This window comes from Phyllobates terribilis, unplaced genomic scaffold (assembly GCF_046119375.1).
Source record: "Phyllobates terribilis strain yellow unplaced genomic scaffold, ASM4611937v1 Scaffold_7__3_contigs__length_470593459, whole genome shotgun sequence".
In the NCBI taxonomy this organism is placed as follows: Eukaryota; Metazoa; Chordata; class Amphibia; order Anura; family Dendrobatidae; genus Phyllobates; species Phyllobates terribilis.
In genome coordinates this window covers 395,749,257-396,019,390 of record NW_027362767.1, presented here as the reverse complement: position 1 = coordinate 396,019,390, position 270,134 = coordinate 395,749,257, and the positions used below count along the sequence as shown (strand labels likewise).

The following is a 270,134-nucleotide window of genomic DNA, read 5'->3' as shown; positions in this document are numbered from 1 at the left end:
GGCCTCAGGGCAGTGTAGATAAATGGAGGTGCACTGGGCCTTGTAGTGCAAGGAGGGAAATGGCACCGGCGAAAGAAAGGGACGGAGGCAGTACCGTGCAGTCATCCAAGATTTACTCACAGTTCTTAGACAGTCCACAGGTGCACTGTACTGGTGCAAGCCTCCCACGTCGCACTGCGTTCACCGGGCAGGGGTTCAGTCCTTCCTCAGGCAGCTCGGGTGTACCTGGCAGAACCCCACTTTCTTATATACCTCTCTAGACCGACTTCACGCTGGGTCTTACTCCCTCCTGCCCTGCGCTTCCCACTGTGAATCCTGTTCAGGTGCTGCGAGGTCCCCCCTGTCCATTGGAGTTGCACAGACCTGCTTGACCTAACTTGGATTGAAGTGAGGGTTTTGCTTCTGGCTATAGAAGTCAGAAGCCTCTGTTTTTTTCAGCCGAGGCTTGAAGCTGCACGACTGGGCCAGGGGCCGGTCCCCTTCTTGCGGCCTAGATCCTCATGACACTTGGCAGGTTAGGGGTGTACGGGTGCCGCCTGCACTCGCCCTACCCCCTAGGATCCCTTTTACAGAATGGAGCTTACTCCCTGCTCCCCTCCTGGGCCTCAGTCCTGGGCCCTTGTAGTGGAGCAGAGCTCCTACAGAGACTCTGCTCACAGACTGTTCCTGTGAACCACAATACTCAACTCCTCCCTGTTAAGATGTCTACCTTTTATATATCTACTGTATGAGTGCTCCTATAAACTACTTCCTCCACCCACACCCACTACTGGTTCCCCCTGCCTTTGGGTTCCCCCCACTCCAGCCAGGGTCAGGGCTCAGCAGCTGGGCTCTGCATGTCGCCCCTCCAGCCGGCCTGGAGCAGTGTAGTGTTGGATGCAGGTGTTTTGGGGTTCCATGCAGCACTCCCATCTTACCTGAGAGAAGGGAGACTCCACAACTCTGGGTGAGGTGCAGTGCCTCTGTGGCGAACCGAACCCTCAGTGGCGCCACATTCCCCCCCGGTAAAACACAGCACGTCCGCGGGCTGGAACAAAGTAAAAACAGGATTATTTGACATGCAAAATTTTTGAATGCATTCGTATATAAGACAATAAAAACATTCTTCCCTTTATGGGAGGCGCATCACTTTTAAATGTTACATTATGAAATATGATAAGAGCACGTATTCCTATAAAAAACTTTTCATATAAAACATTTTCAAGAGAGCTCCTGCACCAGGGTGCAACAGCAGCATGAGGGACCCGTCCGCAAACCCTCAACGTAGGCCCTGGGCGTGGCTGCAGGGCATAGAGGATCCAAACACTGGACCTCATCTTCCGCCACGCCAAACAGGTTTTTGTTCTGAGGTAATGATTGTACTTATAAAACCAATAGGGTGCACTTTAAGAAGTGCTGAACTATTTATAATGGAAAGTTTGTAGGGAGATCACTGTCCTCGTCCATAATGTCTTTTTACCCTGACGGTTACTTAGATAAACAATAGTGTTGAGCGAACATGCTCGACACTGCTCGGTACTTGCCTGAGCATCACGCTACTCGGGATGTTCGGAGAGCACCGAGCATTTCCGGGTTACTCGGGCAGGAGCTCGGGTCTCCGCCCTGCATGTTTGGCGCTTTTACAGAGCCAATGAACATGCAGGGATTGCCAGCCAGTCACTGTAATGCCGCAGCCATGTTGGTTGAGGTCATTACATTGATGGCTGGCCGCACAGCGTCACCTCGAGTATTTAAAACTGGGCGCCGCCATCTTGGACACAGACGGCTGGGATCAGACAGTGTAGGGACAGCGCTGCTGATTTAGGGAGAGATATGACTCGCCCCCTGGGCCGTGGGGCACTCGGAACCGTGCTTCAGTGTGATGATGGGGGTAGTAGTGGCAACCCGATCCCGTGGCTCAGGGTGGTCAGACCAAGTGCTGTGGCAATCTATTTGTTGGGTTTTGAATGTCCGACTATGCCACCCGCGGATTGCAGTCAGGCATGACCGCCGCTGCAAGGCAGACCGCTGAGGCTGATGTTGGTATGCAGCACAGGGATAGGATAACTACCCATGGGAAGAGTGTAGCCTCAGGGCAGTGTAATAGGATGCTGGGGGTGATGGTGCAGACGCAACAGAAATCACACAGAGTCCAATAATGCAGTCCAGGGTCTTTTACTGCAGATGTTATCACTGACCCACCAGGAGTACAGGGTAGGAATGGACCTGGGTGTCTGAGGGCATTCGGGCGAGCCCCACTGGTCAGGGTGAGTGGGTAAGCCTATCGTTCTCTCTCTGCCCTTGCTGACTATCCCCCTTTTCGTGGTATGATAGCCCACGTCCCTGAGCTGGCCGTGTACTACGCCTGTATGGCTTGCGACTTGGGCCTTAGGCACCTGTTGCTTCTCCGTGCTGTACTGGTCCCTCTGTGTGGCAGAGCCTCCAGGCTTCTCAGGCCAAGGGACCTGAAATCCCTTGCGGGTTGGTTATCTGCTGCCGGGCTTGCAACCCTGACAGCCTCGGACCCCAGTGTCCGGTTGTGTAATTCTCTCTCAGCCTGGACCGGCTCTCATCGCCTCTGTCATTGGCTTGCTGTTCCTCCTCTGCCTCCTGGACTCCTCAGCTGCTGCTGACCTGTACCTCTTCTCTGGGAACCCTTCTGGATGCTTCAGAAGTGGGTCCTGGTCTCTCTAATAGAGATGAGCGGTGTTCGACTAGAACTGTTCGCCAATCTCAAATTCGAGCTGTTTTGGGCGGTGTTCGAGTTGTTCGACGAACCCGAACGATTTGCAAAAAATTCGGCTGTTCGAGGTTATGTTCGATAACTGTTCGTGCACCAAAAGCGTGTCCTGCATGTCTGGCGCTATTTAGAGCACCAATCATGCAGGGATTGTCTGCCACTCACTGTAATGCCACAGCCATGGTGGTTGTGGCATTACAGTGATTGCCCAAATCGATGGGAACAGTGCCAACAGTGAAACATGAAAAGCCGGCAATTCAGCAGCGGCATACACCTGTACCCGACAATTTAGAACCGAAAGAATAGAGCTTCACACATAGATTAGATAGATATAAACATGTCAGCCACATATATACGAAGTACAGTGAAAGTGCTGCTTACTGTACTTGTCATTTAGCGTAAAGGATTTATCAAAAAAAATAATAGTGTTTTCATGCACCGTCTCTTTAAAAAAGCCGGCAGGCAATTCAGCAGCGGTACCCGACAATTTAGAATAGAAAGAATAGAGAATCACACATAGATTAGATAGATAGAAACATGTCAGTCACATATATATGAAGTACAGTGACAGTGCTGCTTACTGTACTTGTCATTTAGCGTAAAGGATTTATCAAAAAAAATAATAGTGTTCTCATGCACCGTCTCTTTAAAAAAGCCGGCCGGCAATTCAGCAGCGGTACCCGACAATTTATAACAGACAGAATAGAGCTTCACACATAGATTAGATAGATAGAAACATGTCAGTCACATATATATGAAGTACAGTGATAGTGTTGGTTACTGTACTTGTCATTTAGTATTAAAATAAAGGATTTATTATTAAAAAAATTGGCGTGGGGTTCCCCTTAATTTTAGGCTCTAGCGGAGGTTAAGCAGACGGCTGGGGCAGATGTTTGAAGCCTGGGAAGGGGGTAATACCCACGGAGCTTCCCAGGCTACTAATATCAGCCCCCAGCTGAATACATAGCCTTTACTAGCTATTAAAATGGGGGACCCCCCAAAAAAAATGACGTGGGGTCCCCCCTAATTAAATAGCTAGCAAAGGCTAGGCAGACAGCTGGGGGCTGATATTAATAGCCCAGGAAGGGAGCCATGAATATTGGCCCCCTCCCAGGCTAGAAACACCAGCCGTCAGCCGCCCCAGAAATGGCACATTCATAGGATGCGCCAATTCTGGCACTTAGCCTCGCTCTTCCACGCTGCCCTGGTGAGGTGGCAGGGGGTAATAGGGTTGGGGTTGATGTCAGCTTATAATGCCAGCTGACATCAAGCCCAGGTTAGTAATGGAGAGGCGTCTATAAGACACCCCCATTACTAACCCCATAGTCAAAGTTAAAAAAAACACAAACACCCAGAATAAAGTCCTTTAATTGAAATAAAGACACAATCCTTTATTGTTCTAAATTAAACCATACTTACCATCACGCCCATTCCAGCTGAAGCCAACGATCTCCTGCAATAAAAGAAAAATAATAAAGCAACCTCATCCTTACCTTTCCATGGTTCCCACGACAGCTTCAGCTCTGCTACATCGAGATGACAGGCTGGACCGCAGCAGAACGCTGCCATCCAGCCTCTCATCCCGCAGACACTGAGAAGCGCAGGCTTGCTTGCGCTGCTCAGCGTCTCTCTGTGACGACATCCAGATGAGCCGAGTTCATGTCCAATGAACTCGGCTCACCTCATGCACGTCACTGACAGCGTGGTAAAATTCTCACGCTGAAGCGGTGAGTGCAGGAGAATTCTCCCACGCTGTCAGTGACGTGCATAAGGTGAGCTCATGTCCAATGAACTCAGCTCACCTCCTGCACGTCACTGACAGCGTGGGAGAATTCTCCTGCACTCAGCGCTTCAGCGTGAGAATTCTCCCACGCTGAAGCGCTGAGTGCAGGAGAATTTTCCCACGCTGTCAGTGACGTGCATAAGGTGAGCTCATGTCCAATGAACTCAGCTCACCTCCTGCACGTCACTGACAGCGTGGGAGAATTCTCCTGCACTCAGCGCTTCAGTGTGAGAATTCTCCCACGCTGAAGCGCTGAGTGCAGGAGAATTTTCCCACGCTGTCAGTGACGTGCATGAGGTGAGCCGAGTTCATTGGACAATAACTCGGCTCATCTGGATGCCCTCACAGAGAGACACTGTGGAGCGCAAGCAAGCCTGCGCTTCTCAGTGTCTGCGGGATGACAGGCTGGATGGCAGCGTTCTGCTGCGGTCCAGCCTGTCATCTCGATGTAGCAGAGCTGAAGCTGTCATGGGAACCATGGAAAGGTAAGGATGATGTTGCTTTATTATTTTTCTTTTATTTCAGGAGATCGTTGGCTTCAGCTGGAATGGGCGTGATGGTAAGTATGGTTTAATTTAGAACAATAAAGAATTGTGTGTTTATTTCAATTAAAGGACTTTTTTCAGGGTGTTGTGTTTTTTTTAAATACTTTACTAGAAATTCATGGTGGTCATGTCTAATATTGGCGTGACCCCATGAATTTCGGGCTTAGGGCCAGCTGATAATGCCAAGCTGGCCCTAACCCCTTTATTACCCAGTGAGCCACCGCATCAGGGCCCTGGATGAGTTGGGTACAGCGCCAGAAGATGGCGCTTCTATGAACGCGCCATTTTCCGGGGTGGCTGCGGACTGCAATTTGCAGCGGGGGTGGCCCAGAAAGCTTGGGCCTCCCTGCGCTGCGGATTCCAGCCCCCAGCTGCCTAGTTGTACCTGGCTGGACACAAAAACAGGGCGAAGCCCCACGTCAATTTTCTTTAAATTATTTCATGAAATAATTAAGAAAAAAAGGGCTTCCCTATATTGTTGTGTCCGGCCAGGTACAAATAGGCAGCTGGTGGTTGGGGGCAGCCCGTTCCTGCCTGCTGTACCTGGCTGGACACAAATATAGTGCGAAGCCCCACGTCAATTTTTTTTAAATTATTTCATGAATTTCCTGAAATAATTTAAAAAAATTGAAGTGGGGCTTCGCACTTTATTAGTGTCCAGCCAGGTACAGCAGGCAGGAACGGGCTGCCCCCATCCACCAGCTGCCTATTTGTACCTGGCCGGACACAACAATATAGGGAAGCCCTTTTTTTCTTAATTATTTCATGAATTTCATGAAATAATTAAAAAAAATTGAAGTGGGGCTTCGCACTATATTTGTGTCCAGCCAGGTACAGCAGGCAGGAACGGGCTGCCCCCAACCACCAGCTGCCTATTTCTACCTGGCCGGACACAACAATATAGGGAAGGCCTTTTTTTCTTAATTATTTCATGAATTTCATGAAATAATTAAAAAAAAAGTACGTGGGACTTCGCCCTATTTTTGTGTCCAGCCAGGTACAACTAGGCAGCTGGGGGCTGGAATCTGCAGCGCAGGGAGGCCCAAGCTTTCTGGGCCCCCCCCCGCTACAAATTGCAGTCCGCAGCCACCCCGGAAAATGGCGCGCTCATAGAAGCGCCATCTTCTGGCGCTGTACCCAACTCATCCAGGGCCCTGGTCCGGTGGCTCACTGGGTAATAAAGGGGTTAGGGCCAGCTTGGTATTATCAGCTGGCCCCAAGCCCAAAATTCATGGGGTCACGCCAGTATTAGACATGACCGCCATGAATTTCTAGTAAAGTATTTAAAAAAAACACAACACCCAGAATAAAGTCCTTTAATTGAAATAAAGACACAATTCTTTATTGTTCTAAATTAAACCATACTTACCATCACACCCATTCCAGCTGAAGCCAACGATCTCCTGCAATAAAAGAAAAATAATAAACCAACCTCATCCTTACCTTTCCATGGTTCCCACGACAGCTTCAGCTCTGCTACATCGAGATGACTGGCTGGACCGCAGCAGAACGCTGCCATCCAGCCTGTCATCCCGCAGACACTGAGAAGCGCAGGCATGCTTGCGCTCCTCACTGTCTCGCTGTGACGGCATCCAGATGAGCCGAGGTCATGTCCAATGAACTCAGCTCACCTCATGCACGTCACTGACAGCGTGGGAGAATTCTCCTGCACTCACCGCTTCAGCGTGAGAATTTTCCCACGCTGTCAGTGACGTGCATGAGGTAAGTCGAGTTCATTGGACATGAACTCGGCTCATCTGGATGTCGTCACAGAGAGACGCTGAGCAGCGCAAGCAAGCCTGCGCTTCTCAGTGTCTGCGGGATGAGAGGCTGGATGGCAGCGTTCTGCTGCGGTCCAGCCTGTCATCTCGATGTAGCAGAGCTGAAGCTGTCGTGGGAACCATGGAAAGGTAAGGATGAGGTTGCTTTATTATTTTTCTTTTATTGCAGGAGATCGTTGGCTTCAGCTGGAATGGGCGTGATGGTAAGTATGGTTTAATTTAGAACAATAAAGGATTGTGTCTTTATTTCAATTAAAGGACTTTATTCTGGGTGTTTGTGTTTTTTTTAACTTTGACTATGGGGTTAGTAATGGGGGTGTCTTATAGACGCCTATCCATTACTAACCTGGGCTTGATGTCAGCTGGCATTATAAGCTGACATCAACCCCAACCCTATTACCCCCTGCCACCGCACCAGGGCAGCGTGGAAGAGCGAGGCTAAGTGCCAGAATTGGCGCATCCTATGAATGCGCCATTTCTGGGGCGGCTGACGGCTGGTGTTTCTAGCCTGGGAGGGGGCCAATATTCATGGTTCCCTTCCTGGGCTATTAATATCAGCCCCCAGCTGTCTGCCTAGCCTTTGCTAGCTATTAAATTAGGGGGGACCCCACGTCATTTTTTTTGGGGGGTCCCCCATTTTAATAGCTAGTAAAGGCTATGTATTCAGCTGAGGGCTGATATTAGTAGCCTGGGAAGCTCCGTGGGTATTACCCCCTTCCCAGGCTTCAAACATCTGCCCCAGCCGTCTGCTTAACCTCCGCTAGAGCCTAAAATTAAGGGGAACCCCACGCCAATTTTTTTAATAATAAATCCTTTATTTTAATACTAAATGACAAGTACAGTAACCAACACTATCACTGTACTTCATATATATGTGACTGACATGTTTCTATCTATCTAATCTATGTGTGAAGCTCTATTCTGTCTGTTATAAATTGTCGGGTACCGCTGCTGAATTGCCGGCCGGCTTTTTTAAAGAGACAGTGCATGAAAACACTATTATTTTTTTAAATAAATCCTTTACACTAAATGACAAGTACAGTAAGCAACACTATCACTGTACTTATTATATATGTGACTGACATGTTTCTATCTATCTAATCTATGTGTGAAGCTCTATTCTTTCTGTTCTAAATTGTCGGGTACAGATGCTGAATTGCCGGCCGGCTTTTTTAAAGAGACGGTGCATGAAAACACTAATATTTTTTTTAATAAATCCTTTACACTAAATGACAAGTGCAGTAACCAACACTGTCACTGTGCTTCTTATATGTGTGACTGACATGTTTCTATCTATCTAATCTATGTGTGATGCTCTATTCCTTCTTGTCTAAATTGTCGGGTACCGGTGTATGCCGCTGCTGAATTTGCCGGCCGGCTTTTTTAAAGAGAGTGTCTTCTGAGCAGTTTGTCAGCTTTTGGACACCTTTGCAGGTGTTTTCTATGTGTTTCTATGTGTTTTTGTTTGCCTGCCATTGGTTTTAACGGTGTTCGACGGTGTTCTAAGGTGTTCGACGAACAGTTCGACGAACAGTTCCTCGAACATCCCGGTGTTCGACGAACCGAACCGAACCCGAACACTACGGGGGTGGCTCAACACTACTCTCTAACCCTGCCCTCAGTTCCAGATTTTATAGGGTCAGCCTGCTCCACCTACTGGTCTGGTACAGGAGGTGCTGCATGCTAATGGTCCCTGACCAGGGAACCTCCTTCCTGCTCTCAGACACAGCCTTTAATGTTTGTGGCATCCAGACCTGGGGTGACACATTCCCCCCTTGTGAAGTCATAATTGGATAGCCGGGCCATCCACCGCTGTTCTAGGGCACCTAATCTTGCATTGTCCAGGCGTGTCAACGGGTTGTTGTCTGTGTACACCATGAACTTTGCGAAGGCCAGATAATGCTTAAACCGTTCTGTGACGGCCCACACCACTGCCAAGAATTCTAGCTTGAAGGAGCTGTAATTCTCCGGGTTTCTTTCAGTGGGCCTCAGCTTCCGGCTGGTGTACCCTATCACCCTTTCTCTGCCCTGTTGGTTCTGTGACAGTACGGCTCCCAGCCCCACATTGCTGGCGTCTGTGTAGAGGATAAAAGGCTGGCCATAATCAGGGTAGGCCAGGATCTCATCCCCCGTGAGGGCCATCTTCAACTGGCGGAAGGACTCCTCTTCCGGCTTATCCCACTTGAAGGGTGGCTTTTGGCTTCTGGTCTTGGATTGTCCTATCAGGAGGTCCTGCATCGGAGCTGCCATCTTAGTGAACCCGGGGATGAACCGTCGGTAGTAGCCTACCAACCCGAGGAATTGCCTCACTTCTTTGATGTTAGAGGGGCTTAGCCAGATCTTAATTACTGTAACCTTGTTGGGGTCGGGTGCTACTACCTCTGCACTCACCACGTGTCCTAGGTACTGGACCTTCGATTTCAACAGGTGACACTTTGAGGGTTTCACCATCAGGCCATAGGCTGCCAGGGCTTAAAACACCTCGGCCAGGTGCTCTAGATGGTGCTCGTAAGTCTTCGAATAGACAATCACATCGTCCAGGTAAAGTAGGACCATCTCGAAGTTTCGGTGCCCTAGACAGCATTCCATCAGCCTTTGGAAGGTCCCTGGTGCGTTGCAGAGCCCGAATGGCATACAGTTGAATTTGCTCAATCCCATCGGGGTGGTGAAGGCTGTCTTCTCCTTGTCAGCCTCTGCCACAGGAACCTGCCAGTACCCACTAGTAAGATCCAAAGAAGAGAAGAAGTTAGCTGATTTTAGTGCGGCTAAAGACTCCTCTATCCTAGGTAACGGGTACACGTCTTTATGGGTGATACGATTGACCTTTCTATAGTCCACGCACATTCTCATGGTACCATCATTATTTTTTACCAAAACTAAGGGAGCTGCCCAGGGGCTACAGCTATCTCTAATGACCCCAGCTTCTTGCATTTCTCTCAGCATGCCCTTTGCATTCTGATAATGTGCATGAGGTACAGGTCTGTGTCTCTCTTTTATTGGTGGGTGGCTCCCCGTGGGAATGTGGTGTTCTACTCCCTTTACTCGGCCGAAGTCTAGCGGGTGCTTACTAAAAATTCTCTCGTACTCCTGAACCACCCGGTAGACTCCTTGTTTTTGGTGCAGGTGAGTGGAGTCAGCACCCACATGGAGTTTCTGGCACAAGTCCTCCTTCTGTTTCTGGGAGCCATTTCCCTCCAACGGGGGAGATAGAGTCAAGGGTTCCACGACCCTGATAGCATTGTGTTCGACGGCAAACAATTTGGTTAGTGTAGCGTACCGGGGCAAGTGTACTTCCCTTTCCCCGATGTTTAAGATGCGGACGGGCACCCTCCCATGGTGGACATCAACCACCCCCCGAGCTGTCAAAATGGTGGGCCTGCTGTCTGAGTACACGGGTTCTACCATGGCTTGGTAGTCTCTCCGTCTCAACCTGATTGCAGTCCGACACCAGATCATCATTTCACTTTTGGGAGGCATGGCAATGGGGAACGGGTCACTCACCACCAGACAGTTCTACCTGTTGCCGTCTCATCAGGGCTCTTATCTCTTTCTGGAGGACCTTCTGTTGGCTGGAGCTCGCATTCATCGCCACCTGCTGCAAAATCACAATTACTTCTGAAAGACAGTTTTCAATCACATTATTACCCAAGGTTATTCTAGGGTGACTTTCACGACGGTCAATATCCACAATGATCACTCCCTGTGCCAGCATTTCAACCTTACCAATCTTGATGGTCATCTCTCTGAACTCCACCTGCGGCACGGGTTGGCCATTGCTGGTGATGATGCTTAAGTCATCGTCTGGATAACGGGTTATATCCGCGTCACTCCAATACTGCTTGAAAAGTACGTAGGGGATGGTAGTCACTTGAGACCCGGTGTCCAGCAGTGCACTCATGCGGATACCGTCCAGCACTACGGGTAAGACCGGGCGTCCCCCCATGTATTTATTGTGCCAATTAGACGGGCCTGGTGATCTTATGCCTGGAGGTTGGCCCTCTGCCCCAGGTCAGACCCATTTAAAGTACAGTACCTTGCTATGTGTCCTGGCTGACTGCAACGGCGGCAAATCGGCTGTCCATTCTCAGTGTAACGGTCGGCAGGCCTCCCTCTGAACAACGGGATCCTCCTCTGTCGATGCCATGGGACATCCTCCGGACTGGAAGCCAGCTTGATTGGTCTTGACGGTTCCACCTGCAATGACTGTACGGTCCTGGTCAATGCAGCCACACTTTATGTTAGCTCTTGGAACTGATGGTGCAGGTTTGCAAGCTGGGATGGATTTAGGGCCTGTGCATCAGCCCCCACAAGGTCTCTGGGGTAGGGCACTGCCCCCTGGTGGTAAGTGATGGCAGGGTGCCGGAAAGCTACAGCACCACTTGGTGCGGGTTCTCCGAGCACCCGGATGGCCCTATACTTGAACTACACAAAAGTCAAATCGGGGTTCTGTAGGGCCATGAGGCGCAGCTGGGTTCTGTGGGCGCTGGACAGCAGACCTTCTATGAACTGGTCAGTCAACAGCTTATCGGTGTCATGCACACTGCCAGGATCAGCTTGCTCGATTGCTCCCAGAGCTTCTTGCAGGTTCAAGGCATAGTCTCTGATACTATCTTGGGCTCGCTGCTTACAGCCATAGAACCTAATTTTGATTTCTGCTGAGGTACGGGTAACAAAGGTACTCCGCAGCTGGGTCAGAATGTCCTTTACAGTCCTTTTCTCCTCATCTGACAATGATTTCACTTCCCGCTGGGCTGCACAGGTCAGCTGCCCTGTCAGAATGCTCACTTTCTGTTCTTCTGTCAAGGGATAAATTTTAAATAAACTGTGCAGTCTTTCCTTAAAGTCAGTTAATGTATGGGATTCCCCTGAGTATTGGGGCAGCCAGGCTGCTCCGGGGATGTAGGGCATGGAGAACGGCATCACCGCTGCTGCAGCCATGCTGGTGGTAGAAGGTCCCTCCGTGTCCGTCATCTTCCTCCCCCCTAGTTAACCATGGCCTACCTTCCGTTGGTCCTCTTCCGTAGGCCGCGGCTCCGCTGGTGCTGCTCCGGACGAGGACCTTGCGTCGCGTCCTGGTGACCTTGCGCAGCATCGGTGTGTAGGGCGGGGCTTCAGGTCTCACGCTGTTTGGACGTCCATGCAACTCTTCTTCCCGCGCGGTGTCCCGAAGATGGCGTCCGATGGCAGGAAAATGACTGAAGATGGCGGGAAATGGCTCCGAATGGCGGGAAACTTCCTTTTGAGGTACGTGTACAGTCTTTTTCATGCGCGCAATACCAGTTTGTGGCGGGTTGGTCACAATCCTGCCGACTAAGCCAAAGTTGACTCGCCCCCTGGGCCGTGGGGCACCCGGAACCGGGCTTCAGTGTGATGATGGGGGTAGTAGTGGCAACCCGATCCCGTGGCTCAGGGTGGTCAGACCAAGTGTTGTGGCAATCTATTTGTAGGGTTTTGAATGTCCGACTACGCCACCCGTGGATTGAGATCAGGGATGACCGCCGCTGCAAGGCAGACCACTGAGGCTGATGTTGGCATGCAGCACAGGGATAGGATAACTCCCCACGGAAAGAGTGTAGCCTCAGGGCAGTGTAATAGGATGCTGGGGGTGATGGTGCAGACGCAATAGAAATCACCCAGAGTCCAATAATGCAGTCCAGGGTCTTTTACTGCAGATCATATCACTGACCCACCAGGAGTACAGGGTAGGAATGGACCTGGGTGTCTGAGGGCATACGGGCGAGCCCCACTGGTCAGGGTGAGTGGGTAGGCCTACCGTTCTCTCTCTGCCCTTGCTGACTATTCCCCTTTTTGTGGTATGATAGCCCACGTCCCTGAGCTGGCCATGTACTACGCCTGTATGGCTTGCGACTCGGGCCTTAGGTACCTGTTGCTTCTCCGTGCTGTACCGGTCCCTCTGTATGGCGGAGACTCTAGGCTTCTCAGTCCAAGGGACCTGAAATCCCTCGCGGGTTGGTTATCTGCTGCCGGGCTTGCAACCCTGACAGCCTTGGACCCCAGTGTCCGGTTGTGTAATTCTCTCTCAGCCAGGACCAGCTCTTGTCGCCTCTGTCCCTGGCTTGCTGTTCCTCCTCTGCCTCCTGGACTCCTCAGTTGCTGCTGACCTGTCCCTCTTCTCTGGGAACCCTCCTGGATGCTTTAGAACTGCGTCCTGGTCTCTCTAACCCTGCCCTCAGTTCCAGCTTTTATAGGGGCAGCCTGCTCCCCCTACTGGCCTGGTACAGGAGGTGCTGCATGCTAATGGTCCCTGACCAGGGAACCTCCCTCCTGCTCTCAGACACAGCCTTTAATGTTTGTGGCATCCAGACCTGGGGTGACACAGATATATACTGCGAAATAGTTAGTGTAGGGTTTATAAAGGCTGCCAGATCAAACAAACAGTCCTTCTCAGGACTAATTTCCATCCCAGATATCAGGCAGGCAGGCAGGCTGTATAGGAGACACAGTGGTTATACCAGCAAATGCTGCATTACAGTCCTGTGTGCTCCTGTTGCTGAAATTGCTGGACCTAGCTCCAGGCCTCGGGGGCCAAGAAAAGTCCTTTTTTTTCATCTAAATTCTCTTTTTATTTCCTCCTTCACACTGTACAAATACCCATCTTATTAACCTTTTGGTGTCTGTCGCCCGCCCCCCCCCCCCAAAAAAAGTGTGTCTCTAATTTTTCAGACACAAATATATCTGTTGAAAATAGTCGGGTATAGGCTAGAGAAACAGAAGTGTGGTTTTACAGTTCCACAGTTCAAACCTCTGTATTATCCACTTTTGGGCCATTTGTAACTAAAAAAAAACAGTTTGATTGTGTCGCTCACTGTTCAGCCGCAAATATATATATTTAAAAAAGTCTGGTATACACCAGTAAATTATAACTGTGGTTTTGCTGTTCAACGGTAAAAATTCGCTATTATCCTGCTTTTGGCATTTTTTGCCATAAAAAAAAACTAATAGTGTCTCCCTGATTTCTCAGACACAAATATACTGTATATGTTGAAAATAGTCTGGTGTAGGCCAGAGAGACAGAAGTGTGGTTTTGCAGTTCCACGGTTCAAACCTCTGTATTATCCACTTTTGGGCCATTTGTGTCTAAAAAAAAACAGTTTGAGTGTGTCGCTCACTGTTCAGCCGCAAATATATATATTTAAAAAGTATGGTATACACCAGTAAATTATAACTGTGGTTTTGCTGTTCCACGGTAAAAAATCTCTATTATCCTGCTTTTGGCATTTTTTGATGTAAAAAAAAACTAGTAGTGTCTCCCTGATTTTTCAGACACTAATATATCTGTTGAAAAGAGTCTGGTGTAGGCCCGAGAAATAGAAGTGTGGTTTAGGAGTTCCATGGGTAAAATCTCTGTATTATCCTGCTTTTGCCATTTTTTGCCCTAAAGAAAACCAGTAGTAGTGTCTCCTGATTGTTCAGACACAAATATATCTGTTGAAAATAGTCTGGTGTAGGCCCGAGAAATAGAAGTGTAGTTTCGCAGTTCCATGGGTCAAATCTCTGTATTATCCACTTTTTGGCCATTTTTACCTAAAAAAAAACAGTTTGAGTGTGTCGCTCACTTTTCAGCCGCAAATATATATATTTAAAATTTTCTGGTATACCCCAGTAAACAATAACTGTGGTTTTGCCATTCCACGGTAAAAAATCTCTATTATTTAGCTTTTGGTAATTTTTCCGTAAAGAAAAACAGAAATAGTTTCTCCCTGATTGTTCAGATTGTTTAAAATTGTTGGGTGTAGGCCAGAGAAATAGAACTGTGGTTTTCCTCTTCCACTGTTCTAATCTACTTTTTATTACCCTTTTTCCATTGATAGTGTGAGTGTAAGCTATTTTACTTCCTTTACGATGGGCAAGGCGCATGGCAAGGGACTGGACGTTCTGGTGATGGTGTGTGCAGAGGACGGGGCCGTGGCCAAGGTGAAAATGTGCCACAACCAACAGCCACATCTTCTTGCTCCCACTTCTTGACCGAATTACTAGGGAAGCACAGAACAACACCAGTATTGCGAATTGATCAGTGTGAACAGGTTATTAATTGGATAGCAGATAATACTTCCAGTTACCTGGGCACCGCCACCTCCGGTCTGTCTTCCACACGGTCAAATCTTAGTAGCCATGAGTCTCGACTGCATATTACTCCTCATCCTGATGCTCCTTCCTCCCACCATGCCGAGTGCCGTCAGACAGCAACTGATCCCACACTTGGACACTCTGAAGAGCTGTTCACTGGTCCATTTCCAGATTTGTGCCCCTCTCCTGCTCCACTTGAAGTGGTGGAAGAGGATATCCCATGTAGCGATGCCCAAATATTTGAACAGCCACGGCCACAGGAAGTCGACGCTGGCAATTTGTCACAAGAGGTGGACGATGACGAGACAGAATTGCCAGGAAGTGAGGAGGAGGATCGTGGTGCGCAAGTGGAAGAGGAGGAGGTGGTGGATGATCTAGTAACTGACCCAAAGTGGTAGGAGGACATGCAGGTCGAGGCCAGCAGCACACAGGGTGAGGGAGGCAGAGTACCCCAACAGGAAGGAAGAAGCAGTGTGGTGGCTGCACACAGAAGGCAGGCAACAGTTTCCCGTAACACCAGTACGAGGGACATTGCCAGTAAAACCTGTAGGTCTTCCATAGTCTGGAATTTTTTTTTAAGACTCTACTGATAACCCCAATAAGGCCATTTGTACCACCTGCCATGCCAGCATCAGCAGGGGTGAAAAAACTACCAGCCTGACCACCACCAGCATGATCAGGCAGATGGCAGCAAAGCACGAAACTTTGTGGGGTGAACCCCATGGTCCACGACCAGTGTCAGCGGGTGTCACCACTGGTTCTTCCACTGTTGTGCGTGAAATAGAACCCCCTGTTGTGCATGCAAGGCAATCCTCTGTCCATACTGCATGCAAAGATGCCCCCTCCTCTCAGCCTTCACTTGTTATGGCAGTTTCTCAAGAAACAGCATCAACGTCCACATCCACGTCCCACCGCAATTGTCCATATCCCAGACCTTTGCACGAAAGTTGAAATTCGCAGCTAACACCCCACAGGCCACAGTCCTAAATTTGCACATTTCACGACTGCTTGCATTGGAAATGCTGCCTTTTAGACTGGTGGAGACGGAATCCTTCCGCAACTTTATGGTGGTGGCCGTCCCTCGGTACTCGGTCCCCAGCCAACACTATTTTGCCCGATGTGCCATCACCGCACTACAAAAGCACTTGTCCCAAAACATCTGCAGTGCCCTCAACAACGCAGTTACTGGGAGAGTCCACCTGACAACGGACACGTGGACAAGTGCTTGTGGCCAGTGACGGTACATCTCCCTGACGGCACACTGGGTAGGCATAGTGGAAGCCGGGACCCAGTCGGACCTTGGGATGGAACACATCCTCCCCACACTGAGGATTGCGGGCCCTATGTCAGTCAGAGTTGCCCCCACAGTGTACAGCTCCTGCGCATCATCCTCCTTCTCCTCCACATGTTCAGCCTCCATCTCAGATATCACCACATCAGTTACAAGCTGGAAGCACTGCAGTACTGCCTCCGCCAAGCGTCCACAGGCTGTGCTGAAACTCCTAAGCTTAGGTGAGAAACCTCACACAGCTTGTGAGTTGTGGACAGCTGTGAAAGAGCAGTCAGATCTATGTCTGACACCGCTGAACCTACATCCAGGCATGGTCGTGTGTGACAATGGCCGTAACCTGGTGGCGGCTCTGAGGCGAGGCGAGATCACACACGTACCATGCCTGGCTCATGTGCTTAACCTCGTGGTTCAGCGGTTTCTTAAATCGTACCCCGAGTTGCCATATCTGCTCGTCAAAATACAACGCCTGTCAGCTCATTTTCACAAGTCGACTACAGCTTCCGCCGACCTTGCTGTGTTGCAGCAGCGTTTGCAGATTCCGTCTCACTGACTGGTGTGTGATGTCCCCACACATTGGAACTCTACCCTCCACATGTTGCAAAGGATTTGTGAGCAGAAGAGAGCAGTTGTGGAGTACCAGCTGCAACAAGGCCGTCGATATTCAGGTCAGACTCCACTAATAAGACCTCAGGAGTGGACCTGGATGTCTGACATATGTACCATCTTGACAAACTTTGATGAGTCCACCAAGATGGTGAGTGGAGATGCATTCCACTTGTCTGTCTTTTGCAACACTCTCTGCAGAGGAGGCATTGCAGAGTATGATGAGATGGAACAAGAAGCCATAGCAGTCGATTATACACAGCCCAGGCTCATCTCATCCCAACGTGCATTGGGGGACAATGAGGGAGAGGAGGAGGAGGAGGAGGAGGAGGAAGAACAGGAGCGCGTATCATGCACTGTAGACGGTAGTACCTGTACAACTGTCATACTGTCGGTTCAGCGTGGGTGGCCTGAAGACGGGAGAGGAGGAGGAGGAGGAAGAGGAGAGCATGGTCAGTCGTCATCTTGCCCATTACCAGTCTGGCACGCATGGCTGACTTTATGTTACGCTGCCTTAACCGTGACCCTCACATTGTCAAAATGTTGGGTGACAGTCATTACTGGTTGGTGACACTTTTAGACCCCCGCTACAAGGAGAACTTTCACTCTCTTATTCCTGAGGTGGAGAGGTCTACAAAAATGGGGCAGTACCAGAAGGCCCTTGCTGCAGAACTGTTAAAAAAATTCCCATCTGAACACGTTTGCGGCAGAAGTCACAGTTCGTTGCCCAACCAATACGTACATGCTAGAGAGACGCAACTCCAATACAGCAGAGGCAGGGGAACACTGTCAACGTTCTGGGACAGTTTTCTCAGACCCTCCCTTCGGACAGACCCTGAGGCACGGGGTACTCTCACAAGGAGTGGAAAGTTTCAAAAGAAGGTGAGGGAGTACCTTGCCGACCGTACCAGCGTCCTCCGTGATTCCTCTGTGCCTTTTGGTTATTGGGTATCCAAGCTGGACACTTGGAATGAACTCGCTCTGTATGCCTTGGAGGTCCTGGCCTGCCCTGCCGCTAGCGTGTTATTGGAGCGTGTTTTTTGTACCGCTGGGGAATTATAACTGATAAGCGCACTCGCCTGTCAACTGACAATGCTGACAAGCTGACCCTTATCAAAATGAACAAGGGCTGGATTGGGCCAACCTTCTCATCACCACCAAATAACAGCAGAGTAACATAAAGTCAAATCCACTGTGTTATTTCGGGAGGTGTTTTCACATGCACCGCTTCACACCCACACATGGGTATACGCTTCCTCATTTCGTCTGTTTTATGTTATTCTCCTTATCCTCAGCCTCTAAAACCACTATACCACCAGGGTGACTGTGGTCCGTGTTGACATTATTGAAAGTTTCTCCGTCCTTATTTTTGTCAGCTTTTGCTTGGAAGGCATAAGCAAAGACTGTGGGAGACCCACTCCCCAATAATGGGAATAATATTTTTAAGATGCTGTACTGTATGGCTCTTGTAAGGGGCATTAAAACCATCTTGTTAAGCTACTGGGCCTCCACGTCTCTTCCGAGGGGCATTAAAACTGTCTGGTTAAGCTACTGGTACCTCCACGTCTCTTCCATGGGGCATTAAAACCGTCTTGTTAAGCTACTGCGACCTCCACCACTTTTCCAAGGGGCATTAAAACCGTCTTGTTAAGCTACTGAGACCTCCACCAATTTTCCGAGGGGCATTAAAACTGTCTTGTTAAGGTACTGGGTCTTACACGACTCTTCCGAGGGGCATTAAAACCGTCTTGTTAAGCTACTATGACCTCCACCACTTTTCCAAGGGGCATTAAAACCGTCTTGTTAAGCTACTGGTACCTCCACATCTCTTCCAAGGGGCATTAAAACCATCTTTTTAAGCTTCTGTGACCTCCACCACCTTTCCAAGGGGCATTAAAACCATCTTGTTAAGCTACTGGGATCTCCACGTCCCTTCCACGGTGCATTAAAACCATTTTGTTAATCTGCTATTACCTCCACTACTTTTCCAAGGGGCATTAAAACCGTCTTGTTAAGCTACTGGGACCACCACATCTCTGCCCAGGGGCATTAAAAGCATCTTGTTAAACCACTCTGAACTCCACAGCTCTTCCAAGGGGCATTAAAACCATCTTGTTAAGCTACTAGGGCCTCCACATCTCTTCCAAGGGGCATTAAAATCGTCTTCTTAAACCACTTTGAACTCCACAGCTCTTCCAAGGGGCATTGAATTGTTATTTTTAATTAACTCTAACCTCACGACTATTCGAACGGGCATTGCACTTCCTCCTAATTTTTGGCAGCTTTTGCTTGGAAGGCATAAGCAAAGACTATGGTAGACCCACTCCCCAATAATGGGAATAATGTTTTTAAGATGCTGTACTGTATGGCTCTTGTAAGGGGCATTAAAACCGTCTTGTTAAGCTACTGTGACCTCCACGTCTTTTTCGAGGGGCATTAAAACCGTCTTGTTAAGCTACTGGGACCTCCACGTCTCTTTCGAGGGGCATAAAAATCGTCTTATTAAGCTACTGGGACCTCCACGACTCTTCAGAGGGGAATTCAAACGGTCTTGTTAGCTACTGTGACCTACACATATCTTCCAAGGGGCAATCAAACTGTCTTGTTAAGCTACTGCGACCTCCACCACTTTTCCTAGGGGCATTAAAACCATCTTGTTAAGCTACTGCGACCTCCACATCTCTTCCAAGGGGCATTCAAACCGTCTTGTTAAGCTCTTGTGACCTACACCACTTTTTCAAGGGGCATTAAAACTGTCTTGTTAAGCTACTGTGACCGCCACCACTTTTCCGAGGGGCATTAAAACCGTCTTGTGAAGCTACTGTGACCTCCACCACTTTTCCAGGGGGCATTAAAACCGTCTTGTTAAGCTACTGGGACCTCCACTTCTCTTCCGAGGGGCATTAAAACCGTCTTGTTAATTTACTGCAATCTCCACCACTTTTCCGAGGGGAATTAAAACCATCTTGTTAAGATAATGGGACCTCCACGTCTATTCTGAGGGGCATTAAAACCATCTTCTTAAGCTAGTGTGACCTCCATGTCTCTTCAAAGGGGCATTAAAAGTGTCTTCTTAAGCCACTCTGAACTCCACAGCTCTTCCAAGGAGCAATGAAATGTTTTTAATTAACTCTAACCTCCATGACTCTTCGAACGGGTATGGCATTTCCTCCTAATTTTTGGCAGCTTTTGCTTGGAAGACATAAGCAAAGACTATGGTAGAACCATTCCCCAATAATGGGAATAATGTTTGTAATATGGTGTACTGCATGGCTCTTGTAAGGGGCATTGCAAGTTCCTCCGTCCTAATTTTTGTCAGCTTTTGCTTGGAAGGCATAAGCAAAGACTATGGGAGACCCACTCCCCAATAATGGGAATAATGTTTGTAATATGCTGTACTACATGGCTCTTGTAAGGGACATTGCAAGTTCCTCCATCCTAATTTTTGGCAGCTTTTGCTTGGAAGGCATAAGCAAAGACTATGGGAGACCCACTCCACAATAATGGGAATAATGTTTGTAAGATGCTATACTGCATGGCTCTTGCAAGGGGCATTAAAACCATCTTGTTAAGCTACTGGGACCTCCACCACTTTTCCGAGGGGCATTAAAACCGTCTTGTTAAGCTATTGTGACCTCCACCACTTTTCCAAGGGGCATTAAAACTGTCTTGTTAAGCTACTGTGACCTCCACTTCTCTTCCGAGGGGCATTAAAACCGTCTTGTTAAGTTACTGCGATCTCTACCACTTTTCCGAGGGGCTTTAAAACCATCTTGTTAAGCTACTGGGACCTCCATGTCTATTCTGAGGGGCATTAAAACCATTTTGTTAAGCTACTGTGACCTCCACGTCTCTTTCGAGGGGCATTAAAACTGTCTTGTTAAGCTACTGGGACCTGCTCGTCTCTTCCGAGGGGCATTCAGACCGTCTTTTTAAGCTACTGCGACCTCCACCACTTTTCCGAGGGGCATTAAAACCATCTTGTTAAGCTACTGCGACCTCCACCACTTTTCCGATGGGCATTAAAACCGTCTTGTTAAGCTACTGCGACCTCCACGTCTCTTCCGAGGGGCATTAAAACTGTCTTGTTAAGCTACTGCGACCTCCACCAATTTTCCGAGGGGCATTAAAACCGTCTTGTTAAGCTACTGTGAGCTCCATGTCTCTTCAAAGGGACATTAAAAGCGTCTTCTTAAACCACTCTGAACTCCACAGCTCTTCCAAGGGGCATTGAAATGTTGTTTTTAATTACCTCTAACCTCCACAACTCTTCCAACTGGCATTGCACTTCCTCCTAATTTTAGTCAGCTTTTACTTTTCAATGCAAAGGCGAAAACTAAGGGAGACCCACTCCCCAATATTGGGTTGAAGGTTTTTAGTACGCTGTAATCCACGTATGTTTGAAGGGGCATTGCAGTTCCTCATAATTTTTGGAATGTCTTCCATTCACTGCTTAGGCCAACAATGTACAGGAGACCCAGTTGCTATAAATGGAAAAAACGGTTTAGTTAAGGCCCTCTGACCTACATGTCATTTCCAAGGGGCATTGGAGTGCCTCGAAATTTTTGGTAGGCATTGCACTCACTGTAGGCCCTATAACTGTGTAGCTGAACCTCTCCTTTTGTTACAGACACATATCCTTCAAGACATATGTGGTTGAGTTGCCTGATATTGATGTGAATGGTCAGTGTTCCTCCTGCTCTTTCTCCTTTGCCAACACCTCATCCATCATTTATCACCTGAAGCTTTGTTTTAACAGTAGTCATAGAACTGGGATAGTAGTAGGAAAACATCCAGCAATCCTCTGGAAAAGGCTGACCATCTCAGGTCTAGCCGCTACTACATACATGCGCTTGCATTCCAAGAAAACAAAGCAGATGCTAACTTCTATCATCATCATCATGCTCCTCACCTTGGCACTCTCAACTCCCCTGATGGAGAAGCCAGGGCCAACCGGAGGAGCCTGGTTCTCTGGTGGGCTCGTCCAGTGCTGCCCTAAAGCAGGCCAGGCTAAGAAAAGTGTGTGGGGGGAAGTGGTCAGGAGAAATAGGGGCGGCTGGGGACCGTTTATGGACACCAGGCTGCCCCCAGGCTGCTGGGGACCGTGTGTGGACACCCGGCCGCGGGGCGGCTGGGGACCGAGTATGGACACCCGGCCGCCGGGTGGCTGGGGACCGAGTATGGATACCAGGCTGCCAATGCAGCCATGACGTGGTGGCAAGATTCCGCCTCCACATGCCTAAAAGGCCCAATTTCAAGTGCAAGCAAGCAGTATGGTATTGCAGCCTGGGGGAGGGTGGGTGGCAGGCTGCATACTTACACCTGCATTGCAACGAATGGGAGTGGTACAATTTAACACTGCCCTGGGACAAGGACTTGAACGGGAATAGTTGCAAGTCTGCAATGACAGGTGTAGGGTGGGAGGCATCTACACATGTACCATGAACAGGGGTTTGGCATGCACACACTACAGTGGAATAGGCTGTCCTTCCCAATGCACTGGGGAGGGCACAGGTAATGTTTTGGTATGCGCGCTTAATCTTATGTATATGGCACACTAGTACAAATAGGGGCAGCTGGGTACTGAGTATGGATACCTTGCTGCCGAAGCAGCCATGAGTTAGTGGCCAGATTCCACCTCCACATGCCTAAAAGGCCCAATTTCAAGTGCAAGCTAGCAGTATGGTATTGCAGCCTGGGGGTGGGTGGGTGGCAGGCTGCACACTTACGATTGCATTCCAAGTAAACATAGCAATTGCTAACTTCTATCATCATCATCATCCTCCTCACCTTGGCACTCTTAACTCCCCTGATGGAGAATCCAGGGCCACCGGAGGAGTCTGGTTCTCTGGTGGGCTCGTCCAATGCTGCCCTAATGCAGGCCGGGATAAGAAAAGTGTGTGGGGGGAAGTTGACAGGAGAAATAGGGGTGGCTGGGGACTGTTTATGGACAACCGGCTGCCCCCAGGTGGCTGGGGACCGTGTGTGGACACCCAGCCGTGGGGTGGCTGGGGACCGAGTATGGACACCCAGCCGCCCCCTGGTGGCTGGGGACCGACCGTGGACACCCGGCCGCCGGGCAGCTGGGGACTGAGTATGGATAGCAGGCCGCCTACGCAGCCATGACGTGGTGGCCAGATTCCGCCTCCACATGCCTAAAAGGCCCAATTTCAAGTGCAAGCTAGCAGTATGGTATTGCAGCCTGAGGGTGGGTGGGTGGCAGGCTGCACACTTACGATTGCATTCCAAGTAAACATAGCAATTGCTAACTTCTATCATCATCATCATGCTCCTCACCTTGGCACTCTCAACTCCCCTGATGGTGAATCCAGGGCCACCGGAGGAGTCTGGTTCTCTGGTGGGCTCGTCCAATGTTGCCCTAAAGCAGGCCGGGCTAAAAAAGTGTGTGGGGGAAGTTGACAGGAGAAATAGGGGTGGCTGGGAACTGTTTATGGACACCTTGCTGCCCCCAGGCAGCTGTGGACCATGTATGAACACCCGACCGCGGGGCGGCTGGGGACCGAGTATGTACACCCGGCCGCTGGGCGGATGTGGACTGAGTATGGATACCAGGCCACCAACGCAGCCATGACGTGGTGGCCAGATTGCGCCTCCACATGCCCAAAAGGCCCAATTTCAAGTGCAAGCTAGCAGTATGGTATTGCAGCCTGGGGGTGGGTGGGTGGCAGGCTGCACGCTTACTCTTGCATTCCAAGAAAACAAAGCAGATGCTAACTTATATCATCAGCATGATGCTCCTCACCTTGGCACTCTCAACTTCCCTGATGGAGAAGCCAGGGCCCACCGGAGGAGTCTGGTTCTCTGGTGGGCTCGTCCAATGCTGCCCTGAAGCTGGCCAGGCTAAGAAATGTGTGTGGGAAGGTGACAGGAGAAATAGGGGTGGCTGGGGACAGTTTATGGACACGCGGCCACCCCCTGGTGGCTGGGGACTATATGTGGACACCCGGCAGCGGGGCGGCTGGGGACAGAGTATGGACACCCGGCCACCCCCTGGTGGCTGGGGACCGAGCGTGGACACCCGGCCGCCAGGCAGCTGGGAACTGAGAATCGATACCTCGCTGCCAAAGCAGTCATGAGGTAGTGGCCAGCTTCGGCCCCCTCCAAACAAAAAGGCCCCATTTCAAGTGCAAGCTAGCAGTATAGTATTGCAGCCAGAGGGTAGGTGGGGGGGTGGTTGGCTGCATTTTTGCATTTGAATTGCAAGGAATGGGGGAGGTACAATTGAACACTGCCCTGGGACAACGTCTTGCATGGGGATAGTTGCAAGTCTGCATCTTCTGATGCGGCAAGGATGTCAACTGATGGGCACACTTTTAGGCAGTGACCTGTGTGTCAGAAATGCTTCCAGGGGTTTTCCCCATGCTGTTTCCATGTCTTTTCAGCACTGTATGCATGTGTCACACAGCACATGACCAGATAAGGTTGTAAAATGTTAAAATGACATTTCCCAGTGAATGCATTTGTCATGATTGAAAGCAATACAAAAGTGCAAAAACGCATAAAACATGCTACTTGTGAACATAGCCCAAGGTGTTGAGGAGTATTTTTTGGGGGGGTTATTTATTTTACCTTATACACAAGTCTTTACCCTGGAAAGGAACTTCCTTAACATATTTCACAGGAAAGCAGTTTCAGTTTCGCTTTTGAACATTTTATTGTGAGCCCTTAAAAGTGGCTTAATACCTTTGACCACGCTGTTGGCAGTAGTGACCTGGGGGTCAGAAATGCTTTCTGGGGCGATCCCCATGCTGTCCCCATGTCATTTGAGCACTGTAACTATCGTTTTGGGCACTTGTTAGGCTTTTAAAAGACTGCCGGGAGTGCCGCCGCAAAAATGCTCGGGTCTCCCATAGACTAACATTGGGCTCGTTGGTCGCGTCGAGCACCCGAGTATCACGGCAAGCCCGGCCCGAGCTTCGAGCACCCGAGAATTTTAGTGCTCGCTCAACTCTAATAAACACAAAATGCAAAGAAAACATTTTCAACACTGCAACTAGTCCCAATACTGCTCCTAGTACTGGGGACCTTGCCTGGGGTACTCCTTATTTTTCCCTGACCCAGCCATGTCACAAGGGACTTCCTGAAGCGGTGCATCCTTGTTGACATGGTACACAAGCAGGGCATACCAGCCACGCTCATCATGGTTCCGGTCGGGATGGCCTTCCTCCAGCTCAGGCTCCACATCCCGCAGGTAGACAAAGATGTCCCTGTTGAATTCGGGACTGTGGATAAAGCCCCACCCAGCTTTTAAATTGACTTTCATGATGAGGCCCTCCTCACGGGGGCTGGGGTGGGCTGTCTCTGCCTGGCGTACTTGCACCTTGGCGGCCTTGTCACGGGCCTCCAGGTGTTCACTGCACACTTCCCGCATGCGTCGCTCCCTCTCCAATTGCCAGAGCTCCCACCTGCAGAACTCCTTCCTCTGCACGGTGGCGGATTCGGTTTTGTAGGAGAGCCCCACCAGGCGCTGGTATTGGGAGTGTCGCAGAGTGCATCTTCTTACAGTCACCGCTGTACTTACGAGAGCTTCAATCAGCAAGATATCTTGAGTAAACAGTATTTACTTCATACTGGATAAACATGAGATACAATTCAGTGTCACACAGTCCGTGTGCTGCTGACATAAGACATAGAAGAAAAAAACACAGGAAGTTAAACAACCAACAATTGAGAGCTTCCCTCCCCACATTACAGCAAGCATATAACTTTACACACTATCGCCATCTGCTGTCTGTTTAGAATAAAGTCCTCCTTTCACTTATAATAAGTCGTAAGCTGTTGCATATGCCAACACCCTTAATCAACAGTAAAGACTTATTCAATCAAACCCAACTTTTTTATTAGTCTCTGGTGTTTATCAGCATTCAATGCCTTCGTGAAGATGTCTGCTGTCATTTCTTCAGTAGGACAATACTCTAACTTCAAAACTCCTTGTTCCTGATGATCTCTCAAAAAATGATGTTTCACATCAATATGCTTGGTTCTTGGATTGACTCTTTCCATTTGAGCAAGAACAAGACATCCTTGATTGTCCTCTTTCAGTTTTGTTGGTTCCAACTGTGGTTGTCCTAATTCTGTCAACAATTGTCTTAACCACAGTACTTCTTGACTCGCATATGCTGCGGCAACATATTCTGCTTCTGTTGAAGACAGTGTCACAATTGACTGTTTCTTACTTGTCCAATTTATTGGTCCACGTGAGAGAAAAAAAATATGTCCACTGGTAAATCTTCTGTCAGTTGGATCCCCAGCCCAATCTGCATCAACATATCCTGTTAAAATGCAATTATCTTTTGTGAGTAATTTCAGCTTAACATTACTAGTTCCTTTCAAATAACACATTACTCTCTTCACGGCATTTCAATCAGCTTTATTTGGTTTTGATACCTTTCTACTCTGGATTCCTACTGCTGCTGCGATGTCTGGTCTTGTAACGGTTGCTAGATACAGTAGTTTTCCTATTGCTGTTCTGTATTCTGCATTATTTGGTAGAATATTTTTTTCACTCTTCATCTCTTTGAGATAATTAGTTTCCATTGGAGACTTTACTGTTTTTGCATCCTTCAATCCAAATTTTTCTGTTATGTCTTGAATAATGTGATTTTGATTCAGTAAGAATCTTCTGTCTTCTTCTCTTTCTACCTGTATTCCTTGGTACTGTTTCACATTTCCCAAGTCTTATGATTTCGAAATGTTGCTTCAGGATTTTTAGAATGTTTTCTTTATTCCTTTCTTGTTTAAAGCAAATCAAAATGTCGTCTACATATATGAGTACATAAATCCATCTATTAATCAGCCTTTTTGTGTACAAGCATTGATCAGCTTTGCTTCTTTGAAATTTTTCATTTGTAAGTACTTCCGTGATTTTGTCATTCCACACTTTAGCTGCTTGCGTTAAACCATTTATGCTTTTCTGTAGTTTGCAAACTTTGCTTGGATTTCTTTCATCTTTGAATCCTGGAGGTTGTTCCATGTAAATGTATCTCCATTCAAAAAAGCTGTCTTTACATCCAGATGTCTCAGTTCCATCTGTTTCATTGCTGCAACTGTAAGCAAAGTTCTTATTGTAGTGTGTTTGACAACTGGAGAAAATGTCTCATCATAGTCTTCTCCATATTTTTGAGAATACCCTTTAGCTACGAGTCTTGCTTTGTATCTTTCAGCTGTGCCATCTGTTTGGTATTTTACTTTAAAAATCCATTTACATCCTATGGCTTTTCTTCCTTCTGGAAAATCTGTTAGTGTCCATGTATTTTAATCATGCATTGATTTAATTTCTGTTTCTGTTGCTTCTATCCATTTATTAGCTTCTTCTTCAGGAAGTTTAGATATGTCTTCCCAAGAGGTAGGCTCATAGATGTTTCTTATGCTTGTCTTGTATGAGAGATGTTTTGGTGGTTATCCTTTGTTCTCTCACATTGAGCTTCTGGGTTCTGTGTCTGTTTGTAGTTGTGATTCTTCACTTTCAGTATTTTGTTCTTCATTGATTTCTACTTCTTTCTCATCAGATATTTCTTCAGTTATGTCACTATTGTTTTTCTCATTTTTTGTTTCAACTGAAATCATAATGTCTTCATTTAAATCTTCAATGAATGTCACACTGTTACTCACCGTAACTCTGTCTTGTTTGGGATCTAGGATTCTATATCTTTGCAATTTTCACTATATCCAAGGAATATTCCTTCCATGGATCTGTTTTGAAGTTTGGAACGTTTTTCTGTTGGAATGAATATAAAAACTTTACATCAAAAAACTTGTAAATAATTGACACTTGGTTTCATACCTTGCCACAGTTCATATGGAGTTTTCGTCAGTTTTCTGGAAAAAAGTCGGTTCTGTAGATATGTAGCTGTCATTGCTGCCTCACCACAATATTTCTCTGGTAGTTCGGAAACCGTCAGCATACATCTTATCATTTCTGTTAGAGTTCTGTTTTTCCTTTCTGCTACTCCATTTTGTTCAGGTGTGTATGGAACAGTTTTCTGGTGTTCTATTCCATTTTGTCTTAAGTATTCTTCTATTCTGTGACCTGTAAATTCAAATCCATTATCACTTCTGATGACAATTGGCTTCCTTTGAAATTTGTTACTTGATCTTGTTACATAGTCTACAAGTTTATCCAAAACTTCACTTTTGTTCTTAATTAAGTATGTGACTGTGTATCTTGAGTAGTCATCTATAAAAGTCAACATATATCTATTGCCTCCTGATGTAGTCACTTTCATGGGTTCACATACATCAGTATGCACCAAATCAAGTGGTCTTTCTCTTTTCATCTCACTTTCTTTTGGAATAGATATCCTTGTGGCTTTGGATTTTATACAACATTCACATCTTATGGTAATTGAGCAATCTGATATCTTTAAATCTTTTCTCTGTAGTTCCCTTATATTGTCCGGGTGTCTATGTCCTAGACGTCTGTGCCACATGTGAATAAGTTTTTGTGATCATGTGTACATACCTTCATCTGTTCCTTTGGTGTGTCAAAATGATATAATTGTTCATCTGCTTTGACTTTGGTTATCACCTTGTTTCCTGCAATAATTGCACACTCATTGTCTTTGAATTTTACTGGAAGTCCTTTTGCTGTTAAACGTTTCAGGGATAATAATCTGCCTTCCAATTTTGGACCATACAACACATCCTGTACAAGTATCATTGAATCTTGTCCGAACTTGTTTGAACAATTTAGCATACCTTGTCCGATACCTTCTGCGGTTATTTTTCTTCCATCTGCAAGATAAATGGCTTCTTTCTTATCTAAATCAAGATCATTAAAGAAATTCTTGTCACTTGTCATATGACTCGTTGCTCCTGAATCAATAAACCAATCAAGTGATGATTTCTTGTCTGTTACTTTAAATGTGCCATTCCAATTATTCTCACATGAATCGGAAATTGTGTTTTTTACTTTCTGTGTATGCTTTTTATGTTGTAATTTTTGCTGTTCTGCTTTCCATATGGTACAGTCTTTCTTTAAATTACCTTTTTACTTACATCTGAAGCATTCTCTTGTCTATTATAGGGTTTTTTAAATTCTGTAGCTTTAAGAGCATTTTCACTGTCCTTTTCAGTAGAAGAATCATTTCTTTGTTCTTTTCTTCTCTGATATTCATCTATTAGTCTTGCTTTCACAAACTCTAATGTAATGTCAGTTTCTGGTCTCGTCTCAAGGGCATTTATCAAGGCTGTATACGAATCAGGTAAACTGCACAATAATATAGCTGCTACATGACTTTCTTTAATGTCTTCACCAATAGATCTTAGCTGTGATATCACTTCCATCATTGAGAATATGTGCTTCTGCATGAAGTCATTTGCACTCAATCTCATACTGTAAAGATTTCTTAATAAAAATAACTTGTGATTCAAGCTAGGTCTTTCATACAGTTTTCTTAAATCTTCCCACATTCCTTTAGCTGTTTCTTCATTTCTTATATATATTAATTGAGCATCATCCACTAATAAGCTAATGGTGGTACTCGCTTGTCTATTATTCTTATCCCATGTCTGATTATCTTGATCTGGTCATTCTGTAACAATTACTTCCCATAAATCATCCTTAGATAACAACATCTCTTCTTTGAATTTTCATAACTGATCATTTTCACTATTCAGTTTAGCTACTGTGAATTTCAGTTCTGTGTTACTCATCATCTTTATATAGTCTTACTTGTTTATAGAATTGTACTGAAGATATTCTCCTGGTTTTTTTCTTGATAGTTCCTGTATGTCCTGCCTGTGTTGAATTCTCTGTAATTATATCCAGCTCCTGGGATCAAGAATTCCTTTGTCACTTTGTATCTGGATTATTTCCTTCTGTTTACAGAGCTTATCTGTGTGCTCCGCTATCTGGGGTTATAAACCAGGATCCTCTTGTAGTGCAGGCCTGTAGGGTCTGGGCTTTAGTGTCTGGGTTCCAGCCTGGGCCCATAACCTGTTGCAGAGTGCATCTTCTTACAGTCACCGCTGTACTTACGAGAGCTTCAATCAGCAAGATATCTTGAGTAAACAGTATTTACTTCATATAGGATAAACATGAGATACAATTCAGTGTCACACAGTCCGTGTGCTGCTGACATAACACATAGAAGAAAAAAACACAGGAAGTTAAACAACCAACAATTGAGAGCTTCCCTCCCCACATTACAGCAAGCATATAACTTTACACACTATCGCCATCTGCTGTCTGTTTAGAATAAAGTCCTCATTTCACTTATAATAAGTCTGTTGCATATGAAACAGGGAGGAGTGGGCACGGCTGCTGGTCCTCAAAGCGGTCGGAAGAATCAAAAACCAGGGTGCTCTAGAGCCACTCTAGTTCCGGAGGCGGAGGTGGCGGGAGGGCTCCCAGTAATAGGCCCGCGGCATCAGCACCTGGGATCAGAGGTTCTGGGAGGCCACTGTGTAGGTGATCCTCCGGTGCAGCGCCCGGGGGTGGAAGTTCCGGGCTGTACAGCTGTTCCGGCAGGGGCTGGGGAAGGAGTCCCAGGAGCAGGTCGGCGCTGGCAGCACCCGGGACAGAGGATTCTCTCCTACCTGCTCCTGTACTCCACATGGCCTCCTGGTTAGAGATGAGCGTTGTTCTACTCGAACTGTTCGCCAATCTCAAATTCGAGCTGTTTTGGGCGGTGTTCGAGCCGTTCGGCGAACACGAACAATTTGAGAAAAATTCGGCTGTTCGAGGTTATGTTCGATAACTGTTCGTGCACCAAAATCATAACTGGATTTTTTCTCAGTAATGATGAAAATTAATGTTAATACGCAGTTTGAGTGTACAGCGGGGTGGGGGGAGGGGCAGGGGATGGATCTCTGCAGGAACAATGAAGATCTCCATTTTTTTTTTCTCTTTCCCGCATTTACAGTGGGGAGGTGCAATCTGTCAGCCTATCAGCAGCGCACACACGGAGCGAAGTGCTTTTTTTCACACAAGCAAGGGCATGTGTCATTGGCAGTGTATGTCACATGTCCTTGCCCTATAAGACCAAGCCATTTTCCCCGTCGCCACAATTTTCTCACTGCTGCAGCTGCGTGTTAGACGGCACCGCTGTTGCTGTGTGCGCTATACCTTGTTAATTTCAAGCCAATTTTCGCACAAATCTACAGATAGCTTGGGAGTAGGGAATATTTGTGATTGCAGTCCTTTTAAGGACTAGGTTACAGCATTTCCTATGACTTTTATCAGGCAGGTCTGTGCTCTTAAATAGATAGGTTGTGGGAGTAAAGACTAAATGTAATTGGAGTCCTTTTCAGGACTAGGTTACATCAGTTCCTATCAGTTTTTGCCAGGCAGGTCTGTGCCAGTGCTGTGCACGTGTTTTTCACAGCATTTGGCTGAATCTAGCAAAGCTAATCCTTTTTGGCCTATTGCAGAGTGTGTTAGTCAGTGGAGTAGCCTATCTGTGTTGCAAGATATACCACCTGTGTATAGAATACCAATTTTTTTACTGCACCTAGTGAAGTAAAATCTTTTGGGCATAGCATCATTCTATTAGTCCATCTATACTGACCTCCATCAGGTTGCAAATTGAATATAATTTTTTTCTGCATCTAGCTCTGAAAAAATATTGGGCTTCTAGCTGTGTGTGGGACTTGTTGTATTAGTCCATCTATACTAACCTCCATCAGGTTGCAAACTGAATATATTTTTTTCTGCATCTACCTCTGAAAAAATATTGGGCTTCTAGCTGTGTGTGGGATTTGTTCTATTAATCCATCTATACAGACCTCCATCAGGTTGCAAACTTAATATATTTTTTTCTGCATCTACCTCTGAAAAAATATTGGGCTTCTAGCTGTGTGTGGGACTTGTTGTATTAGTCCATCTACACTGACCTCCATCAGGTTGCAAACTGAATATATTTTTTTCTGCATCTACCTCTGAAAAAATATTGGGCTTCTAGCTGTGTGTGGGACTTGTTCTATTAATCCATCTATACAGACCTCCATCAGGTTGCAAACTGAATATATTTTTTTCTGCATCTACCTCTGAAAAAATATGTGGCCTTCTAGCAGTGTGTGGGACTTTCTCTATTAGTCCATCTATACTGACCTCCATCAGGTTGCAAACTGAATATAATTTTTTTCTGCATCTAGCTCTGAAAAAATATTTGGCCTTCTAGCAGTGTGTGGGACTTTCTCTATTAGTCCATCTATACTGACCTCCATCAGTTTGCAAATTAAAAATAATTTTTATCTGCATCTACAGTACCTCTGAAAAAATATTTGGGCTTCTAGCTGTGTGTGGGACTTGTTCTATTAGTCCATCTATACTGACCTCCATCAGGTTGCAAATTGAATATAATTTTTATCTGCATCTAGCTCTGAAAAAATATTTGGCCTTCTAGCAGTGTGTGGGACTTTCTCTATTAGTCCATCTATACTGACCTCCATCAGGTTGCAAATTGAATATAATTTTTATCTGCATATAGCTCTGAAAAAATATTTGGCCTTCTAGCAGTGTATGGGACTTTCTCTATTAGTCCATCTATACTGACCTCCATCAGGTTGCAAATTAAAAATAATTTTTATCTGCATCTAGCTCTGAAAAAATATTTGGCCTTCTAGCAGTGTGTGGGACTTTCTCTATTAGTCCATCTATACTGACCTCCATCAGGTTGCAAATTAAAAATAATTTTTAACTGCATCTACCTCTGAAAAAATATTTGGGCTTCTAGCTGTGTGTGGGACTTGTTCTATTAATCCATCTATACAGACCTACATCAGGTTGCAAACTGAATATATTTTTTTCTGCATCTACCTCTGAAAAAATATTGGGCTTCTAGCTGTGTGTGGGACTTGTTGTATTAGTCCATCTATACTGACCTCCATCAGGTTGCAAATTAAAAATAATTTTTATCTGCATCTACAGTACCTCTGAAAAAATATTTGGGCTTCTAGCTGTGTGTGGGACTTGTTCTATTAGTCCATCTATACTGACCTCCATCAGGTTGCAAATTGAATATAATTTTTATCTGCATCTAGCTCTGAAAAAATATTTGGCCTTCTAGCAGTGTGTGGGACTTTCTCTATTAGTCCATCTATACTGACCTCCATCAGGTTGCAAATTAAAAATAATTTTTATCTGCATCTAGCTCTGAAAAAATATTTGGCCTTCTAGCAGTGTGTGGGACTTTCTCTATTAGTCCATAAATACTGACCTCCATCAGGTTGCAAATTAAAAATAATTTTTATCTGCATCTAGCTCTGAAAAAATATTTGGCCTTCTAGCAATGTGTGGGACTTTCTCTATTAGTCCATCTATACTGACCTCCATCAGGTTGCAAATTAAAAATAATTTTTATCTGCATCTACCTCTGAAAAAATATTTGGGCTTCTAGCTGTGTGTGGGACTTGTTCTATTAATCCATCTATACAGACCTCCATCAGGTTGCAAACTTAATATATATTTTTCTGCATCTACCTCTGAAAAAATATTGGGCTTCTAGCTGTGTGTGGGACTTGTTCTATTAATCCATCTATACAGACCTCCATCAGGTTGCAAACTTAATATATTTTTTTCTGCATCTACCTCTGAAAAAATATTGGGCTTCTAGCTGTGTGTGGGACTTGTTGTATTAGTCCATCTATACTGACCTCCATCAGGTTGCAAACTGAATATATCTTTTTCTGCATCTACCTCTGAAAAAATATTGGGCTTCTAGCTGTGTGTGGGACTTGTTCTATTAATCCATCTATACAGACCTCCATCAGGTTGCAAACTGAATATATTTTTTTCTGCATCTACCTCTGAAAAAATATGTGGCCTTCTAGCAGTGTGTGGGACTTTCTCTATTAGTCCATCTATACTGACCTCCATCAGGTTGCAAACTGAATATAATTTTTTTCTGCATCTAGCTCTGAAAAAATATTTGGCCTTCTAGCAGTGTGTGGGACTTTCTCTATTAGTCCATCTATACTGACCTCCATCAGGTTGCAAATTAAAAATAATTTTTATCTGCATCTACAGTACCTATGAAAAAATATTTGGGCTTCTAGCTGTGTGTGGGACTTGTTCTATTAGTCCATCTATACTGACCTCCATCAGGTTGCAAATTGAATATAATTTTTATCTGCATCTAGCTCTGAAAAAATATTTGGCCTTCTAGCAGTGTGTGGGACTTTCTCTATTAGTCCATCTATACTGACCTCCATCAGGTTGCAAATTGAATATAATTTTTATCTGCATCTAGCTCTGAAAAAATATTTGGCCTTCTAGCAGTGTGTGGGACTTTCTCTATTAGTCCATCTATACTGACCTCCATCAGGTTGCAAATTAAAAATAATTTTTATCTGCATCTAGCTCTGAAAAAATATTTGGCCTTCTAGCAGTGTGTGGGACTTTCTCTATTAGTCCATCTATACTGACCTCCATCAGGTTGCAAATTAAAAATAATTTTTATCTGCATCTACCTCTGAAAAAATATTTGGGCTTCTAGCTGTGTGTGGGACTTGTTCTATTAATCCATCTATACAGACCTCCATCAGGTTGCAAACTGAATATATTTTTTTCTGCATCTACCTCTGAAAAAATATTGGGCTTCTAGCTGTGTGTGGGACTTGTTCTATTAATCCATCTAGACAGACCTCCATCAGGTTGCAAACTGAATATAATTTTTTTCTGCATCTAGCTCTGAAAAAATATTTGGCCTTCTAGCAGTGTGTGGGACTTGTTCTATTAGTCCACCTATACTGACCTCCATCAGGTTGCAAATTGAATATAATTTTTTTCTGCATCTAACCCAGCCAATAGTTTTGGCCTAATACCACAGTTTGGCCACTCAGCTCTGCTCGGTTCCCATCCATTGTTTTTTTGTGTAAGCAACTCCAGAGTTGTGAATTAGTTAACCACCAAAATGAGTGGAAAAAGGCCTGCTGCTGGTGGAAAGGGGAATAGGCGTGTTGGGAAGGGGAAAAAAGGTTGTGTCCGTGGGGTAGGTGTTAAAGCAACAGTAACATCTGCAGAAGAAAGACCATCTTCCAGCCAAACTAAAATGTCTACTTCTTTTAGCGGACAATGTGATAAGTTCCCTTTCTTACGGCCACGCCAATCGCTACAAATTCCAGATGAGGCACAAAAACAGCAGGTGCTTCAACGGATATCAAGTGCTCCTTTAAGTGGGCTCTCCTCCACATCAACTTCAACATCACAAATACTCCAGTCCTCAAAGGTGTCACCCCAATCGCACTTGCTTCCTCACAGCTCCCAAATCTCCAGCTGCCCGTCTGAGTATGAGGTAGAACAGATTGTTGAGTCTGCAGAGCTGTTTACTCATACTATAGCCTGGGAATCAGAGGTCGACTCCAGCGCTTCTGTGAATCCAGACGAGGAAATGATCTGCACTGATGCCCAGAATCTTTAAGAGTCGGATCCAGGACCAGACGCAGAAGGTTCTGACCATAATGTAGACCCTCATTCCCAAACTGTAACTCCTGTTGGTGGAGACAATGAGGAAGACGATGATAAGACTCAAATACCTGATTGGAGCGACAACTTTAGTTTTTTGTCAGGGCAGGAACAGGTTGGCTCTGAGGACGACGGGTGTGATAACGCACAGGGTGATGATGATGAGGTTGGAGATCCCACTTACTGTCAACCCACAGTCAGCCAAGAGATGAGGTCAGCAGAGGAGGTGGAGGAAGATGCTAGTGACGACGAGGTCAGGTTGCGCATTCCTGGACAGAGACGTAGTACTGGAAGCACGTCAACAACTGCATCCTCAAACACAACTCTGCCTCTCACCACAAGTCGTGGTGGCTCTTCAGGTCGCATGGGTGCTAAGCCTTGCATAGCCTGGGCATTTTTTCAGATCGATAAAGATGACCCAACTTGTGTTATCTGTAACATTTGTCAGCAAAAGCTAAGTAGAGGCCAAAAAATACATAGTTTGAGTACTTCATGCATGAACCGGCACATGGACATGAAGTATAAGTTGCAGTGGGAAGCTCAGTGTGCTACAATGCGGCCTAGATGGCCGGGCCAACCACCGTCTCCCATATCTTGTGCATCCGCGGCCTCTTCATCCTCTGTGACTGGGGGGACAGCAGTCACACCTGTTTTGGGGCGCAGACCTGCCACCTCTTTACCCGCAACAGCCAGCGTGATTGGCAGGTCATCATTTTCTTTGGAGGTGGTTACACCAGCTGGTGTTGAGCGCTGTCCGACATCGATAGCACCACCTTTGGATCAAGGCAACCTAACATGTCCGCCTGCATCTTCCTCACAGACCGGCAGTTTGCCGGGGACATTCTTATCAACCCCGTCTAAGCACAATAGCCAGCCCTCGGTCCCTCAGATGTGGACAAGTAAAAGACCATTTCCTCCTAGCCATGAGAAAGCTAAGAGGTTGAATTTCACCATCTGCAAGCTCTTGGCTACAGAAATGCTGCCTTTCCGAATGGTGGACACAGAGGATTTTCGAGACCTTATGTCCGTCGCAGTGCCCCAGTACCAGATGCCCAGTCGGCACTACTTCTCAAAGAAAGGTGTGCCTGCGCTCCACCAGCATGTCGCACACAACATCACCGCTTCTTTGAGAAACTCTGTGTGTGACAGGGTGCATTTCACCACAGACACTTGGACGAGTAGGCATGGACGTGAGCGTTACATGTCGCTGACTGGGCACTGGGTAACTATGGTGACAGCAGGACAAGGGGCTGCTGTCCAAGTCTTGCCGTCCCCACGAGTTGTGCGTCAATCCTCTTTATGTCAAAGTTCCTCCACTGCTTCTGCCTCCTCAACCTCCTCTCGGTCTTCCACCTGCACCCAAAGCCTGTCTGGTCATGCCACAAGCTTTCTAACTGCGCAGAAGGGATCCTGCACACCTCCTTACTATGCTGGCAGTAGGGCTCAACGTCATCAGGCGGTGTTTACATTGAATTGTCTGGGAAATGTGAGTCACACAGCTGAGGAGTTGTGGTCAGCTCTGGAGAACCAATTTCATGAATGGTTGTCTCCACTGGACCTGAAACCAGGGAAGGCCGTGTGAGACAATGCTGCAAACCTGGGTGCGGCCCTTCGCCGGGGCAATGTCATACACGTGCCTTGTATGGCTCACGTGTTGAACTTGGTTGTCCAGCAATTTTTAGCCCACTATCCCAGACTAGATGGCCTTCTGCAGAGGGCACGGTCGCTGTGTGCTCACTTCCGCCGTTCGCATCCCGCAGCTCAGCGACTTACATCTCTACAGAAGTCGCTGGGCCTGCCACTTCACCGGCTAAAATGCGATGTGCCTACCTGGTGGAATTCAACTCTGCACATGTTGCAGCGACTGTGGCAGCACCGACAAGCCCTGGTGCAATACGTTCTGACGTATAGCCTGGGCCAACGAGATCCAGAGGTGGGGCAAATCACGCTGGAGGAGTGGTCTCAGATCAGGGACCTATGCACCCTTCTGCACAGTTTTGAAATGGCGACGAAGATGTTTAGTGCTGACGATGCCATTATCAGCATGACTATTCAAGTGATTTACATGCTGGAGCACATGTTAAACAGAATTCGGAGTCAGGTGGTGGCACAAGAGGAGGTGGAGGAAGTAGAGGAGGAGGAGTTGTATGCGGAAGGGCTAACATCTGCAAGGTCCAGACGGTCGGCAGCACCAAGGCGGCAGGCATGTGAGGGTGGGGGAGATGGTTTTACCAGGGCGCATGGTAGCAGCCAAACTAGTGAGGAAGGTGCAGGAGCCCAGGAAGAAGTGGAGGACAAACTGATGGAAGACTCATCAGATGAGGGAGACCTTGATGACATTTCTGTTGTGCGAGGTTGGGGGGAGAGGACAGAGGAAGGAAGCATGATTGTTACCTCGCCACCAACACAACAGGGACTTGGTGCTCCTGGATGCGCAACACACATGAGTGCCTTCTTGCTGCACGACCTGCAACATGACCCTCGAATTGTGAGAATTAGAAATAATCCTGACTACTGGGTTGCCACACTGTTAGATCCCCGGTACAAAAGTAAATTTGCAGAAATTATTCCTGCCATAGAAAGGGATGCACGCATGCAGGAGTATCAGCAGAGACTGTTGCAGAATCTTACATGTGCTTTTCCACAAAATACCAGTGGTGCACGTAGTGAATCTCACAGTTCCAACTTGCCAACCGTGGGACCGTCAAGTGTTCAGCACTCAAACCGAGAGTAAAAGCTTGATGATTGGTTAAAATCACCTCACCAACCGTTTTAAGCTTTCAAATTTCTAATCATGTTTATCTGTATCTTGGCTGGAAAATAATTTGGGCTTTGTAGCAGTGTGCAGCACTGATTCTATTAGGCCATCTATAATAAGCTCCACCAGATTTAAAATTAATAATAATTTTTAGCTGCATCTAGCCCGGAAAATAATTTTGGGGCTCCGAGATGCGCAAGACACATAAGTGCCTTCTTGCTGCACTACCTGCAACATGACCCTTATATTGTCAGAATTCAAAGTAATCATGACTACTGGGTTGCCACACTCTTAGATCCCCCAAACTTTTCGATCAACCTTTTCATTTTAATAAAGACCAAAAAAATGGTCATTTTTGAAATTATAAGCATTAGTAGGTTATTAGAAACTGAAATCAAACAGTTTTCAACTCAAAACTTTATTCTAGGTGATGTTACATTTTCACATAGGACCCCTTGTTCGAAAGGAGCTTCTGAACTCTCTCGTCCATTGAATTTGTCAGGTTTTGGATGGTTTCTGCTTCAATTGTTTTGCATGAGGACAGAATACCCTCCCAGAGCTGTTGCTTAGATGTGAACTGCCTCCCGCCATCATAGACACTACTTTTAATGATGCTCCAAAGGTTCTGAATGGGGTAGAGGTCAGGGAAGCATGGGGGTCACACCATAAGTTTGTACCCTTTTATGCCCATATCAGCCAGAGATGCAGATGTTTTATGTGCAGCATGAGATGGTGCATTATCATGCAAAAAAATGATCTTGCTGTGAAATACACGGTTCTTCTTCTTGAACCATGGCAGGAAGTGCTGTTTGAGAAAATCCACATACATTATGGAGTACATCTTTAGCGCCTTCAGGGATCCTAAAGGGGCCGACAATCTCTCTCCCCATGATTCCAGCCCAAAACATTACTCCACCTCCTCCTTGTTGGCGCTGTAGCCGTGTTTGCGTGGGGTGTCCATCAACCAGCCATCCTCCACTCCATCCATCTGGACCATCGAGCGCTGCACGGCACTCATCCGTGAACAAAACAGTTTTGAAATCAGTCTTCATGTAATGTTTGGCCCACTGGAGCCGTTTCTGCTTGTGTGAAGTGGATAGAGGAGGTCGACAGGATGGCGTATGCACAGCTGCAAACCTCTGAAGGACCCTGCATCTTGTTGTTCGGGGGACGTTGGAGGCACCAGCAGCTTCAAAAACTTGTCTGCTGCTATGACAAGGCTTTTTTGCCGCTGCTCTTTCAACCTGACGTAATTGCCTGTAGGAAAGAGTCCTCAATTTTCCCTTATCAGCACGCACACGTGTGTACTGTGAATCAGCTACATACTTCTTGATTGCCAAGACACTTCATCCTGATCATCGCACAATGTTGATTGTAGTCATGCCTTGACCTAAACACTCCACAATTTGTTGCTTCTCAGCAGCCGACACATCCTTTTTCTTTCCCATTTTGGCAGAAAATGTAGGCTGCTTAATAATGTGAGACAGCCTTCTTAAGTAGTCTTGCCTTTCATTGGACACACCTGCCAAACTAATTAGCACAGGTGTCTGCAATTGCTTACAGTGATATAAAGAGCCCTGACACACATCACCATCAATGAGTTTAACTGACAAACAAACAAATTCTTCCCTTATCACTCCTAAACACTTTTTGCATAATAATTTGGAACACAGTGTACATGTGCTTTTCCACAAAAAAACAGTGGTTCACGTAGTGAATCTTACAGTTCTAACTTGCCAACCGTGGTCTGTATGGAGTTGTTCAATAAAGGGCCCAAAATTAAGATAACATAGATGGGAGAGGTCTCAGGAATTCCTATTCATAAAGTATTTGATACCCTGTGAGGGCCAGGCAAAGGGAAAGTTGGACTGGATGGAATCCTATATGGATTTGGGGAGGGAGACATCGAGGGCCTCAGACTTCGCTGCATTGATTTTAAAATTTGACCATGTAACAAAGTGATCTATTTCAGCCATAACAGCATGGATGTATATATGTGATTGAGTGATATATACTAGGACATCATCAGCAAATAGAGAGCACTTGTACTCGGTGCCTCCCACCTCAATCCACCTAATATTGGGGTTATGGCGAATTGATGAGAGCAGGTGCTCCATCACTAGGATGTATAAGAGAGGGGACAGAGGACATCCCTGCCTTGTCCCATTGGTGATTGTGAAAGGTGATGAAAATGTTCTGACGCGCCCCCTGGGCCTTGGGACACCCGGAGCCGGACCCTTTTTGGTGGATGCTGGTGGTTGTAGTCTCCGTGGCGGCGACCCGGTTCCGTGGCTCAGGGCGGTCAAACCAGTGGCGGAACTATTTATGTAGTTTTGATGTTTAAATGTCCGACTACGCCACCCGTGGATTGCGGTCAGAGTGAACCGCCGCTCCAGGGCAGACCGCTGAGGCTGGTGTTGTGGGTGCAGCAGAGCGTAGCATAACTCCCCACGGGAGGAGTATAGCCTCAGGGCAGTGTATGCGGAGGATGGGGGTGATGGTGCAGGGCAGCAGCAGTAACGACACGGAGTCAGTGATGCAGTCCAGGGCCTTTACTCACAGTTCTTATTATCCACACCACGTCTGCAGGTAACGGCTGCCCACGTCGTACTGTGCTCACCAGGTGAGGGGCTCAGATTACTCCCAGATAACTTTGGAGCGCTTCACAGGACCCCCTTTGTGTGTCCTTTGTCTGGCCTTTCTTACCAACCCTTCTGTCCGGCTGCCTCGGGCCTCCTCTTGGTAAACTTGGCGCCAGTTTCCCTGACCCTATGTGGTGCCTTCCTAGTGGGTGTAGCGAGGGGCTGCGCCACATAAAATGTCACAGCCTCCTGTTTCTAGCTGAGGGTCGTTTCCTGCCTCCACTAGTTTCGGGGACCGGTCTCCCCCTTTGGCCTGACCCCTCCACGCAGGTGGATTCGGGCGTGCGGTGGCGACTCGCCCGTCCGCACCCCTGGGATCCCTTCGTTCCTCGTTCCTGGAGCCTTCTCCGCTCCTCTTCCTTCCTTCTCCCTCTTCCAGGCCTGGGCCTCTGTTACTAGGCCCGCCTCCGGAGCAGAGCTCATGCAGAGCCCCTGCTCCCTGCCACTTCTGCTCAGACTTCTCTGCACTGAGCTAAGATGGTGCCCACCTTTTATACTCCCTTCTCAATGCACCCAGGAACTGCTTCCTCCCTGCTCCTGCACTACAGGGTTCCCCTTCCTCAGTGTTCCCCCCCCCCCACTCCAGCCAGGGACAGGGACTGTCGTGCCCATCTCAGGGGCATATTGGTCACCCTGCCCCACGGCAATGTGGTGTAATGCATGCAGGTGTCGGGTCCTGATCCACACTCCATCCTTACCTGAGAGTGAGATATCACACCTCTGGGTGAGGTGCAATACCTCTGTAGCAACCGAGCCCTCAGGGTGCTACAGTTCCATTTATCTTCAGCCTAGGTGACGTATTGCGATACAGGGCCATGATTTTGGCTATAAAAGGGTCCCCTAGACCCCTACCCCAAGCTTTTTAAGAGAATCATATATGGCGTGCCAGGAGACTCTATGGAATGCTTTCTCAGCATCCAACGAGAGTATCTAATTACAAATTTTTAACTGCATCTAGCCCAGGAAATACTTTGTGCCTAGTAGCAGTGTCTGCTAGTCAGCGGATTATCCCGGCTGTTAAGCAAGCTACACCACCTGTAGTTTAGACACTTAATTTTTTCAAAGGAAATGATTCGGGACCATGGGATACTTAGTGAAGAGCATCAGGAGGCACCCCAAGGCATAGGGGCTGGGACTGGCAGTAGGATGCCTTGCGGTGGACAGCCGAGCTCGATCCTTATAAAAGCTTTTTAACTGCAGCAGCTTTAGTGGACGCTACTGGAGCTGGAATTACGCGGCTGCTGGCATGAGACTTGCCCTCCAATAGATCCTTGTAAATGGATTTAAAGTGTATTCATTCAAATTAGAGAGACAATTTAAATTAAAAAGCTTAGAGCTGCCTCCACCACAGGGGGGCTCGCTCGACCCACCAGCGGACAGGCACCAGTATTGGGAGAGGGGGGCTGGCCATCAGGGTTCACCGCGGCTCTGGCACAAACCCGGCGACGCGGAGGTGGCACGGGCAGGAGCGGACTGAACGTGTCGGCTTCTCACTTTTTGGATTTTAGAAGGGCATGACATGCCTATATCTGTGTCTCCCCCTCCTTTTACTCCTCCACTTCTTTTCTTTTCGCATGACTATATGTACTTGTCACTTTTCCATGTGTTAGTTGTGTCTTCTGAGCAGTTTGACAGCTTTTGGACACCTTTGAAGGTGTTTTCTATGTGTTTCTATGTGTTTTTGTTTGCCTGCCATTGGTTTTAACGGTGTTCGAAGGTGTTCGACGAACAGTTCGACGAACAGTTCGGCGAACACACGGGTGTTCGACGAACCGAACCGAACTCGAACACTACGGGGGTGGCTCAGCACTACTCCTGGTCTTCTGCGAGCTCCGCCAGGGCTGGTTTGCGGCTGCTGGCATCACTTTCCGGCGTGCTGACAATTTTTCCAGCAGCTCACTTTTCCATCGGGCGACTGCTAGCTGCTGGGCTCGCTCGAGGACCTCGCTCTTGAGGAACTCCACGTCCTCCGGGGACAACTTTTCCATATCTCCCTCCATAGTGAGGGGAGTGACTTGGTGTTTTGGCAGGCCAGAGGTGGAGGCTTGGCTCTTGCTTCCTTCCATCTTGACTGCCAGGTGCAATCTGGAAAGATGGGTCGAGACCACACCCTGTCTCCATTCCTTTTCTCCTCCTCCTCTCCTCTTTTGGGAGTGGTCCCATGATGATTTGCTGTCGGTCACTCCCTGTGATGGCCTTCCTGTCTTGACGGACACATTAATGTGGATAGTCACTGTTGCAAGGGGCAGGGTATGCTTTTGGTGCCATTCTGGGACCCGGCCCAGGATGGGTGGTTTCATGTTGTTGTCTTTGATAACGCACATAATGGCGCCTGTTCTTCTGGGGCGGGCGCCACATTCAATGTAGTAAAACAGTCTTTAATCACACAATACCCGCTAATAACGGGCTGGTCACGCTTCCTGTTCGTGACGCCAAGATCTGACTCACCCCCAGGGCCGTGGGGTACTCGGCAGCCGGGCCTTATGGATGCTTTTGGGGAATATCACGGTGGCTGGCCCGATCCGTGACCCAGGGCGGTCAGTGCAAAAAGCGGATATTTATAGGAGATTTGTCGTGACGCTACCTGTGGTGTCTGGTGAGGATCACCAGCGCTGCAACAGTCCTCTGAGGCAGATGATAGGGCAGCTTGAGATGGAACGGCTCCCCACAGGTGGAGCAGGCCTCAGGGCAGTGTAGATAAATGGAGGTGCGCTGAGCCTTGTAGCGCAGGGAGGGAAATGGACCGGCGAAAGAAAGGGACGGAGGCAGTATCGTGCAGTCATCCAAGATTTACTCACAGTTCTTAGACAGTCCACAGGTGCACTGTACTGGTGCAAGCCTCCCGCGTCGCACTGCGTTCATCGGGCAGGGGTTCAGTCCTTCCTCAGGCAGCTCGGGTGTACCTGGCAGAACCCCACTTTCTTATGTACCTCTCTAGACCGACTTCATGCTTCGCCCTACTCCCTCCTACCCTGCGCTTCCCACTGTGAATTCTGTTCCTGTGCTGCGACGTCCCCCCTGTCCGTCGGAGTTGCACAGACCTGCTTGACCTTACTTGGATTGAAGTGAGGGTTTGGCTTCTGGCTATAGAAGTCAGAAGATTCCAGTTTTTCCAGCCGAGGCTTGAAGCTGCACGACTGGGCCAGGGGACGGTCCACTTCTTGCGGCCTAGATCCTCCTGACACTTGGCAGGTTTGGGGTGTACGGGTGCCGCCTGCACTCGCCGTACCACCTAGAATCCCTTTAACAGAACGTAGCTTACTCCCTGCTCCCCTCCTGAGCCTCAGTCCTGGGCCCTTGTAGTGGAGCAGAGCTCCTACCGAGACTCTGCTCCCAGACTGTTCCTCTGAACCACGCTACTCAACTCCTTCATGTTAAAATGTCTACCTTTTATGTATGTACTGTATGAGTGCTCCCATAAACTACTTCCTCCACCCACACCAACTACTGGTTCCACCTGCCTTTGGGTTCCCCCCACTCCAGCCAGGGTCAGGGCTCAGCAGCTGCGCTCTGCATGTGTGTCCTCCAGCTGGCCTGGAGCAGTGTAGTGTTGGATGCAGGTGTTTTGGGGTTCCGTGCAGCACTCCCATCTTACCTGAGAGAAGGGAGACACCACACCTCTGGGTGAGGTGCAGTACCTCTGTGGCGACCGAACCCTCAGGGGCGCCACAGAAGCCTTATTTTGCTTGTTGCATGTGCATTATTTTAGTTAAAGTTCCTTCTTTATATATCTAAAATTTCCCATACAAATGGCTGATGATTGGAAAGTTCATATGGGCAGCAACTCAATTGTTGTATCAACCAGTCACATATTATCCAGTCTTAAAGTGGATGGGATAAAGAAAGATCTGGCAGATGTCCTTTTCCATCTCAATTTCCTTTCCTTCTGCACTGAGTTGAACTATTAACCAGTTGATATATCCATTATAGTCAACCAATAAACATGACTGTTATAGCCAATGATCAACTTGTCTATTACAGTTAATTAATGAACATGCTCATGATAATCAACTAGTTCCCATGATAGTCAAGTCACAAACATGCCTCTGACAGTAAAATGATCAATCTCTCCCTGATAGTCAAGGAAGATTGGCTAAACATTCTGTACGCATGTTCATCCAATATGCACTATCATAATCTACCAAAAACACATATATAGTTTGAGTTTTTGGAAAATGAAAGAACGTAGACAAATTTAAAGATCCACTGAGTACTTTTCATTCTCAGATCGGTAGTTAGCAAAAAAAAATGTATGATTCTGTCAAGCAAAAGGCAAATGTTTACTATGGGAAGTAGGATGGTGGTATAATCCAATGGCTTCCTCTCTGTCATGTTCTTTTCTGGCTTTCATGTAGACATTCAAGTAGCCTTCTTTGGCTATTTCAGCTTTTCTTTACCTCATTCAAAGAATGTCCTTGTTTACCAATATGCTGTCAAATGCCATAAACTAGTGGATAAAATAGCACACCCTTCTGTATAGGCTAGAGTTATTTACATGTCTCAATCTGGCCCTATCTAGTTCCTAAAGAGTAACACATCAATTGGCAAGAGCTACTCACCCCTACTTGCTAGCTTTCTATAACCCATATGTTTTATGCTGGGCTTCTCCTTCTAGTATACATGTGTCTCCTCTGTGCAAGAAAGAACACAGGAGCTGGGTGACCAAAACAGTTTCAGAGCTCTTACATTTCCCCCTCTTTTATCAATGCAAGGGCATTCCCTTTTTTCCTTATATGTGCTGACAACACCTTTAGGGTTTTTTGCTGATCATGGTTATGTCCAGCATGAGTAGTTTCTTCATTATAGCAGTCCTTGTGGCTCATGAGACATTATCATGGATGTAGCACCTTTCTATATCTGGGAATCTCACATACTTTCTTTTTTTTTATTGTGTCTTGTGCATTTGATACATTTTTAAATTTGCTGTCACCCTAGTGTCACATACCCTCAAGTTGTTCAGAACATATAGACCTATCAATTTGGACGCCTTCTCTTTCTCACAATGTGGCACAATCATAACCCTTTGGTACAGCAAAGCTTCACTGTCGAACTCCTGGTCCCACACCACAGGCAAACATCTAATCTTCTTGTCAAAACTGATGGAATTTGCAAAATAATTTCCAAAATGAACCTCCATTGCTAAAGAGAGCATAGTCCAAGAGATACATAGTAATAATGGACCTTACAAGAAAACTTCACTAATGTAAGAGACAGTGCAAAACATACAGTCAGTGAAGATCATGTTTCATAATTGTAATGTGGAAATATATAAATCTATTTTTCAAATTGTAGACTGTTCATGATACAGAATTTGACATTTTCTAAGCTTTTTCACTGTGGGAGGTACTTAGATCTCACATGACTGTTTAAACCACCAATTGAATTGGGTTGAGCTGCAGTACCAATATCCCATGGTGAAGATGGGCACGGTGTCTAAAAAAATAAAATATGTGCAGTTTCCAGAAGCAGCAATTCAGAATTTGATACTAAACATAGCATCCAGCTGAATATGACATACAATCTCTTGAAAAAGTATTCATACCCCTTAAACTTTTCCATATTTTTTCATGTTACACGCACAAATACAAATGTATTTTATTGAGATTTTATGCGATATACCAACACAAAGTAGCAAGTATTTGTGAACTGTAAATAAAATAATACAGTTGTTTCAAAACATTTTAACAATTTAAATTTGAAAATTGTGATGTGCATTTGTATTCAGTCCATGAGTCAATACTTTATAGGACCTCTTTTCTCTATAATTACTGCTGAAAGTCTTTTGGAGTCTGTTTCTACCAGATTTGCACATCTAGAGGCTGAATTTTTTGCCTATTCTTCTTTGTAAACTATTTCTAGCTCAGTAAGATTGGATGCAGAGCGTTTGTGAACAACAATTTTCAAGTCTTGCCACAGATTCTCAATGGGATTTAGGTCTGGACTGTATGACTGGGCCATTCACACACATGAATATGCTTTGATTTAAACCATTCCATTGTTGCTGTGGCAATATGTTGAAAGTCATTGTCCTCCTGGAAGATGAACCAACACCTAAGTCTCAAGTCTTTTGTATCCTCTGACAGGTTTTCCTCCAGGATTGCCCTGTATTTAGCTCCATCCATCTTCCCATCAATTCTGACCAGCTTCCCTGCCACTGCTAAAGAAAAGCATCCCCACAGCATGATGGTGCTGTCACCATGTTTGAAGATGGGAATGGTGTTTTCAGGGTGATGTGCAGTGTTAGTTTTCCACCACACATAGCATTTTGCATCTAACCCAAAAAGTGCTACTTTGGTCTCATCTGACCAGAGTCCTTTCTTCCACATGCTAGCTGTGTCCCCTACATGGCATTTTGCAAACTGAAAATGGGACTTCTTATGGTTTGCTTTCAAAAATGGCTTACTTCTTGCTACTCTTAAATAAAGGCCAGATTTGTAGAGTATACAACTAATAGCTGTCCTGTGGATAGATTCTCTCATCTGAGCTGTGGATTTCTGAAGCTCCTTCAGAGAGACGCTGGGCATCTTGTCTGCTTCTCTAATTGGTGATTTCCTTTCTTGGGATATCAGTTTGGGTGGATAGCCATGTCTTGGTAAGTTTGCAGTTGGCCATACTGGTTCCATTTATGGATGATGGATGAACAATGCTCTGAGAGATGTTCAGAGCTTGTGCTATTGTTTTCTCAATAACCTAACCCTGCTTTACTCTCCTCTACAAGTTTATCCCTGACTAGTGATGAGCAAGCACTAAAATGCTCGGGTGCTCAAAGCTCAGGTCGAGCACATTGGAATACTCGGGTGCTCAACCCGAGCAACAAGCCCAATGTAAGTCTATGGGAAACTCGAGCATTTTTCTGGTGGTCCCCATCGGCGGTCTGCAGAAGGTCAAAAATTGCCCAAATCGATGGGAACAGTGCTTAATTAAACGTCAGGCCGGCAGAATATATAGGCAGACAGGCAGGCAGGGTATATAGGAAGGTGCATGAAAAACATAGCAGGGCAGTTGGAACACACAAGTGCCCACCGATTTTCATGCACCCGTCTCTTTAAAAAAGCCGGCTGGCAATTAATCAGCGGCATACACCGGTACCCGACAATTTAGAACATAAAGAATAGAGCATCACGCAAAGATTTGATAGATAGAAACATGTCAGTCACATATATCATAAGTACAGTGACTGTGTTGGTTACTAAACTTGTTATTTAGTGTTAAAATAAAGGATTTATTTTAAAAAAAATAATAGTGTTTTTGTCTCTTTAAAAAAGCCAGCCGGCAATTCATCATCGGCATACACAGGTACCGACAATTTAGAACAGAAAGTATAGAGCATCACACATAGATTAGATAGATAGAAACATGTCAGTCACATATATAAGAAGCACAGTGATAGTGTTTGTTACTGTACTTGTCATTTATTGTTAAAATAAAGGATGTATTTAAAAAAAACTTGGCGTGGGGTTCCCCGTAATTTTAGTCTCTAGCGTAGGTTAAGCCGATGGCTGGGGCAGATGTTTGAAGCCTGTGAAGTGGGTAATACCCACGGAGCTTCCCAGGCTACTAATATCAGCCCCCAGCTGAATACCTAGCCTTTACTAGCTAGTAAAATGGGGGACCGAAAAAAAATGACGTTGGGTCCCTCCTATTTTAATAGCTAGCAAAGGCTAGGCAGACAGCTGGGGGCTGATATTAATAGCCCAGGAAGGGTGCCACGAATATTGGCCCCCTCCCAGGCTAGAAACACCAGCCGTCAGCCACCCCAGAAATGGCGCATCCATAGGATGCGCCAATTCTGGCACTTAGCCTCGCTCTTCCCACTGCCCTGTAGTGGTGGCAGTGGGGTAATAGGGCTGAGGTTGATGTCAGCTTATAATGCCAGCTTACATCAAGCCCAGGTTAGTAATGGAGAAGCGTCTATAAGATGCCCCCATTACTATCCCCATAGTGAAAGTTAAAAAAAAAACAAAAAAAGTGCGAAGCGGACACGGCCAGTCCGTTCCTGCCTGTGCAACCTCCGTGTCGCCGGGTTTGTGCCAGAGCCGCAGTGGACCCTGACGGCCAGCCCCCCTCTCCCAAAACTGGTGCCTGTCCGCTGGTGGGTCGAGCGAGCCCCCCTGTGGTGGAGGCAGCTCTAAGCTTTTTAATTTAAATTGTCTCTCTAATTTGAATGAATACACTTTAAATCCATTTACAAGGATCTATTGGAGGGCAAGTCTCATGCCAGCAGCCGCGTAATTCCAGCTCCAGTAGCGTCCACTAAAGCTGCTGCAGTTAAAAAGCTTTTATAAGGATCGAGCTCGGCTGTCCACCGCAAGGCATCCTACTGCCAGTCCCAGCCCTTATGCCTTGGGGTGCCTCCTGATGCTCTTCACTGAGTATTCCGTGGTCCCGAAGCATTTCCTTTGAAAAAATTAAGTGTCCAAACTACAGGTGGTGTAGCTTACTTAACAGCCGGGATAATCCGCTGACTAGCAGACACTGCTACTAGGCACAAAGTATTTCCTGGGCTAGATGCAGTTAAAAATTTGTAATTAGATACTCTCGTTGGATGCTGAGAAAGCATTCCATAGAGTCTCCTGGCACGCCATATCTGATTCTCTTAAAAAGCTTGGGGTAGGGGTCTAGGGGACCCTTTTATAGCCAATATCACGGCCCTGTATCGCAATACGTCACCTAGGCTGAAGATAAATGGAACTGTAGCATCCTGAGGGCTCGGTTGCTACAGAGGTATTGCACCTCACCCAGAGGTGTGATATCTCACTCTCAGGTAAGGATGGAGTGTGGATCAGGACCCGACACATGCATGCATTACACCACATTGCCGTGGGGCAGTGCGACCAATATGCCCCTGAGATGGGCACGACAGTCCCTGTCCCTGGCTGGAGTGGGGGGAGGGAACACTGAGGAAGGGGAACCCTGTAGTGCGGGAGCAGGGAGGAAGCAGTTCCTGGGTGCATTGAGAAGGCAGTATAAAAGGTGGGCACCATCTTAGTTCAGTGCAGAGAAGTCTGAGCAGAAGTGGCAGGGAGCAGGGGCTCTGCATGAGCTCTGCTCCGGAGGCGGGCCTAGTAACAGAGGCCCAAGCCTGGAAGAGGGAGAAGGAAGGAAGAGGAGTGGAGAAGGCTCCAGGAACGAGGAACAAAGGGATCCCAGGGGTGCGGACGGGCGAGTCACCACCGCACGCCCGAATCCACCTGCGTGGAGGGGTCAGGCCAAAGGGAGAGACCGTTCCCCGAAACTAGTGGAGGCAGGAAACGACCCTCAGCTAGAAACCGGAGGCTGTGACATTTTATGTGGCGCAGCCCCTCGCTACACCCACTAGGAAGGCACCACATAGGGTCAGGGAAACTGGCGCCAAGTTTACCAAGAGGAGGCCCGAGGCAGCCGGACAGAAGGGTTGGTAAGAAAGGCCAGACAAAGGACACACAAAGGGGGTCCTGTGAAGCGCTCCAAAGCTATCTGGGAGTTGTCTGAGCCCCACACCTGGTGAGCACAGTACGACGTGGGCAGCCGTTAGCTGCAGACGTGGTCTGGATAATAAGAACTGTGAGTAAAGGCCCTGGACTGCATCACTGACTCCGTGTCGTTACTGCTGCTGCCCTGCACCATCACCCCCATCCTCCGCATACACTGCCCTGAGGCTATACTCCTGGGGAGTTATGCTACGCTCTGCTGCACCCACAACACCAGCCTCAGCGGTCTGCCCTGCAGCGGCGGTTCACTCTGACCGCAATCCACGGGTGGCGTAGTCGGACATTTAAACATCAAAACCACATAAATAGTTCCGCCACTGGTTTGACCGCCCTGAGCCACGGAACCGGGTCGCCGCCATGGAGACTACAACCACCAGCATCCACCAAAAAGGGTCCGGCTCCGGGTGTCCCAAGTCCCAAGGGGTGCATCAGAACATTTTCATCACCTTTCACAATCACCAATGGGACAAGGCAGGGATGTCCTCTGTCCCCTCTCTTATACATCCTAGTGACGGAGCACCTGCTCTCATCAATTCGCCATAACCCCAATATTAGGTGGATTGAGGTGGGAGGCACCGAGAACAAGTGCTCTCTATTTGCTGATGATGTCCTAGTATATATCACTCAATCACATATATCCATCCATGCTGTTATGGCTGAAATAAATCACTTTGTTACGTGGTCAAATTTTAAAATCAATGCAGTCTGAGGCCCTCGATGTCTCCCTCCCCAAATCCATACAGGATTCCATCCAGTCCAACTTTCCCTTTGCCTGGCCCTCACAGGGTATCAAATACTTAGGAATTCCTATTCATAGAGACCTCTCCCATCTATGTTATCTTAATTTTGGGCCCTTTATTGAACAACTCCATACAGACCACGGTTGGCAAGTTAGAACTGTAAGATTCACTACGTGAACCACTGGTGTTTTGTGGAAAAGCACATGTACACTGTGTTCCAAATTATTATGCAAAAAGTGTTTAGGAGTGATAAGGGAAGAATTTGTTTGTTTGTCAGTTAAACTCATTGATGGTGATGTGTGTCAGGGCTCTTTATATCACTGTAAGCAATTGCAGACACCTGTGCTAATTAGTTTGGCAGGTGTGTCCAATGAAAGGCAAGACTACTTAAGAAGGCTGTCTCACATTATTAAGCAGCCTACATTTTCTGCCAAAATGGGAAAGAAAAAGGATGTGTCGGCTGCTGAGAAGCAACAAATTGTGGAGTGTTTAGGTCAAGGCATGACTACAATCAACATTGTGCGATGATCAGGATGAAGTGTCTTGGCAATCAAGAAGTATGTAGCTGATTCACAGTACACACGTGTGCGTGCTGATAAGGGCAAATTGAGGACTCTTTCCTACAGGCAATTACATCAGGTTAAAAGAGCAGCGGCAAAAAAGCCTTGTCATAGCAGCAGACAAGTTTTTGAAGCTGCTGGTGCCTCCAACTTCCCCCGAACAACAAGATGCAGGGGCCTTCAGAGGTTTGCAGTTGTGCATACGCCATCCTGTCGACCTCCTCTATCCACTTCACACAAGCAGAAACGGCTCCAGTGGGCCAAACATTACATGAAGACTGATTTAAAAATGGTTTTGTTCATGGATGAGTGCCGTGCAGCGCTCGATGGTCCAGATGGATGGAGTGGAGGATGGCTGGTTGATGGACACCCCTCGCAAACACGGCTACAGCGCCAACAAGGAGGAAGTGGAGTAATGTTTTGGGCTGGAATCATGGGGAGAGAGATTGTCGGCCCCTTTAGGATCCCTGAAGGGGTAAAGATGAACTCCATAATGTATGTGGATTTTCTCAAACAGCACTTCCTGCCATGGTTCAAGAAGAAGAACCGTGTATTCCACAGCAAGATCATTTTTATGCATGATAATGCACCATCTCATGCTGCACATGAAACATCTGCATCTCTGGCTGATATGGGCATAAAAGGGGACAAACTTATGGTGTGACCCCCATGCTCCCCTGACCTTTACCCCATTCAGAACCTCTGGAGCATCATCAAAAGGAGTGTCTATGATGGCGGGAGGCAGTTCACATCTAAGCAACAGCTCTGGGAGAGTATTCTGTCCTCATGCAAAACAATTGAAGCAGAAGCCATCCAAAACCTGACAAATTCAATGGACGAGAGAGTTCAGAACCCCCTTTCGAACAAGGGGTCCTATGTGAAAATGTAACATCACCTAGAATAAAGTTTTGAGTTGAAAACTGTTTGATTTCAGTTTCTAATAACCTGCTAATGCTTATAATTTCAAAAATGACCATTTTTTTGGTCTTTATTAAAATGAAAAGGTTGATAGAAAAGATTGGGTGATCTAAGAGTGTGGCAACCCAGTAGTCATGATTACTTCGAATTCTGACAATATGAGGGTCATGTTGCAGGTAGTGCAGCAAGAAGGCACTTATGTGTCTTGCGCATCTCGGAGCCCCAAAATTATTTTCCGGGCTAGATGCAGCTAAAAATTATTATTAATTTTAAATCTGGTGTAGCTTATTATAGATGGCCTAATAGAATCAGTGCTGCACACTGCTACAAAGCCCAAATTATTTTCCAGCCAAGATACAGATAAACATGATTAGAAATTTGAAAGCTTAAAACGGTTGGTGAGGTGATTTTAACCAATCATCAAACTTTTACTCTCCCCAGGATGACACAGGGATAGAAAAGTCGTTTCGGATCCATAATTTGTTCATCTTTATGAACATGAGTCTGTCTACATTATCAGTGGAGAGCCGCGTGCGTTTATCTGTCAGCACACCACCAGCAGCGCTGAACACACGTTCAGACAGAACGCTGGCTGCGGGACATGAGAAGATCTCCAAGGCGTAAGTGGCTAGCTCCGGCCATTTATCCAGATTGGAAGCCCAAAAAGAGCAAGGGTCCAGTGACACAGTCATGGCTTCAATGTTTACTTTGAGATACTCCTGTACTATCGTCTCTAGGCGTTGACTATGTGTCAGACTTCTTGTCTCCTGTGGCCTTGCAAAGGATGGGCTAAAAAAGTGGTGAAATGATTCCGCAAAATTGATGTTACCAGCAGATACTGTGGTTCTGTTACGGTTTGAGTGCTGAACATTCGACGGTCCCACGGTTGGCAAGTTGGAACTGTGAGATTCACTATGTGCACCAATGGTGTTTTGTGGAAAAGCACATGTAAGATTCTGCAACAGTCTCTGCTGATACTCCTGCATGCGTGCATCCCTTTCTATGGCAGGAATAATTTCTGCAAATTTACTTTTGTACCGGTGATCTAACAGTGTGGCAACCCAGTAGTCAGGATTATTTCTAATTCTCACAATTCGAGGGTCATATTGCAGGTAGTGCATCAAGAAGGCACTCATGTGTCTTGCGCATCCAGGAGCACCAAGTCCCTGTTGTGTTGGTGGCGAAGAAACAATCATGTTTCCTTCCTCTGCCCTCTCCCTCCAACCTCGCACAACAGAAATGTGATCAAGGTCTCCCTCATCTGATGAGTCTTCCATCAGTTCGTCCGCCACTTCTTCCTGGGCTCCTGCACCTTCCTCACTAGTTTGGCTGCTACCATGCGCCCTGGTAAAACCATCTCCCCCACCCTCACATGCCTGCCGCCTTGGTGCTGCTGACCGTCTGGACCTTGCAGATGTTAGCCCTTTTGCATACAACTCCTCCTCCTCTACTTCCTCCACCTCCTCTTGTGCCACCACCTGACTCCGAATTCTGTTTAACATGTGCTCCAGCATGTAAATCACCGGAATAGTCATGCTGATAATGGCATCGTCAGCACTAAACATCTTCGTCGCCATTTCAAAACTGTGCAGAAAGGTGCATAGGTCCCTGATCTGAGACCACTCCTCCAGCGTGATTTGCCCCACCTCTGGATCTCGTTGGCCCAGGCTATACGTCAGAACGTATTGCACCAGGGCTTGTCGGTGCTGCCACAGTCGCTGCAACATGTGCAGAGTTGAATTCCACCGGGTAGGCACATCGCATTTTAGCCGGTGAAGTGGCAGGCCCAACGACTTCTGTAGAGATGTAAGTCGCTGAGCTGTGGGATGCGAACGGCGGAAGTGAGCACACAGTGACCGTGCCCTCTGCAGAAAGCCATCTAGTCAGGGATGGTGGGCTAAAAATTGCTGGACAACCAGGTTCAACATGTGAGCCATACAAGGCACGTGTGTGACACTGCCCCGGCGAAGGGCCGCACCCAGGTTTGCAGCATTGTCGCACACGGCCTTCCCTGGTTTCAGGTCCAGTGGAGACAACCATTCATGAAATTGGTTCTCCAAAGCTGACCACAACTCCTCAGCTGTGTGACTCACATTTCCCAGACATTTCAAAGTAAAAACCGCCTGATGACATTGAGCTCTACTGCCAGCATAGTAAGGAGGTGTGCAGGATCCCTTCTGCACAGTTAGAAAGATTGTGGCATGACCAGTCAGGCTTTGGGTGCAGGTGGAGGACCGAGAGGAGGTTGAGGAGGCAGATGCAGTGGAGGAACTTTGAGATAAAGAGGATTGACGCAAAACTCGCGGGGACAGCAAGACTTGGACAGCAGCCCCTTGTCCTGCTGTCACCATAGTTACCCAGTGCCCAGTCAGCGACATGTAACGCCCCTGTCCATGCCTACTCGTCCATGTGTCTGTGGTGAAATGCACCCTGTCACACACAGAGTTTCTCAAAGAAGCGGTGATGTTGTGTGCGACATGCTGGTGGAGCGCAGGCACACCTTTCTTTGAGAAGTAGTGCCGACTGGGCATCTGGTACTGGGGCACTGCGACGGACATAAGGTCTCGAAAATCCTCTGTGTCCACCAGGCGGAAAGGCAGCATTTCTGTAGCCAAGAGCTTGCAGATGGTGAAATTCAACCTCTTAGCTTTCTCATGGCTAGGAGGAAATGGTCTTTTACTTGTCCACATCTGAGGGACCGAGGGCTGGCTATTGTGCTTAGACGGGATTGATAAGGGTGTCCCCGGCAAACTGCCGGTCTGTGAGGAAGATGCAGGCGGACATGTTAGGTTGCCTTGATCCAAAGGTGGTGCTATCGATGTCGGACAGCGCTCATCACCAGCTGGTGTTACCACCTCCAAAGAAAATGATGACCTGCCAATCACGCTGGCTGTTGCGGGTAAAGAGGTGGCAGGTCTGCGCCCCAAAACAGGTGTGACTGCTGTCCCCCCAGTCACAGAGGATGAAGAGGCCGCGGATGCACAAGATATGGCAGACGGTGGTTGGCCCGGCCGGCTAGGCTGCATTGTAGCACAGTGAGCTTCCCACTGCAACTTATGCTTCATGTCCATGTGCCGGTTCATGCATGAAGTACTCAAACTTTGTATTTTTTGGCCTCTACTTAGCTTTTGCTGACAAATGTTACAGATAACACGAGTTGGGTCATCTTTATAGATCTGAAAAAATGCCCAGGCTATGCAAGGATTAGCACCCATGCGACCTGAAGAGCCACCACGACTTGTGGTGAGAGGCAGAGTTGTGTTTGAGGATGCAGTTGTTGACGTGCTTCCAGTACTACGTCTCTATCCAGGAAGGCGCAACCTGACCTCGTCGTCACTAGCATCTTCCTCCACCTCCTCTGCTGACCTTATCTCTTGGCTGACTGTGGGTTGACAGTAAGTGGGATCTCCAACCTCATCAACATTACCCTGTGCGTTATCACACCCGTCGTCCTCAGAGCCAACCTGTTCCTGCCCTGACAAAAAACTAAAGTTGTTGCTCCAATCAGGTATTTGAGTCTCATCATCGTCTTCATCATTGTCTCCACCAACAGGAGTTACAGTTTGGGAATGAGGGTCTACATTATGGTCAGAACCTTCTGCGTCTGGTCCTGGATCCGACTCATAATGATTCTGCGCATCAGTGCAGATCATTTCCTTGTCTGGATTCACAGAAGCGCTGGAGTCGACCTCTGATTCCCAGGCTATAGTATGAGTAAACAGCTCTGCAGACTCAACCATCTGTTCTACCTCATACTCAGACGGGCAGCTGGAGATTTGGGAGCTGTGAGGAAGCAAGTGCGATTGGGGTGACACCTTTGAGTACTGGAGTATTTGTGATGTTGAAGTTGATGTGGAGGAGAGCCCACTTAAAGGAGCACTTGATATCCGTTGAAGCACCTGCTGTTTTTGTGCCTCATCTGGAATTTGTAGCGATTGACGTGGCCGTAAGAAAGGGATCTTATCACATTGTCCGCTAAAAGAAGTAGACATTTTAGTTTGGCTGGAAGATGGTCTTTCTTCTGCAGATGTTACTGTTGCTTTAACACCTACCCCACGGACACAACCTTTTTTCCCTTTCCCAACATGCCTATTCCCCTTTCCACCAGCAGCAGGCCTTTTTCCACTCATTTTGGTGGTTAAGAAAGAGTTTCCAGTTTGTCAGGGAGCGCTTCCAGGTGATTCATTACTTACTCCAAATCTTTCAGGAATAATCCAGTTTATTTTTATACAAACAACGCGTTTCGGCTATACATAACATTAGCCTTCATCAGGTAAAATCATAATTGTCTTTAAAGGATACATTTATATAGAATAAAAAGAGGAGGAGGAACTAATCCAACCGCTCAATCAATTCCTGAAAGATTTGGAGTAAGTAATGAATAACCTGGAAGCGCTTCCTGACAAACTGGAAACTCTTTCTTGCACTTTCTGACGAGTCTCCTGCAAGGGAGCTCGTTTTACCTGTTTTTGAGCTGCAGGCCAGCAGATCCAGACGACTAATCCACTCCCTAAAGACAGGGTTACATGCTGGATAACAAGACACCACAAAGGTGAGAGCAATTTTTAATTCTAATTCGATATTATTAAAATACTACACTTAGATCTGCGCCCCCCATTTCTTTTCTCCTTTTCCTTTTTTATTCATCCATTTTGGTGGTTAACTAATTCACAACTCTGGAGTTGTTTGCACAAAAAAACAATGGATGGGAACCGAGCAGAGCTGAGCGGCCAAACTGTGGAATTAGGCCAAAACTATTGGCTGGGTTAGATACAGAAAAAAATTATATTCAATTTGCAACCTGATGGAGGTCAGTATAGATGGATTAATAGAACAAGTCCCACACACAGCTAGAAGCCCAATATTTTTTCTGAGGTAGATGCAGAAAAAAAATATATTCAGTTTGCAACCTGATGGAGGTCAGTATAGATGGACTAATAGAGAAAGTCCCACACACTGCTAGAAGGCCAAATATTTTTTCAGAGCTAGATGCAGATAAAAACTATTTTTAATTTTCAATCTGATGGAGGTCAGTATAGATGGACTAATAGAGAAAGTCCCACACACTGCTAGAAGGCCAAATATTTTTTCAGAGCTAGATGCAGTCAAAAAATTATTTTTAATTTGCAACCTGATGGAGGTCAGTATAGATGGACTAATAGAGAATGTCCCACACACTGCTAGAAGGCCAAATATTTTTTCACAGCTAGATGCAGATAAAAATTATTTTTAATTTGCAACCTGATGGAGGTCAGTATAGATGGACTAATAGAGAAAGTCCTACACACTGCTAGAAGGCTAAACATTTTTTCAGAGCTAGATGCAGATAAAAATTATTTTTAATTTGCAACCTGATGGAGGTCAGTATAGATGGAGTAATAGAGAAAGTCCCACACACTGCTAGAAGGCCAAATATTTTTTCAGAGCTAGATGCAGACAAAAAATTATTTTTAATTTGCAACCTGATGGAGGTCAGTATAGATGGACTAATAGAGAAAGTCCCACACACTGCTAGAAGGCCAAATATTTTTTCAGAGCTAGATGCAGAAAAAAATTATATTCAGTTTGCAATCTGATGGAGGTCAGTATAGATGGACTAATAGAACAAGTCCCACACACAGCTAGAAGCCCAAATATTTTTTCAGAGGTAGATGCAGATAAAAATTATTTTTAATTTGCAACCTGATGGAGGTTAGTATAGACGGACTAATAGAGAAAGTCCCACACACTGCTAGAAGGCCAAATATTTTTTCAGAGCTAGATGCAGACAAAAAATTATTTTTAATTTGCAACCTGATGGAGGTCAGTATAGATGGACTAATAGAGAAAGTCCCACACACTGCTAGAAGGCCAAATATTTTTTCAGAGCTAGATGCAGATAAAAATTATTTTTAATTTGCAACCAGATTGAGGTCAGTATAGATGGACTAATAGAGAAAGTCCCACACACTGCTAGAAGGCCAAATATATTTTCAGAGCTAGATGCAGATAAAAATTATTTTTAATTTGCAACCTGATGGAGGTCAGTATAGATGGACTAATAGAGAAAATCCCACACACTGCTAGAAGGCCAAATATTTTTTCAGAGCTAGATGCAGAGAAAATTATATTGAATTTGCAACCTGATGGAGGTCAGTATAGATGGACTAATAGAGAAAGTCCCACACACTGCTAGAAGGCCAAATATTTTTTCAGAGCTAGATGCAGAAAAAAATTATATTCAGTTTGCAATCTGATGGAGGTCAGTATAGATGGACTAATAGAGCAAGTCCCACACACAGTTAGAAGCCCAAATATTTTTTCAGAGGAAGATGCAGATAAAAATTATTTTTAATTTGCAACCTGATGGAGGTCAGTATAGAAGGACTAATAGAGAAAGTCCCACACACTGCTAGAAGGCCAAATATTTTTTCCGAGCTAGATGCAGAAAAAAATTATATTGAATTTGCAACCTGATGGAGGTCAGTATAGATGTACTAATAGAATAAGTCCCACACACTGCTAGAAGCCTAAATATATTTTCAGAGCTAGATGCAGAAAAAAATTATATTGAATTTGCAACCTGATGGAGGTCAGTATAGATGGACTAATATAACAAGTCCCACACACTGCTAGAAGCCTAAATATTTTTTCAGAGCTAGATGCAGAAAAAAATGATATTGAATTTGCAACCTGATGGAGGTTAGTATAGATGGACTAATAGAATAAGTCCCACACACTGCTAGAAGCCAAAATATTTTTTCCGAGCTAGATGCAGAAAAAAATTATATTGAATTTGCAACCTGGTGGAGGTTAGTGTAGATGGACTAATAGAACAAGTCCCACACACTGCTACAAGCCGAAATATTTTTTCAGAGCTAGATGCAGATAAAAATTATATTGAATTTGCAACCTGGTGGAGGTTAGTATAAATGGACTAATAGAATGATGCTATGCCCAAAAGGTTTTACTTCACTAGGTGCAATAAAAAAATTGTATTCTATACAGAGGTGGTGTAGCTTGCAACACAGATAGGCTACTCCACTGACTAACACACACTGCAAGAGGCCAAAAAGGATTTGCTTTGCAAGATTTAGCCAAATGCTGTGAAAAAAACTTGCACAGCACTGGCACAGACCTGCCTGGCAAAAAGTGATAGGAACTGGTATAACCTAGCCCTGAAAAGGACTGCAATTACAATTAGTTTTACTCCCCACCTATCTATTTAAGAGCACAGACCTGCCTGATAAAAGTCGCAGGAAATGATGAAACCTAGTCCTCAAAAGGACTGCAATCACAACTATTCCCTACTTCCAAGCTATATGTAGATTTGTGCGAAAATTGGCTTGAAATTAACAAAGTATAGCGCACACAGCAACAGCGGTGCCGTCTAACACGCAGCGGCAGCAGTAAGAAAATGGTGGCAATGGGGAAAATGGCTGTGTCTTATAGGGCAAGGACATGTGACATACAGTGCCAAAGACACATGCCCTTGCTTGTGTGAAAAAAAGCAGTTCGCTCCGTGTGTGAGCTGCTGATGGAGATCTTCATTATTTCTGCAAAGATCCATCCCCTGCCCCTCCCCCCGCCCCGCTGTACACTCAAACTGCGTATTAACATTCATTTTCAGCATTACTGAGAAAAAATCCAGTTATGATTTTGGTGCACGAACAGTTATCGAACATAAACTCGAACAGCCGAATTTTTTTCAAATTGTTCCTGTTCGCCGAACGGCTCGAACACTGCCCAAAACAACTCGAATTTGAGATTGGTGAACAGTTCGAGTCGGACACCGCTCATCTCTACTTAATACCTCTGACCACGTTGTTGACAACAGTGACCTGGGGGTCAGAAATGCTTCCAGGGGCGATCCCCATGCAAATAATTTTGGGCTTAGTAGCAGTGTGTGTTACTCATTGTATTAGGCCATCTATACTAAGCTCCACCAGCTTTGAAATTAATAATACTTTTTACATGCATCTTGCCTGGAAAATAATTTTGGGCATAGTAGCAGTGTGTGGTACTCATTGTATTAGGCCATCTATACCAAGCTCCACCAGCTTTGAAATTAATAATAATTTATAGCTGCATCTAGCCCGGAAAAATTTTTTCTTCCCAATAGTGGTAGAAATAGAAATATGGGGCGCGCTCCTGGGTAACAAAAATATACGCTTCATAACAAAAAACACCAGCCTAGCGCACTGCATTAATAAGACGGCATCATCGTCTCTCCCGTCTATGCTGGCTAGCTTTCCTGTGCCTAAAACACAATGCATGGGTCCGCGCTCGCCACGATGCTGAGGGGTCTAAAGCTGCTGCTAACGCTTTATCACAATTCAATTGGCAGATTTTAACAGAGCTCCTCCCCATGCCAACCCATCAGTCAACAGTTGCCCAGAGGTACGGAAGGAGTATGGCTCGGGACCCTAGCACCTGCATCCAACACATAACCGCAATGGGGGTAGGGCGAGATTGCTCCTAAGGGAGAGCACAGTCCCAGGTCCCTAGCTGGTGGGAGGGTCCTATGTAGTGGGTGTGGGTGGAGAAAGCAGCTTAGGGGAGCACATGACAGGGAGAGTATAAATAGGAAGCCATCTTAGAAAGAGCAAGCCAGTCAGAGGAGGAGAAGTGACAGGAGCAGATGTTCAGCATGAGCTCTGTTCCGGAGGCGGGCCTAGCCTGGGAGGTCCAGGACTGAAGGAGAGAAGAGAGGAGTGGGAGCAGGAAGGCTCCAGGAACTGAAGGGACCCTAGGGGTACGGGCCGTGCAGAAGGCCACCAGTACACCCGCTACTACCAGGAGGTAGAGGGGTCAGGCCAGATAAGGGGAACTGGTCCCTCAACTAGAGGAGAAACAGCAAGGCTCAACTAGAAACCGGAGGATGCAGCATTTCATGTACTGCAGGCCAAAGTCCACACCAGTCTCACTAAGAAGTAAGCCACATAGGACCCAGGGGACTGAACACATGTCGCCCGCCAAGGCCCGAGGATACCAGATAGAAGTGTCACTAGATGACTACAACCCCCAGCGTCTACCGGCCCGGCTCCGGGTACCCCACGGCCCAGGGGGCGCATCAACTTCATAGGTCCCTGATCTCAGACCACTCCTGCAGCGTGATTTCCCCCACCTCTGGATCTCGTTGGCCCAGGCTATACGTCAGAATGTATTACACCAGGGCTTGTCGGTGCTGCCACAGTCGCTGCAACATGTGTAGAGTTGAATTCCACCGTGTCGGCACATCGCATTTCAGCCGGTGAACTGGCAGGCCCAACGAATACTGGAGTGATGTAAGTCATTGAGCTGCGGGATGCGAACGGCGGAAGTGAGCACACAGTGACCATGCCCTCTGCAGAAGGCTATCTAGTCTGGGATAGTGGACTAAAAATTGCTGGACAACCAGGTTCAACACGTGAGCCATACAAGGCACATGTGTGACATTGCCCCGGCTAAGGGCCGCACCCAGTTTTGCAGCATTGTCGCACACGGCCTTCCCTGGTTGCAGGTCCAGTGGAGACAACCATTCATGAAACTGGGTCTCCAGAGCTGACCACAACTTCTCAGCTGTGTGACTCACATTTCCCAGACATTTCAAAGTAAACACCGCCTGATGCCGTTGAGCCCTGCTGCCAGTATAATAAGGAGGTGTGCAGGATTCCTTTTGCGCAGTAAGAAAGCATGTGGCATTACCAGACAGGCTTTGGGTGCAGGTGGAGGACAGAGAGGAGGTTGAGGAGGCAGAAGCAGTGGAGGAACTTCTAGATAAAAAGGATTGACGTGCAACTCGTGGGGACGGCAAGACTTGGACAGCAGCCCCTTGTCCTGCTGTCACCATAGTTACCCAGTGCCCAGTCAGAGACATGTAACGCCCCAGTCCATGACTACTCGCCCAAGTCTCTGTGGTAAAATGCACCCTGTCACACACAGAGTCTCTCAAAGAAGCGGTGATGTTGTGTGCGACATGCTGGTGTAGCGCAGGCACACCTTTCTTTGAGAAGTAGTGCCAACTGGGCATCTGGTACTGGGGCACTGCGACGGACATATGGTCTCAAAAATCCTCTGTGTACACCAGGCGGAAAGGCAGCATTTCTGTAGCCAAGAGCTTGCAGATGTGGAAATTCTACCTTTTAGCTTTCTCATGGCTAGGAGGAAATGGTCTTTTACTTGTCCACATCTGAGGGACCGAGGGCTGGCTGTTGTGCTTAGACGGGGTTGAGTAGTGTGTACCCGGCAAACTTGCCGGTCTGTGAGGAAGATGCAGGGGGAAAAGTTAGGTTGCCTTGATCCAAAGGTGGTGCTCTCAATATCGGAGAGCGCTCAACACCAGCTGGGGTTTCCACTTCCAAATGAAATGATGACCTGCCAATCACCCTGGCTGTTGCGGGTAAGAGGTGGCAGGTCTGCGTCCAAAAACATGTGTGACTGCTGTCCCTCCAGTCACAGAGGATGAAGAGGCCGCAGATGCACAAGATGGGGCAGACAGTGGTTAGCCCGGCCCGCTAAGCCTCATTGTAGCACAGTGAGCTTCCAACTGCAACTTATGCTTCATATCCATGTGACGGTTCATGCATGAAGTACTCAAACTATGGATTTTTTCGCCTCTACTAAGCTTTTGGTGACAAATATTACTGATAAGACGAGTAGGGTCATCCTTATCGATCTGAAAAAATGCCCAGGCTATGCAAGGCTTAGAGCCCATGCGACTTGAAGAGCCACTACGACTTGTGGTCAGAGGCAGAGTTGTGGTTGAGGATGCAGTTGTTGACGTGCTTCCAGTACTCCGTCTCTGTCCAGGAAGGCGCAACCTAACCTCGTCGTCAATAGCTTCTGTGACACCCAGCTGCACTTGGTATCACAGATCCTAGAAGAGTGCATTGATGGAATCCTCCACAAGAGGCCCCCATAAACATTCACACATCTCCACCTTCCACCTCAGACCAGCAGAGGGAGCCCATTAGGGATTTAAATAGGGAAGTTGGAGCTAGGCAGTTCAGTTCCTCTGAAGAGTTCATGCAGTAAAGAAGCCTAAGAGAGGTCAGTCTGCAGTGGAGCTCAGTCTAGTCTAGAGAACTCAGTTAATAGTTCAGCAGTGGAGCACGAGGCTTCTGTTAGCTAGATTCAGGGAACCCAGTTAGAGCTTAAGGTGTGCCGGCGTCATAAGATCGATGAAGCTCGGCAAGTTGCCGTTAGTGTGTATAGAATAGTGAGGGCCCGACTAGGCCAAAGGCGAGTGGAGAGTTAGTACATAGGGGGCAGAGGATCTTAACCAGCTGACCCCAAAGCATTTACCGGACACCGGATCTGAGCTTACCGGGATCTCTATGACTCAGTAAGGCATAACCGGAATCCCTGGAGAACTACAAGTCCCATGATCGTTAAGGTGCTGATACATAACAGAGCCAGGAGACGCTTAGGCCCCGCATACTGGGAGCGTGAACTCCAAGACAAGGCCCTACCACAAGGTCAGCCAGCGCAGGACAGAGACAAAGTTAGGCCTAGCTCCAGGCAGGTCAGAAACTTACTACGCAGAGGCAAGAAACAGGAGGCCCTACACCCGCTCATTGGGGAGGATCCTGATATGCACCCTTCACCCTACAGTGCTCCGGGATGTGCCTGAATTTCCACCAGTAAAAGGTACTGAAGTGACTACCGTGTCTGTTCCCATTCTTGCTCTGACACAGCTAGGTCTCACCTGTCCTGCATTCCCCCTGAATACGCTTTTCTGAGGCCTAGCTCCACCTGTGGGGAGCTATAACATCGAGCTGCCTTATCACTGGCCTCAGTGGACTACTGCAGCGCTGGTGCTTCTCACCAGATACCACAGGTGGCGTCACAAACTCTTATAAAATTAAAAATTATCCACCCTTTTAAAGACAGACCCCAGGGTATGGGCCCGGGAGCCGACCAACGCGACATCCCAAAGGCCAGGCAAAGGCCTGGGTACCGAGTCATCCCCATCCCCTGGGCTAGTCACATCCTCCTCCACCTCCTCTGCTGACCTCATAAACTGGCTGACTGTGGGTTGACAGTAAGTGGGATCTCCAACCTCGTCATCATCACCCTGTGTGTTCTCACACCAGTATTCCTCAGAGCCAACCTCTTCCTGCCCTGACCGAAAAGTCAAATTGTCGCTCCAATCAGGTATTTGAGTCTCATCATCCTCTTCATCATTGTCTCCACCAACCTGAGTTACAGTTTGGGAATGAGGGTCTACATTATGCTCAGAACCTTCTTCATCTGGTCCTGGATCCGACTCATAAAGATTCTGGGCATCAGTGCAGATCATTTCCTCGTCTGGATTCACAGAAGCTCTGGAGCAGACCTCCGTTTCCCAGGCTATAGCATGAGTAAACAGCTTTGCAGACTCAACCATCTGTGTTACCCCATACTCAGATGGGCAGCTGGAGACTTGGGAGCTGTGAGGAAGCAAGTGTGATTGGGGTGACACCTCTGAGGACTGGAGTATTTGTGATGTTGAAGTTGAGGTGGAGGAGAGCCCACTTGAAGGAGCACTTGATATCCGTTGAAGCACCTGCTGTTTTTGTGCCTCATCTGGAATTTGTAGCGATGGGCGTGTCCTTAAGAAAGGGATCGTATCACATTGTCCACAAAAAGAAGTAGACATCTTAATTTGGCTGGAAGATGGTCTTTCTTCTGCAGATGTTACTCCCCCCACCGCGTGAGGGCTCGACCCACCTGTGGACAGGCACCAGTATTGAGAGAGGGGGGATGGCCATCAGGGTTCACCGCAGCTCTGGCACAAACCCGGCGACACGGAGGTCGCACGGGCAGGAACGGACTGGCCGTGTCGGCTTCGCACATTTTTGGTTTTAGAAGGGCATGACATGCCTATATCTGTGTCTCCCCCTCCTTTTACTCCTCCACCTCTTTTCTTTTCGCATGACTATATGTACTTGTGTCACTCTTCCATCTGTTAGTTGTGTCTTCTGAGCAGTTTGTCAGCTTTTGGACACCTTTGAAGGTGTTTTCTAAGTGTTTTTGTTTGCCTGCCATTGGTTTTAACGTAGTTCGACGAACATTCAGGTGTTCGACGAACCGAACCAAACTCGAACACTACGGTGGTGTCTCAAAACTAGTATTAAGGCACTTTTACGGGCTCACAATAAGGCGTTCAAAAACTAAACTGAAATGGTTTTCCTGTGAAATATGTTAAGTAATTTTTTTTCCAGGGTAAAGACTTGTGTATTAGGTGAAATAAATAACCAAAAACAAAAATACTCCTCCACACCTTGGGCTATGTTCACAAGTAGGATTTTTCATGCGTTTTTTGCACTTTTGCATTGCTTTCAGCCGTGACAAATGCATTCACCGGGAAATGTCATTTTAACATTTTACAGCCTTATCTGGCCATGTGCTGTGTGACACATGCATACAGTGCTGAAAACACATGGGAACAGCTTGGGGAAGACCCCTGGAATCATCTCTGACTCCCAGGTCACTGCCTAAAAGTGTGCCCATCAGAAGTGATCCTTGCCGCATCAGAAGATGCAGACTTGCAACTATCTCAGTGCAAGTCCTTGTCCCAGGGCAGTGTTCAATTGTACCTCCCCCGTTCCTTGCAATGCAAGCGCAAATATGCAGCCAACCACCCACCCACCTGCAGGCTGTATTACCATACTGCTAGTTTTCACTTGAAATGGGGCCTTTTAGTTTGGAAGCCAGTACCTCATGGCTGCTACGGCAGCGAGATATCCATACCCAGTCCCCAGCCGCCCAGCGGCCGGGTGTCCACGCTCAGTCCCCAGCCACCAGGGGGTGGCCGGGTGTCCAAACTCGGTCCCCAGCCGCCCTGCGGCCGGGTGTCCACATACGGCCCCCTGCCGCCTGGGGGCGGCCGTGTGTCCATAAATGATCCCCAGCCACCCCCTTTTCTCCCTCTCACCTTCCCCCACACTTTTCTTAGCCAGGCCTGCTCTAGGGCAGCATTGGACGAGCCCACCAGAGAACCAGACTCCTCCGGTGGGCCCTGGCTCTTCCCTCAGGGAAGTTGAGAGTGCCAAGGTGAGGCGCATGATGATGATGAAAATCAGCATCTGCTTTGTTTTCTTTTAATGCAAGCATAAGTGTGTAGCCTGCCACCCACCCACCCCCAGGCTTCAATGCCATACTGCTAGTTTGCACTTAAAATGGGGCCTTTTAGTTGGGAGCAGGCCGAAGCTGGCCACTACCTCATGGCTGCTTTGGTGTCCTGGTGTCCACACTCGGTCCCCAGCTGCCAGGGGGCAGCCGGGTCTCCATACTTGGTCCCCAGCTGCCCCGCGGCCGGGGGTCCACACACGGCCCCCAGCCACCTGGGGGCGGCCAGGTGTCCATAAATGGTCCCCAGCCTCCCCTGTTTCTCCTGTCACCTTCCCACACATTTTTCTTAGCCTGGCATACTGTAGGGCAGCATTGGACGAGCCCACGAGAGAACCAGACTCTTCCGGTGGGCCCTGGCTTCTACATCAGGGAAGTTGAGACTGACAAGGTGAGGAGCATGATGATGATGATAGAAGTTAGCATCTGCTTTGTTTTCTTGGAATGCAAGCGCATGTATGTAGTAGTGGCTAGGCCTGAGGTGGTCAGCATTTTGGCACATATCCTACCTCCTCCGAGGATTGCTGAATGTTTTCCTGCTACTATCCCAGTTCTATGACTCCCGTTAAAACAAAGCTTCAGGTGATAAATGATGGATAAAGTGGTGGCAAAGGAGAAAGAGTAAGAGGAACAGGGACCATTCACATCAATATCAGGCCAGTCAACCACACATGTCTTGTAGGATATGTTTCTGTACCAAAAGGAGCATTTCGGCTACACAGTTATAGGGCATACAGTGAGTGCAAGGCCTACCAAAAATTTAGAGGCACTCCAATGCCCCTTGGAAATGACATGGAGGTCAGAGGGCCTTAACTAAACCGTTTTTTCCATTTATAGCAACTGGGTCTCCTGTACATTGTTGGCCTAAGCAGTGAATGGAAGGCTTTCCAAAAATTATGAGGAACTGCAATGCCCCTTGAAACAGACGTGGATTGCAGGGTACTAAAAACCTTCTACCCATTACTAGGGAGTGGGTCTCCCTTAGTGTTCGCCTATGCATTGAAAAGCAAAAGCTGACTAAAATTAGGAGGAAATGCAATGCCCGTTGGAAGAGTTGAGGAGGTCGCAATAGCTTAACAAGACGGTTTTAATGCCCCTTGGAAAAGTGGTGGAGGTCACAGTAGCTTAACAAGACAGTTTGAATGCCCCTTGGAAAATTGGTGAAGGTCACAGTAGCTTAACAAGACAGTTTGAATGTCCCTTGTAAAAGTGGTGGAGGTCACAGTAGCTTACCAAGACGTTTTTTTTGCCCCTTACAAGAGCCATACAGTACAGCATCTTAAAAACATTATTCCCATTATTGGGGAGTGGGTCTCCCATAGTCTTTGCTTAAACCTTCCAAGCAAAAGCTCTCAAAAATTAGGATGGAGAAACTTGAAATGCTCCTTACAACAGCCATGCAGCACAGCATATTACAAACATTATTGCCATTATTGGGGAGTGGGTTCCCCATAGTTCTTGCTTATGTCTTCCAACCAAAAGCTGCCAAAAATTAGGATGGAGGAACTTGCAATGCCACTTAAAAGAGACATGCAGTACAGAATATTACAAACATTATTCCCAATATTGGGGAGTGGGTCTGCCATATTCTTTGCTTATGCCTTCCAAGCAAAAGCTGCCAAAAATTAGGACGGCGGAACTTGCAATACCCCTTACAAGAGCCATGCAGTACAGCATCTTAAAAATATTATTTCCATTTTTGGGAAGTGGGTCTCCCACAGTCTTTGCTTATGCCTTCCAAGCAAAAGCTGCCAAAAATTAGGATGGAGGAACTTGCAATGCCCCTTACAAGAGCCATGCAGTACAGCATCTTAAAAATATTATTTCCATTTTTGGGAAGTGGGTTTCCCACAGTCTTTGCTTATGCCTTCCAAGCAAAAACTGCCAAAAGTTACGAGGAAATGGAATGCCCGTTAAAAGAGCCATGGAGGTTAGAGTTAATTAAAAACAACATTTCATTGCCCCTTGGAAGAGCTGTGGAGTTCAGAGTGGTTTCACAAGATGCCTTTAATGCCCCTCGGAAGAGACGTGGAGGCCTCAGTAGCTAAAGAAGACGGTTTTAATGCCCCTCGGAAAAGATGTGGAGGTCACAGTAGCTTAACAAGATGGTTTTAATGCCCCTTGGAAAAGTGGTGGAGGTCACAGTAGCTTAATAAGACAGTTTTAATGCCCCTTGGTAGAGAAATGGAGGTCCCAGTAGCTAAAAAAGACACTTTTAATGCCCCTCGGAAGAGACGTGGAGGTCGCAGTAGCTTAACAAGACAGTTTTAATGCCCCTTGGAAAAGTGGTGGAGGTCGCAGTAGCTTAACAAGACTGTTTTAATGCCACTTACAAGAGCCATACAGTACAGCATCTTAAAGATATTATTCCCATTATTTGGGAGTGGGTCTACCACAGTGTTTGCTTATGCCTTCGAAGCAAAAGCTGACAAAAATAAGTATGGAGGAACTTTCAATAATGGCAACACGGACCACAGTCACCCTGGTGGTATAGTGGTTTTGGAGGCTGAGGATTAGTGTTGAGCCACCCCCGTAGTGTTCGGGTTCGGTTCGTCGAACACCGGGATGTTCGAGGAACTGTTCGTCGAACTGTTTGTCGAACACGTTAGAACACCGTCGAACACCGTTAAAACCAATTGCAGGCAAACAAAAACACATAGAAACACATGAAACACATAGAAAACACCTTCAAATGTGTCCAAAAGCTGACAAACTGCTCATAAGACGCTCTCTTTAAAAAAGCCGGCCAGCCATTCAGCAGCGGCATACACCGGTACCTGACAATTTAGACAAGAAGGAATAGAGCATCACACATAGATTAGATAGATAGAAACATGTCAGTCACATATATAAGAAGTACAGTGACAGTGTTGCTTAATGTACTTGTCATTTAGTGTAAAGGATTTATTTAAAAAAAAATAATAGTGTTTTCATGCACCGTCTCTTTAAAGAAGCCAGCTGGCAATTCAGCAGCGGTACCCAACAATTTAGAAAAGAAAGATAGAGCATCACGCATAGATTAGATAGATCGAAACATGTCAGTCACATATATAAGAAGTACAGTGACAGTGTTGGTTACTGTACTTGTCATTTAGTGTTAAAATAAAGGATTTATAAAAAAAAAAAATTGGCGTGGGGTTCCCCGTAATTTTAGTCTCTAGTGGAGGTTAAGCAGATGGCTGGGGCAGATGTTTGAAGCCTGGGAAGGGGGTAATACCCATGGAGCTTCCCAGGCTACTAATATCAGCCCCCAGCTGAATACCTAGCCTTTACCAGCTAGTAAAATGGGGGACCCCCCAAAAAAAATGACGTGGGGTCCCCCCTATTTTAATAGCTAGCAAAGGCTAGGCAGACAGCTGGGGGCTGATATTAATAGCCCATGAAGGGTGCCATGAATATTGGCCCCCTCCCAGGCTAGAAACACCAGCCGTCAGCCGCCCCAGAAATAGCTCATCCACAGGATGCGCCAATTCTGGCACTTAGCCTCGCTCTTCCCACTGCCCTGTAGCGGTGGCAGTGGGGTAATAGGGCTGGGGTTGATGTCAGCTTATAATGCCAGCTGACATCAAGCCCAGGTTAGTAATGGAGAGGCGTCTATAAGACACCCCCATTACTAACCCCATAGTCAAAGTTAAAAAAAAACACAACACCCAGAAAAAAGTCCTTTAATTGAAATAAAGACACAATACTTTATTGTTCTAAATTAAACCATACTTACCATCACGCCCATTCCAGCTGAAGCCAATGATCTCCTGCAATAAAAGAAAAATAATAAAGCAACATCATCCTTACCTTTCCATGGTTCCCACGACAGCTTCAGCTCTGCTACATCGAGATGACAGGCTGGACCGCAGCAGAAAGCTGCCATCCAGCTTGCCATGCCGCAGACACTGAGAAGCGCAGGCATGCTTGCGATCCTCAGTGTTTCGCTGTGACGGCATAAATATGAGCAGAGTTCATGTCCAATGAACTCAGCTCACCTCATGCTCGTCACTGACAGCGTGGGAAAATTCTCCTGCACTCAGCCCTTCAGCGTGAGAATTTTCCCACGCTGTCAGTCACGTGCATGAGGTGAGTTCATGTCCAATGATCTCAGCTCACCTCATGCACGTCACTGACTGCGTGGCAGAATTCTCACGCTGAAGCGCTGAGTGCAGGAGAATTTTCCCACGCTGTCAGTGACGTACATGATGTGAGCCGAGTTCATTGGACATGAACTCGGCTCATCTTTATGCCATCACAGCGAGACACTGTGGAGCGCAAGTGACGCGCCCCCTGGGACATATTCCTTTTTGAGGGGAATACCCGGCACCGGATCAGATGGGGGGTTGTAGTCTCCGAGCGGCTGTGACCCGGTCCCGTGCCCAGGGCGTCAAGCTCAGTGTGATGTGGCAGTTCTATAGATGTTACTAAAGTTCTTTTGTGTCGACTACGCCACCCGTTGTGATGCGGTCACTGTGGCCGCCGCTGCAGCAGGGTCCGCTGAGGCTGATGGTGGGTGCGCAGCTTGGTGGGATAACCCCCAACGGGAGGGGTATAGCCTCAGAGGGGACAGGCGCAGAGGATGGGGGTTGTGGTGGTGTAGTGCAGACGGCAGTGAAGACAGAGTCGGGTTGTGCAGTTAAGGGTGTTTACTTACTGCAGATGTTGTACTGGTCACTCCAGCTGCTAGTGACCACCCGAGCCGTGCTGCGTCCACCAGGTCCTGGATCCAGCCAACCCCCAAACAAGTCCGGAGCGTGGCCCTGAGCTCTCCCTCTGTCCTTTCTTCAGCCGTCCCCACCAGTGATCCACCTAGGTCCAGCTCCCTCGGGCCTTCTGTTGGGACACCCTTGGCCCTGGGTTCCCTGACCCTTCATGTGGTGTGCCTTCGGGGTGAATGTGGTGGGTGACCGTGACAGACACTGCCCACGGTCTCCGGTCTCTGGCTGGGGATTGTTTTTACCCCCACCAGCTTGGGTTCCGGTACCCTGATGCTGACTCCTCACCCGGTGCTCTGATTTGGGTTCTTGGGTCCCTTCTCTTCTGTGCTCTGGGTCTTTCTCTTTTCTCCTCTCTCACTCTGGGTCTTGATCTTTCTTCTCTCCTCTGCTCCTGACTTGTTCTCTGCAGCTGATCCTCTCTGCATCTGATCCTCTGCATCTGACCCTGATTCTAGTTGGTGCCCACCTTATATATCCCTCTATGTGTGAGCTCAGGTGACCAGCACCCAATGAGCTCCTATCTTTACCCAGGCTGCTCCCCCTATCTGCCCCTACACTACATGGGATGTACCACCCCCCTCCCACTCCAGCCAGGAACAGACTCGGTCGTACCTGCACATTTCTAAGTGGGAGTACCGTCGGCCTGTTCCTCGGAAATGGGATGTATGTAGTGCATGCAGCCTACCGAGCTCAGATCCACACTCCATCCTTACCCGGGAGTGGAATATCACACCTCTGGGTTGAGGTGCAATACCCCTGTAGCAGCCGAATCCTCAGGGTGCTACATTCCCCCCTGGTAAATCACAGCACGTCCTCGGGCTGTAAGACATAAAACATCACCAAAACATACAAATTTTTATAAACATATAAAACATATAAAAAAAAACATTATATAAATAACATATCTTAGCAGATAAAACTTTCTCGTCGTCTCCTGTTTCAAGTTCCTCCTCCGGACACTGTGCACCGTGTGTCCGGGAAAAGTGCGACAGTCTCTTAGAAAAACTGGTTTTCCTATAAAACCGGTAGGGGGCGCTTCAGGAAGCGCAACTATATACAGGGGAAGTTGGCCGCTCTCTGTCCTCGGCCAGGTAGAGGGAAGGGAATGGCTGCTCACAGTCCTCAGCCTGTAGGATGAAGGGGTTAACGGGTAACAGTTCACTGGTCCCAACGGGGACTATTTTAGCAGCAACAGTTTCAGTTTCTTTATACCCCCATTGGGTAACTTATTTACAGCTCCTGCTCTGCCGCACTCAACGGCGTCTTCCTCCTGCTCTTTGAACTTCAGACCCGTCCGGGTCCTCTTGCTCCTCCTCCCCGTACCGCAACTCCTCCTCCGTCAAGCGGTGTACGTGGAGGGCGTAAGGTCCTTTGGCACACTTGTGCCGGGTAAAGGTGACCTCATCTCCGATGTAGAGGTCACGACCTCTGTGCCCCTCCGGCAGATGGGACTCCACGTCTCTGCGCGTGACAAAGACGTCGCCGTGGGTGTTGTTGTCTCGAATGAAGCCCCACCCGTGCTGCTGGTTGAACTTTATTACAGTCCCGGTGGTACGGGGACTGTGCGCTGCACGGGGGTCCCTCCTGGTCCGGCTCTTCTGCTCGGCACTCCGTACTTGGGCCTGCTGTTCCCGGACCCGCCTCTCTCTCCGCTCCCTCGCGAACTCTTCGAGCTGTTGGCGGCAGCACTCTGCACGCTCTGCTGCAGCGGCCCTAGTTTCCTGAGTGAACCCCATTAGATCTTCTCCGGTGGGGTCCCACTCAAACTGTGCTTCCGCTAGCGGGGGCGAGATCCGTGCCACGGGCTTCGGAGCCGGAATCAGGGGTTCATCCAGGGGTCTTAGTCTCTGCTGCCGTTCCAGCTCATGGTATCCTTCGGGCCAGATGAAGGGCCGCCCGTCCGGCCATGTGAGCTGGCTGAACAGGTCCTCCCCCAGGTGTGGCACCCTTGGTATTGCGGGCGCGGGCGCGGTGGTGGTGGCGCCCGGGTTCCCCAGGCCTTGCGGCCAGGCCTGGGGCACCTGGAAGGTGAAGGGCACCGTTAGGACGGCGGCGCCCTGGGCTACCTGGCCTTGCGGCCAGGCCGGAGGCTCCGCGGAGGTAGGGGGCGCTGTTGGTGATGCGGCGCCCGGGGGTACTAGGCCTTGCGACCAGGCTGGTGGTATTTCCTGCTTTGTCACGCTCCGGGTCGAGGAGCGTGACGTCACAGGGGTCGCTGCGGCGGCTTCCGGTCGGGGCCTAGTCCATAGCGGTGACGTGGCGGCTACGGGCACAGCAGGGGGACTTTCAGGCTCTGCGACGGGGAGCTGGGGCAGGTAAGCGGTGTCACGGCTTGGGGTATAGGCGTCCCCTTTACCTGCCTCCATGCGTTCGGCTCCCTCCTCGGCGCCGTCTCCGGCCTTTGGTCCTCCCGCGCCATCCTCAGAGGCGGTCTGCTTCCTCTTCCAGGGTAGCGTGCTCCGTTGACTGGTCTCTGCTTGCTGGGTCATCTCCCGGCTCCACTCCGCCAGTATCTCACGCTGTACCCGGGCCATCCTCCGTGCGAGGCCCTCCAAGGCAGTTTGTGCACACTCCCGGTCTCGGGGGAGCTGCGCTAATATCTCCGCTAGACCTAGCGGGGTGGTAGACTCTAGCAGGCTCCTGACCATCGGGTCGGTGCTGCTCTGCTTTTCTTCCGGCAGGCTCCTGGCCAGCGGGCCGGTGCTGCTCCGCCCTCCTTCCTCGGTCTCTAGCAGACTCCTGGCCAGCGGGCCGGTGCTGTTCTGCTTTCTCTCCATCTCCGGGTGAGCTCCTCCACTCCTCCTCGTTAGACCTCTTGCCTCCGGTTGCGCTCGCTCCAGACTGCTCCAAGCGACACCCATCTTTTTTCTTCTCTTTCGTCTCCTCCCACTTCGAGGGCGGTCCCGGGGCAACTCGGTGACTGTCAGCTCCAGGGGGAGCTCTTTCACGCTGACAGACACCTCCAGCATCACAGTCTCTGTTGGTGGGGGCGGTTTCCACTTTTGGCGCCATTTTCTGTCCTGGCCCACGATGGGAGGTGGCCTCTTGCCCTCCTTTGGCACGCCCATAATGGCGTCCGCTGCTCTTCCAAGGCGGGAAATCTGCGGTTTTGGCGGGAAGCGTCGCCCAGTGGCGGGAAACTCTGCAGATGGCGGGAACAAGTTGGAAATGGCGGACAATCGGCGGGAAACGACTGGTGATGGAGTCCGATGGCGTGGACCCTCCGGAACCGGCGGGAGACTTCTTTCTGAGGTAAACTTGCACTTTTCTTCAGGCACGCAGTACCCGGGTGTTGCGGGCACGTAATCCTGCCGACTACGCCAAAGTTGACGCGCCCCCTGGGACATATTCCTTTTTGAGGGGAATACCCGGCACCGGATCAGATGGGGGGTTGTAGTCTCCGAGCGGCTGTGACCCGGTCCCGTGCCCAGGGCGTCAAGCTCAGTGTGATGTGGCAGTTCTATAGATGTTACTAAAGTTCTTTTGTGTCGACTACGCCACCCGTTGTGATGCGGTCACTGTGGCCGCCGCTGCAGCAGGGTCCGCTGAGGCTGATGGTGGGTGCGCAGCTTGGTGGGATAACCCCCAACGGGAGGGGTATAGCCTCAGAGGGGACAGGCGCAGAGGATGGGGGTTGTGGTGGTGTAGTGCAGACGGCAGTGAAGACAGAGTCGGGTTGTGCAGTTAAGGGTGTTTACTTACTGCAGATGTTGTACTGGTCACTCCAGCTGCTAGTGACCACCCGAGCCGTGCTGCGTCCACCAGGTCCTGGATCCAGCCAACCCCCAAACAAGTCCGGAGCGTGGCCCTGAGCTCTCCCTCTGTCCTTTCTTCAGCCGTCCCCACCAGTGATCCACCTAGGTCCAGCTCCCTCGGGCCTTCTGTTGGGACACCCTTGGCCCTGGGTTCCCTGACCCTTCATGTGGTGTGCCTTCGGGGTGAATGTGGTGGGTGACCGTGACAGACACTGCCCACGGTCTCCGGTCTCTGGCTGGGGATTGTTTTTACCCCCACCAGCTTGGGTTCCGGTACCCTGATGCTGACTCCTCACCCGGTGCTCTGATTTGGGTTCTTGGGTCCCTTCTCTTCTGTGCTCTGGGTCTTTCTCTTTTCTCCTCTCTCACTCTGGGTCTTGATCTTTCTTCTCTCCTCTGCTCCTGACTTGTTCTCTGCAGCTGATCCTCTCTGCATCTGATCCTCTGCATCTGACCCTGATTCTAGTTGGTGCCCACCTTATATATCCCTCTATGTGTGAGCTCAGGTGACCAGCACCCAATGAGCTCCTATCTTTACCCAGGCTGCTCCCCCTATCTGCCCCTACACTACATGGGATGTACCACCCCCCTCCCACTCCAGCCAGGAACAGACTCGGTCGTACCTGCACATTTCTAAGTGGGAGTACCGTCGGCCTGTTCCTCGGAAATGGGATGTATGTAGTGCATGCAGCCTACCGAGCTCAGATCCACACTCCATCCTTACCCGGGAGTGGAATATCACACCTCTGGGTTGAGGTGCAATACCCCTGTAGCAGCCGAATCCTCAGGGTGCTACACAAGCATGCCTGTGCTTCTCAGTGTCTGCGGCATGGCAAGCTGGATGGCAGCGTTCTGCTGCGATCCAGGCGTTCATGTGAATGTAGCAGAGCTGAAGCCGTCATGGGAACCACGGAAAGGTAAGGATGATGTTGCTTTATTATTTTATTTTTATTGCAGAAGGCATTGGCTTCAGCTGGAATGGGCGTGATGGTAAGTATGGTTTAATTTAGAACAATAAAGAATTGTGTCTTTATTTCAATTAAAGGACTTTATTCTGGGTGTTTGTTTTTTTTTAACTTTGACTATGGATTTAGTAATGGGGGTGTCTTATGGACGCCTCTCAATGACTAACCTGGGCTTGATGTCAGCTGGCATTATAAGCTGACATCAACCCCAGCCCTATTACTCCTCTGCTACCGCTACAGGGCAGTGGGAAGAGCGAGGCTAAGTGCCAGAAGTGGCGCATCCTATGGATGCACCATTTCTGGGACGGCTGACGGCTGGTATTTCTAGCCTGGGTGTTACGGGTCCGGGAGTTGGAACCTCTGAGCTGCAATACAAGGGGGAAGTCCTTGTAAGGAAGCGGGTGACTCCCAGGGAGGGCAAGCAGGTAGTCACAGCAAGTGACGGGAACATTCTCTGGGTAAGCGGACAAGTGGTCACGGCAGGTGACGGGGACAGTCTCTGGGAAGACAGGCAGGTGGACACAGCAAGTGACGGGGGCAGTCTCTGTGTAGACTGGCAGGTGGTCACGGCAAGTGACGGGGGCAGTCTCTGGGTAGATGGACAGGTGGTCACGGCAAGTGACCGGGGCAGTCTCTGGGTAGATAGGCAGGTGGTCACGGCAAGTGACTGGGGCAGTCTCTGGGTAGATAGGCAGGTGGTCACGGCAAGTGACCGGGACAGTCTCAGGGTAGACAGGCGAGGCGGGTACCTGACAGGTAGCTGGCAGGCGCTCCCAGGTGAGCGGGCTGACGGAGACAGCAGGTAACAGGCAGGTAACTGGTGGACGCTCTCAGGTGAGCAGTCTGACAGACGAGGCAGGAGACAGGCAGGTGACTGGTGGACGCTCCCAGGTGAGCAGTCAGCAGACAAGGCAGGAGACAGGCAGGTGACTGGTGGACTCTCACCGGTGAGCAGTCAGCAGACAAGGCAGGAGACAGGCAGGTGACTGGTGGACGCTCCCAGGTGAGCAGTCAGCAGACAAGACAGGTTACAGGCAAGTAACTGGTGTACGCTCCCAGGTGAGCGGTCTGACTGACGAGGCAGGTAACGGGCAGGTAACTGAAGGATGCTCCCAGGTGAGCGGACTGGCAGACAAGGCAGGTAAGTAGGAGACGCTCCCTGGTGAGCGGGCTAACGGACAAGGCAAGTAACAGGCTGGCAGGCAGAACGAGAAGTCAGGCTAGCAGCGGGACCTGAGGGCTGAAGCACAGGTGAGACACAGTGCAAACAACATAGCTCGGGCACCTCCATTTTGGAGGAGGTGCCTTATAAATGGTAGGTTCTCTGGCAATTGGCCGGGGATTCCATAGGACGGCGCGCGCGGTCCCTTTAAGAGCGGGGGAGTGCGCGTGCGCGCCCTAAGCAGATTGCCGGGGAAGGAGCGCGTGCCGGAAGCAGCGGGGAGAGAAGCGCAGGAGGACGCTGCGCCAGGAGTGGGGAGGTGAGAGGGACGGGTCTCTGTCTAGTACGGGGCAGAGACGCCGATGCTACAGTACTCCCCCCTTTAGGCCCCCTCTTTTTTTGGCCAAAAATAAATTTTTCAAGGAGAAGCGGGGCGTTGATGTTTTCCCTGGGCTCCCAAGTTCTCTCCTCAGGACCAAACCCCCTCCAATCTACCAGAAAAAAGGTCTTTCCTCTTACCCTCTTGGAGGCCAGAATACTCTCTACCTCAAAGATGTCATCAGCGGAAACCGGAGCAGGAGGGGCACCTGGATTATTGGAAAAAGAGTTAAAGACAACGGGTTTGAGGAGAGATACATGGAAGGAGTTAGGAATCCGTAAGGTGGCCGGGAGTTTTAATTTGTAGGCCACTGGATTTATTTGCCTGAGGATTTCGAATGGGCTGATGAAGCGAGGACCTAACTTGTAGGAGGGTATCTTGAGCCGTACATGTTTGGAGGAGAGCCAAACCTTGTCTCCAGCATGGAATTGAGGCGGATCCAGACGTCTCTTATCAGCATATCTCTTCATCCGCTCGGAGGACAGAAGAAGAGCGGACCTGGTACTCTCCCAAATGGTAGAAAACTCGCTGACAAGAGACTGCGCGGCAGGGTTGTCCACAGAGGCAGAGACGGGAAACGGAATCCGGGAGTGCTGGCCATAGACAACAAAGAACGGGGATTTGGAAGAGGACTCGCTCTCGTGGTTATTGTAAGAGAACTCGGCCCAAGGGAGGAGGTCCACCCAATCAGAATGGTGGGCATTAACAAAGTGCCGGAGATAGCTGGTAAGGATCTGATTGATCCGCTCCACTTGACCATTGGACTGAGGGTGGTAAGCAGAGGAGAAGTCCAGGGTGACGTCCAGCAGTTTACATGTGGCTCTCCAGAAGCGCGAGGTGAACTGAACCCCTCGATCTGACACGATGTGGAGGGGTAGGCCATGAAGACGGAAGATATGGCGGATAAAGTCCTTAGCCAGCTCAGGTGCAGACGGAAGACCAGGCAGGGGAATGAAGTGGGCCATTTTAGAAAAGCGGTCCGCGACCACCCAAATGACAGTACACCCGGCTGAGACAGGAAGATCGGTAATGAAGTCCATAGCGATGTGTTGCCACGGGGCAACAGGTATGGGAAGCGGCAGGAGATGACCAGCTGGTAAGTGTCTGGGAACTTTGTTGCGGCCACAAGATGAACAAGCAGAGACGAAGTCTACCACATCCTTACGCAGGGTAGGCCACCAGTAATGTCGGGAAATGAGTAGGAAGGTCTTTTTTTGGCCGGCATTCCCAGCAAGTTTAGAAGAATGACCCCAGTGAAGAACCTTCTCACTGTCAGGAGACGCCACGAATATCTTGCCAGGTGGAAGACGAGTCAAATCCAGGGGGGCCACATTCATCACCTTGGAGGGGTCGATAATATGCATAGGCTCCTCCTCTTGGTCGGAGGACAGGAAGGATCGGGACAAGGCATCAGCTTTGACATTCTTGTCCGCCGGACCCGAAATGAAGGATGAAATCGAAGCGGGCAAAAAACAAAGACCACCGGGCCTGATGAGGATTAAGTCTCTGGGCATTTTGGAGATATGCCAGGTTTTTGTGATCCGTGTAGATGATCACCGGGTATAGAGCCCCTTCAAGCTGGTAACGCCACTCCTCCAGTGCCAATTTAACAGCTAACAGTTCTCGGTCTCCAATGGAGTAATTGCGCTCAGAGGAGGAGAAGATTTTAGAGAAGAAGCCGCAGGTTACCATTCTCCCGGATGAAGACTTTTGGGTGAGCACTGCTCCGGCTCCAGAGGAGGAAGCATCAACCTCTAGGTAGAACTGTTTTTTGCAGTCTGGACGGTGCAGCACAGGGGCAGAGGAGAAGGCTTGCTTCAGGGAAAGGAAGGCCTCCTCAGCTTCGGGTGGCCATACCTTGGGATTTGCTCCCTTACGGGTGAGCGCAGATATGGGCGCAGTCCGAGACGAGAAGTGAGGAATGAAGAGACTATAGTAATTAGCGAAGCCCAGGAATCGCTGTATCGCCTTCAAACCCTCCGGACGGGGCCACTTTAGAACAGCAGAGGGCTTCTCGGGATCCATTCGCAAACCTGTCTGGGAGATAACATAGCCCAGGAATGGAAGAGAGGTCTGCTCAAAAAGGCACTTCTCGTATTTAGCATAGAGGTGGTTCTGCCTGAGCCTCAGCAGTACCTGACGAACATCCCTCCGGTGTGAGGGAAGATCCGGAGAGAAGACCAAGATGTCGTCCAGGTATACCACCACGCAGGAATAAAGAAGGTCACGGAAGATGTCGTTGACCAGTTCTTGGAAGACGGCGGGAGCATTGCAGAGACCGAAGGGCATCACACGGTACTCATAGTGTCCGTCACGGGTATTAAATGCCGTTCTCCACTCGTCTCCCTGACGGATACGGACCAGGTTATACGCTCCACGTAGATCCAGTTTGGAAAAGATCCTGGCGCCTTTAAGGCGATCAAATAACTCAGAGATGAGCGGAAGGGGGTATTTATTTTTAACCGTGATCTGATTGAGTCCTCTATAGTGAATACAGGGGCGTAGCGAGCCATCCTTTTTTTTGACAAAGAAGAATCCGGCTCCAGCCGGGGAAGTAGACTTACGGATGAATCCCCTGGCCAGATTCTCCTCTATGTACTCAGATATGGCCCGGGTTTCGGCCGCAGACAACGGATAAATACACCCACTGGGTGGAGTGGCGCCAGGTACTAGGTCGATCGGGCAATCATATGGCCTATGAGGTGGCAATGTCTCTGCTTCCTTCTTACCAAAGACGTCAGCATAGGTCCAGTAAGGAGCCGGAAGACCGGGTAAATTAGCTGGGGTAGGTGGAGGACGAACCGGACGAACCGGAACCAGGCAGGTCTTATAGCAGTCCGGCCCCCACCGGAGTACTTCACCGGAATGCCAATTCAACACGGGTTCATGTGTCTGGAGCCAAGGTAGACCAAGCAATAGGGAGTGGGAGAGTCCGGGCAACACATGGAAGGAGATTACCTCAGAGTTTAGCATTCCCACCTGCAGGGTTATGGGTTCCGTGGCGAGCAGGATGGTCACCGGAAGGAGTCTTCCTTCCACTGAGGTGACCGACAAGGGTTCAGCCAGAGACTTGGTGGGAATACGGTATTTCTCAACCAGGGACTGGGAGATGAGATTTCCAGCGGATCCAGAATCCTGGTGGGCGAGTTCAAAGTGACGGTTCTCTCCCCAGGAGATAGATACAGACAAAGTCAGGGTTGGAGAGGATTTATTTTTGTCTAGGGCGACCTCTCCGAGCGGTCCTAGACTCTGGAGTTTCCCGGCCTCTCCGGGCAGGAACGAATCAGGTGCTCCTTACTGCCACAATAGAAGCAGCTCCCCTCGGCTCGGCGAGACTCTTGGCGAGATTTGACCATCTTGGTCTGGTCGATCTGCATGGGCTCGGGTGAGTATGCCCGGGGAGTGACAGAAGAGGAGACAGGTCTCTGGAAAGTAGGAGCTAGGAGGGGAAACCTTCTCTCACGGGTGGTCTCTTTGGTGCGTTCTTGAAACCGGATGTCAATCCGGGTAGCTAGCGACACCAGGTCATCCAGGGTGGTAGGAATATCCCGACCGGCGAGCTCATCCTTAATCCGACCGGAAAGACCCTCCCAGAAGACGGACACCAGGAAAGCTCAGAAGCGAGGGTGCGGAACCGTATGGCATATTGGCACACGGTGAGACTCCCTTGACGGAGACGTAGCAAGGAGGAGGCAGATGAGGTCTTTCGTCCCGGTTCATCAAAACTCTCCAGAAAGCAATGAGGAAGGACGACAGGTCGGACACCAGGGGATCCCCTCTCTCCCACAGGGGGTTAAGCCATGCCAGTGCCTCCCCAGTGAGATGGGACATGATGAATGCCACTTTGGCCCGGTCGGAGATAAACTGGTGAGTCAAGAGTTCAAAGTGCAGAGTGCACTGGTTTATGAAGCCCCGAGCCTGAGCAAGGCAGGAGACAGGCAGGTGACTGGTGGATGCTCCCAGGTGAGCAGTCAGCAGACAAGACAGGTAACAGGCAAGTAACTGGTGGACGCTCCCAGGTGAGCGGTCTGACTGACGAGGCAGGTAACGGGCAGGTAACTGAAGGACGCTCCCAGGTGAGCGGATTGACAGACAAGGCAGGTAAGTAGGAGACGCTCCCTGGTGAGCGGTCTAACGGACAAGGCAAGTAACAGGCTGGCAGGCAGGACGAGAAGTCAGGCTAGCAGCGGGACCTGAGGGCTGAAGCACAGGTGAGACACAGTGCAAACAACATAGCTCGGGCACCTCCATTTTGGAGGAGGTGCCTTATAAATGGGAGGTCCTCCGGCAATTGGCCGGGGACTCCTTAGGACGGCGCGCGCGGTCCTTTTAAGAGCGGGGGAGCGGCGCGCGCGTGCGCCCTAAGCAGCCTACCGGGGAAGGAGCGCGTGCTGGAAGCAGCGGGGAGAGAAGCGCAGGAGGACGCCGCGCCAGGAGTGGGGAGGTGAGAGGGACGGCGTCTCTGTCTAGTACGGGGCAGAGACGCCGATGCTACACTGGGAGGGGGCCAATATTCATGGCACCCTTCCTAGGCTATTAATATCAGCCTCCAGCTATTTGCCTAGCCTTTGCTAGCTATTAAAATAGGGGGGACCCCACGTCATTTTTTTGGGGGGTCCCCCATATTAATAGCTAGAAAAGGCTAGGTATTCAGCTGGGGGCTGATATTAGTAGCCTGGGAAGCTCTGTGGGTATTACCCGCTTCCCAGGCTTCAAACATCCACCCCAGCCGTCTGCTTAACCTCCGCAAGAGCCTAAAATTATGGGGAACCCCACGCCAATTTTTTTAAAATAAATCCTTTATTTTAACACTAAATGACAAGTACAGTAATCAACACTGTCACTGTACTTCATATATATGTGACTGACATGTTTTGATCTATCTAATCTATGTGTGATTCTCTATTCCTTCTATTCTAAATTGTCGGGTACCGCTGCTGAAATGCCGGCCGGCTTTTTTAAAGAGACGGTGCATGAAAACACTATTATTTTTTTTAATAAATCCTTTACACTAAATGACAAGTACAGTAAGCAACACTGTCACTGTACTTCATATATATGTGACTGACATGTTTCTATGTCTAATCTATGTGTGATACTCTATTCTTTCTGTTATAAATTGTCGGGTACCGGTGTATGCCGCTGCTGAATTGCCGGCTTTTCATGTTTCACTGTGAGCACTGTTCCCATCGATTTGGGCAATCACTGTAATGCCACAACCACCATGGCTGTGACATTACAGTGAGTGACAGACAAACCCTGAATGATTGGTGCTCTAAATAGCGCTAGACATGCAGGACACGCTTTTGGTGCATGAACAGTTATCGAACATAACCTCGAACAGCCGAATTTTTTGCAAATCGTTCGGGTTCGCCCAAAACAGCTCAAATTTGAGATTGGCAAAAATTTCTAGTCGAACACCGATCATCTCTACTGAGGATAAGGAGAATAACATAAAACAGCCGAAATGAGGAAGTGTATACCCATGTGTGGGTGTGAAGCGGTGCATGTGAATACACCTCCCGAAATAAAACAGTGGATTTGACTTTATGTTACTCTGCTGTCATTTGGTGGTGATGAGAAGTCTGGCCCAATCCAGCCCTTGTTCATTTTGATAAGGGTCAGCTTGTCAGCATTGTCAGTTGACAGGCGAGTGCGCTTATCAGTTATAATTCAGCGGCACTAAAAACACGCTCCGATAACACGCTAGCGGCAGGACCTCCAAGGTGTACAGAGCGAGTTCATCCCAAGTGTCCAGCTTGGATACCCAATAATTAAAAGGCACAGAGGAATCACGGAGGATGCTGGTACGGTCAGCAAGGTTCTCCCTCACCATCTTTTGAAACTTTCCACTCCTTGTGAAAGTATCCCGCGCCTCAGGGTCTGTCTGAAGGGAGGGTCTGAGAAAACTGTCCCAGAATGTTGACAGTGTTACCCTGCCTCTGCTGGATTGGAGTTGCGTGTCTCTCGCATGTACGCCTTGGTTGGGCAACAAACTGTGACCTCTGCCGCTAGCGTGTTCAGATGGGAAATTTTTTAACAGTTCTGCAGAAAGGGCCTTCTGGTACTGCCCATTTTTGTAGACCTCTCCACCTCAGGAATAAGATAGTGAAAGTTCTCCTTGTAGCGGGGGTCTAAAAGTGTCACCAACCAGTAGTGACTGTCACACAACATTTTGACAACGCGAGGGTCACAGGTAAGGCAGCGTAACATAAAGTCAGTCATGCGTGCCAGACTGGTAATGGGCAAGACTTCCATGTCCTCACCAAGATGATGACTGACCATGCCCCCCCATCCCGCCCCCCCCCCTGTAATCAGGCCACCCACATTGAACCGATGGTATGACAGTTGTACAGGTACTACCCTCTACAGCACATGATATAAGCTCCTGTTCTTCCTCCTCCTCCTCCTCTCCCTCATTGTCACCCAATGCACGTTGGGATGAGATGAGGCTGGGCTGTGTGTAATCGACTGCTACGGCTTCTTGATCCATGTCATCATACTCTGGCTGCAATGCCTCCTCTTTAATTTTATGCAGAGAGCGCTGCGAAAGACAGACAAGTGGAATGCTGATGCTAATGATGGCGCCACTAACCATCTTGGTGGACTCCTCAAAGTATGTCAAGATCATACATATGTCAGACATCCAGGTCCACTCCTGAGGTCTTATGTGTGGAGTCTGACCTTAATATCGATGGCCTTGTTGCAGCTGGTACTCCACAACTGCTCTCTTCTGCTCACAAATCCTTTGCAACATGAGGAGTGTAGAGTTCCAATGTGTGTGGACATCACACACCAGTCGGTGTGATGGAAGCTGCAAACGCTGCTGCAACACAGCTAGGGTGGCGGAAACTGTAGCCGACTTGCGAAAATGAGCTGACAGGCAGCATACTTCGACCAGCAGATCTGGCAACTTGGGGTACGATTTAAGAAACCGCTGAACCACGAGGTTAAGCACATGATCCAGGCATGGTACGTGTGTGATCTCGCCTCGCCTCAGAGCCGCCACCAGGTTACGGCCATTGTCACACACGACTATGCCTGGATGTAGGTTCAGCGGTCTCTGCCTGCTCTTTCACAGCTGTCCACGACTCACAAGCAGTGTGAGGTTTCTCACCTAAGCTTATGAGTCTCAGCACAGCCTGTTGCTGCTTGGCGAAGGCAGTACTGCAGTGCTTCCAGCTTGTAACTGATGTGGTGATTTCTGAGATCGAGGCTGAACATGAGGAGGAGGAGGAAGATGAAGCGCAGGAACTGTACACTGTGGGGGCAACTCTGACTGACATAGGGCCCGCAATCCTCGGTGTGGGGAGGATGTGCTCGGTCCCAAGCTCCGACTGAGTCCCGGCTTCCACTATGAATACCCAGTGTGCCATCAGGGAGATGTAATGTCCTTGGCCACAAGCACTTTCCACGTGTCCATTGTCAGGTGGACTCTCCCAGTGACAGCGTTCTTGAGGGCACGGCCGATGTTTTGGGACACGTGCTAGTGTAGTGCGGGGATGGCACAGCAGGCAAAATAGTGTCGGCTAGGGACCGAGTACCGAGGGACGGCCACCGCCATAAGGTTGCGGAAGAATTCCGTCTCCACCAGCCAAAAAGGCAGCATTTCCAACGCAAGCTGTCGTGAAAAGTGTTGAGCCACCCCCGTAGTGTTCGAGTTCAGTTTGGTTCGTCGAACGCCCGTATGTTCGTCGAACTGTTCGCCGAACTGTTCGTCGAACACCGTTAAAACCAATGGCAGGCAAACAAAAACACATAGAAACATATAGAAAACACCTACAAAGGTGCCCAAAAGCTGACAAACTGCTCAGAAGACACAACTAACACATGGAAAAGTGACAAGTACATATAGTCATGCGAAAAGAAAAAGGTGGAGGAGTAAAAGGAGGGGGAGACACAGATATAGGCATGTCATGCCCTTCTAAAACCAAAAAAGTGCGAAGCCGACATGGCCAATCCGTTCCTGCCAGTGCGACCTCCTTGTCACCGGGTTTTTGCCAGAGCCGCGGTGGACCCCGACGGCCAGCTCCCCTCTCCCAATACTGGTGCCTGTCTGCTGGTGGGTCGAGCGAGCCCCCCTGTGGTGGAGGCAGGTCTAATCCTTTTAATTTAAATTGTCTCTCTAATTTGAATGAGTACACTTTAAATCCTTTTACAAGGATCTATTGGAGGGCAAGTCTCATGCCAGCAGCCGCGGTAATTCCAGCTCCAGTACCGTCCACTAAAGCTGCTGCAGTTAAATAGCTTTTATAAGGATCGAGCTTGGCGGTCCACCGCAAGGCATCCTACCGCCTGTCTCAGCCCCTGTGCCGTGGAGTGCCTCCCCGATGCTCTTCACTGAGTGTCCCGGGGGCCCGAACCTTTTCCTTTTAAAAAATTAAGTGTCCAAACTACAGGTGGTGTAGCTTGCTGAACAGCTGGGATAATCCGCTGACTAGCAGACACTGCTACTAGGCACAAAGTATTTCCTGGGCTAGATGCAGTTTAAAAATTGTAATTAGATACTCTCGTTGGATGCTGAGAAAGCATTCCATAGAGTCTCCTGGCACGCCATATATTATTCTCTTAAAAAGCTTGGGGTAGGGGTCTAGCGGACCCTTTTATAGCCAAAATCATGGCCCTATATCGCAATGCGTCACTAGAGATGAGCGGTGTTTGACTCGAACTGTTCGCCAATCTCAAATTCGAGCTGTTTTGGGCGGTGTTCGAGCCGTTCGGCGAACACAAACAATTTGAAAAAAATTTAGCTGTTCGAGGTTATGTTCGATTACTGTTCGTGCACCAAAATTATAACTGGATTTTTTCTCAGTAATGCTGAAAATTAATGTTAATATGCAGTTTGAGTGTACAGCGGGGTGGATGGAGGGGCAGGGGATGGATCTCTGCAGAAATAATGAAGATCTCCATTTTTTTTTCTCTTTCCCGCATTTACAGTGGGGAGGTGCAGTCTGTCAGCGTATCAGCAGCGCACACACAGAGTGAAGTGCTTTTTTTCACACAAGCAAGGGCATGTGTCATTGGCAGTGTATGTCACATGTCCTTGCCCTATAAGACCCAGCCATTTTCCCCGTCGCCACCATTTTCTCACTGCTGCAGCTGCGTGTTAGAAGGCACCGCTGTTGCTGTGTTCACTATACTTTGTTAATTTCAAGCCAATTTTTGCACAAATCTACAGATAGCTTGGGAGTAGGGAATAGTTGTGATTGCAGTCCTTTTAAGGACTAGGTTACATCATTTCCTACGACTTTTATCAGGCAGGTCTGTGCTCTTAAATAGATAGGTTGGAAGTAAAGACTAATTGTAATTGCAGTCCTTTTCAGGGCTAGGTTACATCAGTTACTATCACTTTTTGCCAGGCAGGTCTGTGCCAGTGCTGTGCAAGTTTTTTTCACAGCATTTGGTTAAATCTAGCAAAGCAAATCCTTTTTGGCCTATTGCAGAGTGTGTTAGTCAGTGGTGTAGCCTATCTGTTTTGCAAGCTACACCACCTGTGTATAGAATACAATTTTTTTTACTGCACTTAGTGAAGTAAAACCTTTTGGGCATAGCATCATTCTAAAAGTCAATATAATTTTTTTCTGCATCCAGCTCTGAAAAAATATTTCAGCTTGTAGCAGTGTGTGGGACTTGTTTTATTAGTCCATCTATACTAACCTCCACCAGGTTGCAAATTCAATATAATTTTTAACTGCATCTAGCTCTGAAAAAATATTTCGGCTTGTAGCAGTGTGTGGGACTTGTTCTATTAGTCTATCTATACTAACGTCCACCAGGTTGCAAATTCAATATAATTTTTTTCTGCATCTAGCTCTGAAAAAATATTTCGGCTTGTAGCAGTGTGTGGGACTTGTTCTATTAGTCCATCTAAACTAACCTCTACCAGGTTGCAAATTCAATATAATTTTTTTCTGCATCTAGCTCTGAAAAAATATTTCGGCTTGCAGCAGTGTGTGGGACTTGTTCTATAAGTCCATCTATACTGACTTCCACCAGGTTGCAAATTCAATATAATTTTTTTCTGCATCTAGCTCTGAAAAAATATTTTGGCTTGTAGCAGTGTGTGTGACTTGTTCTATTAGTCCATCTATACTAACCTCCACCAGGTTGCAAATTCAAAATATTTTTTTTCTGCATCTAACCCAGCCAATACTTTTGGACTAATACCACAGTTTGGCCACTCAGCGCTCTACTCGGTCACCATCCATTGTTTTTTGTGAAAACTTCTCCAGAGTTGTCAATTAGTTAACCACCAAAATGAGTGGAAAAAGGCCTGCTGCTGGTGGAAACGGGAATAGGCATGTTGGGAAAGGAAAAAAGGTTGTGTCCGTGGGGTAGGTGTTAAAGCAACAGTAACATCTGCAGAAGAAAGACCATCTTCCAACCAAACTAAGATGTCTACTTCTTTTAGCGGACAATATGATAAGATCCTTTTCTTATGGCCACGCCAATCACTACAAATTATAGATGAGGCACAAAAACAGCAGGTGCTTCAACGGATATCAAGTGCTCCTTTAAGTGGGCTCTACTCCACCTCAATTTCAACATCACAAATACTCCAGTCCTCAGAGGTGTCACCCCAATCGCACTTGCTTCCTCACAGCTCCCAAGTCTCCAGCTGCCCGTCTGAGTATGGGGTAGAACAGATGGTTGAGTCTGCAGAGCTGTTTACTCATACTATAGCCTGGGAATCAGAGGTCGGCTACAGAGCTTCTGTGAATCCAGACGAGGAAATGATCTGCACTGATGCTCAGAATCTTTATGAGTCGGATCCAGGACCAGACGCAGAAGGTTCTGAGCATAATGTAGACCCTCGTTCCCAAACTGTAACTCCTGTTGGTGGAGACAATGAGGAAGACTCAAATACCTGATTGGAGCGACACTAAAACAGCAGGTGCTTCAACGGACATCAAGTGCTCCTTTAAGTGGGCTCTCCTCCACCTCAATTTCAACATCACAAATACTCCAGTCCTCAGAGGTGTCACCCCAATCGTACTTGCTTCCTCACAGCTCCCAAATACCTGATTGGAGCGACAACTTTAGTTTTTTGTCAGGGCAGGAAGAGGCTGGCTCTGAGGATGACGGGTGTGATAACAAACAGGGTGATGAGGACGATGTTGGAGATTCCACTTACTGTCAACCCACAGTCAGCCAAGAGATGAGGTCAGCAGAGTAGGTGGAGGAGGATGCTAATGATGACGAGGTCAGGTTGCGCCTTCCTGGACAGAGACGTAATACTGGAAGCACGTTATCAACTGCACCCTCAAACACAACTCTGCCTCTGACCACAAATTATGATGGCTCTTCAGGTCGCATGGGTGCTAAACCTTGCATAGTGTGGGCATTTTTTCAGATCTATAAAGATGACCCAACTCGTGTTATCTGTAACATTTGTCAGCAAAAGCTAAGTAGAGGCCAAAAAAATACATAGTTTGAGTACTTCATGCATGAACCCGCACATGGATATGAAGCATAAGTTGCATTGGGAAGCTCGCTGTGCTACAATGCGGCCTAGCCGGCCGGGCCAACCACCGTCTGCCACATCTTGTGCATCCGCGGCCTCTTCATCCTCTGTGACTGGGGGGACAGTAGTCACACCTGTTTTGGGATGCAGACCTGCCACCTCTTTACCCGCAACAGGCAGCGTGATTGTCAGGTCATCATTTTCTTTGGATTTGGAAACACCAGCTTGCATTCAGCGCTGTCCAACATCGATAGCACCCACTTGAATCAAGGCAACCTAACATGTCCGCCTGCATCTTCCTCACAGAACGGCAGTTTGCCGGGGACACCCTTCTCAACCCCGTCTAAGCACAACAGCCAGCCCTCGGTCCCTCAGATATGGACAAGTAAAAGACCATTTCCTCCTAGCCATGAGAAAGCTAAGAGGTTGAATTTCACCATCTGCAAGCTCTTGGCTACAGAAATGCTGCCTTTTCGCCTGGTGGACACAGAGGATTTTCGAGACCTTATGTCCGTCGCAGTGCCCCAGTATCAGATGCCCAGTCGGCACTACTTCTCAAAGAAAGGTGTGCCTGCTCTCCACCAGCATGTCGCACACAACATCACCGCTTCTTTGAGAAACTGTGTGTGTGACAGGGTGCATTTCACCACAGACACTTGGACAAGTAGGCATGGACATGTCGCTGACTGGGCACTGGGTAACTATGGTGACAGCAGGACAAGGGGCTGCTGTCCAAGTTTTGCCGTCCCCACGAGTTTGCATCAATCCTCTTTATCTCAAAGTCCCTCTACTGATTCTGCCTCCTCAACCTCCTCTTGGTCCTCCACCTGCTCCCAAAGCCTTTCTGGTCATCTCACAAGCTTTCTAACTGCGCAGAAGGGATCCTGCGCACCTCCTTACTATGATGGCAGCAGGGCTCAATGTCATCAGGCAGTTTTTACTTTGAAATGTCTGGGAAATGTGAGTCACACAGCTGAGGAGTTGTGGTCAGCTCTGGAGATCCAGTTTCATGAATGGTTGTCTCCACTGGACTTGAAACCAGGTAAGGCCATGTGCGACAATGCTGCAAACCTGGGTGCGGCCCTTCGCCGAGGCAATGTCACACACGTTCCTTTTATGGCTCACGTGTTGAACCTAGTTGTCCAGCAATTTTTAGCCCACTATCCCAGACTAGATGGCCTTCTGCAGAGGGCACGGTCGCTGTGTGCTCACTTCCACCATTCGCATCCCGCAGCTCAGCGACTTACATCTCTAAAGAAGTCGTTGGGCCTGCCACTTCACTGGCTAAAATGTGATGTGCCTAACCGGTGGAATTCAACTCTGCACATGTTGCAGCAACTGTGGCAGCACCGACAAGCCCTGGTGCAATATGTTGTGACGTATAGCCTGGGCCAACGAGATGCAGAGGTGGAGCAAATCTCGCTGGAGGAGTGGTCTCAGATCAGGAAACTATGCACCCTTCTGCACAGTTTTGAAATGGCGATGAAGATGTTTAGTGCTGACGATGCCATTATCAGCATGACGATTCTTGTGATTTACATGCTGGAGCACATGTTAAACAGAATTCGGAGTCAGGTGGTGGCACAAGAGGAGGTGGAGGAGGAAAAGAGAAAGAGGAGTTGTATGCGGAAGGGCTAACATCTGCAAGGTCCAGACGGTCGGCAGCACCAAGGCGGCAGGCATGTGAGGGTGGGGGTAATGGTTTTACCAGGGTGCATGGTAGCAGCCAAACTAGTGAGGAAGGTGTAGGAGCCCAGGAATAAGTGGAGGATGAACTGATGGAAGACTCATCATGTGAGGGAGACCTTGATCACATTTCTGTTGTGTGAGGTTGGGGGGAGAGGGCAGAGGAAGGAAGCATGATTGTTACCTCACCTCCAACACAACAGGGACTTGGTGCTCCTGGATGCGCAAGACACATTAGTGCCTTCTTGCTGCACTACCTGCAACATGACCCTCGAATTGTGAGAATTAGAAATAATCCTGACTACTGGGTTGCCACACTGTTAGATCCCCGGTAGAAAAGTAAATTTGCAGAAATTATTCCTGCTATAGAAAGAGATGCACGCATGTAGGAGTATCAGCAGAGACTGTTGCAGAATTTTACATGTGCTTTTCCACAAAACAGTAGTGGTGTACGTAGTGAATCTCACAGTTCCAACTTTCCAACCGTGGGACAGTCAAGTGTTCAGCACTCAAAACGTAACAGAAACACAGTATCTGCTGGTAACATCAATTTTGCGGAATCATTTCACCACTTTTTTAGCTCATCTTTTGCAATGCCACAGGAGACTAGAAGTCTGACACATAGTCAATGCCTAGAGACGATGGTACAGGAGTATCTCCAAGTAAACATTGAAGCCATGACTGTGTCACTGGACCCTTGCTCTTTTTGGGCTTCCAATCCGGATAATTGGCAGGAGCTCGTCACTTACGCCTTGGAGTTCTTGTCATGCCCCGCAGCCAGCGTTCTGTCTGAATGTGTTCAGCGCTGCTGGTGGTGTGCTGACAGATAAGCGCACGCGGCTCTCCACTGTTAAGGTAGACAGACTCACGTTCATAAAGATGAACAAATCATGGATCCGAAATGACTTTTCTACCCCTGTGTCATCCTGGGGAGAGTAAAAGCTTGATGATTTGTTAAAATCACCTCACCAACCGTTTTAAGCTTTCAAATTACTAATCATGTTTATCTGTATCTTGGCTGGAAAATAATTTGGGCCTTGTAGCAGTGTGCAGTACTGATTCTATTAGGTCATCTATACTAAACTCCACCAGATTTAAAATTACTAATTGTGTTTATCTGTATCTTGGTTGGAAAATAATTTGGGCCTTGTAGCAGTTGGCAGTACTGATTCTATTAGGCCAGCTATACTAAGCTCCACCAGCTTTCAAATTAATAATAATTTTTAGCTGCATCTAGCCCAGAAAATAATTTTGGGGCTTGTAGATGCGCAAGACACATGAGTGCCTTCTTGATGCACTACCTGCAAAATGACCCTCAGATTGTCAAAATTCGAAATAATCCTGACTACTGGGTTGCCGCACTCTTAGATTCCCCACACTCTTCGATCAACCTTTTCATTTTAATAAAGAACCAAAAAATGGTCATTTTTGAAATAATAAGCATTAGCAAGTTATTAGAAACTGAAATCAAACAGTTTTCAACTCAAAACTTTATTCTAGGTGATGTTACATTTGCACATTGGACCCCTTGTTCGAAAGGAGCTTCTGAACTCTCTCGTCCATTGAATTTGTCAGGTTTTGGATGGTTTCTGCTTCAATTGTTTTGCATGAGGACAGAATACCCTCCCAGAGCTGTTGATTAGAAGTGAACTGCCTCCTGCCATCATAGACACTTCTTTTGATGATGGTCAAGAGGTTCTCAATGGGGTATAAGTCAGGGGAGCATGGGGATCACACCATAAGTTTGTCCCCTGTTATGCCCATATCAGCCAGAGATGCAGATGTGTTATGTGTAGCATGAGACGGTGCATTATCATGCATGAAAATGATCTTGCTGTGCAATACACGGTTCTTCTTCTCAAACCATGGCAGGAAGTGCTGTTTGAGAAACTCCACATACATTATGGAGTTCATCTTTACCCTAAAGTGGCCGATAATCTCTCTCCCCATGATTCCAGCCCAAAACATTACTCCACCTCCTCCTTGTTGGCGCTGTAACCGTGTTTGCATGGGGTGTCCATCAACCAGCCATCCTTCACCCCATCCATCTGGACCATCGAGCATTGGACGGCCCACTGTAGCCATTTTTGCTTGTGTACAGTGGATAGAGGCGGTCGACAGGATGGATTATGCACAGCTGCAAACCTCTGAAGGACCCTGCATCTTGTTGTTCGGGGGACGTTGGAGGCACCAGCAGCTTCAAAAACTTGTCTGCTGCTATGACAAGGCTTTTTTACCGCTGCTCTTTTAACCTGACGTAATTGCCTGTAGGAAAGAGTCCTAAATTTTCCCTTATCAGCACGCACATGTGTGTACTGTGAATCAGCTACATACTTCTTTATTCTGCGATGATCAGGGTGAAGTATCTTGGCAATGTTGATTGTAGTCATGCCTTGACCTAAACATTTCACAATTTGTTGCTTCTCAGCAGCCGACGCATCCTTTTTCTTTCCCATTTTGGCAGAAAATGTAGGCTGCTTAGTAATGTGGGACAGCCTTCTTAAGTAGTCTTGCCTTTCATTGGACACACCTGCTAAACTAATTAGCACAGGTGTCTGCAATTGCCTACAGTGATATAAAGAGCCCTGACACACATCACCATCAATGAGTATAACTGACAAACAAAAAAATTCTTACCTTATCACTCCTCAACACTTTTTGCATAATAATTTGGAACACATTGTACATGTGCTTTTCAACAAAACACCAGTGGTTCACGTAGTGAATCTTACAGTTCTAACTTGCAAACCGTGGTCTGTAAGAGTTGTTCAATAAAGGGCTCAAAATTAAGATAACATAGATGGGAGAGGTCTCTATGAATTTGAATTCCTAAGTATTTGATACCCTGTGAGGGCCAGGCAAAGGGAAAGTTGGACTGGATGGAATCCTGTATGGATTTGGGGAGGGAGACATAGAGGGCCTCAGACTTTACTGCATTGATTTTAAAATTTGACCATGTAACAAAGTGATCTATTTCAGCCATAACAGCAGGGATGGATATATGTGATTGATTGCTATATACTAGGACATCATCAGCAAATGCAGAGCACTTGTACTCGGTGCCTCCCACCTCAATCCACCTAATATTGGGGTTATGGTGAATTGATGAGAGCAGGTGCTCCATCACTAGGATGTATAAGAGTGGGGACAAAGGACATCCCTGCCTTGTCCCATTGGTGATTATTAGTGTTGATCGAGCACTAAAATGCTCGGGTGCTCGAAGCTCGGGCCGAGCTCACCGTGATACTCGGGTGCACGACCTGAGCAACGAGCCCAATGTTAGTCTATGGGAGACCCGAGCATTTTTGCGGTGGCACCCCCGGCAGTCTTTTAAAAGCCTAACAAGTGCCCAAAACGATAGTGACAGTGCTCAAATGACATGGGCACAGCATGGGGATCGCCCCAGGAAGCATTTCTGACCCCCAGGTCACTGCTGTCAACAACGTGGTCAGAGGTATTAAGCCACTTTTACGGGCTCACAATAAAACGTTCAAAAACTTATCTGAAACTTTTTTCCTTTGAAATATGTTAAGGAATTTCTTTTCCAGGGTAAAGACTTGCGTATAAGGTAAAATAAATAACCAAAAACAAAAATACTATGTTCACAAGTAGCATTTTTTATGCGTTTTTGCACTTTTGTATTGCTTTCAACTGTGACAAATGCATTCACCAGGAAATGTCATTTTAACATTTTACAACCTTATCTGGCCATGTGCTGTGTGACACATGCATAAAGTGCTGAAAATACATGGGGACAGCATGGGGAAGACCCCTGGAAGCATCTCTGACACCCAGGTCACTGTATAAAAGTGTGCCCATCATAAGTGATCCTTGCCGCATCAGAAGATGCAGACTTACAACTTTCCCCTTGCAAGTTCTAGTCCCAGGGCAGTGTACCTCCCCCATTTCTAGCAATACAAGCGTAAGTATGCAGCCTGCCACCCACCCACCCCCAGGCTGCAATACTATACTGCTTGCTTGCTTGCACTTGAAATTGGGCCTTTTAGGCATGTGGAGGCAGAATCTGGCCACCACGTCATGGATGCGTTGGCGGCCTGGAATCCATACTCAGTCCTCAGCCGCCCGGCGGCCGGGTGTCCATACTCGGTCCCCTGCCGCCCCGTGGCCGGGTGTCCATGCTCGGTCTCCAGCCGCCACGCGGCCGTGTGTCCACACACGGTTCCCAGCCGCCTGGGGGCAGTCGGGTGTCCATAAACTGTCCCCAGCCGCCCCTATTTCTCCTTGGAACATATACCCACACACTTTTCTTAGCGCAGTCTGCTTTAGGGCAGCATTGGACGAGCCCACCAGAGAACCAGACCCCTCTGGTGGGCCCTGGCTTCTCCATCAGGGGAGTTGAGAGTGCCAAGGTGAGGAGCATGATGATGATGACAGAAGTTAGCATCTGCTTTGTTTTCTTTTAATGTAAGTGTAAGTGTGCAGCCTGCCACCCACCCACCCCCAGACTGCAATGCCATACTGCTAGCTTGCACTTGAAATGGGGCCTTTTAGTTTTGAGGAGGCCAAAGCTGGCCACTACCTCATGGCTGCTTCAGCACCGAGGTATCCATACTCAGTTCCCAGCCGCCCCTATTTGTCCTGGTGTGCCTTTTACATAAGATTAAGCGCGTATACCAAAACATTACCTGTGCCCTCCCCAGTGCATTTAGTGGGAAGGAGAGCCTATTTCGCTGTAGTGTGTGCATGCCAAAGCCCTGTTCATGGTACATGCGAAGATGCCTCCCACCCTTCACCTGTCATTGCTGACTTGCAACTATCACCGTTCAAGTCCTTGTCCCAGGGCAGTGTTCAATTGTCCCTCTCCCATTCCTTGCAATGCAAGCGCAAGTATGCAGCCTGCCACCCACCCAACCCCAGGCTGCAATACCATACTGCTTGCTTTCTTGCACTTTAAATTGGGCCTTTTAGGCATGTGGAGGCGGAAAATGGCCACCACGCCATGGCTGCGTCGGCAGCCTGGTATCCATACTCAGTCCCCAGCCGCCCGGTGGCCGGATGTCCCCGCTTGCTCCCCATTCTCTATGGGGCGGCCAGGTGCCCATACTCGTTCCCCAGCCACCCCTATTTGTCCCAGTAATCTTTCCCACACTTTTCTTAGCCTGGCCTGCTTTAGGGCAGCATTTACCGAGCCCACCAGACAATCAGACTCCTCCGGTGGGCCCTGGCTTCTCAATCAGGGGAGTTGAGAGTGCCAAGGTGAGGAGCATGATGAGGACGATAGAAGTTAACATCTGCTTTGTTTTGTTGGAATGCAAGCGCATGTATGTAGTAGCTGCTAGGCCTGAGGTGGTCAGCGTTTTGGCGCATATCCTACCTCCTCCGAGGATTGCTGGTTGTTTTCCTGCTACTATCCAAGTTCTATGACTCCCGTTAAAACAAAGCTTCAGGTGATAAATGATGGATGAGGTAGTGGCAAAAGAGAAAGAGCAGGAGGAACAGGGACCATTCACATCAATATCAGGCCAGTCAACGAGATATGTCTTGTAGGATATATTTCTGTAACAAAAGGAGCGGTTGGGCCACACAGTTATAGGGCATACAGTGAGTGCAATGCCTACCAAAAATTTTGAGGCACTCCAATGCCCCTTGGAAATGACATGGAGGTCAGAGGGCCTTAACTTAACCTTTTTTTTCATTTGTAGCAACTGGGTCTCCTGTGCACTGTTGGCCTAAGCAGTGAATGGAAGGCTTTCCAAAAATTATGAGGAACTGCAATGCCCCTTACAAGAGCCATGCAGTACAGCATATTACAAACATAAGTCCCATTATTGGGGAGTGGGTCTCCCATAGGATTTGCTTATGCCTTCCAGCCAAAAGCTTCCAAAAATTAGGATGGAGCAACTTGCAATGCCCATTACAAGAGCCATGCAGTACAGCATATTACAAACATAAGTCCCATTATTGGGGAGTGGGTCTCCCATAGGATTTGCTTAGGCCTTCCAAGCAAAAGCTTCCAAAAATTAGGACGGATCAACTTGCAATGCCCCTTACAAGAACCATGCAGTACAGCATATTACAAACATAAGTCCCATGATTGGGGAGTGGGTCTCCCATAGGATTTGCTTATGCCTTCCAAGCAAAAGCTTCCGAAAATTAAGACGGAGCAACTTGCTGTAACGGGTCTGGGAGGTGGAACCTCTGAGCAACTATACAAAGGTGCAGTGCTTGTAAGGAATCAGGTGGCTCCCAGGGAAGGCGGGCAGGTAGTCACGGCAAGTGACAGGGACAGTCTCTGGGTAGAAGGGCAGGAGGTCATGGCAAGTGACGGGGACAGTCTCTTGACAGGCGGGTGGTTACGACAAGTGACAGCAGGGTAAGAGTCTCTAGACAGGCAGGTGGTCACGGCAAGTGACAGCAGGATACGAGTCTCTAGACAGGCAGGTGGTCACGGCAAGTGACGGCTGAGCCTCCAGGTAAGCTAGCAGGCTGGTAGCTGGTGAGCGCTCCCAGGTGAGCGGGCGGACTGATCCACAGACAGACTGGCAGGTGCTGGTAGGCAGACTGTCGGAACGCAGGAATGCAAGCAGATAGACAGGTATTAGGCAGGTATCTGGTAAAGGGACCTGACGGCTGAAGCAGAGTTGAAGGGCTTTGCAACAACATTGCTCGGGCACCTCCATTTTGGAGGAGATGCCTTATATATGGTGAGGTCCTCCGGCCATTGGCCGGGGACCCCTTAGGACGGCGGGCGCGGCCCCTTTAAGAGGGGGGAGCGCGCGTGCGCCCTAAGCACAGAGGCCGGGAAGCATCGTGCGCTGCCAGCAGAGCGGGAGGAAGCCGCCGGGCATGGAGCGGAGAGGTGAGGGGAACGGCGTCCCTGCCTAGCAGGAGGCAGGGACGCCGACGCTACACTTGCAATGCCCCTTACGAGAACCATGCAGTACAGCATATTACAAACATTAGTTCCATTATTGGGGAGTGGGTCTCCCATAGTATTTGCTTATGCCTTCCCAGCCAAAGCTTCCAAAAATTAGGATGGGGCAACTTGCAATGCCCCTTACAAGAACCATGCAGTGCAGCATATTACAAACATAAGTCCCATTATTGGGGAGTGAGTCTCCCACAGGATTTGCTTATGCCTTCCAAGCAAAAGCTTCCCAAAATTAGGACGGAGCAACTTGCAATGCCTCTTACAAGAGCCATGCAGTACAGCATATTACAAACATAAGTCCCAATATTGGGGAGTGGGTCTCCCATAGGATTTGTTTAAGCCTTCCAAGCAAAAGCTTTCAAAAATTAGGATGGAGCAACTTGTAATGCCCCTTACAAGAGCCATGCTGTACAGCATATTACAAAAATAAGTCCCATTATTGGGGAGTGGGTCTCCCATCGGATTTGCTTATGCCTTCCAAGCAAAAGCTTCCAAAAATTAGGATGGAGCAACTTGCAATGCCCCTTACAAGAGCCATGCAGTACAGCATAATACAAACATAAGTCCCATTATTGGGGAGTGGGTCTCCCATATGATTTGCTTATGCCTTCCAAGCAAAAGCTTCTGAAAATTAGGATGGAGCATCTTGCAATGCTCCTTACAAGAACCATGCAGTACAGCATATTAAAAAACATAAGTCCCATTATAGGGGAGTGGGTCTCCCATAGTATTTGCTTATGCCTTACAAGCAAAAGCTTCCAAAAATTAGGATAGAGCAACTTGCAATGCCCCTTACAAGAGCCATGCAGTACAGAATATTACAAACATTAGTCCCATTATTGGGGAGTGGGTCTCCCATAGGATTTGCTTATGCCTTCCTAGCCAAAGCTTCCAAAAATTAGGATAGAGCAACTTGCAATGCCCCTTACAAGAACCATGCAGTGCAGCATATTACAAACATAAGTCACAGTATTGGGGAGTGGGTCTCCCACAGGATTTGCTAATGCCTTCCAAGCAAAAGCTTCCAAAAATTAGGACCGAGCAACTTGCAATGCCTCTTACAAGAGCCATGCAGTACAGCATATTACAAACATAAGTCCCATTATTGGGGAGTGGGTCTCCCACAGGATTTGCTTATGCCTTCCAAGCAAAAGCTTCCAAAAATTAGGACGGAGCAACTTGCAATGCCCCTTACAAGAGCCATGCAGTACAGCATATTACAAACATAAGTCCCATTATTGGGGAGTGGGTCACCCATAGGATTTGCTTATGCCTTCCAAGTAAAAGCTTCCAAAAATTAGGATGGAGCAACTTGCAATGCCCCTTACAAGAGCCATGCAGTACAGCATATTACAAGCATAAGTCCCATTATTGGGGAGTCGGTCTCCCATAGGATTTGCCTATGCCTTACAAGCAAACGCTTCCAAAAATTAGGACGGAGCAACTTGCAATGCCCCTTGCAAGAACCATACAGTACAGCATATTACAAACATTAGTCCCAGTATTGGGGAGTGGGTCTCCCATAGTATTTGCTTATGCCTTCCAAGCCAAAGCTTCCAAAAATTAGGATGGAGCAACTTGCTATGCCCCTTACAAGAACCATGCAGTGCAGCATATTACAAACATATGTCCCATTATTGGGGAGTGGGTCTCCCATAGGATTTGCTTACGCCTTCCAAGGAAAAGCTTCTGAAAATTAGGACGGAGCAACTTGCAATGCCTCTTACAAGAGCCATGCAGTACAGCATATTACAAACATAAGTCCCATTATTGGGGAGTGGGTCTCCCATAGGATTTGCTTATGCATTCCAAGCAAAAGCTTCCGAAAATTAGGACGGAGCATCTTGCAATGCCCCTTACAAGAGAAATGCAGTACAGCATATTACAAACATAATTCCCATTATTGGGGAGTAGGTCTCCCATCAGATTTGCTTATGCCTTCCAAGCAAAAGCTTCCAAAAATTAGGACGGAGCAACTTCCAATGCTCCTTACAAGAGCCATGCAGTACAGCATATTACAATTATAAGTTCCATTATTGAGGAGTGGGTCTCCCATAGGAATTTTTTAAGCCTTCCAAGCAAAAGCTTTCAAAAATTAGGACGGAGCAACTTGCAATGCCTCTTACAAGAGCCATGCAGTAGAGCATATTACAAACATAAGTCCCATTATTGGGGAGTGACTCTCCCATAGTATTTGCTTATGACTTCCAAGCAAAAGCTTCCAAAAATTAGGATGGAGCAACTTGCAATGCCCCTTACAAGAACCATACAGTACAGCATATTACAAACATAAGTCCCATTATAGGGGAGTGGGTCTCCCATAGTATTTGCTTATGCCTTCCAAGCAAAAGCTTCCAAAAATTAGGACGGACCAACTTGCAATGCCCCTTTCAAGAACCATGCAGTACAGCATATTACAAACATTAGTCCCATTATTGGGGAGTGGGTCTCCCATAGTATTTGCTTATGCCTTCCAAGCCAAAGCTTCCAAAAATTAGGATGGAGCAACTTGCAATGCCCCTTACAAGAGCCATGCAGTACAGCATATTACAAACATAAGTCTCATTATAGGGGAGTGGGTCTCCCCTAGGATTTGCTTACGCCTTCCAAGGAAAAGCTTCTGAAAATTAGGACGGAGCAACTTGCAATGCCTCTTACAAGAGTCATGCAGTACAGCATATTACAAACATAAGTCCCATTATAGGGGAGTGGTTCTCCCATAGAATTTGCCTTTGCCTTCCAAGCCAAAGATTCCAAAAATTAGGATGGAGCAACTTGCAATGCCCCTTACAAGAACCATGCAGTGCAGCATATTACAAACATAAGTCCCATTATTGGGGAGTGGGTCTCCCACAGGATTTGCTTATGCCTTCCAAGCAAAAGCTTCCAAAAATTAGGACGGAGCAACTTCCAATGCCCCTTACAAGAGCCATGCAGTACAGCATATTACAATTATAAGTCCCATTATTGGGGAGTGGGTCTCCCATAGGATTTGCTTAAGCCTTCCAAGCAAAAGCTTTCAAAAATTAGGATGGAGCAACTTGCAATGCCCCTTACAAGAGCCATGCTGTACAGCATATTACAAACATAAGTCCCATTATTGGGGAGTGGGTCTCCCATCAGATTTGCTTATGCCTTCCAAGCAAAAGCTTCCAAAAATTAGGACGGAGCAACTTCCAATGCCCCTTACAAGAGCCATGCAGTACAGCATATTACAATTATAAGTCCCATTATTGGGGAGTGGGTCTCCCATAGGATTTGTTTAAGCCTTCCAAGCAAAAGCTTTCAAAAATTAGGACGGAACAACTTGCAATGCCTCTTACAAGAGCCATGCAGTACAGCATATTACAAACATAATTCCCATTATTGGGGAGTGGGTCTCCCATAGGATTTGCTTATGCCTTCCAAGCAAAAGCTTCCAAAAATTAGGATGGAGCAACGTGCAATGCCCCTTACAAGAGCCATGCAGTACAGCATATTACAAACATATGTCCCATTATTGGGGAGTGGGTCTCCCATAGGATTTGCTTGTGCCTTCCAACCAAAAGCTTCCAAAAATTAGGACGGAGCAACTTGCAATGCCCCTTACAAGAGCCATGCAGTACAGCATATTACAAACAGAAGTCCCATTATTGGGGAGTGGGTCTCCCATAGGATTTGCTTATGCCTTCCAAGCAAAAGCTTCCAAAAATTAGGACGGAGCAACTTGCAATGCCCCTTACAAGAACCTTGCAGTACAGCATATTACAAACATATGTCCCATTATTGGGGAGTGGGTCTCCCATAGGATTTGCTTATGCCTTCCAAGCAAAGCTTCCAAAAGTTAGGACGGAGCAACTTGCAATGCCCCTTACAAGAGCCATGCAGTACAGCATATTACAAACATAAGTCCCATTATTGGGGAGTGGGTCTCCCACAGTATTTGCTTATGCCTTCCAAGCAAAAGCTTCCAAAAATTAGGACGGAGCAACTTCCAATGCCCCTTACAAGAGCCATGCAGTACAGCATATTACAATTATAAGTCCCATTATTGGGGAGTGGGTCTCCCATAGGATTTGCTTAAGCCTTCCAAGCAAAAGCTTTCAAAAATTAGGATGGAGCAACTTGCAATGCCCCTTACAAGAGCCATGCTGTACAGCATATTACAAACATAAGTCCCATTATTGGGGAGTGGGTCTCCCATCAGATTTGCTTATGCCTTCCAAGCAAAAGCTTCCAAAAATTAGGACGGAGCAACTTGCAATGCCTCTTACAAGAGCCATGCAGTACAGCATATTACAAACATAAGTCCCATTATTGGGGAGTGGGTCTCCCATAGTGTTTGCTTATGCCTTCCAAGCAAAAGCTTCCGAAAATTAGGACGGAGCATATTGCAATGCCCCTTACAAGAGCCATGCAGTACAGCATATTGCAAACATAATTCCCATTATTGGGGAGTGGGTCTCCCATAGGATTTGCTTATGCCTTCCAAGCAAAAGCTTCCAAAAATTAGGATGAAGCAACTTGCAATGCCCCTTACAAGAGCCATGCAGTACAGCATATTACAAACATAAGTCCCATTATTGGGGAGTGGGTCTCCCATAGGATTTGCTTGTGCCTTCCAACCAAAAGCTTCCAAAAATTAGGACGGAGCAACTTGCAATGCCCCTTACAAGAGCCATGCAGTACAGCATATTACAAACATAAGTCCCATTATTGGGGAGTGGGTCTCCCATAGGATTTGCTTATGCCTTCCAAGCAAAAGCTTCCAAAAATTAGGACGGAGCAACTTGCAATGCCCCTTACAAGAATCTTGCAGTACAGCATATTACAAACATATGTCCCATTATTGGGGAGTGGGTCTCCCATAGGATTTGCTTATGCCTTCCAAGCAAAAGCTTCCAAAAATTAGGATGGAGCAACTTGCAATGCCCCTTACAAGAGCCATGCAGTACAGCATATTACAAACATAAGTCTCATTATAGGGGAGTGGGTCTCCCCTATAATTTGCTTATGCCTTCCAAGCAAAAGCTTCCAAAAGTTAGGACGGAGCAACTTGCAATGCCCCTTACAAGAGCCATGCAGTACAGCATATTACAAACATAAGTCCCATTATTGGGGAGTGACTCTCCCATAGTATTTGCTTATGACTTCCAAGCAAAAGCTTCCAAAAATTAGGATGGAGCAACTTGCAATGCCCCTTACAAGAACCATACAGTACAGCATATTACAAACATAAGTCCCATTATAGGGGAGTGGGTCTCCCATAGTATTTGCTTATGCCTTCCAAGCAAAAGCTTCCAAAAATTAGGACGGAGCAACTTGCAATGCCCCTTTCAAGAACCATGCAGTACAGCATATTACAAACATTAGTCCCATTATTGGGGAGTGGGTCTCCCATAGTATTTGCTTATGCCTTCCAAGCCAAAGCTTCCAAAAATTAGGATGGAGCAACTTGCAATGCCCCTTACAAGAAACATGCAGTGCAGCATATTACAAACATATGTCCCATTATTGGGGAGTGGGTCTCCCATAGGATTTGCTTACGCCTTCCAAGGAAAAGCTTCTGAAAATTAGGACGGAGCAACTTGCAATGCCTCTTACAAGAGCCATGCAGTACAGCATATTACAAACATAAGTCCCATTATTGGGGAGTGGGTCTCCCATAGGATTTGCTTATGCCCTCCAAGCAAAAGCTTCCGAAAATTAGGACAGAGCAACTTGCAAAGCCCCTTACAAGAGCCATGCAGTACAGCATATTACAAACATAAGTCTCATTATAGGGGAGTGGGTCTCCCCTAGGATTTGCTTATGCCTTCCAAGCAAAAGCTTCCAAAAGTTAGGACGGAGCAACTTGCAATGCCCCTTACAAGAGCCATGCAGTACAGCATATTACAAACATAAGTCCCATTATAGGGGAGTGGTTCTCCCATAGAATTTGCCTTTGCCTTCCAAGCCAAAGATTCCAAAAATTAGGATGGAGCAACTTGCAATGCCCCTTACAAGAACCATGCAGTGCAGCATATTACAAACATAAGTCCCATTATTGGGGAGTGGGTCTCCGACAGGATTTGCTTATGCCTTCCAAGCAAAAGCTTCCAAAAATTAGGACGGAGCAACTTCCAATGCCCCTTACAAGAGCCATGCAGTACAGCATATTACAATTATAAGTCCCATTATTGGGGAGTGGGTCTCCCATAGGATTTGCTTAAGCCTTCCAAGCAAAAGCTTTCAAAATTTAGGATGGAGCAACTTGCAATGCCCCTTACAAGAGCCATGCTGTGCAGCATATTACAAACATAAGTCCCATTATTGGGGAGTGGGTCTCCCATCAGATTTGCTTATGCCTTCCAAGCAAAAGCTTCCAAAAATTAGGACGGAGCAACTTCCAATGCCCCTTACAAGAGCCATGCAGTACAGCATATTACAATTATAAGTCCCATTATTGGGGAGTGGGTCTCCCATAGGATTTGTTTAAGCCTTCCAAGCAAAAGCTTTCAAAAATTAGGACAGAGCAACTTGCAATGCCTCTTACAAGAGCCATGCAGTACAGCATATTACAAACATAATTCCCATTATTGGGGAGTGGGTCTCCCATAGGATTTGCTTATGCCTTCCAAGCAAAAGCTTCCAAAAATTAGGATGGAGCAACGTGCAATGCCCCTTACAAGAGCCATGCAGTACAGCATATTACAAACATAAGTCCCATTATTGGGGAGTGGGTCTCCCATAGGATTTGCTTGTGCCTTCCAACCAAAAGCTTCCAAAAATTAGGACAGATCAACTTGCAATGCCCCTTACAAGAGCCATGCAGTACAGCATATTACAAACATAAGTCCCATTATTGGGGAGTGGGTCTCCCATAGGATTTGCTTATGCCTTCCAAGCAAAAGCTTCCAAAAATTAGGACGGAGCAACTTGGAATGCCCCTTACAAGAACCTTGCAGTACAGCATATTACAAACATATGTCCCATTATTGGGGAGTGGGTCTCCCATAGGATTTGCTTATGCCTTCCAAGCAAAGCTTCCAAAAGTTAGGAAGGAGCAACTTGCAATGCCCCTTACAAGAGCCATGCAGTACAGCATATTACAAACATAAGTTCCATTATAGGGGAGTGGTTCTCCCATAGAATTTGCTTATGCCTTCCAAGCCAAAGCTTCCAAAAATTAGGATGGAGCAACTTGCAATGCCCCTTACAAGAACCATGCAGTGCAGCATATTACAAACATAAGTCCCATTATTGTGGAGTGGGTCTCCCACAGTATTTGCTTATGCCTTCCAAGCAAAAGCTTCCAAAAATTAGGACGGAGCAACTTCCAATGCCCCTTACAAGAGCCATGCAGTACAGCATATTACAATTATAAGTCCCATTATTGGGGAGTGGGTCTCCCATAGGATTTGCTTAAGCATTCCAAGCAAAAGCTTTCAAAAATTAGGATGGAGCAACTTGCAATGCCCCTTACAAGAGCCATGCTGTACAGCATATTACAAACATAAGTCCCATTATTGGGGAGTGGGTCTCCCATCAGATTTGCTTATGCCTTCCAAGCAAAAGCTTCCAAAAATTAGGACGGAGCAACTTGCAATGCCTCTTACAAGAGCCATGCAGTACAGCATATTACAAACATAAGTCCCATTATTGGGGAGTGGGTCTCCCATAGTGTTTGCTTATGCCTTCCAAGCAAAAGCTTCCGAAAATTAGGACGGAGCATATTGCAATGCCCCTTACAAGAGCCATGCAGTACAGCATATTGCAAACATAATTCCCATTATTGGGGAGTGGGTCTCCCATAGGATTTGCTTATGCCTTCCAAGCAAAAGCTTCCAAAAATTAGGATGAAGCAACTTGCAATGCCCCTTACAAGAGCCATGCAGTACAGCATATTACAAACATAAGTCCCATTATTGGGGAGTGGGTCTCCCATAGGATTTGCTTGTGCCTTCCAACCAAAAGCTTCCAAAAATTAGGACGGAGCAACTTGCAATGCCCCTTACAAGAGCCATGCAGTACAGCATATTACAAACATAAGTCCCATTATTGGGGAGTGGGTCTCCCATAGGATTTGCTTACGCCTTCCAAGCAAAAGCTTCCAAAAATTAGGACGGAGCAACTTGCAATGCCCCTTACAAGAATCTTGCAGTACAGCATATTACAAACATATGTCCCATTATTGGGGAGTGGGTCTCCCATAGGATTTGCTTATGCCTTCCAAGCAAAAGCTTCCAAAAATTAGATGGAGCAACTTGCAATGCCCCTTACAAGAGCCATGCAGTACAGCATATTACAAACATAAGTCTCATTATAGGGGAGTGGGTCTCCCCTATAATTTGCTTATGCCTTCCAAGCAAAAGCTTCCAAAAGTTAGGACGGAGCAACTTGCAATGCCCCTTACAAGAGCCATGCAGTACAGCATATTACAAACATAAGTCCCATTATAGGGGAGTGGGTCTCCCATAGAATTTGCTTATGCCTTCCATGCCAAAGCTTCCAAAAATTAGGATGGAGCAACTTGCAATGCCTCTTACAAGAACCATGCAGTGTAGCATATTACAAACATAAGTCCCATTATTGGGGAGTGGGTCTCCCACAGGATTTGCTTATGCCTTCCAAGCAAAAGCTTCCAAAAATTAGGATGGAGCAACTTCCAATGCCCCTTACAAGAGCCATGCAGTACAGCATATTACAATTATAAGTCCCATTATTGGGGAGTGGGTCTCCCATAGGATTTGTTTAAGCCTTCCAAGGAAAAGCTTTCAAAAATTAGGATGGAGCAACTTGCAATGCCCATTACAAGAGCCATGCTGTACAGCATATTACAAACATAAGTCCCATTATTGGGGAGTGGGTCTCCCATCAGATTTGCTTATGCCTTCCAAGCAAAAGCTTCCAAAAATTAGGACGGAGCAACTTCCAATGCCCCTTACAAGAGCCATGCAGTACAGCATATTACAATTATAAGTCCCATTATTGGGGAGTGGATCTCCCATAGGATTTGTTTAAGCCTTCCAAGCAAAAGCTTTCAAAAATTAGGATGGGGCAACTTGCAATGCCCCTTACAAGAGCCATGCTGTACAGCATATTACAAACATAAGTCCCATTATTGGGGAGTGGGTCTCCCATTGAATTTGCTTATGCCTTCCAAGTAAAAGCTTCCAAAAATTAGGATGGAGCAACTTGCAATGCCCCTTACAAGAGCCATGCAGTACAGCATATTACAAACAAAAGTCCCATTATTAGGGAGTGGGTCTCCCATCGGATTTGCTTATGCCTTCCAAGCAAAAGCTTCCAAAAATTAGGATGGAGCAACTTGCCATGCCCCTTACAAGAGCCATGCAGTACAGCATATTACAAACATAAGTCCCATTATTGGGGAGTGAGTCTCCCATAGTATTTGCTTATGACCACAAAAGCAAAAGCTTCCAAAAATTAGGACGAAGCAACTTGCAATGCCCCTTACTAGAACCATACAGTACAGCATATTACAAACATAAGTCCCATTATAGTGGAGTGGGTCTCCCATAGTATTTGCTTATGCCTTCCAAGCAAAAGCTTCCAAAAATTAGGACGGAGCAACTTGCAATGCCCCTTACAAGAGGCATTCAGTACAGCATATTACAAACATTAGTCCCATTATTGGGGAGTGGGTCTCCCATAGTATTTGCTTATGCCTTCCAAGCCAAAGCTTCCAAAAATTAGGATGGAGCAACTTGCAATGCCCCTTACAAGAACCATGCAGTGCAGCATATTACAAACATAAGTTCCATTATTGGGGAGTGGGTCTCCCATAGGATTTGCTTATGCCTTCCAAGGAAAAGCTTCCGAAAATTAGAATGGAGCAACTTGCAATGCTTCTTGCAAGAGCCGTGCAGTACAGCATATTACAAACATAAGTCCCATTATTGGGGAGTGGGTCTCCCATAGGGTTTGCTTTTGCCTTCCAAGCAATAGCTTCCAAAAGTTAGGACGGAGCAACTTGCAATGCGCCTTACAAGAGCCATGCAGTACAGCATATTACAATCATACTTCCCATTATTGGGGAGTGGGTCTCCCATAGGATTTGCTTATGCCTTCTAAGCAAAAGCTTCCAAAAGTTAGGATGGAGCAACTTGCAATGCCCCTTACAAGAGCCATGCAGTGCAGCATATTACAAACATAAGTCCCATTATTGGGGAGTGGGTCTCCCATAGGATTTGCTTATGCCTTCCAAGCAAAAGCTTCCAAAAATTAGGATGGAGCAACTTGCAATGCCCCTTACAAGAGCCATGCAGTACAGAATATTACAAACATAAGTCTCATTATTGGGGAGTGGGTCTCCCATAGGATTTGCTTATGCCTTCCAAGGAAAAGCTTCCGAAAATTAGAATGGAGCAACTTGCAATGCCTCTTGCAAGAGCCGTGCAGTACAGCATATTACAAACATAAGTCCCATTATTGGGGAGTGGGTCTCCCATAGGATTTGATTATTCCTTCCAAGTGTTAGAACCTTGCTCTTAGGTTTTTTCCTTTGCTGGTCACATGACCTTGTTGGCCTATTTAATCCTGCTCCGCCCTTCTGGCTTTGCTGGACTTCATTGTATAACTACTTTCTAGCTAGCCTGTGCTCTGTATCTAACTCTGTTAGTTTGCTTGGTCTACGGACCTCTATGTTCTATATATTTTGTTTGTTCGTCTGTCTGCTACTATTTCTGTTAGGAGGTGTCCCATTTTCCTCCCAGTCCTTAGTACTTGTAGGGATTCCTTCCCCACATCTATAGGTCTCCGTACAGACTAGCTTAGGACTTTAGCAGGTCTGATCGCAGGATCAGGTTCCCTGTTACATCGTAGGGATTCAGCTGAGTTCTATCGTAGGGACAGATCTCCTCTCTTTCCTTAGCTCTGGTAACAGACCATAACAGTAAGTCGAGCCTGCAAATTCTCTAAGGAAAGATTTTTCTGTTCCATCATGGTGTCGGTTCAGGATTTGGCACATCGCCTGCAGGGACTCTCTCTGGAGGTGGCCGAGCTCCGTCAGCACGTGAGTAACTGTCCTGGAGCACATTTCTTGGAGCCTAAGGTATGTTTGCCGGATTTATTTTTTGGTGAACACCGAGAATTTTTTTCATTTAAAAATGCTTGCTTATTGTATTTTCGTTTGAGACCCAAGTCCTCTGGGGATGAATCCCAGCGCATAGGGTTCATAATGTCACTTTTGCGCAAAGTGCCTCAGGAGTGGGCCTTTTCTTTGCAACCTAGTGATACATGCTTCAGATCAGTGGATAGTTTTTTTTCTGCTTTGGGACTATTATATGATGATCCTGACCGTGTCGCATCAGCTGAGACTGAGTTGAGACGTTTGAAAGAGGGATCATGTAATGTGGAAAAATATTGTACTCATTTCCGTCGATGGTCTACTCAAACAGGGTGGAACGATTCTGCTCTGAAAAGTCTATTTCTTGCTGGGCTCAATGAAAGGGTTAAAGACCTGCTAATTGCTTATCCTACACCTGAAGATTTGCAACAGGCTATGCAATTAGCTATACGGGTGGATAGGAGACTGCGTGCAAGGGTTAATGAGAGCAAATCCTCTGCTATGTCAGTTTCTGGTTATGAGAATGTGTGTACTAACAGTGGTGAACCGATGGAGATTGGATCGGTGGCACCTCGCTCTCAAGAAAAAGACCGTCGATTTTCTGAAGGCTTGTGTTTCTATTGCGGAAAATCTGGTCATTTGATTAAAGGCTGTGAGCTTCGTATGAAGAAAGAAAAAAAATGGTCAGTCATGCCCGTATTGCCTGTTTAATCTCCAAGGGTGTATTTTTAGCTGCTTCCACGATTGCTCAGGAGAAATTAATGGAATTTCGGGTGTTTGTTGATTGTGGGTCTACTCTGAATGTAATTGATGGGGGATTCTTGGAAAGACTCAATTTAAAACCCGAACCTTTATCATCCCCCATTGCTGTGGTTTCTGTGGATGGTTCCCCTTTGAAGAATATTACTCTCAAGGTCTGTGAATTTCCTCTCACTATTAATGGTGTTCACCATGAGAAATTGGATTTGGTAGTTTTGAATAACTTGCCTTCTCCAGTAATATTGAGATTGCCCTGGTTAAAATTTCACAATCCTGTACTGGATTGGTCTACCAGTGAAATTAAATCCTGGAGCCATAAATGTTATGACAAGTGTTGTAACGGGCGTATTGCAGCTTTGGATAGGGGAGAATTGCCTGTTCCTATTCAGGATTTTTGGAGAGTTTTTTCTGAGAAGGAATCGCAGGTTTTGCCTCCCCATAGAGACTATGATTGTTCTATTGAATTTGTCCCTGGAGCGACTCTTCCTAAAAGTCGTTTATTTAACCTTACTATTCCTGAGAGGAAGGCTTTGGAGGAATACATACAGACAAATTTGGCCGCCGGTCACATTAGGCCCTCTAAGTCTCCTGTGGCGGTTGGATTTTTTTTTGTAAAATAAAAAGGACGGCGGTTTACGTCCTTGTCTGGATTTTCGTGAGATTAACAAAATTACTGTACGCAATCCTTACCCACTGCCATTGATTCCTGATCTGTTTAACCAGTTAATGGGGGCCAAGTGGTTCTCTAAAATTGACCTTAAGGGGGCATACAATCTGTTGCGCATGAAGGAGGGTGATGAATGGAAGACTGCTTTTAACACTCCTGTGGGTCATTTTGAGAACCTGGTTATGCCTTTTGGTCTTACTAATGCTCCTGCATTTTTTCAGAATCTTATTAATGACATCCTTAGACCTTTGATCGGCAAAAATGTGGTTGTGTATTTGGATGACATTTTGATTTATTCGCCGGATCTGGAGTCTCATTGGCGGAGCGTACGTGAGGTATTACAGTTATTAATGAACAATTCGCTTTTTGCTAAGCTGGAGAAATGTGAGTTCGCTGTACAGAGAATTAGTTTTTTGGGTTACATTATCTCCAACGAAGGTTTTGAGATGGACCCGGTTAAAGTTCAAGCTGTACAGGAATGGCCTAGGCCTATTGGTTTGAAATCGATACAGAGGTTTTTGGGTTTCGCCAATTATTACAGAAAATTCATAAAAAATGTTTCTAGTATTGTCAAACCTCTGACCGATCTCACCAGGAAAGGTGCTGATGCGGTTCAGTGGTCTTCTGAGGCCATTGAAGCTTTTGTGTATCTCAAGGAGAGGTTCACCTCTGCTCCCATCCTTATGCAGCCTGATGTGACTAAGCCGTTTTTGGTTGAGGTTGATGCTTCCTCTGTGGGGGTTGGCGCAGTATTGTCTCAGGATAACGGGGATGGATTACATCCCTGTGCCTTTTTTTCAAAAAAATTTTCGGAGACTGAACTGAATTACGATATTGGTAATCGGGAATTATTGGCTATTAAACTCGCATTTGAACACTGGCGCCACTTCTTGGAAGGTGCGGAATTTCCCGTTCAGGTTCTTACGGATCATAAAAATCTGATATATCTTGATGCTGCCAAGCGCCTGAATGCCCGTCAGGCTAGGTGGGCACTGTTTTTCTCGCGGTTTAATTTCTCCGTTACTTACATCCCTGGTACTAAGAATGTTAAGGCGGATGCCTTGTCTCGCAGTTTTTCTCCCATAGTCGGTGCTGAGAAAGAGGAGAACATTTTACAAGAAGGTGTTGTGATAGCTGCTTTGGACTCCGTTTTGGAAGATGAGATTCTTAAAGCACAGGAGAATGCCCCATCTAACACTCCTCATGGGAGGTTGTTTGTGCCTGGGACCTTTAGGAGAGATTTGTTTGTGGAGTGTCACGAATCTCGGTTGGCAGGTCATCCCGGAATCTCTGAGACCAAGAGACTGGTGGGTCGCAGTTTTTGGTGGCCTGGATGGCAGAAGGAAGTCATTAAGTGGGTGCGTCAATGTACTATATGTGCTAGATCTAAGTCCTCACATACTCCTGCTGCGGGGTTGCTTTGTCCTTTGGAGGTTCCCAGTGCTCCTTGGACACATTTGGCTATGGACTTTATAACTGACCTTCCCCCCTCTGAGGGTTTTACTGTCATCTGGGTGGTCGTGGACCGTTTTAGCAAGATGTGTCACTTGGTTCCCTTCGTCAAACTGCCCTGCGCTAAAACTCTCGCTAAGGCCTTTGTCAAGGAAATTGTCAGACTTCATGGCGTTCCTACTGACATTGTTTCTGATAGGGGTCCTCAGTTCGTGGCTCGTTTTTGGCGTGCCTTTCGTGACAGGTTGGGAGTTCATTTGTCGTTCTCGTCCGGATATCATCCTGAATCTAATGGCCAGACAGAAAGGAAAAACCAGGATGTTGAGCAGTTCTTGCGTTGTTTTGTGGCAGACAATCAAGAGGGGTGGTCTGAGTTTCTGCCACTTGCTGAATTTGCTCTGAACAATCATACATCTTCTTCTGCTGGTTGTTTGCCTTTTTTTTGTTGTTCTGGGAGACATCCGTCGTTTGGGTCGTTCTCCAAGTTGGGATCTGCCGTGCCTGAGGAGGAGAATTTTTCCGGTGATTTGGAGAGAGTTTGGACGGATGTGCGTGGTAATCTTCAGGAGGCCAACAGAAAATCTAAAGACTACTTTGATAGGAAACAACAGGAGGTTTTGTTCGCTGTTGGTGACATGGTCTGGTTGTCCTCTAGGAATCTGCGGTTGAGGATTCCTTCTAAGAAATTGGGTCCCAAGTTTGTAGGGCCCTTTAAGGTGCTTCAGGTTGTCAACCAATCTGCTGTTAGGTTGGAGGTTCCTACCTCCTGGAGAATTAATCCGGTATTTCATGTCTCTCTGTTAAAAAAAGCTGTTGTGTCGGATGGTGACGCCTCTGCCTCTGTTCCTCCGGTGGTGGAGGACGGGGAATATGAAATTTCTCGCATCCTTAACTCTAGACGGTATAGAGGTAGTTTGCAGTATCTTGTGGCCTGGAAAGGTTTCGGACCCGAGGATAACTCTTGGGTGAGGTCAGATGATGTTTCTGCGTCCAGACTTATCAGAGCGTTTCACAGGAGATTTCCTGATAAGCCTGGTCCTAGGGGATCCGGAGGATCCTCTTAGAAGGGGGGGTACTGTTAGAACCTTGCTCTTAGGTTTTTTCCTTTGCTGGTCACATGACCTTGTTGGCCTATTTAATCCTGCTCCGCCCTTCTGGCTTTGCTGGACTTCATTGTATAACTACTTTCTAGCTAGCCTGTGCTCTGTATCTAACTCTGTTAGTTTGCTTGGTCTACGGACCTCTATGTTCTATATATTTTGTTTGTTCGTCTGTCTGCTACTATTTCTGTTAGGAGGTGTCCCATTTTCCTCCCAGTCCTTAGTACTTGTAGGGATTCCTTCCCCACATCTTTAGGTCTCCGTACAGACTAGCTTAGGACTTTAGCAGGTCTGATCGCAGGATCAGGTTCCCTGTTACATCGTAGGGATTCAGCTGAGTTGTATCGTAGGGACAGATCTCCTCTCTTTCCTTAGCTCTGGTAGCAGAACATAACACCAAGCAAAAGCTTCCAAAAATTAGGACTGTGCAACTTGCAATGACCCTTACAAGAACCTTGCAGTACAGCATATTACAAACATAAGTCCCATTATTGGGGAGTGGGTCTCCCATAGGATTTGCTTATGCCTTCCATGCAAAAGCTTCCAAAAATTAGGACGGAGCAACTTCGAATGCCCCTTACAAGAGACATGCAGGACAGCATATTACAATTATAAGTCCCATTATTGGGGAGTGGGTCTCCCATAGGATTTGTTTAAGCCTTCCAAGCAAAAGCTTTAAAAAATTAGGGTGAAGCAACTTGCAATGCCCGTTACAAGAGCCATGCAGTACAGCATATTGCAAACATTAGTCCCATTACTGGGGAGTGGGTCTCCCATAGTATTTGCTTATGCCTTCCAAGCCAAAGCTTCCAAAAATTAGGATGGAGCAACTTGCAATGCCCCTTACAAGAGCCATGCAGTACAGCATATTACAAACATAAGTCTCATTATTAGGGAGTGGGTCTCCCCTAGGATTTGCTTATGCCTTCCAAGCAAAAGCTTCCAAAAATTAGGATGGAGCAACTTGCAATGCCCCTTACAAGAGCCATGCAGTACAGCATATTACAAACATAAGTCTCATTATTAGGGAGTGGGTCTCCCCTAGGATTTGCTTATGCCTTCCAAGCAAAAGCTTCCAAAAGTTAGGACGGAGCAACTTGCAATGCCCCTTACAAGAGCCATGCAGTACAGCATATTACAAACATAAGTCCCATTATAGGGGAGTAGGTCTCCCATAGAATTTGCTTATGTCTTCCACGCCAAAGCTTCCAAAAATTAGGATGGAGCAACTTGCAATGCCCCTTACAAGAACCATGCAGTGCAGCATATTACAAACATAAGTCCCATTATTGGGGAGTGGGTCTCCCACATGATTTGCTTATGCCTTCCAAGTAAAAGCTTCTAAAAATTAGGATGGAGCAACTTGCAATGCCTCTTACAAGAGCAATGCAGTACAGCATATTACAAACATAAGTCCCATTATTGGGGAGTGGGTCTCCCATCGGATTTGCTTATGCCTTCAAAGCAAAAGCTTCCAAAAATTAGGATGGAGCAACTTGCCATGCCCCTTACAAGAGCCATGCAGTATAGCATATTACAAACATAAGTTCCATTATTGGTTAGTGAGTCTCCCATATTATTTGCTTATGACCACAAAAGCAAAAGCTTCCAAAAATTAGGACGGAGCAACTTGCAATGCCCCTTACAAGAGCCATGCAGTACAGCATATTATAAACATTAGTCCCATTATGGGGTAGTGGGTCTCCCATAGTATTTTCTTATGCCTTCCAAGCCAAAGCTTCCAAAAATTAGGATGGAGCAACTTGCAATGTCCCTTACAAGAACCATGCAGTGCAGCATATTACAAACATAAGTCCCATTATTGGGGAGTGGGTCTCCCATAGGATTTGCTTATGCCTTCCAAGGAAAAGCTTCCGAAAATTAGAATGGAGCAACTTGCAATGCCTCTTACAAGAGCCGTGCAGTACAGCATATTACAAACATAAGTCCCATTATTGGGGAGTGGGTCTCCCATAGGATTTGCTTATGCCTTCCAAGCAAAAGCTTCCGAAATTTAGGACGGAGCAACTTGCAATGCCCCTTACAAGAGCCATGCAGTACAGCATATTACAATCATACTTCCCATTATTGGGGAGTGGGTCTCCCATAGGATTTGCTTATGCCTTCCAAGCAAAAGCTTCCAAAAATTAGGATTGAGCAACTTGCAATGCCCCTTACAAGAGCCATGCAGTACAGAATATTACAAACATAAGTCTCATTATTGGGGATTGGGTCTCCCCTAGGATTTGCTTATGCCTTCCAAGGAAAAGGTTCCAAAAGTTAGGACGGAGCAATTTGCAATGCCCCTTACAAGAACCATGCAGTGCAGCATATTACAAACATAAGTCCCATTATTGGGGAGTTGGTCTCCCATAGGATTCGCTTATGCCTTCCAAGGAAAAGCTTCCGAAAATTAGAACGGAGCAACTTGCAATGCCTCTTACAAGAGCCGTGCAGTACAGTATATTACAAACATCAGTCCCATTATTGGTGAGTGGGTCTCCCCTAGGATTTGCTTATGGCTTCCAAGCAAAAGCTTCCAAAAGTTAGGAATGAGCAACTTGCAATGCCCCTTAAAAGAGCCATGCAGTACAGCATATTACAAACATAAGTCCCATTATAGGGGAGTGGGTGTCCCTTAGAATTTGCTTATGCCTTCCAAGCCAAAGCTTCCAAAAATTAGGATGGAGCAACTTGCAATGCCCCTTACAAGAGCCATGCAGTACAGCATATTACAAAAATTAGTCCCATTATTGGGCAGTAGGTTTCCCATAGGATTTTCTTATGCCTTCCAAGTAAAAGCTTCCAAAAATTAGGATGGAGCAACTTGCAATGCCCCTTACAAGAGCCATGCAGTAAAGCATATTACAAACATAAGTCCCATCATTGGGGAGTGGGTCTCCCATCGGATTTGCTCATGCCTTCCAAGCAAAAGCTTCCAAAAATTAGGATGGAGCAACTTGCCATGCCCCTTAAAAGAGCCATGCAGTACAGCATATTACAAACATAAGTCCCATTATTGGGGAGTGAGTCTCCCATAGTATTTCCTTATGACCACAAAAGCAAAAGCTTCCAAAAATTAGGACGGAGCAACTTGCAAAGCCCCTTACTAGAACCATACAGTACAGCATATTACAAACATAAGTCCCATTATAGTAGAGTGGGTCTCCCATAGTATTTGCTTATGCCTTCCAAGCAAAAGCTTCCAAAAGTTAGGACGGAGCAACTTGCAATGCCCCTTACAAGAGCCATGCAGTACAGCATATTACAATCATACTTCCCATTATTGGGGAGTGGGTCTCCCATAGGATTTGCTTATGCCTTCCAAGCAAAAGCTTCCAAAAGTTAGAATGGAGCAACTTGCAATGCCCCTTACAAGAGCCATGCAGTGCAGCATATTACAAACATAAGTCCCATTATTGGGGAGTGGGTCTCCCATAGGATTTGCTTATGCCTTCCAAGCAAAAGCTTCCAAAAATTAGGATGGAGCAACTTGCAATGCCCCTTACAAGAGCCATGTAGTACAGCATATTACAAACATAAGTCTCATTATTGGGGAGTGGGTCTCCCCTAGGATTTGCTTATGCCTTCCAAGCAAAAGCTTCCAAAAGTTAGGACGGAGCAACTTGCAATGCCCCTTACAAGAGCCATGCAGTGCAGCATATTACAAACATAAGTCCCATTATTGGGGAGTGGGTCTCCAATAGGATTTACTTATGCCTTCCTAGCAAAAGCTTCCAAAAGTTAGGACGCAGCATCTTGCAATGCCCCTTACAAGAGCCATGTAGTACAGCATATTACAAACATAAGTCTCATTATTGGGGAGTGGGTCTCCTCTAGGATTTGCTTATGCCTTCCAAGCAAAAGCTTCCAAAAGTTAGGACGGAGCAACTTGCAATGCCCCTTACAAGAGTCATGCAGTACAGCATATTACAAACATAAGTCCCATTATAGGGGAGTGGGTCTCCCATAGTATTTGCTTATGACTTCCAAGCAAAAGCTTCCAAAAATTAGGACGGAGCAACTTGCAAAGCCCCTTACAAGAGCAATGCGGTACAGCATATTACAAACATTAGTCCCATTATTGGGGAATGGGTCTCCCACAGGATTTGCTTATGCCTTCCAAGCAAAAGCTTCCAAAAATTAGGTTGGAGCAACTTGCAATGCCCTTTACAAGAGCCATGCAGTACAGCATATTACAAACATAAGTCCCATTATTGGGGAGTGGGTCTCCCACAAGATTTGCTTATGCCTTCCAAGTAAAAGCTTCCAAAACATAGGATGGAGCAACTTGCAATGTCCCTTACAAGAGCCATGCAATACAGCATATTACAAACATAATTCCCATTATTGGGGAGTGGGTCTCCCATAGGATTTGCTTATGCCTTCCAAGCAAAAGCTTCCAAAAATTAGGATGGAGCAACTTGCCATGCCCCTTACAAGAGCCATGCAGTACAGCATATTACAAACATAAGTCCCATTATTGGGGAGTGAGTCTCCCATAGTATTTGCTTATGACTTCCAAGCAAAAGCTTCCAAAAATTAGGACGGAGCAACTTGCAATGCCCCTTAATAGAACCATACAGTACAGCATATCACAAACATAAGTCCCATTATTGGGGAGTGGGTCTCCCATAGGATTGGCTTATGCCTTCCAAGCAAAAGCTTCCGAAAATTAGGATGGAGCATCTTGCAATGCCCCTTACAAGAGCCTTGCAGTACAGCATATTACAAACATAATTCCCATTATTGGGGAGTGGGTCTCCCATAGGATTTGCTTACGCCTTCCAAGCAAAAGCTTCCAAAAGTTAGGACGGAGCAACTTGCAATGCCCCTTACAAGAGCCATGCAGTACAGCATATTACAAACAAAAGTCCCATTATTGGGGAGTGGGTCTCCCATAGTATTTGCTTATGACTTCCAAGCAAAAGCTTCCAAAAATTAGAACGGAGCAACTTGCAATGCCCCTTACAAGAGCCATGCAGTACAGCATATTAGAAACAAAAGTCCCATTATTGGGGAGTGGGTCTCGCATAGGATTTGCTTATGCCTTCCAAGCAAAAGCTTCTGAAAATTAGGACGGAGCAACTTGCAATGCCCATTACAAGAGCCATGCAGTACAGCATATTACAAACATAAGTCCCATTATTGGGGAGTGAGTCTCCCATAGTATTTGCTTATGCCTTCCAAGCAAAAGCTTCCAAAACTTAGGATGGAGCAACTTGCAATGCCCATTACAAGAGCCATGCAGTACAGCATATTACAAACATAAGTCCCATTATTGGGGAGTGGGTCTCCCATAGTATTTGCTTATGCCTTCCAAGGAAAAGCTTCCAAAAATTAGGAAGGAGCAACTTGCAATGCCCCTTACAAGAACCATGCAGGACAGAATATTACAAACATAAGTCCCATTATTGGGGACTGGGTCTCGCATAGGATTTGAGTATGCCTTCCAAGCAAAAGCTTCCAAAAATTAGGACGGAGGAACTTGCAATGCCCCTTACAAGAAACATGCAGTACAGCATATTACAAACATAAGTCCCATTATAGGGGAGTGGGTCTCCCATAGTGTTTGCTTATGCCTTCCAAGCAAAATCTTCCAAAAATTAGGACGGAGCAACTTGCAATGCCCCTTACAAGAAACATGCAGTACAGCATGTTAAAAACATACGTCCCATTATTTAGGAGTGGGTCTCCCATAAGATTTGCTTATGCCTTTCAAGGAAAAGCTTCAAAAAATTAGGACGGAGCAACTTGCAATGCCCCTTACAAGAACCATGCAGTACAGCATATTACAAACATAAGTCCCATTATTGGGGACTGGGTCTCCCATAGGATTTGCTTATACCTTCCAAGGAAAAGCTTCCAAAAGATATGATGGAGCAACTTGCAATGCCCCTTACAAGAGCCATGCAGTACAGCATATTACAAACATAAGTCCCATTATTGGGGAGTGGGTCTCCCATACGATTTGTTTAAGCCTTCCAAGCAAAAGCTTCAAAAAATTAGGACGGAGGAACATGCAATGCCCCTTAGAAGAACCAAGCAGTACAGCATATTACAAACATAAGTCCCATTATTGGGGAGTGGGTCTCCCATAGGATTTGCTTATGTCTTCCAAGCAAAAGCTTCCAAAAATTAGGACGGAGCAACTTGCAATGCCCCTTACAAGAACCATGCAGTACAGCATATTACAAACATAAGTCCCATTATTGGGGAGTGGGTCTCGCATAGGATTTGCTTATGCCTTCCAAGTAAAACTTCCAAAAATTAGGACGGAGCAACTTGCAATGCCCCTTACAAGTGCCATGCAGTACAGCATATTACAAACATCAGTCCCATTATTGGTGAGTGGGTCTCCCCTAGGATTTGCTTATGGCTTCCAAGCAAAAGCTTCCAAAAGTTAGGAATGAGCAACTTGCAATGCCCCTTACAAGAGCCATGCAGTACAGCATATTACAAACATAAGTCCCATTATAGGGGAGTGGGTGTCCCTTAGAATTTGCTTATGCCTTCCAAGCCAAAGCTTCCAAAAATTAGGATGGAGCAACTTGCAATGCCCCTTACAAGAGCCATGCAGTACAGCATATTACAATCATAAGTCCCATTATTGGGGAGTAGGTCTCCCAAAGGATTTTCTTATGCCTTCCAAGTAAAAGCTTCCAAAAATTAGGATGGAGCAACTTGCAATGCCCCTTACAAGAGCCATGCAGTAAAGCATATTACAAACATAAGTCCCATCATTGGGGAGTGGGTCTCCCATCGGATTTGCTCATGCCTTCCAACAAAAGCTTCCAAAAATTAGGATGGAGCAACTTGCCATGCCCCTTAAAAGAGCCATGCAGTACAGCATATTACAAACATAAGTCCCATTATTGGGGAGTGAGTCTCCCATAGTATTTCCTTATGACCACAAAAGCAAAAGCTTCCAAAAATTAGGACGGAGCAACTTGCAAAGCCCCTTACTAGAACCATACAGTACAGCATATTACAAACATAAGTCCCATTATAGTAGAGTGGGTCTCCCATAGTATTTGCTTATGCCTTCCAAGCAAAAGCTTCCAAAAGTTAGGACGGAGCAACTTGCAATGCCCCTTACAAGAGCCATGCAGTACAGCATATTACAATCATACTTCCCATTATTGGGGAGTGGGTCTCCCATAGGATTTGCTTATGCCTTCCAAGCAAAAGCTTCCAAAAGTTAGAATGGAGCAACTTGCAATGCCCCTTACAAGAGCCATGCAGTGCAGCATATTACAAACATAAGTCCCATTATTGGGGAGTGGGTCTCCCATAGGATTTGCTTATGCCTTCCAAGCAAAAGCTTCCAAAAATTAGGATGGAGCAACTTGCAATGCCCCTTACAAGAGCCATGTAGTACAGCATATTACAAACATAAGTCTCATTATTGGGGAGTGGGTCTCCCCTAGGATTTGCTTATGCCTTCCAAGCAAAAGCTTCCAAAAGTTAGGACGGAGCAACTTGCAATGCCCCTTACAAGAGCCATGCAGTGCAGCATATTACAAACATAAGTCCCATTATTGGGGAGTGGGTCTCCAATAGGATTTACTTATGCCTTCCTAGCAAAAGCTTCCAAAAGTTAGGACGCAGCATCTTGCAATGCCCCTTACAAGAGCCATGTAGTACAGCATATTACAAACATAAGTCTCATTATTGGGGAGTGGGTCTCCTCTAGGATTTGCTTATGCCTTCCAAGCAAAAGCTTCCAAAAGTTAGGACGGAGCAACTTGCAATGCCCCTTACAAGAGTCATGCAGTACAGCATATTACAAACATAAGTCCCATTATAGGGGAGTGGGTCTCCCATAGTATTTGCTTATGACTTCCAAGCAAAAGCTTCCAAAAATTAGGACGGAGCAACTTGCAAAGCCCCTTACAAGAGCAATGCGGTACAGCATATTACAAACATTAGTCCCATTATTGGGGAATGGGTCTCCCACAGGATTTGCTTATGCCTTCCAAGCAAAAGCTTCCAAAAATTAGGTTGGAGCAACTTGCAATGCCCTTTACAAGAGCCATGCAGTACAGCATATTACAAACATAAGTCCCATTATTGGGGAGTGGGTCTCCCACAAGATTTGCTTATGCCTTCCAAGTAAAAGCTTCCAAAACATAGGATGGAGCAACTTGCAATGTCCCTTACAAGAGCCATGCAATACAGCATATTACAAACATAATTCCCATTATTGGGGAGTGGGTCTCCCATAGGATTTGCTTATGCCTTCCAAGCAAAAGCTTCCAAAAATTAGGATGGAGCAACTTGCCATGCCCCTTACAAGAGCCATGCAGTACAGCATATTACAAACATAAGTCCCATTATTGGGGAGTGAGTCTCCCATAGTATTTGCTTATGACTTCCAAGCAAAAGCTTCCAAAAATTAGGACGGAGCAACTTGCAATGCCCCTTAATAGAACCATACAGTACAGCATATTACAAACATAAGTCCCATTATTGGGGAGTGGGTCTCCCATAGGATTGGCTTATGCCTTCCAAGCAAAAGCTTCCGAAAATTAGGATGGAGCATCTTGCAATGCCCCTTACAAGAGCCTTGCAGTACAGCATATTACAAACATAATTCCCATTATTGGGGAGTGGGTCTCCCATAGGATTTGCTTACGCCTTCCAAGCAAAAGCTTCCAAAAGTTAGGACGGAGCAACTTGCAATGCCCCTTACAAGAGCCATGCAGTACAGCATATTACAAACAAAAGTCCCATTATTGGGGAGTGGGTCTCCCATAGTATTTGCTTATGACTTCCAAGCAAAAGCTTCCAAAAATTAGAACGGAGCAACTTGCAATGCCCCTTACAAGAGCCATGCAGTACAGCATATTAGAAACAAAAGTCCCATTATTGGGGAGTGGGTCTCGCATAGGATTTGCTTATGCCTTCCAAGCAAAAGCTTCTGAAAATTAGGACGGAGCAACTTGCAATGCCCATTACAAGAGCCATGCAGTACAGCATATTACAAACATAAGTCCCATTATTGGGGAGTGAGTCTCCCATAGTATTTGCTTATGCCTTCCAAGCAAAAGCTTCCAAAACTTAGGATGGAGCAACTTGCAATGCCCATTACAAGAGCCATGCAGTACAGCATATTACAAACATAAGTCCCATTATTGGGGAGTGGGTCTCCCATAGTATTTGCTTATGCCTTCCAAGGAAAAGCTTCCAAAAATTAGGAAGGAGCAACTTGCAATGCCCCTTACAAGAACCATGCAGGACAGAATATTACAAACATAAGTCCCATTATTGGGGACTGGGTCTCGCATAGGATTTGAGTATGCCTTCCAAGCAAAAGCTTCCAAAAATTAGGACGGAGGAACTTGCAATGCCCCTTACAAGAAACATGCAGTACAGCATATTACAAACATAAGTCCCATTATAGGGGAGTGGGTCTCCCATAGTGTTTGCTTATGCCTTCCAAGCAAAATCTTCCAAAAATTAGGACGGAGCAACTTGCAATGCCCCTTACAAGAAACATGCAGTACAGCATGTTAAAAACATACGTCCCATTATTTAGGAGTGGGTCTCCCATAAGATTTGCTTATGCCTTTCAAGGAAAAGCTTCCAAAAATTAGGACGGAGCAACTTGCAATGCCCCTTACAAGAAGCATACAGTACAGCATATTACAAACTTAAGTCCCATTATTGGGGACTGGGTCTCCCATAGGATTTGCTTATACCTTCCAAGGAAAAGCTTCCAAAAGATATGATGGAGCAACTTGCAATGCCCCTTACAAGAGCCATGCAGTACAGCATATTACAAACATAAGTCCCATTATTGGGGAGTGGGTCTCCCATACGATTTGTTTAAGCCTTCCAAGCAAAAGCTTCAAAAAATTAGGACGGAGGAACATGCAATGCCCCTTAGAAGAACCAAGCAGTACAGCATATTACAAACATAAGTCCCATTATTGGGGAGTGGGTCTCCCATAGGATTTGCTTATGTCTTCCAAGCAAAAGCTTCCAAAAATTAGGACGGAGCAACTTGCAATGCCCCTTACAAGAACCATGCAGTACAGCATATTACAAACATAAGTCCCATTATTGGGGAGTGGGTCTCGCATAGGATTTGCTTATGCCTTCCAAGTAAAACTTCCAAAAATTAGGACGGAGCAACTTGCAATGCCCCTTACAAGTGCCATGCAGTACAGCATATTACAAACATCAGTCCCATTATTGGTGAGTGGGTCTCCCCTAGGATTTGCTTATGGCTTCCAAGCAAAAGCTTCCAAAAGTTAGGAATGAGCAACTTGCAATGCCCCTTACAAGAGCCATGCAGTACAGCATATTACAAACATAAGTCCCATTATAGGGGAGTGGGTGTCCCTTAGAATTTGCTTATGCCTTCCAAGCCAAAGCTTCCAAAAATTAGAATGGAGCAACTTGCAATGCCCCTTACAAGAGCCATGCAGTACAGCATATTACAATCATAAGTCCCATTATTGGGGAGTAGGTCTCCCAAAGGATTTTCTTATGCCTTCCAAGTAAAAGCTTCCAAAAATTAGGATGGAGCAACTTGCAATGCCCCTTACAAGAGCCATGCAGTAAAGCATATTACAAACATAAGTCCCATCATTGGGGAGTGGGTCTCCCATCGGATTTGCTCATGCCTTCCAAGCAAAAGCTTCCAAAAATTAGGATGGAGCAACTTGCCATGCCCCTTAAAAGAGCCATGCAGTACAGCATATTACAAACATAAGTCCCATTATTGGGGAGTGAGTCTCCCATAGTATTTCCTTATGACCACAAAAGCAAAAGCTTCCAAAAATTAGGACGGAGCAACTTGCAAAGCCCCTTACTAGAACCATACAGTACAGCATATTACAAACATAAGTCCCATTATAGTAGAGTGGGTCTCCCATAGTATTTGCTTATGCCTTCCAAGCAAAAGCTTCCAAAAGTTAGGACGGAGCAACTTGCAATGCCCCTTACAAGAGCCATGCAGTACAGCATATTACAATCATACTTCCCATTATTGGGGAGTGGGTCTCCCATAGGATTTGCTTATGCCTTCCAAGCAAAAGCTTCCAAAAGTTAGAATGGAGCAACTTGCAATGCCCCTTACAAGAGCCATGCAGTGCAGCATATTACAAACATAAGTCCCATTATTGGGGAGTGGGTCTCCCATAGGATTTGCTTATGCCTTCCAAGCAAAAGCTTCCAAAAATTAGGATGGAGCAACTTGCAATGCCCCTTACAAGAGCCATGTAGTACAGCATATTACAAACATAAGTCTCATTATTGGGGAGTGGGTCTCCCCTAGGATTTGCTTATGCCTTCCAAGCAAAAGCTTCCAAAAGTTAGGACGGAGCAACTTGCAATGCCCCTTACAAGAGCCATGCAGTGCAGCATATTACAAACATAAGTCCCATTATTGGGGAGTGGGTCTCCAATAGGATTTACTTATGCCTTCCTAGCAAAAGCTTCCAAAAGTTAGGACGCAGCATCTTGCAATGCCCCTTACAAGAGCCATGTAGTACAGCATATTACAAACATAAGTCTCATTATTGGGGAGTGATTCTCCTCTAGGATTTGCTTATGCCTTCCAAGCAAAAGCTTCCAAAAGTTAGGACGGAGCAACTTGCAATGCCCCTTACAAGAGTCATGCAGTACAGCATATTACAAACATAAGTCCCATTATAGGGGAGTGGGTCTCCCATAGTATTTGCTTATGACTTCCAAGCAAAAGCTTCCAAAAATTAGGACGGAGCAACTTGCAAAGCCCCTTACAAGAGCAATGCGGTACAGCATATTACAAACATTAGTCCCATTATTGGGGAATGGGTCTCCCACAGGATTTGCTTATGCCTTCCAAGCAAAAGCTTCCAAAAATTAGGTTGGAGCAACTTGCAATGCCCTTTACAAGAGCCATGCAGTACAGCATATTACAAACATAAGTCCCATTATTGGGGAGTGGGTCTCCCACAAGATTTGCTTATGCCTTCCAAGTAAAAGCTTCCAAAACATAGGATGGAGCAACTTGCAATGTCCCTTACAAGAGCCATGCAATACAGCATATTACAAACATAATTCCCATTATTGGGGAGTGGGTCTCCCATAGGATTTGCTTATGCCTTCCAAGCAAAAGCTTCCAAAAATTAGGATGGAGCAACTTGCCATGCCCCTTACAAGAGCCATGCAGTACAGCATATTACAAACATAAGTCCCATTATTGGGGAGTGAGTCTCCCATAGTATTTGCTTATGACTTCCAAGCAAAAGCTTCCAAAAATTAGGACGGAGCAACTTGCAATGCCCCTTAATAGAACCATACAGTACAGCATATTACAAACATAAGTCCCATTATTGGGGAGTGGGTCTCCCATAGGATTGGCTTATGCCTTCCAAGCAAAAGCTTCCGAAAATTAGGATGGAGCATCTTGCAATGCCCCTTACAAGAGCCTTGCAGTACAGCATATTACAAACATAATTCCCATTATTGGGGAGTGGGTCTCCCATAGGATTTGCTTACGCCTTCCAAGCAAAAGCTTCCAAAAGTTAGGACGGAGCAACTTGCAATGCCCCTTACAAGAGCCATGCAGTACAGCATATTACAAACAAAAGTCCCATTATTGGGGAGTGGGTCTCCCATAGTATTTGCTTATGACTTCCAAGCAAAAGCTTCCAAAAATTAGAACGGAGCAACTTGCAATGCCCCTTACAAGAGCCATGCAGTACAGCATATTAGAAACAAAAGTCCCATTATTGGGGAGTGGGTCTCGCATAGGATTTGCTTATGCCTTCCAAGCAAAAGCTTCTGAAAATTAGGACGGAGCAACTTGCAATGCCCATTACAAGAGCCATGCAGTACAGCATATTACAAACATAAGTCCCATTATTGGGGAGTGAGTCTCCCATACTATTTGCTTATGCCTTCCAAGCAAAAGCTTCCAAAACTTAGGATGGAGCAACTTGCAATGCCCATTACAAGAGCCATGCAGTACAGCATATTACAAACATAAGTCCCATTATTGGGGAGTGGGTCTCCCATAGTATTTGCTTATGCCTTCCAAGCAAAAGCTTCCAAAATTAGGAAGGAGCAACTTGCAATGCCCCTTACAAGAACCATGCAGGACAGAATATTACAAACATAAGTCCCATTATTGGGGACTGGGTCTCGCATAGGATTTGAGTATGCCTTCCAAGCAAAAGCTTCCAAAAATTAGGACGGAGGAACTTGCAATGCCCCTTACAAGAAACATGCAGTACAGCATATTACAAGCATAAGTCCCATTATAGGGGAGTGGGTCTCCCATAAGATTTGCTTATGCCTTTCAAGGAAAAGCTTCCAAAAATTAGGACGGAGCAACTTGCAATGCCCCTTACAAGAAGCATACAGTACAGCATATTACAAACTTAAGTCCCATTATTGGGGACTGGGTCTCCCATAGGATTTGCTTATACCTTCCAAGGAAAAGCTTCCAAAAGATATGATGGAGCAACTTGCAATGCCCCTTACAAGAGCCATGCAGTACAGCATATTACAAACATAAGTCCCATTATTGGGGAGTGGGTCTCCCATACGATTTGTTTAAGCCTTCCAAGCAAAAGCTTCAAAAAATTAGGACGGAGGAACATGCAATGCCCCTTAGAAGAACCAAGCAGTACAGCATATTACAAACATAAGTCCCATTATTGGGGAGTGGGTCTCCCATAGGATTTGCTTATGTCTTCCAAGCAAAAGCTTCCAAAAATTAGGACGGAGCAACTTGCAATGCCCCTTACAAGAGCCATGCAGTACAGCATATTACAAACATAAGTCCCATTATTGGGGAGTGGGTCTCCCATAGGATTTGCGTATGCCTTCCAACCAAAAGCTTCCAAAAATTAGGATGGAGCAACTTGCAATGCCCCTTACAAGAGACATGCAGTACAGCATATTACAAACATTAGTCCCATTATTGGGGAGTGGGTCTCCCACAGGATTACTTTATGCCTTTCAAGCAAAAGCTTCCAAAAATTAGGATGGAGCAACTTGCAATGCCCCTTACAAGAGCCATGCAGTACAGCATATTACAAACATAAGTCTCATTATTGGGGAGTGTGTCTCCCCTAGGATTTTGTTATGCCTTCCAAGCAAAATCTTCCAAAATTTAGGATGGAGCAACTTGCCTTGCGCCTTACAAGAGCCATGCAGTACAGCATATTACAAACATAAGCCCCATTGTTGGGGAGTGGGTCTCCCATAGGATTTTCTTATGCCTTCCAACCAAAAGCTTCCAAAAATTAGGACGGAGCAACTTGCAATGCCCCTTACAAGAGCCATGCAGTACAGCATATTACAAACAAAAGTCCCATTATTGGGGAGTGAGTCTCCCATAGTATTTGCTTATGCCTTCCAAGCAGAAGCTTCCAAAAATTAGGATGGAGCAACTTGCAATGCCCCTTACAAGAACCATGCAGTACAGCATATTACAAACATAAGTCCCATTATTGGGGAGTGGGTCTCGCATAGGATTTGCTTATGCCTTCCAAGCAAAAGCTTCTGAAAATTAGGACGGAGCAACTTACAATGCCCCTTACAAGAGCCGTGCAGTACAGCATATTACAAACATAAGTCTCATTATTGGGGAGTGGGTCTCCCCTAGGATTTGCTTATGCCTTCCAAGCAAAAGCTTCCAAAATCTAGGATGGAGCAACTTGCCATGCCCCTTACAAGAGCCATGCAGTACAGCATATTACAAACATAACTCCCATTATTGGGGAGTCGGTCTCCCATAGTATTTGCTTATGACTTCCAAGCAAAAGCTTCCAAAAATTAAGATGGAGCAACTTGCAATGCCCCTTACAAGAACCATGCAGTACAGCATATTACAAACATAAGTCTCATTATTGGGGAGTGGGTCTCGCATTGGATTTGCTTATGCCTTCCAAGCGAAAAGCTTCTAAAAATTAGGACGGAGCAACTTGCAATGCCCCTTACAAGAGCCATGCAGTACAGCATATTACAAACATAAGTCCCATTATTGGGGAGTGGGTCTCCCATACGATTTGTTTAAGCCTTCCAAGCAAAAGCTTCCAAAAATTAGGATGGAGCAACTTGCAATGCCCCTTACAAGAACCATGCAGTACAGCATATTACAAACATAAGTCCCATTATTGGGGAGTGGGTCTCGCATTGGATTTGCTTATGCCTTCCAAGCAAAAGCTTCTAAAAATTTGGACGGAGCAACTTGCAATGCCCCTTACAAGAGCCATGCAGCACAGCATATTACAATCATAATTCCCATTATTGGGGAGTGGGTCTCACATAGGATTTGCTTATGCCTTCCAAGCAAATGCTTCCATAAATTAGGACGGAGCAACTTGCAATGTCCCTTACAAGAGCCATGCAGTGCAGCATATTACAAACATAAGTCCCATTATTGGGGAGTGGGTCTCCCATAGGATTTGCTTATGCCTTCCAACCAAAAGCTTCCAAAAATTAGGATGGAGCAACTTGCAATGCCCCTTACAAGAGACATGCAGTACAGCATATTACAAACATTAGTCCCATTATTGGGGAGTGGGTCTCCCATAGTATTTGCTTATGCCTTCCAAGCCAAAGCTTCCAAAAATTAGGATGGAGCAACTTGCAATGCCCTTTACAAGAACCATGCAGTGTAGCATATTACAAACATAAGTCCCATTATTGGGGAGTGGGTCTCCCAAAGGATTACTTTATGTCTTCCAAACAAAAGCTTCCAAAAATTAGGATGGAGCAACTTGCAATGCCCCTTACAAGAGCCATGCAGTACAGCATATTACAAACATAAGTCTCATTATTGGGGAGTGGGTCTCCCCTAGGATTTGCTTATGCCTTCCAAGCAAAAGCTTCCAAAATTTAGGATGGAGCAACTTGCCATGCCCCTTACAAGAGCCATGCAGTACAGCATATTACAAACATAAGTCCCATTATTGGGGAGTTGGTCTCCCATAGTATTTGCGTATGCCTTCCAAGCAAAAGCTTCCAAAAATTAGGATGGAGCAACTTGCAATGCCCCTTACAAGAACCATGCAGTGCAGCATATTACAAACATAAGTCTCATTATTGGGGAGTGGGTCTCCCATAGGATTTGCTTTTGCCTTCCAAGCAAAAGCTTCCAAAAATTAGGACGGAGGAACTTGCAATGCCCCTTAGAAGAACCAAGCAGTACAGCATATTACAAACATAAGTCCCATTATTGGGTAGTGGGTCTCCCATAGGATTTGCTTATGCCTTCCAAGCAAAAGCTTCCAAAAATTAGGACGGAGCAACTTGCAATGCCCCTTACAAGAGCCATGCAGTACAGCATATTACAAACATAAGTCCCATTATTGGGGAGTGGGTCTCCCATAGGATTTGCGTATGCCTTCCAACCAAAAGCTTCCAAAAATTAGGATGGAGCAACTTGCAATGCCCCTTACAAGAGACATGCAGTACAGCATATTACAAACATTAGTCCCATTATTGGGGAGTGGGTCTCCCACAGGATTACTTTATGCCTTTCAAGCAAAAGCTTCCAAAAATTAGGATGGAGCAACTTGCAATGCCCCTTACAAGAGCCATGCAGTACAGCATATTACAAACATAAGTCTCATTATTGGGGAGTGTGTCTCCCCTAGGATTTGCTTATGCCTTCCAAGCAAAATCTTCCAAAATTTAGGATGGAGCAACTTGCCTTGCCCCTTACAAGAGCCATGCAGTACAGCATATTACAAACATAAGCCCCATTGTTGGGGAGTGGGTCTCCCATAGGATTTTCTTATGCCTTCCAACCAAAAGTTTCCAAAAATTAGGACGGAGCAACTTGCAATGCCCCTTACAAGAGCCATGCAGTACAGCATATTACAAACAAAAGTCCCATTATTGGGGAGTGAGTCTCCCATAGTATTTGCTTATGCCTTCCAAGCAGAAGCTTCCAAAAATTAGGATGGAGCAACTTGCAATGCCCCTTACAAGAACCATGCAGTACAGCATATTACAAACATAAGTCCCATTATTGGGGAGTGGGTCTCGCATAGGATTTGCTTATGCCTTCCAAGCAAAAGCTTCTGAAAATTAGGACGGAGCAACTTGCAATGCCCCTTACAAGAGCCGTGCAGTACAGCATATTACAAACATAAGTCTCATTATTGGGGAGTGGGTCTCCCCTAGGATTTGCTTATGCCTTCCAAGCAAAAGTTTCCAAAATCTAGGATGGAGCAACTTGCCATGCCCCTTACAAGAGCCATGCAGTACAGCATATTACAAACATAACTCCCATTATTGGGGAGTCGGTCTCCCATAGTATTTGCTTATGACTTCCAAGCAAAAGCTTCCAAAAATTAAGATGGAGCAACTTGCAATGCCCCTTACAAGAACCATGCAGTACAGCATATTACAAACATAAGTCTCATTATTGGGGAGTGGGTCTCGCATTGGATTTGCTTATGCCTTCCAAGCAAAAGCTTCTAAAAATTAGGACGGAGCAACTTGCAATGCCCCTTACAAGAGCCATGCAGTACAGCATATTACAAACATAAGTCCCATTATTGGGGAGTGGGTCTCCCATACGATTTGTTTAAGCCTTCCAAGCAAAAGCTTCCAAAAATTAGGATGGAGCAACTTGCAATGCCCCTTACAAGAACCATGCAGTACAGCATATTACAAACATAAGTCCCATTATTGGGGAGTGGGTCTCGCATTGGATTTGCTTATGCCTTCCAAGCAAAAGCTTCTAAAAATTTGGACGGAGCAACTTGCAATGCCCCTTACAAGAGCCATGCAGTACAGCATATTACAATCATAATTCCCATTATTGGGGAGTGGGTCTCCCATAGGATTTGCTTATGCCTTCCAAGCAAATGCTTCCATAAATTAGGACGGAGCAACTTGCAATGTCCCTTACAAGAGCCATGCAGTGCAGCATATTACAAACATAAGTCCCATTATTGGGGAGTGGGTCTCCCATAGGATTTGCTTATGCCTTCCAACCAAAAGCTTCCAAAAATTAGGATGGAGCAACTTGCAATGCCCCTTACAAGAGACATGCAGTACAGCATATTACAAACATTAGTCCCATTATTGGGGAGTGGGTCTCCCATAGTATTTGCTTATGCCTTCCAAGCCAAAGCTTCCAAAAATTAGGATGGAGCAACTTGCAATGCCCTTTACAAGAACCATGCAGTGTAGCATATTACAAACATAAGTCCCATTATTGGGGAGTGGGTCTCGCATTGGATTTGCTTATGCCTTCCAAGCAAAAGCTTCTAAAAATTAGGACGGAGCAACTTGCAATGCCCCTTACAAGAGCCATGCAGTACAGCATATTACAAACATAAGTCCCATTATTGGGGAGTGGGTCTCCCATACGATTTGTTTAAGCCTTCCAAGCAAAAGCTTCCAAAAATTAGGATGGAGCAACTTGCAATGCCCCTTACAAGAACCATGCAGTACAGCATATTACAAACATAAGTCCCATTATTGGGGAGTGGGTCTCGCATTGGATTTGCTTATGCCTTCCAAGCAAAAGCTTCTAAAAATTTGGACGGAGCAACTTGCAATGCCCCTTACAAGAGCCATGCAGTACAGCATATTACAATCATAATTCCCATTATTGGGGAGTGGGTCTCCCATAGGATTTGCTTATGCCTTCCAAGCAAATGCTTCCATAAATTAGGACGGAGCAACTTGCAATGTCCCTTACAAGAGCCATGCAGTGCAGCATATTACAAACATAAGTCCCATTATTGGGGAGTGGGTCTCCCATAGGATTTGCTTATGCCTTCCAACCAAAAGCTTCCAAAAATTAGGATGGAGCAACTTGCAATGCCCCTTACAAGAGACATGCAGTACAGCATATTACAAACATTAGTCCCATTATTGGGGAGTGGGTCTCCCATAGTATTTGCTTATGCCTTCCAAGCCAAAGCTTCCAAAAATTAGGATGGAGCAACTTGCAATGCCCTTTACAAGAACCATGCAGTGTAGCATATTACAAACATAAGTCCCATTATTGGGGAGTGGGTCTCCCAAAGGATTACTTTATGTCTTCCAAACAAAAGCTTCCAAAAATTAGGATGGAGCAACTTGCAATGCCCCTTACAAGAGCCATGCAGTACAGCATATTACAAACATAAGTCTCATTATTGGGGAGTGGGTCTCCCCTAGGATTTGCTTATGCCTTCCAAGCAAAAGCTTCCAAAATTTAGGATGGAGCAACTTGCCATGCCCCTTACAAGAGCCATGCAGTACAGCATATTACAAACATAAGTCCCATTATTGGGGAGTTGGTCTCCCATAGTATTTGCGCATGCCTTCCAAGCAAAAGCTTCCAAAAATTAGGATGGAGCAACTTGCAATGCCCCTTACAAGAACCATGCAGTGCAGCATATTACAAACATAAGTCTCATTATTGGGGAGTGGGTCTCCCATAGGATTTGCTTTTGCCTTCCAAGCAAAAGCTTCCAAAAATTAGGACGGAGGAACTTGCAATGCCCCTTAGAAGAACCAAGCAGTACAGCATATTACAAACATAAGTCCCATTATTGGGTAGTGGGTCTCCCATAGGATTTGCTTATGCCTTCCAAGCAAAAGCTTCCAAAAATTAGGACGGAGCAACTTGCAATGCCCCTTACAAGAGCCATGCAGTACAGCATATTACAATCATAATTCCCATTATTGGGGAGTGGGTCTCCCATAGGATTTGCTTATGCCTTCCAAGCAAATGCTTCCATAAATTAGGACGGAGCAACTTGCAATGTCCCTTACAAGAGCCATGCAGTACAGCATATTACAAGCATAAGTCCCATTATTGGGGAGTGGGTCTCCCATAGTATTTGCTTATGCCTTCCAAGCAAAAGCTTCCAAAAATTAGGATGGAGCAACTTGCAATGCCCCTTACAAGAACCATGCAGTGCAGCATATTACAAACATAAGTCTCATTATTGGGGAGTGGGTCTCCCATAGGATTTGCTTTTGCCTTCCAAGGAAAAGCTTCCAAAAATTAGGACGGAGCAAATTGCAATGCCTCTTACAAGAGCCATGCAGTACAGCTTATTACAAACATAAGTCCCATTATTGGGGACTTGATATCCCACAAGATTTGCTTCTGCCTTCGAAGCAAAAGCTTCCAAAAATTAGGACGGAGCAACTTGCCATACCCCTTACAAGAGCCATGCAGTACAGCATATTACAAACGTAAGTCCCATCATTGGGGAGTGAGTCTCCCATAGTATTTGCTTATGACTTCCAAGCAAAAGCTTCCAAAAATTAGGATGGAGCAAATTGCAATGCCCCTTACAAGAAACATGCAGTACAGCATATTACAAACATACGTCCCATTATTGGGGACTGGGTCTCCCATAGGATTTGCTTATACCTTCCAAGGAAAAGCTTCCAAAAGATATGATGGAGCAACTTGCAATGCCCCTTACAAGAGCCATGCAGTACAGCATATTACAATCATAAGTCCCATTATTGGGGAGTGGGTCTCCCATACGATTTGTTTATGCCTTCCAAGCAAAAGCTTCCAAAAATTAGGACGGAGGAACTTGCAATGCCCCTTAGAAGAACCAAGTAGTACAGCATATTACAAACATAAGTCCCATTATTGGGTAGTGGGTCTCCCATAGGATTTGCTTATGCCTTCCAAGCAAAAGCTTCCAAAAATTAGGACGGAGCAACTTGCAATGCCCCTTACAAGAGCCATGCAGTTCAGCATATTACAATCATAATTCCCACAATTGGGGAGTGGGTCTCCCATAGGATTTGCTTATGCCTTCCAAGCAAATGCTTCCAAAAATTAGGACGGAGCAACTTGCAATGCCCCTTACAAGAGCCATGCAGTACAGCATATTACAAACATAAGTCCCATTATTGGGGAGTGGGTCTCCCGTAGGATTTGCTTATGCCTTCCAACCAAAAGCTTCCAAAAATTAGGACGGAGCAACTTGCAATGCCCCTTACAAGAGCCATGCAGTACAGCATATTACAAACATAAGTCCCATTATTGGGGAGTGGGTCTCCCGTAGGATTTGCTTATGCCTTCCAACCAAAAGCTTCCAAAAATTAGGATGGAGCAACTTGCAATGCCCCTTACAAGAGACATGCAGTACAGCATATTACAAACATTAGTACCATTATTGGGGAGTGGGTCTCCCATAGGATTTGCTTATGCCTTCCAAGCCAAAGCTTCCAAAAATTAAGATGGAGCAACTTGCAATGCCCTTTACAAGATCCATGCAGTGCAGCATATTACAAACATAAGTCCCATTTTTGGGGAGTGGGTCTCCCACAGGATTATTTATGCCTTAAAAGCAAAAGCTTCCAAAAATTAGGATGGAGCAACTTGCAATGACCCTTACAAGAGACATGCAGTACAGCATATTACAAACATAAGTCTCATTATTGGGGAGTGTGTCTCCCCTAGGATTTGCTTATGCCTTCCAAGCAAAAGCTTCCAAAATTTAGGATGGAGCAACTTGCCATGCCCCTTACAAGAGCCATGCAGTACAGCATATTACAAACATAAGTCCCATTATTGGGGAGTGTGTCTCCCATAGGATTTGCTTATGCCTTCCAACCAAAAGCTTCCAAAAATTAGGACGGAGCAACTTGCAATGCCCCTTACAAGAGCCATGCAGTACAGCATATTACAAACATAAGTCCCATTATTGGGGAGTGAGTCTCCCATAGTATTTGCTTATGCCTTCCAAGCAAAAGCTTCCAAAAATTAGGATGGAGCAACTTGCAATGCCCCTTACAAGAACCATGCAGTACAGCATATTACAAACATAAGTCCCATTATTGGGGAGTGGGTCTCGCATAGGATTTGCTTATGCCTTCCAAGCATAAGCTTCTGAAAATTAGGACGGAGCAACTTGCAATGCCCCTTACAAGAGCCGTGCAGTACAGCATATTACAAACATAAGTCTCATTATTGGGGAGTGGGTCTCCCCTAGGATTTGCTTATGCCTTCCAAGCAAAAGCTTCCAAAATTTAGGATGGAGCAACTTGCCATGCCCCTTACAAGAGCCATGCAGTACAGTATATTACAAAAATAAGTCCCATTATTGGGGAGTCGGTCTCCCATAGTATTTGCTTATGACTTCCAAGCAAAAGCTTCCAAAAATTAGGATGGAGCAACTTGCAATGCCCCTTACAAGAACCATGCAGTACAGCATATTACAAACATAAGTCCCATTATTGGGGAGTGGGTCTCGCATAGGATTTGCTTATGCCTTCCAAGCAAAAGCTTCTAAAAATTAGGATGGAGCAACTTGCAATGCCCCTTACAAGAGCCATGCAGTACAGCATATTACAAACATAAGTCCCATTATTGGGGAGTGGGTCTCCCATACGATTTGTTTAAGCCTTCCAAGCAAAAGCTTCCAAAAATTAGGATGGAGGAACTTGCAATGCCCCTTAGAAGAACCAAGCAGTACAGCATATTACAAACATAAGTCCCATTATTGGGGAGTGGGTCTCCCGTAGGATTTGCTTATGCCTTCCAAGCAAAAGCTTCCAAAAATTAGGACGGAGCAACTTGCAATGCCCCTTACAAGAGCCATGCAGTACAGCATATTACAAACATTAGTCCCATTATTGGGGAGTGGGTCTCCCATAGTATTTGCTTATGCCTTCCAAGCAAAAGATTCCAAAAATTAGGACGGAGCAACTTGCAATGCCCCTTACAAGAGCCATGCAGTACAGCATATTACAAACATTAGTCCAATTATTGGGGAGTGGGTCTCCCATAGTATTTGCTTATGCCTTCCAAGCCAAAGCTTCCAAAAATTAGGATGGAGCAACTTGCAATGCCCTTTACAAGAACCATGCAGTGCAGCATATTACAAACATAAGTCCCATTATTGGGGAGTGGGTCTCCCACAGGATTACTTTATGCCTTTCAAGCAAAAGCTTCCAAAAATTAGGATGGAGCAACTTGCAATGCCCCTTACAAGAGCCATGCAGTACAGCATATTACAAACATAAGTCTCATTATTGGGGAGTGGGTCTCCCCTAGGATTTGCTTATGCCTTCCAAGCAAAAGCTTCCAAAAATTAGGATGGAGCAACTTGCAATGCCCCTTACAAGAACCATGCAGTGCAGCATATTACAAACATAAGTCTCATTATTGAGGAGTGGGTCTCCCATAGGATTTGCTTTTGCCTTCCAAGGAAAAGCTTCCGAAAATTAGGACGGAGCAACTTGCAATGCCTCTTACAAGAGCCATGCAGTACAGCATATTACAAACATAAGTCCCATTATTGGGGACTTGATCTCCCACACGATTTGCTTATGCCTTCCAAGCAAAAGCTTCCAAAAATTAAGACGGAGCAACTTGCCATGCCCCTTACAAGAGCCATGCAGTACAGCATATTACAAACATACGTCCCATTATTGGGGAGTGAGTCTCCCATAGTATTTGCTTATGACTTCCAAGCAAAAGCTTCCAAAAATTAGGATGGAGCAACTTGCAATGCCCCTTACAAGAAACATGCAGTACAGCATATTACAAACATACGTCCCATTATTGGGGAGTGGGTCTCCCATAGGATTTGCTTATGCCTTTCAAGGAAAAGCTTCCAAAAATTAGGACGGAGCAACTTGCAATGCCCCTTACAAAAACCATGCAGTACAGCATATTACAAACTTAAGTCCCATTATTGGGGACTGGGTCTCCCATAGGATTTGCTTATACCTTCCAAGGAAAAGCTTCCAAAAGATATGAAGGAGCAACTTGCAATGCCCCTTACAAGAGCCATGCAGTACAGCATATTACAAACATAAGTCCCATTATTGGGGAGTGGGTCTCCCATAGGATTTGCTTATGTCTTCCAAGCAAAAGCTTCCATAAATTAGGATGGAGCAACTTGCAATGCCCCTTACATGAGCCATGCAGTACAGCATATTACAAACATAAGTCCCATTATTGGGGAGTGGGTCTCCCATAGGATTTGCTTATGCCTTCCAACCAAAAGCTTCCAATAATTAGGATGGAGCAACTTGCAATGCCCCTTACAAGATACATGAAGTACAGCATATTACAAACATTAGTCCCATTATTGGGGAGTGGGTCTCCCATAGGATTTGCTTATGCCTTCCAAGCCAAAGCTTCCAATAATTAGGATGGAGCAACTTGCAATGCCCCTTACAAGAGCTATGCAGTACAGCATATTACAAACATAAGTCTCATTATTGGGGAGTGTGTCTCCACTAGGATTTGCTTATGCCTTCCAAGAGAAGCTTCCAAAATTTAGGATGGAGCAACTTGCCATGCCCCTTACAAGAGCCATGCATTACAGCATATTACAAACATAAGTCCCATTATTGGGATTCGGTCTCCCATAGTATTTGCTTATGACTTCCAAGCAAAAGCTTCCAAAAATTAGGATGGAGCAACTTGCAATGCCCCTTACAAGAACCATGCAGTACAGCATATTACAAACATAAGTCCCATTATTGGGGAGTGGGTCTCGCATAGGATTTGCTTATGCCTTCCAAGCAAAAGCTTCTAAAAATTAGGACGGAGCAACTTGCAATGCCCCTTACAAGAGCCATGCAGTACAGCATATTACAATCATAAGTCCCATTATTGGGGAGTGGGTCTCCCATACGATTTGTTTATGCCTTCCAAGCAAAAGCTTCCAAAAATTAGGACGGAGGAACTTGCAATGCCCCTTAGAAGAACCATGCAGTACAGCATATTACAAACATAAGTCCCATTATTGGGGAGTGGGTCTCCCATAGGATTTGCTTATGCCTTCCAAGCAAAAGCTTCCAAAAATTAGGACGGAGCAACTTGCAATGCCCCTTACAAGAGCCATGCAGTTCAGCATATTACAATCATAATTCCCACAATTGGGGAGTGGGTCTCCCATAGGATTTGCTTATGCCTTCCAAGCAAATGCTTCCATAAATTAGGATGGAGCAACTTGCAATGCCCCTTATAAGAGCCATGCAGTACAGCATATTACAAACATAAGTCCCATCATTGGGGAGTGGGTCTCCCATAGGATTTGCTTATGCCTTCCAACCAAAAGATTCCAATAATTAGGATGGAGCAACTTGCAATGCCCCTTACAAGAGACATGCAGTACAGCATATTACAAACATTAGTCCCATTATTGGGGAGTGGGTCTCCCATAGTATTTGATTATGCCTTCCAAGCCAAAGCTTCCAAAAATTAGGATGGAGCAACTTGCAATGCCCTTTACAAGAACCATGCAGTGCAGCATATTACAAACATAAGTCCCATTATTGGGGAGTAGGTCTCGCATAGGATTTGCTTATGCCTTCCAAGCAAAATCTTCTGAAAATTAGGATGGAGCAACTTGCAATGCCCCTTACAAGAGCCATGCAGTACAGCATATTACAAACATTAGTCCCATTATTGGGGAGTGGGTCTCCCACAGGATTACTTTATGCCTTCCAAGCAAAAGCTTCCAAAAATTAGGGTGGAGCAACTTGCAATGCCCCTTACAAGAGCCATGCAGTACAGCATATTACAAACATAAGTCCCATTATTGAGGAGTGGGTCTCGCATAGGATTTTCTTATGCCTTCCAAGCAAAAGCTTCTGAAAATTAGGACGGAGCAACTTGCAATGCCCCTTACAAGAGCCGTGCAGTACAGCATATTACAAACGTAAGTTTCATTATTGGGGAGTGGGTCTCCCCTAGGATTTGCTTATGCCTTCCAAGCAAAAGCTTCCAAAATTTAGGATGGAGCAACTTGCCATGCCCCTTACAAGAGCCATGCAGTACAGCATATTACAAACATAAGTCCCATTATTGGGGAGTCGGTCTCCCATAGTATTTGCTTATGACTTCCAAGCAAAAGCTTCCAAAAATTAGGATGGAGCAACTTGCAATGCCCCTTACAAGAACCATGCAGTACAGCATATTATAAACATAAGTCCCATTATTGGGGAGTGGGTCTCGCATAGGATTTGCTTATGCCTTCCAAGCAAAAGCTTCTGAAATTTAGGACGGAGCAACTTGCAATGCCCCTTACAAGAGCCATGCAGTACAGCATATTACAAACATAAGTCCCATTATTGGGGAATGGGTCTCCCATAGGATTTGCTTATGCCTTCCAAGCAAAAGCTTCCAAAAATTAGGATGGAGCAACTTGCAATGCCCCTTACAAGAACCATCCAGTACAGCATATTACAAACATACGTCCCATTATTGGGGAGTGGGTCTCCCATAGGATTTGCTTATGCCTTCCAAGCAAAAGCTTCCGAAAATTTGGACAGAGCAACTTGCAATGACCCTTACAAGAGCCATGCAGTACAGCATATTACAAACATAATTCCCATTATTGGGGAGTGGGTCTCCCATAGGATTTGCTTATGCCTTCCAAGCAAAAGCTTCCAAAAATTTGGACAGAGCAACTTGCAATGACCCTTACAAGAGCCATGCAGTACAGCATATTACAAACATAAGTCCCATTATTGGGGAGTGAGTCTCCCATAGTATTTGCTTATACCTTCCAAGCAAAAGCTTCCAAAAGTTAGGACGGAGCAACTTGCAATGCCACTTACAAGAACCATGCAGTACAGCATATTACAAACATAAGTCCCATTATTGGGGAGTGGGTCTCGCATAGGATTTGCTTATGACTTCCAAGCAAAAGCTTCCAAAAGTTAGGATGGAGCAACTTGCAATGCCCCTTACAAGAGCCATGCAGTACAGCATATTACAAACAGAAGTCCCATTATTGGGGAGTGGGTCTCCCATAGTATTTGCTTTTGCCTTCCAAAGAAAAGCTGACAAAAATAAGGACGGAGGAACTTGCAATGCTGGCACCCTGGTGGTATAGTGGTGGTGGAGGCTGAGGATAAGGAAAAGAACATAAAACAGCCAAAATGAGGAATCGTATTCCCATGTGAAGCGGTGCATGTGAATACACCTTCCAAAATAACACAATAGATTTGACTTTATTTTACTCTGCTGTCATTTGGTAGTTATGAGAAGTCTGGCCCAATCCAGCCCTTGTTCATTTTGATAAGGATCAGCTTGTCAGCATTGTCAGTTGACAGGCGAGTGCGCTTATCAGTTATAATTCCCCCAGCGGCACTAAAAACACGCTCCGATAACACGCTAGCGGCAGAGAAGGCCAGGACCTTCAAGGTACACAGAGCGAGTTCATTCCAAGTGTCCAGCTTGAATACCCAATAATTAAAAGGCACAGCGGAATCACAGAGGATGCTGGTACGGTCGGCTAGGTACTCCCTCACCATCTTTTGAAACTTTCCACTCCTTGTGAGAGTACCCCGCGCCTCAGGGCCTGTAAGCTAGGCGGGTGTCAGAAATCTGTCCCAGAATGTTGAAAGTGTTCCCCTGCCTCTGCTGGATTGGAGTTGCATCTCTCTCACCTGTACGCCTTGGTCGGGCATCGAACTGTGACCTCTGCCTCTAGCGTGTTCAGATGGGAATTTTTTTAAGAGTTCTGCAGCAAGGGCCTTCTTGTACTGCCCCATTTTTGTAGAGCTCTCCAACTCAGGAATAAGAGAGTGAAAGTTCTCCTTGTAGCGGGGGTCTAAAAGTGTCACCAACCAGTAATGACTGTCACCCAACATTTTGACAACGCGAGGGTCATGGTTAAGGCAGCGTAACATAAAGTCAGCCATGCGTGCCAGACTGGTAACGGGCAAGATTTCCGTGTCCTCAACAAGATGACGACTGACCATGCTCTGCTCCTCCTCCTCCTCCTCCCCCCTGTCCTCAGGCCACCCACGCTGAACCGATGGTATGACACTTGTACAGGTACTACCATCTACAGTGCATGATAGCAGCTCCTGTTCTTCCTCCTCCTCCTCCTCTCCCTCATTGTCCCCCAATGTACATTGGGATGAGATGAAGCTGGGCTGTGTGTAATCACCCGCTACGGCTTCTTGATCCATCTCATCATACTCTGGCTGCAATGCCTCCTCTTTAATTCTCTGCAGAGAGCGTTGCAAAAGACAGACAAGTGGGATGCTGACACTAATGATGGCGTCATCACCACTCACCATCTTGTTGGCCTCCTCAAAGTTTGTCTGGATGGCACATATGTCAGACATCCAGGTCCACTCCTGAGGTCTTATGTGTGGAGTCTGACCTGGATATCGACAGCCTTGTTGCATCTGGTACTCCACAACTGCTCTCTTCTGCTCACAAATCCTTTGCAACATGTGGAGGGTAGAGTTCCAATGTGTGGGGACATCACACACCAGTCGGTATGCCGGAAGCTGCAAACGCTGCTGCAACACAGCAAGGGTGGCGGAAACTGTAGCCGACTTGCGAAAATGAGCTGACAGGCGGCGTACTTTCACGAGTGGATCTGGCAACTCGGGGTACTATTTAATAAACTGCTGAACCACGAGGTTAAGCACATAAGCACGGCAGATGCTTTGGTACACGTGCTTGTGTAGTGCGGGGATGGCACACCGGGCAAAATAGTGTCGGCTGGGGACCGAGTACCGTGGGACGGCCACCTCCATAAGATTGCGGTAGGATTCCGTCTCCACCAGCCTAAAAGGCAGCATTTCCAACGCAAGCAGTCGTGAAATGTGCGAATTTAGGACTGCGGCCTGTGGGGCATTAGCTGCGAATTTCCGCTTTCGTTCAAAGGTCTGGGATATGGACAATTGAACGCTGTGGTGGGACATGGACGTGGACGTTGATGCTGTTTCTTGAGAAACTACCATAACAAGTGAAGACTGAGTGGAGGGGGCATCTTTACATGCAGTATGGACAGGGAATTGCCTTGCACACACAACAGGGCGTTCTACTGCACGCACAACAGTGGACGAAGCAGTGGTGACACCCGCTGACACTGGTCGTGGACACTGGGTTTTGCCCCACAAAGTCGGGTGCTTTTCTGCCATGTGCCTGATCATGCTGGTGGTGGTCAGGCTGGTAGTTTTGTCACCCCTGCTGATGTTGGCATGTCAGGTGGAACATATGGCCTTTTTGGGGTTATCAGCAGAGTCTTTAAAAAAATTCCAGACTCTGGAAGACCTACCGCTTGTACTGGCAACATCCCTCGTGTTGGTGTAACTGGGAACGGTTGCCCGCCTTCTATCTGCGGTCACCACACTGCTTCTTCCTGCCTGTTGGGGTACTCTGTCTCCCTCCCCCTGTGTGCTGCTGGCCTCACTCTGCATTAGAGATAAGCGGTGTTCGACTAGAACTGTTCGCCAATCTCAAATTCGAGCTGTTTTGGGCGGTGTTCGAGTTGTTCGACGAACCCGAACGATTTGCAAAAAATTCGCTGTTCGAGGTTATGTTCGATAACTGTTCATGCACCAAAAGCGTGTCCTGCATGTCTGGCGCTATTTAGAGCACCAATTATGCAGGGATTGTCTGCCACTTACTGTAATGCCACAGCCATGGTGATTGTGGCATTACAGTGATTGCCCAAATCGATGGGAACAGTGCTCACAGTGAAACATGAAAAGCCGGCAATTCAGCAGCGGCATACACCTGTACCCGACAATTTTGAACAGATAGAATAGAGAATCACACATAGATTAGATAGATAGAAACAGATTAGTCACATATACAGTTATATGAAAAAGTTTGGGCACCCCTATTAATCTTAAGCTTATTGTTTTATAAAAATTGGTGTTTTTGCAACAGCTATTTCAGTTTGATATATGTAATAACTGTTGGACACAGTAATGTTTCTGCCTTGAAATGAGGTTTATTGTACTAACAGAAAATGTGCAATCTGCATTCAAACAAAATTTGACAGGTGCATAAGTATGGGCACCTCACCAGAAAAGTGACATTAATATTTAGTAGATCCTCCTTTTGCAAAAATAACAGCCTCTAGTCACTTCCTGCAGCTTTTAATGAGTTCCTGGATCCTGGATGAAGGTATTTTTGACCATTCCTCTTTACAAAACAATTCCAGTTCAGTTAAGTTTGATGGTCGCCGAGCATGGACAGCCCTCTTCAAATGATCCCACAGATGTTCAATGATATTCAGGTCTGGGGACTGGGATGGCCATTCCAGAACATTGTAATTGTTCCTCTGCATGAATGCCTGAGTAGATTTGGAGCGGTGTTTTGGATCATTGTCTTGCTGAAAGATCCATCCCCTGCGTAACTTCAACTTTGTCACTGATTCTTGAACATTATTGTCAAGAATCTGCTGATACTGAGTGGAATCCATGCGTCCCTCAACTTTAACAAGATTCCCGGTGCCGGCATTGGCCACACAGCCCCAAAGCATGATGGAACCTCCACCAAATTTTACTGTGGGTAGCAAGTGTTTTTCTTGGAATGTTGTGTGTTTTTGCCGCCATGCATAACACCTTTTTGTGTGACCAAACAACTCAATCTAGGTTTCATCAGTCCACAGGACCTTCTTCCAAAAGGAAATTGGCTTCTCCAAATGTGCTTTTGCATACCTCAGCCGACTCTGTTTGTGGCGTGCTTGCAGAAACGGCTTCTTTCGCATCACTCTCCCATACAGCTTCTCCTTGTGCAAAGTGCGTTGTATAGTTGCCCGATGCACAGTGACACCATCTGCAGCAAGTTGATGCTGCAGCTCTCTGGAGGTGGTCTGAGGATTGTCCTTGACTGATCTCACCATTCTTCTTCTCTGCCTTTCTGAAGTTTTTCTTGGCCTGCCACTTCTGGCCTTAACAAGAACTGTCCCTGTGTTCTTCCATTTCCTTACTATGTTCCTCACAGTGGAAACTGACAGGTTAAATCTCTGAGACAGCTTTTTGTATCCTTCCCCTGAACAACTATGTTGAATAATCTTTGTTTTCAGATCATTTGACAGTTGTTTTGACGAGCCCATGATGCCACTCTTCAGAGGAGATTCAAACAGGAGAACAACTTGCAAGTGGCCACTTTAAGTAGCTTTTCTCATGATTGCATACACCTGGCTATTAAGTTCAAAGCTCAATGAGGTTACAAAGCCAAAAAAAGTGCTTTAGTAAGTCAGTAAAAAGTAGGTAGGAGTATTTAAAACAAGAAAATGATAAGGGTGCCCATACTTATGCACCTGTCAAATTTTGTTTGAATGCAGATTGCACATTTTCTGTTAGTACAATAAACCTCATTTCAAGGCAGAAACATTACTGTGTCCAACAGTTATTACATATATCAAACTGAAATAGCTGTTGCAAAAACACCAATTTTTATAAAACATTAAGCTTAAGATTAATAGGGGTGCCCAAACTTTTTCATATGACTGTATATGAAGTACAGAGACAGTGTTGCTTATTGTACTTGTCATTTAGTGTAAAGGATTTAATAAAAAAAATAATAGTGTTTTCATGCACCGTCTCTTTAAAAAAGCCGACCGGCATTTCAGCAGCGGTACCCGACAATTTAGAATAGAAGGAATAGAGAATCACTCATAGATTAGATAGATAGAAACATGTCAGTCACATATATATGAAGTACAGTGACAGTGTTGTTTACTGTACTAGTCATTTAGTGTTAAAATAAAGCATTTATTTAAAAAAAAATTGGTGTGGGGTTCCCCATAATTTTATTCTCTAGCGGAGGTTAAGCAGACGGCTGGGGCAGATGTTTGAAGCCTGGGAAGGGGGTAATACCCACGGAGCTTCCCAGACTACTAATATCAGCCCCCAGCTGAACACCTAGCCTTTACTAGCTATTAAAATGGGGGACCCCCCCAAAAAAATGACGAGGGGTCCCCCCTATTTTAATAGCTAGCAAAGGCTAGGCAGACAGCTGGGGACTGATATTAATAGCCCAGGAAGGGTGCCATGAATATTGGCCCCCTCCCAGGCTAGAAACACCAGCCGTCAGCCGCCCCAGAAATGGCGCATCCATAGGATGTGCAAATTCTGGCACTTAGCCTCGCTATTCCCACTGCCCTGTAGCGGTGGCAGTGGGGTAATAGGGCTGGGGTTGATGTCAGCTTATACAGCCAGCTGACATCAAGCCCAGGTTAGTAATGGAGAGGCGTCTATAAGACACCCCCATTACTACCCCCATAGTCAAAGTTAAAAAAAACACAAACACCCAGAATAAAGTCCTTTAATTGAAATAAAGACACAATGCTTTTTTGTTCTAAATTAAACCATACTTACCGTCACGCCCATTCCAGCTGAAGCCAACGATCTCCTGCAATAAAAGTAAAATAATAAAGCAACCTCATCCTTACCTTTCCATGGTTCCCACGACGGCTTCAGCTCTGCTACATTCACATGACAGGCTGGACCGCAGCAGAAAGCTGCCATCCAGTTTGCCATGCCGCACACACTGAGAAGCGCAGGCATGCTTGCGCTCCTCAGTGTCTCGCTGTGACGGCATGCAGATGATCCGAGTTCATGTCCAATGAACTCGGCTCACCTCAGGCACGTCACTGACAGCGTGGGAAAATTCTCCTGCACTCAGCGCTTCAGCGTGAGAATTCTCCCACGCTGTCAGTGAAGTGAATGAGGTGAGCTGAGATCATTGGACATGAACTCACCTCATGCACGTCACTGACAGCGTGGGAAAATTCTCACGCTGAAGCGCTGAGTGCAGGAGAATTTTCCCACGCTGTCAGTGACGTCCATGAAGTGAGCTGAGTTCATTGGACATGTGCTCACCTCATGCACGTCACTGACAGCGTAGGAGAATTCTCACGCTGAAGCGCTGAGTGCAGGAGAATTTTCCCATGCTGTCAGTGACGTGCATGAGGTGAGCCGAGTTCATTGGACATGAACTTAGCTCATCTGGATGCCGTCACAGCGAGACACAGAGGAGCGCAAGCATGCCTGTGCTTCTCAGTGTCTGCGGGATGACAGGCTGGATGGCAGCTTTCTGTTGCGGTCCAGCCTGTCATCTCGATGTAGCAGAGCTGAAGCTGTCGTGGGAAACATCGAAAGGTAAGGATGATGTTGCTTTATTATTTTTCTTTTATTGTAGGAGATCGTTGGCTTCAGCTGGAATGGGCATGATGGTAAGTATGGTTTAATTTAGAACAATAAAGAATTGTGTGTTTATTTCAATTAAAGGACTTTTTTCTGGGTTTTTAAATACTTTACTAGAAATTCATGGTGGTCATGTCTAATATTGGCGTGACCCCATGAATTTCGGGCTTAGGGCCAGCTGATAATGCCAAGCTGGCCCTAACCCCTTTATTACCCAGTAAGCCACCGCACCAGGGCCCTGGATGAGTTGGGTACAGCCCCAGAAGATGGCGCTTCTATGAATGCGCCATTTTCCGGGGTCGCTGCGGACTGCAATTTGCAGGGGGGGGGGGCAGAAAGCTTGGGCCTCCCTGCGCTGCGGATTCCAGCCCCCAGCTGCATTATTTACCTGGCTGGACACATAAATAGGGCGAAGCCCTACGTATTTTTTTTTTTATTATTATTTCATGAAATTCATGAAATAATTAAGAAAAAAAGGGCTTCCCTATATTGTTGTGTCCGGCCAGGTACAAATAGGCAGCTGGTGGTTGGGGGCAGCCCGTTCCTGCCTGCTGTACCTGGCTGGACACACATATAGTGCAAAGCCCCACGTCATTTTTTTAAAATTATTTCATGAATTTCCTGGAATAATTTTAAAAAAACTTGACGTGGGGCTTCGCACTATATTTGTGTCCAGCCAGGTACAGCAGGCAGGAACGGACTGCCCCCAACCACCAGCTGCCTATTGGTACCTGGCCGGACACAACAATACAGGGAAACCCTTTTTTTCTTAATTATTTCATTAATTTCATGAAATAATTAAAAAAAAAATAAGTGGGGCTTCGCCCTATTTTTGTGTCCGGCCAGGTACAACTAGGCAGCTGGGGGCTGGAATCTGCAGCGCAGTGAGGACCAAGCTTTCTGGGCCCCACCCGCTACAAATTGCAGTCCGCAGCCACCCTGGAAAATGGCACGTTCATAGAAGCGCCATCTTCTGGCGCTGTACCCAACTCATCCAGGGCCCTGGTGCGGTGGCTCACTGGGTAATAAAGGGGTTAGGGCCAGCTTGGCATTATCAGCTGGCCCTAGGCCCGAAATTCATGGGGTCACGCCAATATTAGACATGACCGCCATGAATTTCTAGTAAAGTATTTAAAAAAAAAACACAACACCCAGAATAAAGTCCTTTAATTGAAATAAACACACAATTCTTTATTGTTCTAAATTAAACCATACTTACCATCACGCCCATTCCAGCTGAAGCCAACGATCTCCTGCAATAAAATAAAAATAATAATGCAACAACATCCTTACCTTTCGATGGTACCCAGGACAGCTCCAGCTCTGCTACATCGAGATGACAGGCTGGACCACAGCAGAAAGCTGCCATCCAGCCTGTCATCCTGCAGACACTGAGAAGCGCAGGCATGCTTGCGCTCCTCAGTGTCAGACTGTGACGGCATCCAGATGAGCCGAGGTCATGTCCAATGAACTCAGCTCACCTCATGCACGTCACTGACAGCGTGGGAAAATTCTCCTGCGCTCAGCGCTTCAGCAGGAGAATTCTCTCACGCTCACCGCATGCGCAGGAGAATTCTCCTACGCTGTCAGTGACGTGCATGAGGTGAGCTGAGTTCATTGTCGGCTCATCTGGATGCCGTCACAGCCAGACACTGAGGAGCGCAAGCATGCCTGCGCTTCTCTGTGTCTGCGGGATGACAGGCTGGATGGCAGCGTACTGCTGCGGTCCAGCCTTTCATCTCGATGTAGCAGAGCTGGAGCTGTCCTGTGAACCATCGAAAGGTAAGGATGATGTTGCTTTATTATTTTTCATTTATTGCAGGAGATCGTTGGCTTCAGCAGGAATGGGCATGATGGTAAGTATGGTTTAATTTAGAACAATAAAGAATTGTGTCTTTATTTCAATTAAAGGACTTTATTCTGAGTGTTTGTGTTTTTTTTAACTTTGACTATGGGGTTAGTAAAGGGGGTGTCTTATAAACGCCTCTCCATTACTAACCTGGGCTTGATGTCAGCTGGCATTATAAGCTGACATCAACCCCAACCTTATTACCCCACTGCCACCCCTACAGGGCAGTGGGAAGAGGGAGGCTAAGTGCCAGAATTGGCGCATCCTATGGATGCCCCATTTCTGGGATGGCTGACGGCTGGTGTTTCTAGCCTGGGAGGGGGCCAATATTCATGGAACCCTTCCTAGGCTATTAATATCAGCCCCCAGCTGTCTGCCTAGCCTTTGCTAGCTATTAAAATAGGGTGGACCCCACATCATTCTTTGGGGGGTCCCCCATTTTAATAGCTAGTAAAGGCTAGGTATTCAGCTGGGGGCTGATATTAGTAGCCTGGGAAGCTCCGTGGGTATTACCCCGTTCCCAGGCTTCAAACATCTGCTCCAGCCGTCTGCTTAACCTCCGCTAGGGACTAAAATTATGGGGAACCCCACGGCAATTTTTTTTTTATTAAATCCTTAATTTTAACACTAAATGACAAGTACAGTAACCAACACTGTCACTGTACTTCTTATATATGTGACTGACATGTTTCTATCTATCTAATCTATGTGTGATGCTCTATCTTTCTGTTCTAAATTGACGGGTACCGATGCTGAATAGTGTTGAGCCACCCCCGTAGTGTTCGAGTTCGGTTCAGTTCGTCGAACACCCGTGTGTTCGTCGAACTGTTCGTCGAACACCTTCGAACACCGTTAAAACCAATGGCAGGCAAACAAAAACACATAGAAAACACCTTCAAAGGTGTCCAAAAGCTGACAAACTGCTCAGAAGACACAACTAACACATGGAAAAGTGACAAGTACATATAGTCATGCGAAAAGAAAAGAAGTGGAGGAGTAAAAGGAGGGGGAGACACAGATATAGGCATGTCATGCCCTTCTAAAATCCAAAAAGTGAGAAGCCGACACGTTCAGCCCGCTCCTGCCCGTGCCACCTCCGTGTCGCCAGGTTTGTGCCAGAGCCGCGGTGAACCCTGACGGCCAGCCCCCCTCTCCCAATACTGGTGCCTGTCTGCTGGTGGGTCGAGCGAGCCCCCCTGTGGTGGAGGCAGCTCTAAGCTTTTTAATTTAAATTGTCTCTCTAATTTGAATGAATACACTTTAAATCCATTTACAAGGATCTATTGGAGGGCAAGTCTCATGCCAGCTGCCGCGTAATTCCAGCTCCAGTAGCGTCCACTAAAGCTGCTGCAGTTAAAAAGCTTTTATAAGGATCGAGCTCGGCTGTCCACCGCAAGGCATCCTACTGCCAGTCCCAGTCCCTATGCCTTGGGGTGCCTCCTGATGCTCTTCACTGAGTATCCCGTGGTCCCGAAGCATTTCCTTTGAAAAAATTAAGTGTCCAAACTACAGGTGGTGTAGCTTGCTTAACAGCCGGGATAATCCGCTGACTAGCAGACACTGCTACTAGGCACAAAGTATTTCCTGGGCTAGATGCAGTTAAAAATTTGTAATTAGATACTCTCGTTGGATGCTGAGAAAGCATTCCATAGAGTCTCCTGGCACGCCATATATGATTCTCTTAAAAAGCTTGGGGTAGGGGTCTAGGGGACCCTTTTATAGCCAAAATCACGGCCCTGTATCACAATACGTCACCTAGGCTGAAGATAAATGGAACTGTAGCATCCTGAGGGCTCGGTTGCTACAGAGGTATTGCACCTCACCCAGAGGTGTGATATCTCACTCTCAGGTAAGGATGGAGTGTGGATCAGGACCCGACACCTGCATGCATTACACCACATTGCCGTGGGGCAGGGCGACCAATATGCCTCTGAGATGGGCACGACAGTCCCTGTCCCTGGCTGGAGTGGGGGGAGGGAACACTGAGGAAGGGGAACCCTGTAGTGCAGGAGCAGGGAGGAAGCAGTTCCTGGGTGAATTGAGAAGGGAGTATAAAAGGTGGGCACCATCTTAGTTCAGTGCAGAGAAGTCTGAGCAGAAGTGGCAGGGAGCAGGGGCTCTGCATGAGCTCTGCTCCGGAGGCGGGCCTAGTAACAGAGGCCCAGGCCTGGAAGAGGGAGAAGGAAGGAAGAGGAGCGGAGAAGGCTCCAGGAACGAGGAACGAAGGGATCCCATGGGTGCGGACGGGCGAGTCGCCACCGCACACCCGAATCCACCTGCGTGGAGGGGTCAGGCCAAAGGGGGAGACCGGTCCCCGAAACTAGTGGAGGCAGGAAACGACCCTCAGCTAGAAACCAGAGGCTGTGACATTTTATGTGGCGCAGCCCCTCGCTACACCCGCTAGGAAGGCACCACATAGGGTCAGGGAAACTGGCGCCAAGTTTACCAAGAGGAGGCCCGAGGCAGCCGGACAGAAGGGTTGGTAAGAAAGGCCAGACAAAGGACACACAAAGGGGGTCCTGTGAAGCGCTCCAAAGTTATGTGGGAGTTGTCTGAGCCCCTCACCTGGTGAGCACAGTACGACGTGGGCAGCCGTTACCTGCAGACGTGGTCTGGATAATAAGAACTGTGAGTAAAGGCCCTGGACTGCATCACTGACTCCGTGTCGTTACTGCTGCTGCCCTGCACCATCACCCCCATCCTCCGCATACACTGCCCTGAGGCTATACTCCTCCCGTGGGGAGTTATGCTACGCTCTGCTGCACCCATAACACCAGCCTCAGTGGTCTGCCCTGCAGCGGCGGTTCACTCTGACCGCAATCCACGGGTGGCGTAGTCGGACATTTAAACATCAAAACCACATAAATAGTTCCGCCACTGGTTTGACCACCCTGAGCCACGGAACCGGGTCGCCGCCACGAAGACTACAACCACCAGCATCCACCAAAAAGGGTCCGGCTCCGGGTGTCCCAAGGCCCAGGGGGTGCATCAGAACATTTTCATCACCTTTCACAATCACCAATGGGACAAGGCAGGGATGTCCTCTGTCCCCTCTCTTATACATCCTAGTGACGGAGCATCTGCTCTCATCAATTCGCCATAACCCCAATATTAGGTGGATTGAGGTGGGAGGCACCGAGTACAAGTGCTCTCTATTTGCTGATGATGTCCTAGTATATATCAATCAATCACATATATCCATCCATGCTGTTATGGCTGAAATAGATCACTTTGTTACATGGTCAAATTTTAAAATCAATGCAGCGAAGTCTGAGGCCCTCGATGTCTCCCTCTCCAAATCCATGTAGGATTCCATCCAGTCCAACTTTCCCTTTGCCTGGCCCTCACAGGGAATCAAATACTTAGGAATTCCTATTCATAGAGACCTCTCCCATCTATGTTATCTTAATTTTGGGCCCTTTATTGAACAACTCCATACAGACCACGGTTGGCAAGTTAGAACTTTAAGATTCACTACGTGAACCACTGGTGTTTTGTGGAAAAGCACATGTACACTGTGTTCCAAATTATTATGCAAAAAGTGTTTAGGAGTGATAAGGGAAGAATTTGTTTGTTTGTCAGTTAAACTCATTGATGGTGATGTGTGTCAGGGCTCTTTATATCACTGTAAGCAATTGCAGACACCTGTGCTAATTAGTTTGGCAGGTGTGTCCAATGAAAGGCAAGACTACTTAAGAAGGCTGTCTCACATTATTAAGCAGCCTACATTTTCTGCCAAAATGGGAAAGAAAAAGGATGTGTCGGCTGCTGAGAAGCAACAAATTGTGGAGTGTTTAGGTCAAGGCATGACTACAATCAACAATGTGCGATGATCAGGATGAAGTGTCTTGGCAATCAAGAAGTATGTAGCTGATTCACAGTACACACGTGTGCGTGCTGATAAGGGCAAATTGAGGACTCTTTCCTACAGGCAATTATGTCAGGTTAAAAGAGCAGCGGCAAAAAAGCCTTGTCATAGCAGCAGACAAGTTTTTGAAGCTGCTGGTGCCTCCAACGTCCCCCGAACAACAAGATGCAGGGTCCTTCAGAGGTTTGCAGCTGTGCATACGCCATCCTGTTGACCTCCTCTATCCACTTCACACAAGCAGAAATGGCTCCAGTGGGCCAAACATTACATGAAGACTGATTTCAAAACTGTTTTGTTCACGGATGAGTGCCGTGCAGCGCTCGATGGTCCAGATGGATGGAGTGGAGGATGGCTGGTTGATGGACACCCCACGCAAACACGGCTACAGCGCCAACAAGGAGGAGGTGGAGTAATGTTTTGGGCTGGAATCATGGGGAGAGAGATTGTCGGCCCCTTTAGGATCCCTGAAGGCGCTAAAGATGAACTCCATAATGTATGTGGATTTTCTCAAACAGCACTTCCTGCCATGGTTCAAGAAGAAGAACCGTGTATTTCACAGCAAGATAATTTTTTTGCATGATAATGCACCATCTCATGCTGCACATAAAACATCTGCATCTCTGGCTGATATGGGCATAAAAGGGGACAAACTTATGGTGTGACCCCCCATGCTCCCCTGACCTCTACCCCATTCAGAACCTCTGGAGCATCATCAAAAGGAGTGTCTATGATGGCGGGAGGCAGTTCACATCTAAGCAACAGCTCTGGGAGGGTATTCTGTCCTCATGCAAAACAAATGAAGCAGAAACCATCCAAAACCTGACAAATTCAATGGACGAGAGAGTTCAGAAGCTCCTTTCGAACAAGGGGTCCTATGTGAAAATGTAACATCACCTAGAATAAAGTTTTGAGCTGAAAACTGTTTGATTTCAGTTTGTAATAACCTGCTAATGCTTATAATTTCAAAAATGACCATTTTTTTGGTCTTTATTAAAATGAAAAGGTTGATCGAAAAGTTTGGGGGATCTAAGAGTGTGGCAACCCAGTAGTCATGATTACTTCGAATTCTGACAATATGAGGGTCATGTTGCAGGTAGTGCAGCAAGAAGGCACTTATGTGTCTTGCGCATCTCGGAGCCCCAAAATCATTTTCCGGGCTAGATGCAGCTAAAAATAATTATTAATTTTAAATCTGGTGCAGCTTAGTATAGATGGCCTAATAGGATCAGTGCTGCACACTGCTACAAAGCACAAATTATTTTCCAGTCAAGATACAGATAAACATGATTAGTAATTTTAAATCTGGTGGAGCTTATTATGGATGGCCTAATAGAATCAGTGCTGCACACTGCTACAAAGCCCAAATTATTTTCCAGCCAAGATACAGATAAACATGATTAGTAATTTGAAAGCTTAAAACGGTTGGTAGGGTGATTTTAACCAATCATCAAGCTTTTACTCTCCCCAGGATGACACAGGGGTAGAAAAGTCGTTTCGGATCCATGATTTGTTCATCTTTATGAACGTGAGTCTGTCTACATTATCAGTGGAGAGCCGCGTGCGCTTATCTGTCAGCACACCACCAGCAGCGCTGAACACACGTTCAGACAGAACGCTGGCTGCGGGGCATGACAAGATCTCCAAGGCGTAAGTGGCTAGCTCCGGCCATTTATCCAGATTGGAAGCCCAAAAAGAGCAAGGGTCCAGTGACACAGTCATTGCTTCAATGTTTACTTGGAGATACTCCTGTACAATCGTCTCTAGGCGTTGACTATGTGTCAGACTTCTTGTCTCCTGTGGCCTTGCAAAGGATGGGCAAAAAAAGTGGTGAAATGATTCCGCAAAATTGATGTTACCAGCAGATACTGTGGTTCTGTTACGGTTTGAGTGCTGAACACTTGACGGTCCCACAGTTGGCAAGTTGGAACTGTGAGATTCACTACGTGCACCACTGGTGTTTTGTGGAAAAGCACATGTAAGATTCTGCAACAGTCTCTGCTGATACTCCTGCATGCGTGCATCCCTTTCTATGGCAGGAATAATTTCTGCAAATTTACTTTTGTACCAGGGATCTAACAGTGTGGCAACCCAGTAGTCAGGATTATTTCTAATTCTCACAATTCGAGGGTCATGTTGCAGATAGTGCAGCAAGAAGGCACTCATGTGTGTTGCGCATCCAGGAGCACCAAGTCCCTATTGTGTTGGTGGCGAGGTAACAATCATGCTTCCTTCCTCTGTCCTCTCCCCCCAACCTCGCACAACAGAAATGTGATCAAGGTCTCCCTCATCTGATGAGTCTTCCATCAGTTCGTCCTCCACTTCTTCCTGGGCTCCTGCACCTTCCTCACTAGTTTGGCTGCTACTATGCGCCCTGGTAAAACCATCTCCCCCACCCTCACATGCCTGCCGCCTTGGTGCTGCCGACCGTCTGGACCTTGCAGATGTTAGCCCTTCCGCATACAACTCCTCCTCCTCTACTTCCTCCACCTCCTCTTGTGCCACCACCTGACTCCGAATTCTGTTTAACATGTGCTCCAGCATGTAAATCACCGGAATAGTCATGCTGATAATGGCATCGTCAGCACTAAACATCTTCGTCGCCATTTCAAAACTGTGTAGAAGGGTGCATAGGTCCCTGATCTGAGACCACTCCTCCAGCGTGATTTGCCCCACCTCTGGATCTCGTTGGCCCAGGCTATACGTCAGAACGTATTGCACCAGGGCTTGTCGGTGCTGCCACAGTCGCTGCAACATGTGCAGAGTTGAATTCCACCGGGTAGGCACATCGCATTTTAGCCGGTGAAGTGGCAGGCCCAACGACTTCTGTAGAGATGTAAGTCGCTGAGCTGCGGGATGCGAACGGCGGAAGTGAGCACACAGCGACCGTGCCCTCTGCAGAAGGCCATCTAGTCTGGGATAGTGGGCTAAAAATTGCTGGACAGCCAGGTTCAACACGTGAGCCATACAAGGCAGGTGTGTGACATTGCCCCGGCGAAGGGCCGCACCCAGGTTTGCAGCATTGTCGCACACGGCCTTTCCTGGTTTCAGGCCCAGTGGAGACAACCATTCATGAAATTGGTTCTCCAGAGCTGACCACAACTCCTCAGCTGTGTGACTCACATTTCCTAGACATTTCAAAGTAAAAACCGCCTGATGACGTTGAGCCCTACTGCCAGCATAGTAAGGAGGTGTGCAGGATCCCTTCTGCGCAGTTAGAAAGATTGTGGCATGACCAGACAGGCTTTGGGTGCAGGTGGAAGACCGAGAGGAGGTTGAGGAGGAAGAAGCAGTGGAGGAACTTTGACAAAAAGAGGATTGACGCACAACTCGTGGGGACGGCAAGACTTGGACAGCAGCCACTTGTCCTGCTGTCACCATAGTTACCCAGTGCCCAGTCAGCGACATGTAACGCCCCTGTCCATGCCTACTCGTCCAAGTGTCTGTGGTGAAATGCACCCTGTCACACACAGAGTTTCTCAAAGAAGCGGTGATGTTGTGTGCGACATGCTGGTGGAGCGCAGGCACACCTTTCTTTGAGAAGTAGTGCCGACTGGGCATCTGGTACTGGGGCACTGCGACGGACATAAGGTCTCGAAAATTCTCTGTGTCCACCAGGCGGAAAGGCAGCATTTCTGTAGCCAAGAGCTTGCAGATGGTGAAATTCAACCTCTTAGCCTTCTCATGGCTAGGAGGAAATGGTCTTTTACTTTTCCACATCTGAGGGACCGAGGGCTGGCTATTGTGCTTAGACGGGGTTGATAAGGGTGTCCCCGGCAAACTGCCGGTCTGTGAGGAAGATGCAGGCGGACATGTTAGGTTGCCTTGATCCAAAGGTGGTGCTATCAATGTCGGACAGCGCTCAACACCAGCTGGTGTTACCACCTCCAAAGAAAATGATGACCTGCCAATCACGCTGGCTGTTGCGGGTAAAGAGGTGGCAGGTCTGCGCCCCAAAACAGGTGTGACTGCTGTCCCCCCAGTCACAGAGGATGAAGAGGCCGCGGATGCACAAGATATGGCAGACGGTGGTTGGCCCGGCCGGCTAGGCCGCATTGTAGCACACTGAGCTTCCCACTGCAACTTATGCTTCATGTCCATGTGCCGATTCATGCATGAAGTACTCAAACTATGTATATTTTGGCCTCTACTTAGCTTTTGCTGACAAATGTTACAGATAACACGAGTTGGGTCATCTTTATCGATCTGAAAAAATGCCCAGGCTATGCAAGGCTTAGCACCCATGCGACCTGAAGAGCCACCACGACTTGTGGTCAGAGGCAGAGTTGTGTTTGAGGATGCAGTTGTTGACGTGCTTCCAGTACTACGTCTCTGTCCAGGAAGATGCAACCTGACCTCGTCGTCACTAGCATCTTCCTCCACCTCCTCTGCTGACCTAATCTCTTGGCTGACTGTGGGTTGACAGTAAGTGGGATCTCCAACCTCATCATCATCACCCTGTGCGTTATCACACCCGTCGTCCTCAGAGCCAATCTGTTCCTGCCCTGACAAAAAACTAAAATTGTCGCTCCAATCAGGTATTTGAGTCTCATCATCATCTTCCTCAATGTCTCCACCAACAGGAGTTACAGTTTGGGAATGAGGGTCTACATTATGGTCAGAACCTTCTGCGTCTGGTCCTGGATCCGACTCATAAAGATTCTGGGCATCAGTGCAGATCATTTCCTCGTCTGGATTCACAGAAGCGCTGGAGTCGACCTCTGATTCCCAGGCTATAGTATGAGTAAACAGCTCTGCAGACTCAACCATCTGTTCTACCTCATACTCAGACGGGCAGCTGGAGATTTGGGAGCTGTGAGGAAGCAAGTGCGATTTGGGTGACACCTTTGAGGACTGGAGTATTTGTGATGTTGAAGTTGATGTGGAGGAGAGCCCACTTAAAGGAGCACTTGATATCCGTTGAAGCACCTGCTGTTTTTGTGCCTCATCTGGAATTTGTAGCGATTGGCGTGGCCGTAAGAAAGGGATCTTATCACATTGTCCGCTAAAAGAAGTAGACATTTTAGTTTGGCTGGAAGATGGTCTTTCTTCTGCAGATGTTACTGTTGCTTTAACACCTACCCCAAGGACACAACCTTTTTTCCCCTTTCCAACACGCCTATTCCCCTTTCCACCAGCAGCAGGCCTTTTTCCACTCATTTTGGTGGTTAACTAATTCACAACTCTGGAGTTGTTTGCACAAAAAACAATGGATGGGAACCGAGCAGAGCTGAGTGGCCAAACTGTGGTATTAGGCCAAAACTATTGGCTGGGTTAGATGCAGAAAAAAATTATATTCAGTTTGCAACCTGATGGAGGTCAGTATAGATGGACTAATAGAGAAAGTCCCACACACTGCTAGAAGGCCAAATATTTTTTCAGAGCTAGATGCAGACAAAAAATTATTTTTAATTTGCAACCTGATGGAGGTCAGTATAGATGGACTAATAGAGAAAGTCCCACACACTGCTAGAGAGCCAAATATTTTTTCAGAGCTAGATGCAGACAAAAAATTATTTTGAATTTGCAACCTGATGGAGGTCAGTATAGATGGACTAATAGAGAAAGTCCCACACACTACTAGAAGGCCAAATATTTTTTCAGAGTTAGATGCAGACAAAAAAATATTTTTAATTTGCAACCTGATGGAAGTCAGTATAGATGGACTAATAGAGAAAGTCCCACACACTGCTAGAAGGCCAAATATTTTTTCAGAGCTAGATGCAGACAAAAAATTATTTTTAATTTGCAACCTGATTGAGGTCAGTATAGATGGACTAATAGAGAAAGTCCCACACACTGCTAGAAGGCCAAATATTTTTTCAGAGCTAGATGCAGATATAAATTATTTTTAATTTGCAACCTGATGGAGGTCAGTATAGATGGACTAATAGAGAAAGTCCCACACACTGCTAGAAGGCCAAATATTTTTTCAGAGCTAGATGCAGAAAAAAATTATATTCAGTTTGCAACCTGATGGAGGTCAGTATAGATGGACTAATAGAACAAGTCCCACACACAGCTAGAAGGCCAAATATTTTTTCAGAGCCAGATGCAGACAAAAAATTATTTTGAATTTGCAACCTGATGGAGGTCAGTATAGATGGACTAATAGAGAAAGTCCCACACACTGCTAGAAGGCCCAATATTTTTTCAGAGCTAGATGCAGACAAAAAATTATTTTTAATTTGCAACCTGATTTAGGTCAGTATAGATGGACTAATAGAGAAAGTCCCACACACTGCTAGAAGGCCAAATATTTTTTCAGAGGTAGATGCAGATAAAAATTATTTTTAATTTGCAACCTGATGGAGGTCAGTATAGATGGACTAATAGAGAAAGTCCCACACACTGCTAGAAGGCCAAATATTTTTTCAGAGCTAGATGCAGACAAAAAATTATTTTGAATTTGCAGCGTGATGGAGGTCAGTATAGATGGACTAATAGAACAAGTCCCACACACTGCTAGAAGGCCAAATATTTTTTCAGAGCTAGATGCAGAAAAAAACTATATTCAGTTTGCAACCTGATGGAGGTCAGTATAGATGGACTAATAGAACAAGTCCCACACACTGCTAGAAGCCCAAATATTTTTTCAGAGCTAGATGCAGAAAAAAATTATATTCAATTTGCAACCTGATGGAGGTCAGTATAGATTGACTAACAGAATGATGCTGTGCCCAAAAGATTTTACTTCACTAGGTGCAGTAAAAAAATTGGTATTCTATACACAAGTGGTATGTCTTGCAACACAGATAGGCTACTCCACTGACTAACACACTCTGCAATAGGCCAAAAAGGATTAGCTTTGCTAGATTCAGCCAAATGCTGTGAAAAAAAACTTGCACAGCACTGGCACAGACCTGCCTGGCAAAAACTGATAGGAACTGATGTAACCTAGTCCTGAAAAGGACTCCAATTACAATTAGTCTTTACTCCCACAACCTATCTATTTAAGAGCACAGACCTGCCTGATAAAAGTCATAGGAAATGCTGTAACCTAGTCCTTAAAAGGACTGCAATCACAACTATTCCCTACTCCCAAGCTATCTGTAGATTTGTGCGAAAATTGGCTTGAAATTAACAAGGTATAGCGCACACAGCAACAGCGGTGCCGTCTAACACGCAGCTGCAGCAGTGAGAAAATGGTGGCGACGGGGAAAATGGCTTGGTCTTATAGGGCAAGGACATGTGACATACACTGCCAATGACACATGCCCTTGCTTGTGTGAAAAAAAGCACTTCGCTCCGTGTGTGCGCTGCTGATAGGCTGACAGATTGCACCTCCCCACTGTAAATGCGGGAAAGAGAAAAAAAAATGGAGATCTTCATTGTTCCTGCAGAGATCCATCCCCTGCCCCTCCCCCACCCCGCTGTACACTCAAACTGCGTATTAACATTAATTTTCATCATTACTGAGAAAAAATCCAGTTATGATTTTGGTGCACGAACAGTTATCGAACATAACCTCGAACAGCCGAATTTTTCTCAAATCGTTCGTGTTCGCCGAACGGCTCGAACACCGCCCAAAACAGCTCGAATTTGAGATTGGCGAACAGTTCGAGTAGAACAACGCTCATCTCTAATGCTGAATTGCCGGCTGGCTTCTTTAAAGAGACGGTGCATGAAAACACTAATATTTTTTTTAGTAAATCCTTTACACTAAATGACAAGTACAGGAAGCAACACTGTCACTGTACTTAATGTATATGTGACTGACATGTTTCTACCTATCTAATCTATGAGTGATGCTCTATCTTTCTGTTCTAAATTGTCGGGTACCGATGCTGAATTGCCGGGCGGCTTTTTTAAAGAGACGGTGCATGAAAACACTAATATTTTTTTTAGTAAATCCTTTACACTAAATGACAAGTACAGTAACCAACACTATCACTGTACTTATTATATATGTGGCTGACATATTTCTATCTATCTAATCTATGTGTGATGCTCTATTCCTTCTTGTCTGAATTGTCGGGTACCGGTGTATGCCGCTGCTGAATTGCCGGCTGGCTTTTTTAAAGATATAGATTTGCGGCTGAACAGTGAGCGTCACACTCAAACTGTGTTTTTTTAGATACCAAAGGCCCAAAACTGGATAGTACAGAGATTTGACCCGTGGAACTGCAAAACCACACTGGGATTTGTCGAGCCTACACCAGACTATTTTCAACAGATATATTTTTGTGTCACAACAGTCAGGAGACTCTACTGTTTTTCTTTACGGAAAATATACCAAAACCTGAATAATAGAGATTTTTTTCCGTGGGATGGCAAAACCACAGTTATTGTTTACTGGGGTATACCAGACTTTTTTAAATATATAGATTTGTGGCTGAACAGTGAGCGACACACTCAAACTGTGTTTTTTTAGATACCAAAGGCCCAAAACTGGATAGTAAAGAGATTTGACCCGTGGAACTGCAAAACCACACTGGGATTTGTCGGGCCTACACTAGACTATTTTCAACAGATAAATTTTTGTGTCACAACTAGTGTTGAGCATTCCGATACTGAAATATTGGGTATCGGCCGATATTTGCGGTATCGGAATTCCGATACTTAATTCCGATACTTTTACAATATCGAATACCGGAATCGGAAGTTCCCATAATGCCTGCGCTCTGCAGTGTCTCTGAAGGATGTCAAGCTGGATGGCAGCGCGATCCAGCCTGTCATCAGAATGCCATCCCAGCGTGGGAGAATTCTCCTGATTGTTTAAAAGCCGGCGGGCGGTAAAAAGCCGCCGGCTTTTAAACAATCACACAGCCCCATACTGCTTCCCCGCAGCCTCCCACCCCGATTCTCCGCTCCCCTCGCCACCTCCCATCCTGATCGTAAGTTAGGACTGGGCGGGGAGCGCAGCACCGAGGAGTGGGGAGCAAAGGACCCAGTCGGGGAAGCCGGCAGTGCAAAGACTTCACCGCCGGCTTTCCGGTACTGTGCTGCGCTTTCCCGCCGGTTATTTCAAATGAACAGCTGAGGTATCAGGTGATGCCGATCATCTGTTCATTTGAAGTAGCCGCGGTGCCCTCAGAGGGTTCATGTGAGTTCATGCTTGACTGCATGAACTCACATGAACTTTCCCACGGCCACACAGGTCAGCCTCACCTCCCAGACCATCAGCCCGTCATGATTGGTGTGTGTGCGGGGAGTCTGTGCGATGTCTGCTGGTGTGTGCGGTGTCTGTGCGATGTTTATGGGTGTGTGCGGGTGTGCGCGGTGTCTGTGCGTGCAGGCAGACATAGGCCGATGTGACACTACTACTCCCATCGGCCTATGTCTGTCCCCCGTCCACTCGTGCCAGCAGGATCAGCTTGATGGGAGCACTAGTTCCCATCAGCCTGATCCTGCTATTTAAATTGCCCTACTGTGTCCCCAATAAATTTTATATACACTTCATTGGTGGCCAGTGGTTACCTACAATAAATTAGTTTATACATTACCTGTCCCCGCCGATCGCCACCTAAAATAAAGTAAAAAATAAAAAACTACACCTATACTCACCTAGACACCTAATTCCCCGAAGCCATCGATCTCATGTAATAAAATATAAAATAATAAACCACAACCTTATCCTTACCCCTCCGTAGTAGTCCACGAGTGTCCCACGAAGATCTCCAGTTCAGAGCAGCCACATAGAATGTGACCGCTCTGAACCGCTGCCGCCGCTAGAATGACGGGGCCGTAAGGCTTCACTGGAGTTCAGGCAGCGCTGCTCCGGTAAGCTCCTTTATGGCCCTACTGTATCATGAGAAATTCCCACGGTACAGCACTGCCGTAAAGGAGGTCACCGGAGCAGCGCTGCCTGAATGCACTCCGGTGACCTCAGTCAGTGGCTGCGGCTGCCGGGAGCGGACGTGTTCCCGGCAGCGTGAGCTTACAGCAACCATCTCCAGATGTGACAGCTGTGCATGGGAGATCAGCGCAGGAACGTGGACAGGTAACTATTTTTTTTTAGTAAGCTAAGAATTAAATAAAATGGTGTGTTTTATTTCAAATAAATTATTTTTTTCTGGGTGTAGTGTGTTTTTTCTTTTTAACACTTTGTAGGTTAGTAATGGGGGTGTCTTATAGACGCCCATCATTACTAACCTGGGCTTCATGGCAGCTGGCGCTGACATGAACCCCAACACTATTACCCCCTGCCACCGCACCAGGGCAGCGTGGAAGAGCAAGGATAAGTGCCAGAATTGGCGCATCATATGGATGCGCCATTTCTGGGGCGGCTGGTGGCTGGTGTTTCTAGCCTGGGAGGGGACCAATATTCATGGCACCCTTCCTGGGCTATTAATATCAGCCCCCAGCTGTCTGCCTAGCCTTTGCTAGCTATTAAAATAGGGGGGACCCCACGTCATTTTTTTTGGGGGTCCCCCATTTTAATAGCTAGTAAAAGCTAGGTATTCAGCTGGGGGCTGATATTAGTAGCCTGGGAAGCTCCGTGGGTATTACCCCCTTCCCAGGCTTCAAACATCTGCCCCTGCCGTCTGCTTAACCTCCGCTAAAGACTAAAATTATGGGGGATCCCACACCAATTTTTTTTTAAATAGATCCTTTATTTTAACACTAAATGACATTTGAGGAGTTAATAAAGATGCAGTCCCTAAATTATTATTTATTTTTTAATGAATTTTTCCCAAAAATTTTGACGTGGGCTTCGCCATATTTTTGTATGCCAGCCAGGTACAGCATCCAGCTTCTATGAACGCGCCATTTTTCGGGGTGGCTGCGGACTGCAATTTTCAGCGGGGGGAGGGGGGCAGACAGCTTGGGCCTCCCTGCGCTGCAGATTCCATCCCCCAGCTGCCTAGTTGTACCTGGCTGGATACAAATATAGTGCGAAGCCCCACGTCAATTTTTTTTAATTATTTCAGGAAATTCATGAAATAATTAAAAAAAATTGATGTTGGGCTTCGCCCTATATTTGTGTCCAGCCAGGTTCAGCAGGCGGGAACGGGCTGCCCCCAACCACCAGCTGCCTATTTGTACCTGGCCGGACACAACAATATAGGGAAGCCCTTTTTTTCTTAATTATTTCATGAATTTCATGAAATAATTAAAAAAAAAATACGTGGGGCTTCGCCCTATTTTTGTGTCCAGCCAGGTACAACTAGGCAGCTGGGGGCTGGAATCCGCAGCGCAGGGAGGCCCAAGCTTTCTGGGCCCCACCCGCTGCAAATTGCAGTCCACAGCCACCCCGGAAAATGGCGCGTTCATAGAAGCGCCATGTTCTGGCGCTGTACCCAACTCATCCAGGGCCCTGGTGCGGTGGCTCACTGGGTAATAAAGGGGTTAAGGCCAGCTTGGCATTATCAGCTGGCCCTAAGCCCGAAATTCATGGGGTCACGCCAATATTAGACATGACCACCATGAATTTCTAGTAAAGTATTTAAAAAAAACCACAAACACCCAGAAAAAAGTCCTTTAATTGAAATAAACACACAATTCTTTATTGTTCTAAATTAAACCATACTTACCGTCACGCCCATTCCAGCTGAAGCCAACGATCTCCTGCAATAAAGGTAAAATAATAAAGCAACATCATCCTTACCTTCCCATGGTTCCCACGACAGCTTCAGCTCTGCTACATCGAGATGACAGGCTGGACCGCAGCAGAACGCTGCCATTCAGCCTGTCATCCCGCAGACACTTAGAAGCGCAGGCATGCTTGCGCTCTGCAGTGTCTGGCTGTGACGGCATAAAGATGAGCCGAGGTCATGACCAATGAAGTCAGCTCACCTCATGCACGTCACTGACAGCGTGGGAAAATTCTCCTGCACTCAGCGCTTCAGCGTGAGAATTCTCCCACGCTGTCAGTGACGTGCATGAGGTGAGCTGTTATGTTCTGCTACCAGAGCTAAGGAAAGAGAGGAGATCTGTCCCTACGATAGAACTCAGCTTTAACCCTACGATGTAACAGGGAACCTGATCCTGCGATCAGACCTGCTAAAGTCCTAAGCTAGTCTGTACGGAGACCTATAGATGTGGGGAAGGAATCCCTACAAGTACTAAGGACTGGGAGGAAAATGGGACACCTCCTAACAGAAATAGTTGCAGACGAACGAACAAACAAAATATATAGAACACAGAGGTCCGTAGGCCAAGCAAACTAACAGAGTTAGATACAGAGCACAGGCTAGCTAGAAAGTAGTTATACAATGAAGTCCAGCAAAGCCAGAAGGGCGGAGCAGGATTAAATAGGCCAACAAGGTCATGTGACCAGCAATAGAAAAAACCTAAGAGCAAGGTTCTAACAGTACCCCCCCTTCTAAGAGGATCCTCCGGATCCCCTAGGACCAGGCTTATCAGGAAATCTCCTGTGAAACGCTCTGATAAGTCTGGATGCGGAAACATCATCCGACCTCACCCAAGAGTTATCCTCGGGTCCGAAACCTTTCCAGGCCACGAGATACTGCAAACTACCTCTATACCGTGTAGAGTTAAGGATGCGAGAAAATTCATATTCCCCGTCCTCCACCACCGGAGGAACAGAGGCAGAGGCGTCACAATCCGACACAACAGCTTTTTTCAACAGAGAGACATGAAACACTGGATTAATTCTCCAGGAGGTAGGAACCTCCAACCTAACAGCAGATTGGTTGACAACCTGAAGCACCTTAAAGGGCCCTACAAACTTGGGACCCAATTTCTTAGAAGGAATCTTCAACCGCAGATTCCTAGAGGACAACCAAACCATGTCACCAACAGCGAACAAAACCTCCTGTCGTTTCCTATCAAAGTAGTCTTTAGATTTTCTGTTGGCCTCCTGAAGATTACCACGCACATCCGTCCAAACTCTCTCCAAATCACCGGAAAAATTCTCCTCCTCAGGCACGGCAGATCCCAACTTGGAGAACGACCCAAACGACGGATGTCTCCCAGAACAACAAAAAAAAGGCGAACAACCAGCAGAAGAAGATGTATGATTGTTCAGAGCAAATTCAGCAAGTGGCAGAAACTCAGACCACCCCTCTTGATTGTCTGCCACAAAACAACGCAAGAACTGCTCAACATCCTGTTTTTTCCTTTCTGTCTGGCCATTAGATTCAGGATGATATCCGGATGAGAACGACAAATGAACTCCCAACCTGTCACAAAAGGCACGCCAAAAACGAGCCACGAACTGAGGTCCCCTATCAGAAACAATGTCAGTAGGAACACCATGAAGTCTGACAATTTCCTTGACAAAGGCCTTAGCGAGAGTTTTAGCGCAGGGCAGTTTGACGAAGGGAACCAAGTGACACATCTTGCTAAAACGGTCCACGACCACCCAGATGACAGTAAAACCCTCAGAGGGGGGAAGGTCAGTTATAAAGTCCATAGCCAAATGTGTCCAAGGAGCACTGGGAACCTCCAAAGGACAAAGTAACCCCGCAGCAGGAGTATGTGAGGACTTAGATCTAGCACATATAGTACATTGACGCACCCACTTAATGACTTCCTTCTGCCATCCAGGCCACCAAAAACTGCGACCCACCAGTCTCTTGGTCTCAGAGATTCCGGGATGACCTGCCAACCGAGATTCGTGACACTCAACAAACAAATCTCTCCTAAAGGTCCCAGGCACAAACAACCTCCCATGGGGAGTGTTAGATGGGGCATTCTCCTGTGCTTTAAGAATCTCATCTTCCAAAACGGAGTCCAAAGCAGCTATCACAACACCTTCTTGTAAAATGTTCTCCTACCAGAGCTAAGGAAAGAGAGGAGATCTGTCCCTACGATAGAACTCAGCTTTAACCCTACGATGTAACAGGGAACCTGATCCTGCGATCAGACCTGCTAAAGTCCTAAGCTAGTCTGTACGGAGACCTATAGATGTGGGGAAGGAATCCCTACAAGTACTAAGGACTGGGAGGAAAATGGGACACCTCCTAACAGAAATAATAGCAGACGGACGAACAAACAAAATATATAGAACACAGAGGTCCGTAGACCAAGCAAACTAACAGAGTTAGATACAGAGCACAGGCTAGCTAGAAAGTAGTTATACAATGAAGTCCAGCAAAACCAGAAGGGCGGAGCAGGATTAAATAGGCCAACAAGGTCATGTGACTAGCAATAGAAAAAACCTAAGAGCAAGGTTCTAACATGAGCTGAGTTCATTGGACATGAACTCACCTCATGCACGTCACTGACAACGTGGGATAATTCTCACGCTGAAGCGCTAAGTGCAGGAGAATTTTCCCACGCTGTCAGTGACGTGCATGAGGTGAGCTGAGTTCATTGGACATGACCTCGGCTCATCTTTATGCCATCACAGCCAGACACTGCAGAGCGCAAGCATGCCTGCGCTTCTCAGTGTCTGCGGGATGACAGGCTGAATGGCAGCGTTCTGTTGCGGTCCAGCCTGTCATCTCGATGTAGCAGAGCTGAAGCTGTCGTGGGAACCATGGGAAGGTAAGGATGATGTTGCTTTATTATTTTACTTTTATTGCAGGAGATCGTTGGCTTCAGCTGGAATGGGCGTGACGGTAAGTATGGTTTAATTTAGAACAATAAAGAATTGTGTGTTTATTTCAATTAAAGGACTTTTTTCTGGGTGTTTGTGTTTTTTTTAACTTTGACTATGGGGTTAGTAATGGGGGTGTCTTATAGATGCCTCTCCATTACTAACCCGGGCTTGATGTCAGCTGGCATTATAAGCTGACATCAACCCCAGCCCTATTACCCCACTGCCACCGCTACAGGGCAGTGGGAAGAGCGAGGCTATGTGCCAGAATTGGCGCATCCTATGGATGTTCCATTTCTGGGGCGGCTGACGGCTGGTGTTTCTAGCCTGGGAGGGGGCCAATATTCATGGCACCCTTCCTGGGCTATTAATATCAGCCCCCAGCTGTCTGCCTAGCCTTTGCTAGCTATTAAAATAGGGGGGACCCCATGTCATTTTTTTGGGGGGGTCCCCCATATTAATAGCTAGTAAAGGCTAGGTATTCAGCTGGGGGCTGATATTAGTAGTCTGGGAAGCTCCATGGGTATTACCCCCTTCCCAGGCTTCAAACATCTGCCCCAGCCGTCTGCTTAACCTCCGCTAGAGACTAAAATTATGGGGGATCCCACGCCAATTTTTTTTTAAATAAATCCTTTATTTTAACACTAAATGACATTTGAGGAGTTAATAAAGATGCAGTCCCTAAATTATTATTTATTTTTAAATTAATTTTTCCCAAAAATTTTGACGTGGGCTTCGCCATATTTTTTGTATGGCAGCCAGGTACCGCATCCGGCTTCTATGAACGCGCCATTTTCTGAGGTAGCTGCGGACTGAAATTTGTAGTGGGGGGGGGGTGGCAGAAAGCTTGGGCCTCCCAGCGCTGTGGATTCCAGCCCCCAGCTGTCTAGCTGTACCTGGCTGGACACAAAAATAGGGAGAAGCCCCACGTATTTTTTTTTTAAATTATTTCATGAAATTCATGAAATAATAAAGAAAAAAAGGGCTTCCCTATATTGTTGTGTCCAACCAGGTACAAATAGGCAGCTGGTGGTTGGGGGCAGCCCGTTCCTGCCTGCTGTACCTGGCTGGACACAAATATAGTGCGAAGCCCCACGTCAATTTTTTTAAAATTATTTCAGGAAATTTATGAAATAATTAAAAAAAAATTGATGTGGGGCTTCGCCCTATATTTGTGTCCAGCCAGGTGCAGCAGGCAGGAACGGGCTGCCCCCAACCACCAGCTGCCTATTTGTACTTGGCCGGACACAACAATATAGGGAAGCCCTTTTTTAAAAAAATTATTTCATGAAATAATTAAAAAAAAAAATATGTGGGGCTTCGCCCTATTTTTGTGTCCAGCCAGGTACAACTAGGCAGCTGGGGGCTGGAATCCGCAGCGCAGGGAGGTCCAAGCTTTCTGGGCCCCACCCGCTGCAAATGGCGCGTTCATAGAAGCGCCATCTTCTGGCGCTGTACCCAACTCATCCAGGGCCCTGGTGCGGTGGCTCACTGGGTAATAAAGGGGTTAAGGCCAGCTTGGCATTATCAGCTGGCCCTAAGCCCGAAATTCATGGGGTCACGCCAATATTAGACATGACCACCATGAATTTCTAGTAAAGTATTTAAAAAAAACACAAACACCCAGAAAAAAAGTCCTTTAATTGAAATAAACACACAATTCTTTATTGTTCTAAATTAAACCATACCGTCACGCCCATTCCAGCTGAAGCCAACGATCTCCTGCAATAAAAGTAAAATAATAAAGCAACATCATCCTTACCTTCCCATGGTTCCCACGACAGCTTCAGCTCTGCTACATCGAGATGACAGGCTGGACCGCAGCAGAACGCTGCCATTCAGCCTGTCAACCCGCAGACACGTAGAAGAGCAGGCATGCTTGCGCTCAGCAGTGTCTGGCTGTGACGGCATAAAGATGAGCCGAGGTCATGTCCAATGTACTCAGCTCACCTCATGCACGTCACTGACAGCGTGGGAAAATTCTCCTGCACTCAGCGCTTCAGCGTGAGAATTCTCCCATGCTGTCAGTGACGTGCATGAGGTGAGCTGAGTTCATTGGACATGAACTCACCTCTAAATGACAAGTACAGTAATCAACACTATCACTGTACTTCATATATATGTAACTGACATGTTTCTATCTATCTAATCTATGTGTGATTCTCTATTCTTTCTATTCTAAATTGTCGGGTACAGATGCTGAATTGCCGGCCGGCTTTTTTAAAGAGACGGTGCATGAAAACACTAATATTTTTTTAAATAAATCCTTTACATTAAATGACAAGTACAGTAAGCAACACTGTCACTGTACTTCATATATATGTGACTGACATGTTTCTATCTATCTAATCTATGTGTGATACTCTATTCTGTCTGTTATAAATTGTCAGGTACCGCTGCTGAATTGCCGGCCGGCTTTTTTAAAGAGACAGTGCATGAAACACTATTATTTTTTTATATAAATCCTTTACACTAAATGACAAGTACAGTAAGCAACACTGTCACTGTACTTCATATATATGTGACTGACATGTTTCTATCTACCTAATCTATGTGTGAAGCTCTATTCTTTCTGTTGTAAATTGTCTGGTAACGGTGAATGCCGCTGATGAATGGCCGGCTTTTCGCGTAATACATTCTACATTATTCTTAGTTGTTTTCCTTCATGTAGAATTAACCTACAAGGAAAGAAAGGGTTTATTTTCATTCCGATATTTGTGTCCCATTGACTTGCATTGGTTTCCGGTATCGGAATCGTCGAAATCCGATACTTTTTGGGTATCGGTCCGATACGATATTTCCTGATATCGGAAGGTATCGCTCAACACTAGTCACAACAGTCAGGAGACACTAATGTTTTTCTTTAGGGAAAATCTACCAAAACCTGAATAATAGAGATTTTTTACCGTGGGTTGGCAAAACCACAGTTATTGTTTACTGGGGTATACCAGACTTTTTTAAATAGATGTATTTGCGGCTGAACAGTGAGCGACACACTCAAACTGTTTTTTTTTTAGGTTCAAATGGCCCAAAAGTGGATAATACAGAGGTTTGAACCGTGGAAGTGCAAAACAACACTTCTGTTTCTCTAGCCTACACCTGACTATTTTCAACAGATATATTTGTGTCTGAAAAATGAGAGACACGTTTTTTTTGGGGGGGGGGCGACACACCAAAAGTTTAATAAGACGGGTATTTGTACAGTGTGAAGGAGGAAAAAAAAAAAGAGGATTTAGATGAAAAAAAAGGAATTTTCCTGTCCCTTGAGACCTGGAGCTAAGTCCAGCATTTTCAGCAACAGGAGCAGCACACAGGACTGTAATGCAGCGTTTGCTGGTATAACCACTGCGTCTCCTATACAGCCTGCCTGCCTGCCTGATATCTGGGATGGATATTAGTCCTGAGAAGGACTGTTTGTTTGATATGGCAGCCTTTACAGACCCTACACTAACTATTTTGCAGTTTATATCTCTCCCTAAATCAGCAGCGCTGTCCCTACACTGTCTGATCCGGAGCGACTGTGTCCAAGATGGCAGTGCCCGGTTTTAAATACTCGAGGTGACGCTGTGCGGCCAGCTAATCACTGTAATGCCCACAACCAACATGGCTTTGGCATTGCAGTGACTCGCTGGCAATCCCTGCATGTTCATTGGCTCTGTAAAGAGTGCCAAACATGCAGGGCGGAGACCCGAGCTCCCGCCCGAGTAACACGGAAATGCTCGGTGCTCGCCGAACATCCCGAGTAGCGTGATGCTCGGGCGAGTACCGAGCAGTGTCGAGCATGTTCGCTCAACACTAGTGATTATGAAAGGTGATGAAAATGATCCATTTATCTTCAGCCTAAGTGATGTATTGCGATACAGGGCTGTGATTTTGGCTATAAAAGGGTCCCCTAGACTCCTACCCCAAGTTTTTTAAGAGAATAATATATGGCGTGCCAGGAGACTCTCAGCATCCAATGAGAGTATCTAATTACAAATTTTTAACTGCATCTAGCCCAGGAAATACTTTGTGCCTAGTAGAAGTGTCTGCTAGTCAGCAGATTATCCCAGCTGTTAAGCAAGCTACACCACCTGTAGTTTGGACACTTAATTTTTTCAAAGGAAATGGTTCGGGCCCCCGGGACACTTTGCGAAGAGCATCGGGGAGGCACCCCAAGGCACAGGGGCTGGGACTGGCGGTAGGACGCCTTGTGATGGACAGCCAAGCTCGATCCTTATAAAAGCTTTTTAACTGCAGCAGCTTTAGTGGACGCTACTGGAGCTGGAATTACGTGGCTGCTGGCATGAGACTTGCCCTCCAATAGATCCTTATAAAAGGATTTAAAGTGTACTCATTCAAATTATAGAGACAATTTAAATTAAAAAGATTAGACCTGCCTCCACCACAGGGGGGCTCGCTCGACCCACCAGCGGACAGGCACCAGTATTGGGAGAGGGGGCTGGCCATCAAGGTCCACCGCGGCTCTGGCACAAACCCGGCGACACGGAGGTGGCACGGGCAGGAACGGACTGGCCGTGTCGGCTTCGCACTTTTTTGTTTTAGGAGGGCATGACATGCCTATATCTGTGTCTCCCCCTCCACCTCTTTTCTTTTCGCATGACTATATGTACTTGTCACTTTTCCATGTGTTAGTTGTGTCTTCTGAGCAGTTTGTCAGCTTTTGGACACCTTTGAAGGTGTTTTCTATATGTTTCTATGTGTTTTTGTTTGCCTGCCATTGGTTTTAACGGTGCATGACGGTGTTCAATGAACAGTTAGACGAACAGTTTGGCGAACATACGGATGTTCGACGAACCAAACCGAACTCGAACAATACGGGGGAAGTCACCTAGGCTGAAAATAAATGGAACATTTTTATCACCTTTCATAATCACCAATGGGACAAGGCAGGGATGTCCTCTGTCCCCTCTGTTATACATCCTAGTGACGGAGCACCTGCTCTCATCAATTCGCCATAACCCCAATATTAGGTGGATTGAGGTGGGAGGCACCGAGTACAAGTGCTCTGCATTTGCTGATGATGTCCTAGTATATATCACTCAATCACATATATCCATCCCTGCTGTTATGGCTGAAATAGATCACTTTGTTACATGGTCAAATTTTAAAATCAATGCAGCGAAGTCTGAGGCCCTCGATGTCTCCCTCCCCAAATCCATACAGGATTCCATCCAGTCTAACTTTCCCTTTGCGTGGCACTCACAGGGTATCAAATACTTAGGAATTCGTATTCATAGAGACCTCTCCCATCTATGTTATCTTAATTTTGGGACCCTTATTGAACAACTCCATACAGACCACGGTTGGCAAGTTAGAACTGTAAGATTCACTATGTGAAGCACTGGTGTTTTGTGGAAAAGCACATGTACACTGTGTTCCAAATTATTATGCAAAAAGTGTTTAGGAGTGATAAGGGAAGAATTTGTTTGTCAGTTAAACTCATTGATGGTGATGTGTGTCAGGGCTCTTTATATCACTGTAAGCAATTGCAGACACCTGTGCTAATTAGTTTGGCAGGTGTGTCCAATGAAAGGCAAGACTACTTAAGAAGGCTGTCCCACATTATTAGGCAGCCTACATTTCTGCCAAAATGGAAAAGAATAAGGATGTGTCGGCTGCTGAGAAGCAACAAATTGTGGAGTGTTTAGGTCAAAGCATGACTACAATCAACATTGCCAAGACACTTCATCATGATCATCGCACAATCAAGAAGTATGTAGCTGATTCACAGTACACACGTGTGCGTGCTGATAATAGAAAATTGAGGACTCTTTCCTACAGGCAATTACATCAGGTTAAAAGAGCAGTGGCAAAAAAGCCTTGTCATAGCAGACAAGTTTTTGAAGCTGCTGGTGCCTCCAACGTCCCCCGAACAACAAGATGCAGGGTCCTTCAGAGGTTTGCAGCTGTGTGTAAGCCATCCTGTCGACCTCCTCTATCCACTGTACACAAGCAAAAATGGATCCAATGGGCCAAACAATACATGAAGACTGACTTCAAAACTGTTTTGTTCACCGATGAGTGCTGTGCAACGCTCAGTGGTCCAGATGGATAGAGTGGAGGATGGCTGGTTGATGGACACCCCATGAAAACACAGCTACGGCGCCAACAAGGAGGAGGTGGAGTAATGTTTTGGGCTGGAATCAAGGGGAGAGAGATTGTCGGCCTCTTTAGGATCCTTTAAGGGGTAAAGATGTACTCCATAATGTATGTGGAGTTTCTCAAACAGCACTTCCTGCCATGGTTCAAGAAGAAGAACCGTGTATTCCGCAGCAAGATCATTTTCATGCATGATAATGCACCGTCTCCTGCTGCACATAACACATCTGCATCTCTGACTGATATGGGCATAAAAGGGGACAAACTTATGGTGTGACCCCCATGCTCCCCAGACCTCAACCCCATTGAGAACCTCTGGACAATCACCAAAAGGAGTGTTTATGATGGCGGGAGGCAGTTCACATCTAAGCAACAGCTCTGAGAGGGTATTCTGTCCTCAATCAAAACAATTGAAGCAGAAACCATCCAAAACCTGACAAATTCAATGGACGAGAGAGTTCAGAAGCTCCTTTCGAACAAGGGGTCCTATGTGCAAATGTAACATCACCTAGAATAAAGTTTTGAGTTGAAAACTGTTTGATTTCAGTTTCTAATAACCTGCTATGCTTATAATTTCAAAAATGACCATTTTTTTGTTCTTTATTAAAATGAAAAGGTTGATCGAAGAGTGTGGGGGATCTAAGAGTGTGGCATCCCAGTAGTCAGGATTATTTCGAATTCTGACAATCTGAGGGTTATGTTGCAGGTAGTGCAGCAAGAAGGCACTCATGTGTCTTGCGCATCTAGGAGCCCCAAAATTATTTTCCGGGCTAGATGCAGCAAAAAATTATTGTTAATTTGAAAGCTGGTGGAGCTTAGTATAGATGGCCTAGTAGAATCAGTACTGCAAACTGCTACTAGGTCCAAATTATTTTCCAGCCAAGATACAGATAAACATGATTAGTAATTTTAAATCTGGCTGAGTTTAGTATAGATGGTCTAATAGTATCAGTACTGCACACTGCTACAAGGCCCAAGTTATTTTCCAGCCAAGATACAGATAAACATGATTAGTAATTTGAAAGCTTAAAATGGTTGGTGAGGTGATTTTAACAAATCATCAAGCTTTTACTCTCCCTAGGATGACATAGGGGTAGAAAAGTCATTTTCGAACCATGATTTGTTCATCTTTATGAACGTGAGTCTGTCTACATTATCAGTGGAGAGCCGCGTGCGCTTATCTGTCAGCACACCACCACCAGCATCGCTGAACACACGTTCAGACAGAACGCTGGCTGCGGGGCATGACAAGATCTCCAAGGCGTAAGTGGCGAGCTCCTGCCATTTATCCAGATTGGAAGCCCAAAAAGAGCAAGAGATACTCCTGTACCATCGTCTCTAGGCGTTGACTATGTGTCAGACTTCTTGTCTCCTGTGGCCTTGCAAAGGATGGGCTAAAAAAGTGGTGAAATGATTCCTCAAAATTGATGTTACCAGCAGATACTGTGTTTCTGTTACGTTTTGAGTGCTGAACACTCGACGGTCCCACGGTTGGCACGTTGGAACTGTGAGATTCACTATGTGCACCACTAGTGTTTTGGGGAAAAGCACATGCAAGATTCTTCAACAGTCTCTGCTGATACTCCTGCATGCGTTCATCTCTTTCTATGGCAAGAAGAATTTCTCCAAATTTACTTTTACCGGGAATCTAACAGTGTGGCAAACCAGTAGTCAGGATTATTTCTAATTCTCAGAATTCGAGGGTCATTTTGCAGGTAGTGCAGCAAGAAGGCACTCATGTGTCTTGCGCATCAAGGAGCACCAAGTCCCTGTTGTGTTGGTGGTGAGGTAACAATCATGCTTCCTTCCTCTGCCCTCTCCCCCAACCTCACACAACAGAAATGTGATCAAGGTCTCCCTCATCTGATGAGTCTTTCTTCAGTTCGTCCTCCACTTCTTCCTGGGCTCCGGCACCTTCCTCAGTAGTTTGGCTGCTACCATGCGCCCTGGTAAAACCATTACCCCCACCCTCACATGCCTGCCGCCTTTGGTGATGCCGACCGTCTGTACCTTGCAGATGTTAGCCCTTCCGCATACAACTCCTCCTCCTCTACTTCCTCCACCTCCTCTTGTGCCACCACCTGACTCCGAATTCTGTTTAACATGTGCTCAAGCATGTAAATCACCGGAATAGTCATGCTGATAATGGCATAGTCAGCAATAAACATTTTCGTTGCCATTTCAAAAATGTGCAGAAGGGTGCATAGGTCCCTGATCTGAGACCACTACTCCAGCATGATTTGCCCCACCTCTGGAACTCGTTGGCCCAGGCTATACGTCATAACGTATTGTACCAGGGCTTGTGTGTGCTGCCACAGTCGCTGCAACATGTGCAGTGTTGAATTCCACCGGGTAGGCACATCGCATTTTAGCCGGTGAAGTGGCAGGCCCAACGACTTCTGTAGAGATGTAAGTCGCTGAGCTGCGGGATGCGAACGGCGGAAGTGAGCACACAGCGACCGTGCCCTCTGCAGAAGGCCATCTAGTTCGGGATAATGGGCTAAAGATTGCTGGACAACCAGGTTCAACACGTGAGCCTTACAAGGCACGTCTGTGACATTGCCCCGGTGAAGGGCCGCACCCAGGTTTGCAGCATTGTCGCACACGGCCTTCCCTGGTTTCAGGTCCAGTGGAGCCAACCATTCATGAAACTGGTTCTTCGGAGCTGACCACAACTCCTCAGCTGTGTGACTCACATTTCCCAGACATTTCAAAGTAAAAGCCACCTGATGACGTTGAGCCCTGCTGCCAGCATAGTAAGGAGGTGTGCAGGATCCCTTCTGTGCAGTTAGAAAGCTTGTGGCATGACCAGACAGGCTTTGGGTGCAGGTGGAGGACCGAGAGGAGGTTCAGGAGGCAGAAGCAGAGGAGGAACTTCGAGATAAAAAGGATTGATGCACAACTCGTGGGGATGGCAAGACTTGGACAGCAGCCCCTTGTCCTGCTGTCACCATAGTTACCCAGTGCCCAGTCAGCGACATGTAACGCCCCTTTCCATGCCTAGGCGGGGTTGAGAAGGGTGTCCCTGGAAAAACTGCCAGTCTGTGAGGAAAATGCAGGTGGACATATTAGGTTGCCTTGATCCAAAGGTGGTGCTATCGATGTCGGACAGCGCTGTACACCAGCTGGTGTTTCCACCTCCAAAGAAAATGATGACCTGCCAATCACGCTGGCTGTTGCAGGTAAAGAGGTGGCAGATCTGCGTCCCAAAACAGGTGTGACTGCTTTCCCCCCAGTCACAGAGGATGAAGAGGCCACGGATGCAGAAGATGTGGCAGATGGTGGTTGGCCCGGCCAGCTAGGCCGCATTGTAGCACAGTGAGCTTCCCACTGCAAGTTATGCTTCATATCCATGTGTCAGTTCATACATGAAGTACTCAAACTATGTATTTTTTGGCCTCTACTTAGCTTTTGCTGACAAATATTACAGATAACACGAGTTGGGTCATCCTTATCGATCTGAAAAAATGCCCAGGCTATGCAAGGCTTAGCACCCATGCGACCTGAAGAGCCACCATGACTTGTGGTCAGAGGAAGAGTTGTGTTTGAGGATGCAGTTGTTGCCGTGCTTCCAGTACTACGTCTCTGTCCAGGAAGGCACAACCTGACCTCGTCGTCACTAGCATCCTCCTCCACCTCCTCTGCTGACCTCATCGATTGGCTGACTGTGGGTTGACAGTAAGTGGGATCTCCAACCTCGTCATCATCACCCTGTGTGTTATCACACCCGTCGTCTTCAGAGCCAACCTCTTCCTGCCCTGACAAAAAACTCAAGTTGTCACTCCAATCAGGTAAATGAGTCTCATCATCGTCTTTCTCATTGTCTCCACCAACAGGAGTTACAGTTTGGGAACGAGGGTATACATTATGCTCAAAACCTTCTGCGTCTGGTCCTGTATCCGACTCATAAAGATTCTGAGCATAAGTGCAGATCATTTCCATGTCTGGATTCACAGAAGCTCTGGAGCCGACCTCTGATTCCCAGGCTATAGTATGAGTAAACAGCTCTGCAGACTCAACCATCTGTTCTTCCCCATACTCAGACGGGCAGCTGGAGACTTGGGAGCTGTGAGGAAGCAAATTCGATTGGGGTGACACCTCTGAGGACTGGAGTATTTGTGATGTTGAAGTTGAAGTGGAGGAGAGTCCACTTAAAGGAGCACTTGATATCCGTTGAAGCACCTGCTGTTTTTGTGCCTCATCTGGAATTTGTAGTGATTGGCGTGGCATAAGAAAGGGATCTCATCATATTGTCCGCTAAAAGAAGTAGACATCTTAGTTTGGCTGGAAGATGGTCTTTCTTCTGCAAATGTTATTGTTGCTTTAATACCTACCCCACGGACACAACCTTTTTTCCCCTTCCCAACACGCCTATTCCCCTTTCCACCAGCAGCAGGCCTTTTTCCACTCATTTTGGTGGTTCACTAATTGACAACTCTGGAGTTGTTTGCACAAAAAACAATGGATGGGAACCGAGCAGAGCTGAGTGGCCAAACTGCGGTATTAGCCCAAAAGTATTGGCTGGGTTATATGCATATAAAAATTATTTTGAATTTGCAACCTGGTGGAGGTTAGTATAGATGGAATAATAGAACAAGTCCCACACAATGCTACAAGCCAAAGTATTTTTTCAGAGCTAGATGCAGATAAAAATTATATTGAATTTGAAACCTGGTGGAGGTTAGTATAGATGGACTAATAGAACAACTCCCACACACTGCTAGAAGCCGAAATATTTTTTCAGAGGTAGATGCAGAAAAAAATTATATTGAATTTGCAACCTGATGGAGGTTAGTATAGTTGGACTAATAGAACAAGTCCCACACTGTAATAAATATAATGGATACCACAGGAGTCTTTTTGCGTGGAACTAAGATACAACAGAACCCAAATTATAGGTGTCAAAGTGTATATTATAAACACAAGGTGTTTCAAACAAGTGCAGACGAAAGCACAAAGTCCATAAACACTCAGGTGTAAATGCAATTAGCAGAGCAGTTTGTAAAGCAATGTTCACACTAGAGGATGCTAGAAAACAAGGAAGTCTTTATCAAGTCCAAACAATATATATTATATAATCCAGGGAGGCCTGGGTAGGAAGTCCCAGATAATGCAGCATAGTCCCGTGCTCTAAATGTAATCAGCAAAGCAATATGTAAAGCACAATTCACACTAGAGGATGCTAGAAAACAAGGAAGTCCTATCAAGTCCATGCAAGGAAGTCCATACAATATTTAGATAATCCAGGGAGGCCTGGGTACGAAGTCCCTGATAGTGCAGCACAGTCCCGTGCTCTGCAGCTATTTAAAGCAGGTGAGTCAGAGCAGAAACCAGCTTACTTGTTAGTGGAATGCAGGTGACTGAGGCTCAGAGGTAGCAGCAGGATCAGCCAGGAGAAGGAGGAATACTGGTAACAACTGAATGCAGCAGAGTCTCTGAGAGCAGGTAACAGAAGATCCAAACAAGTCTGCAGGACAGAGCGGGAAGCTAGGAAACCATCAGGAGCAGATCACAGGCAGAATACTCTAGCACTGATTAGAGGCTGGGGTGGAGTTATAAAGCAGGAAGATAAGGGGCACATGAGACAAAAGACACCATCTTGAAAGAGGGCAAAAAGAGCAAAAATGTAATTAAAAATATTTGCAGTCCTGACATTACTCCCTCCTTAGAAGTGGCCTCAGTACGATCCTGGACCCGGAAATCTCTCATGGAAACTAGAAATCTTCTGTTGGGCATTGATGTTTTCCACAGGTTCCCAAGAGTCTTCTTCAGGGGGATACCCTTGCCATCCTATCAGATATTGGAGCTGATTCCTGCGAAACCTAAAATCAATAATCTCTTTCACCACAAATTTTTCCTGCCCATCAATCACCACAGGCTGCGGAGGTGGCACAACACGTCCCAGGAAGGTATTAGGAGATACAGACTTTAGTAAAGAAACATGGAAAACTAGGTGTACCTTCATAGTCCTAGGCAACTTCAGATGGCAGGCCACAGAGCTCACAATACCGTTGATCTTGAAAGGGCCGATGAATTTCTGTCCAAGTTTCTGTGAAGGAACGTTCAACTTCAGATTTTTAGAGGATAACCACACGGAATCTCCTACCTTGAACATGGGTGCCGGTTTACGAAATCTATCAGCCGATTTCTTGTAACGTTCCTGAGCTGAGGTCAAAGATTCCTTCAGAACCTCCAGATTTTGCCTTATCGCAGTCAGCCTCTCCTCTACAGCTGGAACCAAAGCATTAATCGGAGACCTAGGTAAGATACTCGGATGGTAACCCAGATTGGCAAAGAAAGGTGTGAACTTAGTGGAGGCACTCTGAGAATTGTTATATGAGAATTCAGCTAATGGAAGTAACTCCAACCAATCATCCTGAAGATGGCTGACATAGCATCGCAGATATTGTTCCAAGGTTTGGTTGGTACGCTCGGTTTGACCGTTCATCTGGGGGTGATAAGCAGAAGAAAGACAGACATTAATATTGAGTGCAGAGCAAAACTCCTTCCAGAATCTTGAGGTAAACTGCACTCCGCAGTCAGAGATGATTTCATCCGGGACCCCATGCAGCCGAAAAACATTCTGTATAACCAAGTTCACTGTATCCTTAGCTGAGGGAAGACCGGGGCAAGGAACAAAATGAGCAGCTTTAGTCAGGCGATCCACTACCACCAGGATCGTGTACATGCCACCTGATGTAGGCAGCTCCACAATGAAGTCCATTGAGATAGACCCCCATGGGCGGGATGGAACATGTAATGGTTGAAGAAGACCCGTAGGTGACATACGAGGAGTCTTATAACGAGCACATACCTCGCAAGAGAGAACATGGTCCTTCGTATCCCTCAGACAAGTCTGCCACCAGAAAAATCAGCTTAGGAATTCTTGTGTCTTCTGTACCCCTCTGTGACCAGCCACATTGGAGTCATGGACTAACTTGAGGATCTGCAGACGAACTGCCTCAGGGACGTAGATAATTCGATCCCTGAACCACATGCCACCCTTAAGGACAAGATTAATTTCAACAGGTTGATTGGCCAAAAATACATCACCATCATAGGCCTCCTTGAACTCCTTCTACAAGTCATGATCGTGGATAACTCCGATGAAGTTGGCATCGGATAGAATGGTCTTGGATGGGGCTCCAGGTACGGAATCCACAGCATGGATTCGGGATAAAGCATCAGCCTTCCCATTACGAGAACCTGGACGGTACGAAATAACAAAATTAAATCGATTTAAAAATGGGTTCCAACGAGCCTGATGAGGAGAAAGACATCTAGCGGATCTGAGAAACTCCAAATTGAGATGGTCAGTCAGCGCTACGGTCTGTTGTGTGGCTCCTTGCAGATGATGCCTCCATTCTTTGAAAGCTACAATAATAGCTAGCAGTTCCTTGTCTCCCACATCTTAGTTTTTCTCAGCTGAAGTAAGTCTATGGGAAAAGAAAGCACAAGGGTGTAGCAGAGTCTTCTCTCCAGTTCTTTGGGAGAGAATGGCCCCAAAGCATTATCAGAAGTGTCAACCTCCACAATGAAAGGAAGTGCTGGGTCTGGGTGGATCAACAGCGGTGCTGAGGTGAAACAAACCTTAAATCGGTCAAAAGCCTCTTGAGCCTGTGATGACCACTTAAAGGGCTTTTCCTTCTTTGTCAAGGAAGTAATGGGATGGACAATGTCAGAAAAATTTCTAATAAAACGTCTATAGAAATTTGCGAAACTAATAATACATTGGACCTCTTTAACGTTCCTGGGTACTGGCTAGTCAAGGATTGCCTGAATCTTACCAGATTCCATGTTCAGCCCCTGAAGAGAGATGACATAACCTAAAAACTGTATCTCAGAACGATGGAAATCACACTTCTCCGGCTTAATATACAGATGGTTCTCTTTCAGATGTTTCAAAACAGTTTTGACATGTTCTTCATGTTCCTGTAGAGAGTCAGAAAAAATTTAAATATCGTCCAAATAAATCAACACAAACTGATCCAATTAATCTCTAAAAATGTCATTAGCCAGATGTTGAAAAGTCGCAGGGGCGTTACAAAGCCCGAAGGGCATCACCAGATATTCAAAGTGTCCATACCGGCATCTGAATGCTGTCTTCCATTCATCACCAGAACGAATACGCACCAAATTATAAGACCCATGAAGATCTAGTTTAGAGAACACCTTGGCATGGCGGACTCTTTCCAATAATTCTGGAATCAAAGGCAAAGGATAACGATTCCGTATGGTTACCTTATTGAGTTCCCGATAGTCAATACAGGGTCTTAGGGTCCCATCCTTCTTTTTTACAAAAAAATATAGGCACCCCTGCTGGTGAGGAAGAAGGACGTATAAAGCCTTTGGCCAGATTTTCATCAATATACTCCTTCAAGGCTTGAAGTTCAGGTGCTGCTAAAGGATATACGTTACTAAAAGTAATAGGAAGAAGCTCAATTGGACAGTCATAATGCCTATGTGGAGGAAGCTGATCTGCTTTCTTCTTGTCACAGATGTCAGAGAATGCTTTAAATGCTGAAGGTAAAGTGAATACCTTTACAGTAGATTTTGCATCCGTGGACTCAGGGACAGCTTCAGTTATTGCTGGGTTGCTCCTAGTCAGAAAAATAATCTCCTTGGTCTCCCAGTTGATAGTCGGGTTCTGAGAACGCAGCCAAGGGATGCCTAAAATCACAGGGAAATGAGGAGAAGAAATTAACAAGAAAGAAAGTTGCTCCTGATGATTAGGCTCCAACAAAATCTTAAGAGGTACAGTCTCCTGATCCACAAGCCCGGAGATTAAAGGTGACCCATCCACTGTTTCCACAGTAATTGGAGAGGCTCTTCGCTGTATGTCAATACCATGTTTTTGGGCAAATGTAATGTCCATAAAGTTGCCCCCTGCACCAGAGTCAATCATAGCTGCACTGGAAATCCACTGCCCTGAACACAGGATCTTAATAGGGAGTGAACAGTGAGAGTTCTTTTCCTTCAACTACTTGGGAGGTGTAGTCATAGAGAGAGAATGGAATACAGCATTTAATGCCAGGCTACATTCAGAGATGTCAGATTCATCATCAGTGTTATCATACTCTGCTACCGCTGCTAACACCTTGATAGGCCGCTTGGGACAGTTGATTAGAAAGTGGTCAGATTGGCCGCAGTAGAAACATAGCCTCTCTCGCAGGCGGTGCTCCTGGCGCTTATTACTCTCACATCTCTGCACAGAATCAATTTGCATGGGCGCTTCTTCTACCTCCCGAGATGTTTTACCTGCAGGCTCTTTGGGAGGAAGGGAAAAGTTAGACATACGATTGAATACAGCCAATTTCTCCTGCCTACATTCAGTAAGGTGTATGTCTATGCGTACACAATGCTGAATAAACATTTCTAGCTCTTGTGGTGACTAGAGATGAGCGGTGTTCGACGCAAAATGTTCGCCAATCTCAAATTCAAGCTGTTTTGGGCGATGTTCGAGACGTTCGGCGAACCCGAACGATTTGAAAAAAATTCGGCTGTTCGAGGTTATGTTCGATAACTGTTCGTGCACCAAAATCATAACTGGATTTTTTCTCAGTAATGCTGAAAATTAAAGTTAATACGCAGTTTGAGCGTACAGCGGGGCGGGGGGAGGGGCAGGGGTTGGATCTCTGCAGAAATAATGAAGATCTCCATTTTTTTTTCTCTTTCCCGCATTTACAGTGGGGAGGTGCAATCTGTCAGCCTATCAGCAGCGCACACACGGAGCGAAGTGATTTTTTTCACACAAGCAAGGGCATGTGTCATTGGCAGTGTATGTCACATGTCCTTGCCCTATAAGACCCAGCCATTTTCCCCGTCGCCACCATTTTCTCACTGCTGCAGCTGCGTGTTAGACGGCAACACTGTTGCTGTGTGCGCAATACTTTGTTAATTTCAAGCCAATTTTCGCACAAATCTACAGATAGCTTGGGAGTAGGGAATAGTTGTGATTGCAGTCCTTTTAAGGACTAGGTTACATCATTTCCTAAGACTTGTATCAGGCAGGTCTGTGCTCTTAAATAGATAAGTTGGGAGTAAAGACTAATTGTAATTGCTGTCCTTTTCAGGACTAAGTTACATCATTTCCTATCACTTTTTGCCAGGCAGGTCTGTGCCAGTTCTGTGCAAGTTTTTTTCACAGCATTTGGCTAAATCTAGCAAAGCAAATCCTTTTTGGCCTATTGCAGAGTGTGTTAGTCAGTGGAGTAGACTATCTGTGTTGCAAGCTACACCACCTGTGTATAGAATACAATTTTTTTACTGCACCTAGTGAAGTACAACCTTTTGGGCATAGCATCATTCTATTAGTCCATCTATACTAACCTCCACCAGGTTGCAAATTCAATCTATTTTTTTTCTGCATCTAGCTCTGAAAAAATAGTTCAGCTTGTAGCAGTGTGTGGGACTTGTTCTATTAGTCCATCTATATTAACCTCCACCAGGTTGCAAATTCAATCTAATTTTTTTCTACATCTAGCTCTGAAAAAATATTTCGGCTTCTAGCAGTGTGTGGGACTTGTTCTATTAGTCCATCTATAAGAACCTCCACCAGGTTGCAAATTCAATATAATTTTTTTCTGCATCTAGCTCTGAAAAAATATTTCGGCTTCTTGCAGTGTGTGGGACTTGTTCTATTAGTCCATCTATACTAACCTCCACCAGGTTTCAAATTCAATCTAATTTTATCTGCATCTAACTCTGAAAAAATATTTCGGCTTCTAGCAGTGTGTGGGACTTGTTCTATTAGTCCATCTATACTAACCTCCACCAGGTTGCAAATTCAATATAATTTTTTTCTGCATCTAGCTCTGAAAAAATATTTAGGCTTCTAGCAGTGTGTGGGATATGTTCCATTAGTCCATCTATACTAACCTCCATCAGGTTGCAAATTCAATATAATTTTTTTCTGCATCTAGCTCTGAAAAAATATTTCGGTTTCCAGCAGTGTGTGGGACTTGTTCTGTTAGTCCATCTATACTAACCTCCATCAGGTTGCAAATTCTATCTAATTTTTTTCTGCATCTAGCTCTGAAAAAATATTTTGGCTTCTAGCAGTGTGTAGGGCTTGTTCTATTAGTCCATCTATACTAACCTCCATCAGGTTGCAAATTCAATATAATTTTTTTCTGCATCTAGCTCTGAAAAAATATTTCGGCTTCTAGCAGTTTGTGGGACATGTTCTATTAGTCCATCTATAATAACCTCCATCAGGTTGCAAATTCAATATAATTTTTTTCTGCATCTAGCTCGGAAAAAATATTTCGGCTGCTTGCAGTGTGTGGGACTTGTTCTATTAGTCCATCTATACTAACCTCCACCAGGTTTCAAATTCAATCTAATTTTATCTGCATCTAGCTCTGAAAAAATATTTCGGCTTCTAGCAGTGTGTGGGAATTGTTCTATTAGTCCATCTATACTAACCTCCACCAGGTTGCAAATTCAATCTAATTTTTTTCAGCACCTAGCTCTGAAAAAATAGTTCAGCTTGTAGCAGTGTGTGGGACTTGTTCTATTAGTCCATCTATGCTAACCTCCACCAGGTTGCAAATTCAATCTAATTTTTTTCTACATCTAGCTCTGAAAAACATTTCGGCTTCTAGCAGTGTGTGGGAGTTGTTCTATTAGTCCATCTATACTAACCTCCACCAGGTTTCAAATTCAATCTAATTTTGTCTGCATGTAGCTCTGAAAAAATATTTCGGCTTCTAGCAGTGTGTGGGACTTGTTCTATTAGTCCATCTATACTAACCTCCATCAGATTGCAAATTCAATCTAATTTTTTTCTGCATCTAACCCAGCCAATACTTTTGGGCTAATACCACAGGTTGGCCACTCAGCTCTGCTCTGTTCCCATCCATTGTTTTTTATGCAAACAACTCCAGAGTTGTCAATTAGTTAACCACCAAAATGAGTGGGAAAAGGCCTGCTGCTGGTGGAAAGGGGAATAGGCGTTTTGGGAAGGGAAAAAAAGGTTGTGTCCATGGGGTAGGTGTTAAAGCAACAGTAACATCTGCAGAAGAAAGACCATCTTCCAGCCAAACTAAGATGTCTACTTCTTTTAGCGGACAATATGATGAGATCCCTTTCTTACGGCCATTCCAATCACTACAAATTCCAGATGAGGCACTAAAACAGCAGGTGCTTCAACGGATATCAAGTGCTCCTTTAAGTGGGCTCTCCTCCACCTCAACTTCAACATCACAAATACTCCAGTCCTCAGAGGTGTCACCCCAATCGTACTTGCTTCCTCACAGCTCCCAAATACCTGATTGGAGCGACAACTTTAGTTTTTTGTCAGGGCAGGAAGTGGCTGGCTCTGAGGATGACGGGTGTGATAACAAACAGGGTGATGAGGACGATGTTGGAGATTCCACTTACTGTCAACCCACAGTCAGCCAAGAGATGAGGTCAGCAGAGTAGGTGGAGGAGGATGCTAGTGACGACGAGGTCAGATTGCTCCTTCCTGGACAGAGACGTAGTTCTGGAAGCACGTCAACAACTGCATCCTCAAACACAACTCTGCCTCTGACCACAAGTCGTTGTGGCTCTTCAGGTCGCATGGGTGCTAAGCCTTGCATAGCCTGGGCATTTTTTCAGATCGATAAAGATGACCCAAATCATGTTATCTGCAACATTTGTCAGCAAAAACTAAGTAGAGGCCAAAAAATACATAGTTTGAGTACTTCATGCATGAACCGGCACATGGATATGAAGCATAAGTTGCAGTGGGAAGCTCACTGTGCTACAATGTGGCGTAGCCGGCCGGGCCAACCACCGTCTGCCACATCTGGTACATCCGTGGCCTCTTCATCCTCTGTAACTGGGGGGACAGCAGTCACACCTGTTTTGGGATGCAGACCTGCCACCTCTTTACCCGCAACAGCCAGCGTGATTGGCAGGTCATCATTTTCTTTGTAGGTCGAAACACCAGCTGGTGTTGAGCCCTGTCCGACATCGATAGCACCACCTTTGGATCAAGGCAACCTAACATGTCCGCCTGCATCTTCCTCACAGACCGGCAGTTTGCCGGGGACACCCTTCTCAACCCCGTCTAAGCACAACAGCCAGCCCTCGATCCCTCAGATGTGGACAAGTAAAAGACCATTTCCTCCTAGCCATGAGAAAGCTAAGAGGTTGAATTTCACCATCAGCAAGCTCTTGGCTACGGAAAGGCTGCCTTTCCGCCTGGTGGACACAGAGGATTTTCGAGACCTTATGTCCGTCGCAGTGCCCCAGTACCAGATGCCCAGTCGGCACTACTTCTCAAAGAAAGGTGTACCTGCGCTCCACCAGCATGTCACACACAACATCACCGCTTCTTTGAGAAACTCTGTGTGTGACAGGGTGCATTTCACCACAGACACTTGGACGAGTAGGCATGGACAGGGGCGTTACATGTCACTAACTGGGCACTGGGTAACTATGGTGACAGCAGGACAAGGGGCTGCTGTCCAAGTCTTGCCGTCCCCACGAGTTGTGCGTCAATCCTCTTTATCTCAAAGTTCCTCCTCTGCTTCTGCCTCCTCAACCTCCTCTTGGTCCTCCACCTGAACCCAAAGCCTGTCTGGTCATGCCACAAGCTTTCTAACTGCGCAGAAGGGATCCTGCACACCTCCTTAAAATGCTGGCAGCAGTGCTCAACGTCATCAGGCGGTTTTTACTTTGAAATGTCTGGGAAATGTAAGTCACACAGCTGAGGAGTTGTGGTCAGCTCTGGAGAACCAGTTTCATGAATGGTTGTCTCCACTAGACCTGAAACCAGGGAAGGCCGTGTGCGACAATGCTGCAAACCTTGGTACGGCCCTTCGCCAGGGCAATGTCACACACGTGCCTTGTATGGCTCACGTGTTGAACCTGGTTGTCCAGCATTTTTTAGCCCACTATTCCGGGCTAGATGGCCTTCTGCAGAGGGCACGGTGGCTGTGTGCTCATTTCCGCCGTTCGCATACCGCAGCTCAGTGACTTACATCTCTACAGATGTCGTTGGGCCTGCCACTTCACCGGCTAACATGCGATGTGCCTACCCGGTGGAATTCAACTCTGCACATGATGCAGCGACTGTGGCAGCACCGACAAGCCCTGGTGCAATACGTTGTGACGTATAGCCTGGGCCAACGAGATCCAGAGGTGAGGCAAATCACGCTGGAGGAGTGTTCTCAGATAAGGGACCTATGCACCCTTCTGCACAGTTTTGAAATGGCGACGAAGATGTTTAGTGCTGACGATGCCATTATCAGCATGACTATTCCGGTGATTTACATGCTGGAGCACATGATAAACAGAATTCGGAGTCAGGTGGTGGCACAAGAGTAGGTGGAGGAAGTAGAGGAGGAGGAGTTGTACGCGGAAGGGCTAACATCTGCAAGGTACAGACGGTCGACAGCACCAAGGCGGCAGGCATGTGAGGGTGGGGGAGATGGTTTTACCACGGCATATGGTAGCAGCCAAACTAGTGAGAAAGGTGCAGGAGCCAAGGAAGAAGTGGAGGATGGACTGATGGAAGACTCATCATATGAGGGAGACCTGGATCACTTTTCTGTTGTGCGAGGTTGGGGGGAGAGGGCAGAGGAAGGAAGCATGATTGTTACCTCGCCGCCAACACAACAGGGACTTGGTGCTCCTGGATGCACAAGACACATGAGTGCCTTCTTGCTGCACTACCTGCAACATGACCCTCGAATTGTGAGAATTAGAAATAATCCTGACTACTGGGTTGCCACACTCTTAGATCCCCGGTACAAAAGTAAATTTTCAGAAATGATTCCTGCCATAGAAAGAGATGCACGCATGCAGGAGTATCAGCAGAGACTGTTGCAGAATCTTACATGTGCTTTTCCACAAAACACTAGTGGTGCACATAGTGAATCTCACAGTTCCAACTTGCCAACCGTGCGACAGTCGAGTGTTCAGCACTCAAACCGTAACAGAAACACAGTATCTGCTGGTAACATCAATTTTGCGGAATCATTTCACCACTTTTTTAGCCCATCCTTTGCAAGGCCACAGGAGACAAGATGTCTGACACATAGTCAAAGCCTAGAGATGATGGTACAGGAGTATCTCCAAGTAAACATTGAAGCCATGACTGTGTCACTGGACCCTTGCTCTTTTTGGGCTTCCAATCTGGATAAATGGCCGGAGGACACCACTTATGCCTTGGAGATCTTGTCATGCCCCGCAGCCAGCGTTCTGTCTGAACGTGTGTTCAGCGCTGCTGGTGGTGTGCTGACAGATAAGCGCACTCGGCTCTCCACTGATAATGTAGACAGACGCACGTTCATAAAAATGAACAAATCATGGATCCGAAATGACTTTTCTACCCCTGTGTCATCCTGGGGAGAGTAAAAACTTGATAATTTGTTAAAATCACCTCACCAACCTTTTTAAGCATTCAAATTACTAACCATGTTTATCTGTATCTTGGCTGGAAAATAATTCGGGCTTTGTAGCAGTTTGCAGTACTGATTCTATAAGGCTATCTATACTAAGCTCCACCAGCTTTCAAATTAATAATAATTTTTAGCTGCATCTAGCCCGGAAAATAATTTGGGGGCTCCTAGATGCGCAAGACACATGAGTGCCTTCTTGCTGCACTACCTGCAACATGACCCTCAGATTGTCAGAATTCGAAATAATCCTGACTACTGGGTTGCCACACTCTTAGATTCCCCACACTCTTCGATCTACCTTTTCATTTTAATAAGGAACAAAAAAGTGGTCATTTTTGAAATTATAAGCATTAGCAGGTTATTAGAAACTGAAATCAAACAGTTTTCAACTCAAAACTTTATTCTAGGTGATGTTACATTTGCACATAGGACCCCTTGTTCGAAAGGAGCTTCTGAACTCTCTCATCCATTGAATTTGTCAGGTTTTGGATGGTTTCTGCTTCAATTGTTTTGCATGAGGACAGAATACCCTCCCAGAGCTGTTGCTTACATGTGAACTGCCTCCGGCCATCATAGACACTCCTTTTGATGATGCCCCAGAGTTTCTCAATGGGGTTGAAGTCAGAGGAGCATGGGGGTCACACCATAAGTTTGTCCCCTTATGCCCATATCAGCCAGAGATGCAGATGTGTTACGTGCAGCATGAGACGGTGCATTATCATGCATGAAAATGATCTTGCTGTGGAATACACTGTTCTTCATCTTGAACCATGGCAGGAAGTGCTGTTTGAGAAACTCCACATACATTATGGAGTTCATCTTTACCCCTTCAGGGATCCTAAAGGGGCCAACAATCTTTCACCAGATGATTCCAGCCCAAAACATTACTCCACCTCATCCTTGTTGGCGCCGTAGCCATGTTTGCATAGGGTGTCCATCAACCAGCCATCCTCCACTCCATCCATCTGGACCATCGAGCGCTGCACGGCACTCATCGGTGAACAAAACAGTTTTGAAGTCAGTATTCATGTATTGTTTGGCCAACTGGAGCCGTTTTTGCTTGTGTGCAGTGGATAGAGGAGGTCGACAGGATGGCTTACGCACAGCTGCAAACAGCTGAAGGACTCTGCATCTTGTTGTTCGGGAGACGTTGGAGGCACCAGCAGCTTCAAAAACTTGTATGCTGCTATGACAAGGCCTTTTTGCCGCTGCTCTTTTAACCTGACATAATTGCTTGAAGGAAAGAGTCCTCAATTTTCCCTTATCAGCACGTACACGTGTGTACTGTGAATCAGCTACATACTTCTTGATTATGCGATCATCAGAATGAAGTGTCTTGGCAATGTTGATTGTAGTCATGCCTTGACCTAAACACTCCACAATTTGTTGCTTCTCAGCAGCCGACACATCCTTTTTCTTTCCCATTTTGGCAGAAAATGTAGGCTGCTTAATAGAGATGAGCGTTGTTCGACTCGAACTGTTCGCCAATCTCAAATTCGAGCTGTTTTGGGCGGTGTTCGAGCCGTTCGGCGAACACGAACGATTTGAGAAAAATTCGGCTGTTCGAGGTTATGTTCGATAACTGTTCGTGCACCAAAATCATAACTGGATTTTTTCTCAGTAATGATGAAAATTAATGTTAATACGCAGTTTGAGTGTACAGCGGGGTGGGGGGAGGGGCAGGGGATGGATCTCTGCAGGAATAATGAAGATCTCCATTTTTTTTTTCTCTTTCCCGCATTTACAGTGGGGAGGAGCAATCTGTCAGCCTATCAGCAGCGCACACACGGAGCGAAGTGCTTTTTTTCACACAAGCAAGGGCATGTGTCATTGGCAGTGTATGTCACATGTCCTTGCCCTACAAGCCATTTTCCCCGTCGCCACCATTTTCTCACTGCTGCAGCTGCGTGTTAGACGGCACCGCTGTTGCTGTGTGCGCTATACCTTGTTAATTTCAAGCCAATTTTCGCAAAAATCTACAAATAGCTTGGGAGTAGGGAATAGTTGTGATTGCAGTCCTTTTAAGGACTAGGTTACAGCATTTCCTACGACTTTTATCAGGCAGGTCTGTGCTCTTAAATAGATAGATTGTGGGAGTAAAGACTAATTGTAAGTGCAGTCCTTTTCAGGACTAGGTTACATCAGTTCCTATCAGTTTTTGCCAGGCAGGTCTGTGCCAGTGCTGTGCAAGTTTTTTTCACAACATTTGGCTGAATCTAGCAATGCTAATCCTTTTTGGCCTATTGCAGAGTGTGTTAGTCAGTGGAGTAGCCTATCTGTGTTGCAAGATATACCACCTGTGTATAGAATACCAATTTTTTTACTGCACCTAGTGAAGTAAAATCTTTTGGGCATAGCATCATTCTATTAGTCCATCTATACTGACCTCCATCAGGTTGCAAATTGAATATAATTTTTTTCTGCATCTAGCTCTGAAAAAAAATTTGGGCTTCTAGCAGTGTGTGGCACTTGTTCTATTAGTCCATCTATACTGACCTCCATCAGGTAGCAAACTGAATATAATTTTTTTCTGTATCTAGCTCTGAAAAATTATTTGGCCTTCTAGCAGTGTGTGGGACTTTCTCTATTAGTCCATCTATACTGACCTCCATCAGGTTGCAAATTAAAAATAATTTTTTGTCTGCATCTAGCTCTGAAAAAATATTTGGCCTTCTAGCAGTGTGTGGGACTTGTTCTATTAGTCCATCTATACTGACCTCCATCACGTTGCAAATTAAAAATAATTTTTTGTCTGCATCTAGCTCTGAAAAAATATTTGGCCTTCTAGCAGTGTGTGGGACTTTCTCTATTAGTCCATCTATACTGACCTCCATCAGGTTTCAAATTAAAAATAATTTTTATCTGCATCTACCTCTGAAAAAATATTTGGGCTTCTAGCTGTGTGTGGGACTTGTTCTATTAGTCCATCTATACTGACCTCCATCAGGTTGCAAACTGAATATAATTTTTTTCAGCATCAAGCTCTGAAAAAATATTTGACCTTCTAGCAGTGTGTGGGACTTTCTCTATTAGTCCATCTATACTGACCTCCATCAGGTTGCAAACTGAATATAATTTTTTTCAGCATCAAGCTCTGAAAAAATATTTGGCCTTCTAGCAGTGTGTGGGACTTTCTCTATTAGTCCATCTATACTGAACTCCATCAGGTTGCAAATTAAAAATAATTTTTTGTCTGCATCTAGCTCTGAAAAAATATTTGGCCTTCTAGCAGTGTGTGGGACTTTCTCTATTAGTCTATCCATACTGACCTCCATCAGGTTGCAAATTAAAAATAATTTTTATCTGCATCTACCTATGAAAAAATATTTGGGCTTCTAGCAGTGTGTGGGACTAGTTCTATTAGTCCATCTATACTGACCTCCATCAGGTTGCAAATTCAAAATAATTTTTTGTCTGCATCTAGCTCTGAAAAAATATTTGGCCTTCTAGCAGTGTGTGGGACTTTCTCTATTAGTCCATCTATACTGACCTCCATCAGGTTGCAAACTGAATACAATTTTTTTCTGCATCTACCTCTGAAAAAATATTTGGGCCTCTAGCTGTGTGTGGGACTTGTTCTAATAGTCCATCTATACTGACCTCCATCAGGTTGCAAACTGAATATATTTTTTTCTGAATCTAGCTCTGAAAAAATATTTGGCCATCTAGCAGTGTGTGGGACTTTCTCTATTAGTCCATCTATATTGACCTAAATCAGGTTCAAAATTAAAAATAAAATTTATCTGCATCTAGCTCTGAAAAAATATTTGGCCTTCTAGCAGTGTGTGGGACTTTCTCTATTAGTCCATCTATACTCACCTCCATCAGGTTGAAAATCAAAAATAATTTTTATCTGCATCTAGCTCTGAAAAAATATTTGGCCTTCTAGCAGTGTGTGGGACTTTCTCTATTAGTCCATCTATACTGACCTCCATCAGGTTGCAAATTAAAAATAATTTTTTGTCTGCATCTAGCTCTGAAAAAATATTTGGCCTTCTAGCAGTGTGTGGGACTTTCTCTATTAGTCCATCCATACTGACCTCCATCAGGTTGCAAATGGAAAATAATTTTTATCTGCATCTACCTCTGAAAAAATATTTGGGCTTCTAGCTGTGTGTGGGACTTGTTCTATTAGTCCATCTATACTGACCTCCATCAGGTTGCAAACTGAATATAATTTTTTTCTGCATCTACCTCTGAAAAAATATTTGGCCTTCTAGCAGTGTGTGGGACTTTCTCTATTAGTCCATCTATACTGACCTCCATCAGGTTGCAAATTAAAAATGTTTTTTTGTCTGCATCTAGCTCTGAAAAAATATTTGGCCTTCTAGCAGTGTGTGGGACTTTCTCTATTAGTCCATCCATACTGACCTCCATCAGGTTGCAAATTAAAAATAATTTTTATCTGCATTTACCTCTGAAAAAATATTTGGGCTTCTAGCTGTGTGTGGGACTTGTTCTATTAGTCCATCTATACTGACCTCCATCAGGTTGCAAACTGAATACAATTTTTTTCTGCATCTAGCTCTGAAAAAATCTTTGGCCTTCTAGCAGTGTTTGGGGCTTGTTCTATTAGTCCACCTATACTGACCTCCATCAGGTTGCAAATTGAATATAATTTTTTTCTGCATCTAACCCAGCCAATAGTTTTGGCCTAATACCACAGTTTGGCCACTCAGCTCTGCTCGGTTCCCATCCATTGTTTTTTTGTGCAAACAACTCCAGAGTTGTGAATTAGTTAACCACCAAAATGAGTGGAAAAAGGCCTGCTGCTGGTGGAAAGGGGAATAGGCGTGTTGGGAAGGGGAAAAAAGGTTGTGTCCGTGGGGTAGGTGTTAAAGCAACAGTAACATCTGCAGAAGAAAGACCATATTCCAGCCAAACTAAAATGTCTACTTCTTTTAGCGGACAATGTGATAAGATCCCTTTCTTACGGCCACGCCAATCGCTGCAAATTCCAGATGAGGCACAAAAGCAGCAGGTGCTTCAACGGATATCAAGTGCTCCTTTAAGTGGGCTCTCCTCCACCTCAACTTCAACATCACAAATACTCCAGTCCTCAAAGGTGTCACCCCAATCGCACTTGCTTCCTCACAGCTCCCAAATCTCCAGCTGCCCATCTGAGTATGAGGTAGAACAGATGGTTGAGTCTGCAGAGCTGTTTACTCATACTATAGCATGGGAATCAGAGGTCGACTCCAGCGCTTCTGTGAATCCAGACGAGGAAATGATCTGCACTGATGCCCAGAATCTTTATGAGTCGGATCCAGGACCAGACGCAGAAGGTTCTGACCATAATGTAGACCCTCATTCCCAAACTGTAACTCCTGTTGGTGGAGACAATGAGGAAGACGATGATGAGACTCAAATACCTGATTGGAGCGACAATTTTAGTTTTTTGTCAGGGCAGGAACAGGTTGGCTCTGAGGACGACGGGTGTGATAACACACAGGGTGATGATGATGAGGTTGGAGATCCCACTTACTGTCAACCCACAGTCAGCCAAGAGATGAGGTCAGCAGAGGAGGTGGAGGAGGATGCTAGTGACGACGAGGTCAGGTTGCGCCTTCCTGGACAGAGACGTAGTACTGGAAGCACGTCAACAACTGCATCCTCAAACACAACTCTGCCTCTCACCACAAGTCATGGTGGCTCTTCAGGTCTCATGGGTGCTAAGCCTTGCATAGCCTGGGCATTTTTTCAGATCGATAAAGATGACCCAACTCATGTTTAGAGATGAGCGTTGTTCGACTCGAACTGTTCGCCAATCTCAAATTCGAGCTGTTTTGGGCGGTGTTCGAGCCGTTCGGCGAACACGAACGATTTGAGAAAAATTCGGCTGTTCGAGGTTATGTTCGATAACTATTCGTGCACCAAAATCATAACTGGATTTTTTCTCAGTAATGATGAAAATTAATGTTAATACGCAGTTTGAGTGTACAGCGGGGTGGGGGGAGAGGCAGGGGATTGATCTCTGCAGGAATAATGAAGATCTCCATTTTTTTTTCTCTTTCCCGCATTTACAGTGGGGAGCTGCAGTCTGTCAGCCTATCAGCAGCGCACACACGGAGCGAAGTGCTTTTTTTCATACAAGCAAGGGCATGTGTCATTGGCAGTGTATGTCACATGTCCTTGCCCTATAAGACCAAGCCATTTTCCCCGTCACCACCATTTTTTCACTGCTGCAGCTGCGTGTTAGACGGCACCGCTGTTGCTGTGTGCGCTATACCTTGTTAATTTCAAGCCAATTTTCGCACAAATCTACAGATAGCTTGGGAGTAGGGAATAGTTGTGATTGCAGTCCTTTTAAGGACTAGCTAACAGCATTTCCTACGACTTTTATCAGGCAGGCCTGTGCTCTTAAATAGATAGATTGTGGGAATAAAGACTAATTGTAATTGCAGTCCTTTTCAGGACTAGGTTACATCAGTTCCTACCAGTTTTTGCCAGGCAGGTCTGTGCCAGTGCTGTGCAAGTTTTTTTCACAGCATTTGGCTGAATCTAGCAAAGCTAAAACTTTTTGGCCTATTGCAGAGTGTGTTAGTCAGTGGAGTAGCCTATCTGTGTTGCAAGATATGCCACCGGTGTATAGAATACCAATTTTTTTACTGCACCTAGTGAAGTAAAATCTTTTGGGCATAGCATCATTCTATTAGTTCATCTATACTGACCTCATCAGGTTGCAAATTGAATATAATTTTTTTCTGCATCTAGCTCTGAAAAAATATTTGGGCTTCTAGCAGTGTGTGGGACTTTCTCTATTAGTCCATCTATACTGACCTCCATCAGGTTGCAAATTAAAAATAATTTTTATCTGCATCTAACTCTGAAAAAATATTTGGGCTTCTAGCTGTGTGTGGGACTTGTTCTATTAGTCCATCTATACTGACCTCCATCAGGTTGCAAACTGAATATAATTTTTTTCTGCATCTAGCTCTGAAAAAATATTTGGCCTTCTAGCAGTGTGTGGGACTTGTTCTATTAGTCCACCTATACTGACCTCCATCAGGTTGCAAATTAAAAATAATTTTTTGTCTGCATCTAGCTCTGAAAAAATATTTGGCCTTCTAGCAGTGTGTGGGACTTGTTCTATTAGTCCATCTATACTGACCTCCATCAGGTTGCAAATTGAATATAATTTTTTTCTGCATCTAGCTCTGAAAAAATATTTGGGCTTCTAGCAGTGTGTGGGACTTGTTCTATTAGTCCATCTATACTGACCTCCATCCGGTTGCAAACTGAATATAATTTTTTTCTGCATCTAGCTCTGAAAAAATATTTGGCCTTCTTGCAGTGTGTGGGACTTTCTTTATTAGTCCATCTATACTGACCTCCATCAGGTTGCAAATTCAAAATAATTTTTTATCTGCATCTAGCTCTGAAAAAATATTTGGCCTTCTAGCAGTGTGTGGGACTTTCTATATTAGTCCATCTATACTGACCTCCATCAGGTTGCAAATTAAAAATAATTTTTTGTTTGCATCTAGCTCTGAAAAAATATTTGGCCTTCTAGCAGTGTGTGGGACTTTCTCTATTAGTCCATCTATACTGACCTCCATCAGGTTGCAAACTGAATATATTTTTTTTCTGCATCTACCTCTGAAAAAATATTGGGCTTTTAGCTGTGTGTGGGACTTGTTCTATTAATCCATCTATACAGACCTCCATCAGGTTGCAAACTGAATATAATTTTTTTCTGCATCTACCTCTGAAAAAATATTTGGGCTTCTAGCTGTGTGTGGGACTTGTTCTATTAGTCCATCTATACTGACCTCCATCAGGTTGCAAACTGAATATAATTTTTTTCTGCATCTAGCTCTGAAAAAATATTTGGCCTTCTAGCAGTGTGTGGGACTTGTTCTATTAGTCCACCTATACTGACCTCCATCAGGTTGGAAATTCAAAATAATTTTTTGTCTGCATCTAGCTCTGAAAAAATATTTGGCCTTCTAGCAGTGTGTGGGACTTTCTCTATTAGTCCATCTATACTGACCTCCATCAGGTTGCAAACTGAATATATTTTTTTCTGCATCTACCTCTGAAAAAATATTTGGGCTTCTAGCTGTGTGTGGGACTTGTTCTATTAGTCCATCTATACTGACCTCCATCAGGTTGCAAATTGAATATAATTTTTTTCTGCATCTACCTCTGAAAAAATATTTGGGCTTCTAGCTGTGTGTAGGACTTGTTCTATTTGTCCATCTATACTGACCTCCATCAGGTTGCAAACTGAATACAATTTTTTTCTGCATCTACCTCTGAAAAAATATTTGGGCTTCTAGCTGTGTGTGGGACTTGTTCTATTAGTCCATCTATACTGACCTCCATCAGGTTGCAAATTGAATATAATTTTTTCTGCATCTAACCCAGCCAATAGTTTTGGCCTAATACCACAGTTTGGCCACTCAGCTCTGCTCGGTTCCCATTCATTGTTTTTTTGTGCAAACAACTCCAGAGTTGTGAATTAGTTAACCACCAAAATGAGTGGAAAAAGGCCTGCTGCTGGTGGAAAGGGGAATAGGCGTGTTGGGAAGGGGAAAAAAGGTTGTGTCCGTGGGGTAGGTGTTAAAGCAACAGTAACATCTGCAGAAGAAAGACCATCTTCCAGCCAAACTATAATGTCTACTTCTTTTAGCGGACAATGTGATAAGATCCCTTTCTTACGGCCACGCCAATCGCTGCAAATTCCAGATGAGGCACAAAAACAGCAGTTGCTTCAACGGATATCAAGTGCTCCTTTAAGTGGGCTCTCATCCACATCAACTTCAACATCACAAATACTCCAGTCCTCAAAGGTGTCACCCCAATCGCACTTGCTTCCTCACAGCTCCCAAATCTCCAGCTGCCCATCTGAGTATGAGGTAGAACAGATGGTTGAGTCTGCAGAGCTGTTTACTCATACTATAGCATGGGAATCAGAGGTCGACTCCAGCACTTCTGTGAATCCAGACGAGGAAATGATCTGCACTGATGCCCAGAATCTTTATGAGTCGGATCCAGGACCAGACGCAGAAGGTTCTGACCATAATGTAGACCCTCATTCCCAAACTGTAACTCCTGTTGGTGGAGACAATGAGGAAGACGATGATGAGACTCAAATACCTGATTGGAGCGACAATTTTAGTTTTTTGTCAGGGCAGGAACAGGTTGGCTCTGAGGACGACGGGTGTGATAACACACAGGGTGATGATGATGAGGTTGGAGATCCCACTTACTGTCAAACCACAGTCAGCCAAGAGATGAGGTCAGCAGAGGAGGTGGAGGAGGATGCTAGTGACGACGAGGTCAGGTTGCACCTTCCTGGACAGAGACGTAGTACTGGAAGCACGTCAACAACTGCATCCTCAAACACAACTCTGCCTCTCACCACAAGTCGTGGTGGCTCTTCAGGTCGCATGGGTGCTAACCCTTGCCTAGCCTGGGCATTTTTTCAGATCGATAAAGATGACCCAACTCGTGTTTAGAGATGAGCGTTGTTCGACTCGAACTGTTCGCCAATCTCAAATTCGAGCTGTTTTGGGCGGTGTTCGAGCCGTTCGGCGAACACGAACGATTTGAGAAAAATTCGGCTGTTCGAGGTTATGTTCGATAACTGTTCGTGCACCAAAATCATAACTGGATTTTTTCTCAGAAATGATGAAAATTAATGTTAATACGCAGTTTGAGTGTACAGCGGGGTGGGGGGAGGGGCAGGGGATGGATCTCTGCAGGAATAATGAAGATCTCCATTTTTTTTTCTCTTTCCCGCATTTACAGTGGGGAGCTGCAGTCTGTCAGCCTATCAGCAGCGCACACACGGAGCGAAGTGCTTTTTTTCATACAAGCAAGGGCATGTGTCATTGGCAGTGTATGTCACATGTCCTTGCCCTATAAGACCAAGCCATTTTCCCCATCGCCACCATTTTCTCACTGCTGCAGCTGCGTGTTAGACGGCACCGCTGTTGCTGTGTGCGCTATACCTTGTTAATTTCAAGCCAATTTTCGCACAAATCTACAGATAGCTTGGGAGTAGGGAATAGTTGTGATTGCAGTCCTTTTAAGGACTAGGTTACAGCATTTCCTACGACTTTTATCAGGCAGGTCTGTGCTCTTAAATAGATAGATTGTGGGAATAAAGACTAATTGTAATTGCAGTCCTTTTCAGGACTAGGTTACATCAGTTCCTACCAGTTTTTGCCAGGCAGGTCTGTGCCAGTGCTGTGCAAGTTTTTTTCACAGCATTTGGCTGAATCTAGCAAAGCTAATCCTTTTTGGCCTATTGCAGAGTGTGTTAGTCAGTGGAGTAGCCTATCTGTGTTGCAAGATATGCCACCGGTGCATAGAATACCAATTTTTTTACTGCACCAAGTGAAGTAAAATCTTTTGGGCATAGCATCATTCTATTAGTTCATCTATACTGACCTCATCAGGTTGCAAATTGAATATAATTTTTTTCTGCATCTAGCTCTGAAAAAATATTTGGGCTTCTAGCAGTGTGTGGGACTTGTTCTATTAGTCCATCTATACTGACCTCCATCAGGTTGCAAACTGAATATAATTTTTTTCTGCATCTAGCTCTGAAAAAATATTTGGCCTTCTAGCAGTGTGTGGGACTTGTTCTATTAGTCCATCTATACTGAACTCCATCAGGTTGCAAATTAAAAATAATTTTTTGTCTGCATCTAGCTCTGAAAAAATATTTGGCCTTCTAGCAGTGTGTGGGACTTTCTCTATTAGTCTATCCATACTGACCTCCATCAGGTTGCAAATTAAAAATTATTTTTATCTGCATCTACCTCTGAAAAAATATTTGGCCTTCTAGCAGTGTGTGGGACTAGTTCTATTAGTCCATCTATACTGACCTCCATCAGGTTGCAAATTCAAAATAATTTTTTGTCTGCATCTAGCTCTGAAAAAATATTTGGCCTTCTAGCAGTGTGTGGGACTTTCTCTATTAGTCCATCTATACTGACCTCCATCAGGTTGCAAACTGAATACAATTTTTTTCTGCATCTACCTCTGAAAAAATATTTGAGCCTCTAGCTGTGTGTGGAACTTGTTCTAATAGTCCATCTATACTGACCTCCATCAGGTTGCAAACTGAATATAATTTTTTTCTGTATCTAGCTTCGAAAAAATATTTGGCCATCTAGCAGTGTGTGGGACTTTCTCTATTAGTCCATCTATATTGACCTAAATCAGGTTGAAAATTAAAAATAAAATTTATCTGCATCTAGCTCTGAAAAAATATTTGGCCTTCTAGCAGTGTGTGGAACTTTCTCTATTAGTCCATCTATACTCACCTCCATCAGGTTGAAAATCAAAAATAATTTTTATCTGCATCTAGCTCTGAAAAAATATTTGGCCTTCTAGCAGTGTGTGGGACTTTCTCTATTAGTCCATCTATACTGACCTCCATCAGGTTGCAAATTAAAAATAATTTTTTGTCTGCATCTAGCTCTGAAAAAATATTTGGCCTTCTAGCAGTGTGTGGGACTTTCTCTATTAGTCCATCCATATTGACCTCCATCAGGTTGCAAATGAAAAATAATTTTTATCTGCATCTACCTCTGAAAAAATATTTGGGCTTCTAGCTGTGTGTGGGACTTGTTCTATTAGTCCATCTATAATGACCTCCATCAGGTTGCAAACTGAATATAATTTTTTTCTGCATCTAGCTCTGAAAAAATATTTGGCCTTCTAGCAGTGTGTGGGACTTTCTCTATTAGTCCATCCATACTGACCTCCATCAGGTTGCAAATTAAAAATGTTTTTTTTGTCTGCATCTAGCTCTGAAAAAATATTTGGCCTTCTAGCAGTGTGTGGGACTTTCTCTATTAGTCCATCCATACTGACCTCCATCAGGTTGCAAATTAAAAATAATTTTTATCTGCATCTACCTCTGAAAAAATATTTGGGCTTCTAGCTGTGTGTGGGACTTGTTCTATTAGTCCATCTGTACTGACCTCCATCAGGTTGCAAACTGAATACAATTTTTTTCTGCATCTAGCTCTGAAAAAATCTTTGGCCTTCTAGCAGTGTGTGGGGCTTGTTCTATTAGTCCACCTATACTGACCTCCATCAGGTTGCAAATTGAATATAATTTTTTTCTGCATCTAACCCAGCCAATAGTTTTGGCCTAATACCACAGTTTGGCCACTCAGCTCTGCTCGGTTCCCATCCATTGTTTTTTTTGTGCAAACAACTCCAGAGTTGTGAATTAGTTAACCACCAAAATGAGTGGAAAAAGGCCTGCTGCTGGTGGAAAGGGGAATAGGCGTGTTGGGAAGGGGAAAAAAGGTTGTGTCCGTGGGGTAGGTGTTAAAACAACAGTAACATCTGCAGAAGAAAGACCATATTCCAGCCAAACTAAAATGTCTACTTCTTTTAGCGGACAATGTGATAAGATCCCTTTCTTACGGCCACGCCAATCGCTGCAAATTCCAGATGAGGCACAAAAGCAGCAGGTGCTTCATCGGATATCAAGTGCTCCTTTAAGTGGGCTCTCCTCCACCTCAACTTCAACATCACAAATACTCCAGTCCTCAAAGGTGTCACCCCAATCGCACTTGCTTCCTCACAGCTCCCAAATCTCCAGCTGCCCATCTGAGTATGAGGTAGAACAGATGGTTGAGTCTGCAGAGCTGTTTACTCATACTATAGCATGGGAATCAGAGGTCGACTCCAGCGCTTCTGTGAATCCAGACGAGGAAATGATCTGCACTGATGCCCAGAATCTTTATGAGTCGGATCCAGGACCAGACGCAGAAGGTTCTGACCATAATGTAGACCCTCATTCCCAAACTGTAACTCCTGTTGGTGGAGACAATGAGGAAGACGATGATGAGACTCAAATACCTGATTGGAGCGACAATTTTAGTTTTTTGTCAGGGCAGGAACAGGTTGGCTCTGAGGACGACGGGTGTGATAACACACAGGGTGATGATGATGAGGTTGGAGATCCCACTTACTGTCAACCCACAGTCAGCCAAGAGATGAGGTCAGCAGAGGAGGTGGAGGAGGATGCTAGTGACGACGAGGTCAGGTTGCGCCTTCCTGGACAGAGACGTAGTACTGGAAGCACGTCAACAACTGCATCCTCAAACACAACTCTGCCTCTCACCACAAGTCGTGGTGGCTCTTCAGGTCGCATGGGTGCTAAGCCTTGCATAGTCTGGGCATTTTTTCAGATCGATAAAGATGACCCAACTCGTGTTTAGAGATGAGCGTTGTTCGACTCGAACTGATCGCCAATCTCAAATTCGAGCTGTTTTGGGCGGTGTTCGAGCCGTTCGGCGAACACGAACGATTTGAGAAAAATTCGGCTGTTCGAGGTTATGTTCGATAACTATTCGTGCACCAAAATCATAACTGGATTTTTTCTCAGTAATGATGAAAATTAATGTTAATACGCAGTTTGAGTGTACAGCGGGTTGGGGGGAGAGGCAGGGGATGGATCTCTGCAGGAATAATGAAGATCTCCATTTTTTTTTCTCTTTCCCGCATTTACAGTGGGGAGGTGCAGTCTGTCAGCCTATCAGCAGCGCACACACGGAGCGAAGTGCTTTTTTTCATACAAGCAAGGGCATGTGTCATTGGCAGTGTATGTCACATGTCCTTGCCCTATAAGACCAAGCCATTTTCCCCGTCGCCACCATTTTTTCACTGCTGCAGCTGCGTGTTAGACAGCACCGCTGTTGCTGTGTGCGCTATACCTTGTTAATTTCAAGCCAATTTTCGCACAAATCTACAGATAGCTTGGGAGTAGGGAATAGTTGTGATTGCAGTCCTTTTAAGGACTAGGTTACAGCATTTCCTACGACTTTTATCAGGCAGGTCTGTGCTCTTAAATAGATAGATTGTGGGAATAAAGACTAATTGCAATTGCAGTCCTTTTCAGGACTAGGTTACATCAGTTCCTACCAGTTTTTGCCAGGCAGGTCTGTGCCAGTGCTGTGCAAGTTTTTTTCACAGCTTTTGGCTGAATCTAGCAAAGCTAAAACTTTTTGGCCTATTGCAGAGTGTGTTAGTCAGTGGAGTAGCCTACCTGTGTTGCAAGATATGCCACCGGTGCATAGAATACCAATTTTTTTACTGCACCTAGTGAAGTAAAATCGTTTGGGCATAGCATCATTCTATTAGTTCATCTATACTGACCTCATCAGGTTGCAAATTGAATATAATTTTTTTCTGCATCTAGCTCTGAAAAAATATTTGGGCTTCTAGCAGTGTGTGGAACTTGTTCTATTAGTCCATCTATACTGACCTCCATCAGGTTGCAAACTGAATAAAAAATTTTTCTGCATCTAGCTCTGAAAAAATATTTGGCCTTCTAGCAGTGTGTGGGACATGTTCTATTAGTCCATCTATACTGACCTCCATCAGGTTGCAAATTAAAAATAATTTTTATCTGCATCTAACTCTGAAAAAGTATTTGGGCTTCTAGCTGTGTGTGGGACTTGTTCTATTAGTCCATCTATACTGACCTCCATCAGGTTGCAAACTGAATATAATTTTTTTCTGCATCTAGCTCTGAAAAAATATTTGGCCTTCTAGCAGTGTGTGGGACTTGTTCTATTAGTCCACCTATACTGACCTCCATCAGGTTGCAAATTCAAAATAATTTTTTGTCTGCATCTAGCTCTGAAAAAATATTTGGCCTTCTAGCAGTGTGTGGGACTTGTTCTATTAGTCCATCTATACTGACCTCCATCAGGTTGCAAATTGAATATAATTTTTTTCTGCATCTAGCTCTGAAAAAATATTTGGGCTTCTAGCAGTGTGTGGGACTTGTTCTATTAGTCCATCTATACTGACCTCCATCAGGTTGCAAACTGAATATAATTTTTTTCTGCATCCAGCTCTGAAAAAATATTTGGCCTTCTTTCAGTGTGTGGGACTTTCTTTATTAGTCCATCTATACTGACCTCCATCAGGTTGCAAATTCAAAATAATTTTTTATCTGCATCTAGCTCTGAAAAAATATTTGGCCTTCTAGCAGTGTGTGGGACTTTCTATATTAGTCCATCTATACTGACCTCATCAGGTTGCAAATTAAAAATAATTTTTTGTCTGCATCTAGCTCTGAAAAAATATTTGGCCTTCTAGCAGTGTGTGGGACTTTCTCTATTAGTCCATCTATACTGACCTCGTTCAGGTTGCAAACTGAATATATTTTTTTTCTGCATCTACCTCTGAAAAAATATTGGGCTTTTAGCAGTTTGTGGGACTTGTTCTATTAATCCATCTATACAGACCTCCATCAGGTTGCAAACTGAATATAATTTTTTTCTGCATCTACCTCTGAAAAAATATTTGGGCTTCTAGCTGTGTGTGGGACTTGTTCTATTAGTCCATCTATACTGACCTCCATCAGGTTGCAAACTGAATATCATTTTTTTCTGCATCTAGCTCTGAAAAAATATTTGGCCTTCTAGCAGTGTGTGGGACTTGTTCTATTAGTCCACCTATACTGACCTCCATCAGGTTGCAAATTCAAAATAATTTTTTGTCTGCATCTAGCTCTGAAAAAATATTTGGCCTTCTAGCAGTGTGTGGGACTTTCTCTATTAGTCCATCTATACTGACCTCCATCAGGTTGCAAACTGAATATATTTTTTTCTGCATCTACCTCTGAAAAAATATTTGGGCTTCTAGCTGTGTGTGGGACTTGTTCTATTAGTCCATCTATACTGACCTCCATCAGGTTGCAAATTGAATATAATTTTTTTCTGCATCTACCTCTGAAAAAATATTTGGGCTTCTAGCTGTGTGTAGGACTTGTTCTATTAGTCCATATATACTGACCTCCATCAGGTTGCAAACTGAATACAATTTTTTTCTGCATCTACCTCTGAAAAAATATTTGGGCTTCTAGCTGTGTGTGGGACTTGTTCTATTAGTCCATCTATACTGACCTCCATCAGGTTGCAAATTGAATATAATTTTTTTCTGCATCTAACCCAGCCAATAGTTTTGGCCTAATACCACAGTTTGGCCACTCAGCTCTGCTCGGTTCCCATTCATTGTTTTTTTGTGCAAACAACTCCAGAGTTGTGAATTAGTTAACCACCAAAATGAGTGGAAAAAGGCCTGCTGCTGGTGGAAAGGGGAATAGGCGTGTTGGGAAGGGGAAAAAAGGTTGTGTCCGTGGGGTAGGTGCTAAAGCAACAGTAACATCTGCAGAAGAAAGACCATCTTCCAGCCAAACTATAATGTCTACTTCTTTTAGCGGACAATGTGATAAGATCCCTTTCTTACGGCCACGCCAATCGCTACAAATTCCAGATGAGGCACAAAAACAGCAGTTGCTTCAACGGATATCAAGTGCTCCTTTAAGTGGGCTCTCATCAACATCAACTTCAACATCACAAATACTCCAGTCCTCAAAGGTGTCACCCCAATCGCACTTGCTTCCTCACAGCTCCCAAATCTCCAGCTGCCCATCTGAGTATGAGGTAGAACAGATGGTTGAGTCTGCAGAGCTGTTTACTCATACTATAGCATGGGAATCAGAGGTCGACTCCAGCACTTCTGTGAATCCAGACGAGGAAATGATCTGCACTGATGCCCAGAATCTTTATGAGTCGGATCCAGGACCAGACGCAGAAGGTTCTGACCATAATGTAGACCCTCATTCCCAAACTGTAACTCCTGTTGGTGGAGACAATGAGGAAGACGATGATGAGACTCAAATACCTGATTGGAGCGACAATTTTAGTTTTTTGTCAGGGCAGGAACAGGTTGGCTCTGAGGACGACGGGTGTGATAACACACAGGGTGATGATGATGAGGTTGGAGATCCCACTTACTGCCAAACCACAGTCAGCCAAGAGATGAGGTCAGCAGAGGAGGTGGAGGAGGATGCTAGTGACGACGAGGTCAGGTTGCACCTTCCTGGACAGAGACGTAGTACTGGAAGCACGTCAACAACTGCATCCTCAAACACAACTCTGCCTCTCACCACAAGTCGTGGTCGCTCTTCAGGTCGCATGGGTGCTAAGCCTTGCCTAGCCTGGGCATTTTTTCAGATCGATAAAGATGACCCAACTCGTGTTTAGAGATGAGCGTTGTTCGACTCGAACTGTTCGCCAATCTCAAATTCGAGCTCTTTTGGGAGGTGTTCGAGCCGTTCGGCGAACACGAACGATTTGAGAAAAATTCGGCTGTTCGAGGTTATGTTCGATAACTGTTCGTGCACCAAAATCATAACTGGATTTTTTCTCAGTAATGATGAAAATTAATGTTAATACGCAGTTTGAGTGTACAGCGGGGTGGGGGGAGGGGCAGGGGATGGATCTTTGCAGGAATAATGAAGATCTCCATTTTTTTTTCTCTTTCCCGCATTTACAGTGGGGAGGTGCAGTCTGTCAGCCTATCAGCAGCGCACACACGGAGCGAAGTGCTTTTTTTCATACAAGCAAGGGCATGTGTCATTGGCAGTGTATGTCACATGTACTTGCCCTATAAGACCAAGCCATTTTCCCCATCGCCACCATTTTCTCACTGCTGCAGCTGTGTGTTAGACGGCACCGCTGTTGCTGTGTGCGCTATACCTTGTTAATTTCAAGCCAATTTTCGCACAAATCTACAGATAGCTTGGGAGTAGGGAATAGTTGTGATTGCAGTCCTTTTAAGGACTAGGTTACAGCATTTCCTACGACTTTTATCAGGCAGGTCTGTGCTCTTAAATAGATAGATTGTGGGAATAAAGACTAATTGTAATTGCAGTCCTTTTCAGGACTAGGTTACATCAGTTCCTACCAGCTTTTGCCAGGCAGGTCTGTGCCAGTGCTGTGCAAGATTTTTTCACAGCATTTGGCTGAATCTAGCAAAGCTAATCCTTTTTGGCCTATTGCAGAGTGTGTTAGTCAGTGGAGTAGCCTATCTGTGTTGCAAGATATGCCACCGGTGCATAGAATACCAATTTTTTTACTGCACCAAGTGAAGTAAAATCTTTTGCGCATAGCATCATTCTATTAGTTCATCTATACTGACCTCATCAGGTTGCAAATTGAATATAATTTTTTTCTGCATCTAGCTCTGAAAAAATATTTGGGCTTCTAGCAGTGTGTGGGACTTGTTCTATTAGTCCATCTATACTGACCTCCATCAGGTTGCAAACTGAATATAATTTTTTTCTGCATCTAGCTCTGAAAAAATATTTGGCCTTCTAGCAGTGTGTGGGACTTGTTCTATTAGTCCATCTATACTGACCTCCATCACGCTGCAAATTCAAAATAATTTTTTGTCTGCATCTAGCTCTGAAAAAATATTTGGCCTTCTAGCAGTGTGTGGGACTTTCTCTATTAGTCCATCTATACTGACCTCCATCAGGTTGCAAATTAAAAGTAATTTTTATCTGCATCTACCTCTGAAAAAATATTTGGGCTTCTAGCTGTGTGTGGGACTTGTTCTATTAGTCCATCTATACTGACCTCCATCAGGTTGCAAACTGAATATAATTTTTTTATGCATCTAGCTCTGAAAAAATATTTGGCCTTCTAGCAGTGTGTGGGACTTGTTCTATTAGTCCATCTATACTGACCTCCATCACGCTGCAAATTAAAAATAATTTTTTGCCTGCATCTAGCTCTGAAAAAATATTTGGCCTTCTAGCAGTGTGTGGGACTTGTTCTATTAGTCCACCTATACTGACCTCCATCAGGTTGCAAATTCAAAATAATTTTTTGTCTGCATCTAGCTCTGAAAAAATATTTGGCCTTCTAGCAGTGTGTGGGACTTGTTCTATTAGTCCATCTATACTGACCTCCATCAGGTTGCAAATTGAATATAATTTTTTTCTGCATCTAGCTCTGAAAAAATATTTGGGCTTCTAGCAGTGTGTGGGACTTGTTCTATTAGTCCATCTATACCGACCTCCATCAGGTTGCAAACTGAATATAATTTTTTTCTGCATCTAGCTCTGAAAAAATATTTGGCCTTCTAGCAGTGTGTGGGACTTGTTCTATTAGTCCATCTATACTGACCTCCATCACGCTGCAAATTCAAAATAATTTTTTGTCTGCATCTAGCTCTGAAAAAATATTTGGCCTTCTAGCAGTGTGTGGGACTTTCTCTATTAGTCCATCTATACTGACCTCCATCAGGTTGCAAATTAAAAATAATTTTTATCTGCATCTACCTCTGAAAAAATATTTGGGCTTCTAGCTGTGTGTGGGACTTATTCTATTAGTCCATCTATACTGACCTCCATCAGGTTGCAAACTGAATATAATTTTTTTCTGCATCTAGCTCTGAAAAAATATATGGCCTTCTAGCAGTGTGTGGGACTTTCTCTATTAGTCCATCTATACTGACCTCCATCAGGTTGCAAATTCAAAATTATTTTTTGTCTGCATCTAGCTCTGAAAAAATATTTGGCCTTCTAGCAGTGTGTGGGACTTTCTATATTAGTCCATCTATACTGACCTCCATCAGGTTGCAAATTAAAAATAATTTTTTGTCTGCATCTAGCTCTGAAAAAATATTTGGCCTCCTAGCAGTGTGTGGGACTTTCTCTATTAGTCCATCTATACTGACCTCCATCAGGTTGCAAACTGAATATATTTTTTTTCTGCATCTACCTCTGAAAAAATATTGGGCCTCTAGCTGTGTGTGGGACTTGTTCTATTAATCCATCTATACAGACCTCCATCAGGTTGCAAACTGAATATAATTTTTTATCTGCATCTACCCCTGAAAAAATATTTGGGCTTCTAGCTGTGTGTGGGACTTGTTCTATTAGTCCACCAATACTGACCTCCATCAGGTTGCAAATTCAAAATAAATTTTTGTCTGCATCTAGCTCTGAAAAAATATTTGGCCTTCTAGCAGTGTGTGGGACATTCTCTATTAGTCCATCTATACTGACCTCCATCAGGTTGCAAACTGAATATATTTTTTTCTGCATCTACCTCTGAAAAAATATTTAGGCTTCTAGCTGTGTGTGGGACTTGTTCTATTAGTCCATCTATATTGACCTCCATCAGGTTGCAAATTGAATATAATTTTTTTCTGCATCTACCTCTGAAAAAATATTTGGGCTTCTAGCTGTGTGTAGGACTTGTTCTATTAGTCCATCTATACTGACCTCCATCAGGTTGCAAACTGAATACAATTTTTTTCTGCATCTACCTCTGAAAAAATATTTGGGCTTCTAGCTGTGTGTGGGACTTGTTCTATTAGTCCATCTATACTGACCTCCATCAGGTTGCAAATTGAATATAATTTTTTTCTGCATCTAACCCAGCCAATAGTTTTGGCCTAATACCACAGTTTGGCCACTCAGCTCTGCTCGGTTCCCATTCATTGTTTTTTTGTGCAAACAACTCCAGAGTTGTGAATTAGTTAACCACCAAAATGAGTGGAAAAAGGCCTGCTGCTGGTGGAAAGGGGAATAGGCGTGTTGGGAAGGGGAAAAAAGGTTGTGTCCGTGGGGTAGGTGTTAAAGCAACAGTAACATCTGCAGAAGAAAGACCATCTTCCAGCCAAACTAAAATGTCTACTTCTTTTAGCGGACAATGTGATAAGATCCCTTTCTTACGGCCACGCCAATCGCTACAAATTCCAGATGAGGCACAAAAACAGCAGTTGCTTCAACGGATATCAAGTGCTCCTTTAAGTGGGCTCTCCTCCACATCAACTTCAACATCACAAATACTCCAGTCCTCAAAGGTGTCACCCCAATCGCACTTGCTTCCTCACAGCTCCCAAATCTCCAGCTGCCCGTCTGAGTATGAGGTAGAACAGATGGTTGAGTCTGCAGAGCTGTTTACTCATACTATAGCCTGGGAATCAGAGGTCGACTCCAACACTTCTGTGAATCCAGCCGAGGAAATGATCTGCACTGATGCCCAGAATCTTTATAAGTCGGATCCAGGACCAGACGCAGAAGTTTCTGACCATAATGTAGACCCTCATTCCCAAACTGTAACTCCTGTTGGTGGAGACAATGAGGAAGACGATGATGAGACTCAAATACCTGATTGGAGCGACAACTTTAGTTTTTTGTCAGGGCAGGAACAGGTTGGCTCTGAGGACGACGGGTGTGATAACGCACAGGGTGATGATGATGAGGTTGGAGATCCCACTTACTGTCAACCCACAGTCAGCCAAGAGATGAGGTCAGCAGAGGAGGTGGAGGAAGATGCTAGTGACGACGAGGTCAGGTTGTGCCTTCCTGGACAGAGACGTAGTACTGGAGGCACGTCAACAACTGCATCCTCAAACACAACTCTGCCTCTCACCACAAGTCGTGGTGGCTCTTCAGGTCGCATGGGTGCTAAGCCTTGCATAGCCTGGGCATTTTTTCAGATCGATAAAGATGACCCAACTCGTGTTATCTGTAACATTTGTCAGCAAAAGCTAAGTAGAGGCCAAAAAATACATAGTTTGAGTACTTCATGCATGAACCGGCACATGGACATGAAGCATAAGTTGCAGTGGGAAGCTCAGTGTGCTACAATGCGGCCTAGCCGGCCGGGCCACCCACCGTCTGCCATATCTTGTGCATCCGCGGCCTCTTCATCCTCTGTGACTGGGGGGACAGCAGTCACATCTGTTTTGGGGCGCAGACCTGCCACCTCCTTACCCGCAAAAGCCAGCGTGATTGGCAGGTCATCATTTTCTTTGGAGGTGGTAACACCAGCTGGTGTTGAGCGCTGTCTGACATCGATAGCACCACCTTTGGATCAAGGCAACCTAACATGTCCGCCTGCATCTTCCTCACAGACTGGCAGTTTGCCGGGGACACCCTTATCAACCCCGTCTAAGCACAATAGCCAGCCCTCGGTCCCTCAGATGTGGACAAGTAAAAGACCATTTCCTCCTAGCCATGAGAAAGCTAAGAGGTTGAATTTCACCATCTCCAAGCTCTTGGCTACAGAAATGCTGCCTTTCCGCCTGTTGGACAGAGAGGATTTTCGAGACCTTATGTCCGTCGCAGTGCCCCAGTACCAGATGCCCAGTCGGCACTACTTCTCAAAGAAAGGTGTGCCTGCGCTCCACCAGCATGTCGCACACAACATCACCGCTTCATTGAGAAACTCTGTGTGTGACAGGGTGCATTTCACCACAGACACTTGGACGAGTAGGCATGGACAGGGGCGTTACATGTCGCTGACTGGGCACTGGGTAACTATGGTGACAGCAGGACAAGGGGCTGCTGTCCAAGTCTTGCCGTCCCCACGAGTTGTGCGTCAATCCTCTTTATGTCAAAGTTCCTCCACTGCTTCTGCCTCCTCAACCTCCTCTCGGTCTTCCACCTGCACCCAAAGCCTGTCTGGTCATGCCACAAGCTTTCTAACTGTGCAGAAGGGATCCTGCACACCTCCTTACTATGCTGGCAGTAGGGCTCAACGTCATCAGGCGGTTTTTACTTTGAAATGTCTGGGAAATGTGAGTCACACAGCTGAGGAGTTGTGGTCAGCTCTGGAGAACCAATTTCATGAATGGTTGTCTCCACTGGACCTGAAACCAGGGAAGGCCGTGTGCGACAATGCTGCAAACCTGGGTGCGGCCCTTCGCCGGGGCAATGTCACACACGTGCCTTGTATGGCTCACGTGTTGAAACTGGTTGTCCAGCAATTTTTAGCCCACTATCCCAGACTGGATGGCCTTCTGCAGAGGGCACGGTCGCTGTGTGCTCACTTCCGCCATTTGCATCCCGCAGCTCAGCGACTTACATCTCTACAGAAGTCGTTGGGCCTGCCACTTCACCGGCTAAAATGCGATGTGCCTACCCGGTGGAATTCAACTCTGCACATGTTGCAGCGACTGTGGCAGCACCGACAAGCCCTGGTGCAATACGTTCTGACGTATAGCCTGGGCCAACGAGATCCAGAGGTGCGGCAAATCACGCTGGAGGAGTGGTCTCAGATCAGGGACCTATGCACCCTTCTGCACAGTTTTGAAATGGCGACGAAGATGTTTAGTGCTGACGATACCATTATCAGCATGACTATTCCTGTGGTTTACATGCTGGAGCACATGTTAAACAGAATTCGAAGTCAGGTGGTGGCACAAGAGGAGGTGGAGGAAGTAGAGGAGGAGGAGTTGTATGCGGAAGGGCTAACATCTGCAAGGTCCAGACGGTCGGCAGCACCAAGGCGGCAGGCATGTGAGGGTGGGGGAGATGGTTTTACCAGGGCGCATGGTAGCAGCCAAACTAGTGAGGAAGGTGCAGGAGCCCAGGAAGAAGTGGAGGACGAACTGATGGAAGACTCATCAGATGAGGGAGACCTTGATCACATTTCTGTTGTGCGAGGTTGGGGGGAGAGGACAGAGGAAGGAAGCATGATTGTTACCTCGCCACCAACACAACAGGGACTTGGTGCTCCTGGATGCACAACACACATGAGTGCCTTCTTGCTGCACTACCTGCAACATGACCCTCGAATTGTGAGAATTAGAAATAATCCTGACTACTGGGTTGCCACACTGTTAGATCCCCGGTACAAAAGTAAATTTGCAGAAATTATTCCTGCCATAGAAAGGGATGCACGCATGCAGGAGTATCAGCAGAGACTGTTGCAGAATCTTATATGTGCTTTTCCACAAAACACCAGTGGTGCACGTAGTGAATCTCACAGTTCCAACTTGCCAACCGTGGGACTGTCAAGTGTTCAGCACTCAAACCGTAACAGAACCACAGTATCTGCTGGTAACATCAATTTTGCGGAATCATTTCACCACTTTTTTAGCCCATCCTTTGCAAGGCCACAGGAGACAAGAAGTCTGACACATAGTCAACGCCTAGAGACGATGGTACAGGAGTATCTCCAAGTAAACATTGAAGCCATGACTGTGTCACTAGACCCTTGCTCTTTTTGGGCTTCCAATCTGGATAAATGGCCGGAGCTAGCCACTTACGCCTTGGAGATCTTGTCATGCCCCGCAGCCAGCGTTCTGTCTGAACGTGTGTTCAGTGCTGCTGGTGGTGTGCTGACAGATAAGCACACGCGGCTCTCCACTGATAATGTAGACAGACTCACGTTCATAAAGATGATCAAATCATGGATCCGAAACGACTTTTCTACCCCTGTGTCATCCTGGGGAGAGTAAAAGCTTGATGATTGGTTAAAATCACCCTACCAACCGTTTTAAGCTTTCAAATTACTAATCATGTTTATCTGTATCTTGGCTGGAAAATAATTTGGGCTTTGTAGCAGTGTGCAGCACTGATTCTATTAGGCCATCTATAATAAGCTCCACCAGATTTAAAATTACTAATCATGTTTATCTGTATCTTGACAGGATGATAATTTGGGCTTTGTAGCAGTGTGCAGCACTGATCCTATTAGGCCATCTATACTAAGCTCCACCAGATTTAAAATTAATAATAATTTTTAGCTGCATCTAGCCCGGAAAATAATTTTGGGGCTCCGAGATGCGCAAGACACATAAGTGCCTTCTTGCTGCACTACCTGCAACATGACCCTCATATTGTCAGAATTCGAAATAATCATGACTACTGGGTTGCCACACTCTTAGATCCCCCAAACTTTTCGATCAACCTTTTCATTTTAATAAAGACCAAAAAAAATGGTCATTTTTGAAATTATAAGCATTAGCAGGTTATTAGAAACTGAAATCAAACAGTTTTCAACTCAAAACTTTATTCTAGGTGATGTTACATTTTCACATAGGACCCCTTGTTCGAAAGGAGCTTCTGAGCTCTCTCGTCCATTGAATTTGTCAGGTTTTGGATGGTTTCTGCTTCAATTGTTTTGCATGAGGACAGAATACCCTCCCAGAGCTGTTGCTTAGATGTGAACTGCCTCCCGCCATCATAGACACTCCTTTTGATGATGCTCCAGAGGTTCTGAATGGGGTAGAGGTCAGGGGAGCATGGGGGTCACACCATAAGTTTGTCCCCTTTTATGCCCATATCAGCCAGAGATGGAAATGTTTTATGTGCAGCATGAGATGGTGCATTATCATGCAAAAAAATGATTTTGCTGTGAAATACACGGTTCTTCTTCTTGAACCATGGCAGGAAGTGCTGTTTGAGAGAATCCACATACATTATGGAGTTCATCTTTAGCGCCTTCAGGGATCCTAAAGGGGCCGACAATCTCTCTCTCCATGATTCCAGCCCAAAACATTACTCCACCTCCTCCTTGTTGGCGCTGTAGCCGTGTTTGCGTGGGGTGTCCATCAACCAGCCATCCTCCACTCCATCCATCTGGACCATCGAGCGCTGCACGGCACTCATCCGTGAACAAAACAGTTTTGAAATCAGTCTTCATGTAATGTTTGGCCCACTGGAGCCGTTTCTGCTTGTATGAAGTGGATAGTGGAGGTCGACAGGATGGCGTATGCACAGCTGCAAACCTCTGAAGGACCCTGCATCTTGTTGTTCGGGGGACGTTGGAGGCACCAGCAGCTTCAAAAACTTGTCTGCTGCTATGACAAGGCTTTTTTGCCACTGCTCTTTTAACCTGACGTAATTGCCTGTAGGAAAGAGTCCTCAATTTGCCCTTATCAGCACGCACACGTGTGTACTGTGAATCAGCTACATACTTCTTGATTGCCAAGACACTTCATCCTGATCATCGCACAATGTTGATTGTAGTCATGCCTTGACCTAAACACTCCACAATTTGTTGCTTCTCAGCAGCCGACACATCCTTTTTCTTTCCCATTTTGGCAGAAAATGTAGGCTGCTTAATAATGTGAGACAGCCTTCTTAAGTAGTCTTGCCTTTCATTGGACACACCTGCCAAACTAATTAGCACAGGTGTCTGCAATTGCTTACAGTGATATAAAGAGCCCTGACACACATCACCATCAATGAGTTTAACTGACAAACAAACAAATTCTTCCCTTATCACTCCTAAACACTTTTTGCATAATAATTTGGAACACAGTGTACATGTGCTTTTCCACAAAACACCAGTGGTTCACGTAGTGAATCTTACAGTTCTAACTTGCCAACCGTGGTCTGTATGGAGTTGTTCAATAAAGGGCCCAAAATTAAGATAACATAGATGGGAGAGGTCTCTATGAATAGGAATTCCTAAGTATTTGATACCCTGTGAGGGCCAGGCAAAGGGAAAGTTGGACTGGATGGAATCCTATATGGATTTGGGGAGGGAGACATCGAGGGCCTCAGACTTCGCTGCATTGATTTTAAAATTTGACCATGTAACAAAGTGATCTATTTCAGCCATAGCAGCATGGATGGATATATGTGATTGAGTGATATATACTAGGACATCATCAGCAAATAGAGAGCACTTGTACTCGGTGCCTCCCACCTCAATCCACCTAATATTGGGGCTATGGCGAATTGATGAGAGCAGGTGCTCCGTCACTAGGATGTATAAGAGAGGGGACAGAGGACATCCCTGCCTTGTCCCATTGGTGATTGTGAAAGGTGATGAAAATGTTCTGATGCACCCCCTGGGCCTTGGGACACCCGGAGCCGGACCCTTTTTGGTGGATGCTGGTGGTTGTAGTCTTCGTGGCAGCGACCCGGTTCCATGGCTCAGGGTGGTCAAACCAGTGGCGGAACTATTTATGTGGTTTTGATGTTTAAATGTCCGACTACGCCACCCATGGATTGCGGTCAGAGTGAACCGCCGATGCAGGGCAGACGGCTGAGGCTGGTGTTGTGGATGCAGCAGAGCGTAGCATAACTCCCCACGGGAGGAGTATAGCCTCAGGGCAGTGTATGCGGAGGATGGGTTTGATGGTGCAGGGCAGCAGCAGTAACGACACGGAGTCAGTGATGCAGTCCAGGGCCTTTACTCACAGTTCTTATTATCCAGACCACGTCTGCAGGTAACGGCTGCCAACGTCGTACTGTGCTCACCAGGTGAGGGGCTCAGACAACTCCCAGATAACTTTGGAGCGCTTCACAGGACCCCCTTTGTGTGTCCTTTGTCTGGCCTTTCTTACCAACCCTTCTGTCCGGCTGCCTCGGGCCTCCTCTTGGTAAACTTGGCGCCAGTTTCCCTGACCCTATGTGGTGCCTTCCTAGCGGGTGTAGCGAGGGGCTGCGCCACATAAAATGTCACAGCCTCTGGTTTCTAGCTGAGGGTCGTTTCCTGCCTCCACTAGTTTCGGGGACCGGTCTCCCCCTTTGGCCTGACCCCTCCACGCAGGTGGATTCGGGCGTGCGGTGGCAACTCGCCCGTCCGCACCCCTGGGATTACTTCATTCCTCGTTCCTGGAGCCTTCTCCGCTCCTCTTCCTTCCTTCTCCCACTTCCAGGCCTGGGCCTCTGTTACTAGGCCTGCCTCCGGAGCAGAGCTCATGCAGAGCCCCTGCTCCCTGCCACTTCTGCTCAGACTTCTCTGCACTGAACTAAGATGGTGCCCACCTTTTATACTCCCTTCTCAATGCACCCAGGAACTGCTTCCTCCCTGCTCCTGCACTACAGGGTTCCCATTCCTCAGTGTTCCCTCCCCCCACTCCAGCCAGGGACAGGGACTGTCGTGCCCATCTCAGAGGCATATTGGTCGCCCTGCCCCACGGCAATGTGGTGTAATGCATGCAGGTGTCGGGTCCTGATCCACACTCCATCCTTACCTGAGAGTGAGATATCACACCTCTGGGTGAGGTGCAATACCTCTGTAGCAACCGAGCCCTCAGGGTGCTACAGTTCCATTTATCTTCAGCCTAGGTGACGTATTGTGATACAGGGCCGTGATTTTGGCTATAAAAGGGTCCCCTAGACCCCTACCCCAAGCTTTTTAAGAGAATCATATATGGCGTGCCAGGAGACTCTATGGAATGCTTTCTCAGCATCCAACGAGAGTATCTACTTACAAATTTTTAACTGCATCTAGCCCAGGAAATACTTTGTGCCTAGTAGCAGTGCCTGCTAGTCAGCGGATTATCCCGGCTGTTAAGCAAGCTACACCACCTGTAGTTTGGACACTTAATTTTTTCAAAGGAAATGCTTCGGGACCACGGGATACTCAGTGAAGAGCATCAGGAGGCACCCCAAGGCATAGGGGCTGGGACTGGCAGTAGGATGCCTTGCGGTGGACAGCCGAGCTCGATCCTTATAAAAGCTTTTTAACTGCAGCAGCTTTAGTGGACGCTACTGGAGCTGGAATTACGCGGCTGCTGGCATGAGACTTGCCCTCCAATAGATCCTTGTAAATGGATTTAAAGTGTATTCATTCAAATTAGAGAGACAATTTAAATTAAAAAGCTTAGAGCTGCCTCCACCACAGGGGGGCTCGCTCGACCCACCAGCGGACAGGCACCAGTATTGGGAGAGGGGGGCTGGCCGTCAGGGTTCACCGCGGCTCTGGCACAAACCCGGCGACACGGAGGTGGCACGGGCAGGAGCGGACTGAACGTGTCGGCTTCTCACTTTTTGGATTTTAGAAGGGCATGACATGCCTATATCTGTGTCTCTCCCTCCTTTTACTCCTCCACCTCTTTTCTTTTCGCATGACTATATGTACTTGTCACTTTTCCATGTGTTAGTTGTGTCTTCTGAGCAGTTTGTCAGCTTTTGGACACCTTTGAAGGTGTTTTCTATGTGTTTCTATGTGTTTTTGTTTGCCTGCCATTGGTTTTAACGGTGTTCGAAGGTGTTCGACGAACAGTTCGACGAACAGTTCGGCGAACACACGGGTGTTCGACGAACCGAACCGAACTCGAACACTACTAGGGGGGTGGCTCAACACTAGTTGTCGGTGAAAGCATTTCTTGCAGATCTTCAGAGCGGATCGTTGTTTGGTGGAGTTCGGAGCAAAGTGTATGCAGTGTGGTTTTTCCCTTCCTCGCTTGATCATTTATCTCCTAACCTGTTGGTGTTTCCTCTGTAGTTGTGGTGTGAGTTTTTGCATGCAAGGTGGTTCTTGGTTTTCCCCTTGTACTGTCTCGTTTGTCTAGTACTGTGTTTTGGGCAATTTCTATCCTGTCCCCTATTGTTGTGATCGGGGTCCTTCTCAGGACTAGATTACTTAGGTTCAGGGATTTTCAGGAGATAGGGTTACGCTGGCGGCCTGGACCTCTGTACCATTAACAGTACCTCCAGGTAGAGGGATTAGTCAGGGCCCCCGTTTAGGATCAGCTTAGGCCCCTGACCTCCTGTACGCCGAGACAGCGTGACATTTTCACCGACCGGAAAAAAAAAAAAAAAATTCTCTCCAGCCACCATGGATCCAGTAGTCAGTCTAGCTCGGCAGTTGCAGAGTTTGTCCATGGAGCTGGCGGACGTTAAGTCCAAGGTTTTGTATCCCCTGGAGCAAGCCGGACCAGAACCTAAAGTAGCTCTCCCTGACAGGTTCACTGGGGGGCGGGACAAGTTTTTTGTTTTCCGGGAGGCATGCAAGTTGTACTTTCGGCTGCGGCCTCGGTCATCGGGGTGTGAGGAGCAAAGGGTGGGAATTGTTATCTCGCTCCTACAAGGGGACCCACAATCCTGGGTGTTCTCTCTTCCCCCGGGCTCCCCGGCTCTCCAGTCAGTGGATAGGTTCTTTGCTGCTCTGGGACTCGTATATGATGACCCGGATCGGATCTCCCTTGCTGAATCTAAGTTACGTTGGATCCACCAGGGAGATCGTCCGGCGGAGGAATTCTGTTCAGAGTTCCGTAGGTGGGCCACGGACACCCAGTGGAATGACCCGGCTCTTAGGAATCAGTTTTGTCAAGGGTTATCTGACAAATTAAAGGATGTGTTGGCACAGTATGACCCTCCCGCCTCACTGGAAGCCGCTATGGCCCTTGCTATTCGCATTGACAGACGGCTTCAGGAGAGGTGCGGGGTAACTCCGCCCCCTGTGATGACTCCACCTCCTACAAGGTCCCCTCATATGGAGGTTCCCCTGGTCAGTCCAGAGGAGCCTATGCAGTTAGGAGGGACATCATTTCGGGGGAGGGGACCGGCGGTGCGCCACAAGACTGGAAGGTGCTTCTTCTGCGGGAGAAAGGGACATTTTATTGGGGGGGTGTCCATCCCGTCCTTTGCAGAGTAAAGAGTCGTCGGAAAACTATTGATCCCAGGTTGTGTGATGGACTGCAATCTGGGAGTAGGTATTTCGTCCCTAGGTTCGTCTCAGTTTCTCGTACTGGCGGAGGTGTTGGTGGGTACGAGAACTGAGAGGATATCTGTTCTTCTAGATAGTGGGGCCGGGCTAATCTGTTGGACGCTCGGTGTGCCCGGGTTCAAGGTATGCTATTGAATATGTTGGCTAAACCCATCCCCATATTTTCGATCGACGCCAGGCCTCTCGGTCAGGGAAGTTTTTTGCAAGTGGTGCATAACGTAAATCTTCAAGTGGGGGCGATACATAAAGAACTGTTGTCTTATTATGTATTGGAGGGTCTTCCCAATCCTATTGTGTTGGGTCTTCCTTGGTTAACTAAGCATAACCCGGTTATTTATTGGCAATCCAGGGAGATAAGCCAATGGAGTGAATTCTGTAATAAAAACTGCATGAATACGGTCATCGGTGCGGTCGCTCCTAGGGTCTTACCTCCATTTCTTGCGGACTTTGAGGATGTATTCTCGGAGAAAGGGTGTCAGGAACTACCTCCTCATCGCGTGTATGACTGTTCTGTAAAATTGTTCCCTGGGGCCAAGTTACCTAAATCTAGGTTGTATAACCTATCTGGTCCGGAGAGGCAGGCCATGAAGGATTATATTTCAGAGAGTCTGGCTAAGGGGCATATTAGACCTTCATCTTCCCCGGTGGCCGAGGGGTTCTTCTTTGTGAAGAAGAAAGATGGAGGCCTACGTCCTTGCCTGGATTTCCGTGAACTTAATCGGATTATGGTCTGAGATCCGTATCCGCTCCCACTTATCCCCGATCTCTTCAATCAGATCGTGGGCGCCAAATGGTTCTCTAAGTTGGATCTCAGGGGGGCGTACAATCTGATTAGGATGAAGGAGGGGGATGAGTGGAAGACGGCGTTTAACACTCCGGAGGGGCATTATGAGAACCTTGTCATGCCATTCGGTCTGACTAATGCCCCGGCGGTGTTCCAACACTTTGTTAATGACATTTTTCGCCGCCTGGTGGGACAGTTTGTTGTCATATATCTGGATGACATCTTAATTTACTCGCCTGCTCTTGTGTCTCATCAGGAGCATGTTAGGCAGGTGTTACAGATCTTGCGGGATAATAAACTGTACGCCAAATGGGAGAAGTGTGTGTTCGCCGTACAGGAACTCCAGTTTTTAGGTTTCCTGGTGTCAGCGTCCGGTTTTCGTATGGACCAAGGGAAAGTGCGGGCAGTTCTTGAGTGGGATCTGCCAGAGAATCTTAAGGCACTACAACGTTTCCTGGGGTTTGATAATTATTACCGGAAATTCATTCGTAATTTCTCGTCCATGGTTAAACCTCTCACAGACATGACAAAAAAAGGGACTGATTTTTCTAGGTGGTCTGACAAGGCTTGTCAAGCTTTCTCCTCCTTGAAAAAATGTTTTGCCTCGGCACCCATACTCATTCAACCTGATGCGTCTCAGCCGTTCATTGTAGAGGTAGACGCTTCTGAGGTAGGGGTGGGAGCAGTATTATCACAAGGTTCGTCCCCTGGTAAGTGGCATCCGTGCGCTTTTTTCTCTAAAAAATTGTCGTCCACTGAGAGGAATTACGATGTCGGCAATAGGGAACTCTTGGCCATTAAGTTAGCTTTTGAGGAGTGGTGTCATTTTTTGGAGGGGGCAGTCCATCCGGTCACCGTCATCACCGATCACAAGAACCTGCTATATCTGGAGTCCGCAAAACGTCTTAATCCCAGACAAGCCAGGTGGTCGTTATTTTTTACCAGGTTTAATTTTGTCGTTACATATCATCCTAGGTCAAAAAATGTGAAGGCGGATGCCTTATCTCGTAGTTTCCCTGGGGCCGGGAATACGGATGACCCGGTTCCTATCCTTCAAGAGGGGGTGGTGGTGTCGGCAGTATGCTCTGAGCTTTAGGAGGAGGTATTGGATGCTCAGGGGGACGCCCCTGTTGGACCTCCAGGAAGACTATTTGTTCCAGATCAGCTACGACAAAAGGTGATCGAGGCACACCATAACTCAGCTTTGGCAGGACACCCAGGGAGTAAAGCAACTGTGGATCTCCTCTCGCGTCGGTTTTGGTGGCCTAACTTACTTAAGGAGGTGGTAACTTTTGTTGCGTCCTGTGGGGTTTGTGCGCGCTCTAAGACCCCACATACCCGTCCGTCTGGGGCCCTCTTACCTTTGAAGATCCCGGAGCGTCCTTGGACTCATCTGTCTATGGACTTTATTACGGACCTCCCGCCGTCTTCGGGTAAAACGGTCATACTCGTTGTAGTAGACAGGTTCAGCAAGATGGCACATTTTATCACTCTTCCTGCTCTTCCTAATGCTAAAACTCTTGCGCAGGTGTTCATTGGGGAGATTGTGAGGATCACGGGGTACCCTCCGATGTGGTGTCGGATCGGGGGTCTCAGTTTGTGTCCAAATTCTGGAAGGCATTTTGTACTCGGCGGGGGATGCATTTATCATTTTCATCGGCTTTTCATCCTCAGACCAATGGTCAGACGGAACGTCTGAACCAGAGTTTGGAGACATATCTCCGGTGTTTTGTGTCAGAAAACCAGGAGGACTGGGCTTCTTTCTTACCTCTGGCGGAGTTTTCTCTTAATAATATGCGGAGTGAATCCACTGGTAAGTCCCCGTTTTTTGGGGCATATGGTTTTTCACCGCCAGTTTTGTACTTTCAGTAGAGCGGGCTCTTCGGGGGTTCCTGAGGAGTAACGATTTTCGTCATCACTCACTTCAGTGTGGAGAAGGGTGCTGAATAATCTGAGTACTATGGGGAACCGATACAAACGTATGGCTGATAGGAGGAGAGTGTCTGGTCCAGACCTAAGTGTGAACGATCGGGTATGGTTGTCTACCAAGAATATAAAACTCAAGGATCCCTCCTGGAAACTGGGTCTCAGGTTCATCGGGCCGTACAGGATCAGTTCTATAATTAATCCGGTGGCATTCCGTCTTGACCACCCCCCTACGTTTAAAATTCATAACGTGTTCCACAGATCTTTGCTTAAGAGGTATGTGGCGCCGATGATACCGTCACCTTTACCTCCTCCTCCAGTGGTGGTCAATGGAAATTTGGAGTTTCAGGTATCGAAAGTCATCGATTCACGTTTTAGTCGCCGGTCCCTTCAGTACCTGGTTCATTGGAGGGGGTATGGTCCTGAGGAGAGAATGTGGGTTCCTGCGTCAGATATTAATGCAGACCGGTTAATTCGGGCCTTCCACATGACTCACCCGGATAAACCTGGCCCTGAGGGTCCGGAGACCCCTCGTAGAAGGGGGGGTACTGTCACGGGTGTGTCACCGCGAAGATCGCCGCAACTACACAGCCTGACTTCTCGCAGCTGATTTTTTGGTGCTTTGTGTTTTTTGGTAGTGAGGGAGTTAATTCTCTCTCTCTGTGCTTGACGAGGCTCAGCCTCGCCCAGCTGCAGTTAATGTTGCAGTATTTGGATTCCTTCAAATACCTGCCGGTCTGATAGGGAAGTTGTCGATGAAAGCATTTCTTGCAGACCTTCAGAGCGGATCGTTGTTTGGTGGAGTTCGGAGCAAAGTGTATGCAGTGTGGTTTTTTCCCTTCCTCGCTTTATCATTTATCTCCTAACCTGTTGGTGTTCCCTCTGTAGTTGTGGTGTGAGTCTTTGTATGCAAGGTGGTTCTTGGTTTTCCCCTTGTACTGTCTCGTTTGTCTAGTACTGTGTTTTGGGCAATTTCTATCCTGTCCCCTATTGTTGTGATCGGGGTCCTTCTCAGGACTAGATTACTTAGGTTCAGGGATTTTCAGGAGATAGGGTTACGCTGGCGGCCTGGACCTCTGTACCATTAACAGTACCTCCAGGTAGAGGGATTAGTCAGGGCCCCCGTTTAGGGTCAGCTCAGGCCCCTAACCTCCTTTACGCTGAGACAGCGTGACATTGTATGAGTGATTTTTCCTTTGTTTATATGGAGTCCTTAACTGTTGAAGAGTATTTATGGGCAATGCCTCGCCAGGTAGAGCCCGTTTGTCTAAAAAATGCCCTCCACATTCTTCCTCAGAAGTAGATGAAATGCTCAAGGCCGACTGAGACCTAATTCGTGATTTATTGTGTCTATTTTTATGATGCCAGTGATAGATATTCTTAGATTGATAATCCTCAAGATTTCTCAGATACTTTTTAGTTTTAAAACTCTGGATATCAGATTCCCATTTGGAGAGCTCCTCCTCTAAAGATAGATCAAAGTTTTTATACTCATCACTTGAGAGTAGAGATTGAATTTTCTCCCGCAGGGCATCAATCTCTTTTTCAATAGATTCTAATGCCTTTTTATCGGCACCAATGAGGATTTCCAGTAGAGTGCAAGAACATTTAGTAAGCGTCTCTTCCCACTTGCCTATGAGAACTGAATCCTCAGTGTCAAGAGTGGGAAATAGTTGGATGCGAAGCCCTCTGGGTATAATATCTTTACATAAATAATTTTCTAAGGCGGCTTTATTCCACCAAAGTTTAATTCTTTTTTTAAGTAGATCTTTAATTTGCTGCTTCAAGTCTTTAAAATAAGTAGTTGAAATCAATCACTCCAGTTTGTTGAAATTCTTTCACTACTACTATTTGGTTTATAAAGCTCGCATGGGTTTTGACTATTTTTTTAGAATTAAAAAAATAATGAATTTCATTATTTTTTAGGAAAAAAAAAATCCAAACACCGAATTTCATGAGGAGAATCTACAGGCAACAATATTAGACTTATTCTTTGCTGGAACAGAGACAACCAGTATGACACTGACGTATGGCTTTCTTTTACTCTTGAAATATCCTGAAATACAAGGTGATCATGTTAATGCATCTTTTAGAGTATTTAATATGTTCCCCACATAGGGGAAGCTGTAATTAGTGCAGGAGTAAAAATCTGAGTCTGTCCAAATTCCTGACACATAGAAAGACACAAACATTAAAAATATTACTTGGCAGGCTAGATGCCTTGTCCTTGTTGCAACTTTTTTTTTCTCTAGTATCAAACAACTCCTCCTATGTCATTGTTTCCTTTTTTGATGAAAACAAAGAATGGAATTATTGCACCATGCCCCCAAAACTTCAACTTCTTATACTCATGAAATGTATAACGCCCTCCCGGAGGAAAGATTGCTGGAGGGCAATTAATGACAGTGGTAGGGTAGAATTCTAAAACTTTGATGGAGGTCTGAATCTACCTCGTAGACATAGGTTCATATAGCTGTAGGCACTATGTGTGCCACCATATGGTGTCTCTGAAATGACTCAGGTGTAGAGTGTCACAAAATACAGAATGAGATGGAACAATGTCGCAATTCTTTTTCTCAAGAATTGCATTTGATTCCATTTGTATGCCTATTAGAGTTGAACAAAAAGTTGTGAAGGAACCTGGTCCAGCGGGCAAGATGGTAATCCTGTATCAGAGCCGTGAATACTAACATCACCAGCTTCTCTAGAGATGTGTAGGCCCAGCGCAACATCATGCGTAAAGGTTCTGTATAAGAATCCGTGTTTTATGGTTGTATGCCCCGTACATAGGGCTGAATATTTGGTTGTAATTATCCTGTAAATTCAATATTATATAACCTGCCTACCAAGTCTCCTCTTAATGCCAAAAAGCAACACATTAGCCTGGGGAGAATATCACCACACCAAGACTAAGAAATGAAACACGTCTACATGATCAGATATAGTAATTTATTGAATAATCACAATAAAAACAAGGGATGACCAGATAAAAATTGATACCAGTATGAGCCAGGACAATAGAAGTTGGTAAATAGGTGCCACACAACCCAACTGGGGGGATGACAGCCCTATCATGTGCACATATACTGCTTATATTGTCATTCTTGGGGAAATTCTTTAGGTCTAAAGTATGTGCTCCCTCTAGAGATACAACCAAGCTCCAACTGGCCCAAGGGTGAACACTACAGTTGAATCCCCCTGTAGGACTCTATGCAGGAGCTGCCCTCCACCCATTCACCTCTATGAGCAGTAGCAAGCACAATACACTTGTTTCACTATGTCAAGACAAGGGAAGAATCTCATTGTTATTAAGAAACTGCTCAGTTTATTTTTATACAGAAGTACAGGTAAAATTGTGAATGAGGATAATGAAATATTTGCATGTAAATAAACAGTCGGCCCCAGAGTCAATGTTACTGGTGGGCCCTTGGTACACTGGTCACAACCCTATGAGTAATGTTTGGTGGCATGTGGTTTGATTTCTCCATACATGATTTTTATACTCTAGCACTAATAGTGTAATTATTAGTGATGAGCGAGCACTAAAATGCTTGGGTACTCGTTGCTCGGGTCGAGCAAATTGGAATACTCGGGTGCTCGACCCGAGCAACGAGCCCAGTATAAGTCTATGGGAAACTCGAGCATTTTTCAGGAGGCTCCCCCTGGCGGTCTGCAGAGGGCATAAAAATTGCCCAAATCAATGGGAACAGTGCTCTAATGTCATGGGAACAGCATGGGGAAGACCCCTGGAAGCATTTCTGACTCCCAGATCACTGCTGTCAACAACGTTGTCATTGATATTACGCCACTTTTACGGACTCACAATAAAACATACCAAAACAAAACCAAAATGGATTTTCCTGGGAAATATGTTAAGGAACATCTTTCCATGACATGTACAATGTATATAAAGCAAAATAAATAACCAAAAACAAAAATACTCCTCCACACCTTGGGCTATGTTCACACGTAGCGTTTTTGATGCGTTTTTGCACTTTTGCATTGCTTTCAACACAGACAAATGCATTAACTGGGAACTATCATTTTAACATTTTACAACCTTATCTGGCCATGTGTGACACATCATCAGACACATACATAAGGTGCTGAAAAGACATGGGAACAGCATGGGAAAGACCTCTAGAAGCATCTCTGACTCCCAGGAAACTGCCTAAAAGTGTGCCCATCATAAGTGATCCTTGGCGCATGCGAAGATACCTCCCGCCATGCAACTGTCATTGCAGACTTGCAACAATCACCGCCCACGTCCTTGTCCCAGTGCAGCGTTCAGTTGTCCCTATCCCATTCCTTGGAATGCAAGCACAGGTATGCAGCCAGCCACCCACCCACCCACAGGCTGCAGTACTATACTGCCAAATTTTTGACAGCTGCTTGCAATTGAAATGTAACCTTTTAGGCTCGTAGAGGGGTAAGCTTTTCATAACTTCATGCTGGCGGCGGCCCGGTGTCCTTACTCGGTCTTCAGCCGCCACTATTTCTCCCGGTATCATCTCTGCCTTCCACAAGCACGGGTCCCACAACATTACCCGTGCCCTCCCCAGTGCACTTACAGGGAAGGACCGCCTAACCACAAACATGTGGTCAGGTGAATGTGGCCAGGGACGGTACGGAGCCAGTCCACAACTTTTTTTGCTGAGAGTTGTATTTAACTCGGTGAAAGGACTGGCATAGAGGAGAACCGTATCTACCCTGCGTGTCATTTCTCCCAGGAAGTCCTCTAATGCAGCTTTTTGCAGAAGCAGTGGCAGCCCGTCCAACATCAACTTGCATTTGTCGGTGGTGCTTTGACACACGCACATCTGTCTTTGCGCATTTAATTTCTTGAATACAGATTTGGACAATGGAATGATCTGTAAAGTGGTTTAAGAATTGACATGCATAAGCAAGGCCGATCCACATTAAAAAAGCAGCCATAGAGTGTCCAGGAACCTTCCGCCACACTTTTGCTAGCCAGGGCTGCTTCTCGGCAGGGTTGGACGGGCCCACCAGAGAACCAGAGACTCCTTCGGCGGGCCCTGGCTTCTACTTCAGGAGAGTTCATAGTGCCGGGGTGAGGCCATGATGATGATAGAGGCCACCATCTGCTTAGTTTTCTGTCACTTGGAATGCAAGTGCAAGTATGCAGCCAGCCACCCACTCACCCACATGCTGCATCACTAAACTGCCAGAATTCTGGGCAGCAGCTTACACTTGAAATATGGCCTTTTAAGCTCGTGGAGGCGGAAGCTTTTCACAACCTCATGCCGGCGGCAGCCGGGTGTCCATACTCAGTCCCCAGCCGCCACTGTTTCTCCCTGTATCGTCTCCGCCTTCCACAAGCACAGGTCCCACAACATTACCCGTGCCCTCCCCAGGGCACTTACTGGGAAGGAGCGCCTAACCACAAACACATGGACAGGTGATTGTGTCCAGGGACGGTACGGAGCCAGTCCACAACTTTTTTTTGCTGAGAGTTGTATTTAGCTCGGTGAAAGGACTGGCATAGTGGGAAACCGCATCTACTCCTGCTGTCATTTCTCCATCACCAGGTTCCGCCCATTGTCACACACGACCATGCCTGGCTGTATGTTCAGCCGTGAGAGCCACAGATCAGGCTGCTGTGTTACAGCTTTCAACAACTCTGCAGCGCTGGGCGGTTTGTCAATTAAGCATTAAGCATGTTATCTTCAGCACAGCCTGTTGCCGCTTGGCCAAAGCAGTGCTGCAGTGCTGTCAGCTTGTGACTGATGTGGTCATTTCAGAGATGGAGGAGGAGGTGCATGAGCTGAACAATGTGATTACATTGAGGTTAAATTGGTGACGCTGTTTTCTATACTTAAGAAAGATCCTATTGTTTTGGGTTTTTTACGTTATTTTTTTAAGACAAATGTATTCACCGGGGAATGTCAGTTTAACATTTTACAACCATATCTGGCAATGTGGTGTGTGACATATCATCAGACACATCCTGTTTTATTTATGATGGAGGGACTCTAAAAGTCATAAAGCCTATTTTTATAGGGACATCAGACGGCCCTTACTATTCTTAAAAGGCCAGCAGTCGGACGTCGCTGTTGTTAGAAAGCCATCAGCCGGCTATGCTTTGTTGTTCCCATTATTAACAAGTGGGTCTCCTATACTGTTATTGCGCATCCAGTGACTGCAAGGGCTGCCAAAAATTTGGATGCAACCCAATACCCCTTTGAAGAGACATAGAGGAGGGTCTCAGTAAAAAAAATGTTCCCACTATAAAAGAGCGGGTCTCCTATAGTGGTAATGCCCATGCTGTGACTGCAAGGGCTGCCAAAATTTGGGAAAAACCTCACTAAGAATTTAAAGACACATAGAGCAGGGCCACAGAAACGTCAAATTCCCATTAGAAAGGAGAGAGTCTGCTATACAGTTATATGGTATGCAGTGAGTCCAACGGCTGACCAATTTTAGGAAAAACCCCACTAAGAATTTAAAGAGACACAGAGCAGGGTTACAGTAACGAGTGCGACATGTTCCCATTAGAAAGGAGAGAGTCTGGTATACAGTTATAGGGTATGCAGTGAGTCCAACGGCTGACCAATTTTAGGAAAAACCCTACTAAGAATTTAAAGACACACAGCAGGGCCACAGTAACGAGTACGACATGTTCGCATTAGAAAGGAAAGAGTCTGCTATACAGTTATAGGGTATGCTGTGAGTCCAACCGCTGACCAATTTTAGGAAAAACCCCTCTAAGAATTTAAAGACACATAGAGCAGGGCCACAGTAACAACAAATTCTCATAACAAAGGAGAGAGTCTGCTATACAGTTATAGGGTATGCAGTGAGTTCAACGGCTGACCAATTTTAGGAAAAACCCCACTAAGAATTTAAAGACACATAGAGCAGGGCCACAGTAACAAGTACAACATGTTCCCATTAGAAAGGAGAGAGTCTACTATACAGTTATAGGGTATGCAGTGAGTCCAAGGGCTGACCAATTTTAAGAAAAACCCCACTAAGAATTTAAAGACACACAGAGCAGGACCATAGTAACAAGTATGACATGTTCCCATTGGACAGGAGAGAGTCTGCTTTACAGTTATATGGTATGCAGTGAGTCCAACGGCTGACCAATTTTAGGAAAAACCCCACTAAGAATTTAAAGACACACAGAGCAGGGCCACAATAACGAGTACGACATGTTCCCATTAGAAAGGAGAGAGTCTGCTATACAGTTATATGGTATGCAGTGAGTCCAACGGCTGACCAATTTTAGGAAAAACCCCACTAAGAATTTAAAGACACATACAGCAGGGCCAAAGTAACAACAAATTCCCATAAGAAGCTGTAGCTGACTTTCTAAAATGGGCACACAGGAGGCGTACTTTAACAATCTGATCCATTAGCTCCGGGTAGGATTTGAGAAACTGCTGTAACACGAGGTTAAGAACATGGGCCAGGCATGGTATGTGTGTGAGCTCGCCTCGCCTCAGAGCTGCAACCAGGTTCCGTCCATTGTCACACACGTCCATGCCTGGCTTTAGGTTCAGCGGTGTGAGCCACATATCTGCTTGCTCTTTCAGAGCTGTCCACAACTCTTCAGCATTGTGCGGGTTTTCACCTAAGCATATTAGCTTCATCACAGCCTGTTGCCGGTTGGCCAAAGCAGTGCTGCAGTGCTTCCAGCTTGTGACTGATGTGGTCATTTCGGAGATGGAGGCTGTAGAGGAGGATGAGGTGCAGGAGCTGTAAACCGTGGGGGCAACCCTGATTGACCTAGGGCCCTCAATCCTTGGCATCGGGAGGACGTGTTCCGTTCCAAGGTCTGCCTGGATCCCGGCTTTCACTATGTTAACCCAGTGTGCCGTCAGCGAGATGTACCGTCCCTGCCCACAAGCACTTGTTCACTGTAACTGAGTTGTTGAGGGCACGGCTAATGTTTTGGGACACGTGCTTGTGTAATGCGGGGACGGCACACGGGAGAAATAGTGGCGGTTGTGGACTGAGTACTGAGGGATGGCTGCCGCCATCAGGATGCGGAATGCTTCCGTCTCCACAAGCCTAAAAGGCAACATTTTGAGCGCAAGCAGTCGTGAAATGTGAGAATTTAGTAGTGTGGCCTGTGGGGCATTGGCTGCATATTTGCATATGCATTCCAAGGACTGGAGTATGGACAACTGAACGCTGCGCTGGGACAAGGACATGGACATGCTTCCTGATGCTGCTACTTGAGAGTGTGCAACGACAGGTGCAGGGCAGGAGGCATCTTCGCATGCTCCATTGACAGGGGATTGGTTTGCATTCACAACAGTGGAAGAAGCAATGGTGCCACCTGCAGACACTGTTTCTGGACCCTGAGGTTCGGCTCACTTAGTCTGGTGCTTTGCTGCCATGTGCCTGATCATGCTGGTGGTGGTCAGGCTGGTCGTTTTGCCACCCCTGCTGATGCTTGCCTGGCAGGTGGTGCAAATGGCCTTTTTGGGGTTATCGAAAGAGTCTTTAAAAAACAACCAGACTCGTGAAGACCTAACAGTTGTACTGGCAACTTCCTTCGTGTTGGTGTTACGGGGAATGGTTGCCTGCCTTCTGTCTGCGGCCACCACATTTCTTCTTCCTACCAGTTGGGGTGCTCTGCATCCCTCCCCCTGTGTGCTGCTGTCCTCGCTCTGCATGTCTTCCTGCCAGGTTGGGTCAGTTACTATATCATCCACCACCTCGTCTTCCACTTCCGCACCCTGGTCCTCCTCCTGACTTTCTGGCAATTGTGTCTCATCATCGTCCACCTCTTGTGACACTTTCCCACCGTCACATTCGTGTGAACGTGGCTGCTCAAATATTTGGGCATCGCCTCACGCGATCTCCTCTTGCCCCGCTTCAAGTGGACAGGGTGAGAGGCCCAAATCTATAAATGGAAAAGGGAAAAGCTCATCAGAGTGTCCAAATGTGGGATCAGTTGTCTCTGGGTACTCTTCATGGTGGGAGGAAGGAGGATCAGGGTGAGGAATATGCGGTCCAGACTCATGGCTACTGAGACTTGACCGTGTAAAAGACAGGGTGGTGGTGGTGGCTAAGTGACTGAAAGCAATATCCGCTATCCAACCAACAACCTTTTGACACTGCTCTGGGTTCAATAGTGGTGTGCTGCGGTCCCCTAGAAATTGGGACAGGAAGGTCAGGCGAGAAGATGTGGGTGTTTGTTGTGGCACAATTTCGGCTTGCCCACGGCCTTGTCCTCGGCCTCTGCATGCACCATTACCATCATGTCCAGTTTCCTGTCCCTTGCCACATGCCTTGCCCATTTTAAAACGAGGACAGTATCTTCCACGCTCACTACAAATGACTGAGTTTGGAGCGAACTTATATGTGATCCGTGTGACGGAGAAAATATAGTTTTAAATACCTGGCCTGTAGGTAAGTAGTTTGAACAGCAAACTGCTGTGAATTGCTTCACTCACACACTAAAGGAAATTTTTAATGGAGGCCAGAAATGGCAGTATTTTCTCACAACGTATATGTGATCCGTTTGACGGAGAAAACACAGTTTTGAATAGCTGAATTTAAGATCCAAAGAAAAGTATTCCTGGTCCCTGAGACCTGGGCCTTTGTATAGAAATATCTAACAGCAGAAGGTAGAATTGGAATGGAGCCTCTTGTGCTATATACACTGCAGTCTGCTATATACACCCCCTGCCAATACACCCTGCCTGCCTGATATCCCTGCAGATGGATTAGTTCTCAGAAGAACTGTTTGTTAAGATGGATATGTGTAATGTACGGTTTTTCTCCCTACACTACCTAATGCACAAGCAAATCTCTCCCTGACGCAGCAGCAGCTCTCCCTACACTGTCTGATCCGGAGTGACTGTGACGAGCATGGCGGCGCCAGGTCTGATATAGACCTGATGACACTGTGCGGCCAGTCAATCACTGTAATGCCCACAACCAACATGGCTATGGCATTACAATGTATAGCAGGCAACCCCTGCATGTTCATTGGCTCTCTAAAGAGTGTCAAACATGCAGGGAGGGGACACGCGTTCCCGCCCGAACAACCCAGAAATACTAGGTGAGCGCCGAGAGTCTCAAGCAGTAAGATGCTTGGGCGAGCACCGAGCAATATCTCATCATTAGTAATAATTTCTCATCTGTTTATAGCACCTGATGGAAAGACCCACATGGGGGAAGAGAAGGAGCATTGCTTTTCTTTAGGGTGGTGTGCCACTTATTTTCTTTTGCCATGCCAGTAGTGATATTGGTTTTTAACTGTCTATCCTTTGTAAGCCACATGTTTATTTTTATGTGTTTTTTTTATTCTGAATACACAGTAAAATATTATCTTACCTTCAAGACGTGTTACCTCTATTATTTTGGTCCTGGTAACATAGTAACATAGTTTTAAGGTTGAAGGAAGACTAAGTCCATCTAGTTCAACCCATAGCCTAACTTGTTGATCCAGAGGAAGGCAAAAAAAAAACCCATGTGGCAAACACTAAGTTCCACATTGGGGAAAAAAATTCCTTCCCGACTCCATACGACAATCAGACTAGTTCCCTGGATCAACGCCCTATCAAGGAATCTAGTATTTATATCCTGTAATATTATACTTTTCAAGAAAGGCATCCATGCCCTTCTTAAATTTTAACAGTGAATCACTCATTACAACATCCTGCGGCAGAGAGTTCCATAGTCTCACTGCTCTTACAGTAAAGAATCCCCGTCTGTGATTATGATTAAACCTTCTTTCCTCCAGACGTAGAAGATGCCCCCTTGTCCCCGTCTCAGGCCTCAGAGTAAAAAGATCAGTAGAAAGGTCTTTGTACTGTCCCCTCATATACTTGTACATAGTAATAAGATCACCCCTAAGCCTTCTTTTTTCCACAGTAAATAACCCCAAGTGTAATAACCTGTCTTGGTATTTCAGACCCCCCAGTCCTCTAATAACCTTGGTCGCTCTTCTCTGCACCCGCTCTAGTTCAGCTATGTCTTTATTATACACCGGAGACCAGAACTGTACACAGTATTCAAAGTGTGGTCGCACTAGTGACTTGTATAGAGGTAAAATTATCTTCTCCTCATGAGCATCTATGCCTCTTTTAATGCATCCCATTATTTTATTTGCCTTTGCAGCAGCAGCCTGACATTGGCCACTAAACATGAGCTTGTCGTCCACCAATACACCCAGGTCTTTTTCAGTTACAGTTTTGCCCAGTGTTTTACAATTAAGCATATAATTATACATTTTATTTCCTCTGCCCAAGTGCATTACCTTACATTTATCCCCATTAAAGCTCATTTGCCATTTATCAGCCCAAGCTTCTAGTTTACATAGATCCTCCAGTAATATAAAATTGTCCTCCTCTGTATTGATTACCCTGCAGAGTTTAGTGTCATCTGCAAATATTGAAATATTACTCTGTATGCCCCCTACAAGGTCATTAATAAATATGTTAAAAAGAAGGGGGCCCAATACTGACCCCTGTGGTACCCCACTGTTAACTGAGACCCAGTCTGAGTGTTTTCCATTAATAACCACCCTTTGTTTCCTATCACTGAGCCAATTCTTAACCCACATACATATATTTTCCCCTATCCCCATTGTTCTCATTTTATGTATCAACCTTTTGTGTGGAACCGTATCAAAAGCTTTTGAAAAGTCCATATACACAACATCCACTGCATTTCCTTGGTCCAGTCCGGAATTTGCCTCCTCATAAAAACTGATCAGATTAGTTTGACAGGAACGGTCCCTCATAAACCCATGTTGATATTGGGTCATGAGGTTATTCTTCTTCAGATACTCTAGTATAGCATCTCTTAGGAAACCCTCCAGGATTTTACCCACAGTAGAGGTTAAGCTTACCGGCCTATAATTTCCAAGTTCAGTTTTAGTCCCCTTTTTGAATATTGGCACCACATTTGCTATATGCCAGTCCTGTGGTACAGACCCTGTTATTATGGAGTCTTTAAAGATTAAAAATAATGGTCTATCTATGACGTTACTTAATTCCTGCAGTACTCGCGGGTGTATCCCATCCGGGCCCGGGGATTTGTCAACTTTAGTGATTTTTAGACGCCGCCGTACTTCCTGCTGGGTTAAGCAAGTGACATTTAATGGAGAATTTTTGTTATCACTAAACATGTTTTCTGTCATGCGATTTTCTTGTGTAAATACTGTTGAAAAAAAATCATTCAGCATATTGGCCTTTTCCTCATCCTCATCCACCATTTCACCCAGACTATTTTTAAGGGGGCCAACACTATCATTTTTTAGTTTTTTACTATTTATGTAGTTAAAGAATATTTTGGGGTTATTTTGTAGAGACATTTTTCCCAGACCTCGATTTTTGGTTAAAAAAAATAATGCTAGACTAAAATATGTTCTTTTTTTTCCGTTTTGTAAATTTTAGTGAAGATCCACGAAGAGATTGATAATAGAATAGGGAAAGAGCGCTGTCCATCAATAGAAGACAGGAGTAAAATGCCGTATACAGACGCCGTAGTCCACGAGATCCAGAGATTTGGCGATATTGTGGCACCCCAGGGGTCTGGTTGCCACAGTAATAGAGATATTATGTCTGAGAGCAAGTGGGAGGTTTCTCTGGTCAGGATCCCTAAGCATGCAACACGGTCCGCCCAGACCTGGGAGGGGAGGAATCTGCCCTTATAAACTGGGTCTGGGGCGGGATTAGAGCAGTCAGAGCCTAGCGAGAAGCTGCAGTCAGAGCCTGCAGAGGAGACAGAGTGAAGTTCCAGACAAAAGGGAAAGTGAGATCAGGAGCTCTGTAGGAGCAGCAGCTGAAGACCAAGGGCTGGAGCTGAGCAGAGATATAGCTCGCCCTGGCTGAAGTTACTAAAACCGGACACAGGAGTCCGAGGCTGTGGGGACTGATATATACCCAGCAGCAGAAACCAACCGGCAGGAGATTCCAGGTCCTCTGGCCATAGAAGCCCGGAGGCTCAGTCACAAAGAAGGGACCAGCGCCGCCATCCAGGAGCGGAGGCTAACAGAAGGCCCAAGTCAACAGCCATACGGGTGAGCACCACACGGTATACTCAGGGACGTGGGCTACTTGTAACCGCTGACAGCAAGGTAGCCAGGAAGAGTGCAGATTAACGGGGAGGCCTACAACTCCACCTGGCCAGGGGAACTCCTGCTTGCTTGCCTCAGTGGTCTGCAGCGCAGCGGTGGTCCCCACTGACCGCAATCCACGGGTGGCGTAGTCGGACACTGTTATTACAAATTGACTGCCACTGGTTTGACTGCTCTGGGCACGGACCGGGTCACCGCCACGGAGAACTACAACCCTCAGCGGTCCGGCTCCGGGTATTCCCCCTGCACAGCACACGGCCCAGGGGGCGCGTCAACTTTTGGCGTAGTCGGCAGGATTTCGTGCCCGCAACCACCGGGTACTGCGTGCCTGAAAAAGACTTTTTGAACTTACCTGTGGTGAAGTTTCCCGCCGTCCGGAGCCGTTTCCCGCCATTAGACGCCATCTTGGACCGTTTCCTGCCGTCTTCTGCCTTCTTCCCGCCATCCGCAGCTGCTTCCCGCCTTCGGACGCCATCTTCGGGACGCCGCACAGGAAGAAGAGGGGCGTGGACGCTGAAAGCGCGCGAGATCCGAACCTCCGCCCCACGCTGACGCTGCGCAAGGTCCTGGAAGGGAGGAAGAGCGACGCTGACATCATCAGAGCGCGACGCCAGGTCCTCAACCCCGACGATCGACTGCGGAGCCGCTGCCTATGGAAGAAGAGCATCGCAAGGTAGGCCACGGTCCACTAGGGGGGAAGGAGGATGTCGGATACCGAGGGGAGCTCCACTGCCACAGCCACCGCCAGCGCAACCGCTGCAGCAGTCATGCCATTCACCATGCCCTATATCCCGGGGGCAACCTGGCTACCCCAGTACTCAGGGGAGTCACATACCCTAAATGACTTTAGAGAAAGACTGGATAGCCTCTTCCAGGTGTACCCCCTCACAGAAGAGCAAAAAGTGAGCATCCTGGTGGCCCAATTAATCGGGGCAGCCCAAAGGGAGGTAAAGTCCTGGCCACCTGGGAGGAAGAGGACTGTCAGAGACATACTAGCCTGGCTGAAAGACACATTTGACACCCGCACCTCAGCCGAAATAAAGCTCAGATTTTACGGGTGCAAACAGCGAGCACATGAGAGTATAAGAGACTATGCTTTAAACTTACAAGAGGCCCTGAGAGCCATTAAACAGGCAGACCCTGACAGCGTGGGAAATGAAGATAAGCTGTTGACTGAACAATTTATTGAGGGTCTACTGTGCAATGCCCACCGAACCCAGTTGCGGGCAATGGCCTTACAGGACCCTAACCTGGACTTTGCACAGTTCAAGGACAGAGCCATCCGGGTGCTCCGAGAACCGGCACCAGGTGGCGCTGTGACCCACAGGCGCCCTGCTATCACTTATCACCAGGAGACGGCGCCCTTGTCTGCAGGGCCTGTGGGGGCTAATGCACAGACTTTGAACAAGACCCGGCAACAGACCTGCACCATCAGGTCCAAGAGCTGATTAAGAGTGTTGCCGCGCTAACCAGAACTGTGCAGTCTTTACAGGTCTCTTCTCCAGGAAAGATCCAGCTGGCATCCGGACCGGAGGACGTCCCGTGGCACCGACTGAGGAGGACCCCACCGGCCAGAGGAAGACCCAGCGATAGATACGAGGACGGACGACCCATCTGCCACCGCTGCAATCAACCCGGACATGTGGCAAGGTACTGTCATTTAAACGGGCACAACCTGGGGTAGAGGGCCAACCCCCAGGCATAAGATCATCAGGCCCATCAAACTGGCGTGATAAATACGTAGGGGGACGTCCAATCTTGCCTGTGGTACTGGATGGCATTCCCATGAGTGCCCTACTAGACACTGGGTCACAGGTGACCACCATCCCGTACGTGCTCTTTAAACAGTACTGGAATGACTCGGACATAACCCGCTACCCAGATGACGACCTGAGTATCATCGCCAGCAATGGTCAGCCCGTGCCGCAGGTGGGATTCAAGGAGGTGACCATTAAGATCGGTAAAGTCGAACTGGCGGCACAAGGACTGATTATAGTGGACATAGACCGTCATGAGAGTCACCCGAGAATAACCTTGGGAACTAATGTGATTGAAAATTGTCTTGTAGAGGTGATTCTCATTTTATAGCAGGTTGCCAAGAACGCTAGTTCCAGCCAGCAGCGTGTACTCCAAAAAGAGATCCGGGCACTGATGAAGCGGCAACAGGTGGAACTATCTGGTGGTGAGATAGGTAGCGTGAGAATGTGTGACCCGTTCCCTATTGCCATGCCCCCAAAAAGTGAGATGATGATTTGGTGTCGGGCAGCTATTGGTCTAAGAGGTAGAGACTACCAAGAAATAGTAGAACCCGTCTACTCGGACAGTAGGCCCACCATTTTGACAGCACGGGGGGTGGTCGATGTACGCCATGGGAGTGTGCCCGTTCGCATCTTAAATATCGGGGAGAGAGAAGTATACCTGCCCCGGTATGCCACGCTAGCAAAATTGTTCACCATAAACCAGAATTCTGTACAGGCCGTGGAACCCTTGCCTCCATCTCAACCAGAGGAAGGTAACGGCTCTAAGAAACCAATGGAGGACTGGTGTCAGCAACTGCATTTGGGTACTGACTCCACTCCCTCACACCAGAAACAGGGAGTCTATCGGGTGGTTCAAGAGTACGAGAGAGTGTTTAGTAAACACCCGTTAGACTTCGGGCGAGTAAAGGGGGTAGAACACCACATCCCCATGGGAGACCATCCTCCCATAAAGGAGAGATACCGACCCGTACCCCCGACACACTACCAACACGCCAAGGGGATGCTTAGAGACATGAAGGAGGCTGAAGTAATCATTGACAGCTGTAGCCCCTGGGCAGCTCCACTAGTCTTAGTGAAAAAGAAAGACAACACCATGAGAATGTGTGTAGACTACAGGAAGGTCAACCGTATCACACACAAAGATGCGTACCCATTACCAAGGATAGAAGAGTCCTTAGCTGCATTAAAATCTGCTAACTTCTTCTCTACTTTGGATCTCACTAGCGGGTACTGGCAGGTTCCTGTAGCAGAGGCGGACCGGGAGAAGACCGCATTCACCACCCCGATGGGTCTCAGCGAATTTAACTGTATGCCGTTCGGGCTCTGCAACGCACCAGGAACGTTCCAACGGTTGATGGAATGCTGTCTGGGACACCGGAACTTCGAGACGGTCCTGTTATACCTGGACGATGTCATCGTCTATTCCAAGACCTACGAGGACCACCTGAAACACCTGGCAGAAGTGTTTGAAGCTCTGGCAAACTACGGCCTAAAGGTGAAACCCTCCAAGTGTCACCTCCTGAAACCAAAGGTGCAGTACCTGGGACACGTGGTGAGTGCTGACGGAGTGGCTCCCGACTCTGATAAGATAACCGTGATTAAGGACTGGCCAAGACCCTCCAGCATAAAGGAAGTGCGGCAGTTCCTCGGGTTGGTAGGCTACTACCGAAGATTCATTCCCGGTTTCACCAAAATGGCAGCCCCTATGCAGGACCTCCTGATAGGTCAATCTCGGAAAGCCAAAAACCAGAAGCCGCCCTTCAGGTGGGAAAAGCTGGAAGAGGAGTCCTTCTGCCAGCTGAAGATGGCCCTCACAGGGGATGAAATCCTGGCATATCCAGACTACAGCCAGCCCTTTATCCTCCACACGGGCTAGGAGCCGTACTGTCCCAGATCCAGCAAGGGAAAGAACGGGTAATCGCTTACGCCAGCCGAAAGCTACGGCCCACGGAGAGGAACCCTGAGAATTATAGCTCATTCAAGCTGGAGTTCCTGGCAGTAGTGTGGGCAGTGACCGAATGTTTCAAGCATTACCTTGCCTCCTCCAAATTCACCGTGTACACGGATAACAACCCGTTGACACACCTTGACACTGCAAGGCTCGGTGCCCTGGAACAGAGATGGATGGCTCGCCTGTCCAACTTTGAATTCACCATCAAATACCGGGCGGGACGCTCAAATGCCAACGCGGATGCCCTGCCTAGAATGCCGAACTTACCGGACGTAGGGGAAGATCCAGAAGATCTGGAAGAAGTCGAGCTCCCTGCATTCCACCGTCAGGGGATTACCCTGTATTCCCACCATGTAAAGGACAGGCGCTCCGTGACGTTCAATCCCTTGCCCCACTACAACTGGGCGGAAACGCAAGACAGTGATCCCGCAGTCCGTCTGGTGAAGGAAATGCTGACCCAGGCCGATGCCCGTCTTGACCCAGATGCTCCGGAGGAGACCAAGCAACTGTGGAAGGAGAAAAGTAAGCTGTTTCTCTACAGGGAGAAGTTGTGCCAGAGAATGGTTAACTCTCGAACTCATGAGTTGACCTGGCAGGTAGTGGTCCCAAGACGAGACGCGGCTATGGTTCTGGAGGCATACCACAACGGAGCAGGACATTTCAGATGGAAGAAGCTGGAGTTCTTGTTGCGTGAACGGTTCTACTGGGTAGGCATGAGAGGAGCCATCGAGAGGTGGTGCAGAGACTGTGGCCCGTGCCACCTGAGAAGAAAAGACCGTGCCAGCCAGAAGACTCCCCTGCAGCCCATCATCACCAGACAGCCACTGGAACTGGTAGCCCTGGACCATGTGAAACTGGCTCCAAGCAGATCTGGGTATGTCTACGCCCTCACAATCGTAGATCATTACTCCCGGTTCCTGGTGGTGGTCCCGGTCAAGGACTTAACGGCTCAAACAGCAGCTAGAGCCTTCCAGCAGCACTTCTGCCGTCCACACGGGTACCCGGACCAAGTGTTGACAGACCAAGGACCAGCCTTCGAAGAGGAGGTCTTCCAGGAGTTCTGCAACCTGTATGGCTGCAAGAAGATAAGAACAACGCCCTATCACCCTCAAACCAATGGACTCTGCGAGAAGATGAACCAGGTGGTGATAGATCTGCTAAAAACATTGCCCCTGGAAGAACGCAGTCTGTGGCCTGAGAAACTGCCCGATCTGGTGGACCTGTATAACCACATCCCTGTAGGTTCCACCAACTGTACCCCGGCTTACCTAATGAGAGCGAGACCTGGTAAGCTGCCTATTGACCTGGATATGGGAGTCCTGACACCTGAGGACACCTCGCCAGAGGCAGACTGGGATACAGAACGGCAGCAGCAGTATCGGAAAGTACAGGAGAGCGTCGAGCGAAGTCTGTCTCAAGCTAGAGAAAGGCAAGAGAAGGCTTATAACCAGTATGCTCCCGCTGTTCCCCTGGTACCTGGAGAGCAGGTCTTGAAGAGGAAGAGGCGGCTCCACAAGTTGGACGACCAGTGGGAGAAGGACCCGTACACCGTACTGCCATCAAGCCATGAGAACCCAAAAATCTGCGTAATCAGTAAAGATGGAGGAGAAACCACAGCCATTGTCTCCAGAGACCACCTGAAGAAATGTCCCGAGCAGCTGCAAAGCCCTGAAGAAGATCAAGAAAACCCTCAACCCGCAGAGGAAAGGGAAGAAGTGATCAGTACCGTACTCGGAGACTTCCCTCGGTCTTGGACACAAGTAAACGGCGCTGTCGTGGTACCCGTCCTCACCTTTCTCCAGCCAGCCCCGCAAGTGCCTACAGAGGAACCGGTGGAGCTGGAAGAGCAGCCGGCCCAAGAGGCAGAAGAGTCCACACCAGCAGTACAGGAGGATCAACCCTCTGCTAGTAGTGAGCCTGCCGTGCCCCTAGTGAGCCAAAGAGTGCGCAGACAGCTGCCCAGCTTACCTATAACACCTCCTACACCCTGTAGTGCAGGACCAGTTAGTGATCTCCGTAGGTCCCCTAGAGTCACTAGAGGTCAGATGCCCACTCGCTGGAGAATCTAAACTAATGCACTGTGAATTTATATGTTAACTGTTTATGGTTTATGTTTGCTGCCTGTTATTAATTATGTTTCTCAGTTACACTGCAGATTTATATGGACTAACAGGTTATGGACGCTGGATAACCGGAACAGTTTTGTAGATAGTTGCACCTTGGTGCCTCTTGCGAAGACGGTCGCGGAAAAGAAAACCTGTCTGGCGTGGCCTACTTGCGGCCCAAAGTAGCTAGCTCCAGCCTTGCAGCCACGCCCAAGGCCAACGCAAGGGGTTTGCTTTGGACAGGTCCCCTATTCTGTGCCAAGACTTCGCCTTGTTGGGTGACATGGACACCCCTTTGCTTCATAAACTTCACCTTGGGTGATATGGACACCCGGTCACGGAAACACTGTGACCTCTACAGACTAAAGCTGCTTGTATATATGTTATCGTATTATTGTTTATACCCTGTTATTATGTTTTAAAAATGTGTTTAGTCCCGGAGTACTAAAATTTACTAGGGGGGAATGTGGCACCCCAGGGGTCTGGTTGCGACAGTAATAGAGATATTTTGTCTGAGAGCAAGTGGGGGGTTTCTCTGGTCAGGATCCCTAAGCATGCAACACGGTCCGCCCAGACCTGGGAGGGGAGGAATCTGCCCTTATAAACTGGGTCTGGGGCGGGATTAGAGCAGTCAGAGCCTAGAGTGAAGCTGCAGTCAGAGCCTGCAGAGGAGACAGAGTGAAGTTCCAGACAAAAGGGAAAGTGAGATCAGGAGCTCTGTAGGAGCAGCAGCTGAAGACCAGGGGCTGGAGCTGAGCAGAGATATAGCTCACCCTGGCTGAAGTTACTAAAACCGGACACAGGAGTCCGAGGCTGTGGGGACTGATATATACCCAGCAGCAGAAACCAACCGGCAGGGGATTCCAGGTCCTCTGGCCATAGAAGCCCGGAGGCTCAGTCACAAAGAAGGGACCAGCGCCGCCATCCAGGAGCGGAGGCTAAACGAAGGCCCCAAGTCACCAGCCATATGGGTGAGCACCACACGGTATACTCAGGGACGTGGGCTACTTGTAACCGCTGACAGCAAGGTAGCCAGGAAGAGTGCAGATTAACGGGGAGGCCTACAACTCCACCTGGCCAGGGAAACTCCTGCTTGCTCGCAGACTGACCAGGCCCCTTATACTAGCCAGTACTCCCGGGAGGGTCTGCTTATACCATCAGTAAAGACCCTGAACTGCACCACACGTCTCTGTGATTCCTTGCCGCACCAGCACCATTAGCACTCGGACCCTTACACCATCACTGCCATCATCTCTCACATTAGCTGCCCTGAGGCAATACTTCTCCCGTGGGGAGTTATCCCATACTCGGCTGCGCAAACAACATCAGCCTCAGCGGTCTGCAGCGCAGCGGCGGTCCACACTGACCGCAATCCACGGGTGGCGTAGTCGGACACTGTTATTACAAATTGACTGCCACTGGTTTGACCGCCCTGGGCACGGACCGGGTCACCGCCACGGAGAGCTACAACCCCCAGCGATCCGGCTCCGGGTATTCCCCCTGCACAGCACACGGCCCAGGGGGCGCGTCAATATCATCCCCTCAGGATTGCCCCATTCTGTCAACAAGGACACATCCTTCAGAGGATATCACATTCCAAAGGTGCAGTATGTTTGTCTTATCTACCACACCTGCAAATTTTCAATGGTTGACATCAGTTTAGAGGTTTGTGTGTGCCACTAAAAATTTTCAGTCACAGTCTGCAACTAAAGACAAACAAGAGAAGCAGACAAGGGGATACACTTAGCTTTGAGAAGACACTAGAGAGATCACGACTACAATCCACAAAGAACTCCAAGAAGACTCTAGCCGACTGCTAGAACTCCAGACCTAAACAGAGGAATTAACTTCTATCACCAGCGATTCTCTGGAGAAACTTAGGATATTTAAAGATCCAGAAAGGGTGTGTTAATTAGCAGCAGAAGGTGGAGATCACCACTGGTTCCTAGAGTGGGAGGGATGATGATAGGATCAAGAAAGTGTCTAAAAGGCCAAGCGCAGTGACCTTCTACGGCCAGATCCAGGATGACTGTCAGTCAAACCTGATACGCCCGTGACAGTATGACTTTGATAAAGTAAGGAAGGGGTTAATGTCTTAAGGGCTGCCAAATCTCATAGGCTGTGGTAATTAGAAAACAGTGACACAAAGACTTGCTTAGGGGTGTGAACTCAGTGAATGAAGGATTTGCTAAGAAGGATGACTAAGCAGGGTGGATGCAAAAAGTGTCTACTTGTTATGCCGTTACTGTATGTATTCTGCTATTTGCTATAAAGTAAGAAACACCTACATTTATGCATTGTACACCTGTATTCCTAAACAGCACAAATAAACGATTTTTAATTTCTTCGGGGGAGTATCTTGAAAATCACATGTATTTTTTTTATTTACATTGGCATCAATTGAATCCAAGAGCCTTTGAAATTAGAGTAAGAACTGCTCCAACAACTTTGGCTTATTTTGCTGTCCTTGGGTTCCAAAATTATGAAATAAGGATGAAATTTAAAACTCTCTTTTAACCCTCTGAGCTCATTCAGAGGATCGTATAATCCGTATACAGCGAGGAAAAAATTGGTGGCTGACTAAATACTTTTTTTCCCCACTGTATGTACCGTCCTTGTTAAAAACAGGTAGCATAAGGACAGCATATTTTTTTCTTTGTTTACCATTCGGATTAATTTATTTTATATTTTGATAGATCAGTCTTTTACAAATTCAGCGATAGCAAACTTGTATTTTTTTATTTCTTAATTTTTAATGTGGGAAAAGGGAGGTGATTTGAACTTTTATATATTCTTTTATCTTTTCATAGTTTTTTAAAACTTTTTTTTAACTTTTCACTGCATTTGATCGTCCCCTTAGGGGACTTGAACTTGCGATCATTTGATCACTTGTGCTACATTCAGGAATGTCACAGTATTGCTGTATTTAGAAAAATCACTGTCTCCTATGAACACCAACCACAAGCTGACTTTCACAGGAGTACCATCATGACAGACACAGGGGTCTTCAGCAGACCACTAGCGGTCATAGCAACCCATCCGCATCCTGCAATCACGTCCTGGTAGTACCGATGGCTGCATAGAACAACGTGTCCCCTGCCGGTGCGCTGGTTACCACTTCCACATACTGGTTACCATTCATATTGCATTTGGTTTTTACTGCCCCATTGCAATTATATCCAGGAAACTGCACTTATCCTTTAAATATGTATTAAATTGTTGATGTGAGAATCCCATGTGAAAAAAATTGTGCTGATCTTCTCAATTTCTTAGTTCAAATCTATTAACTACCAACTAGCTCTCACTTTAAAAACTTTTCTTCATCTACAAATTTTATATATTAACTTTTAGGGAAGCTTCGTGTTCCCAATCCTTACTTCTGTCCTAAAAGACCCTAAATTTTTAGAAAACCCAGAGGAGTTTGATCCTGGACACTTCCTTAATGAGAAAGGAAGCTTCAAGAAAAGTGATGGATTTATGCCGTTCTCTACAGGTAAGAGATTAGTACATGATTATGGCAAATATCTGTAAACTATGACTGAATTTAAAGGGGTTGTTTAGCCTTAGGCTACAAGTCTGCCATCACTCTATGTGACTGCAGACTTGTGAATCCTCACGCTCACTTCCTCTTGATGCTTGATTCGTCAAGACGGATAATGAAGCCAGCGCTGATTGGGAGCAGGGATCGCTTGACATACAGTAACAATATGATGATAGCCTTGGGAAAGCGAATGCCGGCACTGCTGGAACTGTGCTGGTGTAGACTGTGTACCGGGGTGGCCTCTCCCAGAATACAGCGGGCCAAGGACAAAGAACATGACCAGGCAATTAGTTAAGGAACAAGTTTTTACTAACAATGGAAACTTAGTTACCCTGGAAACGCAAGAAAGAAAGCCCCTGCAGTGGTGCAGCGCAGAGATTCACAAACTTAACAACTCTATAAAATTACAATTCTGTTATGCTATGTATATACAAGCTCACCCACTGAGGGGAGTATCTAGCTAAGGTTCACACAGTCCTATTATCAAACAAAGTCTCAAACTGAGAATTTATGTCTGATCACTAAAGAGGCTGCAGGATTGTCCGATTGGCCATTTAGCTTGGAGACCGAGGAGTGGATCCTGAGCTTGTCACCTGGAGAGTAGTTTTAGCCTGACAGGCTAGAAGAAGGCCATTCACGTTACAGCAGATGCTTTGGGGGGAATCCAACTCTGCATCCAGCCGTAGTCATCCCCCAAAATGATTCTTCCTCTCTGACAGGAGCCACAGGAACAGTTTCACCTATCCTCAGTAACCTGACCAGCTCCTAGCACACTGCACACACTAAGCTTTCAGGATCTCACACTCATGTCTTGCTCAGGCAACTTCCTGACTAAACCATCATACTCCCAGCCATAGAGATCAGGTCAACCATAGAGTCTCTTCCAGAGGCAACATTGACCTCTTGTGACTGGAGTCCGATACTGCAACAGTATCCAAACACTTCCCTCTCACACTGGTACAAGAGTTGAGTATAAGTGTTGTTATTTTACTGATGCTTATTGAGACAGGATTGTCTGAGTAGTGGACAGTCCTTTGAAAGATTTATGGTTAGAGATTGAACATGTGCAACATTTGTGCAACATCTTACAACAGGTCTGAGCGTCTGTTCTTAGGAAAAAGGTTCTTATTTGACATGTCACAACAGAGGACACAAAACTAAGGTCTCCATACACGTTAGATGAAAGTCCATCCAACTCACTGATTTAGGGGACATCAGTTGACCTTCTGATTCATATGTAGGCTTTCCACTTCTCCCACAACAGATAATGTCAGATTTCAGAGGGACCAGATGACCATATCATGTGTATGGGAACTTCCCAACTCTATTCTAACAGTTGATGTAGGGGGAGAAAAAGATCAAGCAGTTCGAAATATAACAGTAAATCATTTTGTTTTCAGAGGAGATAAGTCTCCACCAGTGATGTCTGGCAGCAGCTTTCTTCTGTTTCCCCACTGAAAACATTGGAACACTCAGCCAAGCTCTCATGTCTATGGGGAATTCAGGAGAGATAGATGTCTACTGGCAGCTACCTCATGTATGGCCAGCTCAAAAGCTCCTATGCATATTAGATAAAAGCCCATTAAGCTTCTAACGTTCATGGGGCAATTATAAGTCTCTCCCAACAGATGCCTGTTAGGTTCACTAGCTGAGGTGGATCTTCAAAGCCCAAGGTACAGGTGGGCACATGAGCCACAGACGTTTTTGCAGCAGGCAAAGGTCATGAAGACCATCGACAGGTAGCAGACGTCCAGGAGGTCGCAGATAGGTAGCAGAGGTTCTGGAGACCGCAGATAGGTAGCAAAGGTCATGGAGTCTTAACATCTGTGTCTTGGTAGGCCTTATATAGGCCTATGTAGGTGATCACGTGAGAGCATGCCAGGCTACTTGCAAAGCCCGATGTAGAGCAGTTAGAAAGCAGGGTGAAGGGAGCAGAGCCTGAACCCCAGGACAGGTGTGTAACAATACTGTAGAGGGAAATAAAGATAAAGAAATTTAAATTTATTTGCCTGGTAATTTTGATCTAGATGGTTCCCTCCTGGAATGATGAGAGCCACTGAATCCTCTGAATGACTGTCACTGGTTATAAAATTACAGTCTTCGTCGTCAAAATCCTGTCTACCTATCAATTTCATTGCCTGATGCAAGCAGGCGGAATTGCGGCCGCTCAGTGGGCAGGATTTCAGATGCGTAAATTTAATCTTAAGTGTATGTTTATCTATGGTGAACACATATTTAATTGGGATCCTTTTAGAACGGTTCTTTTTGGTGAAATGCAGGTGAGATGCAAGGGATCCAGATCACCAAATAGAGTCGGACTTCCCATTACTAATGCCAGCAGCTTACTCCGTCATCCTTATAGAGAACTTTAAGTCGGAAGATTAGATTTAAACATATAGGGGCAGAATTATCAAGTGTCTAAAAGGAAAACTGTCTTTGTTACCTATGCAACCAATCATAGCAGAGCTTTCATTTTGCTTGATCAGTTTATGACATGAAAACTGCGCTGTGATTGGTTGCTATCAGCAACAAAGCCAGTGTTTCCTTTAGATTCTTTTGATAAATGAGGACCATAGCGTAATACTAAACTCTCTTACTTGCTTTGATTATTGGCCATTTAGTAGTAACTAGTGTTGAACGATACCTTCAGATATTGGGAAATATTGGATCGGATTGGATCAGACCGATACCCAAAAAATATCGGATATCGCCGATTCCGATACTGGAAACCAATGCAAGTCAATGGGACACAAATGTCGGAATGAAAATAAACCCTTTCTTTCCTTGTAGGTTAATTCTACATGAAGGAAAACAACTAAGAATAATGTAGAATGTATTACATGAAAAGCCGGCAATTCAGCAGCGGCATACACCGGTACCCGACGATTTACAACAGAAAGAATGGAGCATCACACATAGATTAGATAGATAGAAACATGTCAGTCACATATATAATAAGTACAGTGATAGTGTTGATTACTGTACTTGTTATTTAGTGTTAAAATAAAATTTGGCGGAGGGTTCCCCGTAATTTTAGTCTTTAGCGGAGGTTAACCAGATGGCTGGGGCAGATGTTTAAAGCCTGGGAAGGGGGTAATATCCACGGAGCTTCCCAGGCTACTAATATCAGCCCCCAGCTGAATATCTAGCCTTTACTAGCTATTAAAATGGAGGATCCCCAAAAAAATGACGTGGGGTCCACCCTATTTTAATAGCTAGCAAAGGCTAGGCAGACAGCTGGGGGTTGATATTAATAGCCTAGGAAGGGTTCCATGAATATTGGCCCCCTCCCAGGCTAGAAACACCAGCTGTCAGCCGCCCCAGAAATGGCGCATCCATAGGATGCGCCAATTCTGGCACTTAGCCTCGCTCTTCCCACTGCCCTGTAACGGTGGCAGTGGGGTAATAGGGCTGGGGTTGATGTCAGCTTATAATGCCAGCTGACATCAAACCCAGGTTAGTAATGGAGAGGCATCTATAACACACCCCCATTACTAACCCCATAGACAAAGTTAAAAAAAAACAGAAACACCCAGAATAAAGTCCTTTAATTGAAATAAACACACAATTCTTTAATGTTCTAAATTAAACCATACTTACCATCACGCCCATTCCAGCTGAAGCCAATGTCAACTGCAATAAAATTAAAATAATAAACCAACATCATCCTTACCTTTTCATGGTTCCCACGATGGCTCCAGCTCTTCTACATTCACATGACAGGCTGGATCGCAGCCGAAAGCTGCCATCCAGCTTACCATGCCGCAGACACTGAGAAGCGCAGGCATGCTTGCGCTCCTCAGTGTCTGGCTGTGACGGCATCCAGGAGAGCCGAGGTCATGGTCCAATGAACTCAGCTCACGTCATGCACGTCACTGACAGCATGGGAAAATTCTCCTGCGCTTGCAGTGAGCGTGAGAGAATTCTCCTGCTGAAGCGCTGAGCGTAGGAGAATTTTCCCACGCTGTCAGTGACGTGCATGATGTGAGCTCATGTCCAATGAACTCAGCTCACCTCATGCACGTCACTGACAGCGTGGGAAAATTCTCCTGCGCTTGCAGTGAGCGTGAGAGAATTATCCTGCTGAAGCGCTGAGCGCAGGAGAATTTTCCCACGTTGTCAGTGACGTGCATGATGTGAGCTCATGTCCAATGAACTCAGCTCACCTCATGCACATCACTGACAGTGTGGGAGAATTCTCCTGCGCTTAGCACTTGAGCAGGAGAATTCTCCCAAGCTGGGATGGCATTGAGATGACAGGCTGGATCGCAGCTGAACGCTGCCATCCAGCTTGTCATCCTTCAGAGACACTGCAGAGCGCAAGCATGCCTGCACTCTGCAGTGTCTATGAAGGATGGCATGCTGGATGGCAGCGCTCAGCTGCGATCCAGCCTGTCATCTCAATGCCATCCCAGCATGGGAGAATTCCCCTGCTGAAGCACTGAGCGCAGGAGAATTTTCCCACGCTGTCAGTGACGTGCATGCGGTGAGCTGAGTTCATTAGACATGACCTCGGCTCATCTGGATGCCGTCACAGCCAGACACTGAGGAGCGCAAGCATGCCTGCGATTCTCAGTGTCTGTGGCATGGCAAGCTGGATGGCAGCTTTCGGCTGCGATCCAGCCTGTCATGTGAATGTAGCAGTGCTGGAGCCATCGTGGGAACTATGGAAAGGTAAGGATGAGGTTGCTTTATTATTTTACTTTTATTGCAGGAGATCATTGGCTTCAGCTGGAATGGACGTGACGGTAAGTATGGTTTAATTTAGAACATAAAAAAATTGTGTGTTTATTTCAATTAAAGGACTTTATTCTGGGTGTTGTGTTTTTTTAAATACTTTACTAGAAATTCATGGTGGTCATGTCTAATATTGGCGTGACTCCATGAATTTCGGGCTAAGGGTCAGCTGATAATGCCAAGCTGGCCCTAACCCCTTTATTACCCACTGAGCCACCGCACCAGGGCCCTGGATGAGTTGGGTACAGTGCCAGAACATCGTGCTTCTATGAACGTGCCATTTTCTAGGGTGGCTGCGGACTGCAATTTGCAGCGGGGGGGCCAGAAAGCTTGGGCCTCCCTGCGCTGCGGATTCTAGCTCCCAGCTGACTAGTTTTACCTGGCTGGACACAAAAATAGGGCAAAGCCCCACATTTTTTTTTTTTTAATTATTTCATGAAATTCATGAAATAATTTTAAAAAAGGGCTTCCCTATATTGTTGTGTCCGGCCAGGTACAAATAGGCAGCTGGTGGTTGGGGGCAGCCCGTTCCTGCCTGCTCCAGAATTCTCTCACGCTCACTGCAAGTGCAGGAGAATTTTCCCACGCTGTCAGTGACGTGCATGAAGTGAGCTGAGTTCATTGGACATGACCTCGGCTCATCTTTATGCCGTCACAGCCAGACACTGAGGAGCGCAAGCATGCCTGCGCGTCTCAGTGTCTGCGGCATGGCAAGCTGGATGGCAGCTTTTGGCTGCGATCCAGCCTGTCATGTGAATGTAGCAGAGCTGGAGCCGTCGTGGGAACCGTGGAAAGGTAAGGATGATGTTGGTTTATTATTTTACTTTTATTGCAGAAGACATTGGCTTCAGCTGGAAAGGACGTGATGGTAAGTATGGTTAAATTTAGAACAATAAAGAATTGTGTGTTTATTTCAATTAAAGTACTTTATTCTGTGTGTTTGTGTTTTTTTTTAACTTTAACTATGGGGTTAGTAATGGGGGTGTGTTATAGATGCCTCTCCATTACTAACCTGGGCTTGATGTCAGCTGGCATTATAAGCTGACGTCAACCCTAGCCCTATTACCCCACTGCCACCGCTACAGGGCAGCGGGAAGAGCGAGGCTAAGTGCCAGAATTGGCGCATCCTCGCCATTTCTGGGGCGGCTGACAGCTGGAGTTTCTAGCCTGGGAGGGGGCCAATATTCATGGCACCCTTGCTGGGCTATTAATATCAGCCCCCAGCTGTCTGCCTAGTCTTTGCTAGCTATTAAAATAGGGTGGACCCCACGTCATTTTTTTGGGGATCCCCCATTTTAATAGCTAGTAAAGGCTAGGTATTCAGCTGGGGGCTGATATTAGTAGCCTGGGAAGCTCCGTGGATATTACCCCCTTCCCAGGCTTTAAACATCTGCCCCAGCCATCTGGTTAACCACCGCTAGAGACTAAAATTACGGGGAACCCTCCGCCAATTTTTATTTTAATAAATCCTTTATTTTAACACTAAATGACAAATACAGCAACAACACTATCACTGTACTTGTTATATATGTGACTGACATGTTTCTTCTATCTAATCTATGTGTGATGCTCTATTCTTTCTATTCTAAATTGTCGGGTTCCGATTCTGAATTGCCGGCCGGCTTTTTTAAAGAGACGGTGCATGAAAACACTACTATTTTTTTTAATAAATCCTTTAATACTAAATGACAAGTACATTAAGCTGAGCGCTGCCATCCAGCTTGTCATCCTTCAGAGACACTGCAGAGCGCAGGCATTATGGGAACTTCCGATTCCGGTATCCGATACCGCGAATATCGGTCGATACCTGATATTTCAGTATCGGAATGCTCAACACTAGTAGTAACTGTTATTATATAAATTTTTGTTCGGACTTGATACCAGAATTAAGCATCACAAACTGATTCACTTTTGAAGTACAGAACATTAAAATAATAGAAAAAATGTAAGAAGTTCAAAATATTCCTGAATTGATGTGATCTGTGATAGTCCTTGGCTATAAGTGTTCTATTCTCTTGCAGCGCCCCCATAGGATAAATGAAGTATTGCATTTCTATAGAAATTACTGCTCACTCTGCATTATTGCTATACTTACAGGTGACTTCACCCCTCTTATATTGACTCCGAATTTCCTTTAACACTAGGACTACTGGACTCGTGACCCCGCCTAGAACTACTGAAAGGAGTCATTTTGACTCCTTGCTTGTTTTCGTTTATTTTTAGAGTTTCATTTGTGGTTATTTATTAATAATTATATTTTTTGTAATGTATTATTATTGTGAGATCCAACAGTAATGCTTTTGATTGTTTTTTTTCTGCTTTTCTTATTTTTCTACAGAAAATAACAATAATTATAATAGACGTTTTTCAAACATTTTTTTTTATTCAAGTGCACACATATAAACAACAACTGAAGAACAAAAAGCAGAGAAAATGTAGGTGGAGGAGCATAAAAATGAAAATATGGCGCAGAATTCACCTTCTAAACATTTGGTGTTTCGCATTTTAGGCATTGCCTTTGATTTATGGCAGTACATTGCCCACACAAAGACTTACCACAAGTCTTACAATTTCCGACAGATCTATTTTTCTTGCACTTTTCTTTGATCTGGCAAAATTTTGTTTGAACCATCACTTCTGAGCATGTAGAAACTTGGGACGTGGAACCCTTTTCCCTATCTGTGACATAAGGGCCACTCAACTCTCTCACAAACGTTTGCAAAAATGCCTTGCGTGACATTTTTTGGTGGGTAATCTCCTTGAATATTATCCATGCATTTATACCCGCAAAGTCTAAGGCATTTTCAAATGCATGAACAGGCCATCTCCTTGTGCATGTTCGTGTGGTATATTTTCGTGCCATCTGATCCACTACATCTACTCCATATTTTGTTTCATTGTAAAACTTTACCGTTTCTGGAGTTTTTTTAGCGGAATCAGACGCAACAACAACATCTGGATGGACGGAACTCAAAATGACAACATTTTTGTTGGGCTTTCCTTGATATACTGTAAGTGTAAAATTGTCTTCATTTCTAAACACTTTAGTGTTGTACAATTCCTCTTTCATGGATTTTATTTCTTTAGGCACTTCTCGCCTTATCTTGTTCAGTGTTCCCACGATGGTTGTTCCTTTGCTTTTTAGCTGTTTAGCTAATTTTACTGAAGTAAAATAATTATCGGTTGTAACATTGCGACCTTTTTTCAAAAACGGGTCCAATAACTTCATTACCACATGGTCAGCTAAACAGTCCTCAGCACGGCGTGTGTCATCTTTGCCTAGATAAGGGAAGCCATTTGCCAGATATTTGCTCCTCTTATCAACAGCTAGCCAATATTTGTGGCCATATTTATCTGGTTTGGAAGGCATGTACTGCGTGAATGGACACCTAGTTTTGCTTGGGAAAAGTTGCTCATCCACCGTTATGTATGGGCCAGGTTTGTAACACGCAATACAATTTTCAATAAACCTGTCCCACACAGTAGAAAATAGAGCAAACTTGTCCGTTTGCAGTCTCTCCGATCGAGTAGATTTCTCATCAAATCTGAGAAACCTCATAATTTCAACAAAGCGGTCCCTAGACATTGTCGCTTTGCAAAACGGTATTCCCCAGTCATTACACCAAATACTGCTAATCGAGTGACGGTTCGTGCCAGATATTCCACGAGCATAGAATATCGCAATGAATGCATCTAGCTCCTCATCAGATAGAGTAAACTGTAAATTATTGTTCCTGCATGCTTCTGCAAGCGTACAGTTCTTTATATGTGTCAATATATATGAATCAAAAAATAAATGCCATGCGCTCAAAGGACTATCGATAATGATATTTCTTCTGGCGTATCCTGTAGGGCCAGGTGCTTCTCGAAGAATATTTTGGCTGTCACGCCTACCAGGCAAGTGTTCTCCAATTTCAACAGGTTTCCATTGAATACCATCCGCTGAAACTAGTATTCCTTCAGATTCGCCTTCTCTGGTGTTTGTTGTTGCATTACCTTCGCCGCCATCGTTATCTGTTGTTCTTTCATTTCTGGGACGTTTTGCTGATTTTTTCTGTCCACGACCAGGAGGATGGTCACGAGGCAACATAACTGCATGAGCCCGATCCCCAGTTGATGTGCTTGGAATATCTGGAAAAAAGTTGATGAATATTTAGAATTTTTGTTTTGTAAGGGTCCGTGCACACTGGCTGGATTAGCGGCGGAATATCCGACCGAATATTCTCACCACAATCCGGCCCGTACCTGCCCGCTCAGGTACAGAGCGGAGTTTCATACCTGAATCTCCGCTCCGAACCCCGGGCTGGAGCCGCTGTCTGGGACGGAGCCGTGCTCGCGCGTAAGCAAGCGCTGCTCTGTCCCTGACAGCGGCTCCAGCCCGGGGTTTGGAGCGGAGCTTCAGGCATGAGCGGGCAGGTACTGCCTGTATTGCGGCAAGAATATCCAGATGGCTATTCAGCCAGAATTCTGCTAGTGTGCACAGGCCCTAACTCAGTGTGTGGAAGAACAAATAAATACACATAACTACTTACCTTCTGGATTTGTTCCGTCTGAGTCTTCAGATTCACTTGATATGTTCTGAGGAATGAAATCTTCATCACTGTCAGAATCAAATACATGTTCCTGCAATTCGGATTCTGATTCATCCTCCGGTATGGATTGCAAAGTAGCCAGAATATCCTGAGGCTTTATCAAACGTCTTCTCTCCATATTCCTCACAAATTCCATAATTCTATATAGTTCCCTGCTGAAAAATAGAAATGAAATGAAAACTAAAAGAAATAATAACTGTTCTGCCACCTTCAAAAGTAGGTGGGCTGAATCAGTTGACAGACAGCTAAACTATTTCATAACAATTCATACCTGTATGAGTCTTCAGAGCTCGTATGTCTGCGTCTGTTCTCTTTGTCTCTTCAGCTGAACTGAAAGTAAAGTTACTATCCAGAATACTGTCTCCTGCTAGGACCTTAGAAAAACACCACCCTTCATTAGCATAAGATAAGAGCCTAGAGTAAACAAGCTATTTTGTTCAGCATTACACAGTAATACAAGCAGGTAAAACACAAGGAAAATGTGAAAAGTTGACATGTAAATTGAACTACATCTATATGAACATCAGGGTAAATAAGACAGAGTGAAAAAATTATGCACAAAACTTTATAGCAACATTTAGTGACAAAAGGACCTCAAAATATAGTAGGGAGTCAAAATGACTCCCTTCAGTAGTTCTTGGTAAATTTTGAAAAAAACGCGCAAATTTTTCACCAAAATTATTTATTCTCACAAAATCTTTTTTCACATCATATTTGAGGAAAAGTCACCGAGTTTCAAGCCGGAATTCTGAAAAATGTAGTCACAGAAGAGAAATAAAAAACGAAAGGAGTCAAAATGACTCCATCAGTAGTTCTAGTGTTAAAGGAAATTGAAAATTGTTTTTCTCAACCTCACAACCCATTTCTTGACTTATTGCGTACGTTCATGCTGTTTCCACAGGCAAACGTGTATGTTTGGGAGAAGGCCTGGCTCGCATGGAGCTCTTCCTCTTTCTGACCACAATACTGCAGAAGTTCACACTGGAGCCCACTGTAGACAGAAAGAATCTGAGCATAAGACCCCAGCCCAAAACCAACTCTGTAAGACATCATTCATACCAGATGAATGTTGTCCCTCGTTTCTGAACTGAGGATGAACTTCATGTACAAAGAAAAAAGAGAAGCTCTAAAACATTTCAAAATAACAAAAACACTGTTCTAATATTGGAAGGATAAAACTATGTATATATATATATATATATATATATATATATATAATACTAATGTGCGCTATATAATTTGCAACTTTTGCAAACATTTATTTTACTTTAATAAAAATATTGTACTGAAAAATTTCTTCTGTGCTTTATTCTGTATGTAATTTTCTTTTTTTCCTTGATTATTTTTTATTGATCGTTTTATGTTAACGTGTACCTTATATAATGAAGCTGCATGACTTAGGCTATGTTCTTATCTGCACTGGAGGCTCTGTTTTTTTTGTTTGTGCAATAATTATTATTAATCTTCTCCATTTTTAATATTATTTACTGCTTGTCGCCTAGGTTACCGACCTCCATTGCAGTCTATCAGAGGTTTCTGGTCTCCTGTGCAATGACTGGAGCGCTTACAAGTTGTTTGCTATAGAGTTTGGAAGTGCTGCTCTGAAGCTGGATAGATTTGTCCTGCTCCAGTGTCACTGTAGTCCTTGTAAGCTACAGAACCAGTATTGAAGAGTGAACCTTAGATAGAGTGTTTTTCTCATTTGTTGGATAATCGGTGGTGTATTTACATGGGCTCAGCAACAGACGTATCTTTGGTGCAACATGTGCAGCTCCCTACCACATCCAAAGCAGGTAGATTTGTGCATTATGATGAGATAGGGGACGGCGAAGAGCCCATATATTGTTCTTGCACAGAGGACTCTTCTGTCGGTGTTGACCTATGCATATCATCCCATATGAATGGACCTTCACTCTCTTTCCATCTTTTCCACAGATTATGATTGATAGGCACTTTTCTGTTACAAACCATAAACCCATAATACTCGTATTTTGGTTGAGATACATGGGCATATTTTGGAAGGATTGATTTTTGACTATGTATTCAGCAATCACCAAATATGAGTAGCAATCAAAGAGAAGAGTAAGAGGAGGATCCAGCTGCAGTATTCCCAATCTGCTGTGAGAGGGATGAGTGTCATGTCTGATTAATCAAAGAGAAGTAGTCGGGGAACAAGATAGCTCAATAGGGTGTTATCCGGATAATAACTGTAACATACCTGGCGACGTCCTTGCATAGTGGTCCATCTCCCACTGTGTAAGAGTGCGCACTTGATCTCCAGTCCAGAATGGCTCTCTGGCTTCCCTCCATGCTGTCTGTTTGTGTCTGTTTCTGCTGCTTAAGGGCGGCGCCCGATCACTTCCTGCTTTTTGTACCTGCTGTGGGTCACACCCCTTGTGCGTCCTCAGCCTATTGCTGTCTGTCACCTGGTATATAGCTCAGCTGCTCCAATCAATCCCTGCCTGAGCATTGTGTTTCATTCAGTGTGTGCTTGCACTCTAAAGGTGCCAGGTCCCGTTCTGTGTTCTCTTGTCTGCCTATCCTGGAGGCTGTATTTCCAGGCCTGTCTGAACACGCTCCTAGCCTGTTCCTCCCGCCTGCTAGGGGCCGATTACCTAGACCCGTTCCTGTATCTTGTCTGTCCTGTCTGAACACGCTCCTAGCCTGTTCCTCCCGCCTTCTAGGGGCCGATTACCTAGACCCGTTCCTGTATCTTGTCTGTCCTGTCTGAACACGCTCCTAGACTGTTCCTCCCGCCTGCTAGGGGCCGATCACCTAGACCCGTTCCTGTATCTTGTCTGTCCTGTCTGAACACGCTCCTAGCCTGTTCCTCCCGCCTTCTAGGGGTCGATTACCTAGACCCGTTCCTGTATCTTGTCTGTCTTGTCTGAACACGATCCTAGCCTGTTCCTCCTGCCTTCTAGGGGCCGATTACCTAGACCCGCTCCTGTATCTTGTCTGTCCTGTCTGAACACGCTCTTAGCCTGTTCCTCCCGCCTTCTAGGGGCCGATTACCTAGACCCGCTCCTGTATCTTGTCCGTCCTGTCTGAACACGCTCCTTGCCTGTTCATCCCGCCTCTCTGGGGGCCGTATTCCCAGACCCGCTCCTGTATTCCGCTGCAGTGTCGGTCTCCTCCGTACACTCAGTTCCAGTCTGAACTCTCTCCTATCCTTTACCTGTTTTGCCTCTATGTCCGTTCCCTTCCTTTTTCTGCAGAGTCTGAACTCGTACCTAACTCCTGCTTGTTGTCTCTGTACTTCCGTTTGTGAGTTTGTGGTCCACTCGCTACTTCACTGCAAGTACCCTGTGTGTATCTGGCTCTGCCTTTCCCTTCCTGTCTGTTCAGTGTGAACAGAGCCCTGTCCCCCCTGCTCTGCCTTGATCACCGCTCCGGCGGTTCTGGCCTGCTCTGACTCCTTTGCTCACCGCTCCGGCGGTTCTAGCCTGCTCTGACTCCTTTGCTCGCTGCTCTGGCAGCCTTGCTCCGCTCTGACCCTTTTGCTCGCTGCTCCGGCAGCCTTGCTCCGCTCTCACCCTTTTGCTCACTGCTCCGGCAGTCTCGCTCCGCTCTTATCCTTTTGTTCACTGCTCCGGCAGTCTTGCTCTACTCTTGCTCTCCGCTCCTGGCGGCCTCGACCTGCTCTACTCTTGCTCACCGCTCCAGGCGGCCTCGTCCTGCTTACTCTTGCTCACTGCTCCGGCAGTCTCGCTCAGCTCTGACCCTTTGCCTACCGCTCCTGGCGGCCTTGTCCTGCTCTACTCTTGCTCACCGCTCCTGGTGGTCTTGTCCTGCCCTGTTCTCGCTCACCTCTCTGGGCGGCCTCACTCTGCTGTGTTTGTCCGCCACATCTGTGGTTCTGTTCTTGAGTCCCAGTGTGTACTGGGTCCTATTCCGCCTGTGTTCCTACCTGCTTGTGCCTCCCTGTCTGCACTCTAGCCGTGCTTGCCTGTACCCCCCTGCCTGCATACCCGCCTGCCTGCATACCAGTCGTGCCTGCCTATTCCCACCAGTCTGTGTGCCAGCCTACCAGTCTGTTCCTGTATTCCCCTGTGTGGGTCAACAGCCGTGTCCGGGGTCTGTCCTGGAGTAGCACCTCGTCCCTCTGCTCGGTTCCTCCTTGGTGCACTGGCGTCGTATGCCGTCGTGCGACCCTGGTCGGATCGGGTGAATACCTAGTTACGCCGCTCCAGGCATTCACTCTCCGGCACGGTCCAGTGGAATCACACGCACACGCCGCTTAGCCCGGGCGTGTGCATTACAGCATGCTCAGGCCATGGTTCCCGTTGAGCCCCACGGCCTTCGCTCTCTGAGAAGTTTTCCAGCGAATACATGCATTAAAATAAATAAATAATTTTTTTTCCCTTTAGCTGAGTTCCAGGCGAATTACGCACCCGTCCAGATGGATCTATCTGCTCTCGTTCCTGCGGATCCGCTACGTTACTATGGGGATCCAAGACAAAGTCATGCATTTGTGGAGCAATGAATGCTACACTTCAAGTTCTACCCTCTATGTTTTCCCACCGATCGGGTTAAGGTGGCATTCATTATGTCTTACCTGGCGGGTGATGCCTTGGAATGGATCAACCCCCTATATGAAACACAGGATCCGATCCTACTGGACCTATTGGCCTTCCTGGTGGCCTTTCTAATGGTCTTCGATGATCCTAACCCGGAGGCTCCTGCTGAAGCTTCACTTCCCAATATCCAGGAGCAGCCCCGATGGGTAATGTGTGTGGTTAGCGCAATAGTCCTCCAGCCCAATGAGGCTACTGCCCACCCAGAATCCTCTCAGGGTGACAACGCTTTCCGGAAAACTTCTCCCAACCTCAAGAGGCAGTCCAGACGTGCTAGACGTAGAGGCAAGCCGTCACGCCAGGGTCTGTCCTCCCTGAGACCTCCTGACCCCAACCTTGAAGTCCCTACTGAAGCTTCATCTCCCTGTATCCCGGAGAGGCCCCAACGGGTAATGTGCATGGGTAGTGCACCAGTTCTCCTGCCCGAAGAGACTTCTGCCCATCCAGACTCCACACAGGAGAACTTCCTGCACCCGGCATCAGATGCTTCACCCACTTTAACCGGTGTGCATTTCCACGGATGCTCCAAAGCTGTGGTTACCTCTGAGTCTGTGCACCTCTACTACCTGGTGGAGGACCCTCTGTTGCCTCCTGAATCCTCCAGGATACCACTCGATGACAAATGGAGAGAGACTTCTCTACACCCGGTACTCGATACTTTGTCCGCTTCGTCCTGTGAGCCTGACAATGGGTACCCCAAAGTGGTAGTTACCCCCAAGTCTCTACACCCCTCCGACCAGGCGGAGGACCTCCAGTTGTCTCCAGAACCCTTCGGGGTGCTACCTGGTAGCGAAAGGACAGAGACTCTCCTATACTCTGTACCTGATACCTCGCTCGCTTCGTCCAGTGAGTCCAACCTAGTGTACTCCGAAGCAGAGGTTACTCCCGAGTCTCTACACCCCTCCGACCAGGTGAAGGACCTCCAATTGTCTCCTGAACCCTTCGGGGTGCTACCTGGTAGCGAAAGGACTGAGACTCTCCTATACTCTGTACCTGATACCTCGCTCGCTTCGTCCAGTGAGTCCAGCCTATTGTACTCCGAAGCAGAGGTTACTCCCGAGTCTCTACACCCCTCCGACCAGGCGGAGGACCTCCAGTTGTCTCCAGAAACCTTTGGGGTGCCACCTGGTGGTGAATGGACAGAGACTTTCCTATATCCTGGATCTGATACCTCGCTTACTTCGTCCAGTGAGTCCGACCTTGTGTACTCTGAAGCAGAGGTTACCCATGAGTCTCTACACCCCTCTGACCAGGCGGACGACCTCCAGTTGTCTCCAGAACCCTTCGGGGTGCCACCTGGTGGTGAATGGACAGAGACTTTCCTATATCCTGGATCTGATACCTCGATTGCTTCGTTCAGTGAGTTCGACCTAGTGTACTCTGAAGCAGAGGTTACCCATGAGACTCTACACCCCTCTGACCAGGCAGAGGACCTTCAGTTGTCTCCAGAACCCTTTGGGGTGCCACCTGGTGGTGAATGGACAGAGACTTTCCTATACTCGGTACCCGATACCTCGCCTGCTTCCTCCAGTGAGTCCGACCTAGTGTACTCTGAAGCAGATGTTTTCTCTGAGCCTCTGCACTCTTCTGACCCGGCGGAGGACCTTCAGTTGTTTCCTGAATTCTCCGGGGTACCACCAGATAACAAAGAGACAGTGACTTTTCCTCATTATGTACCTGATAACCCGTCTATTTCTTCTTGTGAGCTTGACAAGTAGAGATGAGCGTTGTTCTACTCGAACTGTTCGCCAATCTCAAATTCGAGCTGTTTTGGGCGGTGTTCGAGCCGTTCGGCGAACACGAACAATTTGAGAAAAATTCGGCTGTTCGAGGTTATGTTCGATAACTGTTCGTGCACCAAAATCATAACTGGATTTTTTCTCAGTAATGATGAAAATTAATGTTAATAAGCAGTTTGAGTGTACAGCGGGGTGGGGGGAGGGGCAGGGGATGGATCTCTGCAGGAACAATGAAGATCTCCATTTTTTTTTTCTCTTTCCCGCATTTACAGTGGGGAGGTGCAATCTGTCAGCCTATCAGCAGCGCACACACGGAGCGAAGTGCTTTTTTTCACACAAGCAAGGGCATGTGTCATTGGCAGTGTATGTCACATGTCCTTGCCCTATAAGACCAAGCCATTTTCCCCGTCGCCACCATTTTCTCACTGCTGCAGCTGCGTGTTAGACGGCACCGCTGTTGCTGTGTGCGCTATACCTTGTTAATTTCAAGCCAATTTTCGCACAAATCTACAGATAGCTTGGGAGTAGGGAATAGTTGTGATTGCAGTCCTTTTAAGGACTAGGTTACAGCATTTCCTATGACTTTTATCAGGCAGGTCTGTGCTCTTAAATAGATAGGTTGTGGGAGTAAAGACTAATTGTAATTGGAGTCCTTTTCAGGACTAGGTTACATCAGTTCCTATCAGTTTTTGCCAGGCAGGTCTGTGCCAGTGCTGTGCAAGTTTTTTTCACAGCATTTGGCTGAATCTAGCAAAGCTAATCCTTTTTGGCCTATTGCAGAGTGTGTAAGTCAGTGGAGTAGCCTATCTGTGTTGCAAGATATACCACCTGTGTATAGAATACCAATTTTTTTACTGCACCTAGTGAAGTAAAATCTTTTGGGCATAGCATCATTCTATTAGTCCATCTATACTGACCTCCATCAGGTTGCAAATTGAATATAATTTTTTTCTGCATCTAGCTCTGAAAAAATATTGGGCTTCTAGCTGTGTGTGGGACTTGTTGTATTAGTCCATCTATACTGACCTCCATCAGGTTGCAAACTGAATATATTTTTTTCTGCATCTACCTCTGAAAAAATATTGGGCTTCTAGCTGTGTGTGGGACTTGTTCTATTAATCCATCTATACAGACCTCCATCAGGTTGCAAACTGAATATATTTTTTTCTGCATCTACCTCTGAAAAAATATTGGGCTTCTATCTGTGTGTCGGACTTGTTGTATTAGTCCATCTATACTGACCTCCATCAGGTTGCAAACTGAATATATTTTTTTCTGCATCTACCTCTGAAAAAATATTGGGCTTCTAGCTGTGTGTGGGACTTGTTCTATTAATCCATCTATACAGACCTCCATCAGGTTGCAAACTGAATATATTTTTTTCTGCATCTACCTCTGAAAAAATATGTGGCCTTCTAGCAGTGTGTGGGACTTTCTCTATTAGTCCATCTATACTGACCTCCATCAGATTGCAAATTAAAAATAATTTTTATCTGCATCTACAGTACCTCTGAAAAAATATTTGGGCTTCTAGCTGTGTGTGGGACTTGTTCTATTAGTCCATCTATACTGACCTCCATCAGGTTGCAAATTGAATATAATTTTTATTTACATCTAGCTCTGAAAAAATATTTGGCCTTCTAGCAGTGTGTGGGACTTTCTCTATTAATCCATCTATACTGACCTCCATCAGGTTGCAAATTAAAAATAATTTTTATCTGCATCTACCTCTGAAAAAATATTTGGTCTTCTAGCAGTGTGTGGGACTTTCTCTATTAGTCCATCTATACTGACCTCCATCAGGTTGCAAATTAAAAATAATTTTTATCTGCATCTACCTCTGAAAAATTATTTGGGCTTCTAGCTGTGTGTGGGACTTGTTCTATTACTCCATCTATACTGACCTCCATCAGGTTGCAAATTGAATATAATTTTTATCTGCATCTAGCTCTGAAAAAATATTTGGCCTTCTAGCAGTGTGTGGGACTTTCTCTATTAGTCCATCTATACTGACCTCCATCAGGTTGCAAATTAAAAATAATTTTTATCTGCATCTACAGTACCTCTGAAAAAATATTTGGGCTTCTAGCTGTGTGTGGGACTTGTTCTATTACTCCATCTATACTGACCTCCATCAGGTTGCAAACTGAATATAATTTTTTTCTGCATCTACCTCTGAAAAAATATTTGGGCTTCTAGCTGTGTGTGGGACTTGTTCTATTAGTCCATCTATACTGACCTCCATCAGGTTGCAAATTGAATATAATTTTTTTCTGCATCTAACCCAGCCAATAGTTTTGGCCTAATACCACAGTTTGGCCACTCAGCTCTGCTTGGTTCCCATCCATTGTTTTTTTGTGCAAACAACTCCAGAGTTGTGAATTAGTTAACCACCAAAATGAGTGGAAAAAGGCCTGCTGCTGGTGGAAAGGGGAATAGGCGTGTTGGGAAGGGGAAAAAAGGTTGTGTCCGTGGGGTAGGTGTTAAAGCAACAGTAACATCTGCAGAAGAAAGACCATCTTCCAGCCAAACTAAAATATCTACTTCTTTTAGCGGACAATGTGATAAGATCCCTTTCTTACGGCCACGCCAATCGCTACAAATTCCAGATAAGGCACAAAAACAGCAGGTGCTTCAACGGATATCAAGTGCTCCTTTAAGTGGGCTCTCCTCCACATCAACTTCAACATCACAAATACTCCAGTCCTCAAAGGTGTCACCCCAATCGCACTTGCTTCCTCACAGCTCCCAAATCTCCAGCTGCCCGTCTGAGTATGAGGTAGAACAGATGGTTGAGTCTGCAGAGCTGTTTACTCATACTATAGCCTGGGAATCAGAGGTCGACTCCAGCGCTTCTGTGAATCCATACGAGGAAATGATCTGCACTGATGCCCAGAATCTTTATGAGTCGGATCCAGGACCAGACGCAGAAGGTTCTGACCATAATGTAGACCCTCATTCCCAAACTGTAACTCCTGTTGGTGGAGACAATGAGGAAGACGATGATAAGGCTCAAATACCTGATTGGAGCGACAACTTTAGTTTTTTGTCAGGGCAGGAACAGGTTGGCTCTGAGGACGACGGGTGTGATAACGCACAGGGTGATGATGATGAGGTTGGAGATCCCACTTACTGTCAACCCACAGTCAGCCAAGAGATGAGGTCAGCAGAGGAGGTGGAGGAAGATGCTAGTGACGACGAGGTCAGGTTGCGCCTTCCTGGACAGAGACGTAGTACTGGAAGCACGTCAACAACTGCATCCTCAAACACAACTCTGCCTCTCACCACAAGTCGTGGTGGCTCTTCAGGTCGCATGGGTGCTAAGCCTTGCATAGCCTGGGCATTTTTTCAGATCGATAAAGATGACCCAACTCGTGTTATCTGTATCATTTGTCAGCAAAAGATAAGTAGAGGCCAAAAAATACATAGTTTGAGTACTTCATGCATGAACCGGCACATGGACATGAAGCATAAGTTGCAGTGGGAAGCTCAGTGTGCTACAATGCGGCCTAGCCGGCCAGGCCAACCACCGTCTGCCATATCTTGTGCATCCGCGGCCTCTTCATCCTCTGTGACTGGGGGGACAGCAGTCACACCTGTTTTGGGGCGCAGACCTGCCACCTCTGTACCCGCAACAGCCAGCGTGATTGGCAGGTCAACATTTTCTTTGTAGGTGGTAACACCAGCTGGTGTTGAGCGCTGTCCGACATCGATAGCACCACCTTTGGATCAAGGCAACCTAACATGTCCGCCTGCATCTTCCTCACAGACCGGCAGATTGCCGGGGACACCCTTATCAACCCCGTCTAAGCACAATAGCCAGCCCTCGGTCCCTCAGATGTGGACAAGTAAAAGACCATTTCCTCCTAGCCATGAGAAAGCTAAGACGTTGAATATCACCATCTGCAAGCTCTTGGCTATAGAAATGCTGCCTTTCCGCCTGGTGGACACAGAGGATTTTCGAGACCTTATGTCCGTCGCAGTGCCCCAGTACCAGATGCCCAGTCGGCACTACTTCTCAAAGAAAGGTGTGCCTGCGCTCCACCAGCATGTCGCACACAACATCACCGCTTCTTTGAGAAACTCTGTGTGTGACAGGGTGCATTTCACCACAGACACTTGGACGAGTAGGCATGGACAGGGGCGTTACATGTCGCTGACTGGGCACTGGGTAACTATGGTGACAGCAGGACAAGGGGCTGCTGTCCAAGTCTTGCCGTCCCCACGAGTTGTGCGTCAATCCTCTTTATGTCAAAGTTCCTCCACTGCTTCTGCCTCCTCAACCTCCTCTCGGTCTTCCACCTGCACCCAAAGCCTGTCTGGTCATGCCACAAGCTTTCTAACTGCGCAGAAGGGATCCTGCACACCTCCTTACTATGCTGGCAGTAGGGCTCAACGTCATCAGGCGGTTTTTACATTGAAATTTCTGGGAAATGTGAGTCACACAGCTGAGGAGTTGTGGTCAGCTCTGGAGAACCAATTTCATGAATGGTTGTCTCCACTGGACATGAAACCAGGGAAGGCCGTGTTCGACAATGCTGCAAACCTGGGTGTGGCCCTTCGCCGGGGCAATGTCACACACGTGCCTTGTATGGCTCACGTGTTGAACCTGGTTGTCCAGCAATTTTTAGCCCACTATCCCAGACTAGATGGCCTTCTGCAGAGGGCACGGTCGCTGTGTGCTCACTTCCGCCGTTCGCATCCCGCAGCTCAGCAACTTACATCTCTGCAGAAGTCGTTGGGCCTGCCACTTCACCGGCTAAAATGCGATGTGCCTACCCGGTGGAATTCAACTCTGCACATGTTGCAGCGACTGTGGCAGCACCGACAAGCCCTGGTGCAATACGTTCTGACGTATAGCCTGGGCCAACGAGATCCAGAGGTGGGGCAAATCACGCTGGAGGAGTGGTCTCAGATCAGGGACCTATGCACCCTTCTGCACAGTTTTGAAATGGCGACAAAGATGTTTAGTGCTGACGATGCCATTATCAGCATGACTATTCCGGTGATTTACATGCTGGAGCACATGTTAAACAGAATTCGGAGTCAGGTGGTGGCACAAGAGGAGGTGGAGGAAGTAGAGGAGGAGGACTTGTATGCGGAAGGGTTAACATCTGCAAGGTCCAGACGGTCGGCAGCACCAAGGCGGCAGGCATGTGAGGGTGGGGGAGATGGTTTTACCAGGGCGCATGGTAGCAGCCAAACTAGTGAGGAAGGTGCAGGAGCCCAGGAAGAAGTAGAGGACGAACTGATGGAAGACTCATCAGATGAGGGAGACCTTGATCAAATTTCTGTTGTGCGAGGTTGGGGGGAGAGGACAGAGGAAGGAAGCATGATTGTTACCTCGTCACCAACACAACAGGGACTTGGTGCTCCTGGATGCGCAACACACATGAGTGCCTTCTTGCTGCACTACCTGCAACATGACCCTCGAATTGTGAGAATTAGAAATAATCCTGACTACTGGGTTGCCACACTGTTAGATCCCCGGTACAAAAGTAAATTTGCAGAAATTATTCCTGCCATAGAAAGGGATGCACGCATGCAGGAGTATCAGCAGAGACTGTTGCAGAATCTTACATGTGCTTTTCCACAAAATACCAGTGGTGCACGTAGTGAATCTCACAGTTCCAACTTGCCAACCGTGGGACCGTCAAGTGTTCACCACTCAAACCGTAACAGAACCACAGTATCTGCTGGTAACATCAATTTTGCGGAATCATTTCACCACTTTTTTAGCCCATCCTTTGCAAGGCCCCAGGAGACAAGCTGTCTGACACATAGTCAACGCCTAGAGACGATGGTACAGTAGTATCTCCAAGTAAACATTGAAGCCATGACTGTGTCACTGGACCCTTGCTCTTTTTGGGCTTCCAATCTGGATAAATGGCCGGAGCTAGCCACTTACGCCTTGGAGATCTTGTCATGCTCCGCAGCCAGCGTTCTGTCTGAACGTGTGTTCAGCGCTGCTGGTGGTGTGCTGACAGATAAGCGCACGCGGCTCTCCACTGATAATGTAGACAGACTCACGTTCATAAAGATGAACAAATCATGGATCCGAAACGACTTTTCTACCCCTGTGTCATCCTGGGGAGAGTAAAAGCTTGATGATTGGTTAAAATCACCATACCAACCGTTTTAAGCTTTCAAATTACTAATCATGTTTATCTGTATCTTGACTGGAAAATAATTTGGGCTTTGTAGCAGTGTGCAGCACTGATCCTATTAGGCCATCTATACTAAGCTCCACAAGATTTAAAATTAATAATAATTTTTAGCTGCATCTAGCCCGGAAAATAATTTTGGGGCTCCGAGATGCGCAAGACACATAAGTGCTTTCTTGCTGCACTACCTGCAACATGACCCTTATATTGTCAGAATTCGAAGTAATCATGACTACTGGGTTGCCACACTCTTAGATCCCCCAAACTTTTCGATCAACCTTTCATTTTAATAAAGACCAAAAAAATGGTCATTTTTGAAATTATAAGCATTAGCAGGTTATTAGAAACTGAAATCAAACAGTTTTCAACTCAAAACTTTATTCTAGGTGATGTTACATTTTCACATAGGACCCCTTGTTCGAAAGGAGCTTCTGAACTCTCTCGTCCATTGAATTTGTCAGGTTTTGGATGGTTTCTGCTTCAATTGTTTTGCATGAGGACAGAATACCCTCCCAGAGCTGTTGCTTAGATGTGAACTGCCTCCCGCCATCATAGACACTCCTTTTAATGATGCTCCAAAGGTTCTGAATGGGGTAGAGGTCAGGGGAGCATGGGGGTCACACCATAAGTTTGTCCCCTTTTATGCCCATATCAGCCAGAGATGCAGATGTTTTATGTGCAGCATGAGATGGTGCATTATCATGCAAAAAAATGATCTTGCTGTGAAATACACGGTTCTTCTTCTTGAACCATGGCAGGAAGAGCTGTTTGAGAAAATCCACATACATTATGGAGTTCATCTTTAGCGCCTTCAGGGATCCTAAAGGGGCCGACAATCTCTCTCCCCATGATTCCAGCCCAAAACATTACTCCACCTCCTCCTTGTTGGCGCTGTAGCCGTGTTTGCGTGGGGTGTCCATCAACCAGCCATCCTCCACTCCATCCATCTGGACCATCGAGCGCTGCACGGCACTCATCCGTGAACAAAACAGTTTTGAAATCAGTCTTCATGTAATGCTTGGCCCACTGGAGCCGTTTCTGCTTGTGTGAATTGGATAGAGGAGGTCGACAGGATGGCGTATGCACAGCTGCAAACCTCTGAAGGACCCTGCATCTTGTTGTTCGGGGGACGTTGGAGGCACCAGCAGCTTCAAAAACTTGTCTGCTGCTATGACAAGGCTTTTTTGCCGCTGCTCTTTCAACCTGACGTAATTGCCTGTAGGAAAGAGTCCTCAATTTGCCCTTATCAGCACGCACACGTGTGTACTGTGAATCAGCTACATACTTCTTGATTGCCAAGACACTTCATCCTGATCATCGCACAATGTTGATTGTAGTCATGCCTTGACCTAAACACTCCACAATTTGTTGCTTCTCAGCAGCCGACACATCCTTTTTCTTTCCCATTTTGGCAGAAAATGTAGGCTGCTTAATAATGTGAGACAGCCTTCTTAAGTAGTCTTGCCTTTCATTGGACACACCTGCCAAACTAATTAGCACAGGTGTCTGCAATTGCTTACAGTGATATAAAGAGCCCTGACACACATCACCATCAATGAGTTTAACTGACAAACAAACAAATTCTTCCCTTATCACTCCTAAACACTTTTTGCATAATAATTTGGAACACAGTGTACATGTGCTTTTCCACAAAACACCAGTGGTTCACGTAGTGAATCTTACAGTTCTAACTTGCCAACCGTGGTCTGTATGGAGTTGTTCAATAAAGGGCCCAAAATTAAGATAACATAGATGGGAGAGGTCTCTATGAATAGGAATTCCTAAGTATTTGATACCCTGTGAGGGCCAGGCAAAGGGAAAGTTGGACTGGATGGAATCCTATATGGATTTGGGGAGGGAGACATCGAGGGCCTCAGACTTCGCTGCATTGATTTTAAAATTTGACCATGTAACAAAGTCATCTATTTCAGCCATAACAGCATGGATGGATATATGTGATTGAGTGATATATACTAGGACATCATCAGCGAATAGAGAGCACTTGTACTCGGTGCCTCCCACCTCAATCCACCTAATATTGGGGTTATGGCGAATTGATGAGAGCAGGTGCTCCGTCACTAGGATGTATAAGAGAGGGGACAGAGAACATCCCTGCCTTGTCCCATTGGTGATTGTGAAAGGTGATGAAAATGTTTTGACGCGCCCCCTGGGCCTTGGGACACCCGGAGCCGGACCCTTTTGGTGGATGCTGGTGGTTGTAGTCTCCGTGGCGGCGACCCGGTTCCGTGGCTCAGGGCGGTCAAACCAGTGGCGGAACTATTTATGTGGTTTTGATGTTTAAATGTCCGACTACGCCACCCGTGGATTGCGGTCAGAGTGAACCGCCGCTCCAGGGCAGACCGCTGAGGCTGGTGTTGTGGGTGCAGCAGAGCGTAGCATAACTCCCCACGGGAGGAGTATAGCCTCAGGGCAGTGTATGCGGAGGATGGGGGTGATGGTGCAGGGCAGCAGCAGTAACGACACGGAGTCAGTGATGCAGTCCAGGGCCTTTACTCACAGTTCTTATTATCCAGACCACGTCTGCAGGTAACGGCTGCCCACGTCGTACTGTGCTCACCAGGTGAGGGGCTCAGACAACTCCCAGATAACTTTGGAGCGCTTCACAGGACCCCCTTTGTGTGTCCTTTGTCTGGCCTTTCTTACCAACCCTTCTGTCCGGCTGCCTCGGGCCTCCTCTTGGTAAACTTGGCGCCAGTTTCCCTGACCCTATGTGGTGCCTTCCTAGCGGGTGTAGCGAGGGGCTGCGCCACATAAAATGTCACAGCCTCCTGTTTCTAGCTGAGGGTCGTTTCCTGCCTCCACTAGTTTCGGGGACCGGTCTCCCCCTTTGGCCTGACCACTCCACGCAGGTGGATTCGGGCGTGCGGTGGTGACTCGCCCGTCCGCACCCCTGGGATCCCTTCGTTCCTGGAGCCTTCTCCGCTCCTCTTCCTTCCTTCTCCCTCTTCCAGGCCTGGGCCTCTGTTACTAGGCCCGCCTCCGGAGCAGAGCTCATGCAGAGCCCCTGCTCCCTGCCACTTCTGCTCAGACTTCTCTGCACTGAATTAAGATGGTGCCCACCTTTTATACTCCCTTCTCAATGCACCCAGGAATTGCTTTCTCCCTGCTCCTGCACTACAGGGTTCCCCTTCCTCAGTGTTCCCTCCCCCCACTCCAGCCAGGGACAGGGACTGTCGTGCCCATCTCAGGGTCATATTGGTCGCCCTGCCCCACGGCAATGTGGTGTAATGCATGCAGGTGTCTAGTCCTGATCCACACTCCATCCTTACCTGAGAGTGAGATATCACACCTCTGGGTGAGGTGCAATACCTCTGTAGCAACCGAGCCCTCAGGGTGCTACAGTTCCATTTATCTTCAGCCTAGGTGACGTATTGTGATACATGGCCGTGATTTTGGCTATAAAAGGGTCCCCTAGACCCCTACCCCAAGCTTTTTAAGAGAATCATATATGGCGTGCCAGGAGACTCTATGGAATGCTTTCTCAGCATCCAACGAGAGTATCTAGCTACAAATTTTTAACTGCATCTAGCCCAGGAAATACTTTGTGCCTAGTAGCAGTGTCTGCTAGTCAGCGGATTATCCCGGCTGCTAAGCAAGCTACACCACCTGTAGTTTGGACACTTAATTTTTTCAAAGGAAATGCTTCGGGACCACGAGATACTCAGTGAAGAGCATCAGGAGGCACCCCAAGGCATAGGGGCTGGGACTGGCAGTAGGATGCCTTGAGTTGGACAGCCGAGCTCGATCCTTATAAAAGCTTTTTAACTGCAGCAGTTTTAGTGGACGCTACTGGAGCTGGAATTACGCGGCTGCTGGCATGAGACTTGCCCTCCAATAGATCCTTGTAAATGGATTTAAAGTGTATTCATTCAAATTAGAGAGACAATTTAAATTAAAAAGCTTAGAGCTGCCTCCACCACAGGGGGGCTCGCTCGACCCACCAGCGGACAGGCACCAGTATTGGGAGAGGGGGGCTGGCCGTCAGGGTTCACCGCGGCTCTGGCACAAACCCGGCGACGCGGAGGTGGCACGGGCAGGAGCGGACTGAACGTGTCGGCTTCTCACTTTTTGGATTTTAGAAGGGCATGACATGCCTATATCTGTGTCTCCCCCTCCTTTTACTCCTCCACCTCTTTTCTTTTCGCATGACTATATGTACTTGTCACTTTTCCATGTGTTAGTTGTGTCTTCTGAGCAGTTTGTCAGCTTTTGGACACCTTTGAAGGTGTTTTCTTTGTGTTTCTATGTGTTTTTGTTTGCCTGCCATTGGTTTTAACGGTGTTCGAAGGTGTTCGACGAACAGTTTGACGAACAGTTCGGCGAACACACGGGTGTTCGACGAACTGAACCGAACTCGAACACTACGGGGGTGGCTCAACACTATTGACAAGATGTACCTCGAAGCAGAGATTACCCCCAAGTCTCTGTCCCCCTCCAACCCGGTGAAGGACTTCCAGTTGTCTCCTGTACCCTCTGGGGTGCCACCTGAAAATATGTGGAGAGAGACTTCCTTGTGTGCTGTTCCTGGTACTCCACCCGTTTCGTCTGTTGCTGAGGATGGCTGGATAGGAGGTAGCATCCTAGCTAACCAGATGAGATCAGTTTTTCCTGTGGACAGTGGAAGTGATCTCCTTGAAGTGAACGACTGGTCCTCGAATTCTCTGCGGAAGATTCTAGCAGGCCTGAAGAAGAGGGGGCGTAAGGGGGGGGTACTGTAACATACCTGGCGGCGTCCTTGCATAGTGGTCCATCTCCCACTGTGCAAGAGTGCGCACTTGATCTCCAGTCCAGAATGTCTCTCTGGCTTCCCTCCATGCTGTCTGTTTGTGTCTGTTTCTGCTGCTTAAGGGCGGCGCCCGATCACTTCCTGCTTTTTGTACCTGCTGTGGGTCACACCCCTTGTGCGTCCCTCAGCCTATTGCTGTCTGTCACCTGGTATATAGCTCAGCTGCTCCAATCAATCCCTGCCTGAGCATTGTGTTTCATTCAGTGTGTGCTTGCACTCTGAAGGTGCCAGGTCCCGTTCTGTGTTCTCTTGTCTGCCTATCCTGGAGGCTGTATTTCCAGGCCTGTCTGAACACGCTCCTAGCCTGTTCCTCCCACCTGCTAGGGGCCGATTACCTAGACCCGTTCCTGTATCTTGTCTGTCCTGTCTGAACACGCTCCTAGCCTGTTCCTCCCGCCTTCTAGGGGCCGATTACCTAGACCCGTTCCTGTATCTTGTCTGTAATGTCTGAACACGCTCCTAGCCTGTTCCTCCCGCCTGCTAGGGGCCGATTACCTAGACCCGTCCCTGTATCTTGTCTGTCCTGTCTGAACACGCTCCTAGCCTGTTCCTCCCGCCTTCTAGGGGTCGATTACCTAGACCCGTTCCTGTATCTTGTCTGTCCTGTCTGAACACGCTCCTAGCCTGTTCCTCCTGCCTTCTAGGGGCCGATTACCTAGACCCGCTCCTGTATCTTGTCTGTCCTGTCTGAACACGCTCCTAGCCTGTTCCTCCCGCCTTCTAGGGGCCGATTACCTAGACCCGCTCCTGTATCTTGTCCGTCCTGTCTGAACACGCTCCTTGCCTGTTCGTCCCGCCTCTCTGGGGGCCGTATTCCCAGACCCGCTCCTGAATTCCGCTGCAGTGTCGGTCTCCTCCGTACACTCAGTTCCAGTCTGAACTATCTCCTATCCTTTACCTGTTTTGCCTCTATGTCCGTTCTCTTCCTTTTTCTGCAGTCTGAACTCGTACCTAACTCCTGCTTGTTGTCTCTGTACTCCCGTTTGTGAGTTTGTGGTCCACTCGCTACTTCACTGCAAGTACCCTGTGTGTATCTGGCTCTGCCTTTCCCTTCCTGTCTGTTCCTCCTTTGCTCTCTGCTCTGGCAGCCTTGCTCCGCTCTGACCCTTTTGCTCACTACTTCGGCAGCCTTGCTCTGCTCTCACCCTTTTGCTCACTGCTCCGGCAGTCTCGCTCCGCTCTTATCCTTTTGTTCACTGCTCCGGCAGTCTTGCTCTACTCTTGCTCTCCGCTCCTGGCGGCCTCGTCCTGCTCTACTCTTGCTCACCGCTCCAGGCGGCCTTGTCCTGCTTTACTCTTGCTCACTCCTCCGGCAGTCTCGCTCAGCTCTGACCCTTTGCTTACCACTCCTGGCGGCCTTGTCCTGCTCTACTCTTGCTCACCTCTCTGGGCGGCCTCACTCTGCTGTGTTTGTCCGCCATATCTGTGGTTC

The 270,134-nt window shown here is 46.4% G+C and overlaps 1 long non-coding RNA gene across 1 annotated transcript; it reads left to right on the top strand.

Annotated features, from left to right (window-relative positions):
- The first annotated feature begins 56,754 nt into the window (after positions 1–56,754).
- Positions 56,755–252,640, top strand: LOC141153259 (uncharacterized). Its single transcript, XR_012247273.1, has 4 exons — positions 56,755–56,877; positions 221,590–221,731; positions 241,897–242,038; positions 252,317–252,640. It is a non-coding gene; the product is annotated as an uncharacterized lncRNA (long non-coding RNA).
- Positions 252,641–270,134: the final 17,494 nt, after the last annotated feature.